Genomic DNA, 250,175 nt, shown 5'->3' with positions numbered 1-250,175 from the left:
AGCTGTGTGCCTCAGGTATCTGTTGTGGGACCCCTTCTCTTCGTGATTTTTATAAATGACCTGGATGAAGAAGTGAAAGGATGGGTTAGTAAATTTGCTGATGACACAAAGGTTTGGGGTGTTGTGGATAATATGGAGGGCTGTCAGAGGTTACAGCGGGACATTGATAGGATGTAAAACTGGGCTGAGAAGTGGCAGATGGAGTTCAACCCAGATAAGTGTGAGGTGACATACATCAAAGTTGCTGGTGAACGCAGCAGGCCAAGCAGCATCTATAGGAAGAGGTGCAGTCGACGTTTCAGGCCGAGACCCTTCGTCAGGACTAACTGAAGGAAGAGTGAGTAAGGGATTTGAAAGCTGGAGGGGGAGGGGGAGATCCACAATGATAGGAGAAGACAGGAGGGGGAGGGATGGAGCCAAGAGCTGGACAGGTGATAGGCAAAAGGGGATACGAGAGGATCATGGGACAGGAGGTCCGGGAAGAAAGACAAGGGGGGGGGTGACCCAGAGGATGGGCAAGAGGTATATTCAGAGGGACAGAGGGAGAAAAAGGAGAGTGAGAGAAAGAATGTGTGCATAAAAATGAGTAACAGATGGGGTACGAGGGGGAGGTGGGGCCTTAGCGGAAGTTAGAGAAGTCAATGTTCATGCCATCAGGTTGGAGGCTACCCAGACGGAATATAAGGTGTTGTTCCTCCAACCTGAGTGTGGCTTCATCTTTACAGTAGAGGAGGCCGTGGATAGACATGTCAGAATGGGAATGGGATGTGGAATTAAAATGTGTGGCCACTGGGAGATCCTGCTTTCTCTGGCGGACAGAGCGTAGATGTTCAGCAAAGCGGTCTCCCAGTCTGCGTCGGGTCTCACCAATATATAAAAGGCCACATCGGGAGCACCGGACGCAGTATATCACCCCAGTCGACTCACAGGTGAAGTGATGCCTCACCTGGAAGGACTGTTTGAGTGTGAGGTGGTTCATTTTGATAGGTCAAATATACTGGCGAATATAATATTAATGGTAAGACTCTTGGCAGTGTGGATGGTCAGAGGGATCTTAGGGTCTGAACCCATAGGACATTCAAAGCTGCTGCGCAGGTTGACTCTGTGGTTAAGAAGGCATACGGTACATTGGCCTTCATCAACCATGGGTTTGAGTTTAAGAGCCAAGAGGTAATGTTACAGCTATATATATCCCTGGTCAGACCCCACTTGGAGTACTGTACTCAGTTCTGGTTACCTCACTACAGGAAGGATGTGGAAACTATAGAAAGGGTGCAGAGGAGATTTACAAGACGTTGCCTGGATTGGGGAGCATGCCTTACGAGAACAGGTTGAGTGAACTCGATAGTTTCTCCTTGGAGAGGCAGAGGATGAGAGAGAGGTGACCTGATAGAGGTGTATAAGATGATGGGAGGTATTGATCGAGTGGATAGTCAGAGGCTTTTTCCCAGGGCTGAAATGGCTAACACTAGAGGGCACAGCTTTAAGATGCTTGGAAGTAGATACAGGGATGTCAGGGGTAAGTTTTTTACGCAGAAAGTGGTAAGTGCATGGAATGGGCTGCCAGTGACGGTGGTGGAGATGGATATTATAGGGTCTTTTAAGAGACTCCTGGATAGGTATATGGAGCTTAGAAAAATAGAGGGCTATGTGTAACCCTAGGTAATTTCTTTTTTTCCCCAATCTTTTTATTAGTTTCATAAAGGTATAAACATGACATGGTAGTAGTATAAAGTTATTGGAAATACATTGTTATAATTAACATGAGTGATTATAAAGCCAAATAATACTTAAATGATGAAACTCCCAATCATATAGGATACCAATGAATAATATAAAACAAAGAAAAATATCTAAACAAAAATCATGAAAAAGGAAAAAAAAATAATAACCCCCTCAAAAAAAAACTAAGCTAAACAGAATTAATCAACTAAACTTAAAAAAAAGACCTGGGCTGTTTTTAACATCGTAAAAAATAAGAGAAAAGAAAACCTTGTTGTCGGTGACTCTGTTCCTCTCAACCAACGTTACAGAGAAGTAAAATAAGTTTGGAAATGGTCAAATTACATCATACGAAAATGCTGAATAAGTGGCCTCCAAGTCTTTTCAAATTTAATGAAAGGGTCATAAACAACACTTCTAATTTTTTCCAAATTTAAACACAACATAGTTTGTGATTAGATTAATCCTCCTACCAATGAAATATGGTAGGAGGATTAATCTCTTTCCAATTCAGCAAAATGGATCTTCTAGCCATTAAAGTAAGAAGTGCAATCATCCGACGAGCTGAAGAGGTTAAATGATTTGATTCTATCATTGGTAACTCAAAAATAGCAGTAATTGGGTGAGGTTGAGGGTCTATATTCAAAACAGTTGAAATAATATCAAAAATATCTTTCCAATTTTTCAACAAAGGACATGACCAAAACATATGAGTTAAAGAAGCTATCTCGGAGTGACATCTATCACATATAGGATTTATATAAGAGTAATAACGAGATAATTTATCTTTGGACATATGAGGCCTGTGCACTATAAACTGTATCAATGCATGTTTAGCACATATAGAAGATGAATTAACTAATTGCAGAATTTTTTCCCATTTTCCAATCGGTACAGTAATCTTAAATTCTCTTTCCCAATCAGTTTTAATTTTATTAGATACATCAGGACATAAATTCATAATTATATTATAAATAATTGCTACAACACCTTTCTGAGAAAGATTTAAATCTAAAATTTTTTACAAAATATCCATTGGATATAAATGTGGAAAATTAGAAGAAACAGTAATTTAAAAGTTTCTATCCTGTAGATATCTAAAAAAGTGAGATCTAGGTAAATTATATTTATTAGATAGTTGATTAAAGGACATAAAACAATTATCCAAAAATAAATCACGAAATCGTACTATACCTTTGATTTTCCAATCTAAATAAGCTTGATCCATAGCAGAAGGTTGAAAAAAGAAATTAGATATAATAGGACTTGCTAAAATAAATTGGTTCAACCCAAAAAATTTTCGAAATTGAAACCATATACGTAAAGTATGCTTAACTATTGGATTATTCATTTCTTTATACAATTTAGAAAGAATGGGTAATTTCTAAAGTAATGTTCTATGTAAAATTTCACAGATCTCTAAAGAACACGTGTTAGGTAATGCATATGAAATGCTGGAGGAACTCAGCAGGTCAGGTAGCATCTATGGAAAAGAATAAACAGTCAATGTTTTGAGCTGAGACTCTTCACCAAGACTCAGCCCGAAACATTCGGTGTTTATTCCTTTCCAGAGATACTGCCTGACTGCTGAGATCCTCCAGCATTTTAAGTGTGTTACTCTGATTTCCAGCATCTGCAGAATCTCTTATGTTTACCTGTCAGGTAATGGCAAGATGCTCTTTCCACAGAGAAAATTTACAGTGCAGCTTCCATAATCTGGATTGTTCTATCTCATATGTCAAGATTGAAGATTCAAGTTTATTTATTATGCGTACGGTGAAACGTAATGTGAAAAAAGCCATTTGCATTATCAACCAGCACCCCTGAGGTCAGCCCGCAAGTGTCACCACACATTCTTGCATCAACATAGCACTCCCACAATGCTCAGCAGAACAACACAGAACACATCAAGCAACAAAACTGTCCATGTTTGGGCAGGAGGGAGGAAAGCCTCTGAGGGCCTTTGACCATCCAGACTCCAGGCCTCAGCCATCGAGCTTTGACTTCCAGACTTCAGATTGTCCTTCAGGCTTCAATCTTCGGTTTCGACCCTCAGACTAGCCAACAATTGGACTCCAAACTCCAGGCTCGAACTCTGAGCTCACTTAGTCATCGGCTCTCGTGCCTTTTCATGGCTCTTGCTCACACAGATATCTGATCCTGTGACCTGTCAACCAGAGACAGCCCAATATTCATGGATGTCCTTTGTCACCCATCCACATCACTGGCTTTTAAGGCCTAGACTCTGGATGTCTTTCAATCCACGCCCATGTTGCTGGTTTTTGAGTGCAGAGCAGAGACTCCAGACATTTTTCTTCACCCATCCATGTCACTGACTTTCAAGCGCAGGTACGTGTATGCACACGTAATGAAAGTCTTACCTGCTGCAGCACCACAAGAAGAGAGCATCATTTAATCAGCATTCACAAGAAAAACATAAGTTGAACATAGATTATTTACTATTTTTATGAGAAAGAACTCAAATAGAACACAAAAAGTCCATTTTAGTGAAAAGTAATCAAAGAGGTCTTCGTGTTGCTAAACTGTAGTGATTAGGGTTTGCTGGTTGGTTCAAGAACTGAGTGGTTGAAGTGAAGTAACTCTATTGAACATGGTGGTGTGGGACTTCAGGCTTCTGTACCTCCTATTCAATGGTAACTGTGAGAAGGTGGCATGCCCCAGATGATGAGGGTCTATGATGATGGACGTTGCCTCCTTGGGGTAGCACCTCCTTTACGTGCCACCGACAGCAAGGAGAGCTGTAAAATAAGACTCGGGTGGAGCTAAGAAGCAGCAACAGGCAAAGCACATTGGTGACAGTTACTTTAAATTCAAAGTAAATTTATTATTAAAGTACATATATGCCACCTTAAACAACCCTAAGATTCATTTAATTGCAGGCATACTCAATAAATCCATAATAAAATAATAACCATTCAGAATCAATGAAAGACTGTACCAACTTGGGTGTTCAAGCAGTGGGTAAAGGACACACACCGTGCAAACGTAAAAGGAAATAAATAATAAATAAATAGATAGATAGATAATATCAGGAACATGAAATGAAGAGTCCTCAAAAGTGAGTCCATAGGTTGTGGGAACATTTCAATGATGGGGCAAGTGAAGTTATCACCTTTGATACAAGAGACTGATGATTGAGGGGAAATAACTGTTCCTGAACCAGGAGGTATGAGTCCTGAGGCTCCTGTAACACCTTCCTGATGGTAGCAGCGAGAAGAGAGCATGTCCTGGGTGGTGGGGACCCTGATGATGGATGCTTCTTTCCTGCAACAATGTTTCATGCAGATGTGCTCAATGGTGGTGAGGCTTTACCCGTGATGGACTGAGCCATATCCACTACCTTTTTTGCAGGAGTTTCCATTCAAGGGGCATTGGTGTTTCCATATCAGGCTGTGATGCAGCCAGTCAATATACTTTCTACCAAACAGTTCTCTGTAGAGTAATTGTTAAGTAGGGCATTATATAAGGAAGGAAGGTGGATCTGCATATAAAAAAGATAATACATTAATCATGGACGATTTCAATCTACTTATGAACTAAGTAAATCAAATTCAGACACGAGGAAATCTGCAGATGCTGGAATTTCAAGCAACACACGTAAAAGTTGCTGGTGAATGCAGCAGGCCAGGCAGCATCTCTAGGAAGAGATACAGTCGACATTTCGGGCCGAGTCCTGACGAAGGATCTCGGCCCGAAACGTCGACTGTACCTCTTTCTAGAGTTGCTGCCTGGCCTGCTGCGTTCACCAGCAATTTTTATGTGTGTTAAATCAAATTCAGATTCAGAATCAGATTTAATATCACCGACATATGTCACGAAATTTGTTAACTTAGCGGCAGCATTATGATGCAACACGTGATAAATATACTAAAAAAAAGTAAATGAATATATGTATATTAAAAAGTTAAATTAAAAATAGTACAAAAACAGAAATAATAAAAAAAATGTGAGGTAGTGTTCTTAGGTTCAATGTCCATCTAGGTATCAGATGGCAGAAGGGAAGAAGCTGTTCCTGAATCACTAAGTGTGTGCCTTCAGGCTTCTGTACTTCCTTCCTGATGGCAACAATGAGAAGAAGGTATGTCCTAGGTGATGGGGGGTCCTTAACAATGGACGCCGGTTTTCTGGGGCATTGCTCCTTGAAGATGTCTTGGATACTACGGAGGTGGTACCCATGATAGAGTTGACTAATTTTAGAACTTTCTGCAGCTTCTTTTGATCCTGTGCACCCCACGCCCCTCGATAACAGACTGTGATGCAGCCTGTCAGAATGCTCCCCACCGTACATCTGTAGAAGTTTTCAAATGTTTTATGTGTTAATCCAAATCTCCTCAAACTCTTAATAAATTATAGCCACTGTCTTGCCTTCCTTATTACTGGAATCACTGGAATACAGAAAAGATGATTACTACAGGAAAGATGTTGGAGAGAGTGCAGACGAGGTTTACCAGGATGCTGGCTGATTTGGGTGACATGCTCTCGTAAGAGGCTGGATAAACTTGGGTTGTTTTCTCTGGAGCGCCAGAGGCAGTGGGGAGATCTGACAGAGGTTTATGAGAGGCATAAATGGAGTAGACAGGGAGTATCTGTTTCTCAGGGTTGAAATCGCTAACTACCAGGGGGCATGCATTGAAGGAGCGGGGGAGAGGTAGGTTCAAAGGGGATGTGAGGGTAAGTTTTTTACTCAGAGAGTGTGTCATGCGTGGAATGCGCTGCCTGGTATGGTTGTAGAAGCAAACACATTGGAGGCTTTTAAGAGATGTTTGGATAGGTATGTGGATGGAAGGAAGATGGAGGGATTAGTGTTTGGGTGCTTTTGGTTTGGTTTTTATCTGGAGTTTGTCACAACATTGTGGCTGAATGGCCTGTTCCTGTACTGTACTGTTCTATGTTCTATGTACATCACGGCATTGTGCAACTAAACCGGGAACAAGTTATTTTAGGTCTGGTATTGTGCAACGAGGAAGGTTTAAATAATAATCTTCTGGTAAATGAACCCCTAAGAAAGACTGATCATCAGATACTCAAAGTTTATATTAAGTTTGAATGTAATTAAGTTTAATTATGTTATCAGTGTTGTCAATGCTAACTAAAGTATCTATGAGGTACGAGTGACAGGATGGTTGTGGTAGAGTGGGAATTTATATTAAGATTATTACTCTGACAATGGCTTATATTAAAGTATGATTTGCAATACATTCACCTTCCATACTCAACAGTGAATTTATCGAAACAAGCAATTTTCTGGAGTGGACACAATGCTGGAATCAGGAGCAATGCACCAAGACTCTGGAGGAACTCAGTTGGTCAGGCAGTATGTGTGGAGGGAAATCAACTTGATGTTTTGCATCAATGCTCTTCATCTGAATTAAGAGAAAGAGAAGAGGTAGCCAATGGTACGGTCGTCTCGCAGTTAGCACAGCACTTTACAGGCGACTCGGGTTCAGAGGAGCTTTGTATGTTCTCCCCGTGACGGCGTGGGTTTCCTCCCACTATCAAAAGACGTGTCGTTTGGTAGGTTAATTCATCATTGTAAATTGTCCCACGATTAGGCGAGGGTTAAATCGGGGGATCGCTGGCAGTGCCAGAAGGGCCAATTCTATGCTGTATCTCAATAAATTTTAAAAAAAAGGTGAAGTGAAGGGGTAGAGCAAGAGGTGCCAGGTGGTAGGCAGGTGAGGGAGAGGGAGAGGGTATCGGGATGACGATGATGGCACCTGACAGGAGAGGAAGGTGGAACTTGGAATACAGAATGGATGCTGAAAAGATATTTCTCCTCGACAAGGTGCTGAGAACAAGGAGGGTTTGCCTGTTTTAGACAGACATTTCTTCCCTCAGTGGGTTGTGAATCTTTGGAAGTTTGTTTTCTTACCCCAGAAAGCTGTGGAGGTGGAGTCTTTGAATATATTCAAAGCAAAGATTAACAGATTAAAATTGAAAGGAAGTCTATGCCTTCACCAGGCCTTTAAACCCCGAGATCCTCCCTCTCTGTCTTCCACTTCTCCTCTAGGACATCTATAATGTCTATTTTGTCACTCAAGCTTTCACTCATCAGTCCTAGCATCTTCTTATGTGTGGCAGAACTAAATTTTATTTGGGAGGATTCCTTTGAAATGCCATGGAACATCTAATTACATGAGAAAGGCGTGTATACTCAGTGGCCACATTATTCGAGACATCCTGTAAGTGACCACCGATATAAGTTTGTGGTCTCCTGCTGCAGTAGCCCATGCATTTCAAGGTTTGACGTTTTGAGCTTTCAGAGATGCTCTTCTGCCACCACTTTTGTAATGCGTGATTATCAGAGTTACTGTCGCCTTCCTGTCAGCTTGAAATAGTCTGGCCATTCTCCTCTCACCCCTCTCATTTCACCCACAAAATAGCCACTCATTTTTTTTTTGTTTGTTTTTTGCCCCATTCTCTTTCAACTCTAAAGACTGTTGTGCATGAAAATCTCAGGAGATCAGCAGTTTCTGAGATACTCAAACCACCCTTTCAGGCATCAACAATCATTCCACGGTCAAAGTCACTTCGATCACATTTCTTCCTGTAACGGTCTTTCGGAGGTCACCTGATGTGATTTTCCCGCCGATGTGAGGTCACATGATGACATGTGCCCCCGTGACTATATAAGGGTCGACCCAGGTGATGCAGTTAGTTTTTGAGTTTGTAGATTTCCAGGTAGAACGTGTTGTGCCTCCGTTTCTGTTGCGTGTTTGTTTTTGTAATGCAGTTTCATTTTTAAAACGGAAGATGCGTTCTCTTACAAGATATTGTATTATTGGACTGGAAATTTGTGGCTGGAAGTGCCAATTTACTCAATTCCGACAGTTTTGAAGGGAGAGTGAAGAATTCATCGAAGTGAAGGATTGAGAGAAGTCGGCATCATTTGGCAGTTTAATAAAGAATCGACCTTATTGAGTCTTCGTTGGAGAGAACCTGCATCGAGATAACTTTTGCAAAAGGGCAATGAGTTCATGCAAAAAGTTGCTCTCTCTCGCTAAAGGAATTTAAGGTCAGTTGATTTAAACTGTTTATTTTTGGCATCGTGACTCCTGTGGACAGAACCAGCAGTAAAGGTGCGTCGGTGAAGAAATCCTTTTCCAGAGAAGTCTCTCCCAATTGAATGTGTAAAACTGTTGGACTTCCGAAGTTATCGCGAGAACTATATCTGACTGTATCGCTTTAAGAACTGTTTTTGCATTTAACGCTTTAAGAGCCAGAGCCGAGTGGAGTTGGTGAACGGCTGCGTACTTGTTAACCTCCGGTTAAAGTTTTCCTTTGTTTTTTTTCCTGATCGTTTATACGTGCTTAATAAATGTTTGGTTGATTTTTATATAACCTGTCTCAATTAATATTCATTGTTGCCGGTTACATAACATTCCTCATTCTAATGTTTGGTCTGAACAACAACTGAACCTTTTGACCATAACTGCATGCTTTTATGCGTTGAGTTGCTGCCAGATGATTGGCTGATTAAATATTTGCATTAATGCACAGGTGTACCTGATAAAGTGGCCACGGAGGGGAGATCGTTTACTTTCCACTTACCTAATGCCCTTTGTTGCATCCTGCTGCTTTTGCGATCCAAAGGTGCTTTGGAAATTAAGAATGGGGCAGAGAATTTGTTGCTTATGATTGTTTTATTAAATGCTGCAAGAAGAAAGACTAGAAAGGAAGAACTGTAGGGGTAAACAAAGAAAAGAGAGAGTAAACAGACAGAGGGAAGGGCAGGGAAAACAGAAAGGACAAAGGTGATGTGGTCTTCTTTACCAGACTGCGAATAACAGTAAATTCCAATTGAAATTCCAGTGATATAATTAATCAAAGAAATGGCCAGTTTCAAGTAATGTGACACCTGCACTGAAATCAAGGTTTCCAGAAAAGTACAGAAGCAACTGTAGTTACTGAAAAACTCACTGAACAATTATGTTTATCGATGATTATATAAAATACAAATAAGCATAAGAAAGTTAAACTACACGAAAAGTTCTACAGCCCAATCCAACACTTTACAGATTTGGCATAGAACAGACAAATCTCTCCAAGAAGGTATATCGCCATAACTCATAAAATAGAATTACCACTGGGATGCTACTCTGAGGAAGTTCTCATGTAATCTGTAGGGTCTGCTGTTGTAGTCTAACAAAATCTAAAAACTGGGAAGACATTGCACTCAATAGATACACCTGGAGGAAAAATCTGTTCAAGAGGGAGAAGTCATCCAGAAGAAGGGTCTCGGCCCAAAATATCAACTATTTATTCATCTCCTGACCTGCTGAGTTCCCCCATCATTTTGTGTACATTGCTTTGGATTTCCAGCATCTGCAAAATGTCTTGTGTTCAAGAGGGAGCTGTGCTACATGAGAACATGCACTGCTGTGCCACAGAGAACAAGAAAGGAGAGATTGAACAACCAAAAGACCCAACCACTAACCACAGGCACCACTTACACTTGCACTGCAATTTTACCAATCTTATTTAAACAATCTTACCACTGCACCAGAACATGTGGATTCTGAATCGGCCTCCACAGCCACCAGAGAACCCACCAATAAACAACCCCTGAGGAGAACTCCACGCTCAACTTGAGTGATCGCACTAATGTCTTGGGACAGTAGAATTATTAGGAGAGGTGGGTTATTTCCATCAGCGAAGCTGGCTGCTGTGTTCAGCCCTGTAATTGGCAGTAAGTGGCAGGTGTAGATTGTGAAATACATCAAAACAACGCTGAATGATTATAGCATCTGAGCCCGTGGGAGGAGAAAACAAAATTGCTAATGTGTAACCTAGTATTGAAAGCTGAAACATTTCATAGTCTTGGGCCATTACCTGCTTCTAATTCCGCAAAGCAATATACTCTCAGTGGCCACTTTATTAGGTACACCTGTACACCTGCATGGATTGAAGGGTGCCCATTCAGAACAGAGATGCGAAGAAATTTTTTTAGCCAGAGGGAGGTGAATCTATGGAATTTGTTGCCATGGGCAGCAGTGGAGGCCAAGTCATTGGGTGTATTTAAGGCAGAGATTGATAGGTATCTGAGTAGCCAGGGCATCAAAGGTTATGGTGAGAAGGCGGGGGAGTGGGACTAAATGGGAGAATGGATCAGCTCATGATAAAATGGCAGAGCAGACTCGAAGGGCCAAATGGCCAACTTCTGCTCCTTTGTCTTATGGTCTTATGGTCTTATGGACTTACCCAGAAGAAGATGGATGACTCAGAATCACTTTCAGCATATCAGAGAAGACTGGATTCCCATTATAAACCAGGCCTCGGTTGCCCACCTTAAGCCCTCCCACAGTGACGTGCAGCCTGTATTATTCACGGGTCACAGCTATGCAATGCAATACTCAGGGAATGTGCACACCAGCTCACTGGCATCCTCACTGAGGCTGAAGACTAGGAGACTGTTCATCAAGAGAAGGACATCTTCCACATTTCACTCACCCAGGCTGCTGTCCCCACTTGCTTCAAATCAGTTACCATCATCCTTGGACCAAAGATCTCTACACCTTCAGAACTGACACCAATCACCGTGGTGCACTGAATGGCTGATAATGGCACATATCAAAATCTTCCTTTCTGGCACATTGGACACTCACCAGTAAGCTTACCGACAGAACCACTCTACGACAGATGCCATTGTATCTATCATTCACTGGCCCTGACATATTGAGAAGATAAGGACACTTGTGTCAAAATGCTGTTTCTATATTTAATAATACAATTCTCACGGATAATAAAATTTACTTTGATTTTTGAACTTTAGAGTTCAACACCATTGTCCCACAGCCCTTGGTGAATAAACTCCTAGTCCTCAGTCTAAGTACACTACTGTGCAACTGGGTGTTGGATTTCCTAACAAACAGGCCTCAGATAGTCAGGATACACAACCACTCCTCCCTCCCCACCGTCCCCTGCACTGGTGCCCCTCAGCGCTGTATACTGAGCCCATTGCTGTACACTCTGCTTACATGGTCAAACACCCAAGTGATCACATTGTTAACTTTGCCAATGACACGACAGTGGTGGGGCTCATCACCAACAATGATGAGACGGTTTACAGACAGGAGGTGGAGGAGCTCTAGGCCTGGTGCCAGGCAAATAACCACCTCCTTAATGTCGACAGGACAAAGGAGATGGTTATTGACTTCAGGAGAACTCATACTACTCACACCCCACCCCTCCCTTTTACATTGGCAGCACAGCGGTGGAAACGGCAAGCAGTTGCAAACTCCTTGGTTTGCGCATCACACACAACCTCTCATGGTTCCAGAACACATCCTGCAAAATCAGGAAAGCTCACCAACACCTCTACTTTCGGGGGAGGTTGAAGTGAGCTGGACTTTGCACACCAACACTCATGTCTTTCTACAAAGAGCATCCTAACAAGCTGCATCACTGCACAGTACAGATACTGTATTGCCGTGGAAAGGGGGGCTCTTCAGTAGGTTGCCAAACGCACTACTGACACCAACCTACCCGCCATCAGGGAGATACATATACAAAAAAGTGCTGGAAAAGAAGCCAGCAACATCATAAAGGATCCCACACACCCAGCTCGTGGACTCACATCAGGGAAGGGGCTATGTAGCATCCACGCCAGGAACACCAGACTCAAAAACAGTTACTTTTCCCAAGCAGTAAGGCTGACCAACACCTCCACCGGCTAACTCCGCCACTACCTTATTATTTCCCATCAGTCACCTTATGCACAGCCTAGAGTCACCTTATGGACATACAATCAATCTATCTATAAAAGCTATCTTATGATTTTATATTTATTGTGTGCTGTTTTTAGTATTATTATTGTTCTTTATCTTTTCTGTTTTTTTTGTGTTGCATCCGATCTGGAGTAGAAGTCATTTTGCTCTCCTTACACTTGTGTACTGGAAATAACTTTAAGCAATCTTGAATCTTGTGTTACATAGCCAACAACAATGAATATCAAACGAGACAGGTAATATAAAAACAACCAAACATTTATTAAACACGAATAAACAATAAGGAAAAAAAAAACAAACGAAAACTTTAGCCGGAAGTTAACCATTATGCAGCCGTTTAACAAATTGTCACTCAGCACTGGTTCTTAAAGCATTAAATGCAAAAACGGTTCTTAAAGCGAGAAAGTCAGATATAGTTCTTAAAATGGTAAATTTGAAAGTCCAACAGATTTATACGTCCAGTTGGAAGAGACTTCTCTGGAGAAGGATTTCTTCATAGACACGACTTTCCTGCTGGTTCTGTCCACAGGATTCACGATGCAGCAAATAAACAGTTTAAAACAACTGACCTTGGTTTCTAGAGAGTAAACCTTTGCATGAACTCTTTGCTGTTTTGGCAAGAGTTATCTCTGATGCAGGTCGCTACTCCTTCACCGAAGACTCAATAAGGTCGATCCTTTGTTAAACTTACAAACGATGCTGACTCCTCTCAATCTTTCAATCCTGTACTTCGATAAAGTCTTCACTCTCCCGTACTACTGCTGGAATAGGATAAATCAGCACATCTAGCCAAAAATTTCCAGTCCAATAATATTGTATCTTGCAACAGAATGCACAACCGTTTCAAAAATGAAACTGCGTCACAAAAACAAACACGCAACAGAACCGGAGACACAGCACGTTCTACCTGGAAATCTACAAACTAAAAACTAACTGCATCATCTGGGGTCTACCCTTATATACCCATGGTGCACATGTCATCACGTGACCTCACATCAGCAGGAAAATTATATCAGGTGACCTCCAAAAGACCATTACATCATTCTCACAAAAAAACCAGATCTTCCTGAGGCATGTAACACTTGCAAAAGCCGTTAGTGGCGGGATGGGGAGGGGGAACATCGATGCTTCTGCTGCTGCTTCTGTGTGGGAGGGGGACGGAGTCTGATTTTACTATCATTCATTCTTTGGGCTTTCTTGTTTCGTGGATGTCTCTGTGAAGAGTAAGAATTTCAGGCTGTATACTGCATACGTGCTCTGAAATTAAATTGAATCATTTGAATTTGAATTTATTTAAATCTTACATTCATCCCACAATGTGAGGGCGTAAAAATATTTGCGTTATGACTCCGTCACAATGTACAGACATGTGAATTTAGAAGTCTAATGGCTTGTAGAAAGAAGCTGTCCCATGGTCTGTTGGTCCTGGCTTTAATGCTGCAGAACTGTTTGCCAAACAGAAGAAGTTTGGGGTGACTGGTATCCTTGATGATCTTCTAGGCCTTCTTTATATACCTGCTGCTGTAAATGTCCTCAATAGAGAGAAGTTCATATCTGCAGATGCACTGGGCTGTCTGTACCACTCTATGCATGCCTAGCCATCAAGGTTGGTGCAGTTCGCATACCAGGTGATGATATAGCTAGTCAAGATGCTCTCAATGGTGCCCCTGTAGAAGGTCTTGAGGATTTGGGGCCTCATGCTGAACTTCTACAGTTATCTGAGGTGGAAGAGATGCCTTTTCTGCCACAAGGTCAGTGTGTACAGTCCCTGTGAGATCTTCGGTGATGTGTATACCGAGACACTTGAAACTACTCACCCTCCCAACTGCAGACCCATTGATGTTGGTCGGGCCGAGCCTGTCTCCGTTCCTCCTGTAATTCACAATCAACTCTTTTGTTTTTTGGACACTGAGGGAGAGGTTGTTAACTTGGCACCACTGTGTCAGTGTTAACCTCTCTTCTGTAGGCTGTCTCGTCGCCGCTAGAAATAAGGCCGATCAACGTCGTGTTATCTGAAAATTTGATCAGCAGATTGGAGCTGTGTGTGTGCATGTTATCTGACATGGTCAGCAATATGTACTTAACATGGAGTTGTGCTACTATCTACACGTTAGTTCCATCAGCATTATAGCCTGCTTTAATCACAATAATATGACCTAGTTCTGTTGCTACTGTTCTGAAATGTTTATCCATGTGTTTATATCTCTAGATGTTTCCTGGCAACCTCCCATCTCAGTACATAAACATGCTGTTCCAAACCCCTGCTGTTAACCTAACTTGTTATTGACATCCATGCTTATTGACCTAGAGTGACTTTAAATATCAGTACCGTGAAAAAGTCTTAGGCACAGATGTACAGCCAGCTTGTCTAAGGCTTTTGCACAGTACTGTATTTGTCAATATGGAGCAGAGAGCGAGTTTGTAAATCTGGCAAGGAAGCTGGGAATGGTAAGGGTGGAGCACTGCGGGAGGGGTGTGGGACAGGTGGTAGAGGATGTGTGCCAGGGGGCGGGGCTGGCGCGAGTACAGACACATCCAGCCCCGAGACACCTGGCAAGGTCATTTGATTCCAAACAATTGGTTTATTGATTATTTCAGAATGTCCCTTTGGTGCTTCCTGCTCTCTCCCCTCTCCCTTCCCCTTTTCCCAACCATGATTCCTCTCTCCCTGCCCCCTTCCCACTCTCAGTCCACAATGGAGACCCATACCAGAATCAGGTTTACCATCACTCACATCTGTCAGGAAATTTGTTTATTTTATGTGGCATCAGTGCAGTGCAATACATAAAGTTACTACAGTATTATGCAAATGTCTTAGGTGCCCTGGCTCTGTTTATGTGCCTAAGAGTTTTGCACAGTACCGTAGAACATAGAACATTACAGCACAGTGTAGGCCCTTTGGCCCTCGATATTGTTGCAACATTTTGCCCATTCTAATATCATTCTGACCCTTCCCTCCCACATAACCTTCTATTTTCTTTCTTCCATGTGCCTAACTGGAAGCTTCTTAAATGTATTTGCCTCTATCACTACACCTGGCCGCGACTTCAATGCACCCATCACTCTCTGTGTAAAATAACCTTCCTCAAACATTCCTCCAATCACCTTAAAATTATGCCCCCTCATTCTAGAGATCAGAAGAAGTAAGGACATGAAGCAATTTGAAAATGAAGATGAGGAATTACATGTATGGGAGAGGCTGTAGGCCAATAAATTGCAGCTTCGAGCTCACTGGAACAATTGTGTCCATGCTCTTCCCATTAAGTTTGTCCAGAAATTTCAATACTGCTGTACGGGCACTGCTTAAAAAAGGAAAACACCAACATCTGTTTAATTCTGCATCATGATTCATCTGCAGTCAGAGACAAGCTGCCACTGGCTCTTTAGCTTGCATGTATGACTGATGCTTAGATACAATCTTTGGCACCCATCTGCAAAACACACCTTTACAAGCGCACTAGAACACTTAAATCTGAATATTGTGTCACGATATGTGCTGCCAATATCAGAACCCAAGTGCAGAGGAAAGACAGACTCTGCTGAAGAGACAGCTACCAGAGTTTATTCATAATAATTCCAAAAGAACATCAGTGACTCGGCTGAACAACACCGTGAGCAGTGACATTCTCAAAACTAGGACCCAGTGATTAGTGTTAATCAGGCATCCACTTAAATAATACAAGTAAAATGGAATCCCCAAAGCTATCAAAATAAATTTAACAAGCTTAAAGAGAAAGCAACAGAGGACTGCATTACAAAGAGTGAGTCACTCGAGAAAACCACAAGGAACTCTAAATGATTAATGACTCTCATTAACAATTAACCACTTTAAGTGCTCTAAAAACTTCAGAACCCAGTGCCCTCTGGTGCCCTGCACAGGCCTGAAGAATTCATTACATATTGTAATACCTTGCTTCAAAATTCATTGTGCTTTAAGATTTGCTTGTTGGCCTGTAATGCCACCCTTATCTCCTATCAATACCTGCCCTGCCAAGAGTAACGTGTTTTCTGGAAAACTGATTTGTTCATCTGGGCCTGCACCATTAGTCGATGTTATGATTTCTCAGAGAGGACCTCTGCTTCATAATTTCTCGCTCAAAACTCTAATTAATCCGAATGGAGATAAAATATACCAGTGCTGAATCCACAAGCCAATAAAAGACCTTTAGAGCCTTGGAAATCATCCACTGCCTATGCTGGATAGAGTATGTCATCACAGGTCATTGCAGGGAAGTTAATTCCATCTTAACTTTTAGCACCTGCTCTAAAAATAACAAGGCAAGAAAATCTGCAGATGCTGTTAATCCAAGCAGCACACACAAAATGCTGGAGGAACTCAGCGGGCCAGGCACCATCCATGGAAAAGAGTAAACAGTCAAGGTTTCGGGCTGAAACTCCCCCATCAGGACTGGAAAAAAGGATGAGGTCAGAGCAAGAAGATGGGTGGGGGAGGGGAGGAAGAAGTACGAGGTGGCAGGTGATAGGTGAAACTGGAAGAGGGGAGGGGTGAAGTAAAGAGCTGGGAAGTTGATTGGTGAAAGAGATAAAGGGCGGGAAGAGGAGGAATCCAATAAGATTCATGGAAGAAAGGAAAGGGGGAGGAGCACCAGAGGGAAGGAGATAAGGTGAGAGAAGGAAATGGAAATGAGGTAATGGTGAAGGGGAGGGTGCAATTACCAGAAGTTCGAGAAATTGATTTTCACGCCATCAGGTTGGAGACTACCTAGACGGAATATAATGTGTTTCTCCTCCAGCCTCATCGTGGGAGTAGAGGAGGCCATGGTAAAAATACCAAGGCGAGTTAGCTGGTAAAATGCAATCCTGTGGAGTAAATTGTAGAGTCTGCCTTCCCTAATCTGACCTGAAAGTACTCAGGAGCTTTGATGCATTGGTTTCCCTAAAAAGGTAGTGTTCCGTTTACTATGCAATAAAATTTACAAACTAAGGTTTTCACCAATCAGGCAAAGTTGGGTTTGAAAGTCTTAGCCCTCAATGCCGTATTCAATATCTAAATTTCTACATGTGTTGGGCACATGGCCAAGTGGATAAGGCATTCGTCTAGTGATCTGAAGATTGCTAGTTCGAGCTTCAGCTGTGGCAGCGTGTTTGTGTCCTTGAGCAAGGCACTTAATCACACATTGTCTGTGCATGGAGCGGCGCCCCACACAGACTTCCAATCTGCGCCTTGTAAGGCATGAAAATGCCCAACGCAGGCCTCTCTCATGGTCTGAGTCGACGTTCCTCTTTCTACTTTGCCCACTTACAGTGTGTGGTACACAAAACTTGGCTCCCAAGAATGCACAGCCCCTCTGTAATGCTAAATATTCTCACAAACAGGACTGAGCACTAGAATTGAGCAGGATGTGGAGTGAAACACTCCGAATGTTAAAAGGCCTGAACAGATTAGATATGGCAAAGTTATTTCCCGTGGTAGGGGAGTCTAGAACGAGAGGGCACAACTTCAGGATTGAAGGACATCCATTTAGAACAGAGAGGCGGAGAAATTACTTTAGTCAGAGGGTGGTTAATCTGTGGAATTTGTTGTCACGAACAGCTGTGGAGGAGCTGTGGTGTATTTAAGGCAGAGACAGATAGGTTCTTGATTAGCAAGGGCATCAAAGGATATGGGGAGAAGGCAGGGGAGTGGGGATGACTGGAAGAATTGGATCAGCCCATGGTTGAATGGCAGAGCAGACTTGATGGGCCAAATGGCCTACTTCTGCTGCTATATCTTATGGTCTAATGGTCTTATAGGTCTCTTTGAACATTAACACCACCCAATCTCTCAGCACTTAAAATAATATCTGATTTTTTTTTCCTGAGTGGATAACCTCACACTGTTTTTAACATTGTACCCAATCGCTATGCCAACATCCCAACAATTTTCCTTATGACTTGCAGTGCCTGTATACTAACTTAATTTACTTCATGTCAACCCATGGAAGGCTGTTGCACCAGACAATATTCCTGGCAGAGTGCTTAGAGGATGTTCAGACCAGCTAGCAGAGATTCTCACTGACATCTTCAACATCTCCCTGAGCAGCGCCATCGTTCCTATGTGCTTCAAGGCCGCCACCATCGTCCCTGTGCCGAAGAAGTCTTCAGTGTCCTGCCTCAACGACTACCCTCTCATTGCACTCACATCCATCATCATGAAGTGTTTCGAGAGGCTCACCATAAGGCACATCAAGACCCTGCTGCCCCCCTCATTGGACCCCCTGCAGTTTGCGTATTGTCCCAACTGTTCAACAGACGACACCATTGCCATCACCCTCCACCTGGCCCTAACCCACCTGGACAAAAAAGACACGTACGTTCAAATGCTGTTCATAGACTTCAGTTCAACATTCAACACAATCATTCCTCAGAAACTGATTGGAAAACTGAGTCTACTGGGCCTGAACACCTCCCTCTGCAACTGGATCCTCACTGGGAGACCTCAGTCAGTTTGGATTGGAAGTAGCATCTCCAACACTATCACACTGAGCACAGGGCCCCCCAGGGCTGTGTGCTCAGTCCACTGCTGTTCACTCTGCTGACCCATGACTGTGCTGCAAAACACAGCTCAAACCACATCATCAAGTTCGTCGATGACACCACCATGGTGGGTCTTATCAGCGAGAACAACGAGTCAGTATACAGAGAGGAGGTGCAGCAGCTAACGGGCTGGCGCAGAGCCAACAACCTGTGTCTGATGTGAACAAAACAAAAGAGATGGTTGTTGACTTCAGGAGGACACGGAGTGACCACTCTCCGCTGAACATCGACGACTCCTCTGTAGAGATCGTTAAGAGCACCAAATTTCTTGTTGTTCACCTGGTGGAGAATCAACACCAACTCCATAGCAAAGAAAGCCCAGCAGCATCTCTACTTTCTGCGAAGGCTGAGAAAAGTCCATCTCCCACCCCCCATCCTCACCACATTCTACAGAGGTTGTATTGAGACATCCTGAGCAGCTGCATCACTGCCTGGTTCGGAAATTGCACCATCTCGGATCGCTAGACCCTGCAGCAGATAGTGAGGTCAGCTGAGAAGATCATCGGGGTCTCTCTTCCTGCCATTACAGACATTTACACCACATACTGCATCCGTAAAACAAACAGCATTATGAAGGACCCCACGCACCCCTCATACAAACTCTTCTCCCTCCTGCCATCTGGAAAAAGGCACCAAAGCATTCAGGCTCTCATGACCAGACTATGTAACAGTTTCTTCCCCCAAGCCATCAGACTCCTCAATACCCAGAGCCTGGACTGACACCAACCTGCTGCCCTCTACTGTGCCTATTGTCTTGTTTATTATTTATTGTAATGCCTACACTGTTTAGTGCACTTTATGCAGTCCTGTGCAGGTCTGTAGTCTAGTGTAGTTTTTGTGTTGTTTTACGTAGTTCAGTGTAGTTTTTGTATTGTTTCATGTAGCAGCATGGTCCTGAAAAACATCTTGTTTTTACTGTGCACTGTACCAGCAGTTATGGTCGAAATGACAATAAAAAGTGACGACTTGAATTAGGACCCCTAGGTTGCAGGATGGGGAGTGGGGTGGTGGTGTGGTAGCTGAGAATGTGAGATTAATGTAGAATTAGTGTAAATGGATAGTTGATAGTTGAGTCTTCTTACTGCCCATTATGCCATTGGGTGTTTAGGGCTGCAATGTAGGTCCTCCATCTTTGGCAGTATTCAGGGCTTCGTTCATCATGCCAGTAGCTTCCTCTCAGTTTTCACTACTGTCAGTAATGTAAGTCCCGGGAGGAGGTTCAGGAATACCATCACACTCAGATGTAGAAGTGTGGTGCGTGGCCAAGTGGTTAGGGAATTGGGCTCACGATCTGAAGGTCGTGGGTTTGAGTCTCGGCCAAGGTAGCGTGTTGTGTCTTTGAGCAAGGCAGTTAACCACACACTGCTCCAGTCCACCCAGCTGAAAATGGGTACCAGCAAATGCTGGGGGTTAACCTCGCGATAGACTGGCATCTTCTCCGGGGGGGGGGGTGGATCTTGTACTCTCAGTCGCTTCACGCCACACAGAGACCGGCATAAGCACTGGTCTGATGGGCCACAAGGCTCAGGACAGAATTTAACTTTAACAGATGTAGAAAGATTCTTCATTGCTGTTTCCGCAATTTTGTTTTACCAGTGAGGGTTGTTAGCTCTGAACTGAACCCCCAAATCTGGAGGACTAGTGGACCACTATTAGCTTGGCCTCTACCCTTTGACCTGCTTGGCAAGGATGACCCAACCAAGAGCCAGAGCATAAAGCCCTACCTCTACCCAACATAGCTCACCGGGTCACTGAGGCAAGCAAGTCTCCAAATCCTACAACAAACTTGTGGTCCTTTCGGAGGTGATATTTGAGTAACACACACAACGTCTCAGCAACATCTGCAGAATCTCTTGTGTTTAAGAAGTTGATAGTTTATTTATTGATGTAGGGATACAGCGCAAGAACCGGCCCTTCCTGCCTAATGAACTGTGCCAGCAATCCTTCAATTTAACCCTAGTCTAATCATAGGACAATTCACAATGACCAATTAACTTACCAACTAGTATGCCTTTGGACTGTGGGAGGAAATAGGGGCACTTGGGGGAAACCCACGCAGCACAAACTCCTTGGCGTGCACTTGGTGGATCGAAGGGCCTTTTTCTGTGTCATGTGACTCTGTCTATTGGAAGAGGCGACGAAAGGCTTGGATAATGAGTCAGGCTCTAAGTCGCGTGTTAAAAGAAGGTGAGGTATGAAGGGAATTCCAGGGTTTAGGAGTGATGCAGCTCAAAGGAGCTCCATTACTGGATATAATCCATAGTTTCTTTATCTCTGAAAGCGAAGCTCATAGCACTGATGAGGTAGCACAACAATGCAGTCGGTTAGGCTGCAGCCTCACAGTTCTGGAGAACCAGGTCCAATCCCCACCCATAGTGCTGTCTGTGTGAAGTCTGCACATCCTCCTGGAAGCAGGGATCTCCAGTTTCCTTCCACAACCCAGGGGCATCCAGGTTGATTTGTTAATTTGCAACAGTAAGTTGCCCCCAGAAAGGTGAGTGGGAGAATCTGGGAAGAGTTGATGGGAATGTGGAGAGGATACTAAGGGATTAGTGTAAATGAAGGACTTGGTAAAATAACTAAATAAACCATCTCCTTGCCTAATGACTCCAAGTCTCCAAGAAACTGGAGGAATACAGTGGTTAAAACTGGGGCTCTGAGTAGGATGGTTTGGTGGAATGCTGTAATCAAGAGGGATCCAAAGAGGTCACAAAGAGAATGAGAAAAAGAGAGAGAGAGGGAGAAAGAGAGAAAAACCGTAAGACCAATGACAAAGGAGCAGAATAAGTATTTTGATCCATTGAATCTTTGCCATTCGACCAAGCCTGATTTATTATCCCTTGCAACCCTTCCAAGTGAGAGAGAGATAGACAGAGAGAGAGAGAGATACCATAGACCGTATGACATTGGAAAAGTCTTCTCCGTCATTTGATCATGGCTTTTCTGTTATCCCTCTCAACCCTCACAAGGGAGAGGGAGAGGGAGAGTCAGAAAGAGAGAGAGAGGGAGAGAGAGGAAGAGAGAAAGAGTGAAAGAAAGAAGGAAAGAGAGAAAGAAAGAAAGAAAGAAAGAAAGAAAGAAAGGAAGATGGAAAGAAAGAGAAAGAAAGAAACTAGGCCATATGGCCCATCGAGTCTGCTCCATATTTTGATCATGGCTGTTATCCCTCTCAACCTTCTCAAGAGAGAGAAAGAGAGAGAGAGAGAAACAAGAGAAAGATGAGGGAGAGAGAGACAGAGAGAGAGAGAGAGAGAAAGACAGGGGAGAGAGAGAGTGGAGACAATGTTGTGAAGAAAAGGTTGAAATTAAAACTGAGACTTTGCTAGACTTGAAACCAATATCATTTGGCAAGCACAAAAGTAATAAATTTCATCCCCAAAGCAATTAAATCACTAAGATATTTTATCCAATGTTATAAAATAATGCAACACAATAAATGTGGATTATAGAATCTCAGAATAATGAATGATGATGTATCACTCAATAAACCAGCAGCAATTTATACAACAGATTTTAATCATTCACTATGAATGTCATAACAGATCAATGCCACAGAGCAGATTTGTTGTCAGTATTATAATTTGACAGCAGCAGGGCATGAATATAAGTGACTGTTAAAATTTATACAACCTACATATAAAGTAACAATTATTCTGAAGATAGTTCAAAGCATTTTTTAATCTTCACATTCAGATGGAATTTATAAAGCACTGGAGCTCCCAGTTTATTTCTCATTTAACTTTGCTGATTATTTGTAAAGCAGAACTCAAATGCCCGAAGCTTCCCTGTGGCTTAACTGCTAATTGAACTGTCTAGAGTGGTGCTGAACGATATAATGTAGGAAGATCTCTCATTTGTGCTGTATTAACTGAACTGATGGGATAAGAAAAAAGCAGCTTTAAATTAAGCAGAACGAGGAAAAAAAGATCTTTCTCTGCTGATGCATATGCAATTGGGTGTGTGTAGTGTGTATGCCTAAGCACTGTGTTGCTTATTTGATTATGTGCACATGTGTAAGGTCGGAATTTATAAGTACATTTATTTGTGTCCCTGTTTGTTTATTTACAGTACGGTGCATCTGGCATTATAATTTGACAGCAGCAGGGCATGTAAATCTGGCAGGAGCAAAGAATGTTGGGAATGGCGAGGGTGGAGTACTGTGGGAGGGGTGTGGGACAGGTGGCAGAGAAGGAGGGATGAAGGAGGGTTTCGGACCAAAATGTCAACTGTTTATTCTGTCCATAGATGCTGCCTGACTTGCTGAATTCCTCCAGCACTTTATGTGTGTTACCCTGGATTTCCAACAGAACCTCATGTGTATATGTGTAGCTTTTCATAGAAACATAGAAACATAGAAAATAGGTGCAGGAGTAGGCCATTCGGCCTTTCGAGCCTGCACTGCCATTTATTATGATCATGGCTGATCATCCAACTCAGAACCCTGCACCAGCCTTCCCTCCATACCCCCTGATCCCTGTAGCCACAAGGGCCATATCTAACTCCCTCTTAAATATAGCCAATGAACTGGCCTCAACTGTTTCCTGTGGCACAGAGTTCCACAGATTCACCACTCTCTGTGTGAAGAAGTTTTTCCTAATCTCAGTCCTAAAAGGCTTCCCCCTTATCCTCAAACTGTGACCCCTCGTTCTGGACTTCCCCAACATCGGGAACAATCTTCCTGCATCTAGCCTGTCCAATCCTTTTAGGATTTTATACATTTCAATCAGAACCCCCCTCAATCTTCTAAATTCCAACGAGGACAAGCCCAGTTCATCTAGTCTTTCTTCATATGAAAGTCCTGCCATCCCAGGAATCAATCTGGTGAACCTTCTTTGTACTCCCTCTATGGCAAGGATGTCTTTCCTCAGATTAGGGGACCAAAACTGCACACAATACTCCAGGTGTGGTCTCACCAAGGCCTTGTACAACTGCAGTAGTACCTCCCTGCTCCTGTACTCAAATCCTCTCGCTATAAATGCCAGCATACCATTCGCCTTTTTCACCGCCTGCTGTACCTGCATGCCCAATTTCAATGACTGGTGTATAATGACACCCAGGTCTCGTTGCACCTCCCCTTTTCCTAATCAGCCACCATTCAGATAATAATCTGGTTTCCTATTTTTGCCACCAAAGTGGATAACTTCACATTTATCCACATTAAATTGCATCTGCCATGGATTTGCCCACTCACCCAACCTATCCAAGTCACCCTGCATCCTCTTAGCATCCTCCTCATAGCTAACACTGCCGCCCAGCTTCGTGTCATCCGCAAACTTGGAGATGCTGCATTTAATTCCCTCATCTAAGTCATTAATATATATTGTAAACAACTGGGGTCCCAGCACTGAGCCTTGCGGTACCCCACTAGTCACTGCCTGCCATTCTGAAAAGGTCCCGTTTATTCCCACTCTTTGCTTCCTGTCTGCTAACCAATTCTCCATCCACATCAATACCTTACCCCCAATACTGTGTGCATTAAGTTTGCACACTAATCTCCTGTGTGGGACCTTGTCAAAAGCCTTTTGAAAATCCAAATATACCACATCCACTGGTTCTCCCCTATCCACTCTACTAGTTACATCCTCAAAAAATTCTATGAGATTTGTCAGACATGATTTTCCTTTCACAAATCCATGCTGACTTTGTCCGATGATTTCACCGCTTTCCAAATGTGCTGTTATCACATCTTTGATAACTGACTCCAGCAGTTTCCCCACCTCCGACGTTAGGCTAACCGGTCTATAATTCCCCGGTTTCTCTCTCCCTCCTTTTTTAAAAAGTGGGGTTACATTAGCCACCCTCCAATCATCAGGAACTAGTCCAGAATCTAACGAGTTTTGAAAAATTATCACTAATGCATCCATTATTTCTTGGGCTACTTCCTTAAGCACTCTGGGACGCAGACCCTCTGGCCCTGGGGATTTATCTGCCTTTAATCCCTTCAATTTACCCAACACCACTTCTCTACTAACATGTATTTCGCTCAGTTCCTCCATCTCACTGGACCCTCTGTCCCCTACTGTTTCTGGAAGATTATTTATGTCCTCCTTAGTGAAGACAGAACCAAAGTAATTATTCAATTGGTCTGCCATGTCCTTGTTCCCCATAATCAATTCACCTGTTTCTGTCTGTAGGGGACCTACATTTGTCTTTACCAGTCTTTTCCTTTTTACATATCTATTTTACAGTCAGTTTTTATGTTCCCTGCCAGTTTTCTCTCATAATCTTTTTTCCCCTTCCTAATTAAGCCCTCCTCTGCTGAACTCTGAATTTCTCCCAGTCCTCAGGTGAGCCACTTTTTCTGGCTAATTTGTATGCTTCTTCTTTGGAATTGATACTATCCCTAATTTCTCTTGTCAGCCACGGGTGCACTACCTTCCTTGATTTATTCTTTTGCCAAACTGAGATGAACAATTGTTGAAGTTCATCCATGCAATCTTTAAATGCTTGCCATTGCATATCCACCGTCAATCCTTTAAGTGTCATTTGCCAGTCTATCTTAGCTAATTCACGTCTCATACCTTCAAAGTTACCCCTCTTTAAGTTCAGAACCTTTGTTTCTGAATTAACTATGTCACTCTCCATCTTAATGAAGAATTCCACCATATTATGGTCACTCTTACCCAAGGGCCCTCTCACGACAAGATTGCTAATTAACCCTTCCTCATTGCTTAATACCCAGTCCAGAATAGCCTGCTCTCTAGTTGGTTCCTCGACATGTTGGTTCAAAAAACCATCTTGCATACATTCCAAGAAATCCTCTTCCTCAGCACCTTTACCAATTTGGTTCACCCAATCTACATGTATATTGAAGTCACCCATTATAACTGCTGTTCCTTTATTGCACACATTTCTAATTTCCTGTTTAATACCATCTCCGACCTCACTACTACTGTTAGGTGGCCTGTACACAACTCCCAACAGCGTTTTCTGCCCCTTAGTGTTATGCAGCTCTACTCATATCGATTCCACATCTTCCCGGCTTATGCCTTCCTTTCTATTGCGTTAATCTCCTCTTTAACCAGCAACGCCACCCCACCTCCTTTTCTTTCATGTCTCTCCCTCCTGAATATTGAATATCCCTGAACGTTGAGCTCCCATCCTTGGTCACCCTGGAGCCATGTCTCTGTGATCCCAACTATATCATAATCATTAATAACAATCTGCACTTTCAATTCATCCACCTTATTACAAATGCTCCTTGCATTGACACACAAAGCCTTCAGGCGCTCTTTTACAACTCTCTTAGCCCTTATACAATTATGTTGAAAAGTGGCCCTTTTTGATGCTTGCCCTGGATTTGTCAGCCTGCCACTTTTACTTTTCTCCTTACTACTTTTTGCTTCTACCCTCACTTTACACCCCTCTGTCTCTCTGCACTGGTTCCCATCCCCCTGTTGTGAACTAACCTCCTCTCGCCTAGCCTCTTTAATTTGATTCCCACCCCCCAACCATTCTAGTTTAAAGTCACCTCAGTAGCCTTCGCTAATCTCCCTGCCAGGATATTGGTCCTCCAAGGATTCAAGTGTAACCCGTCCTTTTTGTACAGGTCACGCCTGCACCAAAAGAGGTTCCAATGATCCAAAAACTTGAATCCCTGCCCCCTGCTCCAATCCCTCAGCCACGCATTTATCCTCCACCTCATCGCATTCCTACTCTCACTGTCGCGTGGCACAGGCAGTAATCCCGAGATTACTACCTTTGCAGTCCTTTTTCTCAACTCCCTTCCTAGCTCCCTATATTCTCCTTTCAGGACCTCTTCCCTTTTCCTACCTATGTCATTGGTACCTATATGTACCACGACCTCTGGCTCCTCACCCTCCCACTTCAGGATATCTTGAACACGATCAGAAATATCCCGGACCTTGGCACCAGGGAGGCAAACTACCATCCGGGTCTCTGGACTGCGTCCACAGAATCGCCTATCTGACCCCCTTACTATCGAGTCCCCTATCACAACTGCCCTCCTCTTCCTTTCCCTACCCTTCTGAGCTATAGGGCCGGACTCTGTGCCGGAGGCACGGCCACTGTCGCTTCCCCCGGGTAAGCTGTCCCCTCCAACAGTACTCAAACAGGAGTACCTATTGGTAAGGGGCACAGCCACCGGGGTACTCCCTATCACCTGACTTTTCCCCTTCCCCCTCCTAACCGTGACCCACTTGTCTGCCTCCCGTGGCCCCGGCGTGACCACCTGCCTGTAACTCCTCTCTATCAACTCCTCACTCTCCCTGACCAGACGAAGGTCATCGAGCTGCAGCTCCAGTTTCGTAACGCGGTCCCTTAGGAGCTGCATCTCGATGCACTTGGCGCATATGTAGACGTCCGGGAGGCTTGGAGACTCCAGGGCCTCCCACATCCGACACCGAGAACAACAAACTGCCCTCACACTCATACTGCCCCTCTCCTCAAATAACAACAGAAAATGAATACCAAACCTTCCTCGCCTCGCCCGTTTCCGCCTAAGCCCGGTGAGCCGAAGCCCTTAAGCCTTCACTCTGCTCCCGGCTCACTCTGCCACCCGCAAACTCCACTGCCGGCTGTATGAGGCTCTGTTCCTTTTAAATCTGCTGCGCTGCACTGCCCGACGTCACACGCCTGCGCAGTCCCGCCTCTCTGAACGCCGTTGGAGAAAAAAACCCGAAAATTTCAAAAATGTCTTCCTCCACACTCCCGCTCTGACTCTCAGACTTCCTTCTTCCTTTTTCAAGTCCACATGGAAGTTGTCCTTGCAGACAAAGAGCAGTTTGAGACTTTTTTATTGAGGGCTTTAAGCACCATAACGTTAGAAAACATCAATGCAGTGAAATTGATTAGTAAAAATATTAGTCCACTACAGACATTATCAATAACTTAGAAAATTTCTTCAGGCAAACTTATAGTCCAGGTGCAACAGTTAGCCAGAGAGCACCCTTGCTTATTGTTCCAATATAAGGCATCCTTGAAAATGTTCAATTTTTGTTAGTGGTTAGTTTGTGGCACGGTAGTGTAGCGGTTAGTGTATCGCTGTTACTGAGTCAGCGACCCGGGTTCAATTCTGCCCCATCTGTAAGTAGTTTGTACAATCTCCCCGTGTCTCTTTTCTCCTTTTAAGAAAAAAGGTCCTGTCGGAGTCCATGATCCACTGCTACAGTTCAAACTATGGTTCTTCACGGACAGTGGGTTCTCACTCTCGGACTTGTCGAACGGCCTGGCATTTTGATATCTCCCGGTGCAGCCCGGAAGACATGCGCCTTCAGGGTGTGGCCCCGTGGACGACCCAGTTCCTCACTGATATCTCCAACTGAGGTGTTGTGGGAGACTGAAATAATGAGACAGCAGGTGGTGTACGCTGCCGTTTAAAGAAGGTCTGTGCACTCAAGCGATCTCTCTCTCTCTCTCTCTCTCTATGGTGAGCTAGAGTCTGTTGGTCCTCAAGTCAGGGAAGTCAGACAAGCGTCATGGCAGATTGTAACATCGAAACAGCGAGCTGTTGGCCTCCCTTCTCACTGTTGTAGGAGTGATATCTCTCTCTCCCAAGACAGAGAGAGAGCCTGTCTGAGGTGTTGAAGTGTTGGGATGGACAGTAGTTTTTGATGAACTATAAATCTCTGGGGTCTTTGCTATTGCTTGCATGGTGGGTGGTGGGAGGCTGAGGTTTTTTGCCGGAGGAACTGGAGGGAGCGGAAGGGGAAGAGTCGATGCTTTTGCTGCTGGCTGTATGTGGAAGGAAGAGGGGGGTTCTAACACTTTTTATCATTCATTCTATGGGGTTTTTTCCTGTTTCGTGGATCCCTGCAAAGAATAAGAATTTCATGTTGTATACTGTATACATTCTCAGATATTAAATTGAACCATCTGAACCATTGAACTGCATGGGCTTCCTCCAGGTGCTCCAGTTTCCTCCCAAATTCTAAAGACGTGTGGGTTAGTAGGTTAATTGGTCACTTGGGTTTAATTGGGTGGTGCAGGGTTGCTGGGCTGGAAGGTCCTGTTTTCGTGCTGTATCTCTAAGTAAATAGGTAGATAGATAGATTGATAGATGGGTAGATAGATAGATAAACAGATAGACAGACAAATGAATGAATAAATAACTAAACAAAGAAGGAAAGAAGGAAAGAACATTTAAATGTAGAATAAACTCAAATATGAGGAAATCTGCAGATGCTCGAAATTCAAGCAACTCACACAAAATGCTGGTGGAACACAGCAGGCCAGGCAGCATCTATAGGAAGAAGTACGGTCGACGTTTTGGGCAGAGATCCTTCGTCAGGACTAACTGAAAGAAGAGATAGTAAGAAATTTGAGAGGGGGAGGGGGAGAGGGAGATCCGAAATGATAGGAGAAGACAGGAGGGGGAGGGATGAAGCTAAGAGCTGGAAAGTTGATTGGCAAAAGGGATACAAGACTGAAGAAGGGAGAGGATCATGGAATGGAAGGCCTTGGAAGAAAGAAAGGGGGAGGGGAGCACCAGAGGAAGATGGAGAACAGGCAAGGAGTTATTGTGAGAGGGACAGAGAGAGAAAAAAGAGAGAGAAGGGGAAAAAATAAATAAATAAATAAATAGATAAGGGATGCGGTAAGAAGGGGAGGCGGGGCATTAACGGGCAAACAGAATAAACTGTTTGCTAGTTCTGACCAGTAATAAAATTGTTAAAATACTCACATAGCAACTCATCAATCACAGTTTTATAAATTTCATTTGAATTTCAGAGACTGTCTTGAAGTTTATTCCAGCTTAATTTAAAATGTTGTTACATGCCAGAACCCTGACTGGACCTTCCTTAAGCCAGCTGCCTCTGCAACAACTCTCCAAGATCAACTTCAGGATTCTATTGTTGATGTTGCCTTCCTGCAGATGTTGTTTTTCATCTCTGAGGTCCTGTTTCTAACCCAAGCCACACTGGGGAGATGCAATTCCTTTCTGGTTGTAGCAGAATATGTTTCAGATAAACTGATCGCAGTTCACTGTGGGACTTTCCCATATAGCCAACGTAACACCTTTGATATGTTAACCCGACAATATCAATTCAAAAGATGATAGAGAGGCACCAGAGACTGCAGATGTTGGAATCTGGAGCGACAAACAATCTGATGGAGAAAACCTGAGGGTTAAACAGCATCTGTAAGAGATAAGGAACTGTGATAAAGAAAGATAAAAATGAAGATTAGCTTTATTTGTCACATGTACATCGAAACATTAAGGTAGACAGTGAAATGCGTCGTTTGCATCACTGACCAACACTGTAAGTGTCCCCATGCTTCTGACACCAACATAGCAAGTCCACAACTTACTGACTCTGACCTGTATGACTTTGCAATATTGGAGGAAACCTTCACAATTATCCTTACAGATGGCGACAGAATTGAACACATGTTGCCAGTGCTGTAACTAATCACTGCGTTATCATGTTCAAAGGATTCAAAGTACACTTATTATCGAAGTATGTATGCAGTATACCAGTGGTTCCCAACCACCGGGCCGCGAACTCTTACCATACCGCAAAGCATGTGCTACCAGGCCGCAAGGAAACGATATGATACGATATGAGTCAGCTGCACCTTTCTTCATTCCCTGTCACGCACTGTTGAACTTGAGATAACCTACCAAATCATACCAAATAACACATAAAACCTAAAATAACACTAACATATAGTAAAAGCAGGAATGATATGATAAATACACAGCCTATATAAAGTAGGAAATAATGTATGTACAGTGTAGTTTCACTTAACAGAATTGGGAAGATTAAGCCAAAACCGATTTGCAGAAAAAAAATTGCAACGTACACGCATGTGCACACAGGTGTCCGCGCAAGGCTTCATGGTCGTGGTAGTCTTTCTCGGGGTAAACACAAGTGTCCCGTATTTGACTGCTACTTTTGTCCCTTATTTGGGAGTGAGAAAGTTGGCAACCCTACTTGAACACCCCCCCACCCCCACCATCAGCCGGTCCGCAAGGATATTGTCAATATTAAACCGGTCTGCGGTGCAAAAATGGTTGGGGACCCCTGCAGTATACAACCCTAAGATTCGTCTTCTTCACAGACAGCCATGAAATAAAGGAAACCATGGACTTAATTCAAAGAAAAACATCAGCTCCCCAAGCTCAAAATAAACAAATTGCACAAATGACAAGAAAGAATGAGCGAAACACACAGAATATAAAACACAAAATTGAAAGAGTCCATATTCAGTTCAGCTCAGTGTTCACTCTCTGCAGCCCACTGTGATTCAAAGTTGTTCAAAATAGCAACAGAGAAAGGAGTGACCAGAAACACATCATAATGTGAACTACAGTCCAATAGATAAACTGGATACTAAGAGATTCTGCACCATCCTTTAACAGCATCAAGGGAGAGAGAGACTGCTACACACAGACACCTTCTCCAGCAGCAGTGAATGAGAGGCTACTGGACGGCGCTGAACCCTTGCTTGCCTTGATGTTTTCAACCTTTCTCAATGCTTTCATTGGCAAGATTAGCAAGAAATAGAGTCAATCATAGCCTTGCACCCCATCTCTAAACATCCTGGCCTCGAGGACGCTCGCCTCTCGGAACCTTCTTGAAGACAGCAAAGCTCCAGATCACTCAATCAGCTGGAAAACTCACCAACAAACTGTATATCACAGGCTCCAACAACACCAGAACCCATTTGAAAGAAAAAGTAGACATTTATGTTTCATAGAAACATAGAAAACCTACAAGCACAATACAGGCCCTTCAGCCCACAATGCTGTGCTGAACATGTTACTTTAGAATAATTACTTTAGAAATTACCTAGGGTTACCCATAGCCCTCTATTTTTTCTAAGCTCCATGTACCTGTCCAGGCGTCTCTTAAAAGACCCTATCGTATCCACCACCACCACTGTCGCCGGCAGCCCATTCCATGCACTCACCACTCTCTGCGTAAAAAACTTACCCCGAACATCTCTTCTGTACCTACTTCCAAGCACCTTAAACCTGTGCCCTCTCATGTTAGCCATAACACAAGTTTCATCTTCTCCTTTTACTGGCTGTCTTCCCTCTCTACCTTCAATCCTGATTCGGAGTTTGACCCAAAACATCAGCAGTTCCTCTAACCCCATAGATACCCTTCAACACACTCCATCAGATTTACTGTTTCAAAAAATGTCAGATGAATAACATATACAAAACCAAACATTATGCAAGTGCACTGGTCAGTATTCTAATTAATGCCGCGTTAATTAACCACAAATGCAAGTTGTTCTTGGATTAGAAGTTCCATCAGGGAGAAAGAAACCCAATCTGCAGGCATCTGAGGGCTGAGATCCAACAAAAACTTGTGACCTGAAGAGCAGATGGTAAGTGGAAAGAGTACAGGAATGCAAGGGAGCGGTGAGCTGATAATTACAACTGCTCATCTTCCCATTGCCCACCTACTGTCTCTCTTATCCGCATCCATCTGGTCATCATCCCTCATGCATTTGGTCCCACTTGCAAGTCCTCCCTGCTTTGCAAACACCTGTTCTATGTAAGCATCTTACCTTACCTGTTTTTGCTGCTGCTTGTGTGAAGGGAGGGGGAGGGGTGTCTTTGGGCTTTTGGTGTTTCTATCATTCTATGGGGTTTCTTCGTTTCGTGAATGTCTGTGAAGAGGATGAATTTCAGGTTGTATACTGTATACGTACTCTGATATTAAATGTACCTTGAAACCTTATTTAGTTACTTTTGTTCCAGGTTAAAGTATGGATTTGGATTCCCTTTCGAACCGAAGACTGAGAGAGCAGCACCTTGTTTGGACATAACCAGGTGCCCCCACCTGTTCAAGTGGCAGCCTATACCTACAAGGCATAATCAGTGAATTTTGATTGCACATGCAGGTCATCATCAGCTTAGGAATGCCTGAGTTAGAGTGTCTGGGAGGCCAGCAGATGGATAGGCTGGTTGTTAAGGGTTGCGGGGGTCATCTTCCATGTGGGAACTCAGACTGTGGCCACACTTTTGACTTGCAGGTTAGACTCTGCGAACCAAACATCCCGCTGAAGGCAAAGAGTGGAACGGAATTTATCAAGGACAGAGGCAGTCAGAGTAGAACCATGATTATGCATTTGATGTAAGCAGCATTGGTTCCAGCCCACAAGATAGTGTCATCGCAAACCCAGCCCAACAAGACATGTTGGGTCATTTCCTATGTGCTATTATTGGTCCTGGGCAGCAGACAGTATCCCTGCAGAAGTTCTACAGTCCGATGGAGGAGATCATGTTCACAGGCTCACCTAGGGAAAGGGAGCTTGTTAGGGAGGCTTCAGAGACAGTACAACATAACCTAAGAAAGCAGGCAGGTCCAAATGTGACAAATACGCATGATTGATTGGTTGTTTTCTGTCATATCTGATGATGACAGGGAACTGCAGAAAGAAACCTGTGCGGGAGAGCTTTTAAAGCGGAAAAGCCATTGCACTGGGGAAGTTCCACTCTCTTGACCTCAGAAGTCCAGGTCCAGTGGCACGAGTATTCGTCCAACTGGGGTCTTCCTTGGATGCAGTGGATCATTATGACTTCTTGTCATGCCCTTCGCCCTTCACAAAGCATTGCAGAACAGCCTTTCTGACCATTGTATCTCACGGTTTATCTTATCTACCTGGTCCACAGTTGCTGTCCCCAGTTTACTCCCTCATTCTAAAGTCAAACAGTACTGTGCAAAAGTCTTAGGTACATGTAAAAAAATCTGTAAAGCAAACACGCTTTCAAAAATAATGAGATGAAGAGTTTCTAAATATCAAAAAAATTGCTACAAAGAGCAGTAAACAGTAAAAAACTAAATCAAATCAATATTTGGTGCGACCATCCTTTGCCTTTAAAACTGCGTCAATTCTTTTAGATGCACTGTCATGCAGTTTTATAAGAAAATCAGCTGGTAGGTTGTTCTAAGCATCTTGGAGAACTTGCCACCATTCTTCACAAGATCACAAGACAAAGGAGCAGAAGTAGGCCATTCGGCCCATCGAGTCTGCTCCGCCACTCCACCATGAGCTATACTATTCTCTCATCTAGTTCCAATTTTCGGCTTTTTCCCCATATCCCTTGATACCCTGACTAATTAGATACCTATCAATCTCCTCTTTAAACACCCTCAATGACTGGGCTTCCACAGCTGTATGTGGCAATGAATTCCATAGATCCACGACCCTCTGGCTAAAAAAATTTCTCCTCATCTCTGTTTTAAATGGGTACCCTCTAATTCTAAGACTGTGGCCTCTTGTCCTGGACTCACCCACCAAGGGAAACAGCCTTTCCACATCTGCTCTGTCCAACCCTTTCAACATTCGAAATGTTTCTATGAGATCCCCTCTCATTCTTCTATACTCTAATGAATACAATCCAAGAGCCAACAGATGGTCCTCATATGTTAGCCCCTGCATTCCAGGAATCATCCTCATAAATCTTCTCTGAACTCTCTCCAACATCAGTACATCCTTTCTAAGATAGGGGGCCCAAAACTGCATACAGTATTCCAAATGAGGTCTCACTAATGCCCCATACAGCATCATCAACACCTCCTTACTCTTGTACACTATTCCTCTTGAAATGAATGCCAACATAGCATTCGCTTTCCTTACCGCCAATCCAACCTGGTGGTTAACCTTAGGGTATCCTGCACGAGGACTCCCAAGTCCCTTTGTACTTCTGATTTTTGAATTTTCTCCCCATCTAAATAATAATCTGCCTGATTGTTTCTCCTTCCAAAATGTACAACCATACATTTCTCAACATTGTATCTCATCTGTCATTCCTTTGCCCACTCTCCTAAACTGACCAAGTCTCTCTGCAACCTTTCCGTTTCTTCATCACTTCCTGTTCCTCCACCTATCTTAGTGTCATCCACAAACTTAGCCACAAAACCATTTAACCCATAATCCAAATCATCGATATACATTGTAAAAAGAAGCGGCCCCAACACAGACCCCTGCTGTACACCACTAGTAACCAGCAACCAATCAGAATAGGATCCCTTTATTCCCACCCTTTGCTTTCTGCCTATCAGCCAATGCTCCACCCATTCCAATATCTTTCCTGTAATTCCATGGGCTCTCGTCTTATTAAGCAGCCTCTTATGCGGCACCTTATCGAAGGCCTTTTGAAAATCCAAATACACAACATCCATAACCTCTCCCTTGTCAACCTTATTTGAGATTACCTCAAAAAATTCCAATAGGTTGGTGAGGCAGGATCTGCCCTTCATGAAACCATGCTGGCTTGGGCCTATCTTGTCATGCACCTCGAGGTATTTCATAACCTCATGCTTGAGGATTGACTCCAATAACTTTCCAACTACTGATGTCAGACTAATAGGTCTGTAATTTTCTTTTTGCTGCCTCCCTCTTTTCTTAAACAGCGGAACTACATTTGCGACCTTCCAGTCCTCCAGAACCATGCCAGAGTCTATTGATTCCTGGAAGATCATTTCCAATGCCTCCACAATCTCCAAAGCCACCTCCTTCAGCACCCGTGGGTGCACCTCATCCGATCCAGGAGACTTATCTATTCTTAGTCTGTTTATCTTCCCAAGCACTTTCTCTCTAGTAATCTTGACTGTACCTAATTCTATTCCCTGAGACCTCTGCCTATCAGGTATATTGCGAATGTCTTCCACTGTGAAGACTGATGCAAAATACTCATTCAGTTCCTCCGCCATCTCTTTGTTACACATTATAATTTTTCCAGCATCATTTTCAATTGGTCCTATATCTACCTGTGTCACTCCTTTACTCTTCATATATTTTAAAAAAACGCTTAGTATCCTTTTTTATGTTAATTGCCAACTTCCTTTCATAATTCATTTTTTCTTTCCTAATGACTTCCTTAGTTTCCTTCTGTAAGTTTTTAAAAGTCGTCCAGTCCTCAGTTTTCCCACTAATTTTTGCTTCCTTGTTCGCCGTCTCTTTTGCTTTTATTTTAGCCTTAACCTCTCTTGTTAGCCACATTTGCGCCATTTTTCCACTCATGATTTTCTTTTTTCTTGAAATATATTTTTCCTGAACTTTCCTTATTTCTTGTAGGAATTTCATCAAATTCTGCTGTACCGTCCCTCCATCTAGCTTACTTTTCCAATCGACTTGGGCCAGTTCCTCTCTCATACCACTGTAATTCCCTTTGTTCCACTGAAATATCGATACACCTGATACTAGCTTCTCCTTTTCAAATTTGAAACTGAACTCAATCATATTATGATCACTATTTCCAAGGGGTTCCATTACCTCCAGCTCCCTAATCACCTCAGGTTCATTACACAGCACCCAATCCAAAACAGCCGGTCCCCTGACAAGCTGCTCCAAAAAGCCATCCCGTAGGCATTCTACAAACTTCCTGTCCTGAGATCCAGTACCTTGCTGACTTTCCCAATCCACTTTCATATTAAAATCCCCCATAATTATCTTGACATTTTCCTTCTGACATGCTTTTTCTATTTCCAGGTGTAACTTGTAGTTCACATCCCGGGTGCTGTTTGGAGGCCTATATATTAGTGTCTTTTTATCCTTGCCATTTCTTAACTCGATCCATAAGGATTCTACCTCTTCTGATCCTATGTCCCTTCTTTCTAGTGATTTGATATCGTTGCTTACCATCAGAATTCTACAGACTTTGGTTGTCTCGTAGGTAATCCCAGAAAGACTCGATGATGTTGAGATCAGGGCTCTGCGGAGGTCACACCATCTGAAACCATATAAAAAGTCTTGGTATGGAAGTTGTCCTGTCCAAGAGCGGAAGAAGCTGCAGAAGACCGTGAACATGGCGCAGCACATCACACAAACCAATCTTCCGTCCTTGGACTCACTTTACACCGCACGCTGTTGGAGCAGTGCTGCCAGGGTAATCAAGGACACGACCCACCCAGCCAACACATTTTTTGTCCCTCTTTCCTCCGGGAGAAGGCTCAGGAGCTTGAAGACTCATATGGCCAGACTTGGGAACAGCTTCTTTCCAACTGTGATAAGACTGCTGAATGGATCCTGACCTGGATCTGGGCTGTACCCTCCAAATATCTGGACCTGCATCTCGGTTTTTTCGCACTACCTTACTTTTCAGTTTTCTAATTTTTCTATTTATGATTTATAATTCAAATTTTTAATATTTACTATCAATTTGTAATCCAGGGAGCAGGAAGCGCAGAATCAAATATCACTATGATGATTGTACGTTCTAGTGTCAATTGTTTGGCGACAATAAAAATATAAATATAAAGTAAAAGTCTTGGGTGCCTAAGACTTTTGCACAGTACTGTACAGGTTAGTAGGTCATATGGGTGTATTTGGGAAATGGGGGCTCTTGGACCAGAAGAGCTTGTTACCATGGTGTATCTCGAAATAAAATAAAATTTAACAAGTCTGTGTGCTTACGCTGCCCTTCAACGTTCCATGCCTCTTCCTATTGACCGCCTTTACTCAATCATGTTCTTGGCAACCATCCAGCTTAATAGCAAATGAACTGTTGTACACCTTAAATCAACAATACCAGGAAATGAAATAAAATAATTAAATGCCATTTAATTTTTGTATCAGAACAGATGGTGTTGCTGACTAACTCTCACAAATTGTTACTGAATATATGGAAATTCTACTCACCAATCAACAGTTGTAGAGCGTAAGTCTTTTGGCCTACTTCATGAGAATTTGAAAAATAATTAATCAGCTTTTAGGAACGCAGTAAAAGGGACATTGCGCTAGTCATAAATAGCAATGAAGGACCAGCAAAAATGGGAAACTGAACTTGTGGCTACTCAGACACAAAATGCCAGAGGAACTCAGCAGGTCAGTCAGCCAGTATCTAAGGAAGGAAATAAACAGACGATGTTTTGGGTCTCTCTGGGTCTCAGCCCAAAATGTTGACTCTTTATTCCTGCCCATACACCTCCTCCCTCACCTCCATTCGGGGCCCCAGGCAGTCCTTCCAAGTGAGGCAACACTTCACTTGTGAATCTACAATGGTCGTCTATTGTGTCCAGTGCCCCCGATGCAGCCTCCTACACATTGGTGAGACCCATCGTAAAGTGGGGAACCGCTTTATTGAGCACTTCTGCACCATCCACCACAAGTGGGACTTCCCAGTGGCCAAACGTTTTAATTCTGATTCCCATTCCCATTCTGATGTGTCAGGCCATGGTGGCGTGACGCAGCGTGCGTAGCCTCTCCGGTGAAATGATATCGTATTTGTTAAATAGGGGCCATGCACAATTCTGATTTGATGGAGACAGCCATGAGAGCACAGAGGAACATCTGGAGTAACTCCTGAAATGCCTGGTTCACTGCCGCTGCTACTGTGTGATCGAGAATCTCCGGAGGGAAGGCCCCAAAATCCTCGGCTTTGACTGCTGCTGGTGGCCGGGGCTGGGGTCGAAGCGTTCGGCAGAGATGGTGCTTGGTGCTTGGTGTCGGAGGGCTGGTTGGAGCTCAAAGTTTTCGGATGACTCAGGGTCAGACTGTGGTCGGGCATGGCAGGGAGATTTTTCTTCCTTCTCCCATCTACGTGAGATTTGGGACTTCCGAGAGACTTTGAACTTTTTTTTACCTTGCTGATGGCCTGTTCTTCATCAAATTACGGTATTGCTTGCACTGTTGTAACTATATGTTATAATTATGTGTTTTTTGTCAGTTTTTCAGTCTTGGTCTGTCCTGTGTTTCTGTGATATCACACTGGAGGAATATTGTATCATTTCTTAATGCATGCATTACTAAATGACAATAAAAGAGGACTGCGTGTCCTCATAATCTAATAATCTAATCTTGTGCCAAGAGAAGGCCATCCTCCCCTTATATTCTGTCTGGGTAGCCTCGAACCTGACGGCATGAATATCGGTATCTCCTTCCAGGAAACAAACTTCTCCCTCCCCTTCTCTTATTCCCCTCTCTGATCTTTTATCTCTTTTCATCTGCCTAGTACTCCCCCCCTGAATCCCCACCTCCTTCCCTTTCTCTTTGGTCCACTCTCCTCTCCTATCAGATTTCTCCTTCTCCAGCCCTTGACCTTTCTCACCCACCTGACGTCACCCACCACCTTCCAGCTAGCTTCTTTCCCATGCTCCACCTTTTTATTCTGGCATCTTCCCCCTTCCTTCCCAGTCCTGAAGAAAGGTCTTGGCCTGAAATGTCAACTGTCTATTCATTTGCTTAGATGCTGCCTACCCTGCAGAGTTCCTGCAGCATTTTGTGTGTTGCTCTGGATTTCCAGCATCTGCAGAATCTCTTCTGTTTGTGGATGCTCAGAATTGGGTCTATTTATTTTATTTTGTTCTATATTTTCTTTTACATGTTGTGGTTGGAATGAAGGCATGAGGGAAGTTTACAAAAACTCTTTTCAGCAGTGATGAAAATGAGGCATGACTGATTTGGAATCCTCAAGGTCAAGCAACACATGGAGAGTTGAACAACAGCCATTGCTTGCTTCATATTTGCGGACAGTTCCTGCCAATTTTCTCCATCCACCATCTGTATCTTTCACAGAGTGTGTAAGCTTCCAACCTCCTGTAACATCTTAATTTTCTAAGGAGAGATCTTCAGATATAATGTAGATGACTGTTAGGGCATATTCTGGACTTAGGGTATACAGCAAAATATTAACTTCACAAACCAATCTTTAGACCTGAATGTGGATTGTAGATTAAATTTAAAATTCAGTCCTGGACAATAGTTTCCTGAGCTGTGGACAGTAGCCAATTGAAAAACCAAACAATGCTGATTTGGGTGTCTGGAGTGTGGATGCGAAGAAGGAGGTGTGAAAGTTGTATGTAATTCAAAGGAAGCATTGTAAGTACAGAGTTCTCCTTTGATCTTTAGCATATAAAATGTCATGTAATATTGGGTCAAACAGGCCCCTTCCTCCAGAGAGTGCTTCATTTTGTCGAATAAAAGACCGCTAGTATACCTACCAGCTGCATCTCTCCCGTGACTTTGTTCACCTCACTACAATGACTCCCTACGCTGGGTTATACACTCAGTGATCACTTTACTGGGGCCCTCCCGTATCTAATAAAGTGCTAACTGAGTGTATGTTCGTGGCCTTTTGCTGCTGTTCAAGGTTCGACATGTTGTGCATTCGGAGAAGCTCCTCTGCACAGTTGTAATGCATGTTTATTTGAGTTAATGTTGATTTCCTGTCAACTTGAACTAGTTTGGCCATTCTCCTCTGACCTCTCTCATTAACAAGGCATTTTCGCCCACAGCACTGCCACTCACTGGATGTTCTTTGTTTTTTGCACTATTTTCTGTAAACCCTAGAGACTGTTGTGCATGAAAATCCCAGGAGATCAGCAGTTTTTGAGATACTCAAACCACCCCATCTGGCACCAACATTTATTCCATGGTCAAAGTCATTTAGATCACATTTCTTCCCCTTTCTGATGTTTGATTAAAAACACCTGAACCTCTGCATGCTTCTATGAATTGAGTTTCTGCCATATGATTGCCTGCTTAGATATTGACATTAATGAACAGGTGTTCAGGTGTACCTAATAAAGTGGCCACTAAGGCTACATCCACACTACACCGGATAATTTTGAAAACAAAGCTTTTTCTCTTCGGTTTGACCCTCTGTCCACACTAAAACGGTGTTTTCATCCCCCAAAAACGGAGATGTTCAGAAAGGGTCTCCAGAGTGACTAAATCTGAAAACGCCTAATATCCATTGCAGTGTGTACGGGGTAAACAGAGCTTTTTAAAACCGTTGTCATGACGTGCTGGAACAGATGGCGGCAGCCCGGCATTTCATTGTTTTCTTCTTATTATTATTACTTTATTGTTGCCAAACAATTAATACCAGAGTGTACAATCATCACAGCGATATTTGATTCTGTGCTTCGCAGAACCTAACAATTTCTGAACAGACGGCAACGAAACTGAAGCCAGAAGAGTTAGAAATGTACTCACCAAATACTTTGACCCATAGCTTACTGAATAAATAAGTATACTCACTTTGCCCTGTTTTCTGTCCTTGCTTGTATGAAGGTAAGGACAGAAAACACCCTCCGCCACCTCCAGTTTAAATTCCATGCAGAATATTTTGGGGGATAATGAACCAAGAACCAAGAACCAAGGTGGTTTACCTATTTATGCAAGTACTTCTCTGACAATAGATGTGTAACAGCCTAATGTAATATTATATGGAAATACAAGATAACACTGATGCAGCCATGTTTTATACATTTAACAAGGTGTTTTATTAATGCAACAGAGTGCATCAGTTTTTCAATGTTCGTCGTCAGCCGGGTCATACTGTCCGTGAACTCCCTGTCGGTTGCCTCCATAATCTCCAGTATTCATTTTTTTTTAGTTTTAAGTCCTCCTGCGCGAGAGCCAAGAGCAATTTCTTTCAAGTTTTTCTACTCTGCAACTGGATAAACGCGCACCAAGTATACCATTTCCTCTTCGCTTGTTTGCTGTGTGTGTCCTGCGCATGCACAGTAGGAGGAGATTTGCCCAAATATCCATCTAATGTGGACAGAGATATCTTGAAAAATGCTTAGTGTGGACACCTGTCGTTTTTACTTGAAACTGGCGTTTTCAAAATTTTCCGGTGTAGTGTGGACATAGCCTAAGTATATCTCCTGCTTATTTTTAAGGTGTAAATAGAGGGAAGAGCATTGTGCACTTTAACAACTAACGCAAACTCATTCCGCTCAGTAATGTGAGAGGAATGTGCAAATAATGTGTGAACTTTGTGCTCTTGACGTGCAGGGAAAATGGGGCAGATCAGGCATTCACTACAGATGTCACTGGTCTTGCGTCAGGTAACACAAAGTAATCTATTCCAGAAATACACCAAAGACAAAAATAAGATTTTCCACCTAATTTATCAGTTGGAAAACCGAACAGATGGGGTTGAACAACGCACACAAGATACTGAAGTAACTCAGAATTTAATGCAGTGAAGACTGAGCTGTTGCACTTTGGCAGGAAAACCCATAGCAGGAATTACATAGTGAATGGCAGGGCACTGAGGTCAACAGTAGAACAAAGGGACCTAGAAATACACACACATAATTTAGTGTAAGTGGCATCACAAATATATAGGGTTGTAAAGAGAGCTTTTGGCACATTGTCCTTTATAAATGAGGGCATTGAGTACTGGAGTTGGGATGTTATGCTGAAGTTGTATAAAATATTATATTCCTTGGAACATAGAAGACAGAGATGAGATTTGACAACGGTATACAAAATTATGAGGGCTATAGATAGGATAAATGCAAGCAGGCTTTTTCCACTGAGGTTGGGTGGGACTACAACCAGAGGTCATGGTTTATGGGTGAAAGGTGAAAAATTTAAGGGGTATCTTCTTCACTCAGAGGGTTGTCAGAGATTGGAACAAGCTGCCAGCGCAAATGGTGCATACAAGCTTGATCTCAATGTTTAGGTGAAGTTTGGATAGATACATGGATGGGAGGGGTTTGGAGGGCTATGGTCCAGGTTCAAATCGATGGGGGTAGGCAGTTTAAATGGTTTGGTTGGGCAAAAAGGTCTGATTCTGCGCTGTACTTTTCTAGAACTCTATGACTCTGTAACATCTGTGAGGCCAAATTTGGAGTGTTTTGTGTAGCTCTGGTCAGCTACCTGCAAGAAAGATAACATAACATTGAAAAAGTAGAGCGAAAGTGAATAGAGCAGATCAGAACTAATTGTAGACATCACCAGTTAACACAGGGTAATCTATTTCAGAAATACTCATCATCATTATGTGCCAAATCGTTTGACGTGGGCGATCATGGTCTATCCACGGCCATGATTTTTCTTGGTAAATTTTTCTACCGAAGTGGTTTGCCGTTGCCTTCTTCTGGGCAGTGTCTTTACAAGACGGGTGACCCCAGCTCTTATCAATACTCCAGAGACTGTCTGCCTGGCGTCAGTGGTTGCATCACCAGGACTTGTGATATGCACCAGCTGCTCATACGACCATCCACCACCTGCTCCCGTGGTTTCAGATGATCCTGATCCGGGGGGGAGGAGGGTGCTAAGCAGGTGCTACACCTTACCCAAGGGTGTCCTGCAGGCTAGCGGAGGGAAGGAGTGCCTTACACCTCCTTTGGTAGAGATATATCCCCACCCAACCACCCATCAGAAACATTACAAAGACAATAAGAAACATTTTGACCTAATTTACCTGAAAGGAAACCGAACAGATGCTGTGTACAACACTAACAAATTGCTGGAGGAACTCAACTCAATGTGACCTTACTCACTACTGAACTCAGTAGAGGCTAAGAGTACATCCACACTACACTGAATAATTTTGAAAACGAAGCTTTTTCTCTTCGTTTTGACTGTCTGTCCACACTGAAATGCTTGAGGAACTCAAGTCCAAGTTCAAATTCAGGTTAATTATCATCTGACTGTATGTATATACAACCAAACAAAACAATGTTCCTCCAGGCCATGGAGCACCCACAATACATGTATCACACACAGCACATAAAATGAAGTATTACCACACATAAGTTAAGGGACTATAATTCAAAATGCATGTGAAGTGCATAGCACAAGTAAACAGTAAACAGTTTGCTGTCCTAGTGATGTGACCTCAGTGGTGGCAGGGTATTTATTAGTCATACTGCCTGGGAGAAGAGGCTGTTACCCAGTCTGGCAGTTCTCGTCCTGATGCTCCTGTACCTTCTTCCTGCCGGTAGTGGCTCAAAGAGATTGTGGAATGGGTGGATGAAACCTTCAATAATGCTTCAGGCCCTTTGTATACAATGCTCCTGGTAAATGTCACGAATGGGGGGACGAAAAAGTCAGGCAGCATCTATGGAGAGAAATAAACAGTCAACCTTATGGGCTAAAGGAAAACCTCGGGTGGAGCAACAGATGCCAAGCGATAGGCGGATCCAGCTGGGGGGTAGATGAAGGAAGAGGGAGAGAGAGAGAGCGATGTTGTAGCTGGAAGGAGATAAGATCAGATTAGCTTTATTTGTCACATGTATATCGAAACATCGAAAGGCAGTGAAGTGCTTCAGCGACCGACACAGTCTAGAGATGTGCTGGGGGCAGCCCGCGAATAACGCCGTGCAACATAGCATGCCAACAACTTACTAATCTGTACACCTTTAGAATGTGGGAGGAAACCGGAGCACCCGAAGGATGCTCACACAGTCACAGCAAGAATGTACAGACTGACAGAGGGAACTGAACTCTGATCTCTGGTGCTGTAAAGCTAGTCATCTTGCCGTTTCATCTTCTTTTGCCCATTACGCCACTGGCATTTAGGACAGCAATGAAGGTCCTCCATCTCAGATGACATTCACAGCTTCCTCTTGGTTTACAGCGAGTCATGCAAGTCTTGGGTGGAGACTTAGGAAAAGCATCGCACACAGAGGTAGAAGGATTCTTCATTTGACCAGTCAAGGTTGTTAACCCTGAGCTGAGCCCCTGAACCTGGAGAAACGGTGGACCACTCTTAGTCTGGCCTCTACCCTTTGACCTGTTTGGCATGAGTGACCCTACCAAGAGCCAAAGCATTAAGCCCTGACTCCAGCCAGCATTGCTCTTCGGGTCATTGAGACACGCAAGCCTCCAAACCACAACAAAGTTGTGGTCCTATTAGAGACACTTCATTACTGTTCTGCCCCCCAAAAAAACCCATCCTTATGGTTGGGTTGTGATAGTAAGTGGGATCTGTATGATATTCAATTGATAGATATTCAATTATCATTCCTAAAACATGTTTCATTTCCTGAAAGATGATGGGATTGAGTTGAACTTCATGGTGAAACCACTATAACAATAACCTATTGTCTCTCACTGCCTGAACAAATATATAAGCCATTTAAGCAAAGTATTACTTCATGAAATGTACCTCCAAAACAAATCAACATTATTAAAAGGGAAGAAGAAAAGAAAAATGTAGGTTAAAAAAAAGATTTTCTGAAAACAGCATTAATAATGTCATGTAAGTTTTTTCACATTGGCTTCTGACTTTTCTGTTTAATGTAAATAATTTGTATAACTTCCACACAAAATACTTGGCTCTCAAGGATTAAGTTATAACAAGGATAAGATTGTGGTACCAACAGTAACAAATAGTTGTGAAATGCTGCTTAATATTCTAAGACTGTATCACATTAAAGACACAAGAGATTCTGCAGATGCTGGAAATGCAGAGGAACAATATGAACACATTAAAGAAAAAAACATTAATAATATAATTCATAACATCAAAAAATCATTAAAATAAACATCACATTAAAGAGTTGTGATAATTTTCTCAGGCAGTTTATGAACAGCACCCAAAACAAGATGTGCAGTTGCCTTGAAAGATGTCTCTTGCCCATGTTGATCTCAAATACAAATTAAAACTCACACAATTTTTGGACAGTTCTTTATTGCACCTTTCCAATTTTTTTTTTGATTTTTGGAGGTGCTCACACATAAACCTAGAAATTAATTTGCATAACACTTTTCTCTGCTGTGAAACATAAACTCTCCTCTCCTACCAGATTACTCCTTCTCCAGCCCTTGACCTTTCTCAGCCACCTGGCTTCACCCATCACCTTCCAGCTAGCCTTCTGGCTCTCCCCCACCTTTCTATTCTGGTGTCTTCCCCCTTCCTTCTCAGTCCTGAAGAAGGTCTCAGCCCGAAACATCGATAACTCATTTCCATAAATACTGCCTGATCTGCTGAGTTCCTCCGGCATTTTGTATGTTTTGCTTTATATCCTTGAAATGTTTCCATGTAAGGAAGATAGTTTGATAGAAGCAGATACTTTGTCATCATTCCCTTTTGGAACACTTTAAAGGAGAATAGACCATGACTCATCATCAATAGGTTTTACTAAATGTAAAGATACAGATTATTTGTTACACACACATTGAAACATTGAACCATACAATGAAATGTATTACTTGAATCAATCACCAACACAATCCAAGGATGTGCTGTGGGCAGCCCATGAGTCACTATGCTTCCTTCCCCCAACATAGCAGGCCAGCAACTTACTAACCCATATACCTTTGAATGTGGGATGAAACTGGAGCATCCGGATGAAACCTATTCAGCCATGAGGAGAATGTCCAAACTCCTTCCAAGCAGTGACGGGAACTGAGCTTCGATCAGTGCCGCTATAATGCGTTATATTAACTGGGATGCTAGTGCAGTAAAACACAGCGAATATAATGTTATCCAGGCACGTGGCCAAGTGGTTAAGGCATTCGACTAACGACCTGAAGGTCGTGAGTTCGAGCCCCAGCCGAGGCAGCGTGTTGTGTCCTTGGGCAAGGCACTTAACCACACAGTGCTCTGCGATGACACTGGTGCCAAGCTGTATCGGCCCTTGCCCTTCCCTTGGACAACATTGGTGTCGTGGAGAGGGGAGCATGGGCAACTGTTGGTCTTCCATACAACCTTGCCCAGGCCTGCGCCCTGGAGAGTGAAGACTTTCCAGGCACAGATCCATGGTCTCGCAAGACTAACGGATGCCTTAAAATAATGTTATCCGTACATTATTAGATGGGAGGGTTAGGTTTTGTAACTTTAAATTAAAACAAATACGACACTAGAGTCCAAGAAATACAGGTGTAACTTTTCTTTACTTTAAGCGAGGCGCACATGTATTAGGTGGTAGCCTGATGACGCATGCAATTAGTGTATTTATACATATAACCCGTAATAAATTACTTAAATAAACAAGAATGCTTAATCAAACAATACAAGATTACTCAAATATTATTGAAATATTGAGACAAAACTCACTGAGCCCCAAAGGGAAGGCTGAGACTCCCATCCATACCCTTACCACTTAACTCAACATTAGGACCATCCTTACCGAGTTCATTCTCCTTCTACTCCAGCGTGAGAAACTGGTAGTTAATATCTACTGTATCGATGAACAACACAGCCCCAATTTTTTCTACTCCCACTGCCATTCTGAAACCCACACATAGCAGCCTTGGTACTAGTTGGTTGGCAGTCCATTTGCAATTTAGATCTGAAAATCTCAAATGACTTGGACCAACCAAGCAGATTCCACTGCCAAGAAGGCCCACCAGTGCCTTTACTTCCTGAGAAAACTAAAGAAATTTGGCCTGTCCCCTAAAACCCTCACTAATTTTTATAGATGCACTGTAGAAAGCATTCTTCTAGGGTGCATCACAACCTGGTATGGAAGTTATCCTGTCCAAGACTGGAAGAAGCTGCAGAAGATCGTGAACACGGTGTAGCACATCACGCAAACCAATCTTGGATTTACTTTACACCGCACGCTGTCGGAGCAGTGCTGGCAGGATAAGCAAGGACACGACCCACCCAGCCAACAGACTTTTCGTCCCTCTTCCCTCCGGGAGAAGGCTCAGGAGCTTGAAGACTCATATGGCCAGATTTGGGAACAGCTTCTTTCCAACTGTGATAAGACTGCTGAGCAGATCCTGACCCGGATCTGGGCCGTACCCTCCAAATACCCGGACCTGCCTCTCGGTTTTTTTGCACAACCTTACTTCCCATTTTTCTGTTTTCTATTTATGATTTATAATTTAAATTTTTAATATTTACTAATTTTAACTATTTTTAATATCTTTAATATTTAATATTTGTAATTCAAGGAGTGTGAAGCGCAGAATCAAATATCGCTGTGATGATTGTACGTTCTAGTACCAATTGCTTGGTGACAATAAAGTATAAAATATAAAGTATAGTGGCCTTGGTACTAGTTGTTTGGCAGTCCATTTGCAAGTTAGATCTGAAAATCTCAAATGCATCTGAAGTTTATAAAATGGCAGCTTCAATGGAGATGATAGCTGGAAGCCTATTGCAACATCCATCCAGGACTCCCCACTGGATAGTTTTATATATACACACAATCCATGTTATCATCTCTTTCCTTTACTATGGCCAATGAGATTCATTGGAACATCACAGGCAGAAATTGGGTGCCACAGCACAGTAGTGGTCAGTGTGATAGTATTACAGCTCAGGGCATTTCAGAATTCGGCATTCAGTTCTGAAAGCAAGGAGTTTGTACTTTCTCCCCTTGAGCGCAGTTGCTCCGGTTTCCTTCACAGTCCAAAAATGCACCAGTTATTAAATTAATTTGTCATTGTAAATTGTCCTATGACTAGGCTAAAGTGAAATCAGAATCAGAATCAGGTTTAATATCACTGGCATAAAAAGGTGAATTGCTGGGTGGTGTGGCTGGTTGGGCCAGAAGGATCAGTTCCGTGCGGTATCTCGAAAAAACGAATATAATTCAGCCAGGCAGCTGTTGGCCTGCGCAGTCTTGTGAGGTTACCAAGTCAACAGAAATGTTGTTATTTTTCAGTTTTATATTATAATTGCTTTCTATCTCTCCATCACACAACACAGTTCAAGTAAAAATTCCATTATCTGTTGCAGTTCTTCTGTCAACATTTACTGTCGTTGGGACATGTTTGAGTGCAGTGCTCCCACACATTTTCAGCTTTCACTCTCTTCATTTTCATGGAGTCAAGGTCATGCCTTTCAGCCCACTGAGTCTACACCGACTCCCAAGCGCTAATTTACACTAAACCTGCACTCATTCCATTTTATTTCACTCCCTCACATTCTGATCAAGTCTTTCTAGGTTAGACCATAACAGCATAAGACATAGGAGCAGAATTATGCCATTCGGCCCACTGAGTCTGTGCCGCCATTTCATCATGGCTGATTTATTATCCCACTCAACCCCATTCTCCTGTCTTCTCCCCATCAACTTTCATGCACCGACTAATCAAGTACCTCTCAACTGCTGCCTTCAATACACCCAATGACCTGGCCTCCACAGCTACCTATGGCAACGAATTCCATCAATCCACCACCTTCTGGCTAAAGAAATTCCTTCTCATCTCTGTTCTAAATGGACATCCCTCTATTATGAGGCTCTGTCCTTTGGTTCTAAACTTATCCACTATAGGAATCATCCTCTCCACATCCACTCTATCTAGGCCTTTCAACATTCGATAGGTCTCAATGAGATTCCATCCCCCACCATTCTTCTAAATTCCAGCAAGTAAAGGCCGAGAGCCACCAGTCACACCTCATTAGGCCTTTCATTCCCAGAATCATTCTCATAAACCTCATTTGAACTCTCTGCAATGCTAGCACATCCTTTCTCAAATAATGGGCCAAAAACTGCTCACAATACTCCAGGTGAGGCCTCACCAGTGCCTTATAAAGGATCAGAGTTCCATCCTTCATAGTACATTCTAGTTCTCATGAAATTAATGTTTACATTGCATTTGCCTTCCTCATCACAGACTCAAACTGCAGATTAACTTTCAGGAAATTCTGCACGAGGGATCCCAAGTCCCTTTGTACCTAAGATTTTTAACTTTTCTCCCCATTTAGAAAATAGTCTCTGTTTTTACTCCTTCTACCAAAGTTCATGACCATACATCTCCCGACACTGTATCCCATCTGCCATTTCTTTGCCAATTATCTTAAACTGTCCGAGTTCTTTTGCATCCTCCCTGCTTCCTCAACACTACCCGCCTCTCCGCTTATTTTTGTATCATTCGCAAACTCGGCCACAAAGCCATCAATTCTGTCATCCAAATCATTGATGTACAATGTAAAAAGAAACTGTCCCAACACCTACCTCTGCAGAACAGCACTAGTCGCAGGTAGCCAATCAGAAAAGGCTCCCTTTATTCCCACTCTTTGCCTCCTGCCAATCAACCAATTCTCTATCCATGCCAGTATCATTCCTGGAATACCATGGGCTCTTAACTTGTTCAGCAGCCTCATGTGTGGAACCTCGTCACAGGCCTTCTGAAAATACAAGTATACAATAGCCCCCAATTCTGCTTTGTTGATCGTGCTTGCTATTTCCTCAAAGAATTCTAAGAGATTAGTCAGGCAAGATTTTCCCTTGAGGGAACCATGCTGATTACAGCCTATTGTATCATGTGCCTCCAAGTAGCCCAAAACCACATCCTTAACAATCGACTCCAACATCTTCCCAACAACTGAGGTCAGACTAACTGACCTATAATTTCCTTTCAATACACACAAAATGCTGGAGGAACTCAGCAGGCCAGACAGCATCTATGGAAAGGAGTATAGTCAATGCCTCCGGGCGAGACCCTTCAGCAAGACCTGTTGAAGGATCTGGGCCCGAAATGTTGACCCTTTCCAGTTTGCTTATCACTCATATCGGTCCCCTGATTCTACTCCGTCCTGCTCCACCTGGAAAATGGTGCTGCACACGCTCGGATGCTCTTTACTGACTTCAGCTCAGCATTCAATATGATCATCCCTCAGTAACTGGTGTGTAAACTGTCCTCGTTGGGTCTCTACTCCTCTCCCTGTAACTGGGTCCTGGATTTGTTGACAGAAACGCCACAGTCAATCTGTGTTGGCAGCAACATCTCTAGCTCTTTCATACTGAGCACCAGGGCTGCATGCTCAGCCCGCTGCTGACACACGACTGCACTGCCAGATCCAGCTCCAAGCAAATCATCAGCTTCACTGATGACGCAACACTGGTTGTCCTCATCAACAACGATGACAAAACGGAGTACAGAGAGGAGGTAGACTGGCTGGGAGAATGGCTCAAACATTACAATTTGAGCCTCAGTGTGGACAAAACCAAAGAGATGACTGTGAACTTTATGAAGGTGCAGGCTGACCCCCCTCCTCACTGCACATACACAGCTCCTCCGTGGAGTGAGTTGTGAACACCAGGTTTCAGCGAGTGTACATAACGGATGATCTCACCTGGCCCCTCAGCAGCGCCTCTCTGGTCAAGAATACACAGCAGCGTCTCAACTTCCTGAGGAGATCGAGGCAAGTGAGGCTCCTCCTCCACCATTCAAACCAATTTTTACAGGAGCACCATTGACAGTGTCCTGACAGGCTCCAACAGCACCTGATACAGGAATCGCAAGGCATCTGGCCTCAAGTCCCTATAAAGAATTGCAAGCACCGCTGAGAGGAAGTTTAGTGTCTCTCTTCCACACCTGCATATGCAGGGTCCTTAGCATTGTTAATAATCCTCCCACTCATCCAACAATTTCTTTGATTCCCTACAATCAGGTTGGAGATCCTGTAGCATTAGGACAAGAACTATTAGGATAGGAAGCAGCTTCTTCACCCAGGCTGTATGACTACTGAACTCCCTACCACCATCCAGGTCTCATCCGTTAGTCTCATGAGACCATGGATTTGCGCCTTGGAAGGTTTCCAGAGCGCAGGCCTGGGCAAGGTTGTATGGAAGACCGGCAGTTGCCAATGCTGCAAGTCTCCGCTCTCCATGCCACCGATGTTGTCCAAGGGAAGGGCACTAGGGCCAATATAGTTTGGCACCGGTTTCGTCGCAGAGCAATGTGCGGTTAAGTGCCTTGCTCAAGGACACAACACTCTGCCTCAGCCAAGGCTCAAACTAGCGACCTTCAGATCACTAGATCAACACCTTAACCAGCTGGCCACGTGCCAACAGTTATGAAGCACCAGCAGCATCACACTGCTTACTTTTTAACTTGTATAGTATAGACATCTTAGTACTTGTTAGTTTATTTGTGGTAATATTACTTAATGTTACGTGTATGAGTTATACTGTATATACTCTGTCGTGCACTTTGGTCTGGAGGAATGTTGTTTCATTTGGCAGTATGCATGTGTATGAACTTTAACTTTGACCATGGGATGGTTGCTGGTGCCAGACAGGATCATTTGAATATCTCAGAAACTGCTGTTCCCTTAAGATTTTCACACACACACAAGTCTCTAGAGTTTACAGAGAATGATGAGAAAAACAAAAACAAAACATCCATTTCTGTGGGTGTAAGTGCCTTATTAATGTCAGAGGTCAGAGAATGAGAGAGATCAGAAGAGAATAGCCAGACTAGTTCAAGCTGACTGGATCGTGACAGGATCTCAGATAACTATGCATTAGAAACTCACACAAAACACTGTGGGAACTCAGCAGGCCAGGCAGCATCTGTGGAAGCTTTTTACTCCGACTTCTCCCCTTCCTTTCCGGGCCTGAAGCAGGATCTCAGCCTGAAAAGTCGACTGTTTATTAATTTCCATAGTTGCCTGGACCGCTAAGCTCCCCCAGCATGCATTGCTTTGGGTTTCCAGCATCTGCAGAATTTCTTGTGTTTGTGTAACTATGTGTTACAACAGTGGTGTGCAGAAGAACATCTCTGAACTCACAACACATCGAACCTTGAAGTGGGTGGGCTACAGCCACTGAAGACCACAAACATACAGAACTACACTCAGTGGCTAGTTTATTAGGTCCAGGAGGTGCCTAATAAAGAGGACACAGAGTGGAAATCTGATTAGGATTCTGAACTCCACACAGTGAGCACAGGTCAAGTTTAAATCCAGGTCACTGGATCTGTGAGGCAGCGACTTTACAAGCTGCGCCAGTCTCCTGCCTCCTACGTCCTACACCATCAGATCATGTTCCTGGAGGTTTTGTCATTTGATCCTCCCGCCCTCAGCAAACATGCCCAGTCAAGCAAGCGTTTGTCTCATTACCAATATCTCTTGAACTAATAAAGCAAAGTGTTGAAAGAATACTGCTGTGAGCAAGCCTGGGAAAAAAATCATTGCAGCACGAATAAAGACTGAATATCATTATATTTTCTTTTAAGTTGAATACAGTCTTGCAAAACAAAATCAACTGAAAAATGCCAGCTGACCAGACAAAGTAGTTTAAAATGGGAGATGCATTGATTCAATCAATTAAACAGGAAAATCATTTTTAATCCCTCTGTAATTAACTTTTTGGCACAAACACGAGAAAATCTGCAGATGCTGGAAATTCAAGTAACATACACAAGAAATGCTGGTGAACGCAGCAGGCCAGGCAGCATCTACAGGAAGAGGTACAGTCGACATTTCGGGCCTGACAAAGGGTCTTGGCCCGAAACGTTGACTGTACCTCTTCCTATAGATGCTGCCTGGCCTGCTGCGTTCCTCCAACATTTTTTGTGTGCGTTGATTAACTTTTAGGATTGTGTTTGGAAATGGAATTGATCGATTATTGTTACATGTACTGGTGGACTATGGGGTGTCCAGGTACGGTTAGCACCTCTGTTGAAGGGGCTTGTCCTCTCTACCCCAGGGAAGCTCACTCACCTTTGGTCCCCATCAGACACTCATCTCTCACCTATGGCTCCAAGTAGCTGATCGCATGCGACAGCGGCCACACTCCAGTACACCACATTGAGAGGCGGTCGAAACCAGGTTAGGGCAGCCGGCAACCTCATACCCGGGTGAGTTAGGGACCTGCTTGCCCCAGCATGTGAAGTCGGCTCCAGTAGACTAGGCGGATGAGATCTAGCAGTCAGGAAGGCAGTACAGCAGTGCTCTGTGGAACGTGAAGAGCATGACAAGGCACAGAAATCCACTGCAAATGAGGAAGACCCCAATTTGTGACATTTGTTCGTACTACTAGTACTAGACATCTGAAGTCGAGAGAGTGGAGCTGCCCCAGTGCAACAGTTTTTCCACTTTAAACACAAAATACCCTGCAGATGCTGGGATCAAAGCAACACTCACAACACGCTGGAGGAACTCAGCAGGTCGGGCAGCATCCGTGGAAACGATCAGTCAACGTTTCGGTCCGGAACCCTTCATCAGGACTGAAGAGGGAAGGGGCAGAGGCCCTATAAAGAAGGTGGGGGAGGGTGGGAAGGAGAAGACTGGTCGGTTCCAGGTGAAAAACCAGTAAGGGGAAAGATAAAGGGGTGGGGGAAGGGAGGCAGGGAGGTGATAGGCAGGAAAGGTGAAGAAGGAATAGGGGAAAGCACAATGGCTAGTAGAAAGAGGCGGAACCATGAGGGAGGTGATAGGCAGCTGGGGGAGGGGGCAGAGTGACATAGGGATAGGGGAAGGGAGGGGGAGGGATTTACTGGAAGTTGGAGAATTCTATGTTCATACCAAGGGGCTGGAGACTACCTAGACGGTATATGAGGTGTTGCTCCTCCAACCTGAGCTTAGCCTCATCATGGCAGTAGAGGAGGCCATGTATGGACATATCTGAATGGGAGTGGGAAGCAGAGTTGAAGTGGGTGGCTACTGGGAAATCCTGTCTGTTGTGGCGGACGGAGCAGAGGTGCTTGACGAAGCGGTCCCCCAATCTGTGTCAGGTTTCACCGATATACAGGAGGCCATACCGGCCTACCAGCCCCAGTGCAACCTACCAGCCTTTCCCTTCCCACCCTCCCCCCACCTTCTTTATAGGGCCTCTGCCCCTTCCCTCTACAGTCCTGACGATGGGTTCCAGCCCGAAACGTTGACTCATTGTTTCCACGGATGCTGCCCGACCTGCTGAGTTCCTTCAGCGTGTTGTGAATGTTGTTTCCACTTTAAAAACTCTCCCACACATGTTTCCTGTCATTATCGGACACAATGGACAACCAACTTAGTTTTGTACGCCATCCATACAGGTCAATTCCAAGGAGTACACTGAGTTAGAAGAAGGGAAAATATAAAAGAATGCAGACTATATTGTAACAGAGGAAGTGCAATGCAGTTGTACGTTGGGGGCCATGGCGAGGTACATTGTGAAGTCAAGAGTTCACATTTAAAGCACAAGAGCTCCATTCACGAGTATTATAGCAGTGTTATCGTGGCATTTAGTGGCATCTAGGAGTCGGATTGAATTGATGGAGCCAATTCTTAAGCACTGAAACCCTTCCCAAGTCCTTCTTATGCCGTCTTTCCTGCCCTACTCTTCTACTATACTGATTCAATGGAGAAAATAATTTTCCCTCCATTTCTGGCTGCAAGAAACCGAGGGGATGCCCTATCCCTCTGTTCTGAGATTTTATAGAACGTACGACAATCTTCTCTTGCCCCGACCTTGAAAAATGGTGCTATTTGTTTTAGAAGTACAAACATCAGGGGATGGGTAAAGGTGACTGAAAGAGGGGTTTATGAGAATGCTGGTTTCACATCAGGCAGACTTGTATCCTAAAACAATCATAAATTGATTTGAAATCTTTGTTGCTTTCCTAAGGTGGCATGAGATAGAGACAAGATGCAAAAAGAAAGCTTTCCTCTGAATACAATGACCCTTCGTGTAGTCTCGCAAGGTCCCAATCTGGGGTGCACAGGCCCTTTACTTAATGGTCTTGGTCCGTGGCATAAAAAAAAGATTGGGAACTGTGGTAAACCATATATATATGTTGTAACACACATCAAAGTTGCTGGTGAACACAGCAGGCCAGGCAGCATCTCTAGGAAGAGGTACAGTCGACGTTTCAGGCCGAGACCCTTCGTCAGGACTAACTGAAAGAAGAGTTAGTAAGAGATTCGTTCCTGTTGTTTGCGTATATATGTTGCAACTGGGTTACTTGTCTGGACACGCCCCTCTGCTGACTGCTCCTGTGGCTCCTCCCACAGACCCCTGAATAAAGGCGATTGTGCCACTGCTCCTCCCTCAGTCCAGGCCGGATACTCAGCATGGACGAGGTCCCATTTTACTGTTAATAAAAGCCTTTCAGTATTTACTCTACTTCCAGTCTTTTGGAGTAATTGATAGTGCATCAGGAACCCCTCTATCAAATGTTTTATGATCTTTATATTCAAACATAGAACATAACAGCACAGTACACCACACAATGTTGTGCCAAACTTTTAACCTACTCGAAGATCAGTCTAACCCTGCCCTCCCTTTTTCTATCATCCAGGTGCCTATCTTAGGGCTTCTTAAATGTCCCTAATATATCTGTCTCTACCAGGACCCTTGACAATGCATTCCACACACCCACAACTCCCAGTGTAAAAAAATAAATATTTCTCTCTGAGATCCCCTCTATACTTTCTTCTAATCACCTTAAAATTATGCCCCTTTGTAGTAGCCTGTGAAAATGTCTCTGGCATTCCGGCAGATCTGCTCCTCTTATTATCCTGTGCACCTCCATCATCCTCCTTCGCATCAAGAAGAAACGACCGAGCTCATTCAACTGTTTTATTCATAATAAACAACTGTCGCAGCAGCTTTGAACTTCCACCTATCCAGTGGATCCCGATTAAACATACTTTCCCTTCTGCTTTTTAGCCACATCCTGCATTATCAATGCTGCCAAATCTGTAGTCTGCTTGCAAGCCTGCTGGTTTAATCATTTGCCATCTCCAAACACCCCACCCAATTAACCAACCCCCCTATTTCCCATCTCCAATATTTTTTATGACTATAACAGTCAAAGAAAATAAAATTGCACTTCCTAATGCTTCACTGATATTTCTCACGCATCCGTCAAAGCAGCATTCAGATTAATTTTAATTCCTGGTGACCACAGGGCATTGGGGAAGCGCCAACTTAATCTATATACTTTGGCCCTTGGCCCTGATTTAGCTTTGCTGCTGCTGTACAAAAACATTTTCATAGCTGAGTTCACAGCTTTTTCCACCGAGATTGGGTGGAACTAGAACTGGAGGTCATGGGTTAAGGGTGAAAGGTGAAAAATTTAAGGGGAACATGAGGGAAACTTCTTCACTCAGAGGGTTGTGAGAGTGTGAAATGAGGTGCATGCGAGCTTGATTTCAACATTTAAGAGAAGTTTGGATAGGTACATGGATGGTAGGGGTATGGACTATGGTCCCAGTGCATGTCAATGGGTGTTTGCAGCTTGAATGGCTTAGCATGGACTAGATGGGCCATAGGGCCTGTTTTTGTGCTGTACTTTTCTATGATTCTATGACTCTCTAAATACAAGAGTTTCTGCAGATCTGGGGAGGAGAGAATGGCGACGTGACGCAGTGCGTGCGGCTGCTCCAAAATGATATTGTATTTGTAAATAGGATGCCGTGCACAATCCTGATTTGATGGAGACAGACGTGAGAAGCACGGAGGAACATCTGGAGAAATTTCTGAAATGCCCGCTTCGCTGCTGCTGCTACTGTGCGATCGAGAATCTCCGGAGGGGAAGGCCCCAAATCCTCAGCTTTGCCTATTGCCTGTTGCCGGGGCCGGGGTCGAAGCGCTCGGCAGAGATGGTGCTCGGTGCTCGGTGTCGGAGGGCTGGTTGGAAGCTCAAAGTTTTCCGACGGACTCAAGAGTCGGCTGTGGTCGGGTGCTTCCAGGGTGCTGCATTGGCAAGTTTGCGGTGCTGGAAGCTCATTGCAGGGAGAGTTTTTCTTCCTTCTCCGTCTACGTGAGACGATGGGACTTTCGAGAGACTTTGAGACTTTTTTTACTGTGCCCATGGTCTGTTCTTCAAATCACAGTATTGCTTTGTACTTTTGTAACTATATGTTATAATTATGTGGTTTTTGTCAGTTTTTCAGTCTTGTTTGTCTTGTGTTTCTGTGACATCATACCGGAGAAACATTGTATCATTTCATAATGCATGCATTACTAAATGACAATAAAAGAGGACTGCGTGTCCTCATAAGCTAAAAAAAAATCCACACAAAATGCTGGAGGATCTCAGCAGTTTAGGCAGCATCTATGGAATTGAATAAACAGTCGACCTTTCAGACGGAGATCCTTCATCAGGACTGAATAGTCTGACTAGCTAATCAGAGCTGATAAAGGCTCAAAATGTTTACTGCTTAATCCCCTCACGTGAACGCTGTCTGACCTGCTGAGTTCCTCCAACATTTCGTCTGTGTTAATAGCTACACTGACAGTGTTGACCGTTTGTCAATGGAACTAGGTTAGGAAATTCACTATGCAACTGGTAATTAATCAAAACTCACTCTTCATTGTCTCTGCACAGACAAAAACATAACTATGTTGATCCCAGGCCAATAACTTGAATTCTACTGTTCCTCTGTACCGATACTCACTCAGACCACTTGTCCAATTTGTAACACCAAAATGGGGGATCTCCATTGGCCAGAAGATTGATCCATTCCTCGCCCAGCCAATGGCATGGGAGTTCTTCCTTGCAATAGTGGGTCTCTTGAGAGAGCTATTGCCAAAAGCATGCGCAAATTGTCCACTTTTATACTCGTTCCTTACCAATTCAAATACAGTAGTGCATTCCAGGGTCATTAGCTGTAGGTCATCTGACTGAACTTTAACATCTTTTTATTGGCTCTGCTCTGGGCCAACACCCATTTATTGCCCTTTTCCCAGCAAGCGACAGTTGGTAAATTATGGCTCTTTGTTCTCTTCAGTAACCAGCTCGAATCACACCAGGCGGGTACAAACCCCAACATTCACAAACCTGCATATAACCATATAACAATTACAGCACAGAAACAGGCCATCTCGGACCTCCTAGTCTGTGCGAACTCTTACCCTATCCTATTCCCACCGACCTGCACTCAGCCCATAACCCTCCATTCCTTTCCTGTCCATATATCTATCCAACTTAACTTTAAACAACAACATCGAACCTGCCTCAACCACTTCTGCTGGAAGCTCATTCCACACAGCTACCACTCTCTGACTAAAGAAATTCCCCCTCATGTTACCCCTAAACTTTTGTCCTCTAATTCTCAACCCATGCCCTCTTGTTTGAATCTTCCCCACTCTCAATGGAAAAAGTCTAACCACGTCAACTCTATCAATCCCCCTCATAATTTTAAACACCTCTATCAAGTCTCCCCTCAACCTTCTACGCTCCAAAGGATAAACACCTAACTTGTTCAACCATTCTCTGTAACTTAGAAGATGAAACCCAGGCAACATTTTAGTAAACCTCCTCTGTACTCTCTCAATTTTATTGACATCCTTCCTATAATTCGGTGACCAGAACTGTACACAATACTCCAGATTTGGCCTTACCAATGCCTTATACAAATTCAACATTACATCCCAACTCCTATACTCAATGCTCTGATTAATAAAGGCCAGCAAACCAAAAGCTTTCTTCACCACCCTATCCACATGAGATTCCATCTTCAGGGAACTATGCACCATTATTCCTAGATCCCTCTGTTCTAAAGCGTTCTTTATTCCCCACCATTTATCATGTATGTCCTATTTTGATTAGTTCTACCAAAATGTAGCACCTCACATTTTTCGGCATTAAACTCCATCTACCATCTTTCAGCCCACTCTTCTAACTGTCCTAAATCTCTCTGCAAGTTTTGGAAACCTACCTCATCATCCATAACACCACCTATCTTAGTATCATCTGCATACTTACTAATCCAATTTACCACCCCATCATCTAGATCATTAATATATATTACAAACAACATTGGACCCAGTACAGATCCTTGAGGCACACCGCTACACACTGTCCTCCAATCTGACACACAGTTATCCACCACTGCTCTCTGGCGTCTCCCATCTAGCCACTGCTGAATCCATTTTACTACTTCCATATTAATGCCTAACGACTGAACCTTCCTAACTAACCTTCCGTGTGGAACCTTGTCAAAGGCCTTACTGAAGTCCATATAGACAACATCCACTGTTTTACCCTCATCAACTTTCTTAGTAACCTCATCAAAAAATTCAATAAGATTTGTCAAACATGACCTTCCACGCACAAGTCCATGTTGACTGTTCCTAATCAGACCCTGTCTATCCAGAAAATTATATATACCATCTCTAAGAATACTTTTCATCAATTTACCCACCACTGACGTCAAACTTACAGGCCGATAATTGCCAGGTTTACTCTTAGAACCCTTTTTAAACAATGGAACAACATGAGCAATACTCCAATCCTCCAGCACCATTCCCATTTCTAATGACATTTGAAATAATACTGTCAGAGCCCCTGTTATTTCTACATTAACTTCCCTCAAAGTCCTAGGGAATATCTTGTCCAGACCCGGAGACTCATCCACTTTTATATTCCTTAAAAGTGTCAGTACTTCCTCTTCTTTAATTGTCATACCTTCCATAACTACCCTACTTGTTTCCATGTTATATTCTGTCAAAGAACACCTCACAAATAACTTCCTTGGAAATGATCTCTAGTTCAGCAGATTACCTGAAGTAACACTGTTTTTGCTTTAAAACCCAAAACCGAAACAACTACATCTCACAAATTGGAGGACATAGAACAGTTCCACAAAATGGCAGCCTCCATCTCCAAGCACCCGGCAGGAACAAAGACAATTGATCTGTCTGCTTCCACTGTCCTTGGTCCATTCAAGTTCAACATTTTAAATCCACCATGGCCAACAAACCAAGGGAAGCCTGGTACTGCCTTGTTGCTCCATCTCACCTATCTCAAAAATAAAGAGACTATGAGCTCCTTAAGATATTCCATCTGGAAAGATGGTCATTTTGACCAGGTATTTAGCATGCTCACTTCAATAGCACATTCCGAACAAGTAGTTAAACATCCATGTTAAAATAAGGGAAATTTGCATCAAATTGCTTGGCTGATTTCATTGACAATAGTTTCTAAGTGTGGTAGACCAGAAGGTCCTGGAAAACTTGATGAAGGCAAGGCAGTAGATGTTGTCTACATGGACGTTAGCAAGGTCTTTGACAAGTCCAGTATGGGAGGTTGGTCAGGAGGGTTCAGTCGGTTGGCATTCAAGATGAATTAGAATGTTGATTAGACATTGGCTTTGTGGGAGAAGCCAGAGAGTGGTAGTAGATGGTTGTGTCTCTGACTGGAGGGCTGTGACTAATGCTGCACTGCAGGGATCAGTGCTGGGTCCGTTGTTGTTTGCCATCTATATCAATAATCTGGATGATAATTTGGTAAACTGGATCAGTAAATTTGTGGATAATGTCAAGATTGTGGGTGTAGTGGACAGCGAGGAAGACCATCAAAGTTTGCAAAGGGATCTGGACACTCTACAAAAATGGGCAGATGGAATTTAATGCAGAGAAGTATGAATTGCACTTTGGGGGACAAACCAGGGTAGGACTTACACAGTGAGCACTTGGGCACTGAGGAGTACAGTAGAACAAAAGAATCTGAGAATATAGATCTATAATCCCTTTAAAGTGGCATCACAGGTAGATAGGGTGGTAAGGAGAGCTTTGACACACTGACCTTCATAAATCAAAGTACTGAGTACAGGAGATGCAATGTTAAGTTGAGGTTGTATAAAACATTAGTGAGGCCTAATATGGAGCATTGTGTGCAGTTCTGGTCTCCTACCTACAGGAAAGATATCAATAAGATTGACAGAGTACAAAAAAAAATTACAAGGATGCTGCTGAGACTGAGGACCCAAGTTATAGGAAAAGGCAGAGTAGGTTAGGAATTTATTCCCTGTAGTGTAGGAGAGTAAGGTGAGATTTGATAGAGGTATACAAAATTATAAGGGGTATAGAGAGGGTAAATGCAAGCAGACTTTTTTCACTGAGGTTGGATGACACAAGAACAAGAGGTCACGGATTAATGGTGAAAGATGAAATGTTTAAGGAGAACGGGAAGGACTGAGAGTGTGGAACGAGCTGCCAGCGAAGTGGTGGTTGCAGGTTCGATTTCAGCATATACGAGAAATTTGGATAGGTACGTGTATGGGAGAGGGATGGAGGGCTACGGTCCAGGTGCGGATCAATAGGACTCGACAGGATGGTAGTTCAGCATGGACTAGATGGGCCAAAGAACCTGTTTGGTACTGTAGTGCTCTGTGATTCTAATTAATTTCATGATTCAATTAAACAGAACACATGTGGCCTTAACAAGGGCTAATCAGAAATTACTCCTGGATTGTTTTTTTTGTGTTATTGTATTACAGAATTAAATTGAGAAAGATGAGCTTCATTTGTCATGTTGTTTTGTGATATCTGATCTTGGAGTCCACATATGTACTATATTATCTTTGGTATGATTTCATGACTTAAATCTTTGGCAGGAGTAAAAGTGGCAGTTTAGAATTCAGTGTCAATGTATAATAGATCTCATGTTTGTCAATTTCAGCTCCTGGGGTGCATGGATAAACAGCCTGCAGTTAATTCTTGGCCCATACCCACCAAAGGAAAGCAGCCAGATATGCTGTGCAACTAGGTGGTACAGAAAAATAATCCGGAATAACTCCCTTCCACAACGGGTAGTGAAAACTGCCCAACACATCACCAACAGCAGCCTACCCCTCATCAGGGACATATGTACTGAAAGGTGTTGGGAAAAGGCCAGCAATATTGTGAAGGATCTCATCCAACCTGCTCCTACTCCCATCAGGGAGGAGGCTATGTAGCCTCCACATCAGGGCAACCAAACTCAAAAACAGTTACTTTTCCCAAGCAGTAAGGCTGATCAACACCTCCACCCACTAATCCACCCTTCCACACCCTCCCACCACCAATCATTTCCTGTCAGCCACATTTTGCATAGACACTCTAGTGCCTAGCATTACTTTATAGACAATCTAAACAACATAATCAATCTATTTATATAAGCTTCTTATGTATTTATATTTATTAAGTTTTTAAAAATATTTTGCTCTTTATCTTACTGTGTTTTTCTGTGGGTTTGCAGTGGACCCAGAGGAACAATTATTTTGTTCTCCTTTACACTTGTGTACTGGAAATAACATTAAACAATCATAAATCTTGAATTTTCTATGTAACTTTTTTGCATCGTTTGGACAGGCTACTCAGCTGATATTGAGAAAATATTTTCTTAATGGAACAATCAGGAATGGAGGGAGAGGAAATATTCAAAATAGAATGTCAACATCTGGGTTAACCTGGGTGTCAACATCTCTGAAGATCTATCCTGGGCCCAATATATTAATGTGTTTACGAAGAAGGCACACCAGCTTTAGGAGCTTGAGGAAATTTCTATAGATGTAATGTGGAGAACATTCTATCTGATTGTATCACCATCTGGTATGGAGGAACCAATGCAGAGGTTTATAAACTCAGCCAGCTGCATCATGGGCACTAGCCACCCCACCGTCAAGGATCTCTTCAAAAGGCGATGCCACAAGAAGGCAGCATCCATCATTTAGGACCCTCACCATCCAGGACATGCTCTATTCTCATTGCTACCATCATGACGGAGGTACAGGAGCCTAAAGACACACACTCAACATTTTGGGAACAGCTTCATCTCCTCTGCCATCAGATTCTGAACAGTCCATGAACCCAATCTTGCTTTTTGCTCTCATTTTTTTACTAATTTTTAAAAAAATATATGTTGTATCGCAACTTACATGTACTGGATAAAAGCCTTGGGCGCATATATATATAGTGAGAGTGCCTAAGACTTCTGCATAGTACTCTGTTTGTCAATGAATGTGAGTGACAGTGAGTTTGTAAATCTGGTGGGAGCAAAGGATGTTGGGACTGGCGAGGGTGGAGAACTGCGGGAGGGTTGTGGAACAAGTAGCAGAGGAGGAGTTCCAGGGGTGGGGGGGGTGGCGTGGATGCAGACACATCCAGCCCTCCAGCCCTGAGACAGTAGGCAAGGTCATTTGACTCCAAACAATTGGTTTACTGATCATTACCGAATGTCTCTATGGTACTTCCCACCTCCTCCCCTCTTCCTTCCCCTTGAGACACCAGGCAAGGTCATTTGACTCTAAACAATTGCTTTATTGATCACTATACAATTTCCCTCTGGTGCTTCCCTCTCCCTTCCCCTTTTCCCAACCATGATTTCCCTCTCTTTGCCTCCTTCTCACTCTCAGTCCACAATAGAGACCATATCATCACTCAGATATGTCATGAATTTTTTTTTGTGGCAGCAGTACAGTGTAATGCATTAAATTACTACAGTACGGTGCAAAAGTCTTAGGCACCCAAGCTACATATGCTGGAAATCCAAAGCAACACACTCAAAATGCTGGAGGAACTCAGCAGGTCAGGCAGCATCTATAGAAATGAATAAACAGTCAATGTTTCAGGCCAAGACCCTTCTTCAGGATTGGAAAGTAAGGGGGAAACATCAGAATAAAAAGATACAAATATATGTGCCTTAGACATTTGCACCATACATATATAGTAATTTTTTATGTATTGCATGGTATTGCTGCTGCAAAATAACAAATTTCACGTCATGTCCGTGATAATCAAAAGGTTCAATGGTTCAATTTAATATCAGAGAATGTATACAGTATACAAACTGAAATTCCTACTCTTCACAGAGACATACACAAAACAAGAAAGCCCAAAGGATAAATGATATCATCAGAACCTCAAAGATCTCCCTCCCCAAAGTACAAGCATCAGAAAAAGTATCGACCCTTCCCCTCCCCCCCACTTGCACCAGCAAAAGCACTGGCCCTCCTGACCCCCGTTTCGCCCCCACCATGCCGGCAATAACAAAAGCCTTCAAAGAGACAGTGACCTAGAGTCTATCAAAAACTACCTGCTTCTGATTTCGATTTTGGAAGCAGGCCAATTCAGCCATGAAGCACATTGCATCAGAGGGCAGAAGAAACTTGGAAGGTTGTCCAGGACAACTAAATCTTTTATTGTTACGAGGGATGGATTTTTATTTGATGTGGACGTCAATGGGTACGAGACACGTGCTGAAAAGTGGAAGCAGGGTATGTAATTGTTTGGCAAAGCAAGCTCAAGGGGTTGAAAGATGCCTTTCTGTTCTGTAGACAGGAATGAATAAACTTTTATTACTATTACACTCTAACCGACAAGAAGATTTAAAGCTGCTTTTATGTTGGACTTCAGCTGTCAGATCCCACTGCAATCACTTAATGAATCAATCTGCAGGACTTTACTTTAGATTGGTGGCGGGAAGACCAATTGTTACAAGGTTTTCTTGTCAGCCATCCATCTTCCTGCCTAGAAATGCTTTTTTTCAATGGCTGTACTGCAGTTTGGTGCCAATATCTTGACTTCATCATACGTGCATTGCTTTCATGGTTTGGTGTTTTGTCGAAATGCGCACATCAGTAAAGGTGTGCACAGAAGGTTAAGGATATGAAGCTACCCAAAGGTCGCGAATGCATTAGAAATTGAGGCAGCCTTAACAGCAGTGCGTTGTTATAATTGAGAGATTAAACTGAGTCTATCAACCTTCTTGCATGCATGTAAAGGAAGTTAAATCACTGATTAAAGGACAATCTTGTTTTCCTATGAACCTAACAACATTTCTCTGGAAGACGCTGATTATCTGCTGCCTGAGGAAACCTGCTCTGGTTTAACGCCTACTCCAATTTGATGACCTACAAATGGCTACCCTTTAATCCATTGGTTGTAAAGTACTTTGGAATGATCAAACTCTGTTTGTAGATCTACAAATTTATTCCTTCTTCAACAATTATGTCAGACACTCTAAACTGATAGCTAATTGGTTCTTTAGCCAGAGGGTGGTGAATCTATGGAATTCTTTGTTACAGACGGTTTGTGAAGGCCAAATCATTGGGTATATTTAAGGCAAAGGTTGATGGATTCTTGATTAGTAAGGACGTCAAACTTTATGGGGAAAAGGCAGGGTAGTGGTGATGAGAGGTATCAGCCATGATGGAATGGCAGAGAGACTCGATGGGCTGAATGGCCTAGCTGTGCTCCTTTGTCTTATGGTCTTATATGTCCATTTAGAATGGATATGAAGCAGAATTTCTATAGCCAGAGGACAGTGAATCAGTTGTGGAGACCAAAGGGTGCATTTCAGGTGGAGGTTGATAGTTTTTTGATCAGTCAGGGCATCAAAAGTTACCTGGAGAAAGCAAGAAAAAGGGTTGAAAGGGAAAATAAATCAGCCATGATTAAATGATGGAGCAGTCTCAATGAACTAAAGTCTCTTCTCCTATGTCATATAGTCCAGGTAATTTTCTGGCAGTGAACACTCTCAAACCTTGCAGCAAGGCTCTGAGTAGCAACAGGACCTTGCGTGGAAACACTGGGACATCAAGGTGGGGTAGTCAAACCCCCATGCCCAAGCCTCCTCCAGAAACCTTTGCCAGACGACAAGACCCCAGCTCTTTCATGGACACCTGCCAAAACTCTTAAGGTTTTGCAATTCTTCTGTACTCCCTAATATTCAAAAACATTTAAAAACCATTAAACAAGAAATAAACAATTAAATCATGTTTAAATTATTAAAATATAATTAACGAATAAAATCAGCTAAAAAACTTCTAAATAATTAAAATGCTTAAATTATTAAAATGTTATTAAAAATAAATCAACTAAAACTCATTTAAATAATTAAAACCACTACAAACAATACAAATATTTGAAATAATGTAACATTCCATTAACTTTCATTTCTTTCTTGCAGTTATACTGTAAATCTTTAATCGAATAAGTTTATGGATCTGAACCTGGTTCTTGTCATGTACTAGGAATTCCCAAGGATCCTGCTCTACAATTGCAAAGTGCAGCTGGAAGCTGGGAATGGTTTTAGGAAATAATGGCTTTGATGGCAGCTCAACTGTGCATTTGTGTTTAAAAACATCAGCAAATTGGGGGCTTATGTGCAAGTACAAGGGTACGTCCACACTGTTACGGGTCTCACTTATCAAAATCTGGTCTGATGAATTAATGTATGTCGATCTCCCTGAATCTCATACGGCCAGATTTGGGAACAGCTTCTTTCCAACTGTGATAAGACTGCTGAATGGATCCTGACCCGAATCTGGGCCATACCCTCCAAATATCCGGACCTGCCTCTCGGTTTTTTTGCACTACCTTACTTTCCATTTTTCTACTTTTCTATTTATGATTTATAATTTAAATTTTTAATATTTACTAATATTTACTATTTTTAATATTTAATATTTGTAATCCAGGGAGTGTGAAGTGCAGAATCAAATATCGCTGTGATGATTGTACTTTCTATTACCAATTGTTTGGCGACTATAAAGTATAAAGTATAAAAGAAAGTATAAAGCATCTCAGCACAATAAGGACGTGGTGTTTAGGAATAATGTGAAGGATGGAAAAATAGGTAAGTTGATTTATTATTGTCTCAGGTACAAGGGTAAATAATGATCTAAGGATATGCTGGAGTAGCCAGTGAGTATCGCCATATATTCCAGCATGGCCACAATATTCAGCAGGACAACAACAAGATAACAACAACAAAACAAGCCCCTTTTTTCCCGTACCATCAACCACCCACCCACACACAGACAGTCCTCGAATCACAGGACAGGATTCAAAATCCATTGGACTTGGGGGGCTCCCAAACATTGGGTCTCCAATTTCCGAAGTGGACCCACAGACAGCCCTTGACCTTCAGAGGGTGTACAGTACTGTGCTAAAAGTCCTAGGCACATATATATAGCTAGAGTGTCTAAAATGTTTTGCACAATACTGTAGTAATTTTATGTACTGCTGCCACAAAAAAAAAACAAACCCCATGACATATGTGAGTGATGATAAACCTGATTCTGATATGGGTCTCTATTGTGGACTGAGAGTGGGAAGGGGGCAGGGAGAGGGGGATCATGGTTGGGAAAAGGGGAAGGGAGAGGGGAGGGAGCAGGAAGCACCAGAGAAACACTGTGTAGTGATCAATAAAACAATTGTTTGGAATCAAATGACCTTGCCTGGTGTCTCAAGGCATCTGCACCCACACCAACCCCTGCCCCTGGCGCTCCTTCTCTGTCACCTGTCCCACTCCCTTCCTGTAGCGCTCCATCCTCACCATTCCCGACATCCTTTGTTCCAGCCATATTTACAAGCTTACTCTCTGTTCCATGTTGAAACCAGGACTGTGCAAAGGACTTAGGCACCATAGCTATCTTACATATATGTGTGTGTGTGTGTGTGTGTGTGTGTGTGGTAAATCTGGGGGACAGGTGACGTGAACACAAGAGAGATTGCCAAACTGGAAATCTGGAGTAGCACACACAGAATGCTATAGGAACTCAGCAGGTCAGGCAGTGTCTGTGGGAAGAGTTAATGGGAATGTGGGGAGGATCAAACAGAATTACAATCAATGGGTGTTTGATGGCCAGCATAGAATTGGTGGGTCAAGGGGCCTGTTTCTATGTTCTTATGGCTTTAAGACCCAATTATTTCATCTAAAAGATGGAAAGAGTCAAAATAAGATAAAATGGAAAAAAAACAAGAGAGTTTAAAAGCAATTGAGATTCTTTTAAGGGATTTTTCTTGAAAGGAAGCTGTTTTTGCTCACAATACTTTAGCCTTTGGGCATGTTTGAAATGTGTTTGCGCATGCTATATTGGCCCCGGAATGTGTGATGAAGCTTGCAGTTGGGCCTCAGCACATCCTTTCGTTGTGGCACATTTCAATGTATGCTTCGATGCCCATTCATTCATTGTGTCGTGTGATGTTCTTGACTCTTCATGGAAAATTTTTCTACAGCAGTGGTTCGCCATTGCCTTCTTCTGGGCAGTGTCTTTACAAGGTGGGTGATCCCAGCCATTATCAATACTTTTGCTTAGCGCTGGTGATCGCATAACCAGAACTTGAGATATGCACCAGCTGCTCCCATGGCTTCACGTGACCCTGGTCAGGTGACTAAGCAGGTTCTATGTGCGTGTGAGACATAAAATGAAGCTGAGATCTGAGTCGGAATCTTTTCAGATGAAGATTTTTCCTTTGATATCTCAGCCAAGTGATGGAGGCTCAGATAATGATTTAAAAAATGCTTAATTAGATCATGGAAACAGTTCATATTAAGCCAGTGACACTCATAGTGTCAAGTGGGAATTGATGATAATGAAGTGTTAAATATCTGACCTCTTTAGATAAAAGTTGATTGACTCATATTTGCAAAGATCAGTGCAAAGGAAGTTATTCTTTTGCTTAAACCAGCATATAAGTGTAATGCTGTGTGAGTGAAATGAACCCTCTTTATTAGACACTTATTAGGCTAAAACTTACTATGTTGGTCAAGAATTTCAAATGATCAAGAAAAATGTATATTTAATGAAATTGTCCTGTTACTATCAAGAAGTATGGAATATGAAATCAAAGCACTATTTATTAAGAGCCTCTGGACATTAGACATACATATTGACACAGATATTATTGCTCTAGACACCCATACTAAATTCTGCAACATAGTTTGATCTTCTAAGTTGCCAACCACCACCCCCCCAACTACCCCCAAACCCCTGCCACAACCACCACCACATTCTGATGCAAGATAACAAAAAACTGGGTGCATTAATACACACAAAAAGCTGTAGGAACTCAGCAGTCCAGGAAGCAACCATGGAAGAGAGTACAGTTGATGTTTTGGGCCAAGACCCTTCCTCAAGGCTGGAAAAAAAGAGATGAGAAGTCAGAGTAAGAAGGTGGGTGGAAGGGAGGAAGAAGTACAAGGTAGTCTCCTGGTGATAGGTGAAACCAGAAAAGGTAGAGGGGTGAAGTAAAGAGCCAGGAGGTTGATTAGTGAAAGACATAAAGGACTGGAGAAGGGAGAATCTGACAGGAGAGGACACAAGACCATGGAAGAAATGGAAGGGGTTGGAACACCAGAGGGAGATGATGGGAAGGTAAGAGGATATGTGAGAGGGAAATTGGGAAAGATGGAAAGGGTAGGAACAGTTATTGGAAGTTCAAGAAATCAATGTTCATGCCATCAGGTTGGAGGCTAGCTAAGCAGAGTATAAGGTGTTGTTGCTCCTCCAACCTGTTTGCGGCCTCATCACGATTGGCGTCTCTTTCACCAATCAACTTCCCAGCTCTTTACTTCACCCCACCCCCCTCTCCCAATTTCACCTATCACCTTGTACTTCTTCCTCCTCCCCCTCTCCCCACCTTCTTACTCTGAATTTTCATCTCTTTTTTCCAGTCCTGATGAAGGGCCTCGGCCTGAAACGTCAACTGTGTACTCTTTTCTATAGGTGCTGCCTGGCCTACTGAGTTCCTCCAGCATTTGTGTGTGTTACTTTGATTTCCATCATCTACAGATTTTCTGTTGTTTGTGAAATGAGTGTATTAGAACTGTGGCACAAGATTATCTTAAATATAAATTAAGTGCTGGACCTGAATATGGTTTGTAAAACGTTGTTAGCCTTCATGCACCAAGTGATCAGCATATGCATTTCTTAATGGATTGTACAGTTGTGGCAGAGGTTAGAAACAAGGTCTAATATGGTCTATACTAGCCGCCTATCAGAACTCCAACTCCAGATTTAAATCCCCTAGCTGCCATGATGGTAATATTCAGGATGACAGTCCAGTAACTAAACCATGACAATACTGTACACCCATGAAGAGTTCTCATAGGGTGAGACACATGAAACAATTGAGTAATCTGGTTTAAGTGTCAACTGTTTAATTTTGCAATGTAAATTTAATGGAATTGATGACAAAAATGCAAGTTAAATGCAGAAGCATTTATTACAAGGACATCAACCTTAAAATGCAATCGTGACTTCAGAATATCACAAAGTACAAGCAATGAACTACTTTCAAAGTGTCATTACTGTTACTGTGTAGGCATTATTATTATGGAAACAATGTCACCACAAGGTGTGCTGTAGTTCAAAGCTCAAAGTAAATTCATTATCAAAGTACGTATATGAGACTATATACCAGGGGTCCCCAACCTTTTTTGCACCGCGGACTGGTTTAATATTGACAATATTCTTGCGGACTGGCCAACTGGGGCGGTGGGGGGGGAAGGATGTTCAAGTAGGGTGAAACTCACCTCAACATGTCTTTAACAGTTAGGGTTGCCAACTTTCTCACTCCCAAATAAGGGACAAAAGTAGCAGTCAAATACGGGACACTTGTGTTTACCCCAGGAAAGACTACCATGACCATGAAGCCTTGCGCGGACACCTGTGTGTGCATGCGCGTACGTGCCAATTTTTTTCCCACAAATCAGTTTTGGCTTAATCTTCCCGACTATACTGTACATACATTATTTCTTCTTTATATAGGCTGTGTGTTTATCAAATCATTCCTGCTTTTACTATATGTTAGTGTTATTTTTGGTTTTATGTGTTACTTGGTACGATTTGGTAGGTTATTTTTTGGGTCTGGGAACGCTCAAAAATTTTTCCCGTATAAATTAATGGTAATTGCTTCTTCGCTTTACGCCATTTCAGCACGAAAGGTTTCATAGGAACGCTTTACCTTAGCGGGGGGAATACGGGACAAGGGCGGTCCCGTATGGGACAAACCGATTTAGCCCGATATATGGGATGTCCCAGCAAATATGGGACAGTTGGCAACCCTATGTTCAAGTTCAACAGTGTGTGACAGGGAATGAGGAAAGGTGCAGCTGACTCATATCGTTTCCTCGCGGACTGGTAGCACATGCTTTGCGGCCCAGCACCGGTCCGCGGCCCAGTGGTTGGGGACCGCCGCTATATAGAAACATAGAAACATAGAAAATAGGTGCAGGAGTAGGCCATTCGGCCCTTCGAGCCTGCACCGCCATTTATTATGATCATGGCTGATCATCCAACTCAGAACCCAGCCTTCCCTCCATACCCCCTGACCCCTGTAGCCACAAGGGCCATATCTAACTTCCTTTTAAACATAGCTAATGAACTGGCCTCAACAGTTTGCTGTGGCAGAGAATTCCACAGATTCACCACTCTCTGTGTGAAGAAGTTTTTCCTAACCTCGGTCCTAAAAGGCTTCCCCTCTATCCTCAAACTGTGACCCCTCGTTCTAGACCTCCCCAACATCGGGAACAATCTTCCTGCATCTAGCCTGTCCAATCCCTTTAGGATCTTATACGTTTCAATCAGATCCCCCCTCAATCTTCTAAATTCCAACGAGTACAAGCCCAGTTCATCCAGTCTTTCTTCATATGAAAGACCTGCCATCCCAGGAATCAATCTGGTGAACCTTCTTTGTACTCCCTCTATGGCAAAGATGTCTTTCCTCAGATTAGGGGACCAAAACTGCACACAATACTCCAGGTGTGGTCTCACCAAGGCCTTGTACAACTGCAGTAGTACCTCCCTGCTCCTGTACTCGAATCCTCTCGCTATAAATGCCAGCATACCGTTCGCCTTTTTCACCGCCTGCTGTACCTGCATGCCCACTTTCAATGACTGGTGTATAATGACATCCAGGTCTCGTTGCACCTCCCCTTTTCCTAATCGGCCACCATTCAGATAATAATCTGTTTTCCTATTTTTGCCACCAAAGTGGATAACTTCACATTTATCCACATTAAATTGCATCTGCCATGAGTTTGCCCACTCACCCAACCTATCCAAGTCACCCTGCATCCTCTTAGCATCCTCCTCACTGCTAACACTGCCACCCAGCTTCGTGTCATCCGCAAACTTGGAGATGCTGCATTTAATTCCCTCATCCAAGTCATTAATATATATTGTAAACAACTGGGGTCCCAGCACTGAGCCTTGCGGTACCCCACTAGTCACCGCCTGCCATTCTGAAAAGGTCCCGTTTATTCCCACTCTTTGCTTCCTGTCTGCTAACCAATTCTCCACCCACACCAATACCTTACCCCCAATACCGTGTGCTTTAAGTTTGCACACTAATCTCCTATGTGGGACCTTGTCAAAAGCCTTTTGAAAATCCAAATATACCACATCCACTGGTTCTCCCCTATCCACTCTACTAGTTACATCCTCAAAAAATTCTATGAGATTCGTCAGACATGATTTTCCTTTCACAAATCCATGCTGACTTTGTCCGATCATTTCACCGCTTTCCAAATGTGCTGTTATCACATCCTTGATAACTGACTCCAGCAGTTTCCCCACCACCGACGTTAGGCTAACCGGCCAGAGATACATTTTTTGCAGGCATTCACAATAGATACAAAGAAACATAACCTCCAGATGCTCCAGTTTCCTCCCGCAGCACAAAGATGTAGCTGTTAGTAGGTTAATTGGTCACTGGGAATTGTCCCGTGATTAGGCTAGAGTTAAATAGGTGAGTTGCTGGGTAGTGCGGCTCGTTGGGCTGGAAGGGCCTGTTCTACACAGTAAATCCAAGTAAGTAAATACACCAAAAAAAGATGGGTAAGCAACCGATGTGTAGAAGATGACAAATTGTGCAAATACGAAAAAGAAAAATCTAATAATAATAATAATAATAATTGAGAACATGAGTTGTGGAGTCTTTGAAAATGGTTGTCGTTGTGGCATCAGTTCAGTGTTGAGGTGAGTGAAGTTATCCACATTTCAGGAGCCTGATGCTTTTAGGGCAATAACTGTTCCTGCACCTGGTGGTGTGGGACCTCCTTCCCAATAGCGACAGCAAGAGAGAGCATGCCCTTTCGTGGTGGGGGCCCTGGAGTTGGTGGAGGGTGAAACATCAGCAGAATATGTGGATAATCGGAGTCTGGGAACAATACAGCACTGAAGCAGGCCTTTAGCCCACCATGTCTGTGCCGAACACGTCCAGGATAATCCCATTTCTTAGTACTTGCTCCACAGCCTTCTACACCTTGATGAAATTCTAAAACACTGTATGTATTAGTTGTTTTAGGAACAGCTTCTTCCGTTCAGCCACTAGATTTCTGAATGGTCTATGAACCTGTGAAAATCACATCACTATTTTTGCTCTCTTTTAGCACTACATTTTATTTTATATATAGTACTTCGCAAAAAGACACACACACACACACACATATATATAATCGAGAGAGAGAGAGAGAGCGCTAGGGTGTCTAAGACTTTTTACCATTTACCACTAGTAAATTTATGTATTGTACTGTACTGCTGCCACAAAAATAAATCATGACATACAAGTGATGATAAAGCTGATTCTGATATGGGTCTCTATTGTGGTCGGAAGTGGAAAGGGGACGGGGGAGTGAATCATGTTTGGGAAAAGGGGAAGGGAGAAGGGAGGGAGTGGGAAGCACCAGAGAGACTTTCTGTAATGACCAATAAACCACTTGTTTGGAATCAAATGACCTTGCCCGGTGTCTCAGGGCTGTGTGTGTCTGTACTGACACTATCCCCCCACCTCAGGCACTCCATCTCTGCCACCTGTTTCGCAACCCTCCCGCAGCTCTCCGCCCTCACCATTCCTAACATCCTTTGATCTTGCCAGATTTAAAAACTCAATCTCCACTTCACATTGACAAGTACAGAACTGTGTAAAAGCCTTAAGCACCATATATATATGTGTGCGTGTGCCTAAGACTTTTACATAGTACGGTATATATTTTTTATTGTAATATTTGCTCTGTACTGTTGCCACATAACAAAAAATTTCACGACATATGTCAGTGACAATAAACCCAATTCTGATTCTGATTCTGAAATTCTTCTGCTTTTCCTGACATATTGTCAGGAAGTGTTTTATGATCAAATGAAAAGTCAGTGGGAGTTTTCATTTGTTAATCCTTCTGAAAATGACATCGCTCACAGTAAAGCACTTTGTCAGTTGTCCTCTCTCTGAAGTATTGCCCTGGATTATTTGCTCATTTCTTTAGGCTGGGATCTGACTCGGAGGTGAGAGTGCTGACGCTGAGCCACAGCAGATGTTTTCACTAAGATAGAGAAAAAGCATGTTTCACACCCAAAAAAGAGTGGCAGGGTACAGGGTTCTGTGATTTATTCCAGGTGTTTCAAAAAGTTCAAATTGTTCACTTAGTATCAGAGACTGTATACAGTATACAACCTGAAATATTTACTCTTCACAGTCATCCACGAAACAAAAAGCCCCATAAAATGAATGATAGAAACATCAGAACCCCAAAGCCCCTTGTCCTCCCTCCCATCGCACAAGCAGTAACAAAGGCATTGCCCCTCACCCTCTCCCTCTCCCCACTTGCGCCAGCAGAAACACCGACCTCCCCACCCCCCACTATGCAAGCAATAGCAGAATCCCCCCCCCCAAAGAGACCTTGATCCAGGGTTCATAAAGAAACTACAGTCCATAAACCAGTAGTTTGGTATCTCAGAGAGGCTCCGTCTCTCCATCGAGGGAGAGAGAAGTCTTTCTTGCAACAACGAGACCAGAGACTAGCAACTAGCTGTTCCCATGTTACAATCTTCTGTGTTGCCTCTCCAAGCCCCCTATCTCGGGGACCGACAGGCTTTCACTTGCCAGCAGAAGAGAGAGAGCGAGAGAAAGGGATCGCTCAAGTACAGAGGCCTTCTTCCGCCATGTTTAAGCATGATGCTGCCCTCATGGAATAGTCCCAGGCAGGATCTGGCCAATAATTTAAAGGAAGCTGGGGAAAATATCGAGGGATACATCTGCACACTTTTCCACGCTCATCTCAGATGACTGGAAACCACTGACGAAATCATAATGTTTGGGACAGTGTGCGCTTCCCCCACCTTCATCAGCCTATTTGGACAGACCAGCAAAGTTCAATATCCTGTGGAATTATCTCCAATCATCGTGGTGCTTTATAGGAACAAGGAACTCTTGAGGTTCCAAATAAAGCTGTGGAAAAATGCTGACAAGGATTTTGTATAATGCTGTATCAAGAGAATATAAAAGCGGAAATATGAGTTACTTTAGTGCATTGTAAATAGAATGTAATGGTTTGATGGCACAATTAATGTATTGATTTAATGATACAATGAATGTAAAGAAAGCCATGTACTGATTGTGTTGTATTTCCTGTCTATATAATTATGAATAAAGCTTATTTTTAAAAGCAGAAAAAATATGAGTACCGTATACTGAATCTATTGAAGCAGGAAATTGGCAACCATTGAAAAGAGGTTTATAGTCCAGCACCGTAGACAGATAAACCTAGCCAAGGCTGACTTATCTAAAAGACGATAGTTTACTCAAAATGCCATAAGACCAGAAGGCACAGCAAAATTAGGCCATTTGGCCCATTGAGTCTGCTCCTCCATTCAATTGTGGCTGATTTGTTTCTTCTTCTTAGTCCCTTAGCTCCTAGTGGAGCAGAGGCCATCAATGACCTCCTGTCACCATCATCCAAAGTCAATGGTATGGTTGGAGTTAACCTGTACAGCTTCACCAGAGCCCTGTCGGCCGGCCTTACCCATTTCCACCCCTCATGGCAGGGACATAGGGTTGGTCTTTGAGAGATGGCTGATTTATTATCTCTCTCAATTTATTACCCCTTTCAAACCGCGTTCTCCACATAACCTTTGACATCCTTACTAATTAAGAGAGCTTATCAACCTCTGCATTAAATATACTCAATGCCATAGCTCAGGTCTACGTGATAAATTTACAATACAGAATCTCAGTGTTGATGACCAGTTTAGGGCACCTATTAAGATGGTGGGACCAAGAAGAGAGACTGGGTCAACTTTGTTTATATTTACCAGAGTTTAGAAAAATAAGACTAGGCCTCAGTGAAACATACAAAATGCTGACAGGAATTGATTGGATGAGTGCAGGGAGGATGTTTCCCAGGACTGTGTGGTCTATGACCAGGATTCACAATCTCAGGACATGGGGTAAAACATTAAGAATTTTCTTCTTTCGAGGTAAGACTATTCTCTAACATGGAAGGCTGTGGATCCTGATATTTACAAGTTGCAAGGATTTCTATATATAAAAATCATGAAGGGATATGGTATAGTGATAGAGGAATGTCATGATCAACTAGAATGACCGAGCAGGTTCAAGTGGCCAAATAACCCATGCACATTCCTATTTTTCTGTGCTTCTGATTGTGAAGCTATTCTGAAGTACAAAAGAAATAGTGGGAGATATAAACATCAGTTCTGCAGTCAGGAGTCAACCTGGGCTGCTGGGCTCAGGAAAATACATTCACCTCGGACAATTTCAGAATCAGAATCAGGTTCATTATCACCGGCATACGACGTGAAATTTGTTAACTTAGCAGCAGCAGTTCAATGCAATACATAATATAGAAGAAAAAAATCATAAATAAAATAAAAATAAAAATAGTAAATAAGTAAATCAATCACAGTCTACATATATTGAATAGATTTAAAAAACTTGCAAAATACTGTGTGATAAAAAAGTGAGGTAGTGTCCAAGGGTTCATTTAGCTGTACAATGCTGCACAAGCATTAGCTGAACAATGTTTGATTGTTTGATTTAGATATCTTTAAAATCTATTTATGTAGGTATAGAATGTAGTGTGTATCTATCCATTTACTTACATCTATCTATTTATTTATTTACTTGAGGCACTCTGTTCTGTTGGGGTCGACCATGAACGTTGTGTGCCAGCTGTCTATGTGATACGCAAGCCAGGGCAGTATTACAAGAGAGCAAGCTGTTGCCCATGCAGCAAGCTCCTTCTCTCCATGCATCCGATGAACCCAAAGGAACGGCAGAGACCGATACAGTTTGGCACCTGCAGCGTACCAGGACTTGCCAGTCAGCATTGAACTCAATATAGGACTGCCTTAGGACCCCAGCTCAGGACTTTTCCTCAGGGTTTACTCCTGAAGCCTTTCGCAAGAGCGGGTATAGCCACAAGGCAGCAGAGGATTGGGATCAAGGGCTGATGAGCCCCGTCTGCTCAAAGTGACTGTTTTTAAGGTGCCAGTAACCCGTCTTTGGCCCTTCTGTCAATAGAAATGGTTCCACTGGGCTTAGAAGCCAAGCCACATGTGAAGGCCAGGAGCTGGACTTGGATGTCAAAGGCTATTCAAAGTGCAATATTTTAAAATTTGCACAACTTGTCTTCTTTTGCACATTGGCTGTTTGTCAGTCCTAGTCTTTTCATAAATTCTATTTATTTCTTTATATTCCTGTAAACGCTTGCAAGAAAATGAATCTTGAGGTAGTATATGGCAACGTAAGTACTTTGATAATAAGCTTAATTTGACCTTGACAATAACATCTGTCAGTTAAACCAGGAATCTGTAAGTAGACATTAGTGGTCTGAAAAGACAGTGATAGTACTTCTGGAAGGTGTAACTCATAGAGAATTAATTAACTCAGTGGGGATGGACCACAGTGTAGGGTTCTTCTGCTACTGGAGAGGGAGAGATTGGGTTGGGTGAGGAAGCCCTGATCTGCTGCGTTCCTCCAGCATTTTGTGTGTATTGCTCAAGATTTTCAGCATCTGCAGAATGTCTTGTTTTTATGCTTTACTAGAAAAGCATTGCTATCTCAGCAATGATGGGTGGAATGTCCAGGGTGATGTGAAATGAACCAGAAATGGCTGCTTCCATGTTTTACTGCAGGTGAAATCAAATTTTGATCATGAGTTGTTTCCAAAAAAAAATCTTTTGCAATTGGATTTCTAGGCCCATGTTGTAATGAGTCATCAGTAACGATAAGTAGTTCAATGGTTCAAGTTAATATCAGAGACTGTGTGTAGGAACAGGTCAAGAGCTTTAAGTTCCTCGGAGTCAATATCACAAATGACCTGACTTGGTCCAACCAAGCAGAGTTCACTGGCAAGAAGGCCCACCAGCGCCTTTACTTCCTGAGAAAACTAAAGAAGTTTGGCCTGTCCCCTAAAACCCTCACTAATTTTTATAGATGCGCTGTAGAAAGCAATCTTCTAGGGTGCATCACAACCTGGTATGGAAGTTGTCCTGTCCAAGACCGAAAGAAGCTGCAGAAGATCGTGAACACGGCGCAGCACATCACACAAACTAATCTTCCGTCCTTGGACTCACTTTACACCACACGCTGTCGGAGCATTGCTGCCAGGATAATCAAGGATACGACCCACCCAGCCAACACACTTTTCGCCCCTCTTCCCTCCGGGAGAAGGCTCAGGAGCTTGAAGACTCGTACGGCCAGATTTGGGGACAGCTTCTTTCCAACTGTGATAAGACTGCTGAACGGATCCTGACCCGGATCTGGGCCGTACCCTCCAAATATCTGGACCTGCCTCTCGGTTTTTTTTTGCACTACTTTACTTTCCATTTTTCTATTTTCTATTTATGATTTATAATTTAAATTTATAATATTTACTAATTTTTACTATTTTTAATGTTTAATATTTGTAATCCAGGGAGTGGGAAGCACAGAATCAAATATCGCTGTGATGACTGTACATTCTAGTATGAATTGTTTGGCGACAATAAAGTATGAGTTATATCACGCAACCTGAAATTCTTACTCTTCACAGACATCCACAAAACAGAAAAAAACCCGCAGAATGAATGACAGAAAAAGTCACAATCCCAAAGCCCCCACTCCCACACACAACCAGCAGCAAAAGCATTAAGCACCGCCCCCCCACCATGCAAGCAATAGCAAAGCCCCCAGAGTCCATCAAAAACTACTGTCCATCCCAATACTTTGTCTCCTCAGCCAATCACTCTTTCACTAGTGAGGGAGAGAGAGATACTGCTACAGCTACAAAGAGAGGGGAGGCCAGCAGCTTGCTGCTTCGATATTACAATCTGCCATGGGAACAGAGAACAGAGAAAATGAAACCTGTGTCAGGATAATCTACTAACGCAGGATTTTAAAATGAAAACCACGCCACTAAATCAGAGATTCATTCAAAGCAAAAACAATAGAGTGGATCAAGGTGTAAATCTGTGTGCTGTCTCCACAGCTGTTGCTCTCAGCTGAATGTTTTAGTTGCAAAACCTCCGCTAAAATGATTCCATCAGATTCTTTTGTTTTCTTCATTCTAGTGGCTTCAAGCATGACAGAGAGGTTAATAACAGATACAGGACCTAATAAGTTAAAACCTGACACTGTAACACATCACGATGTGACAATTCGAAACTGGTCCTGAATACAAAGCACGAGCAACCTGATAGACTTCAAACCAATCCAATGGATTTTGCATTCTTCCTCTCGAAATCATTTATCTTATTCCTGACAGTCTACAAAGCTCACTTTGAGTATTAGGATCACTTCCCGACTCCACTGTGAATGATCTATGCAATAAGAAAATGGGATAAAAACAGTTCTTCGCCCCAATGAATATTTATTACTTGCTTTTTCTCTTGCTGCCTGGGGGCCTTTAAAAGGAGGAGGTTATGAGGGTTATGCTGTGGCTATCCGTCATGCAACCGTGTCTACTGATTGTGTTATTAAGAAGATCCATTTATTGTGAGTCATTTGGCAAATGCAGATAAAAGAACAATTTGCTATGCAGGCAACTGTATAAAATTCTCTTTGATATCAACAAAGTAACATTGCCGAAAAATAGTGAGTGTCTGGGAGGGGTGGTAAAGGATTGAAATATGTATGTTTTTAAAATAATCAATTTGAGTTTTGATGTGGGTTTCATCCATAATTCCTTGAGATTCCATTTTTTCACATTGCTGCATGAAAATTTATACACTCAGTGGCTACATTATTTTGCACCTCCCTACCTAATGAAGTGGCCGCTGGGTGCATGTTCATGGTCTTCTGCTGCTGTAGTCCATCCACTTCAAGGTTCGACCTGTTGTACATTTAGAGATGCTCTTCTACACACCACTGTTGTAATTTCAGTTACTGTCACCTTCCTGTCAGCTTGAGTCAGTCTGGCCATCCTCCCCTGACTTCTCTCTTTAACAGGCATTTTCACCCACAGAACTGCTGTCCACCGGATTTTTTTTTTGTGTTTTTTTGCACCATTGCCTGTAAACGCTAGAGAGGATTGTGCATGAAAATAGGGTGGCATAGTGGTTAGCACAACGCTTTACAATACCAGTGACCTGGGTTCAATTCCCACTCCTATCTGTAAGGAGTCTGTATATTCACCTCGTGATCACATAGTTTTTCTTTGGGTGCTCTGGTTTCCTCGCACAATCCAAAGATACCAGTTGGTAGGTTAATTGGTCATTGTAAACTTTCCTGTGATTAGGATAGGGTTAGATTGGGGGTTGCTGGGTGACACGACTCAAAGGCCTGGAAGGGCATATTCCATGCTGTATCTCAATAAATAAATTAAATCCCAGGAGATCAGCAATTTCTGAGATACTCAAACCACCCTATTAAACCACTAACAATCAATTCACAATGAAAGTCACTTAGATCACATTTCTTCCCCATTCTGATATTTGGTCTAAACAACAACTGGGCCATTTGACAATGTCTGAATGGCTCCTACATGATTGACTGATTAGATGTTTGCATTAAAGAGTCAGGTATACAGGTTGCTGGGTAAATAATGTCTCTTACTTAAACTGCTTATTTCAGGGAGGAACACGGAGCGGGATCTGCCTGAGGGATGATTATCGCACTACAAATGACCTTGGAACCTCTCTGTCATAGGGGCATGTGGCGGTGAAAAAGTGGGACCAGGGTGGAAGTGATCTTTATCCTACGTCCATACTGGAAGGTGCATGTCTGGGTGAGGTCAGGATATGGGCCCTATGTGATATCACACTCCTTCCCTTGCAAAAAAGAGTGAAGTAACTTCTCCTACAGTACCCTTCAACGATCAGGCTCCTGCACCAGCATGGATAACTTCACTCACCTCAATCTTAGGCATCCGTTAGTCTTGTGAGACCATGGATTTGCGCCTTGGAAGGTTTCCAGGGCGCAGGCCTGGGCAAGGTTGTATGGAAGACCGGCAGTTGCCCATGCTGCAAGTCTCCCATCTCCACGCCACCGATGTTGTCCAAAGGAAGGGCATTAAGGCCGATACAGCTTGGCACCGGTGTCGTTGCAGAACAATATATAGTTAAGTGCCTTGCTCAAGGACACAACACGTTGCCTCAGCTGGGGCTTGAACTAGCGACCTTCAGATCACTAGACCGGCACCTTAACCACCTGGCCACGGGCCAACACACCTCAACACTGATCTGATTCCACAACCTATGGACTCACTTTCAAGGATTCTACAAGAAAGCCTCAAGAAAGCAGTATCCACCATCAAGGTGCAATCGAGAATCTCCGGAGGGGAAGGCCCCAAATCCTCCGCTTTGCCTATTGCCTGTTGCTAGGGCCGGGGTCAAAGCGCTCAGCAGAGATGTTGCTCGGTGCTCGGTGTCGGAGGGCTGGTCGGAGGCTCAGGCTTTTTGGATGGACTCAGGAGTCAGCTGTGGTCGTGTGCTTCCAGGATGCTGCATCGGCAAGTTTGCTGGAGGCTCATGGCAGGAAGAGTTTTTTTTCTTCCTTCTATCATCTGTGTGAGATGATGGGACTTTCGAGAGACTTTGAGACTTCTTTTTACTGTGCCCATGGTCTGTTCTTCATCAAATTACGGTATTGCTTTGCACTGTTGTAACTATATGTTATAATTATGTGGTTTTTGTCAGTTTTTCAGTTGGTTTGACTTGTGTTTCTGTGATATCATTCTGGAGAAACATTGTATCATTTCTTAATGCATGCATTACTAAATGACAATAAAAGAGGACTGCGTGTCCTCATAATCTAATCTAATCTAAGGACCCCCACCATCTAGACCATGCTCTCTTCTCACTGCTGCCATCAGGAAGGAGGTACAGGAGCAGAAGATCCCATACCACCAGATTTAGGAACTATTATTACCCTTCAACCATCAGACTCCTGAACCAGCGTGGAACCTACATGAACTCCTGAACCTTCACTCACCTCAGCACTGAACTGATTCCACAACCTATGGGCTTGGGCTTACTTTCAAGGACTCACTCGATAACTCATGTTCTCAGAATCGATTTATTTATTGATTTATTTATTATTTGCTTGTTTTTTTTTGTACTCATTTGCACAGTTTGCCTCCGTTTGCACTTCGAATGCTTTTCAGTCCTCATGTGTGTTTTTTCTGTTGATTCAATTGTATTTCTTTGTTCCACTGAGAACACCTGTAGGAAAATGATTCTCAGGATAGTACGTGGTGATATATATACATACTTTGAACTTTGGACTTTACTCACTCTCCAGATGACAATTTTCCATTCGTGTGATGGACCTGGGGCTGCCAGCACCTGAGGAAATATACAGTACATCAGTATTAACTATGGCTCCCGGACAGCTGGGATATTAAATGGAAACCAAAGATACAAAATCATTCATGCTGTATATCATTTTAGTTTCCTACACCCGAGACTGGAAGTCAAACAAATCCAAACCCCATAAAAATGGTCATTAACCTCAGTGCTTTTTTTTTGGGATTATTTTTGCATGGATTTTTTGATTTGCGCTATTTTGCATCAAAAGCATGATTCTGTTTAAATCATGATCTCACGGGGGGGGGGGGAATGTGAGGGAAAGGGGATCTCCTGAACCCAGTAACAGGAGGGAACTGGATTACATTTGGTAGACATCGTCATTAAACGGGGATGCTTCAGCAATATTGGCATTTCAATGTGTGCGTGTTAATCCAAAGGCAGCACACTGCTCTGCCTTAGGACATGATTGTCAGCCGGTTTCCAGGATGATAACATTGCTGTCCATGATTTACATTTAAATGATTTTCTAAAATATTGCATTTAAGCAAAAAATATAATTTAAAAGAAACCAAAGGATAGAAAATGTCATGAGATTGAAGTGAATAATTACTTTTGAATCTGACCTTTTCAATAAAATTTCCTCTGCTCCGCAGCAAAATGAGTTTCAGTCATCATCTTGGAATAAAGCCCTGTTGTCATTTCATAATTTCTCAGACTTTGTGGTGTCAAATGAGGGATTGTTGCATGCATTAAATCTGAGGCCACTAAGGATTGGATTAAAGGTCAAAAGGAATGATGCAGTGAAGCAAATTGGTGAGCTGATGGGATGAGAATGAACAAAGATGGGTCTAACGGAGGCATAAATGGCAATGACACCATCACTGTACACAGTAATTATGTTGTGAAAGTGTGAATTCAATTATGCATCCACAAAGCTGTAAAGAGGACTCAACCATCTCTTCACCTGAACCTGAACCTCTCCTATCCCAGTTCTTCCTCTAACTCACTCCTAATCTTCACCCACACCCAAGCCTTTCTCCAATTCCTATCCCAAATCCTCTCTCTAACTCTGCCCAAACTCTTTACCTAATCCCCCACTGATTCTCTACCTCACAATCTTCAACCTACTTCCTTCCCCATTTTTCTCTCATAATTTTGTATCCTTCTGTCAGGTCAGACCTCCACCTTCACTTCAGGGAAAAGCAGACCAACCTATCTAATCTCTCCTCATAACAGAGTCCTCCAGTCCAGGCATCATCCTGGTGAATCTCCTCTGTATCTCTCCAATGCAATCACATTCTTCCTATAGTGCAGGGACCAGAACTTCACACAATACTCCAAGAGCAGGCTAAATGGTGCTTTGTATTGTAGGAACATACCATCCCAGTTTTTCATATACTTTGTTCTGACCTTTGAAGGCAAGATTCTTTGTCGTTGTATCTACCTATGTTGCCAACTTCAGGAAATTATGAACTTAAACTCCAAGGCCCCTCTGTTCATTAATATCCCTTAATGCCTTACCATTAACTATATATGTGCTACCTCAATTTGAATTCTCAAAATGCATAACCTCACACATATCAGAATTAAATTCCATCTGCCCAACATCCCATCTGATCTACATCCTGCTCTGACCTTAGAGAACCTTTCTTGCTATCCACAACACCATCAAGTTTTGTGAAACCCACAAATTTATTAATGAACCTCCTCCACTTATGTGCAAGTGTTAATACACTGTATGTTGCAAACAAGAAGGCTCCCAGCACTGATCCCTGTGGTAAACCACTGTTCCTAGATTTTCAATCAGAAAAAACATAATTTCATCATCGTCCTCTGCCTCTCATCAACAAACAATGTTAGATTTGATTAACAACTCTTCTTGTATTCCACATACCTTAACCTGTGATGTTTAGCCTATGATGTGTGACCTTGTCAATGCCCTTCTATAGTCCATACAGACATCAGCTACCACCCTGCCTTCATCGATCATTTTAACTAGCTACTTGAAAATCTTAACCTAATTACAGAGGCAAAATTTCCTTCACACAAAATCCAGCTGACATTGCTTTACAACTATGTATAATTGGCAGCGTAATCTGCCTACTGACACCAGGCAGTCAATCTCTGAAGAGTATTGATAATGGCTGGGGTCGCCCGCTCTGCCACTGTCCAGAAGAAGGCAACGGCACACCACTTCTGTAGAAAAATCTGCCAAGAACAATCATGGTCTCCAGTTTTGCCTATGTCATACGACATAGCACATAATGATTAAGGATCACTAGCTTGTAGTTACCTATTGTCATACGAAGTTTCATATGGAATAATATATCACAGCTGTGGACTAACTTGTGTAGATGCAGATAAGCACCCTATCCTCTGGCCAGTTGCATATCTCCAATTAGCTGTGGAACTGGAAGAATATATTTTTCAGAACCAGGCTTATTATCACTGACCTATGTCATGAAATTTATTGTTTTGCAGCAGCAGTACAGTGCGAGACAGTAAAAATTACTCTAAGGTGCAATAAGAAATATATAAAACATAACTAAATAGTGCAAAAAGAGGGCAGAGCAGTGAAGTAGTGTTCATGGGTTCATGGACCTCAGAAAACTGATGGGAGAGGGGAAGGAGTTGTTTCTAAAATGCTGAGCGTGTGTCTTCAGATTCTCCCCTCTGATGGCAACATGTCCAGGATGCTGGTGGCCCTTAATGGTAGATGCTGCCCTTCTGAGGTATCACCTTTTGAAGATGTCCTTGATGGTGGAGAAACTGGTGCCCATGATGGAGCTGACCGATCAGCTTCTTCTGATCCTGTGCAGTGGCCCCTCCATACCAGACGGTGATGCAACCAGTTAGAATGCTCTCCTAATTAATTTCTGATTAATTTGTATTATAAATCACTTAATTTGGAAGCTGCTCCCACACTTTTACTCAAATTCATCACCCTTGCTTCTTCAAAATACATCTGAGCATCCATTTAGTGTTTCGATTGTGTGAATCAATTAATTTATGAGAATCATGATAGATGCTGGAAACACATAGTGAAGTCAGCATTAATTAAAGGACAAGGATAAGAAAATAATTGTAAGTTTGAATTTCACAGTATCTTATTACAAAATTATTCAAATAACTTCAGTTAAAATGTGCTTTATGATCCATCTTCATGAACATTTCGAATAATCAGGGCGGCATGGTAGTGTAGCAGTTAGCGCAATGTTTTACAGCACCTGCTGTAAGATTGAGGTCCGGATCCCACTGCTGTCTGTAAGAAGTTTCCACGGTCTCCCCATGATCATGTGGATTTCCTCCAGGTGCTCCAGTTTCCTCCCTTATTCCACCTATGTACATTTAGGGCTAGTGAGTATGGGCATGCTATAGGCTGATTTATACTACTGCGTCAACTCGACGCCGCAAGTACAACGTCGCTGTGAATCCTATGCAGAGCCTACGCGGATCCCTACGCCATAGCCTGACGTGCACCTCTCCCAAAATGTAACTACGCATCGCGGCAACGCAGACCGCAACAACTGTGATTGGTCCGCTTGGTCCTCCTACGCTGCAATAGCTTCCCATTGGGCGACTGAAGGGCAGGGAAGGAACCCTGGCTGCAATGCTTTCCATAAAGCTTTACAGACCTCCGAAATTATGGAGGACACATTTCACTTTTACGAAAAAAAGATGCTTGCTTTAAACTTGTTTATCCCGAGAAAGACTACCATGACCATGAAGCCTTGCGCGGGCAGGTGTGTGCGCATGCGCGATGTGCCCGAATTGCAGAGCGATGCAGACACACCAACGCACAAGTATAAATGCTCACAACGCGCGTAGGTCACTTGCGTAGGTGACGGCGTCGAGTTGACACACAAGTGTAAATCAGCATTATGTGGGAGCCGGAAGCATGTTGACACTTGCAGGCTGCCCCCACCACACCTTCGCTGATTCGATTTGACGCAAGTGACGCATTTCACTGTATGCTTCGAATTTCATGTAACAAACGATGCTAATCCTTAATTTCATACTGCACTTCATTGCTGTACAACTCAGTTACTTTACTAATTTTTTTGGCTTTCTTGTTCAAATTCTTAGGTAGAATTACTTATAGATATGCCCTGAATAGTATGGAAAGAAGCTACACTTGCTGAGACAACCTTTTCCATGGTTGGAAAGTCATTACAACTTTAACTAGAGAGAAGAAAAGCCACCAGTGTTTCATCTCACAGCACATGTCGAATGCTCATTGGCGCATTATACATTATCGTCATGTAGCGGTAGCAACTGGACTCACTATAGTAGGTTTACAGCGGATACAATCTCATTGGCCTTGAATCACCAGGACAATAGCAAAACATATGTCAGGCTGCTGCTGGCTATTACAGCTCAGCATTCAACAAAATCATACCCTCAGTTCAAATCCATAAGCTCCAAAACCTGGGCCACTCTACCTCGCTCTGCAACTGGATCCTTGACTTCCTCACCGGGACACCATAGTCAGTGCAGATTAGAACTAACATCTCTTCCTCGCCAACGATCAATACTGACACACTTCAAGAACGAATGCTTAGCCCACTGCTCCACTCTCACTACACCCACAACGTGTGGCTGGAAACAGCTCAAACGTCATCTATAAATTTGTTGATGACACAGACGTTGTTGGCAGAATTTCAGATGGTGACGAAGAGGCATACAGGAGCGAGGTAGCTCAGCTGATTGAGTGGCATCACAACAAGCACCTTGCACTTAATATCAGTAACGCCAAGGATTTGACTGTGGGACTTCTGGAATGGGAAGTCAAGGGAGTCCGCACCAGTCCTCATCGAGGAAACAGAAGTGGAAAGGGTCAGCAGCTCCAAGATCCTGGGTGTCAACATCTCTAAAGATCTATTCTGCATCCAATATATTGATGCAATTACAAAGGCATGACAGTGGTATATTTCATAAGGAGTTTGAGGAGACTTGGCATGTCACCAAAGACTCCTGCAAGTTCCGACTGATGTGCCGTGGAGAGCATTCTAACTGATTGCATCACCATCTGCTATTGAGAGGCCACCGGACAGGGCCGGAAAAAGCTGCAGAAAATTGTGAACTCAACCAGCTCCACCTTGGGCACTAACCTCCTCAACATCAAGGACACCTTCAAAATATGATTCCTCAAGAAGACGGCATCCGTCATTACCCAGGAGGTGCCCTTTTCTCATTGCTACCATCAAGGAGGAGATGCAGGAGCCTAAAGGCACACACTCAACGTTTCAGGAACAGCTTCTTCGCTTCCACCATCAGATTTCTGAATGGACAATGAAACCTGAATATTACCTCACCATTTTTTTCATTTTCTTTTTGTACTAATTAATTTATGTTTTTGATATATAGTGTATATTTCTTATTGTAATTTAAATGTTATTCCTATTATATATTGCAATGTACTGCTGCTACAATGTAGCAAATTTCACGACGTATGCCAGTGATACTAAACCGGATTTTAATTCTGATCTTCCATGTGCCCTGCTGCTACTCATCAAGATTACCTTGACAACACCTCTCAATCTTTTGTCCTATACCATCAAGAAGGATTAGAATCAGAATCAGGTTTAATATCACTGGCATATGTCATGAAATCTGCTAATTTTGCAGCAGCAGTACAATACATAGAGAAAAACATTGAATTACTGTATACTGTATATATATGTGCATATTAAATCGTTAAACTAAAATAAGTAATGCAAAAACAGAATAAAAAAGTAGTGAGGAAGTGTTCATGGGTTCAATGAGATTGGATGGTCAAGAGGAAGAAGCTGTTCCTGAATCGCTGAGTGTGTGCCTCCTGGCTGTACCTCTGTCCTGATGGTGACATTGCGAAGAGGGCATGTTCTGGGTGATGGAGGTCCTTAATGATGGACGCCACCTTTCTGAGGTAGCACTCCTTGAAGATGTCTTGGATACTCTGGAGTCTAGTACCCCTGATGGAACTGACTAATCTTACAACTCTCTGCAGCTTACTTCAATCCTGTGCAGTAGAACCCCTCCTCACCCTATATCAGATGGTGATGCAGCCTGTCAGAATACTCTCCACTGTGCATCTATATAAGTGTTTGAGTGTTTTAGGTGACAAACCAAATCTCCTCAAACTCCAAATGACAGATAGCCACTGCCTTGCCTTCTGTAAAAGCTGCATCAATATGTTGGGACCAGCATAGGTCCTCAGAAATATTGACACCCATGAACTTGAAATTGCTCACTCCCTCCACGTCCGAACCCTCTATGAGGATTGGTTTGTCTTTCCTTGTCCTACCATTTCCGAAGTCCACAATCAGTTCTTTGGTCTTATCGACGCTGAGTGCAAGGTTGTTGCTGCGACATCACTCTGCCAGCTGGTATACCTCACTCCTGTATGCCCCCTGGTCTTTGGGTTCATTAGATGCGTGCAGAGGGGAAGCTTGCTACATAGGCAACAGCTTGCTCTCCATATCGTATCGCCCAGGCTTCTGTATCTAGACAGCTAGGATTCAACATCGATGGTCGACCCTGACCGACGGAGGCCTCATGTGGGCAGGATTTAATTCAGCTGTTCCTCCACCATGTCTAATACTTTCCTGGCTCACACAATCTAAGCCCACACTTGAAGAATGACTGAGGTGAGGAGATTGAAGACTGCTGGGGTGGGTTCTAGAGCATTATTCAGGTTAGGACATCGAAAATAAATGGGAAAATATGCATAGCTTTACATAAGTATATTTCTGCTGAATATATTGTGATGCAGAATTATATTAAAAGTCACTGGTAAAATCTCATTTACTTTTCAAAGATGCATCATTTTTTATGATAATTATGAGAGGAAGATTTATAGACAACATCAAATGCCTTCTGTCGTGTAAGAGATGAGGTACATAATCGAAATCTTATGAAACTCATAAAACAGAGGATTTTGTGAAATCATGGTTCTATTATTTTAATTTGCAAATCAAATAATTAAAAAACAATTAAGACTGATTTAAACTGATCTAGAAATGAAATTCTATCTTAAGCATTTTCTCATTTTTCCTTGTAATTGTAAATTGGTTTATTATTGTCACATGTGCCGGGATATGGTGAAATACTTTGCTTGACATGCCATCCATACAGATAATTTCATTACAATATTGCACTGAGGCATTACAGTGGGAAACAATAACAGAATGCAAAATAAAATGCCGCCGTTGTAGAGAAAGCGCAGTGTAGGCAGACAACAAGATGGAGGGCCACTGCAAAGTATATTGTGAGGTCAAGATTCCATCTTATTGTACTAAGGGATCGTTCAGTAGTTCTGTAGCAGTGGGATAGAAGCTGTCCTTGAGTCTGGTGGTACATGCCTTCAAGCTTTTATATATTCTGCCTGACGGGAGGGGGAAGAGGAGAGACTGTCTTGGGTAGATGGGATCATTAGGTTGGCTGCTTTATCAGGGCACCTAGAAGTGTGGCCAGAGTCCATGGAGGGCTGGCAAATTTCCGTGATGTGCCGAGCTATGTCCCCAACTCCATGCCACTGATCGTGGTCTTAGGCAAAGCAGTTGCTCTACCAAGCTGGATAAGATGCTTTCAAGTGTGTGTCTACTTTGCTTCTTATAGACATCCCAATATCATTCTCCTTCAAGAGGATCACCTTGTGCCTCAATGACTATGTTGGCTGGAGTCAGAGTTTATGCTTTGGTTATTGGTAGGGTCACCTATGGTAAACAGGCCAAAGGGTAGAGGCCAGATTAAGAGTGGTCCACCAGTCCTCCTTGTTCGGGGGTTCAGCTCAAGGCTAACTCCTCTGACTGCTCAAACAAAATTGTTATAGGAACAGCAATGAGCAATCCTTCTACATCTGTGCAACAATATTCCTTCGTCTGCACCCAGGACTTGCATGACTGGTGGCATCCGTTAGTCTTGCGAAGCCATGGTTTTGCGCCTGGAAAGGAGTGTCCTCTCCAGGGCGCAGGCCTAGGCAAGGTTGTATGGAAGACTTGCACGACTGACAGTAGTGAAAGCAAAAGACAGGAAGCTGCTAACATGATGAAGGAAGCCCTGAGCACTGCCAGAAATGGAGGAACTTCATCGCTGCCCTAAACAGCAGCAACATAATGGGCAGTAAGTAAGTAATATCATTCTATTATAGGTATCTGACTGATACTCAACAATAAACTCATAGTCTGATTCCCAGACTAATTTTGCATTAACGCCTTGTGGGGGGCTTGGCAGTGTCAATGGACAATAGACAATAGGTGCAGGAGTAGGCCATTCCACCCTTTGGGCTAGCACCGCTATTCACTTTGATTATGACTGATCATCCACAATCAGTATCCAGTTCCTGCCTTATCCTCATAACCTTTGATTCCACTATCTTTAAGAGCTCTATTCATCTCTTTCTTGAAAGCATCCAGAGACTTGGCCTCCACAACCTTCTGGGGCAGAGCATTCCATATATCCACCACTCTCTGGGTGAAAAAGTTTTTCCTCAACTCCGTTCTAAATGGCCTACCCCTTATTCTTAAACTGTGGCCTCTGGTTCTGGACTCACCCATCAGCGGGAACATGCTTCCTGCCTTCAGCGTGTCCAATCCCTTAATAATCTTACATGTTTCAATAAGATCATGTGTCAGCATGGAATGAAATATAGATAATTATTTTTGATGGCTCTGGACTTGTACTCACTGAAGTTTACAAACATAGGGGGTGGAATCCCATTGAAACCTGTTGAATATTGAAAAGCCTAGACAGAGTGGATGTGGAGAGGATGCTTCTAATAGTGGGGGAGTCCAGGGCCAGAGGGCACAGACTCAGAACAGAAGGACATCCCTTTAGAACAGAGTCGAGGAGGAATTTCTTTAGCCAGAGTATGACGAATCTCTGAAATTCATTGCCACAGATGACGATGGAGGCCAAGTCACTGGGTATATTTAAGGCGGAAGCTGATAGATGCTTGATTAGTCTGGCCATCAAAGGGGCCAGTGAGAAGACAGGAAAGTGGTAATGACGGGGGTTATAAATCGGCCATGATGGAATAGCACTGCAGACTCGCTGGGCTGAACGGATTAATTCTGCCCCTAAGATTCATGGTCTAAGAGAATTGTAAAATTAGGCATCTTCAGGGCAGTGATGAGTGGTGTGCTTGGAGGTCAGATGTGTGTGTCACTGAGTGGAGAGGCAAGTGGAAGTAGGGAGATCAGTCTCACACAGCAACTCATCGTTGCTGGAATTACCTGGCGCCTGAATCAAGGCATGCACATTAACTATCAGAGCTAAGATCCAAACACTGCACCTCCTATGCATTTACAGTATGCTCCTTAAGGAGCGTAATTAGGCTAGGATTAAATTGGGTATTGCTGGGCAGTACGTTTGAAGGGCCTATTCATAAGTAAATAATAGTTCCTGATGTGGTATGAGCTACACCTGCACACCAATGATTACATATGTAAAAAAGCAGGGTGTAAGGATGTCTATGCAACATAAACAACATTATCCAAAAAACTTTGAGTATAATCTGTGATACAACCCATGTGGTTAATATTTTGATTAATCACATACTGCACCACAAAGTTGCAAAATCAATACAAAAACAAAATCCAAAGTTATGCACTTAGAAGAATATCTTTATGGACTATAATCTTTGATGGCAAAATCTACTGATTGCCCATCCCTAATTCTCTTGTGTAAATTGTGAAAGTAGTCAGGATTTCAGGAAATTGTTCTCAGAGCAGTGAGAATGGCATCACTCTGTCTTGATATAGCATGGACTGAATCATAGGTTGATACTGTAGTATCCAAAGTCTTGTCGAGAATGATGGTGACCAGGGGTTTCCCAACCTTTTTTTTATTGCCATGGACCCATACCGTTAACTGAGGGGTCCATGGACCTCAGGTTGGAAACCCATGATGGTGGCAATATAACCAGGTAACCATCTTTATGAGTAACAACTGGTCCAAATGATTTAGGGATGCTGTTGGCTTGTCTTCTTGAATCTTGTATTCCTTCTGGTGAAGGTATGTTCACACTACTAGGATTTTAGACTCAGTGTCAACGAGGCATCTCTGACATAATGTCAAGGTTGTATGTGACTTGAAGGGGAATTTTACATGCTGGTAATCCTATGCACCTGGGCACGTGGGCAAGTGGTTAAGGCATTGGACTAGCGACCTGAAGGTCGTGAGTTCGAGCCCCAGCCGAGGCAACATGTTGTGTCCTTGAGCAAGGCACTTAATCACACATTGCTCTGCGGCGACACTGGTGCCAAGCTGTATGAGTCCTAATGCCCTTCCCTTGGACAACATTGGTGTCGTGGAGAGGGGAGACTTGCAGCATGGGCAACTGCTGGTCTTCCATACAACCTTGCCCAGGCCTGCGCCCTGGAGAGTGAAGACTTTCCAGGCGCAGATCCATGGTCTCGCAAGACTAAAGGATTGCCTTCAGGTACATTTTAGTGTTGGAGATAACACATTGGGAAGGTGCTGTGAATGTAGCCAAGATGAACAATTACAGTAAATGTCAATAAACGTTATAGCCCTGACACACCAGTGATCATCTGGTAGAGCACATGAGCTGAAACGTTAATTTCACTGGATGGAGTGACACTGGATAACAACACTATGGTAGTGCCTTCACCAGATCACTCACAATTGGTGGCCTTTTGCTATATATTCACTTATGTGTTCTACTATAGCTTGGTCAGTAATGGGAAAGCAAAATTCCATGAACGCTCTCCCAGAGCTTTCTCAGTGCAGCCATTGACATTGAGTACCTTAACGTTGTGCCATTTTCAAGAATACTGCAAATATTTATACTCCTATAGTTGGAGTGTATTGTTTTTATATTGATTTTGGTGAAGATGTAATGCTATGGCAAGAGTCTCATGAAGCCTGGAGCATGCTCAGAGTTCTAGAGCTAGTCAAAGGCAGGACCCTCAATAAACAAATTTGCAAGTTTGCCAGGTAAGACTATAAGGCATAGGAGTGGAATTAGGCCATTTGGCCCATGGAGTCTACCTACCAGTCCATCATGGCTGATTTATTATCCCTCTCAACCCCCTTCTCCCAGTAACCTTTGATGCCCTTATTAATCAAAAACTTATCAATCTCTGCTGTAAGTATACTCACTGACTTGGCCTCCACAGCTGTCCATGATAATGAATTCTACAGATTCACCACACTTCGGCTAAAGAAATTCCTCCTCATCTCTGTTCTAAATGTACGTCCTTGTATTCTGAGGCTGTGCCCTCTGGCCTTAAACTCCCCGATTATATGAAAAATCCTCGCCACATTCATTCTATCTAAGCCTTTCGAAATTCAACAGGTTTCAAAGAGATCCTCCCACATTCTTCTAAACTCCAGCGAGTATAGGCACAGAGCCATCAAATGTTCCTCATTATTAACCCTTCCATTTTTGAAATCATTCTCATGAACCTCCTCTAAACCCTCTCCAATGCCGGCACACCCGTTAGTAATTATGGCTGTACCATTCCCATGTCTTGAGTGCAAATGCCACCAATACCTTTTAAAGTCAACACGAAAGCATCTGATGAGAAATTTTAAAGCTGATTGCTGCAATGACTTTTGCCTTCACAGGGTCCTGTCTGAGTGCAACCAACAACATTAGCGTTGACTGTGTTGCAATTCACTGTTGATTTTCAACATTTTTATCATTTTTCCTACAATTATTTGGAATGCAAATACTTGCATTATTCAGATACAAGGTGAGTTTGATTTCTGTCTCCCCACCCAATACTCTCCCACCCAACAACCCCCCTCCAGCACCCCACCAGTCCTTTTCATTTCTTTGAAGACTGCGAATTTTACAACTGCCTTAATTATATTAAGGTCTCCGGTGCCAACAGTATGAAATTAAGTAGGAAATGACAAGCACTAAAACGACAGATTCAATTTGCACTGTAATAGTGGGCCTTGTTGATTCATAACTCTTCAAATTAATCAATCAATTTTTCATGCTGCATTTTAACTTTTAAATGGTCCAGTCAGCTGTCCTAAATCTCACTGATCTGACAGTTAGATCAGAAGAGCAAGTCGACAATTAAACAGATAAATCTGAGGACGCATCAATAGGTTATGCATATAACTTTTTAATTCTACAAGGTAGACTAAATTTATATAAGTGAAACAAAGTAGAATTAACAGTCATGCTATTGAGCACAGGGACTATATTTTTTGTTTGCTTCATTTTCCTGTTAGTATTTTATTTTCTACAAACTTATTTTCTGCCTGTTTGAGAGGGTAGGATATCATTCTGTGGGTCTCAGCAAAAAGCGAACATGAATGGATACGGAAATTGTCCAATTGGCCTTTTAAGATTAAAAGGACTAGCATGGCAGCCATTTCATACAGCCATTTCAAAAGATGACTACTCTATCTCAATTGTAACAAATTCATTAGGAAGACAAGCTTTCATGGAATATGGTTCAACATTTGCTATTTCCATAACTTTGACACAGTTTTACTAAGAACTTATTAAAAGGTTAAAAATTGTTTAATATTATTAAGTATCAAGTATTATATCCACCATTTGTATGTATAAAGACGGGACTGAATCAAGCTGAATCACATCTGACGTAGAGCTAAAGATCTTATTAGGAAAGACAATAATTTGACTCCTTGGTCAAGCAAGGGCAGAAACAACTGGTGTGATAACTCTCAGTCTGTCTTCTGATCTTAAACCTGCAGATGCATCAAGGTCATTTTGGCATAAACTGAATGAAGAGGTAAAACCATGAGAAATATTACTTGAAGTAGCTCTTCAGTTCTAACAATCTGATCTGCAAAGTCAGGGTAACACAGTCTGATTTAAGCTTGTTAGGATAACTTAGCCCCCTGTGGTCAGGCAACATGGGTCAGAGATGGCACTGAAGCATTGTAGTCTTAATTCTCTGATTCCAACATACTGCACGTGGAGTTTCTTAATGGGAGAATAGATAGAGGGTGCCATGATAGGGTGACAGTTAGGGCAATGCTATTACAGATTGGGCCGTCCGAATTCAGAGTTCAATTCTGGCATCCTCTGTAAGGAGTCTCTGAACACCTCCCCATGGAATGCATGGATTTTCTCCAGATCCTCCAGTTTCCTCCCACAGTCCAAAGATGTACCAGGTACAATTGGCCATTGTAAATTGTCCTGTGATTAGCTTAGTGTTAAACAGGAATGTTGGAGGTTGCTGGGTGATGTGACTCGAATGGCTGGAAGGGGCTATATGTCCAAATTTTAAAATCTAATATTTCTTTATGTTATTACAGTTGAAAGTAATTGGTTTGGGGTTTTGAAATGGAGATTTCTGAGTGCTATTGCTTCAGTTGGTAGAATAAGCCTACTTAGAACATTAGAACCCATTACTATCAATTAATGGAGATATTGATTCAAGCCTAATTCACAGCCGCTGAATGTTTATTTAATCCACCTACTGAACTAGACCACAAAGTCAAAAAGCAGGATTGAGTGTAACCACTATTACTTCTGTTACTTTGAAGGATCAGGACTAGTCATATATGACATGAAAAACATAGTGCAATCAAATTCATTAGAACATTAGGATTTTTAAAAATGAGAATAGCATTAAGCCAGATAAATCTGTCCTTTACTGATGAATCAAAATAAGATTCCACTGATTGATTAGGCGGGCCAAGCTTTCCATTAATCCTAAGGGCCTTGGAAGTACACTCTGCAATGTACAATGTCTCTATATGAAAGCCCAGTCTCCAATCTAATGCATTAAGATATTCAAATTTAACAGATTATTTCCTCTATAAAAATAACAAAGGAAACCACAAATGTATTAAGTATTTATGCACTAATATTATACGATTTCAGAATCGTAAAGAATTATTAATCTGAGTGAAGCAATTGGGAGCATGTGCAGTGAAAGTACAATGCTTTGATCAAAATAAGGGAAATTTCAGAATAGACGCCTGTTTATTTACTAAAGCATAGATCCAAACAGTGGACGAAATAGTGGCGAGAGGGGCAAATTCTTGTCCTATAATTTGTACACTTGTTGAAGTCTAAAAGATGAAAGAAATCAAAGTTCAAAGTAAATTTATTATCAAGGGACACATATGTCTCCATATTCTACCCTGAGATCCATTTTCTTGCAGGCATTCACAAGAGAATGATACAATAGAATTAATGAAAAATATTTTCAATTCAAATAAAAGCATAACTTGTTCTAACTTTTGTTTAAACACTCTGCTGTGTAGTCATATTGTGGAGGGTAGTACACCCCGTCTCTATGAAAAATGTAGTATTTGCCAACCAAAAGTCTCCTCTGTCCTTATTATAAGTATGAGAATGGGTAATTAAGGTGATGCCTTAATTAGGCTGATGCATTGCTTTTATTACCATCACTAATTTACAATAGTCCAGAACCAATGTTATCAATTTACTCTGAGACATTTGCTTCATATACCTTACTGCTGACTCATACAGTGTTGATATCTTGGATTCAGTGCTAACATCAGCATTGCTACACCAGAAATACTCAAAATCTAAAACAGATTCAAACTGCAATACAAGGTATAAATATCTCAGATCTAGGTGCGACTTCGTTCCTGTTTGTGCATGATGCTTAAAGTTCACAGGTTTGTAGCCTTGTGTTTAAGGAAACATTTTTCAAACCTCTTGCCATATTGGTTCAGCTGATGAAGATATTCATAGAACATAGAATAGTACAGCACAGTACAGGTCCTTCGGCCCACAATGTTGTGCCGACCCTCAAACACTGCCTCCCATATAAGTCCCCACCTTAAATTCCTCCATATACCTGTCTAGTAGTCTCTTAAACTTCACTAGTGTATCTGCCTCTACCACTGACTCAGGCAGTGCATTCCACGCACCAACCACTCTCTGAGCAAAAAACCTTCCTCCAATATCCCCCTTGAACTTCCCACCCTTTACCTTAAAGCCATGTCCTCTTGAACTGAGCAGTGGTGCCCTGGGGAAGAGGTGCTGGCTATCCACTCTATCTATTCCTCTTATTATCTTGTACACCTCTATCATGCCTCCTCTCATCCTCCTTCTCTCCAAGAGTAAAGCCCTAGCTCCCTTAATCTCTGATCATAATGCATACTCTCTAAACCAGGCAGCATCCTGGTAAATCTCCTCTATACCCTTTCCAATGCTTCCACATCCTTCCTATAGTGAGGCAACCAGAACTGGACACAGTACTCTAAGTGCGGCCTAACCAGAGTTTTATAGAGCTGCATCATTACTCCACGACTCTTAAACTCTATCCCTCGACTTATGAAAGCTAACACCCCATAAGCTTTCTTAACTACCCTATCCACCTGTGAGGCAACTTTCAGGGATCTGTGGACATGTACCCCCAGATCCCTCTGCTCCTCCACACTACCAAGTATTCGACAGTAGAGATGCAGCAGCAGAAAGATGATAGGCTCAATTCTTAACTTGTGATGAATTATATTATCCTGTTGTGCAGTGGCTACTTTATAACAAACCAGAACTGCTGAGAGATTAAGCCAGGAGATCAATTACCGTAACTAAGTGGTTAAACTAAATTAAATATGTTCTTAAGTGTACTTATAGCAGTCAACAAAAAAATAACTTTCTCTGTGGCTTATGCCTCTTAACTAGACTAACTAAACAACTAACGGAACAAGAATACGTAACTATACTCATTTGCTTCTACCACACCCCAACCCATGTGATAGAAAATAAATACATGGCTCCTATATGTTGGGTAACATTTGGGAGAGCTCTCACTTCAAGGGTAACAACCAGCCAAACTTGTTTTTACTTACTGTTTAGCTAGAAACATGTGGGACCAGGTAGACTCATTATCTTCCAAAAAAAATAAAGAATTGTGTAAATACCCATACATTTACAAAGACTGATCTTATTTTAAATATATCAGTGCACTGACCTTGAAAGGGGAGTAACTGAATCCATAATCTCTAATGCTAGAAAGTATGGTGCAGGAAGTGGTGTGTGTTTTCCCAGTGGGCAGTTTCGGAGATCTGAGAGCTGGGACCAAGATGTGGTGTCTTTATCCATGGATTGTACATATATTCAGTAAAGGAAAATAGAGTTATACAAGGCTTGTCTACAAGAAAAACTTGATTAAGAACCTTAGTTTATTTTTCTGGTCTCTTGGAGAGATTTGCCTACAATCCATCAAAGAAGAGAAACCTTCGCCACCGTGGAGCACATCTAGAAGGAGTGCTGCAACAAAGCAGCATCCATCATCAAGGACTCCCACCATTCAGGCTTTGCTCTCTTCTTGCTGCTGCCATTGGGAAGGAGGGACAGGAGCCTCAGGTCCCACACCACCAGGTATTTGCGGAGTTTTTCTTCTTGTGCACATTTGTTGCTTGTCAGGTTTTGTTTGTGTGTAGTTTTTCATTTATGTGGGCACGTGGCCAAGTGGTTAAGGCATTGGACTAGCGACCTGAAGGTCGTGAGTTCGAGCCCCAGCCGAGGCAACGTGTTGTGTCCTCGAGCAAGGCACTTAATCACACATTGCTCTGTGACGACACTGGGGCCAAGCTGTATGGGTCCTGATGCCCTTCCCTTGGTCAACATTAGTGTCGTGGAGAGCGGAGACTTGCAGCATGGGCAACTGCTGGTCTTCCATACAACCTTTCCCAGGCCTGTGCCCTGGAGAGTGAAGACTTTCCAGGCACAGATCCATGGTCTCGCAAGTTTTTCATTTATTCTATTGTATATCTTGTTCTACTTTGACTGCCTGCAAGAAAATGAATCTCAGGGTAGTATATGGTGACATATAGGTACTTTGCTGAACCAAGGACTCTAATTATCATCGTTCCTAAAAAAAGATCTTTAGTTCTATGTCAGATGTGGAATCAGCTTGATTCAGTCCCATCTTTATACATACAAATGGTGACATATAGGTGTTGACTAAGATGCTCTAACTCATCAGATACCTAGAGATTGAATCTCTGATCTTCGCATTTGCTTGGCTCCACCTGAATCAAATGAACTTTTTAGGACAAATGTTGGAAGTTTGCAACAATGAAATTCCTAAGTAATTGAAAACATCAAGCACAAACAAGAATAAAATTACACTTTACATTTGTGCATTTTTACATATTTTTATTAAAATAACAGAGTTTAGATTATCTAAGCTTAAACATTGAGCCTATTGGTCCCTTCTAAGAAAATTCCCATTCTTTTGGAGTTACTATTAAAATCACGTAGAACATTTTGCAGTGACCATGCAGTTGAGAAAATTATTACTAAGGGAGAATTATAGAGAGTTCAGTTTCATAAGTGCATCCTAGATACCTGAAATATTGGATTGTTCAGCCATAGTCGGTGGCGCAGAAATAATTTGCTGGATTTATAATGAGCACCTTAAGTGACAGGAAGGAATTGCATGTCCCTTTCAGCATCTCCCAAAATGTTTTAGTGTTAATTACGTGCTCCTTTTGAAGTGCATTCACCATTGTGGTATAGGGAAGATGAAATGTTGAATTCATATAGCAGGCAAATTGAAATGACCCCTACATGCCTGCTGTAAGTGCTGGGGATTGTATATAAATGTTTAATATTGTGCAAGTGAAGAGTATAGACTCTGCAATCTACTTGGGATTAGAAAAGTGTTAATAAATATGAAACCACAATTGAATCCTGCACTCTAAATGTCAAAAGACTACTTTCTTGAATTCAGTAATTTTAATTATTGACATAATTTGTTGCTTTGGTTGTCATTTCTTGACTACCTTAGTTAAAACATTAATTCCATGAAGAATAAATTCTGCTTTGTCAAAAATATCACCCTTTGGACAAAGTAGTACACCAAGGCTATATTGGACAGTCAATTGAAGATTTGAGGACTTTAAAACAATATTTGTCAAAGTAAATTCATTATATAGGTGCATATATTTCACCATATAGTACCTTGAGATTCATTTTCTTGCAGGCATTTACAGTAAAATGAAATACAATAGACTTTATGAAAAACTTCACATAAAGACTGACAAGCAACCAATGTGAAAAATAAGACAAATTGTGCAAATTAAAAAATATAAATAATAATAAGAACACAAGTTGTAGAGTCCTTGAAAGTGAGTCTATAGGTTGTGGAATCAGTTCAGAGTTGAGGTGAGTGAAATTACCCATGCCAATTTAGGAACCTGGTGGTTGTAGGGTAATAACTGTTCCTGAACCTGGAGGTGTGGGACCTAAGACTACTGTACACCCTGCATGATGGTAGGAGTGAGAAGAGGGCATGGCTTGGATGTTGAGGGGTCCTTGATGATGGATGCTCCTTTCTTGTGGTGGTGGTGCTCCTTGTAAACATGCTCAATGGTGGGGAGGGGTTTGCCTGTGATGGGCTAATCTGTATCCACCACTTTCTGTAGACTTTCCATTCTTGGGCACTGATGTTGCAATACCAGGCCATGATGCAACCACTTAGGATACTCTCCACTGTGCATCTTCCATATATTAGTTCCTCAAAGTTTTAGGTGACATGATGAATCTACGTAAGATTTTCAGAAAGTTTCTTGTGGAATAAGGTTTCCTACATGGTTAATAATTGTCACTCATTACCACCAAGCTGGCTTATATTTATTCCTGTACTTAACTTGCACAAATATAATTTAGTACATCTTATAATATTAAAGGAATGATATAAATAAAAATTGTTGGAAAATACAATTCTACAAGAAGTATTGGTAGTTTTATGGGAGAGAATTGTTACACCTCTAACAAAGGAGGTGTAAGGCACTCCTTCCCTCTGCTAGCTTGCAGGTCACCCTTGGACAGGGTCATGTGAAGCCATGGGAGCAGGTGGATGGTCATTTGAGCAGCTGGTGCATTTCGCGAGTCCCGGTTATGCGACCATTGATGCCAGGCAGACAATCTCTGAATGGTTTTTATAATGGCTGGGGTCTGTCTTGTAAAGTGACTACCCAGAAGAAGGCAATGGCAAACGACTTCTGTAGAAAAAAATTGCCAAGAACAATCCTGGTCATGGAAATGTCATATGACATGTAACATAACAAATGATCAATGGGGGCAGTACATACATGGTTTACCAATTCTTGTGATTGAAGTTAGTGGTCTATAGCCATAGTCATAGTCATACTTTATTGATCCTGAGGGAAATTGGTTTTCGTTACAGTTGCACCATAAATAATTAAATAGTAATAAAACCATAAATAATTAAATAGTAATATGTAAATTATGCCAGGAAATAAGTCCAGGACCAGCCTATTGGCTCAGGGTGTCTGACCCTCCAAGGAAGGAGTTGTAAAATTTGATAGCCACAGGCAGGAATGACCTCCTATGACGCTCTGTGTTGCATCTCGGTGGAATGAGTCTCTGGCTGAACGTACTCCTGTGTCCAACCAATACATTATCTAGTGGATGGGAGACATTGTCCAAGATGGCATGCAACTTGGACAGCATCCTCTTTTCAGACACCACCGTCAGAGAGTCCAGTTCCATCCCCACAACATCACTGGCCTTAGGAATGAGTTTGTTGATTCTGTTGGTGTCTGCTACCCTCAGCCTGCTGCCCCAGCACACAACAGCAAACATGATAGCACTGGCCACCACAGACTCATAAAACATCCTCAGCATTGTCCGACAGATGTTAAAGGACCTCAGTCTCCTCAGGAAATAGAGACGGCTCTGACCCTTCTTGTAGACAGCCTCAGTGTTCTTTGACCAGTCCAGTTTATTGTCAATTTGTATCCCCAGGTATCTGTAATCCTCCACCATGTCCACACTGACCCCCTGGATGGAAACAGGGGTCACCGGTGCCTTAGCCCTCCTCAGGTCTACCACCAGCTCCTTAGTCTTTTTCACATTAAGCTGCAGATAATTCTGCTCACACCATGTGACAAAGTTTCCTACCGTAGCCCTGTACTCAGCCTCATCTCCCTTGCTGATGCATCCAACTACGGCAGAGTCCCATTAAGCTGCAGATAATTCTGCTCACACCATGTGACAAAGTTTCCTACCGTAGCCTGTACTCAGCCTCATCTCCCTTGCTGATGCATCCAACTACGGCAGAGTCAACAGAAAACTTCTGAAGAAAAACTGAAGCAGCTTTTAATATTTGGTAAATAATTTATGGTTAGGTAACTGATACTTGTGTAGAATTATCTCCTGTCAACTTTGAACTTACTTTACGAGAAACAGATTAGAGTTTACAGTGTTAATTGTTCAGTGTCAAGCTACACATTTGCAAGGTCATAAAGGCAAGTCAGTGATACCTCCCATGACTGAACAGCTTCTGACACTCACAGTCTGGGTTCACTGGACTGCTAGCTCTACTGAAACCGTAAACACAACTTGCATTTATATAAGGCGGCTTATGGAATGCTTGCTTTTATTGTTCAAGGCATTGAGTCCAAAAGTCAAAAAGTTATGCTGCAACTTTACAGAACTTTGCTTAGGCCACATCAAGAGTATTACATGGAGTTCTGGTTGCCCCACTATAGGTAGGATGTTGAGGCTTTGGAGAGCGTGGTTTACCAGAATGCTCTCTGGTTTAGAGGGCATGCGCTATCATGACAAACTTGGGTTAGTTGCTCTGGAGTGGCAGAGGCCGAGGAGAGATCTGATAGAGGTTTATAAGATTATGAGAGGCGTAGACAGAGTAGATCGGGAGTATCTTTTTCCCAGGGTAGAAATGCCTAATACCAGATGGCATACATTGAAGCTGGGAGGGGTGAGGTTCAAAGAGAATGTGAGGGGTAAGTGTTTTACTCAGAGAGTGGTGTATGCCTGGAATGTGCTGCCTGGTACGGTGGTAGAGGCAAGTACGTACATTAGAGGCTTTTAAGGGACGTTTAGATCGGCACATTAATATGGAAGGGTATGGACATTGTGTAGGTAGGAATAGTTTTTAAGGGCATTTTTGATTTACTTCTTAGCTGGTTTGGCACAACATTGTGGGCCAAAGGGCCTGTTCCTGTGCTGTACTGTTCTACGAGGGGTGATTGATAAGTTCGTGGCCTAAGGTAGACGGCATCAATTTCAAAAAACCTAGCACATTTATCTTTCTACATGGTCCCCTCCATTTACACACTTAGTCCAGCAGTCCTGGAGTTATACAGCTTTCGTTACATGCATGTGCAGTTAAACTCTTCGAGCGATTATGCAGAAAGTTTGAAGTTAATAACTCAGCTCCTGCTACCCAGGCCACGAACTTATCAATCACCCCTGCTCTGGACCACTTTCTGGAGGTCCAAGATGCCAACTTCTACAAAGAAGGGATCCGTATGCTCCACGTCCGCTAGACTAAGTGTGTAAATCTAGGAGGGAACTATGCTGAAAAATAAATATGCTAAGTTTTCTAAAATTGACTCTTTCTACCGTAGGCCACAAACTTATCAATCACCCCTCGTAGGTTCTATGTACTTTTTAACAGTTAAAAAACTCAAAGTGTTTCATGGGAGTGTTATTAAGCAAAATTTGAAATCAATTCATGCTATGACAATTTGGGTAAAAAGTTAGGTGTTAAGGGCATTAATCTGGAGGGTACAAAAGATGGGCAGGCCTTCGAGAGGAATTTCTGAGTGTAGGATCAAGCCATCTGCAGGCATGGCTGTTAGGGAGTGAGGAAGCATGCTGAAGGACAGGTAACTGATTTGACCTTTAGTTTCCATTCAATTAATTGTAATTGTGGCAACAGACTGCAGGTATATAAATGGGAAAGGGCAATAAATTTTCATGCTTTTTTTTGTTTGGTTGTTTTTAAGAGAAATTCTATTGGTAAATAATGGTTCTCATACCAGTATATATCTCAAAAACACAGGAGATTCTGCAGATGCAGTAAGATGTACAGTAGATGAAGGGTCTCAGCCCAAAACGTCAGCTGTTTATTTATGTTTCATACATGCTGCTTGTCCTGTTGAGCTCCTCCACCATTTTGTGTGTGTCACTCTATACCTCAAAAAGTGAAGATTTCCAGTTCTATTCAACTGTATTGTTTTTCTGGCAATTATTAGTTCTCAGATTTCATTGCACCAGAATATAGTGCAATACAAGTAATGAAAATACAAAAGACAGTATGTGTATGTTTAAAACAGAGCATTATGTCTACATTAATTGAAATATCAGAGATGGGAAATGGAATAAGTTTCAATTTAAGTATCCAGCATTTGCATCAAGTACGTGAAGCTCAAGTACATCTTCAGTTCCATAGCTCAGCTAAGCACATGCTGTTATAGTAAATGATGCTTTCCATTTTCCCATATATTTTGTCTTGGAAAATGAGAAAGCCAATTAGCTGGGAACCAGCAAATGTTGTATTTACCTATGTTAAGAATTGGGCTGAAGCTTGCTACAAAAAGTCTTGGTGCACATAAAATTAAGTAGAGGCTATATATATGCAAGACAAAATGATTTCCAATTTTTTGCTTTCACAATCTTGCCCTTTGCAATACTAAAGTAAATTTTGCAATAATACTTCATCTGTTAGCTGTTGCGAAAGAGGGTACAACTGATAAGAGGCAGGTATGACCAGCGTGATCGCTTTGATTTGGATTGTTTCAAATTATTTGTATAGGTGCCCACACAAAATGCTACAAGAATTCAGCAAGTCAGAAAGCAACTATAGAGAAAATAAGTAGTTAACCTTTTGAGCTGATTCTTCTAGCTCAGAACATTGACTGCTTATTCCTCTCCAGAGATGTTGCCTCACCTGCCAAGTTTCTCCAGCATTTTGTGAATGTTGCTCAAGATTTCCAGCATCTGTAGAAACTCGAGTTAATTGTTCTGTTCCTCTCAGATTGAACTATGAAGACCATATATGAGAATTAGAAGGTAAATCACTCATCACATTGCTCTGGTCCTACAGGAATAATAGAGATATGGGTAATCAGTAGTGGACTACTTAGAACCTGCTTGCATCAAGCAATGTTTGATCCCTTATACCTCTTCCATTTGATTTATGAATTTCTATGAGAATATTTTGAAAACAGTCAAGATTTCAAAGAAGTTTGTAAATCATCTTTTCATTTGATCCTTTGCCGTTCCATTGCTCATTGAGGTATCATCAGACAGGTTTAGGGTATATATTTCCACTTCAAACAACCAGCAATGATTTGATAAATCTCACTTTCCTAATCTGCAAACCACAGAATCATACACATACTGTTTGTATGTCTGAAAATAATGCTGATGTTTTGTCTTCAAAGTTCTTCTGAATGATCTGTACTCATCACTGAAGATGTCTCAGAAGTAACAAAATCAAAAAGTAATTATTATGGAAACTATACATATTTCCTTCTCAAGGCATTTCCCGCTGCTCAGTGATATTTAGTGACAAACAGCAGAATCTGGTAAGTGATAGGTGTGCAATCCTGAATTTAACCACAAAACTTAATTCAGTTTTGGATGCTTTTCCTGCCTGTAATTGGCTAGATTGAGAGGTTGGATGGCTGTTGGGCAAAAATGCATGCAATGCCAGTGTGTAGCTAGGAAGACATTAGATCACAAGATGTAGGAGCAGATTTAGGCTATTTGGCCCATCAAGTCTGCTCTGCTGTTTCATCATGGCTGATCCATTTCCCTCTCCGCCCCAATGTCCTGCCTTCTCCCTGTATCCCTTCAGGCACTGACTTATCAAAAGTCTACCAACCTCTGCCTTAAAAATAGCCAATGATTTGGCCTCCACAGCCGCCGGTGGCAATGAATTCCACAGATCTTAAGATATAGACTGGGGCGGAAGAGGCAAGAAGCATATAGGTACAGGCAGCAGTAGGGTGCCCACTGGTCATAGTGAGAAGCAGATTCACTGGGACCTTGGGAACATTCCTGTGCTTCCTGCCCACAGATATTGGTGAAAAATCATTTACTTGTCAAATCAGTCTATTCTCATCTCTCTTCAGCTGTTGGGTCTCCATTGTTGCCAGAGACCTTTACAGTACCTTGAAAAAGTATTCAGCCCCAACAACTATTTTCACATTTCACTGTCTCATTTTCTAAATTTAAAATATTTTGAAGTAGGATATTTTCACAGCTTGAGCAATTTTGTAAGGAGGAATGGGAAAAACTTGCTCCATCACATTGCGCAAATTTAATAGACTACTGGCTGTAATAGCTGCGAGAGGTGGTTCAACTAAGTACTGAGCAAAGGGAGATGAATCCTTTTGAACTGCTGACATTTCAGTTTATGAATTTTTAGCTTTTCATGCTTTACAGTTGTCCCTGTTTTTTGTGCTCTACTATGATTAACAAATAAAAATTCTGTTAATTTGATCAAAATCCCTGGTATGATCCTCATTTATGAGAACAACGGGTTGGGGGGGGGGGGCTGAATACTTTTACAAGGCACTGTATATTTAACATGTCTAAAATTTGACCCACTTAACCCCAATAATTAAATTACTCATTTCCAAAGAGTAAGTCAGTCTTCCTGCAAAGCCTCTGTTGTAAATAAGACAATTAAAATTGTCTCCAGGCAATCCTTTCCATACACAAAATGTAGCTCTTATTTTCATGCTTGTAATTTAGATAACTGACACATACTCTGTCCCCAATGGCCAATGTCTCTTGCTGGGGGCTTCCTTTCACCTCACCAAAAATTAATTAGATAAAAAGGTAAAGCTGAGAGTATTAAATACTTTATTTTCCTGTAATGAGAAGCCAGGGAGAAGATTGTCTGGTGTATAGAGAGCATAAGGAGCATGAAAAAAAAAGTATTTGAAGAAACAACACCATCGCAGCATTAATAAATTGGAAGGATACATGAAAAATTGGAGGTCGCTGCCATTTATGTGCCTATTGGATGAAATTCCTGTGCTCTTTATTCCCAAGTGAAAGCCATTGCATAGGTGAATACATAGAGGAAGCTCAGAATGCTTATGAATAACTATGCTTATTTTTTGACATTGAACAATAGCAATTATTCCAAAAGGGTATGATGATTTCTTCCATTGCTTAAAATTACAATGACACTGCATCGTGAGCATCACAGTAAGCACCAACACCTGCCACAGGTGAGCAGGGCAGACACTTCTAGTTAATGTTTATTTTCCATTTACTTCTTGATAGCACACGCTGGCTGGATGTACGCAAAGTGGTTATTTTAATGCTGATAATGTAACTTGAACCTTTTCCTTGTCAATGCTCTATTGTGGTGATTAACTTATATGCTTATGTGAATTTTGTGGAATGTACGACGAGGAAAAAGCTGCATTTGTCAAAAGGTAAAACCCATTAAGAGTTCATAAAGTTTCTTACTAAGTTTTTCATTATCTATTCTAGTATTTCAGACATCACAATGTAAATTTATTTGAAGCTCGTGGTTTCTAGCTTGCACCATGAGGCTCAGGAAGAGTTATTACCCTTCAACCATCAGGCTCCTAAACCAGCATGGATATCTTCACTCACCTCAACTCTGATCACTGAACACAACCTAAAGACTCACTTTCAAGGACTTTACAACTTATGTTCTCAGTATTATTTAATTACTTATTCTTTTTTCTTAATTTTTTGCAGTTTGTCTTTCGCACATTGGTTGTCAGTCTTTAGGTATAGTTTTTCATTGACTTGTGTTGTATTTCTCTGTTCTACTGTAAATGCCTTCAAGAAAGTGAATTTCAAAGTAGTAGATGGTACTTTGATAATAAATTTACTTTGAACTATACATGAGCTCACTTTTTAAGAATGGTCACATAAACAGCCAGTGGTAATTGTGTGATTCTATCACACAGAAATCAGTTGCCTGATGTACAGCAGTATATTTTTTATTTAATAACTATACGCAAGACCAAAGTAACTAACTTTGGGGGTTTAATTCACTTTTGTACATCAGTAGCATTCTTGTCACCGAGTCAGAGGGTTGTTATTTCATGTCAAACACTAGAAGCTTTAACACATACTCAAGGCTGACACTTCACTGAAATACAGAGAAATCACACTGTGAAGTATTGGACAGAGATCCTTCTCTCCTTCAGGTGGACATAAAAGATTACAAAACATTATCCAAAAGCATAAGTTCTCAAATATCACTAAAAATCTACATCCAATAGCTCTTTGTGGGATTTTGCTGGGGTTCTACCTACTTGCTGGGGTGGCGCGGTAGCACAATGCTTTACAGTATCAGTGATCCGGGTTCAGTTGCGGTAAGGAGTTTGTCTGTTCTCCCTGTGACTGCGTGGGTTTCCTCTGGGTGCTCCGGTTTCCTCCCACTGGCTGGTTGATTAATTGGTTATTGTAAATTGTCCTGTGATTAGGCTAGGGTTAAATCAGGGGGATGCTGGGGAGTGCAGCTCGAATAGCCCCGATGTACCTCAATAAATAAATAAATAAATAAACAGTGACTACATTTCAGAAGTTAAGTATTGTGAGATGAGATAATCTTGAGGCTATGGAATGTGCTAAGCAAATCTTTTTAAGTGCTTTATAAAAGTCATCGATCTGAAACATACATGGCACAAAACCAAAATGCTTCTTTCTATCTTCCATTCACATCGCCTGTTAATATTTTCATCAAAATATTGGAAAAATGTTTTTTTTACAGCCTCAGTGCATGGCAAAGCACATTGGAAACAATGAAGTGCTTTTTGAAGAGTAAATCGTTGTTGTTACTCAAGTGAACACAACTATCAATTTGCACATAAGATTCACAAAGGGCAAATTAGATGAGGGAATCAATTAATCGCTTTTCTGTTACAGGAGAAATATCAGGTAGGATAATTATCTGTTCTTTGAACAGTGCTGATGGAATCTTCCACTCAAATGATCAGTTTAATGCTTTGTCTTAAGCATAGCATCTCTGTGCTTTTACAATATTCCTTAGTATTGGAAAGGATCTGTAAGTCCTAAACAAAGTAAATTAATGTTGGAATAAAAAGCAAAATATTATAAATGCTCAAAATTAGGGCAGCATGCTAGCACAGTGGTTAGTGTAACACTGTACTGCGTCAGCAATCAGGGTTCAATTCTCCCTGTTGTCTCTAAGGAGTGTGTCTATTCTCCCCATGATTACGTGGGTATCCTCTGGGTGCTCCCATTTCTTCCCACATTCCAAAGGCGCATGGGTTAGGGTTAGTATGTTGGTGCCAGAAGCATGGCAACACTTACAGGCTCCCACCAGCAAAATTCTCGGATTGTACTGGTCGTTGGCACGAACGACGCACTTCACTGTACATGTGACAAATAAAGCCAATCTTCGTCTTTATTTTAAATAAAAACAGAATGTCAGAATTCAGAAGTCCTAGTGCAGATTCCTCCACTCACCTTAAACAGATGACCTCTGGTATTGGCCATATACACCCTGGGAATAAGGGCATTAATATGTTGGATTTCAGTGGCCTGCCTATGCATATTTGAGCATTTCTTAACTGTTAGCTTTTGCTAATCTCTGCTAAAGCTCTCTGGATTAGAGAGACTTGTCTGTGCAAGAAGAGAGTATGCACTCACTGTAGTTAAGAGCATTAAGTACCAACAGGACTTGGCCTGCAGATTCTTCAGAAAGGAGATGCATATCAAAGACAGCTGTGCACAGGAAAATTATTGTAAAAAGGGTCCTGGCAGAATTCCCTAAATATTACCTTGCAGGTTGAGTCGCTAGTAAGGAAGGCAAAGGCAAGGTCGGTATTCATCTCCAGAGGACTAGAATGAATGTAATGCTGAGATTTATAAGTCATTGATCAGATTACATTTGGAATGCTCTGAGGAGTTTTGGGCCCCATATCTAAGAAAGGATGTGCTCACATCGGACACGGTCTAGAGGAGGTTTATGAAAATGACCCTAGGAAAGAAAGGAGTAGTGTACGAGAGGTGTCGATGGCTCTGCCCTGTACTCGCTGGAGTTTAAAAGAATGAGGGTGGCAGGAAGTCTCACTGACACCTTCCAAATTTTGAAAGGCCTAGATAGGGTGGACGTGGCGAGGACATTTCTAATAGTTGGAGAGTCTAAGACAAGCAGGCATAGCCTCAGAATAGAGATGATGAGGAATTTCTTTAGCCAGAGGATGGTGAAATTGTGGAATTCATGGTCACAGATGGCTCTGGAGGCCAAGTCATTGGGTATATTTAAAGCTGAAGTTGATAGATTCTTGATTAGTAAGGGAGAAGGCAAGGTATAGGAGCTGAGAGAAAAAAATAATCCGGCTGTGACAGAATGGCAGAGAAGACTCGATGGATTGAATGGCCTAATTCTCCTCCTTTGTCTTATGGCATCTGTGGATAAAGAAATTGAATCAATTTTGATACAATAAAAATTCATTTCTTAATGATCTATTATTATAACCAAGTTAATACACTGCTGTTCAAGATTGCCTATTGTCATTTCCTGTACCTAAGTGTAAAGGATCTGGACCCAACTGTTTCATCGTTAAAGTTCATGATGGTAAAAGGCCATTTACCAGAAAGAGAAATTGATATTCATGCCATTAGGTTGGAGGGTACCCAGACAGAATATAGGATGTTGCTCCTCCACCCTGAGGGTGGCCTCATCTTGGCACCTTATTATTAAACATTAAATGTCACTTCTACAATCTTCTAGTTTGGAAACATAATGAAGGGAAGTATGGTTACACTAGTTGTGGGCGTCAGTAGACTTATTGTAGATATTGACTGCCAGGCTAGATCTTGCAATGTAGATAGATAGTTGGAAGATGGAGCGCATGAAGCAAACAGCAGGGTGGAAACTGGCAGCAAAGACAATGTGAAAGCAATGTATGTACAGGAGATAGGGAAACAAAGTGAGACGAAAACAGAGAATATTTTACTTGTGCCAAAGCAGGCAGAGCTAGGGTCTATAGTTTCACATAATACTACCTTTTATTTGAACTGAACCCAGCTATGCTTGGACCTACGATTGTGAAACGTTTTCTGTACTTCAAATTTCCAAGGAATGCAATTTTTTTTTCCATTTCGATATCCAGCAATCATTATTTCCCTTTCTAACTGCTGGCATCTTCCGCAATGGGCAACATTAAAACGCCACCTGCCTGTCTTCTGGTGCTCCGTGCTGTTACCAGATGCCGCTGTGCCAAGAAACGGTGCGCCTTCCCATTGGCCAACCCGGTTGCCCACTCAGCAACGTCCGTCTTCACCCAATTCCGGGCCCTCAGCCGCGCTGATTGACAGCGCTGTCTCCGCTTCAGCTCCACCTCCTTTGATAGCTAGCACCGCCCACCTCAGGCAAACCGGCGCACTTGATTGGCCGGCCTCCCACCTCTCTGCCCCACCCACTTCCCTGCCGTTCCTGTCACTCACACCTGCGCCGCATGACGTCCGCCGTTAGTCAAGTTAGGTTGAATAGCGGCTTGTAGATTAAAAACTAAGAGAAAGCCAGCCGTTGTGTGACTGCACCTCGATTTAAGTTACGGCTTCTCTTATATATACACCCTTAGAAACTGTGAGCAAGAATAGCTGCGACTATATAAGCAGGACTGTTTTATTTTAAATATCTTTCTTTTAAAAATACGTCGAGATATATATAAAGGACTTCCCCATCGGATTACCTCCGGTCCAGGTGGGTGTGCACGAAGTCCGGTGACTTTTATTACCCTTACCTACTCTTCGTTTGGGTTGTCGGTGCCAAGACCGGCTCCACGAACCCGCGCCGCAACCGTTGGCTTCGCTGCGTCCCCGCCTCTTTCGCCGCCCCCCATTGGCCAACTGTTGTGCATGGCGCAAGCCGGGTCCGTGCCCGCCGATTGGCTATTTCAGATGTCAGTCTGCCGGCCGGGTGGGAAAGACTGCGCATGCGTGCTGCCCGTGCCCCGCTGGGCTATCTGTGGGTGCAGTTGGCAAGCAAGCTTGCTCTTGCCCGGTTCGGTAATACATAGAGAGTTCGCTGTCTCGGTATCCTTCTGTTTCTTGTGTGAGAATACCTCCTTTCATACTCCTACGAATTCTACCGTTTTTCATAGAGAAAATACTTGCGTGCGGGAAGTAAAACAAGCCATTTGGTGTCAAAAATCATTGCTACTGTTGTGATGGTCGAACACGTCCTATGGGACTGCAATGTAAGATGTTTTGATTTTTTTTAATTGAAAATATCTGTAAAACCAGTTTCTCTGAAAATCGGCAATTCAGCATTCGCCCACTTGTAATGTTTTTCTTTCCATTTCTCTCTCTCGCGTGCATGCATCTGTGCTTTGAACTGCTGCGCCTGGTTTATCTAGTTCTAGTGTAATAGAATTTAATTTTAGGATGGTGTATGTTGAATACCAAAATCTCAAGTTCGTAATCGTGTTGGATGGCAAGGAAGTAACAGGTATGCACTTCAATGCCTTGACATACAGCAAGCTTTTTTTGTTTTATTTTGAGCGGGGTGGAGAAGCCCCCTAGAACAATATTGTCCTGCTAAATAATAACTTCAGATTCTTCTGTGTGTCCCCTCGGTCGATGGGTTATTGCATGCTTTTGGAAATCTGTGTTTTAAAGAGGTAGTAGATAGAACTTGTGTGCGACCAAATATGACTTGAAATGTCGGCTTCCTGACACATTTCAGAGATGCATAATGAGCACGGGTTAATTTAAACTGTATTTGAGTTTAAGTTAAAGTGCCCCATTCTCGTAAAATGAATATTGAACCGCCAGCTGCCAGAATTCCAAATCGTGAGGAATTTTGCTTTGAGTTTATAATAAAAATCAAGTTTAGTGAAAACCGTGGCATTTGTTGACATTACATTCTGAATAATGTCTTTAGGACTTCAGTAAGGCTTAACTGTATTTTTAGTTCACAATTTTAATTTTGACAAATATTTATTCCCACAAATCTGCCATTTCAATCATTTGTGCTTGAACATTTGAAAATCCTTGTTTCCGAGTGGGATGAGTGGTCTGTGATAGTTGAAAGCTCCTGGTTGGTTAAGCAATATCAGGTAAATGAATATTAGTCAAGATGTTTATTGGTAAAGTATATAGACATTTATTTTATATGGAATTTTTAAAGTATGTTGTTGATGTTTTTGGAAATATTATTCACACAGTGATAATGGACAATTGTGATGCAGTATTTGGAACACATTCTAATTGGAAATCATTCATTTGTATCAAAAACACAAGAGATTTTGCACATGCTGGAATCCCAGAGCAATCCATAGAAAATGCTGGAGGAACTCAGCAGGTAAGGCTGCATCTATGGAGAGGAATAAACAGAGACCCTGCCTGAAACACTGACTATTCCTCTCCATATATGTTGCTTGACCTGCCAAGTTCCTTCAGCATTTTGTATGTGTTGCATTTATATCAAATCTGTTTCTGGCATCTACCTGACAAGAGACTAGACCAGAAGATCCCAACCTTTTATATGCCGTGGACCAATACCATTAAGCAATACCGTGGACCCCAGCTAGACCAAAGTGGGTGTTTTGAACTTATTCCTGGGAAAGAAATGATTCACTTTGAAGGCATATTGTTTCATGGTGGGTTTGGAATGGAACAAATGTTTTGATTTGCTTTAGTGAGGGTTGAGCGCAAAAGGAAGAAATTCTTCTTTCTTTAGGCTGGGAAATGGGTAATCAGGTACTGCTAGTCTTAATGTAAAATTGATCACCACATTATCCATGCAACAGTGAAGTTGTTAATTTAATATGAATACTACTGCTGCTCTGCGGAGTGCAGGATTTAGAATACTGCTCAAAGGAACAGTGTTTTGCACATAAAGTTTGAACAGTTTCATATCTACAAGCTTTGAAATTTTGGACTGTGTGACAGATAATTGCTCCTAATCAATAACTCAACTGTAATCCCTTAGTCAAGTGTTAAACTTTGAATTTTCACATATTAGCCATTAGAAACATCTTGGCACCCCTGACCCTTGATGGCTTTTAAATGAAGAGCTGTGAAGAACTGCTGATTGTGGATAATTTCATCAGGATTATGTATGTTTGACGTTAATGCACTTTACAGTACAAATTTTGAGTTTACGTTTTGATTCGGATGAAGATATTAGATTGCAGATTTGATATGATACATATGAGCTGAGCAGGAATTTTAATTAACTGTATGCACAGTGGCGATTCTGACTTTATATTTGCATAGGTAGATTTCATTGCTCAGTGTTTTGTGTTTCAAGTTCTAGAATAATGCCTTTTGTTCTAATAATAGAGTCGCCCATATTTTGTCTCTCACATTGATACAAGTCCTCAACTTAGGGTCATGTGTGTTTATTTTATTTATATATTTATTAAGATAAATCATAGAGTAGGCACTTCTGGGCCTTCGAGCTATGCCATTCGGCAATCTCCCTGTTTAATCCTAGCCTAATCACGGGACAGTTTACAATGATCAATTAACCTACCGACTGGGAGGAAATCGGAACACCCAGAGGAAATCACAGGGAAATCGTACAAACTCCTTACTGGCAGCAGCAGGAATAATGTTACATTTGGCATGCAAAATAATGTGGAATGGTTTATACTTTTTTTTAAAAAAGGAATGTGGGAGGAACAGATTGAATTCATTGTCTTTTAAGTACTTGTTGAGGGCAGACTTTGTTGAAGAGAATTTGTTAGGGTTAAAAGAATAGTTTTTAGTGCGGCTGTAGGGAAGTTGGGAATGAACATGACGACTGCCTGAGTGTATTCAGTTAGGTGATCAGTGATAATTACTGCAGTATGCGGGTTGGAGAAAAGAATAGTTAACATCTGGAGACATCTGCTGTGATAGAAATGTTGGCATTTGAGATTTTAACAGATTGAGTGAGCCTCTGGAATAAATTATTTAATTCTCGTGTCAGGTTGTGAATGTTTTAGTTTGTGTGATTAATTTGCAGTTTTATCATAACTCATCACTGATCAATTTATTCTGTATACTTTTGATATTTACTTTTAAACTATGGTTTCACTTTCAAAATCTTTTTCCTATTACGGGAATAGTGAAAGCAGATTCAAGCAGGAAGAACTGTTTTGCAGTTATTGTATATTCTTGCTTTAAGTGGACTTATTGGTACTGTTGAAATGCTCTAGTAAAGTTGTAAAATAGTGATAACAAGTAACAACAGCCAGCGACCCCACCCCCCCGAGCAGAAACAGCTAATACGAGGGGGCATAATTTTAAGATGAGGGGAGATAGCGGAGGTAATTTGTTTTTTTTTAACAGAGTGGTAGATGCATGCACGTTGCTGCTGAGAGTAGTGGTAGGAACATACAATAAGCTCTTAGATAGAAACATGGAGGGCTGTGCAGGTGGGAAGGGTTAGAATCATCTTAAAGTAGGTTTAAAAAGCCGAAAGGATTGTACTGTTTTATACTGTTCTAAGATTCAAAGTGCGTTTATTATTTAAGTATGCAACCCATTGTTTTTGTATGCACACACACACACACACACTTGTTGACAAAATGCGTTAGCAGAAAACACAAAAATATAGCTACTTTTTATAAAAGTAGCAATAATAATTGTATTTCTTTGAGGTGAATGAGTGAAGTTATGATGGGGGAGTAAAGAAATGGCACAAATATTAAGTATTCCATCTGTCTCTGCTCTGGAGGATATTTTAACTGGTGAGATAAAGGGACATTTGGCGTCTAATGAGGATAAGGGACTTGAAGTAATTAATAGCAAATAAAAGTATTGTATAAATTTAGAGAATTAAAATCTGTCAGATGCCCTGGAGCTGATGGCCTGCATCCCATAGTTTTGAAAAAGCTGGCTGCAGAATAAGTGGATGCATTAGTGATCATCTTCCAAGATTTCTGAGATCCTGGAATAGTGCCAGCTGATTGGAATGTAGCAAATGTAATTCTGCTATATAAGCAAGGAGGGAGAGACGTGATAGGGAGCTGGAGCTGAGAAAAAAAATGCAGTTGCTGGAAATCCAAAACACAAAGCTGGAAGCACTTGCAGCTTGATCATTTATGAGATGTTGGAAAAGTAACCTACTTTAAATTGTAGAGAGAAGCAGAAGCTTGTGATAAGGTGCAGACCAAAGTTGCCCATTAAACCAGCCATTGAAAATAACAAAAAGAATCAGTTTGAAGCTACATTCACATTTGTGCAGAAGAGTTTGAGGTGTGGTGGGAATCAGAATCAGGTTTACTATCACTTGCATATGTCAAGAAATTTGTTACCTTTATGGCAGCGGTACAATGTGATAGAACATAATAGAGAGAAAAAAACTGCATTGCAGTAAGTATATATATTAAATAAGTAGTGCAAAATTGGCATGTTATCAAAACCTTTGGCAAACTTCTATAAGTGTGTGATGGAAAGTGTGCTGACTGATTGCATTACAGGCTGGGACGGGGACACCAATGCCTTTGATTGGAAAATCCTACAAAAGATAGTGGATTCAGCCCAGTACATCATGGGTAAAAACCCTCTCAACCATTGAGCACTGCTGCAAGAAATGTTACCTTAGGAAAGCAGCCTCCATTATCAAAGACCCTTACCATGCTGTCTTCTCATTGCTGCCATAAGGTAGAAGGTACAAGTGTCTCAGGATTCACACCACCAGGTTCAAGAAGTTACTACCCTTCAACCATCAGGCTCTTGAACAAAAGGGGCTAACTACACTCATTTAAGGACTCTTTTATCTTGTTATTTCGTGCTTGTTATTTATTTCCATTTACTTTTATTTGCATTTGCAGAGTTTGTTGTCCATTGATCCTGTTTACAGTTACTGTTCTATAGATTTAAGTATACCCACAGAAAAGGAATCTCAGGGTTGTATGTGGTAAAATGTATGTACTCTGATATTAGATTTTACTTTGACTTTGAAAATAAGTAGGGTGGTTGTCTGAAATTCAGAATAGGCTGGGCTATAGTGTAAGTAGAGTTCAGACTAGAGGGAAGGTTAGCTATTGTTTCTGAAATCTGCACTTTTCATGGATGGAATAAAGCAAGGTCAGAATGGGAGTGAGATGGAGGATTAAAGTTCTAGGCAACTGAGAGTTAAAGTAAAATTTGTCAAAGTACATGCATGTTATCATGTACTGTACTACTCTGAGATTTATTTTCTTGCAGGGATTTACAGGAAAATAAAGAATTGCAATCAAATTTATGAAAAACTATACATAAACAAAACTGACAAACAACTAATGTGCAAAAGGAGGCAAATCATCCAAGTAATAAATAAGAATGAGCATGAGTTGTAAAGTCCTTGAAAGTGAATCCATAGGTTGTGGAATCAGTTCAGAGTGGAGGTGGGTAAAGTTATCCATGCCAGTCAGGATTCTGATTGTTGTAACTGTTCCCAAACTTGGTGATGTGAACTGAGACTAGAAGATCAAGGCTTTTATTCTGGGCTGAATATTGGCATTCTGCATAAATGAAGCCTTAATCTGCACTTACTATAATGTGCTGGATACTATATTGTGACATTTTCCTTGTTTATGGTTTTGCAGTAAGTTTGGAAAATCACGTTTTTACTTTGCGAATCTAACTTGCTGGGTAAATAGACAAAAAGCCAGTATGGTTGGCTTATTTAATCGACATTTAGTTACACAAAATGAGGGTGCATTGTGGATTTGGTGGAAGGACCAAACAAAGAAGTAAGTATGAAGTTTTTAGCTTAACAGTCAGTGCTAGTTTACCACAGTGTCCTCAGCTGTTGACCACCTGCATTAATGACTTCTGAGATCCTCCATTGGTCAGGTTCAACCATGGATGCTATGTCTCAGCTGTCTATGTGATATGCAAGCCAGTACACAAACAAGGGCAGTACGATATGGAAAGCAAGCTGTTGCCCATGTAGCAGACTCTCCCTCTTTTATGCAGCTGGTGAATCCAATGGAATGGCTGACACCGATACAGTTTGGCACCAGTGGCATTACAGGAGTTGCCAGTCAGTGTTGATCTCAATGTAGGAGTGCCTTAAGGACTCTGGCTCTGGGTTTTTCCTCAGGATTTGCTTCTAGAGCCTTCCCATGAGTGAGTATAGCCGCAAGGCAGTGGAGGTTTGAAATCAGTTTTCTTTCTCCTAAGTGAGTTGCCAGCCACTGCTGATGAGCCCCATCTGCCCAAAGTGATTGGTTTCAGGGTGCCTTTTCCCCTTCTCCTGTCAGTAGAAATGGTTCTGCCAGGCTTAGTAGCTAAGTCACACATAAAGGCCAGGAGTTAGACTTGGCTATCAGAAGCTGTCTGAAATGCACACCATTGCGAGTATTTAATAGGTAGTGGAGCTTATCCACACTACCACCCCCAGCTACAACAACCTTAGGAACAAAATGGCTTCTAATGTACTTCAAATGGATATGGATAGGTTAGGTGAATGGCAATGATGTAGCTTGAGTACTGTGTGGTGAAAATGGAATTATTATTATTATGGGTAGGAAGAATAAATCATGTTATTAACTGGTGAGAAGTTGGCAGAATGTTTGTACAAAGGGTTGGTTTGGGAGTTTTGGAAAGCCAACATGTTGGTACCGCAAGCTACTGGGAAGGCTTTATTGCAAGGGTGTTGGAACAAGGAAATCTTGCCGAGATCATGCAGGGGTTTGGCAACTACAGTGAGTAATTGTGCTGTCTATGCCTGATGAAAGATACTCTGGCATAAGAGTTGGTGTGTGCAAGATTCTTTCTTGAGGCAATGAGAATTCTACTGTGAATACTGGCTGTAGATTTTAGAAGAATGAGGAGTAAGCTCATTAAATTGTTCAAGATTCTGAGAAGGATTGGAGGAATTTCCAGAGAACTTTTTTTACAATGAGAATCTGGTTTATCAGCACCAACTTATAATATGAAATTTGTTGTTTGATGACAGCAGTGCAGTGCAAGTCATAAAATTACTATACATTGCAAACATAATGCAAAAAAAAGGACTAATAAGCTAGTGTTCCTGAACTGTTCAGAAATCTGATGGCAGGAGAAGAGTGGGTGGGGGGGGGGGGCGTGCTCCTGTATCTCCTTCCCATTAGTAGTAATGAAAAGTGCATGTCCTGGATGATATGTGGGTTCTTAACAATGTTTTTGAGGCAGCGGGTTTTGCCCATGATGGACCTTGCTGAGTGTGCAATCTCTTGTGATCCTGTGTATTGGAGCCTCCATACCAGAAGGTGATGCAGCCACTCAGAATGCTTTCCACCTTGCATCTATAGAAATTTGCAAGAGTCTCTGGTGACATTCCAAATTTCTAGCTCCTAACAAAGTAGAGCCAACGGCATCTTTCTTCAGGGATGTGTTGGGCCCAGGACAGAACCTCTGAGATGCTCACAGCCAGGAACTTGAAGCTGCTCACCCTTTCCACCGTTGATCCCTCAATGAGGACTGGTGTGTGTTTATGTGTTCTGGTTTTCTCTTTCTGAAGTCCACAGTCAATTCCTTGCTGTTAGTGACATTAAGTGCAGGGTTATTGTTGTGTCACCATTCTATCAGCCAAACTTTGTTACTCCTGTATGTTCCTTGTCGCCATCTGAGATTTTACCTACAATAACGATACATTAGTAGAGAATTTGGAACTAGTCTTCGGCTACATGGAGTAATTAGGAGGTGCTGGCAAAATTGTGACCTAAACCAAAGATTGGTTCATTCTGGTATTAAGCAGAGTGCCATTTATTCTGGGATTTAAGAAAATGCTGTTTTATCACATTTCCCATAAACAGACCTAACAGGTCGTCCCAAGTCCAACTTGATTGATTATGGGTTTCTTCTTGAATTACAAAGAGACCACTCTAATATACAACTGGTCTGTGATCAGTAGTCTGTTAATGTAGGTCAGTAGCTTCTCCTTTTTTGCTGGCACCTACTTTTTCAACAGCTACTGCTGTGTGCTTTATTATAACAATAGTTTGTGCTCTGCAAGAGCAAGGTGATTCAGAACCATCAGCAAAAGTTGGCGTAATGGAATGACCTTTGCTAATTAGAGGAGCATGGGAAGTGTGGAGGGAAAGAGCTGATGCTAAGACTTAAGTATGATGGCACAAGGATAGATGGAAGCAAAGAGTACTTTCTGCTTTGATTTTAGCAAATTCATTAATTTATTTCTGCCCCAGGTTCTGGAAATACACGGATTAGCTGGCTGTGTGAACTCCTATCATTGGTATTGATTTATTTAATGGGGCCCTTCATTAATACAAGGGAAAGAAGAGCTTTTGTTGTGCTCATCATTTGTTCTATGAGCACTATTTCAACTGCATCTGTCACTTAGATCCAAATGACGGCTTGCTTCTTCGTAAGTGACTTTCTATAAAACAAAGTCAAATTGTTTTGTCCATGCAATAAGAAGTGTGATCACAAAAGATCCAAAGATCAAATTTTATTCTGTCAACTTTTTTGGTATTGCTTTTCTGAACCCTATAAGGGTGATTTTTTATTATCCAAACAGCTACATCATGGGGATCATCTGTATTTAGAATTGAGAAATGAGCGCCTCTAAATTTCACACCTACTTAATCAACAAGCTATCTTTAAATTTAGTCTATCAGTTATTTCCACTGTAGTTAGGACTAACACAAAGAACTGGATTACTGGAACTGGTAATAACCCGTTAATTTAAAGCTATATAGGAAACTAATCCCATCTATTTGTCAGATTGCATGAGGAATAGTTTTTTTTCCTGCCATTTTAGGGTTAACGGCTCTACTGAGGGATTTGCAATTTGGAAACTACAGCTGAGAGTTTCAGCTGCATAACATTGCTTTTATTTTCAGCATTTTCCGTTAATTTTGTCAGTGAAAGCAATTAGAAGTCATTCTGAGTAGATCTGTTTCTTTCCAGAAATTCAACCAGTTACTTGAATTTTTGAGCAATGCTCCATGCAGTGCGTATTTTGCAATATCATGACAGAATTAACTACATTCGTCTCCTACCAGCACCAATAGATTTGGATTTAATTGGACGTGTCCCATTCTTCACTTATTAATAGTACATTGACCTTCCCCATCCCCATCCCCATTTCCCTATGTTATTACCAATTCAAGAATTTCCAGATGGTGTCTCAATCTGAAACGTCAACTGCCAATTTCCATCCGTGGTGTCTTCTGATCTGCCAAGTTCCAGCAGTATTTTGTATGTTGTTCCGGATTCCAGCATCTGCACTCTTGTGTCTCCCAAGGATCTCCCCAGTGGAAGACTTCATCCATTTCTTCTTCCTCCCATTTTACCTTAATCATGATTAATTGTGATTGTGGGCCTGATCTCGTAAATAAACAATTCAATTTGGTTGTATCTCCTTTCTCCACACTTGCTCCAGTTCAGGTGAGATGGGGAACTCCATGGACTAACACAAAGAATGATAAGTAAAAGTTGCTGGTGAACGCAGCAGGCATTACTAGCTTTTACTCTTACTAGCTCTTCTTTCAGTTAGTCTTGACGGTCTCGGCCCGAAACGTCAACTGTAGCTCTTTCTAGAGATGCTGCCTGGCCTGCTGCGTTCACCAGCAACTTTTATGTGTGTTGCTTGAAATTCCAGCATCTGCAGATTTTGCGTTTACTATACATAACCTTTGTTAAGGCAGGAACAGCTAAGAAGCGTGGATTTCTGAGACTGGACTTGTTATTCGGAAGAAGATTGTGGAGTTAAGTTAAGAGAACGATTTCACTCAGGTGGACATTGATAACTTTTGAATTTAGCCAGAGGAAATGTAACTCAATTGAAATGATAAGTTGTGGTGCTGTATTAAAAATCACATTTTTGCCTTTTGCTATTTTAATTGCAAGTTCCAGTTTAAAACACAGAAATTGGCTTTATCTGAACACCTTTTATTGAAAGAAATTACTATTCAAACTAATGGACAGGCACAGTATGTTTAAAACAATCATTTTGTATTGTACATAAACAGAAGTAAGCAATTTCTGTACATTTAGATGAAATATTTGAAACTTAGTTTTAAATACCTGCTCCCATGAACAGAATGATCAATTTGATTAAATTGAGACAATTAAACATTGAAACATAATTAACCATGAGGTTGTTTTTTTTTTAGTTTGACTTAACTACCTTTTAATTTTATCTTGTTGTTCAACAAACTTTTCATAAGCTTTGCCAAAGTCCTGCATCACTTAAATTGACTAGTTACCAGCACTACTTTCAGCACTGGGTCTTTAAGTTCCTCAGTTCCTCATTGTATATCCTTGCTGACAAAATGGTAATTTTTGATAAGTGTTTTTGGAAAATGATCAGTATTTTCAATTTAATATCAGGTGAAAGTGTTTTTCCAGTATGTATCTGAAATTTTTGATAAGTAAATTAGATTTAATGTAAATCTTTTAGATTTGATTGATCTTTCAATAAGATCAATAAGTTGCGGTTGTATAGTTATTGCACTGTTACCACAGTCTGCAGGAGAACCAAATATTTTCAAAATTTGTTCAAACTTTAAGCCTTGAAGAGCCTGGATCTATAAATGTGTATAATTTCTTGTAGAAGGATTTTAGAAGTACTTAAAGTTCAAAGTAAAATTATTGTCCTGAGATTCATTTTCTTGCAAGCATTCACAGTAGACAAAGAAATACAATAGAATCAATGCACTCCATGTTCCATGTGTTCTTGTTTACTTTTTTTTAGCTATTTGCACAATTTGATCAAGGCTGAGGGCAAAGGATGAATCAGAGTTCAGCTCACTACTCCACAAGGTTTTCTCGCTTCAGCACAAAGCTGACTCTGCAGTTGATGCAAACAGTGGCATTCGCCTCAGCACTGAATTGGCTCTGTGGCTATGGCCTGCAGCTATCGAGTTCCTGGACCGACTTCACTTGCCTCCGTGCTTGACTGGCTTCATGGCTATGGCCTGCAGCCATCGGGCTCCTGGATCGACTTCACTCACCATATTGCTGAACTGGCTTCGTGGCTGTGAGCTCACTTTTGGGGACTCTGCAGTTAATAAGGATCTAGTGCCTTCCCGGTGTATATGAAGAATAAATTCTTCTTGGGCTTCAAGCTGGCTACGGTATTAATTATAACTGACGTTTCGATGGAAGAGTTTTTCATCGAAGTGTCAGTTAGAATTGATATCTGTAACCAGTTTAAAGCCAGAGAAGAGTTTATTCGTCTGCAGTTATGTTCAGTGTGTTATTTGCTTACTTTTTTTACAATTGTTTTTATTCTGTAGAATGGGTGTTTGACAGTCTTTGTTGTGTGAGTTTTTTTAATGGGTACTGTTGTTTCTTTGTTTTGTGGCTGCCTGCAAGAAGGCAGTTATATACTTTGATAATGTGCTTTGGTTGTTTGTCAGTCTTTGTATGTTCAGTATATAAAAAGACAAACCATATAAATAAGTAAATAGATGCATAGAACGTGAATGTTCAGGCCTTGAGAGTGAGTCCACAGGTTGTGGAATAAATTGTACACCCTCCTTTATCTGAATATGTCCTCCATACATATTTATAATTTTTAATTCACTGTTCCATTGTGCAGAGTGTTCCATTCACAAGTCAATGACTGATCCCAGACTTTACCTTTATCCCAAAGAAAGACCAAGTTACTGGGTAGGTGGGAATGTCATTTGAGTGACTACATTGCATGTTTTGCCATTCCTTCATATTCCATAGGTCATATAGGGACCCCCCCCTTGGTTTATGTTACTGTAATTTGACACTGAAGTAAATGTGAGCTTAGTTTTGCTTGACTTCCAAAGGTCTTTATTTGTCAGGCCAGATGCTAGGGAAAAGGGTCAGAAAAATGGTATATTTATTTAAAGCGCAGCAACCTGGTTCAAGAATATAATCTATTTTTAAAATAGATTGACTTCCCAATATTTACTGGAACAGCATTACAGAACTGAGTGTTCAGTTAAAGCCAGGATTGTTAGTTGGGTTGCTAGTTATTCAGATTGTTAAACCCGTACTTATAGAAATGTCCTATTATCTTTTAATGGGTCTTTTTATACTAGTAAGAAAAATGAAAATGAGCCGGATGTTTTCTTGTGTCTTGCCTCCCTATCCATATTTTCTCTGAATATCAATACAGTTGACATGCTCTAATTCAAATCTGGTACTGTTGGTGCCTTAATTAGAATCAGTAGTATATTGCTAGCAAAATGTTATTTTTGAAATCTTCTGAAGCATGTTGCTGTGAACTGAATCCTATGTACACAGCAAAAAAATCTCAACTTTGTTTCTAACAATACTTAAATTAGTGAATGCAACTGACAAGAATTGCTTTCATTAATCTACATAAGTGTTGTTTACATAACTAATTTACATAAGTGGATGTTTCTTCTAGTAAGATTCTTTTTTTCTTCAAGTCAAAGTACAGATGCTGGAAATCTAAAATTAAAAATGTATTGCAAACACTCAGCAGATCAGGCAATTCAACAAGCCTGACCTGCCGAAGGTTGACAACACCCAAATCAGGAAACTGAAATTTGCCCTTGGGGAATTCACAATCACAACAAAAAAAATGTGGCATGTAGGATTTTAAAAAAAAATTGCTCTTACAAAATTGAAATGGGAGAAAGTAAATACAAAATTTATCGTTTCCCTTTTCCCAATTTTTGACAAGTGCAGATGACAGACAAACCCCATTTCCAGAAAAGTTGGGATATTTTCCAAAATGCAATAAAAACAAAAATCTGTGATATGTTAATTCACGTGAACCTTTATTTAACTGACAAAAGTACAAAGAAAAGATTTTCAATAGTTTTACTGACCAACTTAATTGTATTTTGTAAACATACACAAATTTAGAATTTGATGGCTGCAACACACTCAACAAAAGTTGGGACAGAGGCATGTTTACCATTGTGTTACATCACCTTTCCTTTTAATAACACTTTTTAATCGTCTTGGAACTGAGGTTACTAATTGTAGTAGGTTTGCAATTGGAAATTTTGTCCATTCATATTTGATATAAGACTTCAGCTGCTCAACAGTCCATGGTCTCCATTGTTTGATTCTCCTCTTCATGATGCGCCATACATTTTCAATAGGAGACAGATCTGGTCTGGCAGCAGGCCAGTCAAGCACACGCACTCTGTGTCTACAAAGCCACGCTGCTGTAGCCCGTGCAGAATGTGGTCTGGCATTGTCCTGCTGAAATAAGCATGGACGTCCCGGGAAGAGACGTCGCCTTGATGGCAACATGTGTCTGTCTAAAATCCTAATATATGCCTCAGAGTCAATGGTACCTTCACATACGTGCAACTCACCCATGCCGTGGGCACTGATGCACCCCCATACCATCACAAATGCTGGCTTTTGCACCTTTCGCTGATAATAATCTGGATGGTCGTTTTCATCTTTGGCATGGAGAACTCAATGCCCATTTTTTCCGAAAACTAGCTGAAATGTGGACTCATCTGACCACAGCACATGGTTCCACAGCCTTTCGGTCCATCTGAGATGAGCTCGGGCCCAGGGAACACGCCGGCGTTTCTGCATAGAGTTGATGTATAGCTTCCTCCTTGCGTAATACAGTTTCAAGTTGCATTTCTGGATGCAGCGACGGACTGCGTTGAGTGACAATGGTTTTCCGAAGTACTCCCGAGCCCAGGTGGCTATAATTGTCACAGTAGCATGCCGGTTTCTTAGGCAGTGCCGCCTGAGGGCTCGAAGATCACGTGCATTCAACAGTGGTTTCCGACCTTGCCCTTTACGCACTGAGATGTCTCTGAATTCTCTGAATCTTTTCACAATATTATGTACTATAGATGTTGAAAGACCTAAATTCTCTGCAATCTTGCGTTGAGAAATGTTCCTTTTGAACTGACTAACAATTCTCGCACGAATTTTGGCACAAAGGGGTGAGCCACGACCCATCTGTGCTTGCAAAGACTGAGCCTTTGATGGACGCTACTTTTATATCCAGTCATGATACCTCACCTGCTACCAATTAGCCTGCTTAATGTGGAGTCTTCCAAACCGGTGTTAAATATTCTGTGCACTTTTCAATCTTATTTTAACTCTGTCCCAACTTTTGTTGAGTGTGTTGCAGCCATCAAATTCTAAATTTGTGTATATTTACAAAATACAATTAAGTTGGTCAGTAAAACTATTGAAAATCTTTTGTTTGTACTTTTGTCAGTTAAATAAAGGTTCACGTGAATTAACATATCACAGATTTTTGTTTTTATTGCATTTTGGAAAATATCCCGACTTTTCTGGAAATGGGGTTTGTAGTTTCTCACGTTACAGAAAATCATAGACAAACGGTTTTTCTAGAAAAGCAACCCTGCTGTAATAAGAGTATGCATTTCCAGCATTTTCATCTTAAATCCACGCAATCACCGCATTCAGAAAGCACAGCAGCACCTTCACTAACTGAGGTGAGTGAGGATCCCCTCCCACATTCTTTCAGAGTACCACTGAGTGTTCTGACCAGCTGTATTGTCATCTGGTATGGGAACTGTAAGGCATCTGACCACAAGACCCTGCAAAGGATTGTGAGGACTGTGAGACAATAACCAAGGTCTGGGGACTCTCCCACCATACCCCCCCCCCCCCACCAATGCAGAATATACACTAGAACAGTGGCCGTGGACCGGTACTGGGCCGCAAAGCATGTGCTACCGGGCTGCGAGGAAACGATATATGAGTCAGCTGCACCTTTCCTCGTTCCCTGTCATGCCCACTGTTGAACTTGAACACACGCAAGGTCATTACCCTTGCGTCATCCATGTCAATGCAGGAAGAAGATCAACTCCTTGAGCTTGCAAATGACGGTGGGCTGAAAAGTATGTTTGCCATAACATCTCTGTCAGCATTCTGGATCAAAGTCAAGGCTAAATATCATGAGATAGCCACAAAAGCACTGAAAACGTTGCTTTCATTTCCAACATATCTCTGCGAAGCTGGGGTTTTCTGCAGTGAATGCAACAAAAACTAAATGGCGGAATAGACTGGACATAAGGAACCCCTTTCGAGTATCGCCGTCTCCCATCACCCCTCGATGGGTGCGTCTTGTTGCAGGGAAACAAGCCCAGGGCTCCCACTGATTCAGCGATTATTGGTGTGTTGCAATGATTTTATATGTTCATATGAGGAAAATATGCGCTGTGTTTACTATCCAAACATTACTTAAAATGTTATGATGCTATTGACTTGTAAGTGACTTATAATTGACTTATCACTATATTCATGCAAGGAAACTATGCGCTGTGTTTAATATTAAATTCATTAGATAAACGTTTTAGAAATGCAGTTGAGTGTATTAGCTACCTATAAGTGACTTATAGTTGACTTATCACCTATATTCCGGTCATGATTAACACTCCCCCCCCCCCCCCCCAGGGTTGCCAACTGTCCTGTATTAGCCGCGACATCCCATATATTAGGCTAAGTTGGTTTGTCCCATACGGGACCGCCCTTGTCCCGTATTTCCCCCGCTAAAGTGGAGTGTTCCTATGGAACCTTTCGTGCCGAAATGGAGTAAAGCGAAGAAGCAATTACCATTAATTTATATGGGAAAAAGTTTTGAGCGTTCCCAGACCCAAAAAATAACCTACCAAATCATACCAAATAACACAAAACCTAAAATAACACTAACACATAGTAAAAGCAGGAATGATATGATAAATACACAGCCTATATAAAGTAGAAATAATGTATGTACAGTGTAGTTTCACTGAACAGAATCGCCAAAACCAATTTGTAGAAAAAAAATCGGCACATGCACGAATGCGCATGTCACGCAAGCGCGCACAGGTGCCCGTGCAAGGCTTCATGGTCATGGTAGTCTTTCTGGGGTAAACACAAGTGTCCCATATTTGACTGCTACTCTTGTCCCTTATTTGGGAGTGAGAAAGTTGGCAACCCAACCCCCCCAGTTGGCCAGTCCGCAAGAATATTGTCAATATTAAACCGGTCTGCGGTGCAAAAAAGGCTGGGACCCCTGCATTAGAAATACTGTGTTCACAGAGCCTCAGCATTATTATGGACCCTTCCCATCTGTCCCACAGTCTCTGATCTCCTACCATCAGGTACTGTAGTACAAGAAGAAGGACGTGTTAGGCTTGGTAACAGCTTCTTCCCCGGGTTGAAGCTATTCCCCTGCTACCATCCAATACTCATCATTTATGACAGTGCCACTAGCAGTAATACAGTTGTATATTTAACTATTTGAATATGCACATTATGTCAAATTCTACATGTACAGAATACTTTAATCTGCTAATATTATTATTGTATGTGCTATATTTGATATATACTGTGTTTTGTATTTTGGACCCTGAGGAGTATTGTTTTGTTTAGCTGTTTACATGTGTATGGAGGAAACATGAGGGGCATTAATACATTGTCAGAATGTAGTGAATTGATGATATGATGAGCATGTCCTGTTTACTGTATACATTCAATAAAATATTTACCACCAAATGTTAACACACAATGCATGATTTAAAAAAAAAAAAATCTGATCACTAACAAGAGAAAATCTGCAGGTGCCTGAATTGAATTTATTTTGAAGTTGCTCTTGGGAGCTCTCCCTTTTTCATTATCATTTACTCCCCACAACCTTTTTCTTAACTCAATTGTTTAACTCATTTATTGAGAGAAATAGCGCCACCGTGAACAGTCCCTAGCCTTCCTACGAAAGGAGAAGGGTTGGCATGGAGCTAGCTACAGAAATATCAACAGAACCTCTGACTTCAGCCCTGGGAAAAGCAGAAGCCACAGGCCCCAGGATAGAGGATTCTGGCATTATCGGCAGCCTGTGCTCCAGTAGAGGTGATGGGCTTAAGATGAAGATTGAGAGAAATATTACTGAACTCATTTTGGGAGTGGAGGGAGAGAAGGGGTCATCAGCAGTTCCCTTTGGGAGGATATGAAGATTTAACCCTATTTTTCCTTCTCCTTTATCACCCACCCTACTTTTCCATCACATTGTACTTTCCTTCTACTCTAAAGTGTGCCATTCTGGGCAATGCCCCACCTGCAGGCATCAGGAATTGGGTTTCTGCATTGTTTTTCAATAAAAGTGCTTTTGAAATGTGTTTTGTCTTGTTTTGAAAGTTAATCTAATGTATTATTTTTCATTTAAAATTCCAAAACAAATTAATACTTCCCACATGAAGAATGAATCTTTGGGATTTTTTTTTAAAGCACTTTGTTACAACAGTCAATGCAACTTGCATACATTTTCCACTGTGAAGCTATAACATAATTTCCTTCCTAATATTCAACAGTAGTTCTTGGGAGCACCAATGAATAGCATGTGCTTAGCATTTTTGGGGGGGGGGGGTGTTAAATAATTTTTCGGACAAGTAGAGAAAAAAATGAATGAAATACTAAGCTTTAGAATAAAATTTGATATATCACCAAGTTCCCATGTTAGGAAATAAAGACTGAATTGTTATAATTTATGTTTTTTTTTCTGGAGGAATGAAATATTGTCTATATATAGGAAATGTCTTTTATTTTTATTGAAGGTAGATTGTAATGTTTTGAACAAGGCTTGTATCAACATTCACAAAAGTACTTAGTATGGTTGCACAGGGATTTTTAAGTATTTATTCCTGTTTGGTCATTTGATCTAGAAGATTTTTATTCTGGGATTTACTATTATGCTCTGTTGTAAATGTCTTTGAATGGGTTTTAGAATCTCAGTGTTTATCTAATCCTGTTGATGGGTTACGTTTTGTCGATATCAGAGCAAAAAGTAATCTGTGAAGAAGAGTATGTTCAAGACTATACTCTTGAACACAGCATGATTCTGACTTCATATTTTGACTTAAACAGTCTTGAAACTAACTTCCAGCAGCAAAGTATGTATGTGTGAAAGTAGTTATGAATGATTAAATCTATTGTAAAGATTTTTAAATTTAGTTTTAACATTGTGATCATGCAATTTGTATACATATAGTTTTACTTATTTTCAATCAGTAGAATGAGAGAAGCCATTAGGATGTATGGCTCATTTGTAAGATTCACTTCATTACCCTCCACTGTTTCATTAGATACAAATAGCAAAAAGTATATTTTAGCAAGATTCCTTGCAGTTGTTGATAAATATTTTATTCATTTAATGTAAACCTTGTTTTCTATTAGAAAATAGATTGAAACAGCCATTTATACAAATGACAAAATGAAGAACAAGTGTCTACTCTTCACTCATTTGCACTCTAATGAAAGCTTAATTCTGCATATTGCCATGTAAATTTAAAACAAAAAGCCATTGCAGTAGTTATTTTTCACTCGCTCTGATCAGTGGATCTGTGACAGCATGCATTAATAAATGAGATCTGTGATAGCATGCATTAGTAAATTGTTACTGCATGGGTTCTCTCTCTTTAGTGTTGAGGGTGAATGATTTGCGATTTTTGAGTGGCAGTTTTTCTCTCAGCCACGTGCAACATTTTCTTCCACCCGTAATAATACATGCATGTAAGCACAATTTACCACAACTGGAAATGTAGCAGTTCAGTAGCAAAAACTGCATCTGTGCAAGATGCCTCTTTAACTTGCATTCAAGATGATGTACTTCCACTCTGGTTCTTTTTGGTTGTGAGGTAACAAAGGTCGACGTGAAACCTGCAGGTTGCCCACCCTGCCTGTATGACACCTTGTCATCTGCACTCAGTGGCCACTTACTTGGTACCGCCTAATAAAGTGGCCATTGAGTGCATGTTTGTGATCTGCTGCTGTAGCCCATCCACTTCAAGGTTCCATGTGTGGTGTATTCAGAGATGTTCTTCTGCACACTGCTGTTGTAACATGTGGTTAATTGAGTTACTGTTGCCTTCCTGTCAGCTTGAACCAGCCTGGCTATTCTCCTGTGACCTGTCTCATTACAAGGTGTTTTTCCCCACAGAACATAGAACATAGAACATAGAATAGTACAGCACAGTACAGGCCCTTCGGCCCACAATGTTGTGCCGACCCTCAAACCCTGCCTCCCATATAAGTCCCCACCTTAGATTCCTCCATATACCTGTCTAGTAGTCTCTTAAACTTCACTAGTGTATCTGCCTCCACCACTGACTCAGGCAGTGCATTCCACGCACTAACCACTCTCTGAGTAAAAAAACCTTCCTCTAATATCCCCCTTGAACTTCCCACCCCTTACCTTAAAGCCATGTCCTCTTGTATTGAGCAGTGGTGCCCTGGGGAAGAGGCGCTGGCTATCCACTCTATCTATTCCTCTTATTATCTTGTACATCTCTATCATGTCTCCTCTCATCCTCCTCCTCTCCAAAGAGTAAAGCCCTAGCTCCCTTAATCTCTGATCATAATGCATACTTTCTAAACCAGGCAGCATCCTGGTAAATCTCCTCTGTACCCTTTCCAATGCTTCCACATCCTTCCTATAGTGAGGTGACCAGAACTGGACACAGTACTCCAAGTGTGGCCTAACCAGAGTTTTATAGAGCTGCATCATTACATCACGACTCTTAAACTCTATCCCTCGACTTATGAAAGCTAACACCCCATAAGCTTTCTTAACTACCCTATCCACCTGTGAGGCAACTTTCAGGGATCTGTGGACATGTACCCCCAGATCCCTCTGCTCCTCCACACTACCAAGCATCCTGCCATTTACTTTGTACTCTGCCTTGGAGTTTGTCCTTCCAAAGTGTACCACCTCACACTTCTCTGGGTTGAACTCCATCTGCCACTTCTCAGCCCACTTTTGCATCCTATCAATGTCTCTCTGCAATCTTTGACAATCCTCTACACTATCTACAACACCACCAACCTTTGTGTCGTCTGCAAACTTGCCAACCCACCCTTCTACCCCAACATCCAGGTCGTTAACAAAAATCACGAAAAGTAGAGGTCCCAGAACAGATCCTTGTGGGACACCATTAGTCACAATCCTCCAATCTGAATGTACTCCCTCCACCACCACCCTCTGCCTTCTGCAGGCAAGCCAATTCTGAATCCACCTGGCCAAACTTCCCTGGATCCCATGCCTTCTGACTTTCTGAATAAGCCTACCATGTGGAACCTTGTCAAATGCCTTACTAAAATCCATATAGATCACATCCACTGCACTACCCTCATCTATATGCCTGGTCACCTCCTCAGAGAACTCTTATCAGGCTTGTTAGACACGATCTGCCCTTCACAAAGTCATGCTGACTGTCCCTGATCGGACTATGATTCTCTAAATGCCTATAGATCCTATCTCTAAGATTCTTTTCCAACAGTTTTCCCACCACAGACGTAAGGCTCACTGGTCTATAATTACCCGGACTATCCCTACTTCCTTTTTTGAACAAGGGAACAACATTCGCCTCCCTCCAATCCTCCGGTACCATTCCCGTGGACAACAAGGACATAAAGATCTTAGCCAGAGGCTCAGCAATCTCTTCTCTCGCCTCGTGGAGCAGCCTGGGGAATATTCCGTCAGGCCCCGGGGACTTATCTGTCCTAATGTATTTTTAACAACTCTAACACCTCCTCTCCCTTAATATCAGCATGCTCCAGAACATCAACCTCACTCATATTGTCCTCACCATCATCAAGTTCCCTCTCATTGGTGAATACCGAAGAGAAGTATTCATTGAGGACCTCGCTCACTTCCACAGCCTCCAGGCACATCTTCCCACCTTTATCTCTAATCGGTCCTACTTTCACTCCTGTCATCCTTTTTTTCCTCACATAATTGAAGAATGCCTTGGGGTTTTCCTTTACCCTACTCGCCAAGGCCTTCTCATGCCCCCTTCTTGCTCTTCTCAGCCCCTTCTTAAGCTCCTTTCTTGCTTCCCTATATTCCTCAATGGACCCATCTGATCCTTGCTTCCTAAACCTCATGTATGCTGCCTTCTTCCACCCGACTAGATTTTCCACCTCACTTGTCACCCATGGTTCCTTCACCATACCATTCTTTATCTTCCTCACCGGGACAAATTTATCCCTTACATCCCGCAAGAGATCTCTAAACATCGACCACATGTCCATAGTACATTTCCCTGCAAAAACATCATCCCAATTCACACCCGCAAGTTCTAGCCTTATAGCCTCATAATTTGCCTTTCCCCAATTAAAAAATTTTCCTGTCCTCTTTGATTCTATCCTTTTCCATGATAGTTATAACGGCCAGAACTGCCACTCACTAGATTTTCTTGTTTTTGTTTTTGCACCATGGTCTGTAAACACTAGAGACTGTTGTGCTTGGGAAGCCTAGGAGATCAGCAGTTTCTGAGGTACTCAAATCACCCTGTCTGGCAGCAATAATCAATCCACAATCAAAGTCACTTACATTTGTTCCAACATTTGGTCTGAACAACTGAATCTCTTGACCACGTCTGCATGCTTTTGTGCATTAAGTTGCTGCCACGTGATTGGCTGATGAGATATTTGCGTTCATGAGCAAGTTTATCTAATAAGGTGGTCGTTGAGTGTAGTTTGGTTTGTGAGGTGATGTGTTCATTTCTAGACTGCTTGACTTGAGTTCATGATGCTTTTCAGAATCAGAATTCTGAAAAATCCTTCATTACTTTGGGAAGCCATAGGCCAGAGTTCCCAGGGATGTTTTTCTCACCCCCCCCCCCGCCCCACCACCAGCCAGAGGTTACTGAGCGTAATTAGGATATTGATGCTGGTGATGTCAGGTTGGGCAAGTTTTCTGACACTTATTCACTTTTCAGAGTTGTGTTTTTGTTTGCAGAAACTGCATTTGTGGAAAATCTCCTATGCCTTTAAGTCCCAGCTGTAGCCCCCATGTCTCAAGAAGAATAAAGTGAGATGGGGATCATTGCTGTCAGTTAGATCATAAGTTTTCTGCGAGACATATTGTCTGCCTTTGCTAAGTGGCGACTGCTATGATGTGGGAAATAGTCCGGGTTCTCCTATGAACCTTTATTGTTGAAAGGGACAGATTGGTGGAGACACTTTTTATGGATGTTGACTGTTTGGCCCTTCATATACTGCAGTGAACAAATGAATGATGGGGCTCTGTCTCTGAATTGTTAGTGTTATCGATGCACTGCAGCTCAATTACTTGGGTAGGGGTGACCTTGATTCTGAAAAGGAGGTTGAAGGTTGAAATTACTATTATAGATCAGTTCCTCCCAAGTCTACACTTAAGATCTGTGAAAAGACTCTTGGCTTCCCTACCAAGAAGAGAAGAGATTGGTTTGAGAATGGTCAAGAGATCCAGGAGCTAATTAGCTGCAATGACAAGGAGATACAAGAGACTGCAGATGCTAGAATCTGCAGCAAAGAGCAAATTGCTGGGGGAGCCCTGGAATCCTGGAGCATCTGTTGAGGGGGTTGGGGTTAGGGGAGAGGTTCGGTGTTAGTTGTGCTTTGGATCAAGACCATGGTGCAGAATCTCCAATGCATAGGAAATTCCACCTTGTCTCAATGGAAGAGTAACTGCATCTGGAGGGCAAGGTCCAGCAGGAAAAAGTGAGATATAAAAGATGGCAAACTAGTAATTTACTGACAGCTATGACGTGTTCCTTCACATTTTCAAGGCTTGCGGCTAAACGTCTAGGGCACCCATCCCAGAGAGCTAAAACGGAGATGAACTTATCAAGGGAAGAAAGGCAATCAGTCAGCTGGAAGGAACAGGCTTTTGAAGTCCTCAGTAATTTGCATTCTAACTACTGATGGTAGCTGTACTATAATGAAAGTTGAGTATTTGTTGCAGTACATTGAAATGTTACTGAATTTAAATCATCTTGTAGGGTTTATTCAAATAACATGTTTACTTGTAAGTTATTGTGCAAGTCTTTCTCTGAACAATGAGCCGTCAATGAGGGTCGGTACTGAAAGGTTCTTCAGGGGTTGGTTGAGGCATAACTATTTGCATGCTCAAATACTGTTCTGTAAAGAACCTTTTTACCTGTGCTTCAACCAAAAACAGCTTAGTACATTGATTTTTTTTTTAAAAGACCATTATATTACAGACTTTATTGGGGGGGGCAGTGTTCAGTTGTGTTCAGTTTGTAGGTTCACCTGTAAGTCATATGAATTGTATGTTGATGTTTTTAAATGCATTATATTACAGGCTTTATTGTAAGAGGAGTTTCACTTGAATTAATTTCCTATATATCTAAGCCATATCAATTGTACTACATAACTAATCCACTTTACCAATATAATTGAGTCTTGGTTAGTCAGGGCATGAAGGAATAGGGGAGAAGGCGGGAGATTGGGACTGAGGGAAAATGGATCAGCCATGATGAAATGGTGAAGTAGACTTGATGGGCGAAATGGCCTAATTCTGCTTATATCTTCTGGTCTTATGGTCTTTTGTCAGTGCAAAAACTGGACAAATATCATGCTTTCCATTTGACATTGCTGTTGGATAAAAACCTTTTTTTAAACATAGTGCAAAGTTCTTTAATTTCGTGTGGATATTATTTATTTCTTCACACACATTGTTTCATCCGTTTTGGATGTTAGTCTTGTGACAGTTACTTGTGATATTTTATTTCTTGTTAAGGTAGTAGTTCTGCATCCTGTGTAATGCCAGGAGAAAGTCCATTCTAGCTGAAGTGTATCCCACTCCAGGTTCCAGTTTCCTTTTGGACTTGATAGATTTTTTTGAGATGCAGCAATATGAGTGAGCTGTTGGAAGCATGAGGAAATTGTGAGAGCAGAATGCGTAAGCAGAAAAGCAAGGTGAGAAGTGTACAGAAGGCTTTCAGAAATGATTGATAAAGGGCATCTGAAAATGTAAGGACTCACAGTGAAGTTAGGTTCCAACTCTGCACTCCAACCATTCTATCTTGGCTATAGAAAACTACATTATATTTTAAAAAATCTGTTTTAACCTGTTATATTCAGTGGCAGAAGTCATGCAGTCTGCACCTGCAGATTCAGTCTTACACCACACTTAATGCCCTCAAGGCTTCTTGAACAATAAATGTCAAATGTTGCAGTGTTCCATGATTTTAAAAACAAAATGCATGAATAAGCAGAACAATTCACTTATTGAGATACATTGCAGAATAGTCCCTTCTGGCCCTTTGAGCCACACTGCCTAGCAACCCCCTGATTTAACCCTAGCCTAATCACAGGACAATTTACAATCGTCGATTAACCTACCAACCGGTACGTGTTTGGACTGTGGGAGAAAACTGGAGCTTCCAGAGGAAACCTACATGGTCAGGAGGAGAACGTACAAACTCTATAAAGACAGTGGCGAACCCTGATTCGTAAGGAAGTTCTGAAGACTGTTACCAAATAGAAAAGTGGGCATTAATTTCATAACATCAGCTCATTGAGAAGTAATATCAAAGACATTTTTTTCCAAATAACGTGCTCCTTTCAGGTCCAGATGAATTTCAAGCACACTTAGTCAGCTTTCTTTTTACCCCCTCCATTTCAGAAGTGCAATTTGGAGAGGAACTATTTGCCAATGTCACTATCTCACTTACTTTCTTGCAGGTCCCACTATTCAAACCCCCCTACATGATGGGTCCAAACCATGCTCTAAGTATAGATTTTATCTTTGCGCACTGTTTGACAAATAACACATCTGTTCCCAAGATGGGTAGGATCATATAACATTCTAGTGCTCAGTTACTGTCATGATTTCCTTAGAATTGGTCAATTTTTAAGTTTGCCTATTGACAGATTGTGTTCTTTCCAGTTTAAGCAAACTAGCTTTCTGAATGTGGCAATCTTCTATTGCAGTATGGCAATAAATTTTTCTCACCTTCCTTTCATTTGTGACTTATTTTTAAAAAATGAAGCATGTCTATGAAAGGGGGGTATGAATTCCAAGGTTATATTTTTGGGGAAATGAGTTAATTTTCCTTTATCATGGTCTTCCTTGCTGGTGTTTCTACACTGAGTTTAATTCTGTAAGATTACATGATGTGTCTCTTTCACTCTGCTTCAGCAATTTACTTAATCTGGTGATAAGTACCCATTTTTCTTGTATCAGTGGTATAATTTATTGATGTGCCTTTTATACGTTCATTTCAAGTTCTAGGACATGTTGATTGTTCGTCTCAGAATTAACTAGGTGAAATTAACATTCTTGTTGTGTGGTGGTGTAATTTAGCATTTTCCAATTTAATTCTATATCCAATGTACATTTAAAAAAATTCCTGTAATGGTTTTCTGTCACTGTTTAAGTTAATTGACTGCTGTAAATTACCCCTTTTAGTATAAGTTAATGGTTGAAAGGAGTTGATAGGCATAGAACATAGGGCACTGAAAGATATTGTCCAGACCTATATAAACCTACTTGATAATCAATTAAACCCTCGTGCACAGCTTGTGTGAGAATAAGTTGCAGATGTACTGGGAAGTAAAGAGTGGGGGAAATGGGACTAGAGAATTGCTGTCTGGAAGCTGGCTGCTCTATTGTTCCCAGGGGTATGTTCTGGTCACTACATGAGAAGGGTGTGAGTGCATTGGGCAGATGCAGAGATTTACCTCCCTGAGCATTTCAGTTGTAAGGAAAGATTGAATAGGCTGGACTTGTGTTTTCTGAAATGATGGGTTGAGGAGTAACCTAAAAGACATACACAATACAATATAATAGTAAGAGTAAACAACAGGAATTCTGCAGATGCTGGAAATTCAAGCAACACACATCAAAATTGCTGGTGAACGCAGCAGGCCAGGCAGCATCTCTAGGAAGAGGTACAGTCGATGTTTCAGGCCGAGACCCTTCGTCAGGACTAACTGAAGGAAGAGTTAGTAAGAGATAGTAAGAGTTAGTAAGAGTCTTTATCTCTTGGTGGGAGTGTCTAAAGTGAGAGACCATGAGTGTGATGTGAAGGGTTGAAGCTAAACTGAGAGGAAATAGTTCTACATGTGATTTGCAATCTAGACTGAACTGCCTAAGGAGGCAGGTACTCTCAATACTTGGGACACAACTAGACAAGCATTTGAATTGACGATGCATGGAAGGCTATGTACCTAATGTAAATAAATCAGACTAGTATAGATAAGTCCAATGGTCGTCATGGACATAGTGGATCGAAGGGTCTGTTTCAATGTTGTGTGATTCCTATTAAAAGTTATCCATTTCGGTAAAAGATGCTGACATAGAAGATGATTTTCCAGGATACAATACAGTAAGAACAGTTGTGGTTAGAGGGCTAGTATAAAAGGACAGAAAAATACTATACAGTACGCAACATGGTGGAATTGATGAGTACTGGGTTGTGATTTTATGTTGATGTTTGTGACCTGGAGAAAAGGCAGTTAAATAAGGTTGTGGAGCAAATCCAGACATGATATTTGATTTGCAGTACAATTTTAAGGGCTGAATTTCTAGTAGCTGGCAGATAAGAAGCAGTGGTGCTCATGGCTTTTTGCATTGCTGAGATTATCTAAAAGGGAATTTCTGACATGTTCAGCACTTTTTTTTAATGTAGCAATGGCTAGAGGTTGTTTTTAAATCTGAAGTGTTTTCAAAAAAATCTGTTTTTGAATATTTCCACATTTGTGTCCGTAAAACCCTAACTTGATTCCTTTAACCCTTTATGAGAAATATTTTAAAGTAAAAATCTATATTGAATGAAGTAACTGTTTTTTCTAATAGGCTGGTATGTGAAATAATTACGACTGAATCATATATGTAATATTGATCTTGAAGTGTAGACAAATGGGGAAAAAAAGCATATACTAATAGTATGAAATTTGACACATTTTGTATATTGTATAAGGTAATGCTACAGTTGTTATGGGGGATTTCAACGTGCAGGTAGACTGGAGGAATCAGGTTGGTACTGGTCTCCAAGAAAGGGACTTTGTGGAGTCCCTCCGAGATGGATTCTTAGAACAGCTTATACTGGAGCCTACCAGAGAGAACACAATTCTAGATTTAGTGTTGTGCAATGAACCGGATTTGATCAGGGACCTCGAGGTAAAGGAGCCATTAGGAGGTAGTGACCATAATATGATAAGTTTTGATCTACAATTTGGGAGGGAGAAGGGAAACTCGGAAGTGTCAGTATTACGGTTGAACAAAGGGAACTATGGTGCTATGAGGGAGGAGCTGGCCAAAATTCAATGGAACAATACCCTAGCAGGGATGACAGTGGAACAGCAATGGCAAGTGTTTCTGGGAATAATGTGGAAGGTGCAGGATCAGTTTGTTCCAAAGAGGAAGAAAGATCCTAGGGGGAGTAAGGGGAGGCCGTGGCTGACAAGGGAAGTAATGGACAGTATAAATATAAAAGAGAAGTATAACATAGCAAAGACGAGTGGGAAGCCAGAGGATTGGGAAACTTTTAAAGAGCAACAGAAGGTAACTAAAAAGGCAATATGCGGAGAAAAAATGAGGTACGAAGGTAAACTAGCCAAGAATATAAAGGAGGATAGTAAAAGCTTCTTTAGGTATGTGAAAAGGAAAAAAATAGTTAAGACCAAAATTGCACCCTTGAAGACAGAAACGGGTGAATTTATTATGGGGAACAAGGAAATGGCAGACGAGTTGAACAGGTACTTTGGATCTGTCTTCACTAGGGAAGACACAAACAATCTCCCAGATATAATAGTGGCCAAAGGACCTAGGGTAATGGATGAACTGAAGGAAATTTGTATTTGGCAGGAAATGGTGTTGGATAGACTGTTGGGTCTGAAGGCTGATAAGTTCCCGGGACCCGATGGTCTGTATCCCAGGGTACTTAAGGAGGTGGCCTTAGAAATCGTGGACGCATTGGTAATCATTTTCCAATGTTCTATAGATTCAGGATCAGTTCCTGTGGATTGGAGGGTGGCTGATGTTGTCCCTTTCTTCAAGAAGGGAGGAAGAGAGAAAACAGGGAATTGTAGACCGGTTAGCCTGACGTCGGTGGTGGGAAAGATGCTGGACTCAGTTATAAAAGATGAAATTACAACACATCTGGATAGCAGTAATAGGATCGGTCAGAGTCAGCATGGATTTATGAAGGGAAAATCGTGCTTGACTAATCTTCTGGAATTTTTTGAGAATGTAACTATGAAAATGGATAAGGGAGAGCCAGTGGATGTAGTGTACCTGGACTTTTAGAAAGCCTTTGATAAATTCCCACATAGGAGATTAGTGGGCAAAATTAGGGCACATGGTATTGGGGGCAGAGTACTGACATGGATTAAAAATTGGCTGGCTGACAGAAAACAAAGAGTAGTGATTAATGGGTCCCTTTCGGAATGGCAGGCAGTGACCAGTGGGGTACCGCAGGGTTCAGTGCTGGGACCGCAGCTGTTTACAATATATATTAATGATTTAGATGAAGGAATTAAAAGTAACATTAGCAAATTTGCCGATGACACAAAGCTGGGTGGCAATGTGAAATGTGAGGAGGATGTTATGAGAATGCAGGGTGACTTGGACAGGCTGGGAGAGTGGGCAGATGCAGTTTAATGTGGGTAAATATGAGGTTATCCACTTTGGTGGTAAGAACAGGAAGGCAGATTATTATCTAAATGGAGTCAAGTTAGGAAAAGGAGAAGTACAACAAGATCTAGGTGTTCTTGTACACCAGTCGCTGAAAGCAAGCATGCAAGTACAGCAGGCTGTGAAGAAGGCTAATGGCATGCTGGCCTTCATAACAAGGGGAATTGAGTATAAGAGCAAAGAGGTCCTTCTGCAGCTGTACAGGGCCCTGGTGAGACCACACCTGGAGTACTATGTGCAGTTTTGGTCTCCAAATTTGAGGAAAGACATTCTTGCTATTGAGGGAGTGCAGCGTAGGTTCACAAGGTTAATTCCCGGGATGGAGGGACTTTCCTATGTTGAAAGATTGGAGCGACTGAGTTGGGGATCTTATTGAAACGTGTAAGATTATTAAGGGATTGGACACGCTGGAGGCAGGAAGCATGTTCCCGCTGATGGGTGAGTCCAGAACTAGAGGCCACAGTTTAAGAATAAGGGGTAGGCCATTTAGAACGGAGTTGAGGAAAGGCTGAAGGCTGTGGAGGCCAAGTCTCTGGATGCTTTCAAAAAAGAGATAGATAGAGCTCTTAAAGATAGCAGAATCAAAGGTTATGGGGATAAGGCAGGAACTGGATACTGATTGTGGATGATCAGTCATGATCACAGTGAATGGCGGTGCTGGCTCGAAGGGCTGAACGGCTTACTCCTGCACCTATTGCCTATTGTCCTGTACAAGAACCTCTATTGCCTAGTTCCTAAAAAAAACTTAGAATTTTACTACATGTGGAATCTACAGAATTTCAAAGCTTTTCTAAATTAAAACTTCAAAGTTCACAATGCCATCTTTTTAAAAAAAAAAGTTGTTAAACCTTAAGTGACTCGTACATTGTTTATGGAAAGTTCTCTTACTAACAGAATTATTTTCCAGTGATAAAATCAAGGATTGCAGCTAGCAGCTCCATCTTATGGAAGGATGAAGAGTAACAGTCATTTAAATATACAGCAGACGCAACCAACTGAAAATAATGTGCTCCATTTGAGACAGTGAAATTTACAAAAGCTGAAGTTGAATGTTTTCAGGATTTGTACTTTCTTATCGTTAAGTGCTCTTCTGCATTTGCCAGAGATGCTGCAGTTAGATGGAAGTTTTTACAATGGACAGCTTGAAAGACAGAATTGCTAAATCTATACTACAATTTGACCCTTTGGGGCTCTTTGTCTTTTGTTAGCTATATCTTGTTTCATCAGCAGAGATTTGCTTATAGAAAGGGAATAACACAAATGGAGGACACAGTGATTGCTTGTGGTTAATCATTTCAGCCCTAGGGCATCTCTAGGGCCAATCATGTATTCAGCTACTTCATCATCTACTTTCCATTGCAAGGTCAAAAGTTGAATGTTTGCTGATGGTACAAACCTCAATTCCAGTTGCAGCTCCTCGACATGGGCTGGTAAAGGGCCAATAATGTTCAAGCCATAGCAATTAAAGATAATGACCATCTCTAAGAGGTGAGTTTAACTACTTTTGACATTCAGTAGCATTACTGCCGTCAAGTCTCTCACCAGCATTATGGTGGGTATGACATTGACAAGTGATTTCTCCCCCGACACTACAAAGCCTTTCTGCTGTCCATAGGGCACATGTCATGAGTGTGATGGAATACAATCCACTTGAGCTCAGGAATGCAGCTCCTACAACACTTCAAGCTCAACACGTACAGAGAAATGCAGCCCACCTGAAGGGTACTCCATCTGCTATGTAAACACACATTCCTTCTGCGAATGCTGCACATTACCTGGAGTATGTACCATTAACAAGGTACACTGCAGTTACTCACCTTGTCCACTCTAACAGTACCTCCTAAAACTGCAATTTATAACATCAAGGGAAGGGAATAATATGATCTCCCTGCTGGCACTTATCCGTGTAAGCGGAACAAGTGCTACACATGCCCTTACACTTCCTCCCTTACCACCATTCAGGGCCCCAAACAGTCCTTCCAGGTGAGGCATCACTTCACCTGTGAGTCGACTGGGGTGATATACTGCGTCCGGTGCTCCCGATGTGGCCTTTTATATATTGGTGAGACCCGACGCAGACTGGGAGACCGCTTTGCTGAACATCTACGCTCTGTCCGCCAGAGAAAGCAGGATCTCCCAGTGGCCACACATTTTAATTCCACATCCCATTCCCATTCTGACATGTCTATCCACGGCCTCCTCTACTGTAAAGATGAAGCCACACTCAGGTTGGAGGAACAACACCTTATATTCCGTCTGGGTAGCCTCCAACCTGATGGCATGAACATTGACTTCTCTAACTTCCGCTAGGCCCCACCTCCCCCTCGTACCCCATCTGTTACTCTTTTTAATGCACACATTCTTTCTCTCACTCTCCTTTTTCTCCCTCTGTCCCTCTGAATATACCTCTTGCCCATCCTCTGGGTCACCCCCCCCCCGTCTTTCTTCCCGGACCTCCTGTCCCATGATCCTCTCGTATCCCCTTCTGCCTATCACCTGTCCAGCTCTCGGCTCCATCCCTCCCCCTCCTGTCTTCTCCTATCATTTTGCATCTCCCCCTCCCCCTCCAGCTTTCAAATCCCTTACTCACTCTTCCTTCAGTTAGTCCTGACGAAGGGTCTCGGCCTGAAACGTCGACTGCGCCTCTTCCTATAGATGCTGCCTGGCCTGCTGTGTTCACCAGCAACTTTGATGTATGTTGCTTGAATTTCCAGCATCTGCAGAATTCCTGTTGTTTGCGTTTAAATTCACTACTGCGAAGCCTCTTCCGGTGATGCCTACACCGAAGAAGTTTAGATCCTCTCTTCGACGGGAGTTCAGTGAAACCATCTCTCACTGCTCCCCATCTGTGATTTCTTCGGCTCTTCAACTTTTCGACCAGACTTTGACTCAAACTCGCTGTCACTGCCATGTATCCTTTCTTGGAACGTGCCTCCGTCGCCAACTTACTCCAGTTGGCTTTAGGATTCGTTTCCAAGCCTCTCAATTTGGACCTTCTGAGGATCCCAGGTACTCACATTTCATTGACTCTGCCTCTCGCCGCTTCTCCCGTCAAGCTCTGAAGGCGACGCTCTCCGCCATAAGGAGATACTTGGTGTCCCTATCCCAGACCCTTCCACACCTTCGGGACACTTTCTTCGCCGTCTGTAATGGTCCTACCCGCTATTTCATCCTCCGTCGGATCCACGCCTGCAATCGCCGTTTCTTTGACTTTGTCATGTTAGGCAAAGATCGCAAGATCTTACATCTACGGACTGCAGAGCCTGCCAGCCCCGACGCTAGCAGGCATGAACTTTCGGTTGCGGCCCCTGCCGTTGGTCTCGGCGGCTCCAACACCTCAGGACATATTCAAAACCCGGACTCCAGCAACGACCATGGAGACATTCAAAGCGATCGCACAACCACCAACTGCGACTCCAGCCTTGAACTCCAGGCCGGGTCTTTATGTGCTGCTGTTGTGACTCCCGTCTCCCCTTCCCCCACCACCACTCCGCAGCCCCGTCTTCCTCAGATCCCACCGTCAACTCCTGGGCCCTCAGAGGCTCCATCTTCCTCTCACCCCAACCCTCCCCTCTCCATTGACACCCCCAGCCTCCCCCCTCCCCCCTCTGATCCCAGCTCTCATCCGTGCCGGGTCTTTACCATCCCCTCCGACCTTCAACTGTCGGAGGCAGAACGCTCTGTTCTCAGTAAGGGCCTCACGTTTGTCTCCCTTCGCCCACACCTCAGCGAGTTCCGTGTTCGCCATGATGCGGAACTTTTCTTCCGCCGTCTCCGTCTCCGAGCCTACTTCTTCGGCAAGGACTCTTCCACCCCCACCGATGACCCCTTCTCCCGTCTTCATCCCTCCTCTTCTTCATGGACACCCCGCTCTGGTCTTCTGCCTGCTCTGGATCTCTTTATTGCCAACTGCCGACGGGACATCAACCGTCTCGACTTCACCGCACCTTGTCCCCATTCCAACCTCACTCCTTCGGAACGCTCTGCTCTCCACTCCCTCCGCACTAATCCTAACATTATTATTAAACCCGCTGATAAGGGGGGTGCTGTTGTAGTCTGGCGTACTGACCTCTACCTTGCCGAGGCACAGCGACAACTCGCGAATACCTCCTCTTATTTACCCCTCGATCGTGACCCCACTAAGGAGCACCAGGCCATTGTCTCCCACACTATCAACGACTTTATCCGCTCAGGGGATCTCCCATCCACTGCTACCAACCTTATAGTTCCCACACCCCGCACTTCCCGTTTCTACCTCCTACCCAAGATCCACAAACCTGCCTGTCCTGGCCGACCTATTGTCTCAGCTTGCTCCTGCCCCACCGAACTCGTTTCTGCATACCTCGACACTGTTTTATCACCCCTTGTTCAATCCCTTCCGACCTATGTTCGTGACACTTCTCACGCTCTTAAACTTTTCGATGATTTTAAGTTCCCTGGCCCCCACCGCTTTATTTTCACCTTGGATGTCCAGTCCCTATATACTTCCATCCCCCATCAGGAAGGTCTCAAAGCTCTACGCTTCTTTTTGGATTCCAGACCTAATCAGTTCCCCTCTACCACCACTCTGCTCCGTCTAGCAGAATTAGTCCTTACTCTTAATAATTTCTCCTTTTGCTCCTCCCATTTCCTCCAAACTAAAGGTGTAGCTATGGGCACCCGTATGGGTCCTAGCTATGCCTGCCTTTTTGTTGGGTTTGTGGAACAATCTATGTTCCGTGCCTATTCTGGTATCTGTCCCCCACTTTTCCTTCGCTACATCGACGACTGCATTGGTGCTGCTTCCTGCATGCATGCAGAACTCGTTGACTTTATTAACTTTGCCTCCAACTTTCACCCTGCCCTCAAGTTTACCTGGTCCATTTCTGACACCTCCCTCCCCTTTCTAGATCTTTCTGTCTCTGTCTCTGGAGACAGCTTATCCACTGATGTCTACTATAAGCCTACTGACTCTCACAACTATCTGGACTATTCCTCTTCTCACCCTGTCTCTTGCAAAAACGCCATCCCCTTCTCGCAATTCCTCCATCTCCGCCGCATCTGCTCTCAGGATGAGGCTTTTCATTCTAGGACGAGGGAGATGTCTTCATTTTTTAAAGAAAGGGGCTTCCCTTCCTCCACTATCAACTCTGCTCTTAAACGCATCTCCCCCATTTCACGTACATCTGCTCTCACTCCATCCTCCCACCACCCCACTAGGAATAGGGTTCCCCTGGTCCTCACCTACCACCCCACCAGCCTCCGGGTCCAACATATTATTCTCCGTAACTTCCGCCACCTCCAACGGGATCCCACCACTAAGCATATCTTTCCCTCCCCGCCTCTCTCTGCATTCCGCAGGGATCGCTCCCTACACAACTCCCTTGTCCATTCGTCCCCCCCATCCCTCCCCACTGATCTCCCTGCTGGCACTTATCCGTGTAAGCGGAACAAGTGCTACACATGCCCTTACACTTCCTCCCTTACCACCATTCAGGGCCCCAAACAGTCCTTCCAGGTGAGGCATCACTTCACCTGTGAGTCGACTGGGGTGATATACTGCGTCTGGTGCTCCCGATGTGGCCTTTTATATATTGGTGAGACCCGACGCAGACTGGGAGACCGCTTTGCTGAACATCTACGCTCTGTCCGCCAGAGAAAGCAGGATCTCCCAGTGGCCACACATTTTAATTCCACATCCCATTCCCATTCTGATATGTCTATCCATGGCCTCCTCTACTGTCAAGATGAAGCCACACTCAGGTTGGGGGAACAACACCTTGTATTCCATCTGGGTAGCCTCCAACCTGATGGCATGAACATTAACTTCAGTTAATGCCCCACCTCCCCTTCGTACCCCATCCCTTATTTATTAATTATTTTTTTCTTTCCCCCTTTTTTTCTCCCTCTGTCCCTCTCACTATAACTCCTTGCCCACCCTCTGGGCCTCCCCCCCCCTTATTTTCTCCCTAGGTCTCCCGTCCCATGATCCTCTCCTTCTCCAGCCTCGTATTCCTTTTGCCAATCAACTTTCTTAGCTCTATCCCCCTCCTGTCTTCTCCTATCATTTCGGATCTCCCCCTCCCACTTTCAAATCTCTTACTAGCTCTTCTTTCAGTTAGTCCTGATGAAGGGTCTCGGCCCGAAACGTCGACTGTACCTCTTCCTAGAGATGCTGCCTGGCCCGCTGAGTTCACCAGCAATTTTTTTGAGTGTGTTGCATGTTTTTATCCTTTCTATTTAACATGCTATTCTGACAAGTATATTGCCTCCCTTCATTGTTTCCGGATCTAAATCCTAGAACTTTCTGTCAACAGCATTTTGAGGTTATTTTCATCAGAAGGACTGTTGCAATTCAAGAAGATATTTCACCGCCTCACCGAGGGCTTTTGGTGATGTATGCTGGAATTGCAAACTGTACTCTGATCCTTAAAATAAATTTAAAAAATATTAAAAAAATAAAATACACACACACATTTATCTATATCCCAAGATTAGACAAGTGGGGATGTAGTCATAATTGAGAGTAAAGGCTTATGTCTGTAATAAGAGTATATTTTCCATTCTCTAGCATGACTTTTATTTTCAATAATTGGTAGTATGAGAGAGTAGTTATATTCCATGAATATTGATGCACTTGGCTAAGGAAATTGGAAATTTATTGAAACACCCTTGCGTTTCCAAATCTGCGTCATAAAGTTTGTGGGAATTAAATTATTCAACTTTGTATACATTTAATAATCAATGAACTGAAAGCCTGTGACAAGCACACCATCTTTGCCCAGTAATATCTGAATTAAAGCAGGCTTTGTTCATTTTGAGCAACCAGACTGAAGGAGTAAGAGGGAAAAGTGAAAATCGATCTACAAAGTCCGGGTTCAGTATTAACTACTTGTACTATCTGTATGAAACATAGATGTTCTTCCCATAGCTGTGTGGGTTACTTAGGTACTGCAGGTTTCTCTGTCAATCTGGAGATGTATAGATTGGTAGGTTAATTGGCCACAGTGAACTCCCCCTAGTATATAGGTGAATAATAGAATCTGGGGGAAAGGAGTTGATGGGAATGGGAGAGATTAAAAAATGGCACTAATGGGGTGGAATTGGAGGAATTGTGTAAATGGATCAGCACAGGTTTGGTAGGCCAAAGGACCAGTTTCTTTGTTGTCTGTACTATGAATCAGTTACAGGGAATATTGGAGCACCCCTGTGGGTGCTCCTAACGGAATGCCACAGAGACCAGGTTACTAGCACTGAGCATGGGTCCATGGCGCAGAAGGAAAAGAGGGAGAAGAGGGGAGTGGTAGTGATAGGGGACTCAATAGTTAGAGGAGCTGAAAGGAGATTCTGTGGACGTGAACGGGACATCTGGATGGGATGTTGTCTCCTAAGTGCTAGGGTCAGGGATGAGAATGATCACGTCCACAGCATTCTGGAGGGGGAGGGAGAGCAGCCAGATGTCTTGGTACATGTTGGTACTAATGACATAGGAAGGAAAAGCGAAGAGATCCTGAAAAGAGAATTTAGAAAGCTGAGAAGCAGAACCTCCAGGGTAGTAATTTCTGGATTGCTGCGAATGAGGGTAGAAACAGGATGATTTGGCAGATTAATGCATGGCTGAGAAGCTGGTGCAGGGGACAGGGCTTCAGGTTCTTGGATCATTGGGCTCTCTTCTGGGGAAAAGTATGACCTGTACAAGAGTGATGGGTTGCACCTGAACCAGAGGGGGAGCAATATTCTCATGGACAGGTTTGTTAGAGCTGTTGGGGAGGGTTTAAACTTATTTGGCAAGGGGTGGGAACCAGAGTGAAGGGACACAGGATAAGGCAGATGGTATAAAAAGTAAAGATAGCATGCAGTCAGACTGTCAGAAAGGGCAGGCAAATGATAGGACAAAATTGCAGCCGGCAAGCTGAGTATCAGTGCATTAGGGATGCAGAATCGGAAAGGGTAGCAAATGCAGTACTCAGTGTTGTATCTCAATGTGTGGATTTTAAGAAAGAAGGTGAATAATGTTGCACTATTACAGATTGTCAGGTATGATGTTGTGGCTATCACTGAATCATGGCTGAAGAATGGTTGTAGTTGGGAGCTGAATTTCCAAGGTTACATGTTGTATCGGAGGGATAGGAAGGGGTAGGCAGAGGGTGTGGTGTGGCTCTGCTGGTAAAGAATGACGTCAAATCATTAGAAAGATGTGACATAGGAGTAGAAGATGTTGAGTCTTGTGGGTTGAGTTAAGAAACTGCAAGAATAAAAGGACCCTGATGGCAGTTAGATACAGGCCTCCCAGTAGTAGCTGGGATGTGGACCACAGATTATAATGAAAAATAGAAAAGGTGTGTCAAAAGGGCAATGTTATGATAGTCATGGAAGGTTTTAACATGAAGGTTGATTAGGATTTTCCTAATCGGGATTCTGCAGGGAGCGCTCATGGAGTGAGGTCGTCTCTTTGGCTTTGCTCCACTCCCGTTATCCTTTTTTTAAACCTATGATCTCCTTGATCTAATCAACTTTAAGTACACCAGAAGATTTACTTTATCTTCTTGATTTACTGATTAACTGATTTCCTTTTGTCAACTGTAACTTTCGAGCTTAGAGAAATGAGTACGAGATCTAGAACTAAAGATGGGAAAGACGCCGATGGGAACGGAGGAAAGAAGAAAGGCAATTCCAAACAAACGGAATTAACTTACGAAGTTATGGAGGAAATGTTTGAGCAGCATCGGATAAAACTATCTGAAAGTTTAACTGCTCAATTTGAGGCTTTGACGATGTTGTTCAATGAAGATTTAAGATCAATCATGGATTCTTTGAAATCCCTGGATTCTGATGTTCAAAAACACGATGCAAAAATTTCTGAACTGGATACTAAATCTCAGAAGACAGATACAAAAGTTGAGATTTTCGAGAAGAATCTAGCTTCGACTACTAAACAACTCCAACAACTTAAATCCAAAGTTATTGATCTTGAGAATCGATCGAGAAGACAAAACTTACGTTTAATTGGCTTACCCGAGGATGTTGAGGTTGGAGACCCTGCAACATTCTTTGCTCAACTTTTAAAGGATTCGTTCAGTTCAGTTTTTCCCAACGATCCTCCATTACTTGACCGCGCCCATCGTATACCGTGGATAAAGTCGGCAGCGGCTGTTTCCAAACCCAGACCAGTTATTCTTCGTTTCCATTATGTCAATGTTAAAGAACAACTTCTCCAGACTGCTCATCGACAAGGGATGATCAAGTATCGCCAGCATTCCTTCAGGATAGTTCAAGTCTACAGTCCTGAAGTGATGAAGGAACGACTGACTTTTAAACCTCTAATGTTGGAATGCTATCAAAAAAATCTCAAACCGGCACTATTGTGTCCTGCACGTCTCAGAATCTCTCTTCCCGATGGAAATCGTCGTGTTTTTCCACTCTACAACTGCCGCTCGAAGTTTTTTGGATGATAACTTCCCATCTGATACAGACGCCCTCTCTTAATCTGTGTCGGGTGCTTCCAGCACCAATTTTTTTTTCCTTTCTGGTGTTTCTTTAAAATAAACCTTTTACTACCGTGTGATGAAGGTTTTTTATAAGTCCAAGATTTTTGTTCTTTGTTTATTACTATAGTTGTTATTCTATAACTTATATAGAATACTTATCTCCTGTGAATAACATCATTCTCCTTTAGTTAACCTTTTGTTTTTACTTTTCCTTTTTCGTTATCATTAATGATCTGATCCGACGATCATTTTTAGTTATATGTTTCCTATTTTTGGTTCTTGCATAATTAAAATGGCGACTTGTCTTTCTTTTTGTATAACCTCATTTGTTTTTTTTCGAGACGCCATGTTCTTATGCTTCTTCTTCCCATAATCCTTTTTTTCCTTTTGGAAGTGATTTTTTTTATTTACTCGTCTTTAACTAATTACACGTATTGACTAAGTTTTTTATTTTATATATTTTAGTAATTTTTACTATGTAGACTAATTATTATACTGGTTATTTTTTACATATATTAGTCTCTGGGAGGTCACCTATTTAACATATATTTTTAGAGTTGCCCCCTGCAGAAATGGGGTTAGAATTGGTTTTAGTTAGAGCTTTCTTCAGCCTTTTTTGGCTTAGTTCGGGGATCTTGGGGTTGGGGGAGGGGATAGTCTTTTTCTTTTGTAATTTTTTCTATTGGGCTGATTCAGAACTACAAAGATGTTCGCAGTGTCGAGATTTCCGATTCCTCTCTAATTATGTATTCCTCTTCCGATTTCATGAGCTCACATGGTTAACCCCTTACTCACCAAAGGGTTAATTCTCAATTATGGCTCATACTATTAATTTTGTTTCTTGGAATACAAATGGTTTAAATCATCCAATAAAACGGAAAAAGGTTTTCAAAGTGTTCCAAAGACTGAATGCTCATATTATTTTTGCACAAGAGACTCATGTAAGGAAAGAGGACAATCAACACTTCTTTAAGTTTTGGAAGGAACAACAATACCACTCAAATGCTCAGGCCAAAATTAAAGGCGTTTCAATTTTTATTGATCCTTCAATTACATTTATTCATCAAGACATTATTTCAGATCCTAATGGCAGATTTCTGTTAATTACTGGGGTACTTTTTAATAAAAAGGTCGCTATGGTTAATGTTTACGCTCCGAATGTGGATTATCCTGAATTTTTTAAACACTTATTCACTTCCTTTCCTAACTTAAACGAGTATATGTTGATAATGGGCGGTGATTTTAATTTATGTTTGAATCCCATGTTGGACAGATCCATAGCTAGTCTGGCTTTACCGAATGTCGGCTACTATTATTAACTCTTTTATGTTGGATTCTGGGATTTCAGAAATTTGGAGATTTCTACATCCAAATGATAAGGAATTCTCCTTTTTTTCACATGTTCATCGTTCTTTTTCTCGAATTGATTATTTCTTGATTGACTCTCGTTTGATTCCATATGTAGTTGATTGTAATTATGACAGTATTGTTATTTCAGATCATGCTCCAATGAAACTTTCCATCAAGTTAATGGACACTTCTTGTACTAGCAGACAATGGCGATTTAACCCTATTTTGCTTCAAGATCAGGACTTTGTCAAATTTATAAAGGAGCAGATTGATTTCTTCTTTTCAACTAATACTACGGAAGAAGTTTCCAATGGAACTGTTTGGGACGCTTTTAAAGCTTATATCCGTGGTCAGATTATTTCTTATTCGGCCGGTTTGAAAAGACGTGTTAACAATGAAATACTTTTGTTGGTTGATAAAATTAAAGAAGTCGATAAAAAATATGCTAGTTCTCCCTGTAAGGAGCTGTACAAACACAGAGTTGAACTCCAATTGGAACATAGCTTATTATTAACATCCTCCATCGAAAATCAATTAATGAGAACTAGAAGTGATTTTTATATTCATAGCGATAAATCGGGTAAATTACTGGCCAACCAATTGAAATTTGATTCGGTTAAACGTCAAATTACTAAGATTCGCAAACAGGATGATACTTTCACAGTTGATCATGCTGGGATAAACCAAACCTTTCAAGAATTTTATACCTCTTTATATCACTCTGATTTTCCTCATGATTCTAATTTCATGCATGATTTTTTATGTAAATTGAGTTTTCCAAAATTATCAACCGAAGAGTCCCTATCATTAGAAACTTCCATTTCAGAGGAAGAGATAATAACTGCAATCTCATCATTGAATTCCGGTAAAGCACCTGGTCCGGATGGGTTTTCAGTGGAAATTTTAAAATTTTTTTCCTCCATTCTTTCTTCAAAGTTGTTTAGAATATTCAAGGAAGCAATCAGTTTAGGTAAATTACCACAATCGTTTTACGAAGCCTCTATTTCCTTAATTCTTAAAAAGAATAAAGATCCTACTGATTGTGCATCATGCAGACCGATATCTCTTCTGAATGTAGACTCTAAAATTTTTTCAAAAATTCTAGCAACTAGATTGGAGAAGGTGTTACCTCAAATTATTTCTATGGATCAAACCGGATTTATTAAAAATCGCTATTCATCCTTTAATATTAGGAGGTTAATGAATATTGTTTATACCCCCTCATTTACTACCCCAGAATGTATTATCTCTTTAGATGCTGAGAAAGCCTTTGACAGAGTTGAATGGCCTTATTTATTTAATGTTCTTGAGAAATTTAATTTTAATTTGACATTTATATCTTGGATTAAATTGTTATATTACTCCCCGGTAGCCTCGGTTTGTACAAATAATTATAGATCTCCTTTTTTTCGTCGCACTAGGCAAGGTCGCCCTCTTAGTCCTTTACTATTCAATATTGCTGTTGAACCTTTAGCAATTGCTATTCGTGACTCGCCAAATATTGTTGGTATTACCCGTGGAAATGAAATACATAAATTATCATTATATGCAGATGATTTGTTGTTATACATCTCTAACCCGGAGAAGTCAATTCCTGCTATCTTAGATCTGTTAGCTCAATTTAGTAACTTCTCTGGTTACAAATTGAATCTTAATAAGAGTGAATTATTCCCTTTAAATAAGCATGTACCTACTTATGGAAGTTTACCATTTAAATTGGTTACTGATTCATTTATATATTTAGGGATAACAATTACGAAAAAATATAAAGATTTATTTAAAGCTAATTTTTTACCTTTAATTGATCAGATTAAACTTTTATTTACCAAATGGTCGCCAATCTCTTTGTCTTTGATTGGTCGGATTAATGCTATTAAGATGATCATTTTGCCCAAAGTTTTGTATATATTCCAATCGGTTCCAATTTTCATCCCAAAATCTTTTTTTGATAACGTAGATTCAAAAATTTCCTCATATATTTGGCAGAATAAAAATCCTAGGTTAGGAAAAAGGTATCTACAGAAATCTAAAAAGGAGGGGGGGGCTTGCCCTCCCGAATTTTAGATTTTGTTACTGGGCAATTAATATTTGATATTTAAAATCTTGGTTACGACATCTGGACGTATCTTTAAACCCTCACTGGGTAAATCTTGAATCTAATTCATTGAACGCTTGGGTTCGGTTTTAGGAACTTCACTTCCTTTTACTTCTTTTAAATTATAGAAACAAATGAAAATAACCCAATAGTTAAGCATACTTTACATATATGGTTTCAATTCCAAAGATTTTTTGGGTTTAATCAATTTATTCTAGCAAGTCCCATTATATCAAATTTTCTTTTTCAACCTTCCACGATGGATCAAGCTTACTTTGATTGGAAAACCAAAGGTATAATATCTTTTCGCGATTTATTTTTGGATAATTGTTTTATGTCTTTTGATCAACTCTCTAATAAATATAATTTACCCAGATCTCACTTTTTTAGATATTTACATATTAAAAACTTTTTAATTACTGTTTCCCCTAATTTTCCACACCCATATCCAATGGACATTTTGGAAAAAATCTTAGATTTAAATCTCTCTCAGAAAAGTGTAGTAGCAATTATAATTATGAATTTATGTCCTGATGCTTCTAATAAAATTAAAGCTGACTGGGAAAGAGAACTTGAGATTAATATACCGACTGAAAAATGGGAAAAAATTCTTCAGTTGGTGAATTCATCCTCTGTATGTGCTAAGCACAGGTTGATACAGTTTAAAGTAGTGCACAGGGCTCACATGTCCAAAGATAAACTATCTCGTTATTACTCATATTAATCCAATATGTGACAGATGTTATTTCGAGATAGCTTCTTTAACCCACATGTTTTGGTCATGTCCCTTGTTGGAGAAATATTGGAAAGATATTTTTGATATTATTTCAACGGTCCTAAACATAGACTTACAACCTCATCCAATTACTGCTATCTTTGGACTACCAATGGTAGACTTAAATAATTTAACCTCTTCATCACGAAGGATGATTGCATTTCTTACTTTAATGGCTAGAAGGTCCATTTTGTTGAATTGGAAAGAGATTAACCCTCCTAAGGTATTTCATTGGTTTTCACAAACTATGTTGTGTTTGAATTTGGAGAAAATTAGAAGTGCAGTTTATGACCCCTCCATTAAGTTTGAAAAAACTTGGAGGCCATTCATTCAGCATTTTCACTTGATGTAATTTGATCATTTCCAAACTTGTTTTATTTCTCTGTACTGTTGTTGGAGGGGAATGGAGTCATTGATGCTGAGGTTTTCTTCTTTTCCATTTTTAAGTTGTTAGTTTTGCCCAAGTCTTTTAGTTTAGTTGATTAATTCTGTTTTTCTTTGGGGATGGGGTTTTTTTTTTTTGGTTTTGTTTTTTTTTCTTTTTCATGATTTTTTTTTCAGTTTTTTTTTTGATTTGTATTATCCGTTGTCAGTTCTACATGATTGGGAGCTTTGTTAACTTACACTATTTGATTTTACAATTACTTTTCCTAAGTGTAACAATATTTCTCCTACTATTTGTATTATTGCTATGTTTTGTTTCTATAATGTAATGAACCGGAGGTGGTTAGGGAACTTAAGGTAAAAGAACCCTTAGGAGGCAGTGATCACAATATGAGTTTAACTTAAAAATTTATAGGGAAAAAGTGAAGTCATACATAGCAGCATTTTAGTAGAGTAAAGGAAATTGCATTGGTATGAGAAAGGAGTTGGCTGAAGTAAATTGGAAGGAGATGATGGCAGAGCCGCAATGGCATGAGTTTCTGGGGGAAAAATGAGGAAGGTTCAGGATAGATGTATTCCAGAAATGAAAAAATACTCAAGGAGCAAACTGTGGCTGACAAGAGAAGTCAGAGTTAATGTAAGAGCAGAAGAGAGGACATACAACAAAGCAAAAATTAGTGGGAAGATGGAGGATTGGAAAGCTTTTTAAAAACCTATGGAGAACAACTAGAAGAATCATTAACAGGGAAAAGATGAAATATAAAAGCAGGTGAGCAAAATATATCAAAGTGGATAGCAAAAGCTTTTTCAAGTATGTAATAAATAAATAAGATGAGAGTGGATATAGGACTGCTATAAAATGAGGCGGGAGAAATAATGGGGGACAAGGAGATGGCAGATGAACTAAATGAGCATTTTACATCAGTCTTCTCTGTGGAAGACACTAGCAGTGTGCCAGATGCTGAAGAATGTGAGGGAGGAGAAGCTAGTGTAGTTACTATTACAAGGGAGAAGGACAAAAAGCTGAAAGACCTAAGGACACGCAAGCCACCTGGACCAGATGAACTGGACCCTAGGGTTCTGAAAGAGGTTGCAATGGAGATTGTGGAGGTATTAGTAATAATCTTTCAAAAATCATTGGACTCTGGCATGGTGCCAGAGGACTAGGAAATTGCAAATGTCACTCCATTCTTTAAGAAGGGATGAAGGCAGCAGAAAGGACATTATGGACCAGTTAACCTGACCTCAGTGGTTGAGAAGATGTTGGAATCAATAGTTAAGGATGAAATTATGGAGTACTTGGTGACACAGGACAAGATTAGGACAAAGTCAGCATGGTTTTAGTAAGATAAAATTTTGCCTGATGAACCTGTTGGAATTTTTTGAGGAGATTATAAGTAGGATAAATGAAGGATATGCAGTGGATGTTGTATATTTGAACTTTCAGAAGGCCTTTGACAAGGTAGCAGACATGGGGCTGCTTACCAAGCTAAGAGCCCATGGTATTACAGGAAAGATGCATGGTTAGAGCATTGGCTGATAGGAGGCAGCGAGTGGGTATATCAGTGATTTAAATGATGAAATAGATGGCTTTGTTGCCAGGTTTGCAGATGGATCAAAGATTGGTGGAGGGGCAGGTAGTGTTGAGGAAACAGGTAGGCTGTAGAAGGACGTGAACGGATTCATAGAATGGGCAATAAAGTGGCACATGAAATACAATGGTGGAAAATGCATGGTCATGCACTTTTGTGGTAGTAATAAATATGCATACTATTTTCTAAATGGGGAGAAAATCCAAAAACTCTGAGATGCAAAGGGACTGGGAGTCCTTGTGCAGAACACCATAAAGGTTAACTTGCAGTTTGAGTCGGTGGTGAGGAAGGCAAATGCAATATTGGTGTTCATTTCAAGAGGTCTAGAGTACAAGAGCAGAGATGTGATGCTGAAGGTTTATAAGGCACTGGTGAGGCCTCACCTTGAGTGTTGTCAACAGTTTTGGGCTCCTCATCTAAGAAAAGATGTTCTGACATTGGAGAGGGTTCAGAGGAGTTTCACAAGGATGATTCTGGAAATGAAAGGGTTATCATATGAGGAACATTTGATGGCTCTGAGTCTACTTGCTGAAATTTAGAAGGACGGTGGGGGGGGGAAATCTCATTGAAACCTTCAAATGTTGAAAGGCCTAGAAGGGGTAGATGTGGAAAGGATATTTACCATGGTGGGCATAAGAGGGCACAACCTCAGGATAGAGAGGTGTCCACTTAAAACAGATGCGAAGAAATTTCTTTAGCCAGAGGGTGGTGAATTTGTAGAATTTGTCACCACCAGCAGCTGTGGAGGCCAGGTCGCTGGATATATTTAAGGCAGAGATTGATAGCCTATTGACTGGCCACGGCATTGAAGACTGGGGAGTGGAACTGAGGAGGGGAAAAAAGGATCAGCCATGATTGATTGGGAGAGAACTCAAGGAGCCAAATGGCTAATTCTGCTCCTATGTCTTATGGTCTAACACATATTGACATAGACTCAATGGGCCAAATGATTACTTCCTAAATACTATTGGAAATGTAGTATAAAAACCATACTGGAATCACTTTGGAAGTTAGTCAGCTTTGTGGAAGGAGAAATGGTCAACTCTAAGGCCAAAGAACCTTCATCAGAATTGGGAAAGAGGGAAAAAAATTACGATTATGTTTGATAAAAGCTGTGGGAGGAATGAATAGAACAAGAATCATCTGTATAATGAGACGAGGGTTATCATGACAGTAATTCATAGGTGGAAAATTTTAGTTGATGAGAGAAGGGATGAAAACATGAATTAATATCAAAGCAGTGAATTAAGGGCAGGTTGGAGAGTGAGAATGAGTGTAGAAACTGTGAAATGCAGAACTGTAGGAAATGCCAGCAAGATGGGCTGTGCTGTTGGAAAGAGACAAACTGGACTATCATTATAAATGGATGACTTGCACTGTCCAGTTCTGGTACAAATGGACCAAGCCAGTTATCCAAACTGTAGAATTTGATGGTGAGCCTGGACTCAACTGCATGTGGTAAGGTGTGTGCTTTGTGGAGCATTTCCTTTTGGTGTGCAGTGATGGTCCTGACCTTCCTACTGCTTACCATTTCACTTCCCCACTTTGTGCCACTCTGACCTACTTGCCTGTGGCCTCCGGTTTTGTTATAAGAAGCAAACATTACATTGAGAATCACACATCTCATCTTTCATCTGGGCATGTTGTAGCCTTTGTCTCCATGTCATTTACAACAATTCCAGGTAACCTGCTCTTTCCTGTTTAAACGATTGGTTTTCTTTAATACACTTACCCAGAAAGCAGGTTGAGGTTGGTGTCCACTGATTGAAAATTGTAACAGGGATAAACAACAATGGAGACACAAGACTGTTGACACTGGAAGCTGGAGCAAAACAAAAACAGCTGGAGGAGCTTCCTTTCTGTCTTTCCTCTACTTTCAGTCCAGATGAATGGTCTTGACTCAAATAAAGTTGCCTAGCTGTTTTTCTCCATGGATACTGTCTGATTTGCTGAGCCTACTTTTTGATCCAGAATGATGGCTTCAATTTTACAATGTTTAATACTAGGTTATGGACAACTATCTTGATTGATTTTGATGGAGTCAAAAGAATTGGCAAGAAGTAAAGTTGGATGTTTTGTTAAAATTATGCTATATTTTTGAATGGTGTTACTGAAGCTCTGTATGAGTTAAGAAATGATAGGGCTTAGAATGTTTCCTTGACACATCAGAAGTGACATTGTTAATGTTGTAAGATGCTCTTGATAATCATTATCGCTGATAACTCTATGGTTAGGGCACTAAGGCTCAGTTGTATGTTTTAAATTAAACTGAGTTTCCCATTTCAATATCTTTCACACAAGTAGTTGCAATCAGTGTGAGGCATTTGAATGGTATCCAGTTTAAAAATTCTGTGTAAGAAGGTATATTAAGAATTATAGAAAAGGAAAAGCTTAAAGCATTAATGCAGTTCTTTGAGAACAACTAATTTTATTTGAAAACTGCTACATTATGAAAATAATTAGATCACAATTACAATTTTTTAGTTTAAATGGATTCCTTTTTTTTTACAATGGATTAGTCGATTTCTCATTCCCCCACCACCTGCCCTTCCTGCCTTTCTGTCTGCAAATAATTACTCTTTGAGAATAATGCGCAGAGGGAAATGAAAGATGTGATTGCAAATGAGAAGCTAAGCAAATCAAAAGGTCCCAGTCTTATTTTGTGTTCATTGATGGTAGAGCAAAAGGCATGTTGGAAGCAATGCCAGTTAAACAGACTGCTTTTCTTCCAGAATACATGTAGCTCTTGTGAGTAGTTAGAATTATACTTATCCAAGTATATCCACTTGTCATCTTGTGTGAGTGAGCTTTGCATTTGGGATTGTTACTTTTGATAACATATCGTCTCTCTGCACTACTAGTTACAAAATGTAGTGGCAGCTGTAATTAACTTTCTGACTCGTGGTCACCATTTTCTGAGTAACACATATTTCCGATTAATGATCTTTGGTCATCATCCAGAAATGTTGATTCTTGTATCTTTCTCCACAGATGCTTCCTGATCTACTGAATATTTCCAGTCTATTTCAGATTTTATTTTTCATGTGGAATGCTTCTAATATTTTAGTCCTTGCCTTTCCAGGTGGATTGGCACAGTTAGGATTTAAGTCCCCATCTTCTGGTGGCAGTGAATATTGAACTCTGATTTCAGCAAAAGAAATACCAGGAATGGGAAATGTGTTTTTCTTTATACAACTAAACACTTGAAATGGACATCAAAAGAAAACTGTAGATGCTGGAAATTGGAAACAAAAAGAATCCAGGAAACGCTGCAGCTATAGAAAATTAAGCAGTTAATGTTTCAGATCAAAGACACTACATCAGAGCTGAGAAAGATAAGTTGCTGTGCTTGGCAGAATTTGTCTGATGGAGTGAAATAATGTAGCCATTGAAGGGCTGTTAAGATCTTTTCTCTGTGTAAAGGGTTGCTAATGTTTAAATATGGGTGACTTTGTACAATCTGACCTACTGGGGCATGCCAAGCAGATGAATATCCAGATGAAAGAAAAAGGAAGAGAAGTGTTGCAACCAAAAACAAACCTGGTTTAAGAAAAATGTAAGCTTGACTCTGAACATTTAAGATTTTGTTAAACATCTTAAACGTTCAGAGTTTGTGTATATTTTTTAAACTGAAGTTTTTTACATGCAAAAAAATTAACCTGGGTCCTTTTCCAATATCATATTTGAAATGTATTGTGTAAGTACGCAGAAGCAAATTATCTGATCTTTATTGGATTTGTATTTAGATGAAGCAGATTAGCTTTTATGATATAGTTAACTGAAATATTTTATTATACAATTAATGAATATTGCCTTGAATGCCTTTCAAAAATATTAATGCAGAACTTAACATTAGTTTTTCATTGGATTAGGTTAAAGCATTTGCCAGATTTTAAGATTTTATCGAGTGGACACAGATGTATTTCTTAATGTTATCCAAGGTACCAAATCTGGTCTTGCAGTTGCTCTTTGAACAATGAGGCAATGATATTGACCAAATTTTGTGAGTTATGTCTTTTATGAGGATAAAATATTGCTCTTTACACATGTTTGTTAGGCTATTTTACCATTGAAGAATAGGTTTTGGCAAATTTTTCCCACTTCTATTAAAACAACTGCCCTTTGACAAATTTTCCTTTCTGTATTTTGTTTTGCAACATCCCCAGAGATTCACAAGAATCTTTTGTGATTACAATAGCCACCTTCTGCAATATATTCAGAGAAGTGCTAACAATCTTTTAAATGGAATCAAATGTCATCAACATCTCAGCTACAAACTAGCATGAATCATTATTTTGCAATTTAAATGTCTAATTCAGGGGATATCTATTAATAATTTCAATATTCACCTTGTGCTACTAATTGTTTGCCACATCTTAGATTAACTAAAATGTCTAGCTGAAGTCTTTACTATTTGGTAATAAATTGTTCATCCTCGAAGCAAGCTAAGAGTAGACTGGTTGCAATTAATACTTACAAGGATAATTTCTACCCAATTGATGGACTTGGGCTGAATCTTCGCCTAGCCCAGTGGGTAACTGTGCACGATCTCTTAGTGATATTTGCAGAAGAGGAATTTTTGCCAGCATAGTCATAGTTTTAATCAAAGGAGGAATTATGAATCTCATGGTGTTTGTGAGACAGCTATTGCAAGACGTGGTATTCTGTTTGTTTTTTCACAGTAGTGAATGCAGTACAAAGTACCTTATTGGCTGCGGTGTTCTGGAATATCTTGAAATTGTTAAAGGTGCTACATAGAAAGCGAGGCAATATTTTTGTTTTCTTGCCATCATCTTTGATATGTTGAGGATCCTGGCACAGCCACAGAACTCTTGCAACAGGCACATTTCTTTTAAAGATGTAACACTTCAGATTGTGTTGATTAAAAATGGTCACTGGAGTTCCATTTTTATTTGAATTAATGTTATTTTTATGACCTAGTATCTTTATACTAAATTACTAGATCAACTTTAGTATAAAGGTAACTTCAAAAGTGGGAGTCACAGGCAATGATTTTCTTTAGTCCCCTACGTACTGGAACATAGTACTGTTGGATTAGTGCAATTGGATCTTCATGAAAATAAATTAAGCATTTGTTATCACTGCCCATTATTTATGGTCTTGGTGTAAATCTATAATATTGGAAAGTCAATTTCAATAACCACTTTCACAGTTTAATGTCTTGTGAACCCAATTCTGGCAGGTTGAACCTTTGACTGCATTTATAAAATGATTATTTTGCAGATCTAATCTGTGATTAGTATCCATTGTTTAATGTGATCTAACCACTTGTTTTTCAGAGTTCATCAAATTAAATTTAATTGTACAGCTTGTATCAAAAAATATTTTCTGTTTTACTACTTCTCCCATCAAATTCCAAGACTGAGAACAGAACATTGAACAGCAGAGGCTCTTTGGCCCAGCATGTCTTTGTCAAGAAGATGTCTAGTTTGACTAATCCCTTTTGCTTGCACATAATCCATAGTTTTCTTGCATATTCATGTGGCATTGGTATCTGAAAGTATCTTGTACACCACTATCATAGCTGCTTCCATTACCACTGCTGGCAGTGGCTTACAGATACACCACACTGTTTTATTTTTTAAAAACTTGTTCCACTCATCCCCTCTTAACCTTTAAAGCTATGGTCGTTAGCATTTGGGAAAAATATTCTGATTGTGTACCTTCTCAGTACCTCTTATAATTTTATTTAGTCTGTTACGTACCCCGTAACTGGGTTGCCAAACCAGCAGAAATGGACCACTCGTTGGAGTCTGGATTACTAGAAACTAATAAAGTTTTATTAAAGAAATAAGTAACACAGTACTCTAATCGTAAGGATATAAATGCAACAGGTTAGCAATGATAATACACACATGTACACAGAACTAGGGTAATAGGAATCAAACCAAGCTCTATCGCACTCTAGGGGTAAAATGATTAGTCTTAAGTGACGCAGAGTTCAGTTCAGCTTAGTACAGTTCGCAGTAATCGCTGTTGTGCCGTGGCGCGGGGGGAATACAGTTTGATTCAGGCGGACCTTTGATGTTCTTCGCAGTTGGTTTCGAGCGGACCCTTTTATGTCTTCTATCCCGCTGTGGTCACCGACCGTGACCCTTCCGTTCCGGATACGACCGTTCTTCTGCGGTGAACCCGGCACCCAGGCAAGGGCAGACACACACCCCAGGTTCCCACCGATCGTACCTTTTCACCCTGTGAGTCTATGGTCGGTTCCCACGAACCGGACCTCCAAACTCGCACCAACTTGTGGGGGCACACCGCTCTTCCAGGGTCTCGTGATCTCATGGTGTGTCCCGTGCCTTAGCGAACCTGTTCTTTTTATCCCCCTGCTGGGGTATCGTCTGTCCATCAAACTTCAAACAGTTCAGGTTCAAAGCAACCGGTTTCTCAATATTCTGAATTGTGTTTCTTTTCCGTTAATCTCTCTCTCCTCTCTCATTAACATTTTGAACGTTTTTCCATTGTCTCCCTTATCTCTCTCATTAGCATCAATCATCTGATAACTTGGTTTGGCGTCACAAGTCTCTCAGCCCCTCAGCTCCAGAGAAAACAAACCAAGTATGCCCAAACTTTCCTTATTACAGTACTCCCTAATCCTGGCAGTGTCCTAGTAAACCTCTTCTGACGCCTTTCCAAAGCCTCCACATGCTTCCTATAATAGGGTGACCAGAACTGTGTACAAAAATCCAAATGCAGCCTAACCAAAGTTTTATCCTCTTACTTTTATTTATTTAAACAAGCAGCAGGAATAGGTTCTTCTAGCTGCATTGCCCAGTAACCACCGACAACCCCGATTTAATCCTAACCTAACTACAGGGCAATTTATGATGGCCATTTAACTTAACTGGTATGTCTTTGGACTGTGGAAGGAAACCAGAGGACCCAGAGAAAACCCTTGCATTCTATGAGGAGGACACGGAGATTCCTTACAGAGGGTGCCAGGATTGAACTCTGAGCTCCGACACCACAAGTCATGCTATCCACTGCAGTGTAACTTGCTCACTGTTATGCTCTATGCCCATAGTGATACAAGCAAGCATGACAAACATCTTCGCCACTCTAAGCTTTTCTACTTGTGATGTCACTTTTGGGGAGGAAAAGACTTCAAGCCCACGATCCCTATGTAACTCAGTGTAACTCAACTATCCAAGGACCTGTCATAAACCGTATAGTTTGACTCTTGCATAGTGTGACTTCCTAACATGCCACACTTCGCGTTTACCTAGATTAAACGCTGGGCAAAAGAATACCCAGAAATAATTAATTTCTTCAAACTATGAATTAATTTGTCTTTATGATGGCCATTTCCTTACCCTAAGTGCTTACTAACCTACATTGTGCTCTGTTTTTGCTGAAACTTTAGCTTTAAAGTTTGCAACCGTATTGAACCTGTAGCCCCTACATTCCTCAGATTTTTCTGTCCCTCTGATAAGGTGATGAACCTATGGCATGTGTGCCCAACATAGCAATGCAAAAAAATTTGTTGGCACATTGTCACCTTTGATTCTTTAAACTCCATCTACTCTTCATTTAATTAATTAACAGTAAAACAATGAGTGCATGTAAATAAGCACCAGGACTTAACCTTTCTCCTTAAAGTCCATAATTATACCTATTAATTCATTAAACAATGATAATCTCTGCTCAAAATTACTACGTTTGTGAGATATTTTTTGAAGAAGGTGATTATTGCCAATTTGGGCACGTGCTCTCAGAAAGGTTTTTCCACCAATGCTCTAACATGTGCCAGTCTTTGGTGTTTTCATAAACCTTCCTTTGTAACCAAGCCTTGGGTCACTGGTCATTATAATTCCCTTTCATATTTCAAATTGTTAATGCAGACATTATTGTAACATCTAATGCCCAAGGAATTTGAGGGGAAAAATACCTTGCACTTAACTATTACATTCTTCCATTCAAAATTTCATCACTGTGAAATATTCATCTGAAACATTAATTGAATTTTATGCTATAAATTAGAAAATAAAGATCAAGAAAAATCACCTTGCCAACTCTAGCACCAGATTTTTGTTTATTTGGTGATACAGTGCGGAGTTGGCCCTCCTGGCCTTTTGAGCCACACCACCCCGGCAAACCTGATTAACCTAACCTAATCATGGGACAATTTATAATGACCAATTAACCTACCCAATGATGTAGAACTGTTATTCAATATGTTACTTTTTTTTTATTCCAGTGTTCACTTATTGGAGATCAGAATACAAAAAAACAAGTTTAGATATACTTTTTCTACAAAAAAAATGATGACATTTGCCTGTACTGCTTAATTATTCATGGAGCTAACCTACTGATAAAGTGAAAAAGGTGAGTTCATGTATTCTTTCTTTCTTGGCATGGAGATGATGCAGATATTGGATTTAAAATGTATATCTTTACAAATGCCCCTCTTAATTTGAATACAAGTAAATAGCAGGTGGAATTTGAACACCATGCAGTATGAAGGAAATAGATGTTACTGAATCATGCAATATAGTACAATTCTGTACTTGACAGACGTGCATTAAAACCATTTTTACTGGAATTGAGTAGGCATAAAAGAACATTGATTGCTGAAGAGAAGGAATTTGAAGTGTGAAGGAAAGATTTGAGTGATCCATATGAAGATGAGAAAGAAGGAATACGGTAATTATTCTGAAGTAGTCAACAATCTTCAACAGTAGAAGTTTCAACTTTAGCACAATGGGGTTTGCAGGTGTGGCTATTGATTTAATTTTGATTGAATTAGGATGCTCAAAGCAGCTGTGCAGGTTGACTCTGTGGTTAAGAAGGCATATGCTGTGTTGGCCTTCATTAATCGTGGAATTGGATTTAGGAGCTGAGAGGTAATGTTGCAGCTATGTAGGACCCTGGTCAGACCCCACTTGGAGTACTGTGCTCAGTTCTGGTCGCCTCACTACAGGAAGGATGTGGAAGCCATAGAAAGGGTGCAGAGGAGACTTGCAAGGATGTTGCCTGAATTGGGGAGCATGCTTTATGAAAACAGATTGAGTGAACTCGGCCCTTTCTCCTTGGAGCAACGGAGGATGAGAGGTGACCTGATAGAGGTGTATAAGATGATGAGAGGAATTGATTGTGTGGATAGTCGGAGGCTTTTTCCCAGAGCTGAAATGGTTGCCACAAGAGGGCACAGGTTTAAGGTGCTGGGGAATAGGTACAGAGGAGATGTCAGGGGTAAGTTTTTTACTCAGAGTGGTGAGTATGTGGAATGGGTTGCCGGCAATAGTGGTGGAGGCGGATACGATAGGGTCTTTTAAGAGACTTTTGGATAGGTACATGGAGCTTAGAAAAACAGAGGTCTGTGGGTAAGCCTAGTAATTTCTAAGGGAGGGACATGTTCGGCACAACTTTGAGGGCTGAAGGGCCTGTATTGTGCTGTAGGTTTTCTGTTTCTATGAAACAGAATTTGAACATGACATGTGTTCTTTTAGTCATCAGTAGTCAGAAGAACGGAAAGAATGGATTTGGTGTAAAACACATGTTGTAATGTCTTGAGGTTCAAGTCAAAGATGGGAGAGTTCTAAAACCAAATTTACAAATTATGGTAATCATATATTAGTAGTAGTTCAATCGCTCAAGCAGAGTATGATGTTCTCCTAAGTGGTTATTCCCTTAATGGAGAACGCCTTTTTGTGCCTGTGTTGAACGTAGGGAGGCTGATGCATGGGCAGCCACCACACGGTCCTTGACAGGTCAGGGTCAAGGTTCAGTGGCGTGGCATGCAATATGATTTGGGACCCTTCACTGCTGTAGTCTTCCTTCTCCATGACTGCCATTGTGATGTGTTATTTTCTACTGCCTGCTTCACTATTGAGGTATTGGTTGGATCACTTTGTCTGGAACCACCCCTTTGACCTTACTGCTATCAGTGACCCTACCAGCTGTTCAGCTCCATTATATGACAGCATCATGTAATAATGTAATAGTATGACATGGTAGTTAATGTTATGAGATTTTGTTTGGAACTTCCTCATGTTTACCCTTTAACAAGTGCCAAAAAATAGAAAAGGTACCTTCTGCTGTTTCCACATGTACTCTGACTTTGTTTTGGATTTCCTGTAATCTTCACTTCCAATATTTGTTTTTAATCTGATATTTTTTTTAATTTGAGCAATGATTTTACCAAGGACTGCTCTATTTTTTAATCACTGCCGTTTCTATATTCCCCATTTTATTTCCCAATCCTATCCTCCTGAAGATCAATGTTTCTTAAGCTGCTACTTCTGTTGAAGTTCTTTATTGCAAACAAGAGAGAATCTGCAGATGCTGGAAATCCAAGTAACACACAAAATGCTAGAGGAGCTCAGCAGGCCAGGCAGCATCTATGGAGAAAAGTACAGTCGACGTTTCGGGTCAAGTCCCTTTGGCAGTACAGGAGTCCTCATCTTCTTTTTCTCCAGTCCTGCCGAAGGGTCTCGGCCTGAAACGTGGACTTCACTTTTCTCCATAGATGCTGTGAGCCCTACTGAGTTCCTCCAGCATTTTGTGTATGTGTTGCTTGAAGTTTTTCATTGTCTGTTTTTATTTGTGTACACTAATACACTATCTTCTCCTTCATTAATTTTTATTTTGTCATCCTTTGCTGTTTTTTAAAAATTGTCTAAGCCTGTTGCCTCCCAACAGTGTGTGACATCATAAGTCTCTTTCAGTTCTGTACCTTCCTTGACTCTAGTTAACCACTTGTAGTGTATTCTTCTTGTATATCCTTTCTTTTTCACCAGAACATGCGACGTTGAGACTTATGAAATGTCTCTGTAAATGTCTGTTACTGTTATGTCAATTATTTCTGTTTCAGCCAACCCTGTCCTCATTATTGTTTGAATTTAAGTTTGACACTAGTTTCTCATCTTTCTACTGAATCTGAAATTCTGCCATGCTATGATTTCTTTTCTAGGGATGGTTTATTATGAGAGTTTTAATTATTGTCTTTCCAAAGCACTATACCTGATCTAAAAAGCCTACTTCCTGGTTGATTTCTCAATGTATTCTCCAATAAATTATCCCACATAGACCGATGTTTTAATATTATCTTGCCAGCTTGATTTGGCCAATTCTGTATGATGGCTAATATATACGGGGGTGGGGGGTGGGGGGGAATTACTTTTTGGAAAGATCATGAATTTTTTTTTGATATTGGTGTAAGTCTTGAGAGATCACATTTCACATGTGTCACTTTCTCCCAAAAGAGCCAACTACTTTAATTCCTTCTCTACATGAATCTTGATGATTTGATTAGTTTCCTTGGACCTTCATTTGATTTCAAATGCTTTGGGATGCTCAAGGACAAATGCGGTGTATGAACTGATTCCTGATGTACAGCTTGAGCTTGGTCCAGCATTCCTTCAAAAGTCCCATCCGATTCATCACCTTATTAATGATTTCTCTACTGCATTTGTAACATTTTCACTGTAGATGAAACTTGGATGTGATCTGCTGTAACACCCTTGTTAGTTCTTCGAAAAAATGATGCTAGCTATGTGTGTACATTTATACAGCTGTTTGCAGTCCGTTCCTTCCGCCATCTGCTTTAGTTTCTCTGTTTCTTACTTCTAACGAGTAAACTGAATCTTCAGTTAAGCTGTTGCCTCTGGTGATCCATTTAAGTTGGATCAGTCACTTCAAAGTTCAATATGAATGAGTAATTTGTTACTAGACTATATTGATGTGCAGAGATCTGTGATGACATATGATAATAAGCTTAGTTTTCCACACTTTAAAGGGAGCAAAATCACCTGTTTCAGCGTAGTTATTTCCTGTGACTTCCTGCAATTTAATCTGTTCTGTGTGCTTCTCATAATGAAAAAGGTGGCTTGTTGGCTTCAATTCCTTCAACAATTGTTTGTCTTGTAAAGTATTAATATGATTGAATTCTGCAGATGATACCATAAACCACATGAACCAACCTCTTGTAATTTATAAATGTCACCTGGATCTACATGAGATTGCTATCATAAAATTGCTGCCTTTTGAATTTCTAATGTAGGTTCTGGCATTGCTTATCTTGAGGTTTTCAGCTTACAGTACATCTTTAGGTAGTTTGTCAGCATAAAGATTATTTTAGACCATATGAACATAAGATATGGGAGCAGAATTGTATCATTCGGTCCATCAAGTCTGCTCCTCCTTTAGCCAATCATCCCCTACTGGGCATAAACCCCGGCAGCAACTTGTCAGAGTCGTGTCCTGGGCTGAAGTATGGTTGGCCCTGTGGCTTCTGCTTTCACCATGTGACCTCATCCGTCTTCTCGGTGAAGATTCTTCCTCTCCCAGGGATGAGGTTGTTGGTGCATCTGTTGACGTTTCTGTAGCTCTGGGTTTTTACAGGATGTGGTTGCTTGTCCCATGCCCAACCCATCTGCTTTCACAGCATGGAGGCTTAGTCACCAAGGCTATTTGGGAGAGATTGATAGATTTTTAAATATTAGAGAGATCATAAGAGAAGATCACAGATCACAGTAAAGCATCAATTGTGTTAATGAATTGCAGATCTGGTATGAGGGATCAAATAGACTATTCCCATTTTCATTCTTTGCATTCAGATGTTCATTTGGTCCTCTCATCCCAACACTGCTATGGATTGTAAACAGCTATGACCTCAACAATGCCTGTGGCAGTTTACTAATCACAGCCTCCCAACTTGAAACTGACCCAATCCTTATCTGCTTCCAAACCCATGTTCTGTGTGTTGTTTAGTAATCATTTTGTATGTACCTTATTAAGGGTCATTTGCAAGTCCAAATACACTACATCCTCTGGTTCCTTATCTATACTGCCAGTTGTAAGCTCATGAAAAGATTTGTCTGACATGATTACCCTATCATAAAATGTGCTTTCTCTGCCCTGCCATATTATTTTCTCTCTTCATAAATGTTGGCTGAATTGCTCTCTAACTCCAGCATTTTATGTTTAACTGTAGATTTAGGGTGTCTGCTGTGTTTTGGTTGTGGGGGAGAAATGTTACTGGACATAATCCTACTTAATTAGCATCCATATGAATTGTCCTTGGAAGATAATCTTGGCCCCTCCAGGTGGAAAACTAGCTGTTTCTCAGTGTAGCAATTGGGCTGAGTATACACAATTCTGTTTGTACAAATCTGTTTTTGAAATTTAAAACTTTACATATTACATTCTTGTGGATTTACTTTTAACTGAAATTTCTATCAATTTTATGACTGTAATTTGAAATTGGGTCTTTTAAAATACTGAAGTGCAGTTCCTGTATTTTTGCTATGAAGTAAAAATCCCTGACTTATTCCATGCTCAGTTAAAAATAAATGCATAAGCCCCAATGTGTAATTTGGCTCAATGGGGAATCTTAATTGTTTCCTTGCATTAATGGAAAATATTAGAGTAATACCACTATCTTGACATTGTGCTGGATAATTATTTGTTATCCCAATGTATGTTTGCGAACCATATATAGTGCAGAAAGATTTTTTTCATAATCTTATTTTCATTTTGTAGCAGGGAATGTAAAATGCTTCTGCATCTAATTTTTTTCACTTTTTAAAAATGTTGGAAGCTATTAGAGGCCGCACTCTTTTTTTTAAGACTCAGTCATACACTGAATAAGCCCAATAAGATTCTCAGGGCTGAAGACCCTTGGAGAAATTATCTCATTTTCACAGCCAGAAAAAAAATCAAATACAAAGTGTGCACTTGTGGCAGTGAGTTTACTTTCAAACTGGCACTAATTTTTTTTCCCGTCTATAAAATTCCAAATAAGCAATGCATTCAATTGCTAGTTAGGCATTTTGTATATTTCAAGCAATATGATGCATCATGATTTCTAATCTCAAAACCAATAAACGTGATTAAATATTTCATATTAACATTTGAGTTTTTAATAATTTGTCCTCCCTCCTGCAAGAGGACGAATCTCAGTTGTATTCTGTACTCATTGATAATAAATGTACTTTGAATCTTTAAATGAATTGGAAATTGGATGTAGTCAAGGCAAAGTAAAATTATGGTGGAGGGATGGTTACAAAGAATGGGTAAAATAAGTTGTTTTGGCTGTTTCATTTTTGGTTGCTATGCCATTTGGCGCACATCAGAGATGTGTGTCCCAGTTTAAGAATGGGGCATGCTTGCAAGGAACTGGTAATGAAGAATGGTTTGATTTTTTTAAAAAAGACTAAAATGATGATAAGTCTGATGTGCTTAGGGCATGATTTTCTTGGTTGGACTCTTGGGGGTCATGGAGGAAGGACATTTTTAAAATCCTTAATTCCTGGTCTTTTTTTTGGAATGGTAATGTGACATTGCTGACTTATTTGTGCATTTAGCTAATGTGCTTGAATACTGGGAATTATTTAAAAAGCTATATTTGATTATAAATTGCAGTATTGTGGAACAAAGCTGCAAGGATAAACTTACTGAAAAATTATTTGTATTAAAACACAATTTCAGACTGTACTGCAAGCTTCGGGAATAATAATCAATCAACTCTGCGGCACTGTTTGAGAAAATGTTATTGCACACTTGTCAGCAGCTGCCACAGTTTGAAATTATTATTTGTGCCATTAGCAAAGATTTTAATAGCAGTACCCATCTGGTTATTAGTAGAATTTATTGGTCCAACCCTTAAAAGGACTTGTAATTATGACAGCAATTTTCAGAGGCTGCTCACCATTTCAATGATGTGTCAAGTAACTTGCTATGGGAAACAAACTGAATCCCATGAAATTTGTTTGCTGTTGGAGCTCATGATTGTTATTAAAAAGCCATATGGTGGCAGGCCACTAGATTTTGATTCAACACTTTATGAATAATTGCTGTTTTAGGTTTGTAATATCGAGCTGGTTCATGAACTAGTGTGGTAAGTAGAATCATATAGCATGAGTGTGTGTATGTAAAGACACTAGGTGGATTGACTAACACTGATTTTAGATGACCAAGATATTGACTCCTTGTGTAATATATTAGTCCAAAGTGAAATCTAATTATTCTTGACGTCAACATAATCCTTGACTGTATCATATAATTTGCCAAGTGGTGCTTTTTCTTAATACTAGTTCATCTAAGCAGTAGTATAGTTTTAGGTATTTCGGGCAAAATGTCAACAACTGAAGCCTGAGCTTCCGTTTGCCTTTCCAAATGTGGGTTCACAGGCAGTCGATGGCATATTTATGAAATTCTGAGATTTTTTTTATTGCTGAATGTTTCTCAGGTAAAATATTGTTGTATTATTTATATTGTGGTTTTAACTCGTGTGGGACGAACCAATATTTTACTTTGGAATATTCCAGTTTTGAAATTGTGTTTGGATCACAATCTTAAATTGGTTAGTGCTTTTGTGTTTCTTTCTCAGGTGCTTCATAATGGTTTTAAACCGTTATCTTGATGGCTTTGGCCTGTTTACTGTACCCCTTACCTTCTCCAATTTACAATGGATTTGTTTCTCATTTTTATGAATCTGAGGGTTCCTTGACCTGAAAGGTCGGCTCTGCTTCATTCTCTGTGTAACCTATTAAATGATTCCAGCATTTTTAAAATGTTCTTCTTTCCCGTGTCTTCAGTTTGTTTCTCCAAATCAAATTTTAAGTGGTTTTGATAAATTTTTCAAAGACTGAACTGTTATGTGTGGAGAGATGCAGGCAAAATCTCAGAAATTATTAAACGGTTAGTTGAAATGATCATTATCTTTTGTTAGTGGAACTGCCAAACTGAGTGGAGACCCCATACCTATTTCCATTCATCTTGTTTGCTGCTGCATCCTATGTTTTGCATTCTTTCATGTTTTGGGGATCTATAAAGTACTCCTACCTTAGTCATTTTACCCTTAGTGTTCATAGTTCAACCCCAACAGGTTCTACATTACTATCCACTGCCTCTGTATTATGTCTCAGTACCACTGACACCATCCTTGAATAACAATACTGTTGATTAGATCCTTCCCTGTTTTTCTCCAAGTTCCTCTCCAGTCCAGATGGCCATCAAGCCTGACACCAGGAAGGCTACACGGCCTTCAGGCGTCTATGCAGCAGAGTCTGGTTCCCTCACTATACTAGCCACTGTAACTACTACAGTTCTCCTTACTCCCCACACTTGAAAGGCTCCCTCAGTTGTGGTGCTGTGGACAGTCTGTATATCCCTGTTGTCCCCACTCTCATCCACATGGGGAGTAAGGATCTCATACCTGTTGGGTAAAAGCAAGGGCTGAGCCTCCTTTGGAGCTATCTTCTGGATCTCTCTACTTATCCCTTATGCAGTCACACCACCTTATTTTGGACCATTTGCCAGTTTAGAAATAGTAAATCTAAGGAGTGTCAGTCTTTCTCCCCTGCCTGATATGTCAGTGTTTGGAGCTTGGACCAGCTTGTGAACCTTAAACAAAAGTTCTTTTGCAACCATTGTTTCCGGCAAATGTGGTATTTGTTTACCAAAGGGGTGTCCATCAGTTCCCACATCATCTGTCCAGCTGTCTGTTCTAATTGGTTGAATTTATTAGTTACATTGTTTGTACCAGATGTGCCACCCATTAAACTTCAAGAATTTGATCACATTAACGATTTCTGATTTGGATACAGGTTGAACAGCTCTTACCTGAAATGCATGGGACCGGAGTGTTTCGGTCTTCAGATTTTGGAATATTTGCATCTACATATTGCGATACCTTGAAGACGAGACCCAAGTCTAAACACAAAATCCATTTATATTACATGTACAGCTTATACATACTCCCTGAAGGTAGTTTTATGTAATAGTATTAATAATTTTCTGCGTGAAACAATATGTACATGGAGCCAGCTGTCACTGCCTTGGCCATCCAGGTGGACAGTCTGGCTATTTGGCATGGCCATCATTCTATGTGCTATTGGTAAGCAAGTCTTTGTTTTACACTTGTTCGTCACACATATGTACTGATGCAGCTGTTCAATATGCTAGATTTTCATCAGCGACCTTCTTGGCAAACTCACCAATAAATTTTTCTGCTTCATGATCAGCAGATGCTTTATCACCACAGATCTTTAAAAATTTAATGCCGTGCTTTTTCTTAAATTTCTGCAACCAGCCTGCCGAATATTCACAATTGCCTTTAATTTTTAGTTTGTTGTGATAGATCTTTGCTTGTTTCATGATCAGTATACCATAAAGTGGCATCTATTTACTGTGCCATTAATGAATCCACTCTTTCAATACAAATCAAAATCTTCATTTTTTGCTTTATGAAATGCTTTTCTATTTTTCGTTAACTTCTGCTCTTTGTATACGGTACTCTGCAAGAGTCAACAGTACCTAAAACTTTTGCACAGTACCGTATTTGTCAACATGGAGTGGAGAATGAGTTTGTAAATCTGGCACGAGTAAAGGATGTTGGGAATAAATTGTGGGACAATGGCAGAGAAGGAGTGCCAGGGGTGGGGGGATGGGGTGCATTGGTGCAGACACATCTAGCCCTGAGACACCAGGGAAGGTCATTTGATTGCAAACAATTGGTTTATTGATCACTACAAAATGTCTCTCTGGTGCTTCCTGCTCCCTCCCCTCTCCCTTCCCCTTTTCCCAACCATGATTCCCCTCTCCCTGCCCCCTTCCCACTTTCAGTCCACAATAGAGACCCATATCAGAAGCAAAGTTTCAAAGGTTCAATTTATTCTCAAAGTACAATACAACTTTGCTATTCATCTTCTCCAGATAGCCATGGAATACAGAAAAACCATGGACGATGTTGAAAGAAAAGGCATAAACTACCCCCACACACACACAAAAAAGAAACTCAACTCGCAAACCACAAACCCCCCCATCTCCTCCCTCACCCCAAAAAAGACTAACAGATCACCCACATGGAAAACGACAGCTAGAACATTAAACCCCAACCTCTCCTTCACACAAAAACTAGAAACGAGCAGCTAGAACATCAAAAGCATAACACATACGTTACAAAATTTTTTTTGTGGCAGCAGTACAGTGCAATGCATAAAATTACTGTACTAGAGAACCATTCAAGTCTTAGGCACCCTAATTATATAATATATATACCTAATACTTTTATTCAGAATTGTATGAGAGTCACTTCTCAGAACTGTTCGTGGTGCACAAAGGTTGCACATTGCCTGGAAACCTTCCCAGCACCTTGTGGAATTTTCCATTTGTGACGTCATGTCAGTACTCTTATTTAAAAAAAAATCAGATTTTGGGTAAGAGGTGCTTAAGCTGTACTTGTCCAATCAGAATAGATAGATTAAATTGAAAGAAAAATACTCACCAGTTGCTTTCTGCTGTTCTGTGAGCTCATGCATGAGCACTCACAGTTAGGCTATGAAAAGTATTTCCTCTTTAAGTTGAAATTCTCTAGGCAGTTTAGTGCTTGTTATCTTTTCAATTACTTTTACGTCTTTAGGTCTAAGTCTATATGACCTTTCAGTGATTTTTTTCAATGTGCTTCTCACTACACTCAGTTTCTCCCTTCTCAGAGGGGGATCAGTCTCTGGTATTCTCCATTCCAGGTGGCTGTATAAGCTAGATCACTGGACCTGTTTGAAGAGGAAATAGATATTTTTGTTAAGGGTAATGAGGACTGTGGGAACCAGAATGAGGCCAGGGGTGGATCTGTCATAATTGTTTTGAATGGCAAGGCATTCTTAAGGACCTGACTGGCCTCCTCTTATATTATTAATATGAAGCATAGTTTGTGAATCCTCCTTTCCTCCACTGTTGCAAGAGTGAAGTTTCATGGGGCAGCCTGTTTGTGAATATCTTTTGCAAATTTCTATTTGTGTGCCAGTCTTTTCTCCTTACTAATGTCATAGACGCATAAACTTCTATAGTATGGAAACAGGCCTTTTGATCTAACTCGTCCATTCCAACCAAGATGCCTTACTGAGCTCACTGCATTTGCCTCCGTTGGGCCCATATCACACTAAACCTTATTTACATATGAGCTCGTCTTTCAAATGTCAGAATTCCTGCCACTGACTGTAAGGAGTTTGTAAATTCTCCCCATGACTGGGGTTCTTCCGGGTGCTCCAGTTTCCCCCCACAGTCCAAAGATGTACGGGTTTGTAGGTTAATTGATCACATGGATGTAATTGGGTGGTTTGGGCTCAGTGGCCGGAAGGGTCTATTTACCGCACTGTATCTCTAAAAGAAAAATTGTACTTGACTCTACCACTTCCTCGGGTAGCCTTTTTTCCTATACCCATATTTGCTCGGGAAAACCCTGCCCCTCTCATACTAACTCTTTTTCATTCCTGTTTGAGATTTCCCCCTACAGAAGGACATGCAGCATTTCCTTGTATAGCTATAATAAATACTTTTTATTGAAGGTAGAAATGGCATTCGTGATGAATTGTACACTGAGATTAACTCAGCCTAGATTGTTGACCAAAATTAATACTCCCGTTTACTTTTGCTTGTTTAAAAAAAAATCTGATACCTAATATATTGAAGTTCCATTTCACAATTCTTCACAATGAAGAGTTCTTAATCAATTCTGTGTTGCTATCAATTTTAAAATGGATCATTGATCCATTTCTCCTGAAGCAAGAATGTTGTCTACTGATAAAAATTCAATGTTCAAAATAAATTTATTATCAAAGTATGTACTGTGTATGTTATTATATACTACCTTGAGCTTCTTGCAGGTATTTACAGAAGAATGGAGAATGATGCTTTTATCAAGAATTCAGTTTTCATCTAGGGGATTTGTGTGTGATTAAATCCATTGTCTTATGGAAGTAACTAAGCTTTAATCATAGTTAATAGAAATGGTTCAAATTTTTGCTTTAGTAATTCAAATTGTCTTTCAGATAAATGAAGAAATAGCATCAAGGTTGTGTAATTTGCATGACTTGTGTCTTATGAGGAAGAAACTTGAAGTTGTAGAAAGAATAATTGATCAGCACTTGAGTTCCTCCAGCATTCTGTGTGTGTGTTACTTTGGACTTCCAGCATCTGCAAATTTTCTCATTTGTGATTTTACTTCCCCACCCCTCCCCTCCCCCCTCCCCTCCCCCCTCCCCTCCCCCTCCCCTCCCCTCCCCCTCCCCCCCCCCCCCCTCCCCTCCCCCTCCCTCCCTCCCTCCCTTCCTCCCCCCTCCCTCCCCTCCCCCTCCCCCCTCCCTCCCCTCCCCCTCCCCCTCCCTCCCCTCCCCCTCCCCCCTCCCTCCCCTCCCCCCTCCCCCCTCCCTCCCCTCCTCCCTCCCCTCCCCTCCCTCCCTCCCTCCCTCCTCCCCCCTCCCTCCCTCCCTCCTCCCCCCTCCCTCCCTCCCTCCCTCCCCCCCCCCTCCCTCCTTCCTCCCCCCTCCCTCCCTCCCTCCCTCCCCCCTCCCTCCCTCCCTCCCTCCCTCCCTCCCTCCCTCCCTCCCTTCCTCCCCCCCTCCCTCCCTTCCTCCCTCCCTCCCTCCCTCCCTCCTCCCTCCCTCCCTCCCTCCCTCCCTCCCTCCCTTCCCTCCCTCCCTCCCTCCCTCCCTCCCTCCCTTCCTCCCCCCTCCCTCCCTCCCTTCCTCCCCCCTCCCTCCCTCCCTTCCCCCCCCCTCCCTCCCTCCCTTCCTCCCCCCTCCCTCCCTCCCTTCCTCCCCCCTCCCTCCCTCCCTTCCTCCCCCTCCCTCCCTCCCTCCCTCCCCCCTCCCTCCCTCCCTCCCTCCCTCCCTCCCTCCCTCCCTCCCTCCCTCCCTCCTCCCTCCCTCCCTCCCTCCCTCCCTCCCTCCCTCCCTCCCTCCCTCCCTCCCTCCCTTCCTCCCTCCCTCCCTCCCTCCTCCCTCCCTCCCTCCCTCCCTCCCTCCCTCCCTTCCTCCCCCCTCCCTCCCTCCCTCCCTCCTCCCTCCCTCCCTCCCTCCCCCCCTCCCTCCCTCCCTTCCTCCCCCCCTCCCTCCCTCCCTCCCCCTCCCTCCCTCCCTTCCTCCCCCCTCCCTCCCTCCCTCCCTTCCTCCTCCCTCCCTCCCTCCCTTCCTCCTCCCTCCCTCCCTCCCTTCCTCCTCCCTCCCTCCCTCCCTTCCTCCTCCCTCCCTCCCTCCCTTCCTCCCTCCCTCCCTCCCTCCCTTCCTCCTCCCTCCCTCCCTCCCTTCCTCCTCCCTCCCTCCCTCCCTCCCTTCCTCCCCCCCTCCCTCCCTTCCTCCCCCCTTCCTCCCCCCTTCCTCCCCCCTTCCTCCCCCCTTCCTCCCCCTCCCCTTCCTCCCCCCTTCCTCCCCCTCCCCTCCCCCTCCCCTTCCTCCCCCTCCCCTTCCTCCCCCTCCCCTCCCCTTCCTCCCCCCATACATACCCTCCCTCCCCAGACACTCTGCCTTGTGCAAGAGGTGTAACACCTGTCCCTACACCACCCCTCTCACCACCATCTAGGGCCCTAAACAGTCCTTCCAGGTGAGGCAATCTTTCACATACATATCCTCCAGCATTATTTATTGGCTCTGGTGTTTCTATCATGACCTCCTTTACATTAGTGAAACCAGACACAGTCTGGGCGACTGCTTCGCTGAGCACCTCTACTCTGTCCACTGTAGCCTTCTAAATTTCCTGGTTGCCAGCCACTTTAATTCTCCTCAGTCCCACATGTCCTTGGCCTCCTGTACTGCCAGGATGAGGCTGAATGCAAATTGGATGAGCAGCACCTCCTATAATGAATGGGTCGCCTACAACCTGATGTCATCATATTGAATTCTCCAACTTCCGTTAACTCTTGAGTGCTCCGGATTCCTCTCACAGTCCAAAGACATAATGGTTAATAAGTTAATTGTCCTGTGATTAGGCCAAGATTAAATTGGTGGTTGCTGGGTGGTGTGGCTTGTGGGCTGGAGGGCCTGTTCCATGGTACATCTCTAAAATAAAATAAACTGCTCTCCCCTTGTCACTTTTCTCACTTCTCCCAATCAACCTGTCTCTTTACCCCTCCTCCACGTTTTCATTCTGCCCAATACCCACACACTTCCATCTGATCATCCTCCCTCCCTTTCTTTATTGCATACTACACTTCCCTCCTTAAACCTGCTACTCTTCAGTGCCAAATCCAAGTACTGTGGTGACTATCTGCAGATATTGAATATAATCCTATTTGTGCTTACATGCAGTGGACTTGTTTGTATATTTGTCTGCAGTGTGTATTATTTAAATATAGACTTTTTTAAAAAACTTGGCAGTCAGTGAGAAACCAACATTAAAAGTGTGACTCACCAAAAGTTTGTGAAATTGGTACAATGCAAATTTCCCACAAAACTCCAGTTTATTATTTTGGTTTTGACGGCCTTTAAGGATGGCTGTGGAGAGAAAGAAACAGTGTCCTCTATGATGTGTTCTTCAAGGGAAAGATAGCAAATTTTTCAAGGTTGTTTGTATTCAGTCTTTTTCAATGGCGACTGTCTGAAATGGGGAAGAATATTCCAGTTCTCAGCAGTCACAACTGCACCATCAAATGCAAATGGTGGCCTTTCCCCAGACTGCAATTTAGAATATATGAACATAGAAGCAATTTATGAGACTTGTTGCAAATCTTTGTGCTTTCACCAACTGCACCTTGATTTATATTGTGGCCAGTGGGTTGATGTTGAGCATAAAACTTGGACATCTATAAATACTGTGCGCAATAGCCAATGTAGAAATAATATTGTAATCATTATTCATATTATTGTAGGTAGATTTTTAAATAATGCAGTTTCAGTTTCTGTAATGTTTGTAAGTATAGCTTGCAAACTGAAATTCTTGTTTAACAAAGTTTTAACTTGTTGGAATGTTTGAATGCTGAAACCTTGACAATAGTTATTTTTAAATTGATGTTTTGAATGTTTTTCATATACAGGTATGATGTGAATATGCGTTGCTTGGCAGCTCGAGTTAACTACAAGACCTTGATTATCATCTGTGCTCTGTTTACACTGGTCACTGTTCTTCTGTGGAACAAATGCTCGAGTGATAAAGCAATCCAGTTTCCGAGACACTTCGGCCACTTGGAGAACTTGGTTGGCAAAGGAGCTTTGGAGAAAAGAGAAATAGACTCTGATGATGACAACTATCTGGCTAGCCTTTTAAGAGGAGGGAAGTCTCCAGTAAAGCAGCCGTCTGCAGATGTGTCCCACCAGGAGCAGCAGAGAGCACCTCCTGTAGCTAATATTCTAAACAACAATGCCAATAAACTATTGGGTATTAAATATGAAGAGATGGATTGCTTAATAAATGATGACTACACAATAAAAGGCAGGAAAGAAGGCAATGAAGTTTATCTTCCCTTCAGCTGGATTGAGAAATATTTTGAAGTTTATGGAAAGATTGCCCAGTATGATGGTTATGATCGGTTTGAGTTTTCCCACAGTTATTCAAAAGTGTACACTCCAAGGGGTACTTATCGGCCAGACGGGGTATTCATGTCATTTGAAGGCTACAATGTGGAAGTCCGAGACCGTGTGAAGTGCATCAGTGGTGTTGAAGGTAGGTCCTGCTTTAGAAGGTGTGTTTACTCTGATTTTTCTCCATCCCAATTAATAATTCAAACCATTTTGGCAGCAACAGTAGTCCCGTTCAGAATGCTTACAAATAGAGGGATTTTTAGACTACCCACCCTAATAAGGAAATAGGAAATTTCTGTGCTGCAGGTCACAAATCTGGCATGCTTTGATAGTTCTTCTGTAAATGCCTTTTGAAGTTGCAGCATGTTCTAATGATCAGTTCAGCTCCAGAGTTTTAATTTTATACATTTCATATGACACCAGAATATAAAAAACAAATTATCTACTTGTATTTGAATAACTGGTATCTTTTTTTTTAAAAACAAAACATACGTGATCACCTGAGATTAGAAGATTGATTTCTGTTTGAATAGCGATGGTTGAAATGATTTGAACATTCTGATAGGTCCTGTCAAAGAGTTTGTGTTTCCACAATTCATGTTATAACCTCAGGATATCCTAAGATGATTTGCATCTTGCTTCATCTTAAATGTGGTAGTGGCCAGTTTCTTTAATAATGCTACATTATTTCTAAGAATAGAGTACAACATCTTCTGATATTTGACATTTTGGTAAAATTTGGAATCTAATTTTGAATCTAACCAACATGTCTTGTTGTGTTAGATAAAGTTCTTCAAGCATGAAATCCTCCAATGAGATATTTATATTCGAACTATTCAAATATTATGATGTACTTATCCAACATGAATTTTTCATACTAGGTGAATTTAGTGGAGGCTATTTTTATTTTTAACATCAAATCATCTGGCTCATTGCTGTTGTTATTTTTTCCTCCATTTTGTAATCTTGGCCTTGTATCTTAAATTTTAATCACATCCTTTCTTACAAATTGCAACATTTTCCCTTAATAAAGATATCAGACTAACAGATTAATAGTGCTTTATTTTCAGTCTTTTAAGTAATAGGGTTACATTTGCTACCCATCAATCTGCAAGAACCATTCCAGATTCTATAGAATTTGTATTATAATTAGAGCTTCTTCCTAGAAACCTTTTTTAAAGAATGAGATATTGATCATCAGATCCTTGGGATTTATTCATTTTCATGTTTACTAATTTATCTAGTAATATTTCTTTATTAATAGTTAATTTATTAATTTCATTATTTTGACTGAACCTTTTGGTCCTCCAGTATGTTTGGGAGATTTGTACAACAACTTCTCTGACAGAATTTGATCAATAGGGACTTGACCCAAAACATTGACAATTCCTTTCCTCCATGGATACAATTTGACCTGCTGAGTTCCTCCATCAGTTTGTTTTTTGTTTGATGTTGTTTAATTTCCCTGCTATTTCCTTCTTAGTCCACATCTCTAAATTTGGTTCACTCTTCTTTTCCTTCTTAGCTATTGATGACTTTGGGTTTATTTTTAGGTTTCTTGCTAGTTTACTCATGTATTCCATTCTATTTTTTAATCCTTTGAATTTTAAAATGCCTGCAATCCAAGTTTACAGAATTTTCTAGCATTTTTATAAGACTTTTAAGTTCTCCTGTTATTCATAGCTGGACTATTTCTCCTGTTGTACCATAAAGAAATGAACCTTTGTAGCAAACCATGTATTATTTAATTCTATTAATTTCTTTAATCAACTGCCCTATTATTGTAACCACTTAATTAATTAAATATGGTTTGCAGATGTAACTCATATACCTTAATTTGATTTTGGAATTAAGGTCTTCAGTCTAACTATGTCACTTTCAAACTCAGTATAGAATTCTGTCATAATATGATCACTTTTCAATATTACAAATAAAACTTTATTATACATTCCTGGATCTAAGTATCCTTTTCAAATGTGAATTCCTCATCATACTGATCTAGGCATCCATCTTCATTATATTATGGGAATTCATCTTCTACATAATTAGTCTATTTGTACAGACTATATATAAATAGATTGAAGTACCCCATGATGACTTTATATCACATCACATACTTTCAAATTTCCTTGTACCATGTTTGACATCACAGCTGCTATTTAGAGGCCCATAAACAACTTTCACCAACTGCTGCCTTCTTGCTCCATCAAAACAGCTCCATTTTTATACCATGATCTGTCAAGTCAAAACCTCTTCTAATTAGGATGTATCAATTCAAGTGCATAAAGAGGAATCAGTGTCATATGTTGGGATTTTCAGAGAGCTTTGGATAAGGTCTCCTATAGAAGGTAGAAAGTGGAATAGGAGGTAAAATGATAGTGGGTTGAGAGTTGGTAAGCAGATCGAAAACAAAAGAATAAATGGATGCTTCTCAAGTGCCATGCGGAGGCTAGTAGATACAAAAGACTTGTTGCTTGAGTCCAAACTGATTATCTCCATCAATGATTGGCTGGGGGGACCAAATGTCAAATTTCCATGCTTGATCATATCATGAAACTACATATGAGGAGGATGCCAAGACTCGTCTAAGAAATATAGACTATCCCAATAAGTGATATTATTCATCATTAGCAAAAAATCATTGCTGGAGATTTTTTAAAAAGAAACATGAAAATGTTGATGGAGTAGGGACCTGAATATCCATGCACATGAGTTGCTGAAAGCTGTCATGCAGCTGTGGAAAGCAGGTGGTATTTATTGGAAGAAACTTTTGAGTTCAAAGTGACCATAAGCCAGAGGAGCAGAATTAGGCCATTTGGCCTATTGCACTGCTCCATCCTTCCATCATGATTGATCTTATTGTCCTTCTCAATCCATTCTCCTGCCTTTTCTCCATAACCTTGAGACTGTTGCAAATCATGAACCTATCAACCTCCTCTTTAAATATATGCAATGATTTGGCATCTACAGCTGTCTGTAACAATGAATTCCTCAGGTTCACCACCATCTGGCGAAGGGAGTCCCTCAGCTGTTCTAAAGGGACATTCTTGTATTCTGAGGCTGTGGTCTCTGGTCCTACATTCCCCCACTATAGGAAGTATCCTCTCCATTTCCACTCTATCCAGGCCTTTCAATATTCAATAGATTTCAATGAGATCCCTCCTCCCCACCCCACCCCATTTTTATAAACTCTGGTGAGTACAGGCTTAGAGGCATTAAACACTCCTCATACCTGGGATCATTCTCATGAACCACCTCTGAAACCTCTCCAGTGCCAGCACATCCTTGGATAAGGGGGTCAAGACTGTCCACAATGCTCCATGTGCGGTCCAACCAATGTCTCAAAGCCTCAGCACTAAATTCTAGCTTTTATATTCCAGTCCTCTCAAAGGAATGTTAGCATTTATTTTGTTTACAGTCATCACGACCTTTGGTTAGACCCCTAAAGCATTGTATTCCATTTTGCTCTCTTTACTAATCATAGGGCAGTGCACCAAAGATTCACAGAACTATTTTCTGTGATAACAGGTCTGATATGAGAGATTGAAGAGCTAGAACTCTGCTCTTCGGAATTGAAAGTCTTGACAGGTGACCTATTGAAATGTGTAAAATTAATGTTTGACTGGGTAGGTAGATGCTGGCAGTGAGTTTCCATTGGACGAAGAGTTTAGAATTAGGTTTCATAGTCTCAAAGGAAGAAGATCATTTAGAATGGAAAGAAATGTTCTCACTCAGAAGTGGGGAGTCTTTGGAATTCTCATCTCCGGTTATAGAGGTTCAGTCATCAATTAAAGGCAGATCACTAGATTTATGTATCAGGATAAGGCAAGAAAATCATCAACGATCTTGACTGACAGAGCAGACTCGAGAGACCAACTGGCTTTTACCTTTTCATTGTTCTTAGTCATGTATCACATCTGTCCCTGGTTTCTGTGTTCAGAACTGAGATTGAATTTTATACATAATGAAAAATTGTTTTGAACTTATTTCAATAATTCAAGCAGAGTTTGGGGAGTAGAATGAGTGAGTTAATTCACATGTCCCACAAGTGAGCAGTCGCAGTTTTCTTTCATATATTGAACTAGTTTCAAACGAGCTGTGATGTGTTTCATTTAATTTGTTGATCTTTCTACAGTAAAAAAAAATTCAGGCATCATGTGTGTATGGTTTGAGAAAGTCTTCCCAGTTTGTATTGATTATGTAATTATAGAATGAGCTGAAGTGAAAAGACTATGGGACCCTTCTGTAAATCTTTGTCGCCATCTTTTGATTGTTTTGCTGCATAAAAATCCTCTTGTTTTCTCACTAGGCAGATTTAAGTGGGTAGAATATTACTCAGCATCGTTTAATATCTGTTGTTTTTTCAATTTTCAGTGATATGGAATGCAATGAGTAGGTTGTGGAATAGTGGGAAGAGTGAATGAATTGAATTGTGCATGCTCACTGAATTATAATGAACAGATGACAACTGGAGTGAAGTACTTGCTTTTAAAATGGAAATGAGATTTTCTTTACCCAGTCAATACTGAATGTAAACATGAATGTTAAGTAGTGGAAAAGCTAGTAAATGGCATTTTTAATTTGTAATTTTGTTGGCCAGAGTTCAAAACTATTCAATGCAGTTAAACTGTATTTTGCTCTGTTCTCTGGTAGCCTCCTGAGGTACCTGTTTTGATGAATTATATGATTGAGTCTGCAATTTCAGATTTACGCAGTGTCTAATCACTTGGGTTAAAAATAGTTACTCACTTTGTTGCACTGTTGAGAAAATGCATCTGCCTTTATTAGAAAATGAACATTCTGTTTTAAAGAATTTAGTATCTTGGGCTCTATGGGAAAAATACTTTGAACCTTCATAAACTAATCTTTGTTAAACATTTAATTTTTAACTGCTGTACAGCATAGAAATAGACTTTTGGGGGTCACCCCATTCATCCCCACAAAGTACTCATCTACATGGTCTTTAGCCTTCTAAGTCTTGGTGGTTCAGGTGGATACTTTAATAGATTCAGAGAGTATCTCTAGGGAGTCATCATTGGTTTTTTTTTAAAAAAGCAGATACTGAGAAGGCGTGCATGAGATGGTTACTTTTGAGGAACACACTTTTGAAGAAATTACCATGTTTTGAATTATTTTGTAAGTGTAAAATCTGAGGATGGGATTTCCTTTTTGTTGACCCATCATGCTCAAATTCATCAATTGAAGTTTTATTGGTAACTGGGGAGTTTGTCTATCATATTGTGTTCAGATTTTAATCTTGACAAAGTGCCAGGCCAACTGCTTTACAGTGATGCTTTTGTTTTTAAGTACGTTCCTTCCATAGCATGTTGTCTAATCTAAATGTTTGAAATTTATTTTCTGCTTTTTCCCCAAAGGAATTTACAAATGAACTTGGAAAATAAAATGCATGAGTTCAGAGTCTGTATATAGCTAGATATGTGTGTAAAGTATATTGGGCAGCAAGCAATTTCTGTACTGATAGAGGGTCTTGACCTGGAACATTTACAATTCCTTTCAAAGTTTGTTGTAAAAGGAGTAATTGTCTGCTTTTTCCATACCCACTAACTTTACAGTTATCTTGACTGCACCTCTTCCAGCCCTCTCACTTGCAGAATGTTTTTCCCTTGTTGTAGTTCCGCTGTCTTGCCACACATGTTCTCCTGATAAGGCTTTCCATTTCAGAACATCTGAGATGCCCTTATTTTCAGTAAATGGGGTTTTTCAGTCCATTGCTATCAATGCAGCTCCCAACTACATCTCATTTTCCCCGTCCCCGACAAAGCACAGACACAGCTCCCCTTGTCCTCAACTACAGTCCTACTAGCCTCTATATTCAACACATCACTCTCTGCAACTTCTGCTATCTCCAACATAATCCACATTACCAGGCACATCTTCTCTGACCCCCTCTGCTTTCCGCAGGGATCACTTTTTCTGTGACTCTCTTGTCCACTTGTCCCTTCCCAGTGCTCAGCCTCTAGGCACTTATCCCTGCAACAGTGTTAACTGATACACCTGCCCCTACACCTCCTCCCTCACTACCATTCAAGTACCTGAGCAGTCCTTTCAAGTGAGGCAGCACTTCACATGTGAATCCATCAGTGTCATTTTTTTGTATCTCGTGCTCCCAGTGTGGCCTCCTCTACATTGATCAATTTATTGACCACCTGTGTTCCATCCACGCACAGCCTGGATTTCTCAGTGACCACCCATTTCATTCCACTTCCTATTGCCACCTTGTCCAAGGACTGTTGCAGTGCCGTATTGAAGCTGAATGCATTTTGAAGAATAACACCTCTTGGTAGTCCATCTCAGTAGTATCCAGTCTGACAGTGTGAATGGCAGTAATATCAACTAACAACTACCTCTGTTTTTCTTCTTCTCCTTCTCCCCCCCCCCACCATTTTTCCATATTCCTATGACCACTTCTTCCCTCATGCCCAATGGTATCTTCACCTTTCTCCCTCTGGTTCCCATCTCCTTCCCTTTATTCTATCATTTTCTGTTCTCTATCAAATCCCTTCTCTAGCCCTTTGCCTTCTCTACCTATCACCTCCCAATTCCTCACATCAGTTATTTTTACCCCCCCACCCTCAAGCCTTCTCTCCCCCCCCCCACCTTACCTAACACCTGTCAGCTTGTACTCCACCCCTGCCTGCCCTTTTCAGCCCTGATGAGTTTCGGCTTGAAACATTGATCTTTTCCTCAAATGCTACCTAACCCTGACTTCCTCCAGCATTTTTTTGTGGGTTCATGATTCCAGGCAGCCTTTTTCTTTGTTTCAAAAACTTTTTTTATGACCTTATTAACAACTTGTCTGTAAAATAGAATAAAAATGTGTCACAGTGGCATTGCTAAAGATACAGAAATGAGATATTTTATAGCTCTCAGTTAAGTCAAATAAACTGCTCAAAATTGAGAGTTAATGCTTAGGTCTTTGGCCTCTGAGCAATTTAGGTGCTTCCCTAGTCTACAAGGAAATTCTATTCTTCAACAGAATCTTTCAGGGGAACTAAAATGAGTAGAAGGTGCAGTAGAAATTGTTATATTAAGCAAAGCTTCTTCTGTGGAATCCCCGTATACATCTGTTCGTGGTTTCAAATTAAACACAAATAAGACTTATCAAATGCTGATCGTTTCCTTATGGTTGCATATGACTAGGGTAGTTTAAAAAAAAACATGAACATGCGCAATACTCTGTCACTTTTTAAAATCCTATATCATGTACAGTGTTTTTATAAATTTTGTCTTCAAAATTCGCCTATTTTTATATATTGGATGAGGTTGCTTTTATTTGCGAACTGCTGATATTGAGCCATCCTCTAATATAACCAGATCAGATTGATTTGGCTTACCCACTTTTTTAAATTATGATTCTTATGTGGATTTATTTTGAACTCTAAAGGCGAACGCTGGTTATATACTGAAGTGATGCATTTTTACACGTGCTCTCTGAGGGAAAAAAATTATACTTTTTTTAAAGAAAATAATAATTTGGCGCTGTATATTACCTCTATCTCCAGAAAGCAACAGACAGAAATATAATAGTATTCTGTAAAATGTAGTGCATTAAGAGGGTAGGGCACATTTTCAACATGCCCTGTTATGATGTTATTTCTTTCTCCAGTGCTGCAGATTTAACCAAGCCAGTACCTGGTCTCTGGAAGCCTCTGAAAGTGTTCCTTACTGCCAAACTGAATGATGTACAGTCTCATTTGTGCAGTTGTCCATTTACAATAGTGCTCTGTACTTATCCTATTTGAAGATAAATGACTGCATTGATCATGAAGTGTTTCATTTATTCTTTTCACTGCTCCAAGTCCTTACCTTGAGGTGTCTTGTGGATAAATAGAGGTGGAATCTTCTAATTTTGCAAGTTGAAGCATTTTACAGCACAATTCGTTGCCGAAAGGCAAACTTCAGCAATTGAATAAGATGCCTGAATAGGGTTATTTGGTGAAACAACAAGCTCACTACTTCTGAATGTTGCAAAATGTCTTAAATTCTCTAAATTCATGGAGGAACTTGTCCTGAATCCTAAAGTAATCAGGTTAAATCTTGACAGTTGCTGCTTTTGGAAATTTTCCAAAACACAATTAAAACAAAAGAAAGCCTGCTTGCATTGATCTTTGTGATTTTTTTTTTAGTAAGCACCATGTATTTTGTGTTCCAGCACATTTTAAAGACAGCATTGTTATTCACAAGACTTAATATAGCCCAGTTGATCATGATGAATTGGAGCAGATCTGGTTTTATAACTAGGTTATTCCTTGCGAATACTTTGAAACATTATGAAGGTCACTGATTTTATAGCGAATAAATCAAGTATATTTTCCCCATTCCTTGTTACCACATTGGTGTTATGGGAATTGATCTGAGTTCTTGATATCTTATTGTTGTGAATTATGTGTTATTTTTCTTAAAGTACTCTGGATTTTATATCTTGTCAATCTCAGCAATAGAAGTCCATAATGTGATGTATAATATTGAAACTGGGGATTTGAATGTAACAAAAATAATCTAGATGCATCTGTTTTTAATTTTGTGGTCAGAATCTCTTAAGTTCTCTTTCCACCGGAAGTATACTTCAGGATTCTCTTCATTTCCTGCAGCTCAGCGCTCGATGATATCATCCCCTCAAAACTGATCTCCTTTGTTTCTTCATGTGCAGATTCCAGTCACTTCAGATCGGCAACAGCAGTAGGGTGCCCCGCTAGCCTAGCATTTTGCACAACACTTAGCTTTGGGCATTGGAGTTTGAAGTTCAGTCTCAGTCTCTGTAAGGAGTTTATACATCCTCCCTATGAAATGTGTAGGTTTGCTCCAGTTTCCTTCCACAGTCCAAAGTCGTACTGGTTAGTAGGTTAATTGATCATTGTAAATTGTCCGATGATTTGTCAAGGGTTAAATTGGGGGTTGCTAGCGGGATGACTCGAAGGGCTGGACATGCCTAATCCCCTCTGTATTTATAAATAAATAAAAATAACTAAACATCATCTCCACGATCTTCATCAGCACAGGTGCACACAAGGTTGTGTGCTTAGCCCGCACTGCGAGGAAGCTCAGCTCCAATGCCATATTTAAGTCTGCAATTGACACCACTGTCATTGGCCAAATCAAAGGTGGTGAAGAATCAGCATATAGGAGGTATGTTGAAAATCTGGCTGAGTGGTGCCACACCAACCTCTCACTCAATGTCAGCAAGACCAATGAAAAGATTATTGACTTCAGGAAGAGTAAAATGGAGCCAGTCCTCATCAGGAGATCAGAGGTCAAGAGGTTCGGCAACTTTATATTCCTCAGTGTTATTATTTCAGAAAACCTGTCCTGCATGCAAGTGCCATTACAAAGAAAGCATGGCAACACCTCTACTTTCTTAGAAGTTTGGGAAGATTCATCATGTCATCTAAAATGAAGACAGTTATATACAGTAAATGTGTGGTGGAGAGTATATTGACTGGTTGCATCACAGCCTGGTATGGAAACACCAATGCCTTTAAATGAAAAATCCTATAAAAAGTAACAGATATAGACCTGTCTATCACAAGTAAATCCTTCCCCACCATTGAGCACATCTACCCAGAGTGCTGTTGCCATTAGGAAGGTAAAGGAGCCTCAAGACCCACAACATCGATTTCAGGAAGTTATTGCCCCTCAACCATCAGGTTCTTGAAGTAACAGGGATAATTTCACTGAACTTCACTTGCCTATCACTGAAATGTTCCCATAATCTATGGACTCGCTTTCAAGGACTCTCCAACTTATGTTTTCAATACTTATTGTTTATTTATTATTGTTTCTTTTATCATTTTGTGTTTGCATGTTTTTTGCCTTTTGCACATTGATCCGTCCTGTGGGGTGTGGTCTTTCGTTGATTCTATTGTGTTCCTTGTATTTACTGTGAATGCCCATAACAAAATGAATCTCAGTGTTGTATACAGTGACATCCACAGTATGTTGTTTGATAAACTTTGAAATTGCCCTGCCCTTATGTTAGAAAGTGGCCTTGCTTAGATTACTGTATATCTCTGCTTTCACCTGGAAGAACACAAATGACTCCATCTCTCCCTCCTTACCAGTCATGTACCATAGCATGCAGTCATTTGATCCAGATTCAGATTTATCACATGTACATGGAAACCTACAGAGACATGTCATTTATGTTAACAGCCAACATGCCTAAGAATGTGCTAGGGCCAGTACACATTATGCCGCCAACTTAGAATGCTGATTATGTTTGACAGACCAACACAGAACACAACAAGCAACAAAATAGTAACAGCAAAACAAGCCCAGTTCCTTCCTCCCCACCCATTCACACACATGGACAGGCCTCCAGGCTTCTGCCATCGGGCTTCAACTTTCTGACTGGTCACTTTTCATAGAAACATAGAAAACCTTCAGCTCAATACAGGCCCTTCGGCCCACAATGCTGTGCCAAGCATGTACTTTAGAAATTACCTAGGGTTAACCTAGATTACCTAGGCCCTCTCTTTTTCTAAGCTCCATGTACCTATCCAGGACTCTCTCAAAAGATCCTATTGTATCTGCCTCACCACTGTTGCCAGCAGCCCATTCCACACACTCACCACCTTCTGTGTAAAAAGAAAAAAAAACTTACCCCTGACATCTCCTCTGTACCTACTTCCAAGCACCTTAAAACTGTGCCCTCTCATGTTAGCCATTTCAGCCCTGGGAAAAAGCCTCTGACTACCCACACAATCAATGCCTCTCGTCATCTTATACAGCTCTATCAGGTCATCTCTCATCCTCCGTCGCTCCAAGGAGAAAAGGCCAAGTTCACCCAACCTATTCTTATAAGGCATGCTCCCCAAACCAGGCAATTTGGTTTTACTGTTTTATATATTTATGCGACTGTTTTATTATAATAGTGCTAGTAATATTATACTGTCTTACATAAACATGCACCTCACACTTACTGTCGACCTGTCAATCTTCAGGCACAATCTCAAGGACTTGTGCAAATTTTATTTTCTGACTGCTTGTGCTGGATCATAACTATATGTGCTGTGTGTCACTATATGTATTGTTTTGTACCTTGGCCCCCTGAGGAACCATGTTTTGTTTAGCTTTATAAATATGTATGGTTAAATGACAATAAACTTCAACTTGACTTCATCAAGACTGCTTACTTTCAAATGCCCCTATTGTCTTTCATTTTCACCTGAACTCTGTGAAATCTGTATACATGCTTTTGTCATCTTTAATTCTTATTCGCCTCCCAAGCTTGTGCCTTGTAGCATAACGGCAACGAGAACATGAGAATCCACCACTTGCCAGTTCTACCCTACTGTGGCGGGTGCTTTAAAACAAACCAAAATCGCTCAGGTAGATTTAAACATGGGGGTTGACACTGAATGACACACAATCTACAATACCACTGTTGAGTCAAAGAAAGTAATGTTTGGTACTTTATTAAGAAACGAACAAAGATGAAAAATATTGTAATGATAAAAAACTAATTAAACTAAATCTAGCAATACAACAAAATAAGCAGTCTAACCATTAGCAATGTTACAGTATTAGAAAAATCAATGTTCTTAAGCATTAGCAGTCAACAAAAAAAATCACCTTGTGACTCGCTCCATGTCTCTGCCCAGACTAAATTGTACTTTGAAACAGAGGATTAATACGTAACTATACTCTTCGCTTCAACCATGCCCCAACCCACCTGACAAATTATCTATAATAATTGTGCAACACAATGTAGACAGACAGAAAATAGATGTATGGCTTCTACACCTACATTGTATGTAATCTAGGTGTAGAAGTGTACTTAGTGGCACTTTATTAATTACACCTGTGTACCTGTTTGTTAATGCAATATCTAATCAGCCAATCATGTGGCAGCAACTCAGTGCATAACAACATGCAAATGTTTTTAAAAGGTTCATGTGTTGTTCAGACCAGACACCAGAATGGGGAAGAAATGTGGTCTAAGTGACTTTGACCATGGTGCCAGATGGGGTGGATTGAGTATCTCAGAAACTGCTGATCTTCTGGGGTTTTCATGCTCAACAGTCTCCAGAGTTTACAGACAATGGTGCGGAAAAACAAAAAAAATCCAATAAATAGCAGTTCTGTGGTCAAAAAAGCCTTGTTATTGAGAGCTCAGAGGAGACTGGTTCAAGCTGACAGGAAGGTGACAGTAACCATGCACTACAACAGTGATGTGCAGAAGAGCAACTCTGAATGTACAACACGATGAGCCTTGAAGTGGATGGGTGACAGCAGCAGAAGACAAACATTCACTCAGTAGACACTTTATTAAGTACAGGGGGTACCTAATAAAATGGTCACTGAGTGTATATCTTGCTCTTTCATTGTCACAAAGCCTTAATTCTGGAAACCAAAAGGAGTACCTCCACCTGAAAGGTTGCAGCTCAGGAAGGTGTTTCACCAACACCAACTGAGAGGCAATTAAGAATAGGAAGCCAGTGTTGATTTGCACATTCTGTCCAAGACCTCTTTCAGAGTCGATGCCTCCAGAAGACAAAGTACATAATTAAAGATCCCTCACACCCTCTCCACGAACTGTTTGTTTTTCTGCCATCAGGCAAACGTTACAGGAGCATCAAAACTAAAACCACAAGGCTACTAAACAGCTTCCTCCCACAGGCAGTCAGACTGTTAAATAGCTGCTCCACCTGACTCTGCTTTGGACACTTTTAACTTGCAATGGACACTTATAACTGATTTAACTGACATGTGGCTGTTGTGTTTTACTATTTATTGTTACGTTTATTATTTAGTGTTGCGTTTGTTGTGTAATGATTGCACTGCCCCTGAGGAACGCTGTCTCATTCTGCCCTGCAGAGCTGATGTATGGTTAGAATGACAATAAAGTTTTTTGAATCTTGAATCTTTGAATAATGCTTTCAATAGAAAAAATATTTTGACTTTCCTTGTTTCCACAAACAGTGGGTTTAGCTGCATCCACAAGTATTAAGAGAACTACAACCCAGATAGAAGCTAACTTCAAATCTTTCCACTCCACTTGTACTCCTGTTATCAAGCATAAATGACTTGCTGGAAAATAAAACTTCAACCAGTTCTACCCCTTTCTCTTATCACCACTCCAGTAACCAACTCCAACGTGATCCAAGGTCAGTTCGCAGGTTGATTGGCAACTGCGAACAGATTGAGCTAGCATCGGGGCCAGGGTCAACCGCACGAAGAGCGAAGCCATGCTCTTCGGCAACTGGCCCGACCGATCCAGCGTCCCCTTCACCATCAGGTCTGACCACGTGAAGGTGTTGGGGATCTGGTTCGGAGGGGCTGAGGCGTGCAACAAGAACTGGCAGGAGTAGACTGCCAAGGTGAAACAGAAACTGGGTCTGTGGGGAGGGCGCTCCCTGTCGATAACAGGCAAGAACACTCAGGGCTGCTGTGCTTGGCGCAGGTCTGGCCTGTCCCCCGCTCCTACAGCTCGGAAGTCACCTGGGCTGTCTTCAGATTCGTCTGGGGATCCAAGATGGAGCGGGTGAGATGGACTGTCATGCACAAATCCCTGGACAACGGGGGCAAGAACGTCCCCAATGTTGCCCTCACCGTGATGGCCAGCTTCGTATGTGGCTGCATCAGGTTGTGTGTAGAACCCAGGTATGTGGGCACCAAGTACCACTATGTGCCCAGGTTCTACCTGTCGCCCTGGCTACGAAGGATGGGTCTGGCCCCACTCCCGCGCAACGCCCCAGTCAGCTGGTCGTTGCCAGCATACCTGTCCTACGTAGCAAAGTTCTTCCAGGAGAACGCCTTTGACCACAGGGCCATCAGGCAGTGGTCGGCACGTAGTGTCCTGCAGGCACTGCAGGAGAAGGACGTGATGGACACAGTGGGGTGGTTCCCTGAGCAGACTGTCCAGTTCATCTGGTAAAATGCCTCATCGCCAGATCTCACCAACAGGCACCAAGACCTCACCTGGCTGGCGGTGAGAGGGGCACTCCCAGTCAGAGCCCTCCTGTACGCCCGGAACGTCGTCTCCGCACCCCACTGCCCACGGGAGGACTGCAGTGAGGAGGAGTCTGTGACCCGCCTCTTTGCACACTGCCAGTTCGCAAAGAGAGTGTGGAGGAGGATGGACGGGCTAGTGTCACGTTTCATCCCCAGCAGCTGCGTAACAGGGGACTCTCTGATCTACTGGCTGTTCCCAGGGACGCACACGGAGACAAACATCCGGTGCTGCTGGCAGATCACCAACTCGGTGAAAGACGCTCTTTGGTCGGCCCGAAACTTGATGATCTACCAGCACATGGAGATGTCCGTGGGAGAATGCTGCCGACTGGCACATTCTCAGTTGCAGGAGTACGTGCCAAGGGACGCACTGAAAGTCGGTGCAGCCACTGCAAGGGCCCGGTGGGGAAGGACCACAGTATAGGTTTCTCCACCCGTGGGAGTGAGAGGGGGCGGGGAGTATACCCCTCAACAATGATCTGGTAAGCTGAACTACTGGAGTGCCACGTGGGTGGCTATAAATACGGATATGTACTGACTAAAACATATGTAAAGGATGAAAAGTTATTGAATGGTTTATTGTATATATTTATTTTTGAATAAAGTATATTTTGAAATTTAAAAAACCGTTTGTTGGCTGAACATTATTGAATTGACTTCATTTCTTACATCCTTCACATACATGAGTAAAAATCTTTACGTTATGTCTCCATTTAAATGTGCAATCTGCAATCATAGTAATTTATAATAAACAGAACAGTCAATGTAACATAGAGTATACTCAAATCAGCGTGAGTTAATCAGTCGGATGGCCTGGTGGAAGGAGCTGTTCCAGAACCTGTTGGTCCTGGCTTTTATGCTGTGGTGCTGTTTCCCGGATGGTAGCAGCTGGAATAGATTGTGGTTGGGGTGATTCGGGCCCTTTTTACACTCCTGTCCTTTAAAATGTCCTGAATCATGGGAAGTTCACATCTACAGATGCGCTGGGCTGTCCACACCACTCTCTGCAGGGTCCTGTGATTAATGGAGGTACAGTTCCCATACCAGGCAGTGATGTAGCCAGTCAGGATGCTCTCAATTGTGCCCCTGTAGAAAGTTTTTAGGATTTGGGGACCCATACCAAACTTCCTCAGCCGTCTGAGGTGAAAGAGGTGCTGTTGTGGCATACAAGGGATGGCTATGTGCTAATCTCCCACTGAGATTTTTTAATTAAAAATTCAACCACTATCGACTCTAATATTAAACTCTTAATAATAATAACTTGATTTATGTTAACACCTTCAGTGTGTTAAGCAAAGTATTTCTGAGCATTTGACTGAACTACCCAAGCAAAGAGTAAATCATTAAAAAAGAGGTACAGATTCAAAATTGGTAAAGGGGACATGAGGATAATATTTTTCATGCCAGTAGTTGTTAAAATATGGAATACAATTGTCTGAGTATTCAGTAGAAGGAACACAAGTTACAGCTTTGTAAAATGAATTACATAGGTACATGAAGGGGGGGGGAGAGAGAGAGAAATGCAGAGTTATGGTAAGTGAGCCAGGGAATGGGACTATAATTGATTTCCTTATGGAAAGTTGGCACTGATTCAACAGGCCGAGTTGCTGTCTAGAATACTTAGTGATTCTGTGATTCTACTTTGTGGGCCAAGAGAGTACTTCCTATCTTAAGGAGATATCTTTCTGGTAAAGAAACAATACTATTGAATGGGCATTGATGTGACTTCAGCAAAAATTCTATCCACATCAGCTTGTATTACAATGAAGTAGCAATATATCCTACAGTATATCCAGAATCCATCAATCTCTCTAGGTTGTAATTAGGGTTATGACACTTTTGATTCTTCTAATAGGTCCATTAAACATTGTAGGTAATACCTGATAGAGGTTTTGAGACATCCAAATCCAATTTAACTGAATTATCTATACTTGGCTTGTCACATGCAACTTGATTGAATTTGTTTACGAAATCTTTTAACAAAATAGTGAAAATTTAATCTGTTTTCCATCATTAAATAGCTTTAAATTAGTTTTCTCTGTTTTGCAGTGTTCAGGAAAAAAATAATTGCTTCTTTCAATGAATTCTTGCTGTTAAACTGAAGCCTGCAAAGAAGCTTCCAACACTATATAAATTTTGTGCAAGTAGTTACTATGGAAATGCTTTGTATTGTGTTTTGTCTGGATTCTACTAATTAAAAATTATCGCATTTGTCAGAAAGTAATTGGTACTTTCAGACAAGGATCTTGCACTTTTCATTTTATTTAATCTGTCTCATTATGTTAATTGCCTTTTTTAAATGGTGTTCAAAGGAAGAAGTGTCAAGATTGGGTAATTCTGGACCAGTTCTGCTGTATTCTCAAAGGAATAGATTGCTCAGTGCCAAATTGGGGAAAACAAAACTACAAAGCAGCCCACACCACAGCTACTGTTTTGAAATATTAGGTTTTGGAATTTGAAGTTTTTTGCCAGAGCGTTTTTTTACGCTCTTCAAATTATGAATCAACTTGAGACAACTTCAAAACAAACACCTCAATTTAGTTTGGGTCACCAGCCAAACGATGTATTTAGAATTCAGCTGTAAATTTGATTGGTGTGAACCCTCTGCCATCTTGTCCATTCCAACCTGCCTCTCTATGAATAGACAGCATTCCGTTCTGTTGATGCCAGTCCGGATGCTGTCATGAAATTTCCTAATCATTAGAGCAACGTTTAATATTGCTTTTAAATGTATTATTAGCCTGTATCAGTAGTTGTGACTTTTTAAATGTGTTGCTGTGCATTCAAAGATGGAATCTTTGTGTTATGAATTTTATCTAATTAACCTGATAAGATACTATAAAACAATGGTATATCTTCAATAACAAAGCACAGGTAGAAGTTCAGAACCAGAGTCAGGTTTAATATCACCAGCATATGTCGTGAAATTTGTTAACTTAGCGGAGGCAGTACAATGTAATATATGATCATTTAGAAATAAATCAATCAATTACAATAATTATATATGTATATTAAATAGTTAAGTTAAACATAGCCCTAAAACAGAAATAACGATTTTTTAAAAAGTAAGGTAGTGTTCATGGGTTCAATGCCCATTTAGAAATCGGATGGCAGAGGGGAAGAAGCTGTTTCTGAGTCACTGAGTGTGTGCCCTCAGGCTTCTGTACTTTCTTCTTGACTATAATAATGATATGTATGCCCTTGGTGATGGGTCTTTGATAATGGACACCTCTTTTCTGAGGCACTGCTCCTTGAAGATGTACTGGATACTACGGAGGCTAGTACATAAGAGGTGACTGTTTTTACAACTTTCTGCAGCTTCTTTTGATCCTGTGCAGTAGCCCCCCCCACCCCCGCCATACCAGACAGTGATGCAGCCTGTCAGAATTCTCTTCACGGTACATCTGTAGTAGTTTTCGAGTGTTTTAGGTGACAAACCAAATCTCCTCAAGCTCCTAATGAAATATAGCCACAGCCTTGTCTTCTTTATAGGGGCATCAATATGTTGGGACCAGGTTAGTTCTTCATAGATATTGACACCCAAAACTTGAAGTTCATTAACATTCTCATTAAAATACCCCAAACATAATTTTGATGATATTTGTAGAATATGAAGTTCTTGCAATCAATTACTAAGATAGATACTAAGAAATCACTGATGTCATATTATATTTCAACTGCAAGTTTTGAGGACGATCTACAATCTTGTCCAATCCATGTAGTATTGTGTGCCTAATCAATGGCTTAGCGAAGTATTTTTTTGGGGGTGGTAGGTAGGGAAATCAAAAGGAATGTTATCCCTACAACAGCCACAGCCACAATACAGTCCAATGTATTTCTTTTTATTCCCTGTTGGTGACATTTTTGCTTTTGTATATGGTCCTACGGCCAAAGCCTTCTTTCTTCTTAATACATGTAGCTTATAGTCAGTATTAATTAATCATAGTGATCATGAAATACTATTTATTAAAGATAATCTCCAAGATGTAAAAAATCCCTTGTTCATTCCAAGAAATTCTACCCTGTACCCAGTATCAAGATTTAGTAGATAATTTTCTTTGTTTTATGTGTGATGTTGACATAGACTTATTGGCCACTTCATTAGAAACCATCTGTACCTAATAAAGTAGCCGCTGAGTGTATGTCATGGTTTTTATTAGTTACAGAGTGGAACCCGTCAGCTTTAAGGTTCAGCATTCACATTCAGAGATGCTCTTCTGTACACCACTGTGGTTATTTGAGTTACTCTTGCCTTCCTGTCAGTTTGAACCAGTCTAGCCATTCTCCTCTGACCCCTCTCAGTAACAAATTATTTTTGCCCACAGTACTGTCACTTGATGGATTGTTTTCCCCCGCACCATTTCTGAGATACTCAAGCTACCCTATTTGGCACCAACGATCATGCCGCAGTCAAAGACACTTAGATGACATTTCTGCCCCATTCTGATGTTTAGTCTGAACAACAACTGAATCTCTTGACCATATCTGCATGTTTTTATGCATTAAGTTGCTGCCATCTTATTGGCCGACTAGATATTTGCATTAACGAGCGGGTGTACGTAATAAAGTAGCCACTGAGTGCAAGTCTTCTCCCGTCCCTTTCACCATTCTGATTCTATATGTACAGGCGAAGTTCATCGATCTGTTTCATAGACCTACATTATTAAGATTTTGTAAACCCAGAAATGGAAATCTTTCTGTAACTTCCACTTCGAGAACATTTGGCAACAGTGATTTTTTTTTTAAACCTTCCAGTCTTTAGGATTGGGTATAGAGAAAAGGTACAAACAATATGATCAACTATTCCTTATGGGAACAAGTTGAGATAATGGTTAAGAGTTTGGGCTATTCCATAGTGCTCAATTCAGAATATTTTGTATTGACATTATATCAGTCATTGACTTAAATGTTTTGGGATATCTTGTTTTGAAAACACAAATCCAATCTTTATTTAATGTATACTAAACTCTTGCCCCTCCTGTTTTGTAAACTAAATGTGCAATTTAAAGTATTTTAGAATGTACAGCGACCATATGAAATCTTAATTCTTGAAGGAAATTGCAAATTGACATTTCATTCAATCATTTAAATGGTAGTAGTAACATTCTTTGTGATCACATTAGTCAAATATTGATTAAACTCTTCATTACAATGCAATATAATGCATTAAGTTACAGAACACCATATGCATCTGATATCCATACTTATTTAAAGCATTACTAACGTTTAACATCGCAGAAATTCTTTTTGAAGTAAAATTTAAGTGAAAACTCATTTTTTTTGCTACGGTGATGGAAAGATTGAATGGGCAGTCTAGAGTTTTCAGCTTTAGGAAAAGGTCAAGTTAAAGATCCTGCTGATTACCAAGGACCAGGGGACATTGTTGTTTATAAGTTTTCAAAGAAAAACAATCCTAAGTTAGTCACAAAACCACCATGTTTAATTTGCCTAGCATCTAATTTGTACCAATAATGGGGAATAATTGCACTTATTGTGCATTTTATTAGGCTCTTAATGTTGACTTTGAATTAAATGATTTTATTTTTGTTATGGAAGCATTGAATAAGCTGCATTATTTCAAAAGCTAATTGTTTAAAATAGTTCAAATAATAAACCGAATCATTCATTCTTCTCTCCTAGGTGTTCCTTTGTCCACTCAGTGGGGACCACAAGGATATTTCTATCCTATTCAGATAGCACAATATGGGCTAAGTCACTACAGTAAAAACCTCACCGAGAAGCCTCCACATACAGAAGTCTATGAAGCCACAGACAAAAGGGATAAAAGCACAAGGCAAAATGACTGGATGGTGCCAAAAGGTTGTACTGTTTCTACAGTGTTTGACAAAGCAAGATCCAGCAATGTAAATCTGTTCTCTGCTTCAGGTATTTGACTTCAATGGATAATATTTGTTAGAATTAATATGTCATCTTAGGAAAAATGTTGACGTAATTGCCTATGCCAAAGCTTCAGATTTTTGCAGAAAAACTAAGGGTCCCAAAGTTTGACATTTTAGAGATAGAGGACATGTAAAATGTATTCTGGATTATTATTATTAATGGCAATTTCCAGACACTGGGGGCCTCAGCAAAGTCAACAAATGTAAATCCATTAATTAGAATGTTGTAAGCGTTCAAGGTTTTTACAAAAATGAAGTCAAGACAATTCCCTTGATAGCCACCATCAATTGTTTGTACAGCAAAGGTTGAGATAAAACCTGTTGTATCAAATGTTATTTCCAGAGGACTAAATCATAAAAGCTGAATTAGTACTGGTAATGTAGAAAAGTCATTTAAAAAAATTGATGGTGCAGTACTTGAAGATTCAATGTTCACAATAAAATAGCTAGATATTTAGTATTAAATTTAAATGGTAAGCCATCTGCAGATTTGTGCAGCTAATGAGAGAAAGTCTCGTAAACATAGATTGGGGATTAAAATTAAGCCTGCCACACATTCCAACTTCTGTATTGTGCTGTATTTCATCTACTTAAGATGGTGTAGAATGTAGCCTAGTTATTGCATCTACTGTGTTTGTTCTGTGGATTAAGGATCACTTGAATTGAGCTGGTGGTATTATATGCTTTACAAATCTAATTTTGCTTAACTAGTTTGTAAAATTGAAGTATTATACAAATATTTCAGTTTAAAACTTGATTTTGTTTTCTTTTCAGAATCGTCAGAAGGAGTTTCTCTGATGCTTGGGAATACAAAAGATTTCATTATTTCATTTGACATTAAATTCTTAACAAATGGGAGTGTTTCAGTGGTACTGGAGACAACTGAAAAGAACCAACTGTTTACAATTCACTATGTCACAAGTACACAACTTATAGCCTTCAAAGACAAAGACATTTACTACGGCATAGGTCCACGGACAAGCTGGAGTACCATTACTAGAGATCTGGTAACTGACCTGAAGAAAGGGGTTGGCTTGTCCAATACCAAGGCTGTAAAGCAGACTAAAATAATGCCCAAGAAAGTCATCAAGCTGGTTGCCAAGGGAAAAGGCTTCATTGATAGCATCACAATAGCAACTACGGCACACATGCCAGCCTTCTTTGCTGCCAGTGACTGGCTGGTAAGAAATCAGGATGAGCAAGGTGGCTGGCCAATTATGGTGACACGCAAACTAGGTGAGGGTTTTAAGTCTTTGGAGCCTGGCTGGTATTCTGCCATGGCGCAAGGTCAAGCCATGTCTACGCTGGTAAGGGCCTATTTGCTTACAAAGGAACAGGTGTATCTTAATTCAGCCTTACGGGCAGTCATGCCCTTTACTCTCAAATCAGAGGATCACGGGGTTAAAGCTGTGTTTATGAATAAATACGATTGGTATGAAGAATACCCAACTTCTCCCAACTCTTTTGTTCTGAATGGCTTCATATACTCTCTACTAGGTCTGTATGATCTGAAAGAAACTGCAGGTGAGAAACTAGGACAAGAAGCTAAGAAACTCTATGATCGAGGCATGGAATCGTTGAAAGCCATGCTTCCATTGTTTGACACTGGCTCAGGTACAATCTATGATCTCCGCCATTTTATGCTTGGTACAGCTCCAAACTTGGCACGCTGGGACTATCACACCACCCACATCAACCAGCTGCAACTGCTGAGCACAGTCGACGATGCACCTATCTTTAAGGAATTTGTTAAAAGATGGAAGTCCTATTTAAAAGGAGGGAGGGCTAAGCACAACTAGAGCTGAAAGCCAAATTATAATCTTGTCAATCAATCATTATAATATGAGGTTCTTTAATTGATACATTTTTCTAAGCATACAAACAGTACGTTTTGAGTCCCTGCTGCCCTCTATAATGGCACACTTGTGAGAGTGTAACACTCTGTAACTATTGAAAAAATCAAATGGTTGTGAAGCAATATCTCTGAGTAAGCATTGTTTTGGTCGTCCTTGCCTTTCTCTTTGGGGAACACTTGACATTTAACTGAATTTTCAATCCCACATGCTGATTCATTTCACGGCCACTTTCAAGCTGTTTCTGACAATACAATCATGTGAATGGCACTCAGTTATTTTGTTTTGGCTGTGCTCTTTCATTTCTCTCCATTGTTATTTTTATTGTCTTCTACTGACATGATTTTGTTTTTGCAACCACTTGATTATATTAAATGAAGTTCCTTTTCAATAGGGGAATAAATAATTTTGTTCTTTCTTTAAAAGGAATGTCAGCACCTATTTGGTGTTCCTAGTGTGGCAGCAGTCCCAACATCTGCACTCAGTAATCCTGTATCCTTCTCCATCTCCAGTCTCCACTCTCCTGATTCATTTCCTGATTTCTCTGCATAATGAAATGTTGAAAGTGGTGATTAACCCCTAAGGTGGTTTTATAGGCATGTTGTTTTATTTTCTGTTTGGGGATGAGGCTACTCTTTCATAAAATAGGAAGTAGCACGGATTTTAAAATCCATTCATGTGTTCACCTGTAACTAGCATAGAATATTTTTCCACTGTTTTTTTTTAATTGTTTGAAGCTTATTGCTCATTTAGCTTTTGATGCACATGGCGAAGCACAACAGAATAAAAATTGATTAAAGTGTAACTGCACAAATAGAGTAATATATGTATAGTGGATTCTGTAAAACAGTGCAAGGGATGGGTTTGGTTTCCAATGGAATCGGACTGTTCCACATGGTGCCATTTTCACCATTTTGCCTTGTCACTATCTTTATCGCACCCCTTTCATTCATGATTTAATTCTTTTTCCATTTGTGGCTGACTTTGTGTGTGGCACATAGTATCCTAGGATGAGGGTACAGCATAGTAATAATGACCTAATTTTGCTTGTATTTGGCTTTTTAAAATTTTTTTTATTTGATGGCAATTGTTATTGTAGTTCAAGCATTGCTTCCTTTCCATCTTTCTATGTCAGTTGTAAATATGGGAACCTTGTTTATCAGCGTGTTGATTTAAGGAGTAGAAACCAGTTTGCTTTGTGTAATTCTCTTGGTTTATGACAAAAACTGCACCTGAGTAATCAGCCTAAGGAGGCTTGATATTGACACTACATATGTCCCTTTCATTTGTTTTGTGGATGGTTATGGGGCTATAGTGCAATTTTCATAGGTGCTGACCGATCTGTCTTTTGTATATCTAATTTATTATGGTTGTATTTCAGATTTGCATAATTGTTCTATTTTGATTTTCATTTCAAATCCTGAACTGATTGACTATCACACAATTTGGGATGGAAGGGGTGATTTAAGATATATTGTTACTGTATTTTTAAAGTGTACACATTAAACAATAAAATCACCAGCCCAGAAATGGATTTGAATGCTGAAATCATTTGAACAATATTTTCAGAATGACTTTGGTTGCCAGAGTGTATCCTCAGTCCAAAACTTTGAACCATATTTTGGTGTTTGACATCCTTCTCAAATTGGTTCAAAATAGTTACTGATGAGGGAGGAGAAGATTCATCTAAGATATTTACAACACTGATTGTAAATATGTTTTTTGATAACCTTTTAAATCTAATTTTTCAATATTGGTTTTCCTTATATGGGACCAAATTGAAGTTTAATATTGAGCATTGGTGTATAGAATAATTGCTGGTGTTGACAAGGCCACTTAATCCATCATTGTGGTGATTCACATGCTTAAGCTCTCCTAAAATTTCATTCATTCTGTTTTCCTTAACTTCAAAGGAACAAACATTGTAAATTCTGATATTACTATTCCTAAGTAATTATATTCTTAGTGGCCACTTTATTAGTTACAGAGTGGAACCCAGTGTGGACTTCTGCCACTGTAACCCATCCACTTCGAGATTTGATGTGATGTGCCTTTAGGGATGCTCCTTTGCACACCACTGTTGTAAAGCATAGTTATTTGAGTTGCTGTCAGCTTGAACCAGTCTAGCTATTCTCCTCCAACCTCCCTCATTAACAAGGTATTTTCACCCACAGAACTGCAACTCATTGGATTTTTTTTTTGTTTTTCGCACCATTCTCTGTAAATGAATGTGTGTGAAAATCCCGAGATACTCAAACCACCCCATCTGGCACTGACAATCATTCCACAGTCAAAGTCACTTAGATCACCTTATTTCTCATTCTGATGTTTGGTTTGAACCTCTTAACCATGGTTGCATGTTTTTATACATTAAGCTGCTGCCACATGATTAGCGAATGAGATATTTTCATTAACATACAAGTGTACATTTGTACCTAATAAAGTAGCCACTGAGTGTAGTTCATCCAAATTTGTGAATCAACGTTCAAAAGTCTGCTTGGTTGATAATGAAGCTATGAGGAAATTAAACTATTTTTCCACCCCCTTCCCTCTTTTTTTTTTGTCTGTGTCTGCATTTCTAACTTAGTGCTATGTATGGAGTGGTCAAAAAGACTAGAACTGTTGCTAGTAAGGTCTGTATGTAGTATTCACTGCTTGCTTCCAATTAGTTAGAAGGGAAAACATACTAAAGATTATTTATTTACAGATTATGGTTGATAGCACATTGTCCAATAGTGTGTTTGATTATTTTTTAATATCAGATACTGATACCTACTTGATCTGATATATGGCATGTAGAGGAAAGGTGTTCATTTTTGCTATTCGTTTGAGAAGAAATGGGGAGGTATTTCCAATGTATTCATTATCCAGCTTTTTCTCTTGCTGGAAGGTTTTTTATATGCAATTTTATTTTATCTCTCCCTCTACTTCTGCAACTGCCCCATCCAAAAACATGGTTATTTTCTTTGCAAAGCATTTGCTAGTGGTTTAACGATTTTATATTAAAAATGTATCACTCTTGTTTTCTTCATAATGTGGGATTTTGTATTAGAGCTTAAAATCATCTTCTCTTCAGATTTTGTGTTGTGAATACCAAAGCATTTAAAAAATCCTTACACACTTGAGCAGGTTTTCTTTTAACTGGTGATATTACACATTTAGTCTGGTCATTGGATGCATTAGAATGTAAATTGCAGGTGGGTATATGCAAATTGATGTTACATGAGTGAGTAATAACTTCGTGCGATGTACCCTGTCTGGACAATGCGCAAGACTTTCACTGAAAGCTGCTATTTTCATTCACACTGTGTATTTTTGATCATTTTAACTTGTATTTTTACATGTGGATCTGAACCATATGTTGGATATGCAATAACTTGTTTACGAAACACTGTTGCCTGTTGACAGGGTGAGGACAGTGTAGAGCTGTACCGATTTGCATTTGTTAAGCACAATGTGCACACAGTAGTACAGCATTGCTATTTTGTACACGGCAAAAATTCATAATTTTTCAAATAAAGTGACTATATACTACATTTATATAAAAATATTGATTGGATCAATCTTTGCTGTGCTGAGTATCTTTGCTTATTGGAATTGTATAATAAAGCATTTTCTAAAAAGGGATTTCATAGTTCTGTTTGTTAATCCTCTTTACATACTGCTGTTAACTTGCAGGTTAAAGATCTGTTCTTAGAAGTCCTCTGGTAGATAAATTTACACTAATCCCATTTGCCTGCATTAAGTTTATATCCTTAATATTGATTTCATATTTCAGTAATTTCCCCATAGTAGAATAGGTTCTAAATACTTCAAACTGCCAAATAACTTTCGCTTGTTGCAGGAATAGAGTCATGGAACACTGCAGTACAGAAACAGGCTCTTTGGCCATATAGCCCATGCCAAACCATTAGTCCGCCTAGTCTCAACGGCCTGCACCCATACCATAGCCTTCCATTCTCCTTTGATCCATGTACCTATCATGAGTTTATGAACCACTCAGAAATCTGACGGCAAAGAGGAAGAAGCTGTTTGTGAATTGTTGAGTGTGGGTCTTCAAGGTTCTGCCATCCCCTTTGCCATCCAGTAAGTTAATCATTGATCCAATCCTAGCCTCAACATCACATTTCTGCTGTCACCCCATACTCCTTGACTCTCCTAGTAATTTAAATTCCTGCCAAACCCTGCATGAAGTATATTTGATGCCTCCATTATTGGAAGAGTTTTGGTTTCTTAGGCAGATACAAAATTATTTTTTCATGTTAGAGAATTCTAAAGATTCACAGACTTTCAGAGAGGTTTCTCATGGTCTCCCTTGAAAATAGGTAAAGCATTAAGATTTGGATATCCCCAGTTAGTGAAAACAACACCCTCATGAAGTACCCCATCAACCTCCCCCCCCCACAAGTTTGTATTTCGCCTCTCACTTTTCTAATCATTGAGTATAGACCCAACTGTCAATATCCATACCTCAACTAGTTCATTTCTCAACTCAGCCTATTGAGCCTGCTCCGTACAGCGTCCAATGCATGTATCAAAGCTCTATTTAGTACTCCAAAAGCAGTCACAGACAATACCTTGCAAAGTTGCACCAAAATTGCCCACCCTTTGGGTTCTATTCAGTTAGCCTTCCTGATTTACTGAACCTACATATTAGCCCATTGCTTCATGTATTAGGCCCCCAGATCCCTCTGCACCACAAAGTTTTGTGTTCTCGCTTCCCATACATAATTGCAGTTTCAATCTTGCTTCCAAAGTGATGGAACCTTATGTTTTCCCATATTATTCTCCAACAGTCCACATCTCGTCCATTCACTTGGTATATCTGCATCCCCTTGTTGATTCATTGTGTCCTCCCAATCTTGACTATAGTATACTCTGTTCTGTCACAAGTCATTAATATAGATTATAAATATAGTTAAGACTCCAGCAGTGACCACTGTGGATTGGAGTCACTAATTGTCCATCCAAAAGGGAGCCATTCCTCTTAATTCTTCCCATTAGCCACTCCGTATGCATTCCAGTTGTTAATGGCTTCCAGCAATTTCCCAAAGACAGGTATTCTGCTTTGGCTCTCATCTGTTTCTTAAGGCATTAGGTTTGCAGTGAATATATTGATTGCAATCTGCCTTCTCTGGAATTGCTTCCCATTTTAAGACTTCAAAATGCTGTCTAGTCCTGCAAGACTTGTTGATGTTGTTCTTTTTCTCTGTGATAAGTTCTGCCATCTCTGTAGCCCTTTAATTGTCCATTATTGGGATGGTCTTGTCAGCTGGTGCGTAGCTTCTTTCCCTTCTGACTTGCCTCTGGTTCCCACACCTAGTTTAAGTCCTCCGCATAGTAACTTCCCCACCCACCACAAAGCTCTCAGTCCCATCCTTAATGACTCACAACTTGTCTGGCTTATAAAAGTCCCACTTCCCTCCCAAAACTGATCTCAATTCCTCAGAAGTCTAAAATACCCCTCCCTTCTTACACCATCTCTCCAGACTCATTCTTGGTCCTCTGCTTCCCGTTTCTGTACAGCTGAATTCATGCAAACAAAAGCTTTTCATTGTATCTTAATACATGTAGCAATAATAAAATCAATTTGTACTCAGACAAAAGGCACTGATATTATTCCGGAAACACACACAAAAAATGCTGGTGAACGCAGCAGGCCAGACAGCATCTATAGGAAGAGGTACAGTCGACATTTTGGGCTGAGACCCTTCGTCAGGATTAACTGAAAGAAGAGATAGTAAGAGATTTGTTTATCACATACATTGAAATATAAAATGAAATGGGTCTTCTGTGTTAACAACAAACACAACCAAAAGACGTGTTGGGGGCAGCCCACAAGTATCGCCACACATTCTGGTGCCAACTATGTTCAGTAGAACAATGCAAGCAGTGACAGCATCAATGAAGCAAAACAAGAACAGCAATTATTCTGGCACCTTCATCCTTTGCAGTACAGAAGAAGGGTCTTGGCCTGAAATGTGGACTGTTTAGTCATTTCCATAGACTCTGCCTGACCTGTCGAGTTCTTCCAGCATTTTGAGTGTATTGCTTTGGATTTCCAGCATTTGCAGAAATTCTGATGTTAATAATTAACAGCAAAACAACCCCCCTTCTCATCCACCCACCAACTCACACATGCGGAGCACTCCAACCACCTGCTCCTGTCCCATACGTTTCATTAACTGCCCCTAATGTAAGAAATCAGAATCAGATTTATTATCTCTGATATATGTGAAGTTTGTTGTTTTGTGGAAGCATTTCAGTGCAATGCGTAAAAGGCACTCATGATACATAGGAAATTTATATATAAACCATATACATATGTCAGAATCAGGTTTATTATCACTGGAATGTGACATGAAATTTGTTAACTTAGAAGCAGCAATTCAATGCAATACATAATCTAGCAGAGAGAAAAAAATAATAAAACAATAAATAAACATCAATTACATATATTGAATAGATTTTTTTAATGTGCAAAAACAGAAATACTGTATAATTTTAAAGAAGGTGTGGGAGTGTCCAAAGCTTCAATGTCCATTTAGGAATCAGATGGCAGAGGGGAAGAAGCTGTTCCTGAATCGCTGAGTGTGTGCCTTCAGGCTTCTGTATCTCCTACCTAATGGTAACAGTGAGAAAATGGCATGCCCTGGGTGCTGGAGGTCCTTAATAATGGACGCTGCCTTTCTGAGACACTGCTCCCTAAAGATGTCCTGGGTACTTTGTAGACTAGTGCTCAAGATGGAGCTGACTAGATTTACAGCCATACCAGACAGTGATCAGCCTGTCAGAATGCTCTCCACAGTACAACTATAGAAGTTTTTGAGTGTATTTGTTGACGTGCCAAATCTCTTCATACTCCTAATAAAGTACAGCTGCTGTCTTGCCTTCTTTATGTCTACATCAATATGTTGGGACCAGGTTAGATCCTCAGAGATCTTGACAGCCCAGGAACTTGAAGCTGCTCACTCTCTCCACTTCTGATCCCTCTATGAGGATTGGTATATGTTCCTTCATTTTACGCTTCCTGAAGTTCACAATCGGCTCTTTTCTTTTACTGACGTTGAGTGCCAGGTTGTTGCTGTGGCACCATTCCACTAGTTGGCATATCTCACTCCTGTACACCCTTTCATCACCACCTGAGACTCTACCAACAATGGTTGTACCATCAGCAAATTTGTAGATGGTATTTGAGCTATGCCTAGCCACATTGTCATGTGTACACAGAGAGCAGAGCAGTAGGCTAAGCACACACCCCTGAGGTGCACCAGTGTTGATCGTCAGCGAGGAGGATATGTTATCACCAATCCACACAGACTGTGGTTTTCCGGTTAGGAAGTCGAGGATCCAATTGCAGAGGGAGGTACAGAGCCCCAGGTTCTGCAACTTCTCAATCAGGATTGTGGGAATGATGGTATTAAATGGGGAGCTATAGTCGATGAACAGCATCCTGACGTAGGTGTTTGTGTTGTCCAAGTGGTCTAAAGCCGTGTGGAGAGCCATTGAGATTGCATCTGCCGTTGGCCTATTGTTGTGATAGGCAAATTGCAATGGGTCCAGGTCCTTGCTGAGGCAGGAGTTCAGTCCAGTCATAACCAACCCCTCAAAGCATTTCATCACTGTCGATGTGAGTGCTACCGGGCGATAGTCACTAAGACAGCCTACATTATTCTTCTTTGGCACTGGTAAAATTGTTGCCTTTTTGAAGCAAGTGGGAACTTTTGCACGTAGCAATGAGAGGTTGAAAGTGTCCTTGAATACACCCACTAGTTGGTTGGCATGGGTTTTCAGAACCTTACCAGGTACTCCATTGGGACCTTCTGCCTTGCAAGGGTTCACTCTCTTTCAAGGCAGTCTAACATTGGCCTCTGAGACAGAGATCACAGGGTCATCAGGTGCAGCAGGGATCTTCACAGCTGTAGTTGTGTTCTCCCTTAAATAGTGCAAAAAGAGCAAAAATAGTGAGGTAATGTTCATGGGTTCATTGTCTGCTCAGACATCTGATGGGGGAGGAGAGGAAGCTATTCCTAAAATACTGAGTGTGTGTCTTCAGGCTCTGGTACATTATTTCTGTTGGTAGCAATGAGAGGAAAGCATGTCCTGAGTGGTGAGGCTCCTCAGTGACAGACGCTACCTTCTTGAGGCATTGCCTTTCAAAGATAACCTTTCGAAGGTGGGGAGGCTGGTGCCCATGATGGAGCTGGCTGAGTTTACAACCCTCTGCGGCTTTTTCTGATCCTCTGCAGTGGCCCCTCCGTACCAGGTGGTGATGCAACCAGCTAGAATGCTCTTTACAATACACCTATAGAAATTTGCCTGAGTTTTTGGTAACACACCAAATTTCCTCAAACTCCAAACAAAATCTAGGCATAGTGTACCCTCTTTCTAATTGCATCAGTATGTTGGGTTCAGGATAGATCTTCAAAGATATTGGCACGCAAGAGGACCTGTACATGTCCTGACAGTGTAAGATGAGCCATTGTGCTAGGAGACCTGTGATACAGAATAAGGAGACGAGGAGGAAACTGCACCAGACATTGTTGGGACCACAGATACAATGCCGTGCCAAGTTTAGATTTCTGGAAGCCTGGCTCCCATTGCACCCTCTGTTCTCACTCTGGACCCAAGTTCAATCAGCAGATTAATGAATGAGTCAGATGTCAAAATTCTAGGTAACTTGATGCCAGACCTCTTCTGTAGGTGTTTTTTTTTAACCTAGTTCCTTAAACTCTGCCCGGAACACCTCATCCTGGTACTGAAATGGTATTGGAATTGGTTTATTATTGTCACAGGTACAAAGATACAATAAAAAAGCTTGTTTTGCATACTGATCATGCAGAACTGATCTGCATTGAGCTAGATTTAGGTAACACAATAATAATGCAGAATAAAGTGTAAGACCTACAAAGAGAGTGCAGTGCAGGTAAACGAAGAAGTGCAAAATCACAATGAGGTAGATTTTGAGGTCAGGGGTCCACCTTATCGTACAAGGATACCATTCAAGAGTCTGATAACAGTGGGAAAGAAGCTGTCCTTGAGTCTAGTGGTACGTGCTTTCAGGTTTTTGTATTTTCTTCCTAATGGGAGAGGGGAGAAGAACGCATCCCTGGGATTTGTAGGGTTTCTGATTATACTGGCTGCTTTACTGAGGCTGCAAGAAGTTTAGACAGAGTCCATAGAAGGGGAGGCTGGTTTCTGTGATGTGCTGAGCTGTGTCCACAACTCTCTGTAGTTTCTTGCAGTCATATGCAGAGTGTTTGCCATACCAAGCTATTTTGCATCCAGGCAGAATGCTTGCTATGGTGCATTGATAAATGTTAGTAACGTGACCGAGAAATGCCAAATTTCTTTAGCCTCCAGAGGTAGAAGAGGCATTGTAGAGCTTTCTTGGCTGTGGTATCAGCATGGCTGGACCAGGACAAGCTGCCAGTGATACTCACACCTAGGAACTAAAGCCTCTCAACCTCAACGCTGTTGATGTAGGCAGGAGCATGTGCACCGCAACACCCCACCCCACGCCTTCCTGAAGTCAAGAGGCAGCTCTTTTGTTGACATTGCAAAAAGGTTATTGTCATGCCACCATGTCACTAAGCTCTCTGTCTCCTTCCTATACTCCAACTCATCATTATTTGAGACATAGCCACTGCGGTGGTGTCATCTGCAAGACAGAGTTAGAGCAGATTCTGGCCACACAGTCATGAGTGTGCAGGGGGTAGAGTAAGGGGGTTGAGGATGCAATCTTGTTGTGCAGCTGTGTTCAGAATAATCATGGCAGAGGTGTTGTTGCCTTTCCTTACTGATGGATCATGGACGTTCATCCTTCCCGTTCACGCTGCTCAGCTTGCAAGCTCCTCGGTGGTTTTCCCGGTGATTCTAATGAGAGTGTTGCGTGCCGCAAATCAGGAAAGTACCAAGTAGGACTTAAGCTCTGCCCAGTCAACTTTTGAAATCAATGAGCAAGTTGCAGTAAGTATTCAATAAACTATACATCTTCCGTGGAAAGAGAAGAAATAAAAGAGCAGTTGTGATTAGAAGTTTTGAAAAATGTCAGAGGATGATAATCTGCAAACATTAAATGGTAGAAATTTTCATTGTTTTGACCCATCCCTCCCTCCTGCACCCTGTATCTAACTTTAAACTAACTTAGTTTCTCTCTAAATACAAAAGCAAACTGCCAGAGGAACTCTGTAGTACCAGTGGAAGCAGCAAAATGGTCAGTGTTTCGGGTCAACACCCTGCATCAGGATGTCCTCCTTCCTTAATTTCCCTGTCATAATTCAGCATCCTCAACCTGAAAGCTTAACTGGAGACACAAGTAACTGTGGATGCTGGAATCTGGAGTGGCACATGAAATGCTGGAAGTCATCTTGTTGGGCAGCATCTACGGATGGGAAATGGGCAGCCAGCATTTCGTGTTGAGACCCTTCTCAACCTGAAATGTTTATTATCTATTTCGCTCCATAGATGCCACCTGACCCTGTGAGTTCCTCCAGTAGTTTCTGTGTTGAGATAGAAGCTGCTTCTCTTTCTGACCTAAATGTTTCAGCACTTTTCCCTGATAAATATCAAAGGATGAAGGTGCACGGGGCAGAATGCAAAGTACCTTAGTTCCTTACCTACTGCTCATAACACCGCTGGCATTTAGGACAGAAATGAGGGTCTTCCATTGCTGGCAATATTCAAGCCTTCTTTCCTTGTGTCAGTAGCTCAGTTTTCACTACTGTCAGACATGCAAGTCCTGTGTGGAAACTCAGGAATACCAATGTGCACAGATGTAGAAGGATTCTTCATTGCTGTTTCTGTTACAATTTTGTTTTACTGGTCAGGTTTGTTAGCCCTGAACCGAACCCCCAAGCCTGGAGGACTGGTGGACCACTCTTAGTCTGACCTCTCTACCCTTTGACCTGTTTGGCAAGGGTGATCCCACCAAAAGCCAAAGTATAAACCCCCACTCCAGCCAAGCATAGCTCTCCGGATCATTGAGACATGCAAGCCCCCAAACCCTACGATAAGGTTGTGGTCCTCCTGGAGGACCTTAGTTCTCTGTTGGTACAAAAATAAGTGGAAGGACATATTGTAATTCTGTAGCAGGATATGGTGAAGGTCGGGAAGTGGATTTTAATGAGGTAAGAGGAATCGAAAATCAGATTATCTAAGTGATAAGGGATTTCAAATGAATAAAGTACAATAGGGTTTAGAAGTTCTTGGGCATGAGTCATGAGTGAGTCAACCAGCCATTACCAGAAGGGAATCTTCTTCACTCAGAGGATGATGAGATTGTGGAACGAGCTGCCAGTGGAAGTAATGGATGTGGGTTCAATTTCAAAACTTTTGAGAAGTTTGAATGTATATGGATAGGAGGGATATTGAGAGTGATTGTGCAGACGCAGATCAATGGGACTAGGCAGAATAATAGTTCAGCATGGACTAGATGGGTCGAAATGACTGATTCAGTAGTATAGTGTTGTTATTTGCGTAGTCTTCTTTTACACATTTGCCAGTCTTTTGGTTGTCAGTTTTTGTTTGTGTGTAGTTTTTCATTGTTTTTTACATTACTCAGTTCTAAATTTATGTCCCTATACTATGTCCCTATTTTCCTAGACTCTCCCAATTTAGGAAACATCCTCACCACAGCCACTCTATCGAGGCCTGTCAAAATTTACAATGACCAATTAACCTATGAACCGGTAGGTCTTTGGACTGTGGGAGGAAACCGCATCACCTGGAGGAAACCCACACAATCTTGGGGATAATATACAAACTCCTTACAGGCAGCGGTGGGAATTGAACCCGGGTTGCTGGTACTGTAAAGCATTGTGCTGACCACTGTGCTACCATACCATTTGTTTAACAATTGAACCGAAAAACCTGTCTCTTCAGCACTGTAACCTTCGCTCAGTACTGCCCTAGGTCCTGTTCACTATGATTACTCAGAAGTGTAGGTTTGCAATTTAAAAAGTGGGCACTCAACTTCGAACACTTAAAGGTGGGGGGGGGGGAGGGGGGGGGAAGGAGAGAGCCCAGAGAGGAGTCTGTGAGAAGTGATAGGAAAGGCTAATAATGCCGAGAGGTGATGGGCTGTAAAGTGAAATAAAATTATAATTGCTTTAAGCTCTGGAAAGTGACATGTCATTGCTCAGTGTTATGTGGGTGAGAGCTGTGGGAATTATTATAAAGCGGCCAATGCTAGGAAGACAGCTGGAGAATGAATGCTGCACTTTGATCACTAGACTCCAAATCAGTTACTTCTCCGAAGCTGTCAGGCTGAAAAACGCCTCCACCCATTAACCCACCCCACCACTACATCCACATCAGCCGCTGCTCCTCCCCACAGCCCGTCAGCTCCCTTCACCCCCCTGTGCATTACCACTTTGCACGTACACGCCACACATCAGAATCAGGTTTAATGTAACCAGTAAATGCGGAAACATTTGTTTACTTTGCAGCAGCAGTATATGATAAATATGAAAAAAAAACTGAGTTACAGTAAGTTTATATATATATGTGTGTATATTAAATAGGTAAGTTAAAATAAGTAGTGGGAAAGCAAAAATAAAAAGAAGTAGGCAGTGTTCATGGGTTCAATCTCCATTTAGAAATTGGATGGCAGAGAGGGGAAGAGGCCATTCCTGAATCGTTGACTGTGAGCCTTCAGGCTTCTGTACCTCCTTCCTGATGGTACCGATGAGAAAAGGGCATGTCCTGGGTGGCAGGCATCCTTAATTCCCTAGGCACCACTACTTGAAGATGTTTTGGATAATATGGAGGCTAGTATCCATGATGGAGCCGGGTAATTTTACAATTTTCTGCAGGTTACTTCAGTATTGGGGAGTAGCTTCCCAATACCAGATGGTAATGCAGCCAGTCAGAACACTCTCCCTGGTATATCTGTAGAAATTTTCAAGTATTTTAGGTGAGAAAGCAAATCTTAAATTCCTAAAGAAATATAGCAGCTGTCTTGCCTTCTTTATAGCTGCATCAATATGTTCTGACCAGGTTAAGTCCTCAGAGATATTGACACCCACCTCATACCCACTCTGACACAATCTCTGTCCTACTGTGTTTTCATCTGCCCTGCTGCTACTGAGAAGAGTTCCTCTTGTCAAGAGTCACTTTGTCATTGTTTGAGTCACCTCATGTTCAGACACTCCTGCATCTTACGTACAGGCAAGCAGTCTATGCATATAAGCTAGTCTTATATATGTATGTATGTATACGGCCACACCTTCTGTCCAGGGTTGTGATGATGATGATGATCACACATTGTACTTCGAGACAGACAGATACCAACCACGCCCACACTCAACACTTACGTGTACATTGTGTTTTATAAGATCGCTTTTATATTTATATTTATTGTGCTTTTTTTGCTGCATCGGTTCTGGAGTTCTCCTTTACACTCATGTACAATAAACAATCTTGAATCTTGAGATGTACTTGCAGTCAAACGCAATTTCTTTTTATTTAAATTTTTATCACCCAATGCAGTATTTATTTATTTTGCCTGAGTTAAGGCAGGAAGAAATTGTAAGTATATTGCCTTGCTTATCATATTGAATTTTTAGCCACCTAATGTCTTCAAGGCACATAATTTTTTGATCTCAATGTAAATTCAGAAAGGTTTGATACTTTAATTTCAGTTATTTGTGGTTTAGTTTTAAAGTGCTGGCATTAGCATTTATAGGACTTTCCACGATAAAATGTAGGTATAAGGGCAAATAATTTTTAATAACCAAATTATTACGAAATGCAAATAAAGACTATAAGACCATAAGGCAAACGAGCAGAATTAGGCCATTCAGCCCATCAAGTCTGCTCCACCATTCTATCATGGCTGATTTATTTTCCTTCTCACCCCCATTCTCCTGCCTTATCCCAATAACCTTTGACGCCCTTAATTATCAAGAACCTATCAACTTTGATCTTAAATACTCCCAATGACTTGGCCTCCACAGCCGTTTATGGCAATGAATTCCACAGATTCACCACCCTCTGGCTAAAGAAATTCCTCCTCACCTCTGTTCTAAAGGGACGTCCTTCTATTCTGAGGCTGTGCCCTCTGATCCAAGACTCACCTACTACAGGAAACATTCTCGCCACATCCATTCTTTCAGTAGGTTTCAATGACATTCCCCCCCACCATCCCCATGAAATAAAGATCAAGTACCATTCAATTCAACAACAAAATATATCATGCTGGAGGAACTCAGCGTGCCAGGCAGCATCTGTGGAGGGACAGTTGACATTTGGGTACCAAATGGACTTGAAAGATCAAATGCCCATTTTTCTCCACAGATTCTGCCCATTGGTACAAACAGAAAGATCACCCAGAGTTGGTGTTCTAAATAACAGGTGATTTATCAAAAACTATGCTCACCAGGAGGTCAACCAAAGCTGATCTACCTCAGCATGACCTTGGTACAGCTTTTGCATTCTCAGTTGACAAGACAGCCAGTAAAAATACATTTTGATAACATGATAAAAGTTGCTGGTGAACGCAGCAGGCCAGGCAGCATCTCTAGGAAGAGGTGCAGTCGACGTTTCAGGCCGAGACCCTTCGTCCTGAACGTGAGTCCTGACGAAAGGTCTCGGCCTGAAACATCGACTGCACCTCTTCCTAGAGATGCTGCCTGGCCTGCTGTGTTCACCAACAACTTTTATGTGTGTTGCTTGAAATTCCAGCATCTGCAGAATTCCTGTTGTTTTTGATAACATGATGTATTTTCTGAAGAGAAGATCTTGCCTGACAAATCTGTTGGAAATCTTTAAATAAACAGCAAGCAGGATAGGTAAAGGAGAATCGATGGATGTTGTGTACTTGGATTTTCAGAAGGCTTTTGACCAGGTGCCACACATGAGTCTGCTTAACAAGCCATGAGCCCATAGTATTACAGAGAAGATTCTAGCAGTGGCTGTTTGGCAGGAATCAAAGAGTAGGAATAAAGGGAGCCTTTTCTGACTGGCTGCCGGTGACTAGTTGTGTTCCACAGGGTCTGTGTTGGGACCAATTCTTTTTATGTTATATGTCAATGATTTGGATGATGGAATTAATGGCTTTGCTGCAAAGTTTTCTGATGATATGCAGATCAGTGGAGGAGCAGGAAGTGGAGAGGCTAAAGAAGGATTTAGACAGATTAGGAGAATGAGCAAAGAGGTGGCAGATGGAATACAGTGTCGGGAAATATATGACCATGCTTTTTGGTAGAAGAAATGAAAGTGTTGACTATTTTCCAAATGGAGAGAAATACAAAAGACTGCAGCAAAAAGAGACTTGGGAGTCCTTTTACAGGATTTCCTGAAGGTTAATTTGCAGTTGAGTCCATGGTGAAGAAGGCAAATGCAATGTGGCATTCATTTCAAGAGGTCTAGAAATTAAAAGCCAGGATGTAATACTGAGACTTCATAAAACACTGGTGAGACCGTACTTGGAGTATTGTGTGCAGCTTTGGGCGCCTTATCTTAGAAAAGATGAACTGAAACAGGAGAGGGTTCAACTGAGGTTCATAAAAATGATTCCAGGTTTGAACGGCTTGCCACATGAAGAGCACCTGGTGGCTCAGGGCCTGTATTCATTAGAATTCCGAAGAATGATCTCATTGAGACCTATCGAATGGTGAAAGACCTTGATAAAGTAGATGTGGAGAGAATGTTTCCTATGGTGGGAGATTCTAAGACTAGAAGACAGCCTCAGAATAGAAGGGCATCTGTTTATAACAGAGATGAGGAGGAATTTCTTTAGCCAGAGAGTGGTGAAGCTGTGGAATTCATTGTTACAGGCAGCTATGGAGGCCAAGTCTTTATGTATACTTAAGGCAAAGGTTGACAGATTCTTGACTGGTCAGGGCATGAAGGGACACATGGAGAAGGCAGGAGATTGGAGCTGAGAAGAAAATTGGATCAGCCTTGATGAAGTGGTGGAGCATACTCGATGAGCCAAATGGTCTAATTCTGTTCCCATATCTTATGGTTTTATGATCTTATAATGATGGTGACAATACTTAATTACGTAATAGGGGCAATCTGGTAGCATAGCAGTCAGTGTACGGCTATTACAGTGCTAGTGGCCCAGGTTCAAATGCTGCTGCTGTTTATAAAGAGTTTGAATGTTCTCCCTGTGACCATGTGGGTTTCCTCCCACAGTCCAAAGATGTACGGGTAGTAGGTCAATTGGTCACATGGGTGTAATTTTAGGTGGCAGGGTAGAGTTACGTACGTCTCTCCTAAAGGAGGTGTAAGGCACTCTTTCCCTCCGCTGGCCTGCAGGTCACCCTTGGGCAAGGTGTAGCACCTGTTTAGCCCCATGATCAGGGTCACATAAAGCTATGGGAGCGGGTGGTGGATGGTCGTACGAGCAGCTGGTGCACATCATGTGTCCTTGTTATGCGACCACTGACACCAGACAGACGATCTCTGAAGAATATTGATAACGGCCAGTGACACCCGTGTTGTAAAAACACTGCCCTGAAGAAGGCAATGACAAGCCACTTCTGTCGAAAAGTTTGCCAAGAACAATCATGGCCATGGATAGAAAAAAAAGCGTAAGAAAACCAGATGGGATGACAGATTAAAGACAGATGGAAGACTATGAGCACCTATGCCATATAACACGGCAAACAATGATGATGAATTTGGGTGTAATTGGATGGCGCAGACTAGCTGGGCCAGAGGGGCCTGTTACTGTGCTGTATCTCTAAATTAAAATTAAATTAAATTAAAGTAGCAGATTAGATTCCAATTACATAAAAAATGATTAGCCGCAGGTCTAGCTGTAAATCCAGTTTTCTATAACAACAATGGGTGCACAATATAGGAGGAGAAGATGGCGACGCGACACAGCTCGCAGCGGCCACTCTGGTGGAAATATCTGTTATCTGTCAAGTAGGGTGCCGTGCACAATCCTGATTTGATGGAGATGGACATGAGAGCACTGAGGAACATCTGGTGAAACTTCTGAAATGCCCGCTTCGCTGCTGCTGCTACTGTGTGATCCAGAATCTCCGGAGGGGAAGGCCCCGAGTCCTCGGCTTTGCTTGTTGCTCGGCGGCCGGAGCAGGGTCGAAGCGCTCGGCAGAGGATGGTGCTCGGAGAAGCTGTGTCGGAGGGGCTGGTCGGAGGCTCAAAGTTTTCAGACGGACTCAGAGTTGGCGGCAGTCGGGTGCTTCTAATGCATCGACAAGTTTGCGGCGCTTGGAGGTTCATGGCGGGGAGAGTTTCTCCCTTCTACCGTCTGCGTGAGATGATGGGGCTATCAGGACTTGAGACTTTTTTTTTAACGTGCCCATGGTCTGCTCTTTATCAAATTACGGTATTGCTTTGCACTGTTGTAACTATATGTTATAATTATGTGGTTTTGTCAGTTTTAGTCTTGGTTTGTCCTCTGTTTCTGTGATATCTTTCTGGAGGAACATTGTATCATTCTTTAATGCATGCATTTCTAAATGACAATAAATGAGCACTGAGTGTCCTCATAATCTAAAAAAAAGATATAATTAGTGAAGTTTCTGAAACTATGGTGTCATCGCTGTGCCTGAGATTCCCTCTTACCACAGTCACACAATCCACACCCCTATTTGCTAATTATTGGCCCTCACTACAACACTGCCTGACCTGCTGAATTCCTGCATCATTTTGCGGGCTGCGCTATATTTCCAGCATCTGCAGAATCTCTTGTGCCTCAGGTTCAGTTCAAAGTATTCAATTTGCGTTGGCTGATTTTACAGCTCCTTTTATTCCGAGAGTCACCCTGCAAACCTTCAGGTAACAATATAAACCACGAGTACTGATAGCTAGATCTGAAATGCCCCACAACCTGGGGAAAAAGATAAAAGTCTTAGTGTTCTTTTTTCCAGTGATGGGAAACTTTGGGAAGAAACCTGTTTCTCCCTTGTAGAAAGTCCTTCATGTGCCATGCCAGAAGAGGGTTATATTGTTTTCTGCAATGTTTATGTTTCTTTAAATCCACTATTCTGCATTTGTAGAAGTAATATTGATTCATCCCACCTGCAGAAGGAGCCTATTTCAAAGCCTCAGCGCTCTGAATCCCAAAGCTCTATGTGGGTCTAGCAAAAGATGAAGATCGCTTCCCTGAAACAATCAATATATGATTTACTTGATCCTGGATAATCTCTGCAAGACTTCTATTGTAACCTGTCTACCTTTGAAGAATAAATGTTGAGCTTGGGGGGAAAATGTGATTGGCATACTTCATAGCAATTTATTTTCAGAAAGCCACTGAGGCTGAGGTTTCAGTATGTATGTTGCAACCTGCTTGATATCCCCCATTTCCCTGAACAATGCACCTCAAACTAGGAATTCTTAGAAGGAAGGATAAGCTGCATACTTTGAGGGAAGGAGTAAGGTCACAGTGTCTAGAACAGAACACCAAACAATAACGAGCTGATGTGCTGACACTGGAGAGGATTCAGAGGAGGTTCACGGGAATGGTTCCAGGAATAAATGGGTTGCCACGTGAGGACTGATTGATAGTTCTGGGTCTGTACTCACTGGACTTCAGAAGAACGAAGGGGGAATCTCATTGTAAACTATCGGATGCTGAAAGGCCTCTATAGAGTGGACGTGGAGAAGATGATTCCCATAGTGTGACAGTCCAGAACCAGCAGGGACAGCCTCAGAATAGAGGGACATCCATTTGGAACGGTGATGAGGAGGAATTTTTTTAGCTTTGAGATTGGTGAATCTGTGTAATTTGTTGCCATGGGTGAGTGTGGAGGCCAAATCATTGTGCATATTTAAGGCACAATGGGTTCTTCAGTAGTCAGGGCATGAAAGGTTATGGGGAGAAGGCAGGAGACTGGGACCGAGAGGGAAATGGATCATTCATGACGAAATGGCGGAACAGATCGATGGGCCAAATGGCCTAATTCTGCTCCTATACCTTATGGTATTTTTAAATGGTTTCATTCATGATGCCCAAGGTGTTGTTTAGGCATCTTATGCCTAACATTACTCAGAGACCGTTGCTGACAGCAGCCTACCCACCATCAAGCACATATATACAGAAAGGAGCTGGAAAAAGGCTAAAAATTATCATGAAGGGTCCCACCTACTCTCCTCGTGGACTGCTCGTCCCACTCCCATCAGTGAAGAAGCTGCGTAGCAGCCACACCAGAACCACCTGACTCAGCAACAGTTACTCCACACACAACCCATCCACCACCTCAACATCCACTTCAGCCACTACTCTCCCTGGCCCCTCAGCAGCCTTCAGACTCCCCATGCAATGCCATGTTACACTCACACCTCATACCTACACTGACATAGTCACTGTCCTACTGTGTTTGCATATGTCCTGCTGCTACCGAGAAGAGTACCTCATGCCTAGAGTGACCTTGTGACTTCATCATGTCCTGTCAGAGTCAGCAACTTGTAGATACTCCTGCACCTAGTGTCACTTTATGCTGATATGATCGGTTTATATAAGTAAGCTAACCTTATGTATATACGGCCACACTCAACAAATACTCGTCCAGCTTGGTGGCGCAATAATATCAGCGCCAGACTCCGGAGCGAAGGTTCCTGAGTTCGAGTCCAAGTCGGGCTGCGCCTCGAGCTAGCAACTTGGCCTCGTAAAAACAAGAATAGCTTGCTGCGGAAACACCATCGAAAGACGGTGCCCCTATAACTCCACTGTTGAGTTAAGGGCTATTCTTCTTCATCAACACATACTTGTGCATTTTTTTTTATGATTGCTCTTATATTTATTGTGTTTTTGTGTTTAGTGTGCTTTTTATGCTGCGTTGTATCCAGAGTAACAATAACTTCATTCTCCATTACACCCTTGTACCGAAGAATGACAATGAACAATCTTGGGGGAGCACGGTAGTGTAGTGGTTAGCACAACGCTTTACAGCACAGGCTGCTCAGGTTCAATTCCTGTCGCTGTCTGTAAGGAATTTGTACGTTCTCCCCGCGACTGCGTGGCCTTCCTATGGGTGCTTCAGTTTCCTCCCACAGTCCAAAGGTGTACTGGTTGGTAGGTTAATTGGTCATTGTAAATTGTCCCGTGACAATTAAATCGGGGATTCTGGGCACACTGCTCAAAGGGCTGGAAGGGTCTAACCCACACTGTACCTCAGTGAATCTTGAACAGTTCTAATCAAAGATCACTCAGTTGAAATGATTTTTCTCTCTCTCCAGATGCTGCCTGACCCACTGAGCATTTCCAGTGCTTTCTGTTTTAATTTCATGTTTCATATTTTCATGTAGAAGAAGACCGGTTGGCAATTCAAGGTAGAGTAGGCAGTTGGTATCTTTTCAATCCAGGTCAAAATGTCTAATACCAGAGGGCAAACATTTAAGGTGAAAGCTTAAAGGGAGATGATTGGGGCAAGTATTTTACACAGAGAGTGTTAGGCACCTAAGATGTGCTACTAGGGATGGTGGCAGAGACATGTGGAATATAAAGGCAAGGATGGGATGCTGAAGCTTTGTAAGGCACGAGGGAAGCCTCACATGGAGTATTGTGAGCAGCTTCAGGCCCTTTATCTAAGAAAGGATGTGCTGACATTGGAGAGAGTTCAAAGGAGGTTCGCAAAAAGGATTCTGGGATTGAAAGGCTTGTCATATAAAGAACGTTTGAAGGCTCTGGGCCTGTACTTTCTGGAATTCAGAATGAGGGGTGACCTCATTGAGACCTATCGAATGGTGAAAGGCCTTGATAGAGTGGATGTGGAGAGGATGTTTCCTATGGCGGGGGAGTCTAAGACCAGAGGACACAGCCTCAGAATAGAGGGGCATCCTTTCAGAGTGGAGATGAGGAGGAGTTTCTTTAGCCAGGGAGTGATGAATTTGTGTCATTCTTTGCCACAGGTGGCTGTGTCTTTATGTACACTTAAGGTAGAGGCTGATAGATTCTTGATTGGTCAGGGCATGAAGGGATATGGGGAGAAGGCAGGATGGGCCAAATGGCCTCGATCTTCTCCTATATCTTATGGTCCTGTGTATGACAGAGGAATTTAGCATGCATGAGAATATGGAGGGATATGGACCATGTGAAGACAAAGGATTAGGTGTCACTAGCTTAATGAGTTCGACACGACAGCAGGGACTGAAGAGCCGTCCCTGTGCTGTCCTGTTCTTTGTAAATCTGCCGGCACTCAGATGTCAAGATGAGCTGCAAGCTCTTAAAACTACTTTGGCGCAGGCCCGCGCGTGTTCACTATTTGCACGTGCACACACGTGTGTACATCAGCGGCGAGGAACTGGAGGGAGGCTCTCACGTGAAAATAATCCTCGTTGCAAGATGAGGAACCGCTGAGCCATGGATTGTTTCTCCAGTGAGCTCGGACAACGACCTGCCGGGTTTGCTCATTAATAACATTGTCATTGTAATTACTACAACCCTTTTGTGCTGATCCACAGTAAACATCTTTAATTACTCGGTGTGTCGCTGCATCATCAGAAGACTGATTTGGAAGTAGATTATCGACACATACTATTCTGCCTTTGCAGCCCCCTCTTCCACCTTCTATTCCCATTTATATCCACATCAGAGCACAGGGGACAGGAAGGAAATGTGGTGAAGGTCATTATGATGAAGTTGCTTCCATATTTTTCTATAAGCTTCTCAGTTTCTTGTAGCAGGTGTCAGGTCACCAGAATTCGGCTATTTTATAGCTTAATTGTTATCATTAGAATTTTACTTATCTCTAGTTAGAGTATGAGACAACCACAACAGCATTTCAGAATCAGAATTAGGCTTAATATCACTGGCATATTTCTGTGATATAAAGCCTGATTTGTTTTTTTTTGGCAGCTGTACATTGCATAATAATAAAAAATATAAATTACTCTTTTTGTGCTTTCTTAATTAAAATTAACTAAGTACAAAGAGAGAGCAAGAAAAGGATGAAGATAGTGCGATAATGTACATTGATTCATTGTCAATTCAGAAATCTGACGGCAGAGCTGCAGAAGCTGTTCCTAAAATGTTGAATGTGTGTTTTCTAGTTCCTGCACCTCCTCCCTGGTGGTAGCAATGAGAAGAGGGCATGTCCTGAGTGGTGAGGGGTCCTTGACGATGGATGCCGCCTTCTTGATTCATGATTTTTTTGAAGATGTCTTCGATGCTGGGGAGGCTAGTGCTCATGATGGAACTGGTAAGTTTACAACTTCCTGCAGCTTTTTCCAGTCCTGTGAGTGCCCCCTCTCTACCAGACAGTGATGCAACCAGTTAGAATGCTCCATTATAGATATTACTGGAACTATATAATTAATAGATAAAATATAAAAGGAAAAAAAAAGGCGCCAAATTTATCAAAGTTCAATCTCTTCGTGCACAAACAGTTAGAGCTCTAGTAACGATCTGTAGAAATTTGCGAGTGTCTTTGGTGACATTCCAGTTCTCCTCAAACTCCTAATGAAATATAGCTGCTGTTTTGCCTTCTTTGTAATTGCATCAATATGTTGGGCCCAGGATAGATTTTCAGGTGTAAGTGGTTTCTTCTTTTATGTTACAGAGTAGGCTAATTAAAATGGCTTCTTTGTTATGTTAACTGCTGAGAAAGTTCTCTTGCTAGCAGCTTGTTTGGGTTATATTGTTGATAAGAGAGCGAACAAACCAATTGGGATAGATGTTATTCTTTCTAGTGTGTCTGCAAGCTATTGTGATGTACAGGTTTTTGAGCAGAAGGCGCGATGGGGAGAGAGAGAATGGACACGGTGCATTTGTGAGCTGGCTATCGGGGTCGGACCCCGAGCAGGAGTCCGAGGTCCAGGGTCTTCAGTGAGGAGAGGAGACGGAGACAGACTCATGTGGAGTGTCTTGTCGACCACTGTGGTTGGTACCAGGTGGATGGTAAAGGTGGTCAGAGGGGATCAAATGGTGAAGAGAGGATCGTTACTAGAGCTCCAACTGTTTGTGCACGAAGAGATTGAACTTTGATAAGTTTGGCACCTTTTATTTTCCTTTTATATTTTATCTTTTATATATTACTGGAACTATATAATTAATACTGGCAAATGACACTTAAAGGATTGACGGTGGATATGCAATGGCAAGCATTTAAGGATTGCATGGATGAACTACAACAATTGTTCATCCCAGTTTGGCAAAAGAATAAATCAAGGAAGGTAGTGCACCCGTGGCTGACAAGTGAAATTAGGGATAGTATCAATTCCAAAGAAGAAGCATACAAATTAGCCAGAAAAAGTGGCTCACCTGAGGACTGGGAGAAATTCAGAGTTCAGCAGAGGAGGACAAAGGGCTTAATTAGGAAAGGGAAAAAAGTTCATGAGAGAAAACTGGCAGGGAACATAAAAACGGACTGTAAAAGCTTTTATAGATATGTAAAAAGGAAAAGACTGGTAAAGACAAATGTAGGTCCCCTGCAGACAGAAACAGGTGAATTGATTATGGGGAGCAAGGACATGGCAGACCAATTGAATAATTACTTTGGTTCTGTCTTCATGAAGGAGGACATAAATAATCTTCCAGAAATAGTAGGGGACAGAGGGTCTAGTGAGATGGAGGAACTGAGCAAAATACATGTTAGTAGGGAAGTGGTGTTGGGTAAATTGAAGGGATTAAAGGCAGATAAATCCCCAGGGCCAGATGGTCTGCATCCCAGAGTGCTTAAGGAAGTAGCCCAAGAAATAGTGGATGCATTAGTGATAATTTTTCAAAACTCTTCAGATTCTGGACTAGTTCCTGAGGATTGGAGGGTGGCTAATGTAACCCCACTTTTTAAAAAAGGAGGGAGAGAGAAACCGGGGAATTATAGACTGGTTAGCCTAACGTCGGAGGTGGGGAAACTGCTGGAGTCAGTTATCAAAGATGTGATAACAGCACATTTGGAAAGCGGTGAAATCATCGGACAAAGTCAGCATGGATTTGTGAAAGGAAAATCATGTCTGACGAATCTCATAGAATTTTTTGAGGATGTAACTAGTAGAGTGGATAGGGGAGAACCAGTGGATGTGGTATATTTGGATTTTCAAAAGGCTTTTGACAAGGTCCCACACAGGAGATTAGTGTGCAAACTTAAAGCACACGGTATTGGAGGTAAGGTATTGATGTGGATAGAGAATTGGTTAGCAGACAGGAAGCAAAGAGTGGGAATAAACAGGAGCTTTTCAGAATGGCAGGCAGTGACTAGTGGGGTACCGCAAGGCTCAGTGCTGGGAACCCAGTTGTTTACAATATATATTAATGACTTGGATGAGGGAATTAAATGCAGCATCTCCAAGTTTGCGGATGACACGAAGCTGGGCGGCAGTGTTAGCTGTGAGGAGGATGCTAAAAGGATGCAGGGTGACTTGGATAGGTTGGGTGAGTGGGCAAATTCATGGCAGATGCAATTTAATGTGGATGAATGTGAAGTTATCCACTTTGGTGGCAAAAATAGGAAAACAGATTATTATCTGAATGGTGGCCGATTAGGAAAAGGGGAGGTGCAGCGAGACCTGGGTGTCATTATACACCAGTCATTGAAAGTGGGCATGCAGGTACAGCAGGCGGTGAAAAAGGCGAATGATATGCTGGCATTTATAGCGAGAGGATTTGAGTACAGGAGCAGGGAGGTACTACTGCAGTTGTACAAGGCCTTGGTGAGACCACACCTGGAGTATTGTGTGCAGATTTGGTCCCCTAATCTGAGGAAAGACATCCTTGCCATAGAGGGAGTACAAAGAAGGTTCACCAGATTGATTCCTGGGATGGCAGGACTTTCATATGATGAAAGACTGGATGAACTAGGCTTATACTCGTTGGAATTTAGAAGATTGAGGGGGGATCTGATTGAAACATATAAAATCCTAAAGGGATGGACAGGCTAGATGCAGGAAGATTGTTCCCGATGTTGGGGAAGTCCAGAACGAGGGGTCACAGTTTGAGGATAAAGGGGAAGCCTTTTAGGACCGAGATTAAGAAAAACTTCTTCACACAGAGAGTGGTGAATCTGTGGAATTCTCTGCCACAGGAAACAGTTGAGGCCAGTTCATTGGCTATATTTAAGAGGGAGTTAGATATGGCCCTTGTGGCTACAGGGATCACGGGGTATGGAGGGAAGGCTGGTGCAGGATTCTGAGTTGGATGATCAGCCATGATCATAATAAATGGCAGTGCAGGCTCGAAGGGCAGATTGGCCTACTCCTGCACCTATTTTCTATGTTTCTATGTTTCTATTAATAATTATATAGTTCCAGTAATATCTATAAATTGTAATCAATTAGCTGTATATGGTGTTTTGTCTGTTATTTGGCGGGGTGGGGTACAACCACACAGCATCCACACAAACTTTATTACCCAGTTTGGCGGGGCCGAGGACTGCTTTCCCTAGACAGCAAGTTGAGCCAGCCTGAGGCTCACCAGGGGGCTACACAGAGATGCTGATACCCAGGAACTTGAAACTGCTCACCCTTCCCACCGCTGATCCCTCAATGAGGACTGGTGTGTTCCCTCAGTTTCCCTTTCCTGAAGTCCACAATTAATTCCTTGGTCTTACTGACATTGAGTGCAATGTTGGGGTTGCAACACCAGCTGATCTCAGTCCCATACGCCTCCGCGTCACCATCTGAAATTCTGACAACAATAGTTGTGTTATTGGAAAACTTATGAAAGCCATTTGAGCTGTGCCTAGCCACACAGTCATGGGAGTAGAGCAGTGGGCAAAGCTCTCATACTTGAGGTGTGCCAGTGTCGTTTGTCAGCAAGGAGATGTCATTTCTTATCTGCACAATCAGTGGTCTCCCGGTGAGAAAGTCAAGGATCCGATTGCAGAGGGAGGTACAGAGATCCAGGTTTTGGAGCATGTTGATTAGAACTGAGAGTATGAATGTGTTGAATGCTGAGCTGTAATCAATAAACAGCTGCCTGCTGTGGGTAATACCATTGTCCAGGTGACCCTAGGCAGAGTGGAGAGCCAGTGAGACTTCAACCAGTGCAGAGCTATTCCAGTGGTAGGCAAATTGTAATGGATCCAGGTCCTTGCTTGGTAGCAGTTGATTCTAGCCCTGACCAGCCTCTCAAAGCACTTTATCACAGTGGATGTGAGTGCCAGTGGGCAATAGTCATTGAAGCAGCTCACCGTGCTCTTCCTGGGCACTGGTATGATTGTCACCTTTTTGAAACACGCGGGAACGGCTGAGTGCAGCAGTAGGAGATTGAAGGTGTCCCTGAACTCTCCTGTCATTTGATTGGGATATGTTTTCAGAGCCCTACCAGGCACACATCAGGGCCCGAAGCTTTGCGAGGATTCACCCTCATGAAAGATGTCCTGATATCGGCCTCCATGACAGGGGTCACAGTCACCAGGTTCTGCAGGCATTTGCACAGGTGTAGTTTCATTCTCCCTTTCAAAGCAGGCATGAAAAAATGTTGAGTTCATCTGGGAGTGAAGCATGAAAGCCACTTATGTTGTTAGCTATTGCTATGTAGGAAGTATTGGCCTCCAAACCCTGCCAAAGCTGATGTGCATTCAATTCCATTTCTCGCCTGAATCAGAATTGTTTTATCGCTCTTCAAGTTTCTTCCATAGGTTATAACTGGTCTCCTTGTATAGTTCTGAATCACCAGTCCTGACTGCCATAGATCCAGCCCTCAGCAAACTACAAACCTCCTGGACAAAAAAAATCTGTAGATGCTGGAAATCCAAGCAACACACACAAATGCTGGAGGAACTCAGCAGGCCAGATAAAATCTATGGAAAAGAGGAAACAGTCAACCTTTTGGGCCAAGACCCTTCATCGGGACTAGAGAAAACGACAAGAAGCCAGATCAAGAAGGTGGGGAGAGGGGAGGAAGAACTACAAGGCGGGGGGTGATAGCTGAAACCGAGAGGAGTGAAGTAAAAGCTGGAAGCTGGGAAGCTTCTTCCTCCCCTTCCTCACCTTCTTGTTCTAACTTCACATTTTTTTTCCAATCCTGATGAAGGTTCTCGGCCCGAAACATCAACTATTTACTCTTTTCCATGGATGCTGCCTGGCCTGCTGAGTTCCGCCAGCATTTTGTGTGTCTTGCATGAATCTCCTCGTTCACCCAGAGCTTTTGGTTTGGGTACCTCTCGTATGTTCTCGAAGGCACACACTCATCCATACCGATCTTAATGAAGTCATTGACAACGGTAGCATATTCATTCAAAATGAAGATGAATCCCTGAATATTGACCAGCCCAACAACTCAAAGCAGGCTTTCCTTGTCTTTTCTTTGTTCTCTAGGCTCCTCTTTCTTATTTGTATTCCACTCAATAAAAAGATTGTAAGGAATATGCTCTATGCCTCATTGCTGAGCTCTGAAGAACCTTTGGAAGTATCAGAATCCATCAGGGGAGATGCACCCACAAAGTACGTGCAGAACAACAGCGCTCAGTCCCCACTTTATTAGATACCTCCTGTGCCTAACAAAGTGGGCTGGAGCCCATCCGCTTCGAGGTTCGATGCGTTACGCATTCCCAGATGCTCTTTGCACACCACTGTTGTAATGCGTCGTTATTTGTGATACTGCCATGTTCCTGCCCATGAAGTTCAAGCCTTGAACCAGTCTGGCCGCTCTCCTCTGATCTCTCTCGTTAACAAAGCACCTTCACCCACTGAACTGCCACTCACTGGATGCTTTTCACACCATTATCTGTAAATTCTAGAGACAGTTCTGCATGAAAATCTCAGGCGATCAGCAGTCTCTGATATACTCAAGCTACCCATTCTGGCAAGAACAATCATTCCATGGTGAAAGTCACTTAAATCACACTTCTCCCCTATTCTGATGTTTGGTTTGAACAACAACTGAACCTCTTGACCATGCTTTTGAGCTGCTGCCACATGATTGACCAATTATATATATGCATTAACGAGCAGGTGTATAGGTGTACCTAATAAACTGGCCACTGAGTGTAGATATCGCAGCCCACATTCCCTGCCAGATAGAGAAATCCATGAAATGCTCCGGCACTTCTAGAGATCTGGAAATGTCCCATTGGCAGCTGAGGGGCCTACTAAATCAGGACACAGTGAGAGATGAGGTATGATGTGCTCCCTGCGTGCTCAACAGCAGGTTTTCATATTTTTCTCAGCTTCACTTGAAGTTGGTAGGGATTGAAGCAGGCACTGCAAGAAGATTGATTCCCTTCCATATGAAGACGCACAGTAAAGGTGAGGGGGGAGGGTTTAAAGGACGATATTTTTATATCGAGTGGTAACTGAATGGAACAGAGTACCAGTGGAAGTAGATGTGACAGTGGTTACAAAAGGCTTTTTAGACCGGCAGAGAATGGAGTGACATGGATCAGGGGCAGCATAAGGTGAACTAGTTTAATTCAGCATCACATTCAGCACAGATATTGTGGGCTGACGGGCCTGGTCCTGAGCTGTACTCTTCGGTTTTCTGTGGTTTGACCCATCCAACCAGCCCTCCAACACCGAGCACCGAGCACCATCTCTGCCGAGCGCTTCAACCCCGACCCAGCCGCCGAGCAACAAGCAAAGCCGAGGATTCGGGGCCTTCCCCTCCAGAGATTCTGGACCACACAGTAGCAGCAGCAGCGAAACAGGCATTTCAGAAGTTTCACCAGATGTTCCTCCATGCTCTCACGTCCGTCTCCATCAAATCAGGATTGTGCACGGCACCCTACTTGACAAATAACAGACATCACCACTGGAGTGGCCGCTGTGAGCTGCGTCGCGCCGCCATCTTCTCCTCCCTCCTAGATGAATGAAAGTGGTATGGACAGCCATGGTCTGGGTGCAGATAGATTGGATAAGGCAGAAGACCAGGCCAGCATGGACAAAAGTTTAAAGATTAATTTTATTTGTAACATGTACACTGAAACATACGGTGAAATGCATCAAATCAAATCAGCTGATTTTGCTGGGCAGCCTGCAAGTGTTACCACACTTCTGGCACCAATCCAGCATGCCTAATAATATGCCTTTGCAATCTGGGAGGACACCGGAGCACCCAGAGGAAACCCATGCCATCATAGAGAGAACACACAAACTCCTTATGGACAGCAGTGGGAATTGAAAGCCTATCTTATAGCTGGCACTGTAAAGTGTTCCACTAACTGCCACACTACATGCTGACCCACTATTCTATGGCATCAGTCCCATCCAACTATCAACCAGGCCTGAGCTTCTGAGATAAGACGAGATCAGGCATTTAGGTGGAGGGAGGGAGAGGCTTTGGGGCTTCGATGCTTCATTCATTCTATGAGGTTTCTTGTTTTGTGGATGTCTATGAAGAGTATGCATTTCAGGTTGTATACAGTCTACATTCTCTGAAATTAAATGGACCTTTGAGCCTTTAAGGCTAGTATGGCAGTAGTACTAAATGGGCTGAAGGGCCTGTACTATGCTATTGTGCTCTATGGTTCTATGATTATGAATGCGATCGCTCTGTGAGCTGACTTAAAGTGCTGATTGGTCTCCTATGTCAGAAGGAAATATGGAAATCACATCAAAATTTCTGTTCAGCTTGTGGTTATGGGCCTGACTTTTACACGGTTATACGATTTGGAATGAAAATAAATGCTGCAAAGACGCAGATGATGTAGTATCACGGAAGAAAGAAGTCCCCAAAATCAGTGTCAAAATTAACGGCGTAGGCATAGAGCAAGTCAAGAAGTTAGTGTACTTGGGACAGATGGTCACAGAGGATGGGAAATGTGATACAGAAATTAGACGAAGAATTGAGATTGCAAGATCAGCGTTCTGGAGCCTGAGTGACGTGCTGTGTGGCAAGAGGTTGGACTTTGGGCTGTATTGTAGAATTTGGAAATGCTACGTCTGGAGCAGTCTGTTGTATGGAGTCGAGTCGTGGACCTTATGCGAGGAGGCACAACGACGACTGGAGGCATTTGAAATGTGGTGTTTAAGGAGAATGCAGAAAATTAGATGGGTGATGAAGGTCAGTAATATGGAAGTGTTGAAGAGAGCGAGGGGAGAAAAGGAGTTGCTGAAGAATGTGCAGAAAAGGAAGCTGGAATATGCCGGGCACTTGTTAAGAGGTGGTGGGCTGCAGAAATTGTTATTGGAAGGGATGATAGAAGGAAAGAGGGAAAGAGGAAGGCAGCGAACCACTTGGTATGATAATGTGAGGCAATGGACTGGGTTGAGTTATGCTGAGGCCAGAAAAAGAGCGCAAGATCGAAGAAGATGGAGGTGCATAGCCAAACCCCGGATTCGGGACGGCACCCACTGACTGACTGACTGACAATGAAAAGACTGAGATGAAGAACCAAATATGCACTTCCATTGACTTGGTCATAAAACCTTGCCTTGGAGGTGATAGGTGGAAATTACACTCAGTGGCCACTTTATGAGGTACACCCTGTACCTAACAAAGTGGCCACTGAGAGTATGTTCATGGTCTTCTGCTGCTGTAGCCCATCCACTTCAAGGTTTGATATGTTGCACACTTGGAGATGCTCCAGCACATCACTGTTGTAATACGTTTATTTAAGTTACAGTTGTCTTCCTGTCAGCTTGAACCATTGGGCCATTCTCCTCTGACCTCTCTCATTATTAAGGCTTTTCCACCCACAGAACTGCCCCTCACTGGATGTTTTTTTTTCACCAAAATCCCAGGAGATCAGCATTTTCTGAAAATACTCAAACCACCCCACCTGGCACCAACAATCATTCCATGGTCAAGGTCGCATCAATCATATTTCTTCCCAATTCTGATGTTTGGTCTGAACAACAACAGAACCTCTTGACCATGTCTACATGCTTTTCTGCATTGAGTTACTGCCACGTGATTGGCTGATTAGATTTTTGCAATAACAAGCTGATGTAGCGGTGTACCCAATAAATTGGCCACGGAGTGTATATATAAATGCAAGTGTTTATTTCCATACAAATTATGCCCATTTAATATTTTCACAAGCCTTTCATTCAACTGACCCCAAAGGAGCGAGCATCTCATACTCGCACCACATGTTCTGATATCTTCTGGGTGTTTTTGAAACACTAAAGAAAGTATTAGGCTGTGAAAGCTGGGTCCAGAAGTACTTGAGAGACATTCCTGCAGCTTCCAGCTACTAGTTAGCTTATCACTGCCTGAGTGTTTACTCTTTCACTCCCTGTCTGCCTACAGACTAACATAACACAAAGAAAGTCGTAGTCTACCTGACGGTTTTATTTTGGGAGAGGCATCATTGTACCCAGATGCATTGAGCTCTTTGGGTCTGTGCAGGGAGCCAGAGAGCATTGGGCTGCAAGGTTTTTAGGGCACCTGAATTGGTTACTTGTCGTGTTACGTGAGTCGTTAATCGTTTAGAATTCCTTGTGAGTTTTTCTTGAGCGGCTCACTATTTGTAATGGGGTCTCCTGGTGCTTTCTGTTTAAACTTGTTAAATTTAGTTTGATACGTTCTGTGTTAGTTGTATTATCTAAGCAAATACCTAATTAGCACCAAGTTTTGAGAATGTTACGTCTCGCAGCATCGCTCGGCTGATCCACTGATGTTCTGTTGGAATTATTATGAATAAACTCTCCTCGTCGTCTCTTTATTGGAGTTGGGCTTTCCTCCACACTTGAGTTCTGACATTGCCGGTGCACATGGTGACAGTCAGGATTGAACTGTCCAATTGTGCACCAAAACCAAATTCCCCAATCAATAACTGGGCTTCACAATAATGGATCTGTGCCTGAACAATCCCTTCCCCAATGTTACTGGCTGTTTTAATGATTTTTGAATGAATGAAAACTATAACAGCAGTGAGCTCCTCCACCCTGCAGCTGGTCCATCAACCTTATTTCACTCCCGTGATAGCCGGATCAGCAAGGCTAGGCAAATCATTGCGGACACTACCTACCAAACTTTTTTATGCTATGGAGCCTTACCATTAACTGAGACGTCCATGGACCCCATGCTGGGAACTCCTACTACCCTCCCAGCAAACTGCCTTTCCCAAAAGCTCCTTCTGAAAAGTGCTAAAGGGCTATTAAAAGAAAAACCATGCCATCTTTAATGTTCCCCCAGGCAATTAATCTGATCAACCATTCTAGTTGGCCCCTACCCTTCCCTCCATTAATCACCTCAGTCACTGTACTGCACTGTAAATGTCTTAAAGCACTTTTTATAATGCTGTAAATACAGGCTGGTATTGATGTATTTGTACACATTTTATTCCGTGTCTGTAGTTCTAACTTTATTTTTATATTTTTTTCTGTAGAACTTTTCAATGTTGTTTCTTGTGGCATTTCGCATCAACACACCACGCAAATTCAAAGTTCAATGTTCAACTGCCCAACCCCCATCTATTACCCCTGGCACGCACTGCACTGGAAACACTTAAAACTGCCTTTTATAATAGAAAACATAGAAAATAGGTGCAGGAGTAGGCCATTCGGCCCTTCGAGCCTGCACTACCATTCGGTATGGTCAAGGCTGATCATCCAACTCAGAACCTTGCCCCAGCCTTCCCTCCATACCCCCTGATCCCTTTACCCACAAGGGCCATATCTAACTCCCTCTTAAATATAGCCAATGAACTGGCCTCAACTGTTTCCTGTGGCAGAGAATTCCACAGATTCACCAGACTCTGTGTGAAGAAGTTTTTCCTAACCTCGGTCCTAAAAGGCTTCCTTCCCCTTTATCCTCAAACTGTGACCCCTCGTTCTGGACTTCCCAACATCGGGAACAACCTTCCTGCATCGAGCCTGTCCAATCCCTTTAGGATTTTGTACGTTTCAATAAGACCCCCCTGCCCAATCTTCTAAATTCCAATGAGCATAAGCCTAGTTGATCCAGTCTTTCATCATATGAAAGTCCTGCCATGCCAGGAATCAATCTGGTGAACCTTCTTTGTACCCCCTATATGGCAAGAATGTCTTTCCTCAGATTAGGGGACAAAAACTGCACACATTGCTCCAGGTGTGGTCTCACCAAGGCCTTGTACAACTGCAGTAGAACCTCCCTGCTCCTGTACTCGAATCCTCTTGCTATAAATGCCAGCATACCATTTGCCTTTTTCACCGCCTGCTGTACCTGCATGCCAGCTTTCAATGTCTGGTGTACAATGACGCCCAGGTCTCGTTGCACCTCCCCTTTTCCTAATCGGGCACCATTCAGATAATAATCTGTTTTCCTGTTCTTGCCACCAAAGTGGATAGCCTCACATTTATCCACATTAAATTGCATCTGCCATGAATTTGCCCACTCACCCAACCTATCCAAGTCACCCTGCATCCTCTTAGCATCCTCCTCACAGCTAACACTGCCGCCCAGCTTCGTGTCATCCGCAAACTTGGAGATGCTGCATTTAATTCCCTCATCTAAGTCATTAATATATATTGTAAACAACTGGGGTCCCAGCACTGAGCCTTGCGGTACCCCGCTGGTAACTGCCTGCCATTCTGAAAAGGTCCCGTTTATTCCCACTCTTTGCTTCCTGTCTGCCAACCAATTCTCTATCCACTTCAATACCTTACCCGCAATACCGTGTGCTTTAAGTTTGCACACTAATCTCCTGTGTGGGACCTTGTCAAAAGTCTTTTGAAAATCCAAATACACCACATCCACTGGTTCTCCCCTATCCACTCTACTAGTTATATCCTCAAAAAATTCTATGAGATTAGTCAGACATGATTTTCCTTCACAAATCCATGCTGACTTTGTCCAATGATTTCACCGCTTTCCATATGTGCTGTTATCACATCTTTGATAACTGACTCTAGCATTTTCCCCACCACCGATGTTAGGCTAACCGGTCTATAATTCCCCGGTTTCTCTCTCCCTCCTTTTTTAAAAAGCGGGGTTACATTAGCCACCCTCCAATCCTCAGGAACTAGTCCAGAATCTGAAGAGTTTTGAAAAATTATCACTAATGCATCCACTATTTCTTGGGCTACTTCCTTAAGCACTCTGGGATGCAGACCATCTAGCCCTGGGGATTTATCTGCCTTTAATCCCTTCAATTTACCCAACACCACTTCCCTACTAACATGTATTTCCCTCAGTTCCTCCATCTCACTAGACCCTCTGTCCCCTACTATTTCCAGAAGATTATTTATGTCCTCCTTAGTGAAGACAGAACCAAAGTAGTTATTCAATTGGTCTGCCATGTCCTTGTTCCCCATAATCAATTCACCTGTTTCTGTCTGTAGGGGACCTACATTTGTCTTAACCTATCTTTTTCTTTTCACATATCTATGAAAGCTTTTACAGTCAGTTTTTATGTTCCCTGCCAGTTTCCTCTCATAATCTTTTTTCCCTTTCCTAATTAAGCCCTTTGTCCTCCTCTGCTGGACTCTGAATTTCTCCCAGTCCTCAGGTGTGCCGCTTTTTCTGGCTAATTTGTATGCTTCTTCTTTGAAATTGATACTATCCCTACTTTCCTATGTCAGCCACAGGTGACCTACCTTCCCTGATTTATTCTTTTGCCAAACTGGGATGAACAATTGTTGTAGTTCATCCATGCGATCTTTAAATGCTTGCCATTGCATATCCACCGTCAACCCTTTAAGTATCATTTGCCAGTCTATCTTAGCTAATTCACGTCTCATACCTTCAAAGTTACCCTTCTTTAAGTTCAGAACCTTTGTTACTGAATTAACTATGTCACTCTCCATCTTAATGAAGAATTCCACCATATTATGGTCACTCTTACCCAAGGGGCCTCTCACGACAAGATTGCTAATTAACCCTTCCTCATTGCTCAATACCCAGTCTAGAATAGCCTGCTCTCTAGTTGGTTCCTCGACACGTTGGTTCAAAAAACCATCCTGTATACTTTCCAAGAAATCCTCTTCCTCAGCACCCTTACCAATTTGGTTCACCCAATCTATATGTAGTTTGAAGTCCCCCATTATAATTGCTGTTCTTTTATTGCACGCATTTCTAATTTCCTGTTTAATGCCATCCCCAACCTCACTACTATTGTTAGGTGGCCTGTACACAACTCCCACCAGCATTTTCTGCCCCTTAGTGTTATGCAGCTGTACCCATATCGATTCCATATCCTCCCGGCTAATGTCCTTCCTTTCTATTGCGTTAATCTCCTCTCTAACCAGCAATGGTACTCCACCTTCTTTTTTTTCATGTCTATCCCTCCTGAATATTGAATATCCCTGAATGTTGAGCTCCCATCCTTGGTCACCCTGGGGCCATGTCTCTGTGATCCCAACTATATCATATTCATTAATAACAATCTGCACTTGTAATTCATCCACCTTGTTACGAATGCTCCTTGCATTGACACACAAAGCCTTCAGGTGCTTTTACAACACTCTTAGCCCTTATAGAATTATGTTGAAAAGTGGCCCTTTTTCATTTTTGCCCTGGATTTGCTGGCCTGCCACTTTTACTTTTCACCTTACTACTTTTTGCTTCTACCCTCATTTTACACCGCTCTGTCTCTCTGCACTTGTTCCCATCCCCCTGTTGTGAACTAACCTCCTCTCTCCTAGTCTCTTTGATTTGATTCCCCCCCCAACCATTCTAGTTTAAAGTCACCTCAGTAGCCCTCGCAAATCTCCCCGCCAGGATATTGGTCCCCCTAGGATTCAAGTGTAACCCGTCCTTTTTGTACAGGTCACGCCTGCGCCAAAAGAGGTCCCAATGATCCAAAAACTTGAATCCCTGCCCCCTGCTCCAGTCCCTCAGCCACGCATTTATCCTCCACCTCATTGCATTCCTACTCTCACTGTCATGTAGCACAGGCAGTAATCCCGAGATTATTACCTTTGCAGTCCTTTTTCTCAACTCCCTTCCTAACTTCCTATATTTTCCTTTCAGGACCTCTTCCCTTTTCCTACCTATGTCATTGGTACCTATACGTACCACGACCTCTGGTTCTTCACCCTCCCACTTCAGGATATCTTGGATGCAATCAGAAATATCCCGGACCCTGGTACCAGGGAGGCAAACTACCATCCGGGTCTCTGGACCGCGTCCACAGAATCGTCTATCTGATCCCCTTACTATCGAGTCCCCTATTACTACTGCCCACCTCTTCCTTTCCCTACCCTTCTGAGCTACAGGGCCGGACTCTGTGCTGGAGGCACGGCCACTGTTGCTTCCCCCAGGTAAGCTGTCCCCCACAACATTACTCAAACAGGAGTACTTATTGCACGCTGGAGGAACTCAGCAGGTCGAGCAGCATCCGTGGAAAAGATCAGTCGACGTTTCGGGCCGGAACCCTTCATCAGGATCTTGGATCCTGACGAAGGGTTCCGGCCCGAAACGTCAACTGATCTTTTCCATGGACGCTGCCCGACCTGCTGAGTTCCTCCAGCATGTTGTGAGTGTTGCTTTGACCCCAGCATCTGCAGATTATTTTGTGTTTAGGAGTACTTATTGTCAACGGGCACAGCCACTGGGGTACTCTCTGGTACCTGACCCTTGCCCTTTCCCTTCCTAACTGTGGCCCACTTGTCTGCCTCCCGTGGCCCCGGTGTGACCACCTGCCTGTAACTCCTCTCTATCAATTCCTCACTCTCCCTGACCAGACGAAGGTCATTGAGCTGCAGCTCCAGTTCCCTAACGCAGTCCCTTAGGAGCTGCATCTCGGCGCACCTGGCGCAGATGTGGACGTCCGGGAGGCTAGGAGATTCCAGGACGTCCCACATCCGGCACCGAGAACAACAAGCTGCCCTCACACTCATACTGCCCCTCTCCTCAAATAACAACAAAAAATGAATACCAAACCTTCCTCGCCTCGCCCGTTTCCGCCTAAGCCCGTTGAGCCAAAGCCCTTAAGCCTTCACTCTGCTCCCTGTTCACTCCACCGCCCGCAAACTACGCTGCCCGCTGTATAAGGCTCTGTTCCTTTTTAAATCTTCCACGCTTCACTGCCCAATGTCACACGCCTGCACAGTCCCGCCTCTCTGAATGCCGATGGAAAAAAAAATGAAAATTCAAAAATGGCTTCCTCTGAACTCCCGCTCCGATTCTCAGACTTACTTCTCCGAATGCTCTTTACATTGCAAATACATGCCGGTATTTATGCAAATTTTATTCCATATCTATGCTTTAACCTCTAACTTTACTTGTTATCTAATTCTTTATTCTGTATAATTGTTGAACGTTGTTGTTTTTCATTGCGTGTCGCATCCTGACCACCACACCACAGCAGATTCCTAATACATGTAAGTGTATATGTTGAATCAAGCTGATGCTTGATAAAGTTGATTGTTGATCTAACTGATTGACTCGATGCATGATACAGAGAGTCACCAGAATTACACCACAGCTAAAGGTTTATCCGTGAGGATAAGTCCAATTTATCACTAATCTCTTGGCTTTAAGAAGTTTGAGGAATGATCTCATCAGGCAAATTCCTAATACATGAAAATGTATGCAGCAAATGAAGTTGATCCTTGATCTTTCACAACACATCCATTGCTCATTTTGTCAGGCCTTTCACCTCAGAAGCACCAAGCAAATTTCTGAGCATCTCAAACTAGTATTGTAGGGAAGGAAGCCTCCTCACCTTCTCTCATTCAGATGGTTGAACTCTCCTAGTTCAGGCGATCACATGGAGCACCTGTGAATCATTCAACCTTTACATCATGCATGTACAATGCCAAAGACTGGTCCAACTCCCTCTTGTAAGCAGCAAGTGAGCATCCTCCACGCCAGGTGGAAATGCAATCTCAAGTTTCCATTGTGGGAGGATAAAGAGCATGAAACACCCAGCCCATTCTTGGCTTTGCAAAAGACAAGTGTATTTTTTCCAATCTGTCAAGGTGAAATTTATTTTTCTTTATATTTCCTGAAGAAGAGTTTCAGCCTGAAACATTCACTGTTTATTCATTTCCATAGATGCTGCCTGACCTGCTGAGTTCCTCCAGCACATTGTGCGTGTTGCTTTGTTTTTTCTATTATTTAGAGGTAAAGCACAGTAACAGGCCATTACAGCCCAATGAGCCCATGCCATCCAATTACACCCATGTGACCAATTAATCTACTAATGTGTTTATCTTTAGAGTAGCAGAGAAGACCCACACGGTCAAGGAGAGAATGAGCAAACTCCTTACAGAGGGAGTGGGAATTTGCTAAATAGACAAGATGTCTAGAATCCAACAGGTTGTCATGGTCTGCACTGGTCAATGCAGCTCCTCAAAGGCAGTCTGGGTAGCTTGGTTCTTTCAGGCGAAAATTTATTCTCATTGTATCGTCTCTCTGAGCCTTTTTCATCCACTGAGATTCTGCAGATGCTGGAAATCTGAAGAGGCAAACACAAAGTGCTGAAGGAACTCAGCAGATCAGGCAGCATCTATGGAAAGGAAAAAAACACTCAACGTTTCAGGCTGAGACACTTCTTCAGGACGGGAAAGGAAGGGGGAAGACGCCAGAGTAAAAGGAGGGGGGAGGGGAAGCTCGAAGGTGATAGGTGAAGGCAGATGGGTGGAAAAAGTAAAGGGCTGGAGAGGAAGGAATCTGGTAGAAGAGGAGAGTGGACCACAGGAGAAAGGGAAGAAAGAGGTGACCCAGGGGGAGGTGATAGGCAGGTGGGAAGAGGTAAGAGGCCAGAGTGGGGAATAGAAGAAGAGGGGAGGGGGAAAGGAAAAGACCTTTACTGGAGGAGGAAATCAATATTCATGCATCAGGTTGGAGGCGATCCAGACGGAATACGAGGTGTTGCTCCTCCACCTCACTGTGGCTTACAAGGAGGCCAGGCACCAACAGTGAATCAGTGCTTTCTCTGGTTGTGTACAGTGCTTCTAAACCCAATACCCTGTTTGCTCTGGTTACATAAGCCATAGGGGCAGAAATAGGCCATTCAGTCCCTCAAATCAGTCCTCCATTCCATCATGGCTGATTTATTGTCCCTCTCAACTCCATTCTCCTGCCTTCTCCACATAACATTTGAAGTCCTAATTAATCAAGAACCTATCAATCTCCACTTTAAATATACCCAATGACTTGGCCTCCACAGACGTCTGTGCCAATGAATTCCACAGATTCACCACCCTCTTACTAAATCTATTCATCTTAATATTCTATTTTCGAATGATCCATGAACCCTTGAACTCTACCCCACTAATCCTCTTTTGCACTATTAATTTTATTTTTATTATAATTTACATAGTAAATTTTGCGTCTTTCACTACACCACTGCCCCAAAACAATAAATTTCTCCACACACATCAGCAATAATAAACCTGATTCTGATTCTAAACCTACCTATTATTTGAGTATTTTAACTCAAATGCTTTCTGCTGTCTCTGGTATATTAAAGGTAGAACAGAGAGAAAGAGCTGGTGGTGTTCACTGATATTTTTTAAAGTGACAGCTTTTCTATGATAAATCTGTGGATAAAGCAAAGTAAGTGACTTGGAGATTGCAAGTATATTGATCAAGTTTTCAAACAGATTGGAACAGTAGACAGAGATGGGTCAGATGGATCCTGCAGTGTAAGTGCCTTGAAGAGAAATTAAAGTAGCAATGTACTGATAAACACAAGAGATTCTGCTGATGCTGGAAATGGAGAACCACACACACAAGATGCTGGAGGAACTCAGCAGGTCAGGCAGCATCTACGGAAATCGTTAAACGATCGACGTTACTGGCTGAGGATCTTCATCAGTTCTGATACAGAGTCTCGGCCCAAAATGTTGACTGTTTATTCACTTCCATAGGCGCTGCCTGACCTGCTGAGTTCCTCCAGCATTTGAATATAGTGGTAAGATTTTACAAGGTAGGTAATATGAAGATGACTTTTTAAAATAAATGTATTTTTTAGTAGAAAATGTCATAGAATTCCTGCATAAACAACTTTCAACAATGAGTAATGCTTCTGACACGTCAGTCCAAGGCTTCCTCTTTTGCCATGATGAGGCCACACTCAGGTTGAAGGAGCAACTGTCACTACATTCAAATGTAGCCTAAGTGCAGAGCGAGAGACACTGAAGTGGGTCGATAGTTCACAGACTGAGAAAAGAAAACAATAAACACTAGGCCAAACAGGGCCGTTAACTAAAACTCTCAAATGTAAAACGAAGCCAACACTGTGGCTGAAAGAAATAATTAAATATTAAACAAATACCGCTAGTCTTCAAAGTCAGTTGACTTGACAGTCCAATTTCTCAGACAAGGCCGAATGCAAGAAGGCAGCGAAATACTGGTGTGCTTTGCTCAAGTCTTGACAAGTGCCACAACAAAAGGAATGGTGTTAAATACCATCACAATGAAATAATAATTAGCTGACATGTGCATATTCACGAGTGCAAATGCTGTATCTGCTGTGTTGCCAAACACGTAGTTGTGACAGCAACACCTTATATTCTGTCTGGGTAGCCTGCAACCTGATGACATGAGCATTGATTTCTGGAACTTCCGGTAATTGTCCCCCCCTCCTCCCCTTCACCATTCCCTATTCTTGTTTCCCTCTCACACTTTCCCTCCTTATCTGTCCTTCACCTCCCTCTGGTGCTGCTTTCCCTTTCCTTTCCTCCATGCCCTTCAGTCCTCTCCTATCAGATTCCCCCTCCTCCAGCCTTCTATCTCTTTCATCTATCAACTTCCCAGATCTTTACTTCACTGCTTCTCCTCTCTCAGTTTCAACTATCACCAGCCACCTTGTACTTCTTCCTCCCCTTTCCCCACCTTCTTACTCTGACTTCTCCCCTGATGAAGGGTCTCGGCCTGAAATGTCAACTGTTTACTCTTTTCCATAGCTGCTGCCTGACCTGCTGAGTTCCTCCAGCATTCTGTGTGTGTTGCTTTGGATTTCCAGCATCTGTAGACTTTGTTGTGTTAATGAGCAATGTTTTATTTATTATACTTTACTATTGTCTACATCTGTATCATTGCTAATGTATGTTTTTATCTGAGTTATTGTCTCACTCTCTCTGAGTACACATGACGTTTATTAATGCAATAACTGGGATGCATGGCAAAAGCATAGCTTCTTTTATTTAAAAACTCGTGCTATTTGAATGAGAAAATTAGCAATTTCTGCCAATTTAGATTTGCTTATGTGGGTAACATTTTAAATATTCGTTAAAATAACTTTAAATTGTGCTGTTCTTAAACATGAAATAGTGTTTGCCATCAGTGCATATGAATAGAACAGAGCTGAGAATTTGCTTTGATGAGCATTTAACAGATTTCAAATTACTTACTGGGATAGCATGCTGCAGTATCAATTAGTTCTTTTCTCTGCTAAATTGCTTCTGTGCTTTTTTGATTGGAATCTGTCCTAGTCCTTTGTTAGTCAAATTGGTGAATTTTGACTTCCTGCAAGTGGAATATTTAACTATTGACAATTGGTGAAGTCAAATGACAATTTCATTCTGTAAACCAACAGCAATAGAGTTTCACAGCTCCAACTAAAGCAATACACAGACAAGATCCTTGATTTACAACTAAGAGAGAAATCAGAGAGAGAGCTGAGGTTCCAAGATATCAAGCTCTACACAGCTATTTTTATCCTGTTAACTTGACAGTTTTTTCTTTGGAGAGCGTATCGTAGTCCTGATTGATCTTTGGAGCACTTCTGATTTCTGCTCATTTTGATTGTGTAGAGGACCTCTGAAGGTCTATCCTGGACCCAACAAAGAAGGCGCACCACTGGATATATTTCATTAGAAGAGATTTAGTACGTCTCCAAAGATACTTGCAATTGTCTACAGGTGTACCATGGAGAGCATTCTAACTGGCTGCATCACCGTCTGGTATGGGGGGGGGGTGAGGGTTGGGAAGGGGAGGGAGGGTTACTGCACAGGATTAAAGTAAGCTGCAAAGAGTTGTAAACTCAATCAGCTCCATCATGGGCACTAGCTTCCATAGTATCCAGGACATCTTCAAGATGCGATGCCTCAAAAAGATGGCATTGATCAAAAAGGACTCACATCACCCAAGACATGCCCTCTTCTCATTGCTACTATCAGAGAGGAGGAAGACACACACTCAATGTGCTAAGAGGTAGCTAATGGGGTGTATGGGGTGTCAGGGAAGGGTAGCACCTTTGGTGGGGGAACATGTCGCGTCCTTTTCAAGGCTGTTAGTCCACCTTTGGTCCCCACCTGGCACTCAGCTCTCACCTGTGGCTCCCCGTAGCTGTTTGCATGCGACGGCGGCCACAACCCGGGCAAAGGCTTCGACAAGCCGGCTAAACCAGGTGAGGGTAGCCGACGGGTCTCAAACCCTTGGTGAGATAGGGGGTTGTCTATCCCAGCAAGTGAAGACAGACTCCAGAGGATTGAGTGGACGTGACCAATGGAAGGTCCAACGGTCAAGAAGGCGGTCTCTGCAAGTGTCGTGGAACGTGTAGAGCAGGACAAGACACAGAAGATGTCCTGGTCATCCACTGCACCTGGTCCCATCTCCAGCCATCTAGACTCTGTCTTGCCACTGGATCCAGATGGGAATTGGGAAGAGAGAGTGAGGCTGACACTGCACAACTCTCCCTCACTTAAATCCAAATCACGCGCTAGTCTCGACACTATGATAATGGTGTCGAAGTCCTCATCAACGTCGACGATGGACGAACACACATGGTAGCTAATGAACCATGTTTGTATAGAAGCCAGGTAAGAGGGTTACAGAATATATTTTATGTACTGCACTGTACTGCTGCCGCCTCAGAACAACAAATTTCATGACATACATCAGTGATGATAAGCCTGATTCTGATTTTGGTCCATTGAAATGAATCTACTCAAAATGAAACCCAAGCCTCACAGAATCTCTGACGCCTGTAGCATTTACTTTCTTCTTTTCATATTGATAACAATTTTTTCCACTCTAATACTGAGACAAACCATTAATCTTTGTCCTATATTAGCTTCGTGTTGTAAAGGCAAAGGCCGAAGATGAATTTCTGTCCTGTCACTTCATTTGATTCACAGTGCATAGGAAGAAATTCTAAGAACATAGCACTGTACAGGCCCTTCGCTGTACAACATTGTCCTGACCCTTTAACCTACTGCAAGATCAATCGAACAGATTGCTAGTTAGTTTATTTTTGTTATTAGACAATTCTCTTTTGGTAATCTGGCAAAATATTTCCAAGTCCAGATGTTCTGTAATGTGGAAAGAAGCCTGTAGGTGGCGGTGTTATACGCCTACTGTCCTTGACCTTTCGATGTTCAGGATGAGTTTCTAAAATTTTTATTTTATTATTTTTTTTATTGAGATACAGCACAGAATAGGCCCTTCCGGTTCCTCGAGTCGCACCACCCAGCAATCCCTGATTTAATCCCAGACTGATCAGAGGACAATTTATGATGACCATTTAACCTACCAAACAGCACGTCTTTGGACTGTGGGAAGAAACTGGAGCACATGGAGGAAACCCACGCAGTCATGGGGAGAACATACAAATTCCTCACAGGCAGCACCGGGGATTGAACCTGAGTTACCTGTACTGTAAAGCGTTGTGCTAACCACTGCACTACTGTGCTTCCTCAAGATTGTTCATTGTCATTCTTCAGTACCGGGCCGCCCTTTTGAGATTCTGAGAGTTGACGCTGGTGCATCCATCACTGAGGCAGGTGGAGAGAACTATGATTCACTCTGGCTTGGGCCCAGGATTTCAGCAGGCTGGACGTTCACCCTTTAAACCCCAGCCTCTAACCACAGTGTCACGTCAATGACCCCGGTCAAGTTCATGGCAAGGGGCTTGATGATGGTGATGCGTTTGCATGTCAAGGGCACAAGGGCAGGAGGTTAAAGATCAGGGGTTTGCAACCATCTTTATGCCACAGGCTCCTAATATTAACTGAGGGATCTGTGGGACCCCAGGTTGGGAACCCCTATTAGATGATCATTGCCTGTCGTGGCTGTTACTCGTGGAAGGTCAAACTTGAAGGCAAAATACAGGGTTAATGGCAGGATTCTTAACAGTGTAGAGGAACAGAGGAATCTTGAGGTCTACCTCCATAATCCACAGATTCACCAGCCTCTGGCTAAAGAAATTCCTCCTTGTTTCTGTCCTAAAGCAGTGTCCTCCTATTCTGAGGTCGCCGTGGATGCCAGTTCACTGGGTAAATTTAGAGCAAGGTTGATAGGTTCTTGATTAGTAAGGGCTGCCAAAAGGAAAAGGCAAGAGAATGGGGTTGAGAATAAGGATAAATCAGCCATGATTGAATGGTGGAGCAGACTTGATGGGCTGAATGTTTTAATTCTGCTCCTATGTCTTATTATCTTACCGTCTTCTTATGATATAATTCAGGCCAGTTTCTAAACTTACCTTAGGTCAGTCAGTGATCTATCATTGTCCAAGATCTGGCACTTGAAGCTCTATGGACCTTGGTATCAGTTTTACCTTAGTGCCACAGTCAATGATCAAGCTGACTGACACTCATTGCTGCTTGGGTGACCTCTAAGATAGTGACTCGTACCCATGAAATTGTGTTTTAGCAATATGTTCAGGATAAGAGTGGGAAGAATTGGAGAGCTGCCAGCATTGGTCACTGCAAACTATTGGGAAAAAAAATGCACAGAACCGTATGATGTTCTTCGTTATTCTGCCTATGGTGTCCAAATGCTGAATCAGAATCAGGTTTAATATCACTGACATATGTCATGAAATTTGTTGTCTTGTGGTAGCAGTACAGAGCAATACATAAAAACAAACTATAAACTACAATGTGAAATATATATAATATACTTTATACTTTATTGTCACCAAACAATTGATACTAGAACGTACAATCATGATTATGATTATGAAGACACGTAGTCCTCTTTTATTGTCATTTAGTAATGCATGCATTAAGAAATGATACATTATTTCCTCCGGTGTGATATCACAAAACACAGGACAAACCAAGATTGAAAAAACTGACAAAACCACATAATTATAACATATAGTTACAAACAGTGTAACGATGCCATAACTCGATGAAGAAGTCCATGAGCACAGCAAAGTTCAAAGTTTCTCAAATGTCCCACATCTCACGCAGACGGGAGAAGGAAGAAAAACTCTCCCTGCCATGCCGACCACAATCTGACTCTGAGTCATCTGAAAACTTCAAGCTCTGATCAGTTCTCCAACACCGAGTACTGAGCGCCATCTCTGTCCGAACGATTCGACCTCCTTCTCGGTCGCCAAAAGAAGGCAAGGCCAGGAATTTTGAGGCCTACCCTCCGAAAGATTCCTGACCACACGGTAACGACAGCAACAAACGGGCGTTTCAGAAATTTCTCCAGATGTTCCTCTGTGCTTTCCCGTCCATTCTCCATTAAATCAGAATTGTACACGGCCCCTATTTAACAGATACGATATCATTTTTCACCGGAGGGCTGCGCACACGCAGGCGCGCCATCTTCTCCTCCCGCCTATCACAGCGATATTTGATTCTGTGCTTCCTGCTCCCTGGATTATAAATATTAAATATTAAAAATAGTAAAAATTAGTAAATATTAAACATTTAAATTATAAATCAAAATTAGAAAATAGAAAAATGAGAAGTAAGGTAATGCAAAAAAACTGAGCAGCAGGTCCGGATATTTGGAGGATACGGCCCAGACCTGAGTCAGGATCTGTTCAGCAGTCTTATCACAGTTGGAAAGAAGCTGTTCCGAAATCTGGCCATACGAGTCTTCAAGCTCCTGAACCTTCTGCTGGATGGAAGAGGTGCAAAAAGTGCGTTGGCTGGGTGGATGGTGTCCTTGATTATCCTGGCAGCACTGTTCCAACAGTGTGCGGTGTAAAGTGAGTCCACGGATGGAAGATTGGTTTGTGTGATGTGCTGCGCCGTGTTCACGATTTTCTGCAGCTTCTTTCGGTCTTGGACAGGACAGCTTCCATACCAGGTTGTGATGCACCCTAGAAGAATGCTTTCTATGGTGCAGCTATAAAAATTAGTGAGGGTTTTAGGCGACAGGCCAAATTTCTTGAGTTTTCTCAGGAAGTAAAGGCGCTGGTGGGCCTTCTTGGCAATGAACTCTGCTTGGTTGGACCAAGTCAGGTCATTTGTGATATTGACCCTGAGGAACTTAAAGCCTTTGACCTGTTGTAACTTGCGCACCACTGATGTAAATTGGGTCGTGCAGTCCGCTACTCCTTCTGAAGTCAACAACCAATTCCTTCATCTTGCTGACATTGAGGGATAGGTTATTGTCTTTGCACCGTGCCATGTAATATGTATTTTTCATTGTAATTTACAGTATTGCACAGTACTGCTACCGCAAAAAACAAATTTCATCATGTTGGCCAAGTGGTTAAGGCGTTCATCTAGTGATTCGAAGGTCGCTAGTTCAAGCCTTGGCTGAGGCAGCGAGTGTGTCCTTGAGCAAGGCACTTAACCACACATTGCTCTGCGACAACACCGGTGCCAAGCTGTATGGGTCCTAATGCCCTTCCCTTGGACAACATCGGTGGCGTGGAGAGGGGAAATTTGCAGCATGGGCAACTGCCGATCTTCCATACAACCTTGCCCAGGCCTGTGCCCTGGAAACTTTCCAAGGTGCAAATTCATGGTCTCATGAGACTAATGGATGCCTATTATTATATATATATATATATATTAAATAAGTAATGCAAATAGAGAGCAAAATTAGTGAGGTAGTGTTCATGGGTTGGTTCATTGTCTGTTCAGAAATATGTGGGTGGAGGGAAAGAAGCTGCTCCTAAAACGTTGGTGGCAAACGACTGAGGCTTGGGGAGCTCAATTTGCAGCCACTGTTTCCGCAGAGGTACCTTCAGCCAATCTTTACGGATACTAATCTCACCCTCTAGCGTTCTAGGGCTCAGCTAGTTCACTGGTTCTTTAATCAGTATTCTCTGATTAAACCAGAACTTTAAAAAAACTTTAAATTTTAAAGTATGTGCAGTATACTATATACAACCTTGAGATTTGTCTCCTTACAGGCAGCCGCAAAACAAAGAAACCCAACAGAACCCATTAAAAAAGGAGACTGTCAAACACCCAATGTGCAAAAATAAAGGTACTGAACTGCAAAGGAACATTGCCAGGTTCAGTATGTCAACGCATTCCCTGAGGTAGTTCAGCTGGATCGACTCCCTCTTTTCTCTTGCATAGGTCCCAGAGCTGGTTGGCAGGTGACACTGGTGTGAGTCACAAGCACAAGGGATTCTGCTGGAGCTGGCAAGCTGGAGCAATGCACGTACAAAGGGCTGGAGGGGCTCAGCAAGTCAGGCAGCACCCATGGAGGGGAATAAACAGTCAACGTTTTGGGCCGAGGTGCTTCATCAGCACTGGAAAAGAAGAGGGCAGAAGTCAGAATAAGAAGGTGAGGGGAAGGGAAGGGGAGAGAAATTACTGGATGTTAGAGAAATCAATATTCATGCCACGATGAGGCCACTCTCAGGATGAAGGAGCAACAGCTCATATTCATTGTAGGTAGCCTTCAACCTAATGGTTTGAAGAATGATTTCTTGAACTTCTGGTAACTTTTATCCCTCCCCTCCCCTCTTCTTCCATTCCCCACTCTGGCTCCCCTCTCACCTCTCCTCATCTGCCCATCATCTCCCCTTGGTCCCCTTCCTTCTTCTCTTTCTCCCATGGACCACGCTCCTCTCCTATTAGATTCCTTCTTCTCCAGCCCTTTAGCTTTTCTACCAATCACTTTCCTGCTTCTTTCTTCATCCCCCACCCACCTGGCTTCACCTATCACCTTCTAGCTTTTACTCCTTCGCCTCCCCCCACTTTCCTCTTCCGGCTTCTTTATCCTTTGTTCCCAGTCCTGAGGAAGGGTTTTGGCCCGAAATGTTGACTGTTCATTCACTTCCATAGATGCTGCCTGACTTGTTGTGTTCTTCCAGCATTTTGCGTGTGTTACGCTGAATTTCCAGTGTCCAGTGAATCTCCTGTGTTTATGAAATGTTACCTGTCTCTCTCACCACAGCTGTTTCCTGACTGGCCGAACGCTTTCAGCATTTTCTATATTTCATTCAGATTTCTAGCCTCATTCCATTTTTCAGATAGTTTCCAGCTTCTTACCCATTCCTGATCTTTGACATTTTGTGGCTTTGAACCATCAAGGTCTGAAGTTCTGGACTTGTCTTTTCAAACCTCTACACCTTCTTCTTACTACTTGGGGCAATCGTTTGATCATCTGCTTTCATATTCCTTTTGTTCGGCTGTAAGAAGCTTGTACATTCTCCCCGTAGCCACGTGGGTTTCTATTGCGTGCTCTGGTTTCCTCTGACAGTCTAGTGTTGGTAATTTGTGGGCATGCCCTGTTGGCACCAGAAGCATGGCAACACTTGTGGGTGGCCCCCAATGTTGATTTGATTTTACACTAATGATGCATTTCACAGAACGTTGGGATGTACGTGATTCGGTGATGTGACAAATAAAGCTAATCTGCATAATCTTAAACACAAGAGATTCTACAGATGCTGGAAATCCAAAGCAACACACACAAGGAAATGAAGGAACTCAGCAGGACAGGCGGCATCTGTGGAAATTTATAAACAGTCATTGCTTCAGGTCTGATCAGGTGAAGGGTCCCAGGCATCAGACATTATCTCATTTTCTTTCCATAGATGCTGCTGAACACCAAGGTTTGACAAGGTTTGGGGATGGAAGTGATGGCGGAAGTGACAACGGTCATTCAAAACAAAGCCAAGAGGTTTTACAGCGAATGAGTTTCTCGGTCTGGGAAGTGAAGTGAAGCAGTGAGCAACAGATTGAGGACAGACACTGTTCTTCAGACGTAGCGAATGGGCAGTGCAGTAATATGGCGGTAAGTGCAATGCTTTAGGTGCCAGCAATTACCAATGGGAATTCAATTCCTGCCACTGTCTGTATGGAGTTTGTACGTTCTCCCCATGACTGTGTAGATTTCCTCTGAATGCTGCAATTTATCACAAGTACATCAAAATATACAGTGAACTGGTTCATTTGCACCATTAACCAACAAACCCAAGGATGTGCTGGCAGCAGCCACAAGTGTCATTCCACACTTCAGCCAACATAAGCTACAACAACAGCAAAACGAGCCCCTTTCCCACCCTCCCAACCACCACCGCATTCAAGTCAAGTCAAGTCGTTTATTGTCATTTAACTACATACAATGCCTATAAAAAGTATCCCTCCCCCTGTTGGAAGTTTTTATGTTTTATTGTTTTACAACATTGAATCACAGTGGATTAAATTTGGCTTTTTTGACACTGATCAACAGGAAAAGTGAAAACAGATCTCTACAAGGTGATCTAAATTAATTACAAATATAAGACACAAAATAATTGATTGCTTATGCATTCACTCCCCTTTAATATGACACACCAAATCATCACTGGAGCAGCCAATTGGTTTTAGAAGTCACATAATTGGTTAAATGGAGATCTGTTATTGGAGACCTGTGACCAGTCA

At 41.7% G+C, this 250,175-nt stretch overlaps 1 protein-coding gene and 1 long non-coding RNA gene across 7 annotated transcripts; one reads left to right on the top strand and one right to left on the bottom strand.

Annotated features, from left to right (window-relative positions):
* Positions 1 to 40,972: 40,972 nt before the first annotated feature.
* On the bottom strand, positions 40,973 to 111,862 carry LOC134355765 (uncharacterized). 3 transcript variants are annotated; one of them, XR_010020179.1, is made up of 4 exons: positions 111,790 to 111,856; positions 104,961 to 105,110; positions 82,274 to 82,347; positions 40,973 to 43,734 (listed from the first exon to the last, which is right to left on the bottom strand). It is a non-coding gene; the product is annotated as an uncharacterized LOC134355765 (long non-coding RNA). The 3 variants fall into 3 exon arrangements; XR_010020181.1 differs by having other exon boundaries at positions 82,297 to 82,347; XR_010020180.1 differs by lacking the exon at positions 104,961 to 105,110 and having other exon boundaries at positions 111,790 to 111,862.
* On the top strand, positions 111,504 to 204,602 carry glceb (glucuronic acid epimerase b). 4 transcript variants are annotated; one of them, XM_063066143.1, is made up of 5 exons: positions 111,504 to 111,749; positions 164,218 to 164,345; positions 178,771 to 179,396; positions 198,869 to 199,114; positions 199,903 to 204,602. In XM_063066143.1, exons 3-5 carry the CDS (start codon positions 178,784 to 178,786, stop codon positions 200,925 to 200,927), a joined length of 1,884 nt encoding a protein of 627 aa, XP_062922213.1. In that variant the 5' UTR covers positions 111,504 to 111,749; positions 164,218 to 164,345; positions 178,771 to 178,783; the 3' UTR covers positions 200,928 to 204,602. The 4 variants fall into 4 exon arrangements, with proteins under 4 accessions (XP_062922213.1, XP_062922214.1, XP_062922212.1 ...); XM_063066142.1 differs by lacking the exon at positions 111,504 to 111,749 and adding an exon at positions 111,976 to 112,245; XM_063066144.1 differs by lacking the exon at positions 164,218 to 164,345.
* The last annotated feature ends 45,573 nt before the right edge of the window (positions 204,603 to 250,175 follow it).

The sequence above is a fragment of the Mobula hypostoma genome, chromosome 13, assembly GCF_963921235.1.
Source record: "Mobula hypostoma chromosome 13, sMobHyp1.1, whole genome shotgun sequence".
Lineage (NCBI taxonomy): Eukaryota > Metazoa > Chordata > Chondrichthyes > Myliobatiformes > Myliobatidae > Mobula > Mobula hypostoma.
The sequence above is the reverse complement of the archived record's forward strand: the minus strand, read 5'-3'. Positions and strand labels throughout refer to the sequence as shown.

Bases quoted from the DNA above. Each gene is read 5' to 3' on its own strand.
- glceb (XM_063066140.1), top strand. The intron at 179,397-198,868 runs GTAGGTCCTGCT...CTTCTCTCCTAG, and splicing joins GTGCATCAGTGGTGTTGAAG to GTGTTCCTTTGTCCACTCAG. The intron at 199,115-199,902 runs GTATTTGACTTC...TTTTCTTTTCAG, and splicing joins AAATCTGTTCTCTGCTTCAG to AATCGTCAGAAGGAGTTTCT.